This window comes from Lethenteron reissneri, chromosome 4, assembly GCF_015708825.2.
Source record: "Lethenteron reissneri isolate LAM-NWPU_2019-01 chromosome 4, ASM1570882v1, whole genome shotgun sequence".
Classification (NCBI taxonomy): domain Eukaryota; kingdom Metazoa; phylum Chordata; class Hyperoartia; order Petromyzontiformes; family Petromyzontidae; genus Lethenteron; species Lethenteron reissneri.
Genome location: NC_083782.1, coordinates 583,535 through 871,892, shown reverse-complemented (window position 1 = coordinate 871,892; position 288,358 = coordinate 583,535). Strand labels below are relative to the sequence as shown.

Below are 288,358 nucleotides of genomic sequence, written 5' to 3'. Positions count from 1 at the left end.
CTAGCAAGGCGATGTTGAAAAATCCTTGCAAGGACCTTTCCCAGCACACTGAGGAATGAGATGCCCCTGTAGTTGTTACAGTCTGTGCGGTCCGCCTTCTTAAAAAGGGGGACCACCAGGGCATCCTTCCAATCCGGCAGAACCCGGCCAGTGGTCCAGACGTTGTTATGATGTCATGTAGGGCAGTCTGTGCACAAACGCCACCCTCCCTCAGCATTTCGCTTGGGAGATCATCTCTGCCAGGTGCCTTTCCTGGTCTCAGACTCTGGATCGCCTTCAGTACTTCCTCAACAGATGGCACCTCAGCCAGCCACTCACAGGGGGTGACTTCTTCCAATATTTGAGGCACCACAGCCTCCGCAGTGTCATCCCCACTTTGTCCCATGTTGTTTTCCAGGCTGAGAGATTTCCCCTCCCCCAGGACCTCACAGAAATGCTCAGCAAATCTGCAAACCTATTCCTGGGGGTCGGAGATTGGATCACCGTTCTTTCCCCTGATGATGGTAATAGGTATGGTGCTGCAGGTTACTTTGATGGAATTAAAGAGCGATTTGTGATCGCGGGCCATTGAGGCAGACTCCATCTCCTCAGCAACTCGCGACCACCACCCATCCTTGCAGCGCCTCACGGCTTTCTGAACCTCCGAGAGAAGGCATCCTCATTCTCTGACGTGGGATGCTGTAGCCGATGAGAGTGGGCCTGTCACTTTTTCTCAGCCAGCCTGAACACCTCCTGTCAGCCAGGATATCTGGGGAGGTCTGGACCGTTTGCAGCTGCATGAGCCACAGTCCTAAATCTCGCTCATTTCCCCTTGACATCAGGAGGAGTGGGTGACGATGCCAACCCCAGCCGTAAGCGATGATGAAATTCTCACTTGCAACTTTCATCAGCTAGCTGAGACCATGCCACTATGGGTTTGAATGAGGTCCTGGGTGTACACCCATCACCGGAGTGGAAGAATGGCAGGCGCATCTTACAGATGACAAGTCGATGGTCAGTGGGCAGATCAGCTCCACGGGAGGTCCTGGTGGCCCATGCCTTCCAATCACTCCAGACCAGGTGCCAGCATCATGACCAACTCGGGCATTGAAGTCATCCAACAAAATGACTATCTCGAGGGGCCACTTTAGCTAGCACCTGTGACAGGAGGTCATAGAACACACACCACCACGCACCGCCAAGCACCACCATGCACCACCACGCACCGCCAAGCACCACCATGCACACCACGCACCACCACGCACCACCACGCACCGCCAAGGCTTACGAGTACAATCTGATATAACAATACTTATTTACAACGCACCATTATTAATCAATTGAAGTCAAGTTCCACATTGATTTTGTTTAACCAGCCTGTGAGATCTCAAGAGACTTGGATGAGTCGCACTTGAATGAGTGACCTGGGTCACGAAATGACAAAAGCAAAAACGTAAAGAAACAAAATACGTACTGTGTAGCAATGAGCAAATATAATTCAGAGCAGAAAGAACCAGTCGTCGGGGAAGTCATCAGTAATGCTATGGGGATACTCGCTCCTACCATATGAATGTGGAAATCCCACCACTGGCTCAGGGCTATGAACGGAAGCTGAGCACCAATGCCTCGATACTCATTTGAGCAGGGGAATCGCTTTCGGTTGTTTTGACTCTCCGAGGCAGGCCTGTCGCCTGCTCCCCTCGTGAGAGTGAGACGTCACTCAGGAGGAGAGGGAACCTGGGTGGTGCCAACGGGACATTCGCTGGTGCCGATGTGCAGGGCACACGCCAGCACCGGCCCTGATCCCAAGTCTCACCTTCTCTCCCAGCGTCTTGGAGCTCATGATGACAATGACCGTGATGGTGGCCATGACCTTCACCATCATCTTCGGAGTCAGTCCCGTGCTCGCGATGACGACGATGATGACCACCACCACCCCCGCCACCATCATCGTCATCATTATGACCACCACCACCACAATCATCCTCGTCGGAGACGTAATAGTAGCTGCTCCTGCGCGGCTGTCCCGCGTGGGCGGCGCGCACGGACTCGAGGGAATCGCGGGACTCGTCCGAGTCGCTGCTGTCGCACCACAAGTACGCAAGCTCCTGCGCCGAGCTCCAGTGGCGGATGGAACTCTCCCGGGCAGCCTGCAGGTCGGACTTGCCCGTGACGACTTCCTGGCGGCCCAAGACGAACTCGCTGAAGCGTCTCTTCAGCATCTCCCTCACTGACTGACGACGAACGAGGCAGCCGTGGAAGGCGCAGACGGACGCGGAGACGGAGGGGCTGGGAGACTGACAGAGAGATGGGACGAGGCGGGGAGCAGCCGGAGGCTCCGAGGGTTGAGAGAGGCGATTGGCAGACAGAGAGAGGCAGATGAGACGGGGAGTGCTTTGGGCAACGCGTGTGGCTGAAGAGAGATGGATGAAGGGGGTATACGCTGGTGCAGCAATAGTATTTAAGGAAGAGCGATGTTTCAGGAGATATCTGGGAGAAGGATATCTGTACAACGGTTAATTGTACTGGAGAGGTGTGCAGTGGCTGATAGTATAGGAGATACCGTTGCACTAGAGATTCATTGGGAGAGATATAGTACAGCCTTGTGATAGGAGAGAGAGAGAGAGAGCGTTATAGAATGCGAGAGATACTACAGTGGAAGTGAGGAAGAGTGTAATAGACGTTGCAAGAGGTTTGCCAGAGGGTGCCTGGTAATCGAGATATGTGCACTCGCACAGAGAAGGGAGAGAGATGTAAAAGACGTTTGTCGGATAACAACAGCAGAGGTAACAGAGACTTCGGGTGTGAGGGGGGAGAGATGATGGACACAGGTGCGCGCACGGGAGCACAGAGACACAGAAGTATTAGAGACTTAGAAAGAGGCGAGATAATGAGGGCGGCTGAGGTTGGTGGGATGAGCGCAGAGATTATTCACTCGCCCCTCTCAAGGATCCTCTCGTGAAGGTGGCGCAGTGTCCGTGGAGGAATGCGACATCAACATAACTCTTGATGAAAAATAAAATTGGTGTTAAGATGTTCAAACACGGAATCAAATCTGCATTAACCACACATACCTGTGGAAAAACATGCAAACCGACATGCTCTGATAATGCGTGCATTGTCTTTGACACTGATTGGTGTACACCAGAGACAGACTTCTGTATGGCATTGTCTCATCGGTGTTAGACCAGAGGACGCCAAAAAGCCAACAGTATAGTTTGAATACTGCCAAAAAGGTCCCCTGAATATAACTACCGTTTTCGCTATTTTTATTTTACGTCGAGACCACTGAGCAATATCGCTCTATTTTCAGAAGCGACCTGACCATAAATGATAGCCCAACGCAGTAGCTCATCGCGTGGAAATGTATTGCAGCCAAATACTCTAAAACGCATGTTTCAAAATGTGGAGGAAAAACCCCGAGGACCTGGAGAAAGTCCCACGCGACCACGGGCAAAGAGACATGCAAACTACAAATATATAGCAGGCGTCAGGGTCGGGGTCGAACTTACGAACTCCTGTATACCAGGCGAGGTAGTTAACATCTCCTAGCCACCGTTGCGCCCCCAAATCAGTGCAGCATCTGCCACAGAGAAGCATCCGTTTTCACCATTGGCTGTTGATCTGCATTGGAACTCAGTGGCAGCGGTGCTGGCTCACATCTCAGAGACGGCCATTGTAAAGCCTCCGGAAGAGCGACTCGAATGTCGTCTCTCGACTCGAGTGTTGTCCTGCTCGTCTATGTAGTAGCGTCACTCGGGTTGGTGTCACCCCCCATGGACCGCCTCCCGTACCAGACCATACAGAATCCTTAGTCATGTGTTTTGTACTAATGTTACTCGTAAATCGTAATTCCCGTATATCACTGAATGTAATGGCAATAGTAGTGACGTAAACAACTCGCAAAATTAAAATTACACCTTTAAATTACAATATCATACGTACAGCCTAAATGTACATTTGCATAGTTTCATGTGGTTAAAGTGAAAATTCGATAAGAAAACAATAGAATTCGAAGTAAAAAAAACGTCGAAACATTTAAGAACTACATTAAATCAGATATATATTTGCAAGACAGTGATATTTTTCAAGAAAATGAAAAAAAATGAATTTAAGATTTAAGTTCTATTTCTAAACACGTATCAAGAAACATAGGATTCCCCCCCACTTCACGTTGTAAATTGTCAATTTCTCTATTTAGTTATCAAAGAGTTATATAATTAATAATTGTTCTACATGTAAGTTTATTTTCAATTTTAATCATAGAATAATATGTGATATAGTTGTAAATTTCTTAAATGTAATATTTCTTAGATTATATGAATACTAACAACAACATTGTTTTGTAAAATCTTTCTACATTGAATTAGAACATTATTAGTTACAACATTATTAGTAACTGAGCGGAAGCCTTTTTTATTTTTCTCTTTTTCCTTTAATTACGACATCAATCTCAAAAACGTTATTTATATAGGTTCACAAATACTAATTACCACAATATTGTAGCTAAAACACCAGAAAATTTGACAAAATCAGCGACGATAAAAACATGAGCAGCGACGAAAACAACAGCGCGTGCTTTGTAGCGCGTGCAGACGAAACATCGTGATTCGAAGCGTCATTGTAGTTTTTTTGTTTTTATTAATTTTAATAAAAAATTTTACCTACGTGACTTTACCGAAAAAACTAAGAGTATAATAATGACAGCTCTGACCGGAGCGCATAATAAGGTTAAAAAAGTAAATTAGCATAACGTTTTAGCGTTGTAGGTATATTGATATAGTACATGTAAGCTGGGCTTACGAAAAAAAATTGTTATAACTAACTACAGGGATATTATATTCTTTGTTGCTTTCGGTAAAGCCACGTAGATAGAGCTGCTGAGGCAGGAAAAAAATATTTGTTTAATTTTTGTATTACTATTTTTTCCTGCTTCAGCAGCTCTCCCGCTATATTTTTTCACCTGATGACGATTGCTTGTGTTGCGATCGAAACGTCGTGATATTTTTATTTAGCATTATGATTTTTCTATCTATGTGGCTTTACCGAAAGACCCAAAGAATATGAATTTCTGCAGTCACGAAAGCTTTAAATACAGGGATTTTTTTTTATTAAAAAAGAATACATTTCTTTTGAAACACTGCGCAAAAATGTTATAAACAGTCATTTTGGTTTCACCCCCTCTGATGGTGTCACCCGGTGTGGTCCGCACCCCTCGAGTGACGCCACTGCGTCTATGCTTTTGTGTTCTTTGGCCACTCTCTGTCCATCACGCAAAACCCGCTTACTGAGCTCTGTGGTACAAGTGTTTGTTTTTGTACAGAAAACCATTGCCGTGCCAGACGCCAGTATTTTAATGTAGGGATCAAATTCAACGCCAGTGTACTCTATTTAGCCTTTTTCCCGGTTTAGCATTGTTCTCAGTTAACAAAACAAATCAACACGTTCGGCAATAGCGCTGTTGCTTTAAAATAAACAAAAAATACCAACTAGGCGACGTTTGGGCAATGACCATTTTTCAGAGCACATAAATCAGCACCGATATCAATTGACCTGCTATGAAGAAGGGCCATTGCCTGTTTTATGTTTTCATTTTAAGGCCGCAGTGTTATTAACAAATGTGTTGAGGTTTTTGTTAGTTGTCCTTGTGCACCACTGCCAACACAGCATAATCTCCGAATAAATGGTTCTCTGTTTTAGTTGTTCTATTATAATTATTGAACCCAAAAAACGGGTGTAACGGTGGCGATACATTTCGCCGTGTGCACAACATACTCGGTCCATCCGCAACCTCTTGAGTACATCTTCCCAAAGTGGGGGCCGGTAAAAGTTACCCGGCTTCACTACCTTGCAGCGGTAGGGTATAATGGTCGGCAGCAGTGGGCGAATCAGTGAAGGAGGAGAAAGAGGAAGAAGGGAAGGGAGGATAACCGAACGGAACCTAAAAAAAGTAACATAAACGAGATGTCCGTATCCGCCGTTTTTTTCCTTTCCTCTTCCCCCCATGGGAGCAACGACTATCGGATTGCTTTGCTACGGTGGTTCAATATATGAGGTCCAGTCGCACACCGCGGCCCCCATTCTCTGGCCATCCATTCTGGGTTCAGCAAAAAAACGTCCACTGAGGAACTCACCTCCGCGCCACAAATCCGATTGAAATAGTTTCCAATGTCTGGGCACATCCAGAAGGTGTGCAGGTATGCCGGTACAGTGCCTTGTGGCCACCTGGGGCAGTCTCGGGAAGAATTGGTGAATGTGGCTCTCCTGTCATTGGTCAGGTAGGTTCCGTGTAGATGTAGTGACATCGCTGGATGTCACCATGCTGTGGGTGCAGTACCGGCCCTAGAGGGGCACGGTGTGCGTTGAATAATAGTGTTGGATGGCACCACGCTGTAAGTGCAGTGCTGGCCCAACAGGACAGGGTGTGTGGGTGCCGGCCGAAGGATAAGGTTGTGTGAGGCCATGGCACTCTGGTTGACCCAGGAGGACACGTAACTGGTTAAGTTCACAGAGGGGCCCCAAGAGGGGGCTAGGGGGTCACGTGATTGGAACCCAGGTCCTTCCGGAGGATTCTGGAAGGTGGACGTGGCCAAGGGCGGAGCCGGCCACGCTACAAATAATATAAGCCGGGTCCCTAGAGGGACCAGGGTTGTTCATCCCAGGACGAAACCCTTCGTCTACGATCTCCGTTCAACGAGTCTCCAACACGTGGCCCAGGGCAGATGTTGTAGGCCCGGGTCCATAGTAACAGTTACGTGGTAACTATTGTAGTTCGCTGGGTGGTCACCACCTACGGTTGTTATTCTGTTAAGGGGAAGATACCCGTGTGTTAAAATTGAGTAAATGTGTTGCCTCCAAAGTCTACGTCTGCGACTCAGTTGAAACAATTTTAACTGACGGACGGACGCCATATCTGCTTCTATTTCTGATGAGGGATGTCCTGTCCCAGCTGCCTTTCTCATAAATTCTCAGTTTTGGATCTCACACGGTCTCCGCCACAGTCAATAAAGTGATATGCCTCCATAAAATAAATTGTTCTCTGTTAGTTCTTAAAGTTGCTTTTCACTCTACCTTGCGCTAGAAGAGGAAGTTAGCAGTGGACCACGTGGTGCTGCCACGGCTCATGTTGTGTGGATGATGCTCCTCGTGGAGGCTGCTGCTTAATCAGCATCGCACATTCGTAGATTTTAATTCTTAGAGCAGGACAATGTTCATCATCAGTCACGGTCAATCCACTGCTGGATGGATAAAGGCCTCTCCAAGTTGCTGCCACCTCTCAGGACACTGTCATGTAACAATTTACCCAGCACCTGCACACAATGATTTCAACGCTCCATCTCCTGGGCGATGGTCCTCTCAGACGCGTTCCATTCCTTGGCTGTCACGCCACTATTATTTTTGACCATGGTCCATCGCACCTTCTAGCGACGTGGCCCGCCCAAACGCACTTCTCCTAACAGTTTAAATTACGCCTTTAACCTGCCTACGTCCTCTAATCGGCGTATTCCTTTTCCTGCCGCTCAGTGAGATTTCAAGGACGGGTCTCTCGCCCATGCATCTCTCCCCATGCTTCCAACAACAGAAGAGTGCGCAAATGTTCTGATACATGCATTGCATTTGTGCTGTTCGTCTTTTGGCATTCTCTGGTCTACTAACACTGGTGAGACAAGGCCATAAAGAAGGCTGTCTCTGTTGTTGGCCAATACGTTTCAAAGACAAATCCTTTATCTATTTGGTGTTTCAACCATCTTAACATCTCATGTTTTCTTGCCAGAACGGGTCAAACCTATTTTTAAACAATTATAAAGTAATAATAATGTTGCAGTGTTCTCAAAACTCGCCACGGCTCCCTTCAGTTTCACTCAAAGTGACTTTTATCCACCCCCTATGCCACGGCAGGCTATTGTTAGCTGAGGTGTTCCTGATTGTGCTTACGGGAGAGAGCGCAGCCTTAAGAGATTGACCCAAATCCTGGTCTCAGGGCGCATTCAGTTGTGCCGCTCGCGTGGGTTGGGCGTGCGCACGAGCTGAGGGAAAGCTGGGGAAAGGCGTGACGCTCATCAAAATCCTCCTGATAAGTCCGGCTGGGGGTAAGGGAGGTGATTCTGACAGTCACCTTCGTAATGGGATTGTTGGACACACGTCCAGAGCATTGTTGATACGGACATTTGGGGTGGAGAAAAAGCCACTTGCACGTTTTGTTTGTTTAAAAACATCCGTAGCTATTTCAGTAATAGTGAGTCAGGAGAAAGGAGGTGGGCACATAGTAGGATCTTGCATAGCCCCCTGATTGAAATGGCTTGTCGGTGCGCCCCTAGGTTCCTGCTTGCGATGTTTGGGCACTTTGTGTTTGTGGTGGTGTGTGGGGGGCCATGGTGTTGTACAAAACAGCATCGTATACCTTCGTTGTATTTCAGTAAACGTCCCAAACGAAGCGTCCTCAGCAATCAGCACGACTGTCGGCAACAGATAACTCACGGGAGAGGTGCGGCCCTGCAATTGCTCACTCACGCAACTGCTGGTGGAAGGACCTCTGCTCGAATCAACTCTACAGGGTGCTTGGCCTACCCTTCCACGCTGACATGCTGAAAGAAATAGGCATTCCCACACTTTTCTCCCACCACACACGAGCTGCCGATCGACTGCGCTGTGCCCATTATACAGCTGCTGGGTGGACAGAGGCGGTGGTTGAGGCGGGGGGGGGATTTGAGAAACCCACACTGTTGCTTCCCTTGCCACCACTGGGAGATATCGAACCGGCAAGCCTCTGAATTGCACGTCCGGTATGCTTGCCATGGCACCACGGCAACTTTAACAGTAAATTACTATTGTAATGTGAGGTTATATCCGGGTCGTTGACGGATTACAACTCGTCACGACAATTGGCTCTGCCGGTCCTGGTTCATAGCCAATGGGGGGAAGCCTGGGGGCGTGGCCCTGACGTAATGGAAAGGTGACAGCTGGTTGTAGAGGATTGGTTCTGCTGGCTTTAGCCACAGCCAATGGGGAGACGAGTCAGGGGCGTGGTTCCGGGAGCCTCTGAAATATTCCATAGAGGCTATCCAGGATTGGTGGAAACGTACCACGTGACCCGGGTATTAAATAGGGGTGGAGACGGACGACACGTGGTCAGAACGGGAACGAACAGAGGAAGGGGGCCACGCGGGAGCGGGGCTCCGGGTTGCCACGTGGCAGTGTGTCTGTCTCTCTATCTGTCCCTCTCACGCTGCCTGTCAGCAGCGTGAAGGAAAGCTGTAATGCAAAGGTGAATAAAAGACTGGATTCCAGAAGTCGCCTCAACGACCTTTATTACACTATTGTACGAAATATATATACTGTATATCAATTAGTTGTTGGTCACCAGCAAATTAGTGGTGGTATGACTTCACAAAGCAAAACAGACCCCAGTTTTATTTGTCCCCCCCACATACAATCGAGTGAAGGACATGTGTAGCAGGCTCATATATACATGTACTTTGTGTGTGTATGTGTAATGCGAGCAAGGATTGAGGGGGGCGGAGTCTGGGTCACGTGAGGAGAGGGAGGAGTTAGGGTCACGTGGGGGAGAGGGTTTAGGGAGAGAACCGGAAGAAGATCGGGGAGTTGAGACGGAGTGAAACGGGAGGAGGCCACGCTGGGCAGTACGGGGAAAGTGGCGCGATCGCCACGCATCGGGAGACGTCGGCACCGTCAGCCATCGGTGTCAGGACGCAGAGGGCTAGCGGGCTGTGGAAGGCTAGCTGCAGAGCGGAGCAGCAGTGAGGCTACAGAGCGGAGCAGCAGTGTGGCTGCAGGGCGGAGCAGCAGTGAAGCTGCAGAACGGAGCAGCAAGGTGGCTGTGGAGTGATCGTCGGAGAAGACGCGGCCCTGAGCGAGGACGCCGTGTGAGCGAGATTTATACGAACCCAAATAAAGGACAACGGAGATCGACACTGAGAAAGAGTCCTTTATTACATATGTATATACCAAGGGATGCCACTGTGCACAAATAACCAGAGATAGCAGTCATTTATTTATCTGGGAAAGACTCTCACGGAATCTCGGGACCAGGGCCAGTGCTTTGGGGTGTCCTTAGGGTGGGCCCTGAACCACCGAAATGTCCATTTGGCACCACCCAGGTTCCCTCTCCTCCTGAGCGGTGTCTCGCTGTCATGGTGCCCCCCTCCCCGTCCCTCCCGCCCCCCACACATCTCAACTGCCCCCCGCCCATCCGAGAGAAGCTGGGCCTGATCACAACTCGGAACTCTTTGTTCTGGAGGGCCCGGTACTGGGGTGTTTGGCCAATTGTTTTAATTGTATTCGTGGTGGTTTTTTTTACACTAAGGTGGTTCCTTTAGGATTCTTAGGATTTAAAGTTAAAGTCAAGAGGCTCATAGAGCCATATGGAAGATACCTTTATGATTTGCAAGGTGCAGTGCTATTCCCTGAGACTCAGAGAGCCAGAATAAGGCCCATTTAGGATTGTTCCAGTATTGTAGGTTACACAGAACCTGTCGAGACACAATCACATTGCAAGGTAGTGGCAGGACACCCTATGCACCAAATGGAGACTGATAAGTCACGTGCCATTAGAGCAAACAGTGCAAACGCTGGGCCCATCTTCAGTGTGACGCTGATTCCATAAACGGGTGACAAGGCACCTAAAAACTGTCCAGGGAGAAGCTGCCACCTGCCCAAACGTTCGCCAAGGTTATGACCTCGTGATACAGTTCTTTAGCGATGCCGCCGTCCTTGCGACAGCACTTGCAGATGTCATGGGATCTACCCTTGTGTCCTTTACGACTTTTCAGAATCCTGTCAGGGCATCCAGCAGTTTAGGAGAGGAACACTCGGTCTTTGCTTGATGCTGCCGATTAGTGCTTTGATATGGAACTTGAGAGGTCATAATGTGGACGCCCTGACTGCCCAAATGGGGAACTTTCATTGCCTTTTTGGGAAAGTTGTTGAAAACCTTCATACTGCATTGCAGCCGCCAAGATCTGAGGGGCCATTTTTGTCCCCTTGATAGCCAGGTTCTCGGTGAACACTTGCAGTGACCAGGTCAGAGTCGCCGGATCTGTCATGGTGGCCTATTACTTTGTTCCATTTACATCTCCCCCAATCTATTGCCTTACAAGTCACGGCATTAACTATCACACATACGCCACCCACAGTCAATTATAAATCACATTAACCTCTGCCCATTGCCAATGGCACCTCAAACCTACAGCACCTGATTCTGGTCAAACCACCTATTATATGCTGAAACATCTATAGCACGAGGCACAGGGAGCGAATTTTGGCTAACCCTCAAACAAATACGGTTGCCACATCACACCCTTTCAGATGCGCTTCTGCGGCCATCTGGAACGCTCTTCCTTCCGATATTAGGAAGCCACTGGAGCTATGTGTCGCGGCCCTTGCGAGCTGATCCCCCCGTCCACTGCTCCCCCCCCCCCCCCCCCACCCTCGTTCCGCTCCTCCCTCAGTTCGGCGCTGTATATTGTGGATGGAGTGATGTCTCATGGGCAGGATGGGGAGACTGACAGGAGAGGGAGAATCCCTGAGGAGAGTGATAGGAGAGGGGGAGCCAAGGGAGAGAGACGGACGTGGAGCTAGATGGCACGGCTATGCGGTGCGGCCGCGTAGTGGTGTGGGGGCCAGCGTCCACCTCACCGCCCTCGCCGGGCAGGTGGGGTGCGACGTCCTTCCCTTCCCTTCCACTCCCTCCTCCACTCCCTCCTCCACCGCATCGATCGGCCCCCACCGGGCCTCCGCCGACCAAGTGATCGGCCCCCCCGCATTAGCGCTCCCTCTGAGGGACATAGCTAAATCGCTGGCTCACCGCCGCCACATGGGGTTATTCCACACGCACACGAAAGCTAATGCTACAGTGGCTGCGCGAGCATGCGCGCGGTTGTGGGCGGCTATATTCTAATATGCACATGCCCCACAGTTAACACTACAGCGGCAGCGCAAACACACGCGTGCTTGCGGGCGGTTATACGCTACCACGCACCCGCACTAAGACTCGCTCTAAGACGGCTGCGCGAACATGCGCGCGGCGGCGGGTGGTCGCTCCACGCACACTCGAATCACAACACTGCGCCGATGCTCTTATTCGCGGCGCAAAACTCTGCACTGCCCGGAGGGAATATTCTGCGAACAGAGCCTATCCTATTACTACCCAATTCTTCAGATAATCACATGCCCTATTACGTATGTCACGGCTGCACTCACGGCATCGCACGGACGCTGTGAGAGTCGGAGGGATGGAGATGAGAGGGGACTTTACCTATCGCTGTCTCGTAGCTGCAATCGCTGACGTTGCACGGATGCTGCGAGCGGCTCGAGGAGGCAGGACGGCAGGCAGTTGGTTGAGGCGGCCAAGCAGTCAGAGATGAGAGAACTGAACTGAACTGTTTTGGGCTCCCCTTTTTATGCCCCTTGATTTAATAAAAAAACATCCGGGGTTACATTATCCTGCGCAACCAATCGTGCGCCTACCTGTGATTTTCCAACATTTTTCTGCCCTTACATGGAGCGTTACGTTACGTTATTTTTTCGGCCCATTGTCTCTGCGCCTGTACTCATTAATCCCTAACTCAGCCGGTTTAATCTGGGAGGGCGTCCGACTGGCGAATACACACCCGGTTAGTGTGTACTTGGTAGGTGGCGCTAGTGTAATGCGAGCGTAAATGGGGTTGCTGCTGGGCTCTGGCCCAATGACACAGCCCGGGGTATTGGGGGGCGGAGCCCAGTATGGGGGGCGTGTGGGAGGGGCCGCCGTTCACCTCGGGTCCAATTGGAAGCGAGGTGAATGGAGGTGGAGCCAGCAGGGCAGTAAAGGAAGGCCGGATCTGACGATCCGGAAGGGGAGGAGTCAGGGTCACGTGGGAAAGAAGATATAGGTGGGAGCCCGGAAGGGATCGGGATCAGTTGTTGGAGTGAAGAAGCGGGACCACGTTGGGTGGCCGCCGCGCCATCAGCCACATGGCTGATGGGGCTTCGGCACACCATCGGCCAGCGGTGTGCGGAGCGGGGGAGCTGGAGAGACTGACGGAAGAGCGTGTGCGGGGCACGTCACGAGGAGAGCGGGTGTGGGGCATGTCGCGAGGAGGGAGAGACTGACGGAAGAGCGCGTGCAGGGCACGTCGCAAGGAGAGCGGGTGTGGGGCACGTCGCGAGGAGGGAGAGACTGACGGAAGAGCGCGTGTGGGGCACGTCGCGAGGAGAGCGCGTGCGTGGCACGCGCAAAGAGACGCTGATCCACTGTCAGGACAGCGGGGTGTGAAAAAGAGCGGAGGAGCTGATGAGGGAGCGCGTGCGGGGCGCGCGTGAGACGACGCTGGTCCGTGGACAGGACCCAGCGGGGTGCGGAGAAAGAAACTAAATAAAAGACCAACGGAGACAGCAGTGCCTGACGAAGTCTGTTATTACACTGGAGTCAGAAGTGGACTTTTTCAAGGCAAAATAACATCAAGGAAGATGGCCGAGCACTTGAAAAAGCATAACCCACTTGTTACGTCTTCCGACGAAGAGCCTGCAACCACGGCTGGTGTGTCTTCCGCACCAGTGGAGGACATCGGGCGTGCTGGGAAGACGGCCGCCAGCACACGTCCTCCAGCGACCACGTGGCAGGCCGCCGCCATCTTGAACATCGCGGCGGAGAGGCGGCCGGGCGCTGCCATCTTGGAGGCGCCGCGTCGTGTGCATCCTGCTGCTGATGCGGCTGTTTTGCGGGAAGGAGCCGCAAGGAGAGGACGCCGACGCTGCTTCACCACCTTCGACAAGAGAGTGCCGGAGCCACGGGGGAAGCCGCCATTGCTGTTGCTGCCTGGGCGGGAGCACCCCCACCCTGGCTCGTGTGCGAGACACCGGAGCAGTCGCAAGAGGACGCCGCGCTCACCGTCCGAGTTCTTCGAGGCGTCTCAAGTCACCACCCTGCCGTCCTCTGCTCGCCGCAGCCCCCAGGCGAGTCGTGACGATAAGCACCCGGCCCTAACACACACCTCACCCATCTTGTGTGTGCCGGGGTGCGATTGCATTGTTATGGCTCGAGATTGCGGAGTGCGGTTCGGGCTGTGTGTGTGTTGAGGATAGACGTGCTGTCAGCTTGTGTTTGCTCTGTGTCAAATAGTGTTTATGCGTTGCGGCATGGGGATGTTTTCCTGATGGTGAAGTTAATTATTAATTCGGTTGCGTCGAGTGTCCCGAGCCCGTTACCATCCCATTTTGATGATTTTTTGCTGCAAGGTACGACAGGGTTAACGGTGTGTTGTCTGCCTGCAGCTCTGCTCGCGATTGTGCATAATGTACGACCTGTATGGAACTTTGCTGCTTGTAATCGCGATATGCTGACTGCACGTACTGTATAGACTGTCTTTCTGTATGAATACGGAGTGCAGTGCATTGTTCTGACCATTGGGTTCAGGATTGTTATTAGTTGTGCATACCTGTTCGGAAATTGGTCAATTCGTTGGGGGACCCTAATTTTTGGTTGTATGGGTGTTTGTGCACACGAGATTGCATGTGTGTTCATAGGAAATTGCGAGTGTTGAGGGATGAGGGCGTTGTTGGTGGCTCTGCCATCAAGGGTGATGGGGCCGTAAATTGCCGCCATGTGGCGTCGCTCTTTCCATTGACTGCGTGCGGCCAGGGGTTGCAATGCGAGTTGGTGTGTATGAGCAATGTGTCTTGGTCAACTATGGGTTAAAAAATTCCCCTATATGACTGCTGTGCGCAGCGAGCTGCGGCGATGCGTCGTATCATTGGGGGTTGTTGAAACGTGACAGGGGATGTGTGTTGTGACCCCCAACAAGGGGCAGCTGGGATGCACACACAGGAAAAACTGCCGAATTGGTCGCACGTTGGGCTGCCATTTTGGCTAGCGCGGGAAATCGCGGGGATGCGCTCGGCGCATGGGGCCGCCATTTTGAGTGCGCGCGGGAACCCTCGGTGGGGCGCTTTGCGCGTGCCGCCGCCATTTTGAGCGCGGGAAACCTCGGCGGGGCGCTTCGCGTGTGCCGCCGCCATTTTGAGTATACACGTCGAGCCGCGGTGATGCGGTTATGGATCTCATCCCTTGACTCTCGTGTTGCGCTCTAACTTGTGTGCGTGCATTGCGTGTTGTGCGCAATGTTTGCATTTTGGCGCCCATCGGGGTAACAGGAGCATAGTGGCCCATGTCTGACTAAGGGGGGGCGTGTCATTGCACATGCATTTTGGAACAGAGATGCTGGATGGGTTTATTCTGGGGCAAATATTTCACCAGTATACGCCTGCCATTGTTGGGTGGGTGATGCACGAGTTGTGGTCACATCGGGCTATGGCCGATGGCTGACCTGACAGCCCGGAGGCGAGACACTCCGTGGTATGTCTCAAACTAATGGGCCATGTGCTCATATGGCTCGGGGAGTCGGGGTTCCGTCGTGCGGTGGCAGACTGTTTAACCGGGTGGGCCGGAGGCTCATGGAATTCAGGAGTAGGGGTTCCGTTACTTTTCAGCGAATGGTGAGACCTGGCTAGCATGGGGCAGGGATTCCCCTTGCGGGTCCTCCAGCGGGAAGAGCCACGGACTTGTTCCGCTCTGGGTTATAACGGTATTGAATGTATAGGGGGACTAGTCCTGCAGATCCTATTCGGGGATATGGATATTGTGGGGGTTCAAGTAAATGGAATATGGTCTAGGTTAGCGGAATGCGACGGGTCCGGGGTGATTGCTAGGATGGCAGTGAGGACACATGCTGGACAGCGGGTTCAGCCTATTGGTGATAGTAAGCCTAAGTTGTTCAGAATGCGTGTTGGGGAGTGTGTGACTCCATGTCGTGAAGATATTGGCTAGAAACATTGCCCCATGGGGGTTCGATGGGGTCTGACCTTGCCAAGGGATGAACCTTCCCTTGTCTGTAAAGCGGCAGACTATAAGATGCTGGGGTGTGTCCATTGGTGATGGGATAGTACGGGATGGAGCGTGGCTGAGTCGTTGCGATGTGCCATTGTCTCGTCCCCGAAATTTCACTGGCCGAGTGGATGGCCAGTGGATGTTGCTGTGGTTGGACGTCCACGGTGCGGGCGAAGGCAGGTTAAATGTTGCCGCTGGGGAGCGTTGATCTCTCCACGCGAGGGTGTGCGGCCGGGGGCTGTGTTGAGAGTGACAGTGGGTAGATGTTGTGTACGTCAGATGTCTGTGCTGGTCCTCAAGGGAGGACTGCTGATGGGCAAGAGCAGGAAACTTTTTGTTGTCACGTGTAAATAATATTTTTTTGTTCAAATGTAGATACTGGGGCATCCATCACGTCGATTTTGTGTATTTATTGGTTTTCTCCTTACGCCGGGCGGATTACGATCATCTCCACTACCCTGGGGCCGGGTGGCTGTCGTGTACGACATGCGGATGTGCGTTTCGTGGTGCTGTGCCTCAGAGGGTTGGGTTCTCCTTCTCGTCACAGATCTTCGGCGCCTGCCACACTGGATGTCACCGGTTGTGCTAACCGGATGTGGACTTGAAGGGGGAGTGGAACGCCTGTTCGTCACTCCTGCTCTACCAGTTGTTCTCTGAAGTTGGACTTGAGCCAGGCGGATGGACCAGCAACACGGACACGCTCTAAGACACCGCATTCCTGATTTATGCGCGTCTGCCGTTCTTGCGTGTCGGTTACCGTTGTTGTGCATTTCCTTCCATTCCTTAATTCTTCTTGCTTGTTGCACGGTTCCGTACCGGATCCTATTTCCTTCCCTTTCGTTGATTGTGTTCGTCGTTTTTGTGCTCTTTATTGTGTCGGTTGTGATTCCTGAGTGTTTTGCCTTCGCTCGCATTATTTTATCCTATTTCAGCCGGGACGGCTGGCTTTTTCATCAGGGGGGGGGGGGTCATGTAATGTGAGCGTAAATAGGGTTGCTGCTGGGCTCTGGCCCAATGACACGGCCCGGGGTATTGGGGGGCGGAGCCCAGTATGGGGGACGTGTGGGAGGGGCCGCCGTTCACCTCGGGTCCAATTGGAAGTGAGGTGAATGGAGGTGGAGCCAGCAGGGCAGTATGGGAAGGCCGGATCTGACGATCTGGAAGGGGAGGAGTCAGGGTCACGTGGAAAAGAAGATATAGGTGGGAGCCCGGAAGGGATCGGGGTCAGTTGTTGGAGTGAAGAAGCGGGACCACGTTGGGTGGCCGCCGCGCCATCAGCCACGTGGCTGATGGGGCTTCGGCACACCGTCGGCCAGCGGTGTGCGGAGCGGGGGAGCTAGAAAGACAGACGGAAAAGCGCGTGCAGGGCACGTCGCGAGGAGAGGGCGTGCGGGGCACGTTGCGAGTAGGGAGAGACTGACGGAAGAGCGCGTGCGGGGCACGTCGCGAGGAGAGCGTGTGTGGGGCACGCGCGAGGAGACGCTGGTCCGCGGACAGGACCCAGCGGGGTGCGGAGAAAGAAACTAAATAAAAGACCAACGGAGACAGCAGTGCCTGACGAAGTCTTTTATTACACTAGGATCCCCCCGCCCTCATTGTCTGCTCTGCTCGCTTAATATTTCACCCCAGCCCTCTCCCCGATGTCGTGCGTGATTCATACAATTTGAAGCCAATTTTAGGGGCGCCGCAATATTATTTGTCCTGGGATGGTCGGCCAATCTCCTTCCTAACTAGGGGCCCTTCGGATTAAAATCCGTGGTGTCAGGTGATCCCCTGCCGGGACACTACGTGTGTGAATGTTCTGCGTGGGTGCGTGTACTCAGGGGAGGGGGGAGGGTGGAATCGCGTCGCTTGCGGAGTTGCTCCGCGGTCGTGGCACCGCAGTCGCCTCAAATTGATCAGAATCGGAATCCAGGCAGTCATCGACTTCCGAATGCCCGACTTATGAACACCCGTATTTACGAACCAGCTTCCATGAAATATAAAAAAATAACATTGACTTAACACGTGAACTCGCAGTTACAAACTGAACCGTAGAACTATTTTATTCAGACAAGTGATACGATACGCGAGATGGAATGAGTCAGCCTCACGATGATACTGTCTCTGTGTGTGTGCACGGACATGTGTGTGTGTGTGGGGAGCAGTAGTGTATGGGTTAGTGTGCCGTGCTACGAACCTGGAGACCCGATTTTGATTCCCGCTCACGGCCAACACCAGTGACAATTATCTGAACAGTTCATGGGCCTCCTCTAGGTCCACTCAGCCTCAAATGAGTACCCGGTGCGGTGTGTAAACATCGCCACTGGAGAGATAAAGGCGGCCGAGCATGGTGTTGGCCACCCACCCCCTGTGTGCCATCCCGGCCTTCATAGGTGCTTGCTAACAGTACTTGCCCCAAGTATGTTACAGGCTATACGAGGAATCTTTGTCTTTGTTGGTGAGTGGTAGTGTAGCAGTTAGCACGCTGTGCTACAAAAGCAGTGACCGAAGTTTGATTCTTGCTCACGGCCAGCACTAGTACCTGGCGTGTAAACATCACCACGGCTGGGCGTGGTGTGAGACACCCACCCGCTCATGTTCTGTACCGGAATTCATATGTGATCGCTAACAGCACTTGCCCCAAAAGTCTGTTCAGGCTACGCGGAAGATGATTGGGGTGTTTTGGGCCCTATGTGGTTGTGCGTGCTCCCGTTGTGTGTCTGTATGCGCGTGTGCCCCTTGTGTGTATGTGCAATTGTAGTGACTCATTGCCCCCTTCAGACTACAAGCTGCATTCAGGACTCGAATAAAGTAAAAATAAAAGGTTTTTTCTATTTGTTACTTTATTTTGTTTAATTTTATTTACGACTAGCGGGAAGTACCTGGCGTTGTTGTCGTTACGGGTTCGTTGGTTTACACCCTTCTCCTTGTTGGTTTGTACATTTTTAGATAGTGTAAATTTTGTACAGGTGGGTTGGGGTATTTATTCTGTTCTATTATTGTTGAGGCACACGATGTTCTTGCATTTCTATAATTTGTTCGTTTAAAAAGGGGAGTTGACATCCGGGACGGCTGAATGCTACGAAGCTATTGTGAAGGTCCGGTGGGCCATTTGTCCATTTCTCCACAAACAAAATTATAAAAGGCTTGCAGAAGTCCAAAAAGTTATAGAAAGTGGGGGGTAAATAGTTGATATGAAAGGTTTCCGAAAATTGTCGGCCCCCCCCCAAATTTTTTTTTTTACCCCCGCATAGGTATCTATACCTACACACCCTACATACAACAGAGTAAGTAGTGTCTATTGACTCTGTAGTTGTGTAGTGGAATAACGCGTGCGGGGGTTTACAAGCTGTGTGCATGCATGTGCGAAGTTGCAGACAGAGAGGTCGCATCGGGACAGACAGGTGCGATGACATAGAGCAACGGAAGGGAAACGGCTAATTAAGGAGCATAGCTGTGATTGGCTGGTTGCAGATGCTGGCGCAGAAGAGGCGCCAGGCTGACGGGAGATTGGGGCGATAACGGCAGAAGCCACGGGCGCGAGGCGACGGGAGTCGTCAGCTTATTTATTGAGAAATTAATAAGGAGGAGGATATATACGGGGCGTGAGGGAGAGTTCGGCAGTTGCGGGAGGATGGGCCACATCACCAGGAACTGCCAGCTGTGTGTTGGCGGTCCGCCGGGAACTTCTGCGACCGACAGCGTCAACTTCTCCTCATCCCGAGGACCACAGGCAAGTCGTGACGCATCATGGACATAGCCATTTCATTCCCATCACTCATCTGCGCCATGTTGCCGTGTTAACCACTCGTCCCGACGGGTTCTATGATGATAGCAAGTGGTGTGCATTAGCGTATCAGACGTTCAGTGCCGCGCCGGGTTCGTCGGACATTCTGGCGTTTATTCAGGGTGTAGAGGTTCGTGTGGTGATCGACAGGGGTGCTTCGGCTACCCTCATTTCGTTGCCAACTTTTCGCTTGTTGCCGGCCTCACCCCGGCCGCTAGAGCAGGTGGACAGGCCATGTATTGCGGCAAATGGTGGTAGTCTTGGAATTGTGGGTCACATGATTGCTACGATACAAATAGGAGATGTATACATGGATGGCCCTGTATTGGTTTTCACGACTTTGGCCGTGCCGTGTTTATTGGGCGCGGATTTCTTGCGCAGGATGCCCCTTTACATTCGGCTGGATAAGGGCTGTATTGAGATGCCATCGGGGCAGTGTCTAAATTCTTGAAGACTTCTACGAAATATACCGCGATCAATGCTGTTGTGCAGTCTATGGTTAGCCGCATGGTACGCGTTCCGCCTGCCACGCAGATGCTTGTGCCATTGCGGCTGCGTAAACACTTGCCCTTGGTGAACCCAGTGGAGGGAGTCTTGTTGACCCCCTCGAATGCGGTGTTGCAGACACCCTCCCTGGTGGGGGCATTGACCGTGGTGTCAGCGAATAACGACCCCTTTTTTCAAGCTGTTAACGCATAGCGTGTAGTGCGGGCTCCCACAGGGGGGAGTAGGAGGGTGTCAACCCAGGGGCAGGGTTGCCCCGGGCCTTGGCACTCTGGTTGACCATGCAGACACGTGATCTGGAGCGTCCACAGAGAGGCCCCCAGGTGGGGGCCTAGGGGGTGATCACATGTCCGGGGAGAGCTCTCGAGAGGGAGCTATAAGGCTCCAGAAGGCGGGCGGGGCCGAGGGCAGAGCAGCCTCAACCCGTGGGGAATATAAGGCATGTCCCTGAGAGGGACCGGGGTCACTGACCCGAGTGAGAGGGCCCGACCCTTCGTAGCTGTAACTCCTCAGTATAGCGTAGTTAGCTGGGTGGTCACCACACTAGGCTGTATCTGGTGAAGGGGCAGTTACCCCTTTGTGTTAGGTGTTGATGTATGTTATAATAAAAGTGTTGCCTCCTAAGAACAACGTCTGCGATTCAGTTGGACTCACTATAAAAGCATTGTTAAACTCCTAACGAAGAAGAAATATTTTACATTTGCATGCAACACTGTAAACAACTGTATCTTACCTATAAACGTCATTTTTTCTGCCTGTCTGTCTCTCTGTCAGTGTGTCTGTGTGTATGTTTGTGTGTCTGTCTGTGTACGAAACTTGCGAAGGATTTGGCTCGCAAACCGTGGGGTTTACATTTAAAAAGAGTAGCCAAGTACCACGCCATACACCCCTTGGTGAGCTATTCTATTTTCCCATCCATCAACTTTAAAGTAGTTAAATAAACAATTTAGTGTTAGTATTTATTATTATTTTATTTTGCCCCTAGCAACGCAAACGGGAAATTCTCTTTCACGTAAAAAATGCAAAAACACAAAGCTGAGGTAAATTCTTCAAAGTGTTATGTCCTCTTCTCCCCCCCACCCCAATGTGTGCACTTACTACTCTAGGGTCAGTAGACACTAATATTATAGCGCTTAGATTCTATTATTGGAGAACGGGCGGGGGGATGGTGGTGGGGGGGGGTAGCCGCCCAGCCCCCAGCTTGTCAAGGTGCCACCTTAGCCGCCTGGGCAATCTAGGTGAGGCCGGGGCTCTGCATAGGACTAGGCCTCACGACAGCACTCTGTCAAACTTGATTTGGAGCTTTCATGACTACAGGAATTACTCTTTGGTTATTTTGGTAAAGTCACGTAGAAAGAAAAAATAATTTAAATAATAGCATATGACGTATGCTATTATTTAATGAGGAGAGTGGGGCTTGGTACCTCCCTTGTCTCCCTCACGCCCCCATATATATGCTCCTCTTCCTTATTAATTTCTCATTAAATAAGCTGGCAACCCCCGTCCCCTCGCGCCCGTGGCTTCCGCCGTTATCACCCCAATCTCCCGTCAGCCTGGTGCCTGTTCTGCGCCTGCATCTGCAACCAGCCAATCACAGCTATGCTCCTTAATTAGCCATGTCCCTTCCGTTGCTCTCTGTCGTCGCACCTGTCTGTCCCGATGCGACCTCACTGTCCGTAACTTCGCACATGCATGCAAACAGCTTGCAAACCCCAGCGCATGCCAAGCCCCGCTAGGGCTGGTATTACACCCGCCTACGGGGTGTATGCGATGACAGTGCATCGCGTGCCGTGGCCCTCACAGGCCGGCACCATACAGTGACATCCCTGATGTCACTACATCACCTCCCCCCCACCCTTCGTAGCATTCAGCCGTCCCGGCTGTCAATTTTAAACGTACAAATTATAGAAATGCAAGAACATCGTGTGCCTCAACAATAATAGAACAGAATAAATACCCCAACCCACCTGTACAAAAATTACGCTATCTACAAATGTACAAACCAACAGGGTGAAAACCAACGAAACCGTAACGACAACAACACCACATCATCAAGCAATATGAATAACCGCGTAAACCCTCGGGATCCCTCTTACCAACACACCTGCCACCTTTATCATGTAACGGTGCTCGTGAGCTCAATGGAAGCCAGGATCAGCCAATGACCGCCACGACACAGCAATCGCGACAAGCAACTGACAGCGTGGGAGCGTGTGTGCAAGGGAATCACGAAAAACGAGTCCTTGAGCAAGTGCGTGGTGCCGAGCCCCCAGGGGAGGTAGGCTCGCTCACCCTGGAGGTCCCGGGGGGAATGTGCAAATGTTCCACCGAACCCGGCTCGTCACAGAGAGCAGTAGGTCGGGTCGACCGCACTTGAAGCCCGCAAAGCCGGCATGTGCGGCTGCGCAAGGGACGTCAGTCGCGCAGCATCTGTGAGCGGAACAGAATCGCTTCGCCCGGGATCAAACGGCGTGGGCACACACCCCGGGTCGCCGGACACACTCGACACTTGGCCCCAGCGATGTGGAGATGAAACAAATTTGTGCGGCGCAATAACCGGGTCCAGGTGAAAGGGATGATCTATATCCCGGGATCTTCGCATGCAATGCTCAGCACCCGCATTCCCGACGACGGCCCCCTTCTGGACGTGCCAGTGATGCATGAGCCAACACCATACTCTCAGCATTAAGAACCTGACAAAAAGGTTCCTGGTCGTCGGACACCAACGTATGAGCTACAATAGCATACCTCGTAGCACCCAAATCGAGCAGCTTCCTCACGCAGAGGGGAACAAACATCTGCATCATAGCGTTGGCCGCACACAACTTGGTAGGGGAAGGCAAAAATGCCAGACAACATCCGGAGGGCAATTCCAAACAGCCGCGGTCAATGCAGATTTTCAATGGCATCCTACCAAGGAAATCGGTTCCAAATAAACAAGGAACAGTCAGTGACGTGGAGGCAAGAATGTGTCCCGGTAATTTAACATCAGCGATGCGCTCCTCGGCCGTTATCCGAACGATGATGCCCAATGAAACACGGCGCATAGACAGGGTCCAGAACCCCACACTTAGGGGGAAAAATAAAAAAAATTAGCTCCGAAATGATAGTTGCCGACGCACCCGTGTCGACTATCATCATCATTTCTACATCCTCAATGGACCCAAGCATGGTTAGGTGAAACCTCGAATGCAGTCACCACTCGATGGGCCAGCTCCGACCACTGATCCGGTCGGAGCTGACGAACCTCACGATTGCACGTAGGACTACCCCGTACCGACGTGCGATCGAGCTGCGAACCAAAATGTCTAGATGGGTGAGGTGAGGCCAGGGGTCGAGTGTGGGTTGCGACTCGCCTCAGGGTTAGGGAAGCGTAGGATGGCGGTGATGCTGGAAGGCGCCGTCGTGGTACCCGGCAGCCCAATGACACGTGCCCCGGCAGGCTGCAATTGTAGCAGACATCACGGCTGCGCGCCACCACCGCGCCGGTCATCTCCACCCCGAGTTGACGCACATGCCAAAAGGGGCTCCGTTCCATCAAGTGGCCATGGCCCCGTGCGAGACACGGCACACGTGACCTGCACCCTGTCCCGTTGTAGAAGTAGTTGGGCTCATTTGTACTTAGCGACCTGGAGAGACAAGATGTCATCATCTTCGGCTGGAAGAATGATATGGAAGGTTTCTGCCAAGGCCAGCAATCTCTTAAGGACCAACACGTCGATGCCATTGTGGTCCATCTCCTGGAAGGCGGCCTTCGCCAGCGTCAAAAGCGTGTAAGGTAAGGTAGGCTTGTAGATAGGTGTGAGGGTGGACCTCTCCGGCGGCGGAATGGCGATAAATGCCGCAAGGGCGTCATCATTGAGGGCGGCAAGTAGCGTCCGTAGCGCCTCCATCTCTGTTCACCCCGCCAAGCCGACGTTTGTGAGGAACCACCGCTTGAAGGCCACGCTGTCGTCACTGGTAGCCGCGAACTCTCCAACAAGGTAAGGTAGACGCTAGAGAGCTGGGATGTCCCTCGGCGCCGACGGCGCATCTTCAATTTTTGCGGGCTGCGCACTCTACGCCGGTGGCAAAATGGCGGCTGAATGCACGGCCTGTGCTGCCGAGTTTCCCGCCCGCTGCGAAATGGCAGCAGAGTCGTTGTCCCCGAGACACTGGGACAGAACTCCGCAAGGAGCGAAGTCGCAGCTTGGAGGAGCTCCGCCAGGCGATCATGCGCCTCCCGGAGGGTCGCCTCCGCCGACGGAGAAGCGTCGAGCGCTCGAAAGTCGCTCTGCTCTGCTGGCAGTGTCTCCCCCGCATCCTCCAAAGTTGCAGGTGGCACGAGGTCCTCGTCCTCCAACGTCCAGGTACGTGGTCTGCGACGTGTAGACATAGTCTACAGCTAGCTATATAAACTAGCGTATTGGCCACTTCTGACACCAGTTGTAAAGAGTCCAACTGGGTCGCAGATGTTGTTCTTTGGAGGCAACACTTTTATTATAACATCAACACCTAACACAAAAGGGTAATTGCCCCTTCACCAGATACAGCCTAGGGTGGTGACCACCCAGCTAACTACGCTATACTGAGGAATTACAGCTACGAAGGTCGGGCCCTCTCACTCGGGTCCTCGACCACGTGTTGATGTCTTGCAGGACGTAGAGCATCAGCTTGTGGACGTGGAGGTTCAGCTTGTAGACATGGAGCTTTAGTTTGTAGGATGCAGAAACCCCGGTTCCTCTCAGGGACATGCCTTATATCCTCCCACGGGTCAGGGCTGCTCCGCTCTTAGCCCCGCCCGCCTTCTGGAGTCTTCTAGCTCCCTCTCGATCCCTCTCGAGAGCTCTCCCTGAACACATGATCACGACCTAGTCCCCCCACCTGGGGCCTCTCTATGGACACTCCAGATCACGTGTCTGCAGGGTCAACCAGTGCCATGGCCTGGGGCAACCCTGCACCTGGGCTGACACTCTCCTAGTCCTCCTTGTGGGAGCCCGCACTACACGCTTTGCGTGATGCCCGTGCTATCCCAGCGCACGCCAAGCCCCGCTAGGGCTGGTATTACACCCGCTTATGGGGTGTACGCGATGACAGTGGATTGCGTGCCATGGCCCTCACAGGCCGGCACCATAGTGACATCCCCGATGTCACTCCATTTCCATTTTTGTTGAACCGTAACACATTTCATAACACTGACCGTATGGGCATTCAAATAGTGCATTGTGTTCAGACTTACGAACCGTTCTACTTAAGAACGGATCTCAGGAACAAAATATGTGCGTAACTCGAGGATTGCTCTTTATTTATACTGGAGGAATATGAGCTTCAAGCTCTCATGAGTGTGGAACGAGACAGGTGCCTCATCATCCATCCTCTTCGCATGCTGCCGGGCCTCGGGGTGACGCGGTGCGCTGAGTGCGAGGCTGGGCTGCGTGAGGGCAAGAGGCGCGCACAGGAGCTGCAGCACCACGATGCCACGTGAAAGCCCGACCTCGCCTGGAACAAAGAAGCGCGCGAGGCGCTCTCTTCTGCAGAGCTCGAAAGAAGTGGAGTCTGCCGAGCCAGGAGGACGGGAGTGTAGTGATGATAGTCTTACATAGGAGAAAATAACGTGATCAAATATTGCGGAGTCAGAGTGAGAAATATAGATGCAACAGCAGGTTTAAAGCATTTTTATTGCAAATGTTATCAGAGAGTTCAGGACAGAGAGTTATTTTACATTAGTTATATTTCAGGCTACAGCACCGCCGAGTATGGAGGCTGGGAGTGAGGCTGCTCGCTGCTCATGAGTCGAGCTCAGAAGTCCGAGGCTGCAAAGCTGCTCACTGCATCAGAACCCAGGAGTCTGAGGCTATAAGCTGCTCTGGCAAAAGGCTGGAAGAGTTACCACTCTCTTGCGCGGTTAGGTGACTTTTGGGGGGTGAGACGTGATTTGGTTGATTGGGATTGTTTGTGTTTTAATAAAGTTTTATTGGTAAAAGTCGCTAGTTCCTCGATTTTGGTTGACTGTGCTGAGTGACTGTGCTGGGAGCTTGGGTGGGCTGGATGGCTTTGAGTGGTTTGGGAGAGCTCCTGTCAGAACCTGACGGACCCAACCCAAACCTTACACTATGCACTTTAAAATCTAGATTGAAAACTCATTCCTTTAGAACAGTTTTTTGTGTTTATTTTGTCCTTCCCCGTACCTCTGATTATCACGGTTGGCTTTGTACGGTGCAAAAGAAGTTCAACATACATACATTGCGTGGCTCCATGAAAACCTACTCATTGCGAGCCACCATGAAGACAAAGGTCGCACGAAACAAGAGGTCCTTCACTTTAAAAAAATTAGCTGAAAAGCATGGCATGTCCTGAGGCTTCTGGGAGCAGCAGCGATACCGGCCTACAAACCTTCACAAGTCAGCCCTGACATTGCCAGCAAATCACGAGCCCCAATTGAAAAAAGCATAAGATGGTAAGTTTATAAAAATATCGAAAGCACTCTCGACTGCTGCCAACAAACCTCTGCATTCTCCGGTACTTTCTCAATGGGTATAGTAGCCGCTTGTATTGCCCAGATGAAAACTAGGAAAGCCGTAGGTCTCAATGGAATTTATCCAGAATTTATCAAGAACTTGGGACCATGAGCGACATTCACTCCTCAGGCGTTGGTACCACCTTGCCAAACATGATAAGAAGCTTGCTAAGCCCCAATGTGATTTCATACCGGGGGAAATCATTCATGGATTCCATTTTCTCCGTCAATATGCTACAGCAGAGGTGTAGAGGATTCCAACAAGACCTACATTTCTGCTTTATTCACCTGGTCAAAGCCTATGTTTCCATAAACAGGCCAGGGGTCTGAGCTGTTCTTTGTGCTTTTGGAGTGCCTGACTCTCTCCTCACATACATTAACGGCCTCCATGATGGTGGGCAGGCCCGGGTATAGCTTCATTGCCAGGAGTCGGAGCCATTCTCTGTTCACCTCGGGGTGTGACAGGGATCCATAATAGTTTTTTTGGGTTAGATCGTGTAAATAAATGTGTTGTTAAAACCTGCCACCACCCGACACAGCCAACTAGTAAGGGTTATCACGTAAACAGAACATGCCAAGTCATCACTAGTACAGCACACCGGTGTGTTGGAAAGCCAAGCTACAACATTTACATTCTGAGTACGACGTTTCACCAGTAATTACAACTAGCTTCATCAGGTGACAGCCAGATTTGTGGAGAAGTCTTATTGTTTCGTTCCTTATATAGAGGCGTAGATGTGGTGACCACGCTTCTGCACTCTTGCACAATGTGGGGGGGGGGGGGGGATTACTGAGGCAACGTACATTATGCATGTGCATTATGCGGGCCCTTTGAACTTGTCTTTCCTGCCTATTGTTTTATTAAAATAGCCCTACCAACGGTAATCCCTATTGGAGTAGGCTGCCCATTGTAAGCATGCATTTAAATAACACTGGTCAACAACAACAAAAATTCTGGCCTGGACTTTTGCAGCTGTTTTAGACTAATTTCAGGGTGCTGATTCCAAATCTGATCTCAGATTTGCTCTATCACATCTCATTTTTATGCTATCGGCATACCCCATTTTCATTGATTTTACCCGAAATTAACTCTGTCACTTATGATTGCAAGTTGTTGCGAGTCAGTGACTGCTTTAGTGTTAGAATATGGTGCTGTATTTTTAGGATAGTGTGTTTATAATATCATTTTATGTAGATATCCACATTTATTTAATATTTTTCTTCTGCAGGGCATGATCTAACAATGGCTACAACATCCGAAAGAAGGAAATGCAGTAATGACCCAGATATCTTCTGCTACATCTGTGGCAGCTTCACTTTGCAGGATCAAAGGCGCAACGTCAATAGCTTTGTCAAGGTTTATTTTGCCTACTTTAAAGTACGACTTGGATACCAAAACAAAAATTGGGCTCCTCACAAAGTGTGTAAAACCTGTGTTGAAACTTTACGATCATGGTCTAAAGGAAAGAATGCTAAGCTGAAGTTTGGTGTGCCAATGGTTTGGAGAGAACCTACAAACCATTTGGATAACTGCTACTTCTGCCTTGTCAATGTAAAAGGTTTCAATAAGAAAAACAAACAACACTTACAATACCCAGATATCCCATCTTCCAGACGACCAGTTGAGCACTGTGAGGAAATACCTGTGCCTGTATTTACTGAGCTACCAGAGATTGATGTTGAATCCTTCAGTTTATCTGCTTCTACAGATGATGATGCTCAGATCGAATATATGCCATCTGATGCAGATTGTGATAAAATGTCTCTGTTTAGTCAGCCTGAATTGAATGATCTTGTAAGAGATTTGTATTTGCCAAAGCAGTCTGCTGAATTGTTGGTTTCCAGGCTGCAAGATAAAGGACTACTCAGACCTGGCACTAGTGTCTCCTTTTATCGTAACAGAGAAGCAGCACTGCGAAAGTACTTCCATTCAGATGGTCAACTTGTTTATTGTAATGATATTGAAGGGCTTCTTCTCAATATGGGACTGCCCGCATATGATTCAAGTGAATGGAGACTTTTAATTGACAGTAGTAAAAGGAGTTTGAAATGTGTGTTACTTCACAACAGAAATATATATGGTTCAATCCCAATAGGACACTGTAAAAATGAATGAAGAGTATGCCAACATCAAGATTGTTCTGGATAGATTGGAATACCATGTTCATGGCTAATTTGTGTTGATTTGAAAATGGTTAATTTTCTGCTGGGTCAGCAAGGAGGTCACACCAAATAACCTTGTTTCCTGTGCTACTGGGACAGTAGGGCTACATTAAAACACTGGGTTAAAAAGAACTGGCCACTAAGAATCAGTTTGACGCCTGGTGACAAGAACATCAAGAATGAGCTTCTGGTTGATAGGAATAAAATTGTACTTCCCCCAATGCACATAATACTTGGGTTAATGAAGCAATTCGTCAAAGCTCTTGATCACGCTGGAGACTGCTTCAGCTATACAGTGAGGGAAACCGTATTTGATCCCCTGCTGATTTTGTACGTTTGCCCACTGACATGGAAATTATCAGTCTATAATTTAATGGTAGGTTTATTTGAACAGTGAGAAACAGAATAACAACAACAAAATCCAGAAAAACGCATGTCAAAAATGTTATAAATTGATTTGCATTTTAATGAGGGAAATAAGTATTTGACCCCTCTGCAAAACATGACTTAGTACTTGGTGGCAAAACCCTTGTTGGCAATCATCGAGGTCAGACGTTTCTTGTAGTTGGCCACCAGGATTGCACACATCTTAGGAGGGATTTTGTCCCACTCCTCTTTGCAGATCTTCTCCAAGTCATTAAGGTTTCGAGGCTGACGTTTGGCAACTCGAACCTTCAGCTCCCTCCACAGATTTTCTATGGGATTAAGGTCTGGAGACTGGCTACGCCACTCCAGCACCTTAATGTGCTTCTTCTTGAGCCACTCCTTCGTTGCCTTGGCCGTGTATTTTGGGTCATTGTCATGCTGGAATACCCATCCATGACCCATTTTCAATGCCCCGGCTGAGGGAAGGAGGTTCTCACCCAAGATTTGACGGTACATGGCCCCGTCCATCGTCCCTTTGATGCGGTGAAGTTGTCCTGTCCCCTTAGCAGAAAAACACCCCCAAAGCATAATGTTTCCACCTCCATGTTTGACGGTGGGGATGGTGTTCTTGGGGTCATAGGCAGCATTCCTCCTCCTCCAAACACGTCGAGTTGAGTTGATGCCAAAGAGCTCTATTATGGTCTCATCTGACTACAACACTTTCACCCAGTTGTCCTCTGTCCTCTGAATCATTCAGATGTTCATTGGCAAACTCAGACGGGTATGTATATGTGCATTCTTGAGCAGGGGGACCTTGCGGGCGCTGCAGGATTTCAGTCCTTCACGGCGTAGTGTGTTACCAACTGTTTTCTTGGTGACTATGGTTCCAGCTGCCTTTAGATCATTTAAAAAATCCTCCCGTGTAGTTCTGGGCTGATTCCTCACCGTTCTCATGATCATTGCAACTCCACGAGGTGAGATCTTGCATGGAGCCCCAGGCCAAGGGAGATTGACAGTTCTTTTGTGTTTCTTCCATTTGCGAATAATCACACCAACTGTTGTCACCTTCTCACCAAGCTGCTTGGCGATGTTCTTGTAGCCCATTCCAGCCTTGTGTAGGTCTACAATCTTGTCCCTCACATCCTTGGAGAGTTCTTTGGTCTTGGCCATGGTGGAGAGTTTGGAATCTGATTGATTGATTGCTTCTGTGAACTAGTGTCTTTTATACAGGTAACAAGCTCGTTACCTGTATAAAAGACACCTGGGAGCCAGAAATCTTTCTGATTGAGAGGGGGTCAAATACTTATTTCCCTCATTAAAATGCAAATCAATTTATAACATTTTTGACATGCGTTTTTCTGGATTTTTGTTGTTATTCTGTCTCTCACTGTTCAAATAAGCCTATCATTAAAATTATAGACTGATAATTTCTTTGTCAGTGGGCAAACGTACAAAATCAGCAGGGGATCAAATACTTTTTTCCCTCACTGTATATGTTCAACCTTTTCAAGTCTCAGTGCCGAGAAGAAAAAAGGCAGGAATATTTGATGGCCCTCAAATAAGAACACTCATCAGGGATCCACACTTTGTTACAACAATGACTGTGGCAGAGGCTAGAGCTTGGAATGCATTCTCTGATGTGGTGTGGAATTTCCTTGGGAACAGGAAAGCGGACAACTATCGAGAGATTGTGGAGGAGCTGCTCTTGAGTTTCCAAGCACTTGGATGTAGAATGAGCATCAAGATCCACTACTATCATAGTCACTTGGCCCAGTTTCCAGAGAACATGGGTCACGTGAGCGAAGAGCAAGGTGAACGCTTTCATCAAGACATTAAAGTTATGGAAGAACGTTACCAAGGCCGATGGGACTCAAACATGATGGCAGATTACTGCTGGTCCTTGATGAGACATTCCACAAGCTGTACATCGGAGATCGTCAAGAGGTCGTTTATGCAGATGTAATAAAGGACTCTTGCACTGGGTCTGTCTCCGTTGTCCTTTATTGGTTCGTACAACTTGCCCGCACGGCGTCTCGCTCAGTGTCTCCTCCGTCTCCCGCTCGGCAGCCCCACTGCTGCCGTCGCTCCTGCAGCCCCGTTGCTGCCTCACTATGCAGCCCCGCTGCTGGCTCGTTACGCAGCCTCTCTGCTTCCCGATCTGCAGCCCCACTGCTGCTCACTATGCAGCCCCGCTGCTGGCTCTCTGTCGCCTCTGTGCCCGGACACCGATGGCCGACGGTGTCGAGTCCCAACCCTGTGGCGATCACACCACTTTCCTTCTCCTGCCCCGCGTGGCCTCCTTCTCTCTCTACTCTCACACTCTCCCCTGAGCCCTTCCGGTTCCTGTCCTTAAAAGCTCTCTCTCTCCCCACGTGACCCTAACTCCTCCCACCTGTTACGTCACATCCAGCGAGCCCGTTTACGCTCGCATTACACCACCCTCCCCCGTAGAGAAAATTCCAGCCGTCCTCGGCTGAAACAGAACAAGTAATGCGAGCGACCTCCAACCCTCAATCGTGACCGGACAACGGAGAATATAACGATAATAACAATAACAACAACAAGAAGAACAACAACGAAAAGAAAGAGATTTAGAACGCGTGCGGGTCGCCGGTCCGTCCCAGACGAGCGGCGGCCCCCCTGCAGACCGAGAACACGACGGGGTTTTAGGGGCGACAAGATCAAAACCGCCTGTCGCTATTGGAGGCCCGCCAACGCCAAGGTCCCGTTCCCCCAAAGGACCAGAGTCCGGGGTGTCCTGTAACCGTGTCTGTGGTGGGTTTGGAGGGGTGGCGGGGTCAGGTGTCCCCGCAGCCGTGGTAGGCCCACCCAGAGCAGAGTCCGCTGCCTCCGTCAGTGTCACGGCCGGTTCGTCTGTAGAAGGCACGACAGGCGCTCTTGCAGGGTCAACAGGCATAGGCAAGGGTGCGTCGGCAGCAACAGACACCGGCAAGGCAACATCAGGAGATGACGCATCCGTCCGTGGGGCCACGTATGGTTTCAACCGAGACGTATGGATGTACCAGCGCCGAGATCCGAACCGAACGCGCGCGGACTGCGGGTTAGGAACCTCAATGAGCCTAACAGGTCCCTGCCATGGTTTATGCAATTTAGGAGAGGTTCCTGCTCGCACCTGCGGGCAATGCAGCCAAGCCATGTCCCCCACCTTCCAGGGGCACTTCCCCCTCGAGCGTCGAGCGCAACGTTCGTTTCGGGCCTGGGTCTTGGCAGTAGCCAATCGGGCCCCCTCCCGTGCCTCAACGACGCGGCGAACGGCGTCCTGAATGTAGTCGGGGAGAGGCTTAATAGGGCCTCTCGCTCCCGTTCCCAACTGCACGTCCATTGGCGGCACGTTTTCGCGACCGTACATGAGAAAAAATGTAGAATATCCTGTGGACGCGTGAGGCGTTATCCGGTATGCCGAGAGTACCCCAGGGATGTGCAAATCCCAATCAGCTTGCTTCTCATTAACCGTGTGGCATAGCATGGCTGACAGCGTCCGATTTAGTCGTTCCACCATGCCATCCGTCTGCGGGTGGTAGGGAGATGTCCGGATCTTTTTAGTCCCCAGAGCAGCGCATACCTCGCCCAACAATTTAGAAGAAAAAATCCGGCCCCTGATCCGTGAGCAGCCTCTCCGGCGCCCCTTTGTCCATGACATATCCAAATAGAAAGGCGTCCGTAATGGACGCCGCCGACTGGTCGGGCAGGGGCCAGGCCATCGGCCAGCGGGAGAGATACTCCACCCCAACTAGCAAGAATTTATTACCCCTAGCGGATGGCGGGAAGGGTCCCAGAATATGCAACGCCACCAACTCGTTAATTCGAGACACCTGTATAGACTGTACCGGCGGCACATATGGGTGTTTAGGCGGCTTCCGCCGGGCACACTCTGGACACGCGCAAATGGGCCCGACGACATCCGTCGTCATGCCATGCCAGAAGTAGTCTCGCTGCAACGTCAACAAGGTTTTCTGCACCCCCAGGTGTAATAGCGTGTCGCAATGCAGAGTCCTAATCAATTCGTACCGTAACGACGACGGTACAACCAGACGCCAGCGATCATGTAACCCCTCCCTCCACATCAGCAGTCCGTCGCGGAGAGCGGCCCCCGGCGTCCCTCCGGAAAGCAGTCCCCCCCCCTCCCTTTGCAGCCCGACTCCGCAGAGTCCCCAAAGAGTCGTCAAGCATTTGTTCACGAATCCACACTGATCGCGGCAGGTTCAGAACCCCATCGGCCGGTCCCGGGCACACTGGAGCCTCAGGCACCTCGACCGCTAACGCAATAGGCCGAGGGGGCTGCTGAGCCGGCGTACACCTATGCGTACCTGACGCGCAAGCGCAAGGGGATCCTTGCGGTAAACTGGAGAGCGCGTCTGCATTCGCGTGACGCGACCCCTTCCGATGCTGAATTTGGAAGGAAAACTCCTGCAGAGTGTCCAACCATCGTGCCAGTTGGCCAGATGGTTGGTCTACCCTCAGAGCATATTGTAAAGCCGCATGATCCGTGCGCACAATAAACGAACGGCCGTAGAGATACAGCCGAAATTGGCGGAGAAAATAGACGATGGCCAAAGTTCGCGGCGAGTAATGCAGTAGCGGGTTTCTGCGGGGGACAAGACGCGGCTACCGTACGCTACCACGCGTTCCACACCGCCTTTGGACTGCGACAGAACGGCCTTAATGCCAGTGTCACTCGCGTCCGTGTCCAGAATGAAAGGGTGATCGAAATCGGGATAGTCCAATGTTGGCGCCGTCGCCAAACGATCGCGTAGGCCCTTAAACGCCGCTTCCTCTGGCGGTCCCCAACTGAATTTCCGTCCTTTACCCGTAAGGAGGTGCAGAGGCCTAGCGATCGTTGCAAAGTTGGGAACGAACCTACGGTAATATGAGGCAAACCCCAAGAAGCGACGCACATCTCCCACCGTGGCCGGGGTTGGCCAGTTGCGGACGCATGCCGTCTTCTCCGGGTCCGTGGCAACCCCGTCGGCACTGACTATGTGTCCCAAATAGCGCACGGATCGTTGCAATAGGTGACATTTCTTAGGTTTAAATTTTAGATTGGCGGAGCGCATCCTGGCGAACACCGCCTCCAGTCTCTGTAGATGTTCGTCAAATGTGCGGCTAAAGACGATGATGTCGTCTAAATATATCAGACATGTCTCCCACTGCAACCCCGTTAATACCAGCTCCATCAACCTCTGAAATGTGGCGGGGGCAGCATTCAACCCCATCGGAAGACAATTAAATTGAAATAGGCCCTGTGGCGTACGGAAAGCAGTCTTTTCCCTCGAGGGCTCATCGAGGGGAAGGTGCCAGAATCCCGAAGAGAGATCCAGCGTTGAAAAGAACTTCGCCCCCGACAAGGCATCGAGGGAATCATCCATACGCGGCAGGGGATACGCATCCGCCACGGACACTTTGTTTAATTTGCGAAAATCGACGCAAAATCGCAATTTGCCGTCTTTCTTTTTGACCAAGACTACCGGCGCGCTCCATGGGCTGTTAGACGGAGATATTATGTCCGCAGCCAGCATGTCTTCCACCGCTCCACGAACATGGTCTCGCTCCGCCGGGCTCATCCGATGCGAATTCAACCGAATCGGAGCAGCGTCCCCAGTGTCAATGTGATGGGAAAGCAGGGAGGTGCGTCCCAAATCAAAATCATCCGAGCTAAACACATCGGAATAACTTAACAACAGCGCGTGAAGCGCGGATCGCTGTTCCCCGGTCAGGGATGAATTCTCCCCGCAGAATTTGGCAACCCAGCGATCATCTTGGCGCGTAGGGCCCGAAACTCCGCCTACCATCTCCCGGCGGCCCAGATCGTCATGGGCCGTGAACGCCGTCGTGGCATGGGCCACGACCGTTCCGGCCGGTACGCAAACATTCTCCGTACTCCCATTCAGCACCTGCAAAAACGGCGGCTTGTCCGGCCGGATAATAGTTTGCGCCCCGACCAGCGCCGACCCGCCCGTTATGGTTGCAGACAGTGATAACAAAATCCCAGGCGCTCCCTCCTGACCAGGCACCGGTTTCCGATATCGCAAAGGGATAAGCATCTGTGAACCAGGTGGAATGTCAACAGATACCTCGGACAGTGCCTGCACCTGGCAGACCGGAGCGGGTCGCCCCCAGGGCGACGGCAAAAATGAAATTTTTCGAGCCCCCGGTAGTTAAATGCCATTTTGATTAACCCTTATTAGAATGGGCATTTTAGCCAGAAAATCGGTCCCCAACAAACACGGAACCGCAAGGGACCTCAAAATCAACACAGTTCCTGAGGCCGACACCCCCCCGATGGATATATTGGCGTCCACCTGGCCCACAATGCCCATACTTCCCCCGTTCGCCGCTACACAGGAATCATAAACCGGCCACACTGCGTCCGGCGGGATGCCCAACAGATGGAAAATAACATCCGAGATAATCGTCGCGGACGCACCGGAGTCTAACAAAATGCGCAGGTCGACCCCTTGTATAGAACCCGGCACAGTGGATGAACCAGTAGCGGCCGCAACAACCCTCCGTGCCAATTTGCGCCACTGCGTTACCGAGCGACATAGGCCAGTCGGCGGCCTCCCGTTGTTAACGACACCGGGACCGCGCGGCGATGGTGATGAATGAGGTGCCAAGCCTTGCCGGGTGTCTGGTGCGCACCGACTTGCCTGTCCTGGAGGCTCCTTCCGCGGTACGTCCGTGGTCGAGGCCTCCTGCTGGGGCGGCCCCGGGATACGGGCCCAACAATCCCTGGCGAAGTGGCCTTTGCGACCGCAGCGAAAACACTCGACGTCGTTGCGACGCACAGCACTCCCTCCGTCCCGACGCTCCCGCGTCGGCGGTGCAGACCGCGGCCCCGGCCCTCCCCGGGCAGGCCACTGCGCAGAGGCGGCCGTCAATTCCTGCGGGCCCCCCCCGTCAGGAACGTAGACCGCCTTCTTGGGATCCCAAACCGCGGCACCCCCTTCAACGATGGGCCACCCCCGTCTACGCTGTCACCTGTTTCCAACGGCGCAGAATAAACTGGGCATCCAAACACTTCGCAGAAGCCCGTGACGTCAACTTCTCATGGCCGCACACCGGCATAGGGATCCCCAAGTCTCTCGACAGCTCAAGCATTTTGCCCAAAATAAGGGGTTCCAATAGGTCAGGCTCCGTCTCAGGGTATGCGGCCATGGCCAATTCCAGAACAGCACCCCTGTATGCCACCGGCGACTCTTCGGGTGCCCGCTGGCGCTGAACGAATCGTCGGTGAGCGTCATCCGGAGGCTCGTACGCATCCGCCATCTCATCAAAAACCCCTCTCAGTGTCTTCTTCTTTTCGGCCTTGATGGAACGGACAAAATCTGACCGACTCATCATCGAGAAGAGTTGGCAGGACTTCCAGGGCCTCCGCGTCAGTCCATCTGGCGGAGCGTACCGCCGATAAAAATCGGCAGGCGAATACACTCCAGTCCCCGCCAATTGAGAATTCCTTAACTGTCGTCAAGTGACGGCTGCGGATCCTCGCTCCGCTGTCCTCCGCAGACGGCGCGTCGCGTGGCATGTTCAAGATGGCGTCGCACCGCAACGTGTCAAAGATGGCGGCTTCCCGCCGCGGAGGGCGCAAGATGGCGGCTTCCCGCGGTTCTTCTCCCGCCACGCCCAAGATGGCGTCCTCGTGCCGCGTGGCGGAGGGCGCTGGCGGCGCAGGCAAGGCCCTGGTCTGTTGTTCACCCCCGGGCCTCCCCGAACCCGTCGCTGGCGTGACGAGGTCGCACAGTTGCGCCAAGACGGTCTTTAAAGTCTCCAGCTGGGCCGCCATCTGTCGCCATCTCTGGTCAGCGTCCCCCAGCGCGGGCGGATCCACCGAAGCGGCGACCTCTTGCACCCCCGGGCCGTCACTCGTACCCGCGTCGATTCCTCCCTCCATCATTGGCAGCGCCACTGCCTGAGGAAGGTCGTCGTCGTCGGTAGATGTAGCAGGTGCGGGGATATTCTTTCTTCTGAGCTGTTTTGACATGCCGTTTCACTTCTGACACCAGTGTAATAAAGGACTCTTGCACTGGGTCTGTCTCCGTTGTCCTTTATTGGTTCGTACAACTTGCCCGCACGGCGTCTCGCTCAGTGTCTCCTCCGTCTCTCACTCGGCAGCCCCAATGCTGCCGTCGCTCCTGCAGCCCCGTTGCTGCCCCACTATGCAGCCCCGCTGCTGGCTCGTTACGCAGCCTCTCTGCTTCCCGATCTGCAGCCCCACTGCTGCTCACTATGCAGCCCCGCTGCTGGCTCTCTGTCGCCTCTGTGCCCGGACACCGATGGCCGATGGTGTCGAGTCCCAACCCTGTGGCGATCACGCCACTTTCCTTCTCCTGCCCCGCGTGGCCTCCTTCTCTCTCTACTCTCACACTCTCCCCTGAGCCCTTCCGGTTCCTGTCCTTAAAAGCTCTCTCCCCCCACGTGACCCTAACTCCTCCCACCTGTTACGTCACATCCAGCGAGCCCGTTTACACTCGCATTACACAGATGTAACATCACTATTGTAAATGACCTTTTTGTAAATATTTTTCTTATCTTTACAATTCAATTCTTACATGGTAATATGCATTCACTCATATTGATATGCAGTCACTCTCACAACTTTGTGCTACGGCTCATTAAATGTTTGTTTCATTATTATTGTATATTGTATCTTATCTTATTCTTGTATGGATGTCTGTTTAGCTATTCGTATATGAGCATAAACTTGTTGTTTTTATTGAAAATGCAATATTTGATATCTCAAAAACCTGATGTGATAGACAAAAACTGATGCCAGATTTGGAATCAGCACCCCAAAATTACATTAAAACCGTTGGAATACATTGTGCCAGAAAAAGTGTGTTGACCAGTGTAATGTATTATTTGATGATTCGCTTCCAAGCAGCACTAAGGCGGTAGCTATCTGAACGTTTAAAGTTATTTGAATTTCTTTAAATTTCGATAGATTCTCTAATTTGTCTTGGCCAGTAGTAGCTAGTTTTGCACAAAACTTCAACATTATCAAAATCAATTTAGTGACCAGTTCCAATTATACAGAATAAACTGGGCATCCAAACACTTCGCAGAAGCCCGTGACGTCAACTTCTCATGGCCGCACACCGGCATAGGGATCCCCAAGTCTCTCGACAGCTCAAGCATTTTGCCCAAAATAAGGGGTTCCAATAGGTCAGGCTCCGTCTCAGGGTATGCGGCCATGGCCAATTCCAGAACAGCACCCCTGTATGCCACCGGCGACTCTTCGGGTGCCCGCTGGCGCTGAACGAATCGTCGGTGAGCGTCATCCGGAGGCTCGTACGCATCCGCCATCTCATCAAAAACCCCTCTCAGTGTCTTCTTCTTTTCGGCCTTGATGGAACGGACAAAATCTGACCGACTCATCATCGAGAAGAGTTGGCAGGACTTCCACGGCCTCCGCGTCAGTCCATCTGGCGGAGCGTACCGCCGATAAAAATCGGCAGGCGAACACACTCCAGTCCCCGCCAATTGAGAATTCCTTAACTGTCGTCAAGTGACGGCTGCGGATCCTCGCTCCGCTGTCCTCCGCAGACGGCGCGTCGCGTGGCATGTTCAAGATGGCGTCGCACCGCAACGTGTCAAAGATGGCGGCTTCCCGCCGCGGAGGGCGCAAGATGGCGGCTTCCCGCGGTTCTTCTCCCGCCACGCCCAAGATGGCGTCCTCGTGCCGCGTGGCGGAGGGCGCTGGCGGCGCAGGCAAGGCCCTGGTCTGTTGTTCACCCCCGGGCCTCCCCGAACCCGTCGCTGGCGTGACGAGGTCGCACAGTTGCGCCAAGACGGTCTTTAAAGTCTCCAGCTGGGCCGCCATCTGCCGCCATCTCTGGTCAGCGTCCCCCAGCGCGGGCGGATCCACCGAAGCGGCGACCTCTTGCACCCCCGGGCCGTCACTCGTACCCGCGTCGATTCCTCCCTCCATCATTGGCAGCGCCACTGCCTGAGGAAGGTCGTCGTCGTCGGTAGATGTAGCAGGTGCGGGGATATTCTTTCTTCTGAGCTGTTTTGACATGCCGTTTCACTTCTGACACCAGTGTAATAAAGGACTCTTGCACTGGGTCTGTCTCCGTTGTCCTTTATTGGTTCGTACAACTTGCCCGCACGGCGTCTCGCTCAGTGTCTCCTCCGTCTCTCACTCGGCAGCCCCAATGCTGCCGTCGCTCCTGCAGCCCCGTTGCTGCCCCACTATGCAGCCCCGCTGCTGGCTCGTTACGCAGCCTCTCTGCTTCCCGATCTGCAGCCCCACTGCTGCTCACTATGCAGCCCCGCTGCTGGCTCTCTGTCGCCTCTGTGCCCGGACACCGATGGCCGATGGTGTCGAGTCCCAACCCTGTGGCGATCACGCCACTTTCCTTCTCCTGCCCCGCGTGGCCTCCTTCTCTCTCTACTCTCACACTCTCCCCTGAGCCCTTCCGGTTCCTGTCCTTAAAAGCTCTCTCCCCCCACGTGACCCTAACTCCTCCCACCTGTTACGTCACATCCAGCGAGCCCGTTTACACTCGCATTACACAGATGTAACATCACTATTGTAAATGACCTTTTTGTAAATATTTTTCTTATCTTTACAATTCAATTCTTACATGGTAATATGCATTCACTCATATTGATATGCAGTCACTCTCACAACTTTGTGCTACGGCTCATTAAATGTTTGTTTCATTATTATTGTATATTGTATCTTATCTTATTCTTGTATGGATGTCTGTTTAGCTATTCGTATATGAGCATAAATTTGTTGTTTTTATTGAAAATGCAATATTTGATATCTCAAAAACCTGATGTGATAGACAAAAACTGATGCCAGATTTGGAATCAGCACCCCAAAATTACATTAAAACCGTTGGAATACATTGTGCCAGAAAAAGTGTGTTGACCAGTGTAATGTATTATTTGATGATTCGCTTCCAAGCAGCACTAAGGCGGTAGCTATCTGAACGTTTAAAGTTATTTGAATTTCTTTAAATTTCGATAGATTCTCTAATTTGTCTTGGCCAGTAGTAGCTAGTTTTGCACAAAACTTCAACATTATCAAAATCAATTTAGTGACCAGTTCCAATTATACAGCAGAGGTCTCACTGTGAATCAGTCGGGCGGCATTATCTTTTCATCGACTGTGCAATGCTGTGTGGAAGCTACCTTGGTCTGTCGCTCTACATGAAGCTTCAGGTCTTCTCAGCCACAGTTATGTCTTCCCTTCTTCTCTATGCTTGTGAAACATGGACCTCTTTTTATAGAACATCTGCACCGGTTAGAAACAGGCTGGCCTGCCTATGATCCATCCTGGGTTTGACCAGGCTGGATTGTGTGAGGAGTTCAAAAATCCTTGAAAGTTCGGGACACATTCCCTTCAGCAAGCTCCTCTGGGAGGCAAGGCTGTTTGGCTAGGTCATGTCGCCCGCATGCCAAGCCACCGCATGCCCAAGCAGCTTCTGTTTGGCCGTATCGGGGACGAAATGGGCACGACATGGCCTGGAAAAGAGATGGACTGAAGCGGTACTAGAGGATGTGGAGCTGAGTGGACTGTCCCAAGACTGGTACCAGCTGTGTCAAGATCGAGCTCTATGGAGGAGGCTCGTTATTGACGCTACTGGTCAGTTGGAGGCAGTCGTCCTCCAATAACAACGGAGGGCAGAGGAGTGATGCTCACAAAGAGCGGATCGCTGGACTGGCTAAAATGCAGCGAGTTGGCATAGTAGGGGCACATCTGATGTATCTGCCAGTCATCTCAGTCAAGCCATGGCACCTGGGTCTGTCCTATGACCTGTCAGCGAGCCTTCAACACTTCACGTGGCCTCAAAGTGCACCTGGCCTGGCACAGGCACTGTGATGACGTTACCGCCACTTAGTGGTGAATGGCGACTGTTGTACTACAATCTGTAGTGGAAGGAGACATTGGTGTGAGGCGGTTATTCTGAGAATACTTGCGTGAATTGTGATTTACTGGTTAGGTATTAAAATAGTTGTAGGTGAATTGCTCGTATTCATTTGTTTTTTTTAAAGTTGTGTGTGAATTGTGATAATTGTTTCTTTTCATGCTTTTGTTATTTTTTCAATGTTTAGACAGTATGTAGATATCCAAAAGCCTTTCACAATCAAGTACCACAAATTATTCTGAACCTACAGTAAGTTTATTCTGCCTCTGTATTGAGTTTGTTTTATTTTATCAGAATTCTTGAAGTGTTCACACTGCATTAATCCAGCAGTCATACAATCTGCAACTAAACGAAGGGTTTGTAAGAACTATTTGCTTTGGTTGGTTGGAATCAAAAGCATAATCTATTCAAGCAATCTGCAGATCAGGAATCAAATCTGGAATCGACTCTAAAAAAATGGAATCGGCTATCCCCAATGTGTAACGTGAGGGTTGGCGGATCACACACAAATGGGCTATCAAACTCCCTTCCTGTGGGCATCGCCGAGGAGCCCTCCCCAAGGCTCGCCAGGTAAAGGCAGCAGTACAGGAAACAGCAAGCGGGCTAACCCGCCACCTGTGTCCATCTGTACGGGAATAGAGTTGTGTCCCCTCACGCACGTGCTCCGGTTTCCTCCTGCTGGTATAAACAATCATTATTAATAGGCTGGAGACCTAAATAATTATTTTTATATTATATAAGTGTAGTGGATCCAACTGAGTCGCAGACGTTGTTCCTTTTAAAGGCAACACTTTTATTTGTAACACCGTAACACCGTAACACAAAAGGGGTAACTGCCCCTTTGCCAGACTACAGCGAGTTACTGCTACAAAGGGTTGATCCCTCACTCGGGTCTCCGACCACGTGGTTGCCTCGTAAGACGGAGAGCTTCAGCTTGAGACGTAGAACTTCCCGCTTGTAGATGTGGAGCTTCTAGCTTGTAGAATGCAGCGACCCTGGTCCCTCTCAGGGATCCGCCTTATATCCCTCTCCGGTTGGGGCCGCTCCACCCTTGGCCCCGCCCGCCTTCCCGAACATTCTCGTTCCCTGTCCATCCTTCTCAAGAGCTCTCTCCGGACACGTGATCACCCCCTAGTCCCCCCACCCGCAGCCCCCTGTATGGACATTCCGGATCACGTGTCTACGTGGTCAACCAGAGTGCCTTGGCCCGGGGCAACCCTGCCCCTGGGCTGACACTCACCCCCTCCCCCTCGGGGGAGCCCCCATCACACGCTGTGCGTGGTGCCCGCACTATCCCAGTGCTCGCCAAGCCCCGCTAGGGCTGGTATTACACACAGCCACCCACACGGTGCTGTCCATGATGTAGGAACATTAAACGGCATGACCCTTCTGGGCCGGCACCATTCACAAGTGTCTGGTTATGTTGCCTTAAACCAGTGGTTCTCAACCATGTTTAGCTACCGTACTCCCCCTTGTTGAATTTAGTTTCAACAGTCATACCCCCTTGCCTGACCCAACATGGTTATCTGAGAAATAAATGTATGAATAATGAACATAAATATTTTAACAAATTCTCAATTGGTATCCTAACTAGCTTAGAAACTGCAAGAGAATACAACAAAAATCAATAGACGCTCTGCGTGCGTGACATAATGTATGAAAAAATAATAGGTACCCTTTGGCAATAAAACAGGTGTTAAGATGTTCAAACACCAAATAGAAATATTTTCCAAGGAATCATGTCTGAACCAAACCACATTTACTTGTGGTGAACATACAAACAAAAACGTCTGATAATATAAGCATTGTCTTTAAAACTGATTGGTCTACACCAGAGACGGACCAATCTCACCAGTGTCAGACCAGAGAATGCCAAAAAGACAGAAAGGTAAAAACCTATTCTTATTTTATCATAATTTGATTCTGGCAAAAAGGCCCCATTTTGATATAATATGTTCACACTCGCCTGTTACTCTTGGAAACCCACATTGTTTACAATCAATGAGTTTTATAGCGTCCTAGGTTACCATATTGATTTAAATTGCACCCTACTTATTTTGTATTGGTAGATCCTTGCGCGCTTATTTACCAATGACTCTCACCGTCTTACCTATGTTATTGTGTCTGTGCGGACGAAACTTGCGAAGGATTTGACTCGCAAACCGTGGGGTTTACGTTTAAAAAAAAGTAGCCAGGTACCACGCCATAAGCCCCGTGGTGAGCCAGCGCTATTCCATTTTCTCATTCATCAACTTGAAAGTAGTTAAATGAACAATGAATAGCTATTTATTATTTATTTACTTACGCCGCCCTGCGAGCACCAAAGCACGCATTCGCACATGCGCGACAAAGCTGACCGGGGGTTGCCCCTAGCAACCCACACACACGATCCGTGGAGGGGGAATTCTCATTCACGTTAAAAATGCTATAAAATACACACAACGCTGAGGTTAATTCTTCACAGTGTGCTGTCCTGTTCTCCCCCCCGACCCAAAAGCTCAATGTGTGCAGTTACTACTATAGACTCGGTAGATGCTACTACTGTAGGCCGTAGATACTACTGCAGAGCGTGCGGGGGGATCGTGGGTGGGGGGGGGTTCGGGCTAGCAGTCCAACCCCAGCCTGCCAAGGTGTCACCTCGGCTGGCTGGGCAATCTAGATGAGGCCGGGGACTCTGCACGGGACTAGGCCTCACCACGGCACTGTTAAATAACTACTATTTTCTTGCTTCTTTCGCTAAACTCATGTAGATAGAAAACTTTTATTTAAAAAATTCAGTTAGGAAATATTAAAATAATGTGTGTGTGTAGACAACTAATATTTGAATATTTAGTTCGTAAATCTTATAATAAGTCCACGTGTGCATGTGAGCCGATGTGTGTGTCTGTATCGATGTGTGTGTGTACGTCCATGTGTGTGTATAAGTCGATGTGTGTATGCAAGTCGGTGTGCAAGTCGATATGTGTGTGTGCGTCGATGTGTGTGTGTATGTCCGTGTGTGTGTGTATAAGTCGATGTGTGTGTGTGTGCAAATCAATGTGTGTGTTAGTCAATGTGCGTGCGTGGTGTGTGTAGACAATTAATATTAAAAAATTAAGTTAGTATTATTTACAATAATGTGTGTCTAGGTCCATGTGTACACGTGAGTCGATGTGCGTGTCTGCGTCGATGTGTGTGTGTAGTCGATGTGTGTTGGTGTGTGAGTCGATGTGTGTGTGTGAGTTGATGTGTGTGTGAGAGTCGATGTGTGTGTACGGCCATGTGTGTGTGTATAAGTCGATGTGTGTGTGAAAGTCGATGTGTGTGTGAAAGTCGATGTGTGCGTGCGTTAGTCAATGTGTGTGAGTCGATGTGTGCACGTAAGTCCATATGTGTGTGTAAGTTGATGTGTGTGGAAGTCGATGTGTGTGTGAGTCGCTGTGTGTGAGTCCATGTGTGTGCAAGTCGATGTGTGTGTGCGAGTCCATTAGTGTGTGTGCATCGATGTGTGTAAGTGCATATGTGTAAGTCGATGTGTGTGGGAAGATGTATGTGTAAGTCCATGTGTGTGGATCCATGTGTGTAAGTCGATGTGTGTGTGTAGGTCGATGTGTGTGAAAGTCTATGTGTGTGTGTCAGTCCATGTGTGTGTCAGTGTATGTATGAGTCGCTGTGTGTAATTCGATATGTCTGCATGTAAGTCGATGTGTGTGTGAGTCTGTGTGTCGTCGATGTGTGCGTGTGTGGGTCCATGTGTGTGTGTGTCTATGTGTGGGGAGCGATAGTGTAGCGGTTAGCGCGCTGCGCTATGAACCCGGCAACACGGGTTCGATTTCCGCTCACGGCCAACACCAGTGACGATTATCTGAACCGGTCCTGGGCCTCCCCTAGGTCGACTCAGCCTCAAATGAGTACCTGGTGCAGTGTGTAAATATTGCCAGTAGGGAGATAAAGGCGGTCGGGCGTGGTGCTGGCCACCCACCCCCTCGTGTATCGTTCCGGCCTTCATAGGTGCTCGCTAACAGCACTTGCCCCTACAGTTAAGGCTATATGGGGGATATTTGTCTTATCTTTGTGTCTATGTGTGTGAGTCGATGTGTGAGTGTAACTCCATGTGTGCGTGTCTAAAGTCGATATATGTGAGTCCATATGTGTGTAAGTCGACGTGTTTGTATGTGTGTGGGTCGATGTCTGTGTGTGTGTGTAAGTCGATGTCTGTGTGTGTAAGTCGATGTGTGTCTTTTTTCGCCCGGGCAACGCCGGATACCTCCCGATAGTACGATATAATTTAACACATTTATAAATCACCTCACGTACCCCCTGAGGTCCGCGTACCCACGGTTGAGAACAACTTCTGTATTGCATTAAGGAAATTTGCAAAGTTCTGTAATAATGATGATGCAAATTTTTATATTAATTGCGCACAGCGCGTTGCTACTACGGTGGAAATAAACAAAAGCTCGTAAAGCTTTTGCCGCGCGAACCTGTCAACCGCACCAGATCCTTGCCCATCGCGGACTTGACCCCTCGCGGATTTGACCCCTCGCGCCAAATGCATTGAGGTTCCACGGAGCTCGCCGACGGCGCCCCGCCCCCCGTGGCTTCGACCCCTCGCGAGCCGCCGTTGCGCCATTGCTGCGACGGCGGCGGCGGCTTCTGAAAGTGACCGCCTCCCCGGGCAAGATGGCCGCCACGTGGCCACGGCCGCCGAGCGTCGCGTGAGGCGCGAACCCAGAGCCCCGGTCCTTACAACAACGCGAAAGGTGTCCAACTTACTGCGACGATTACATGCCTGATAAAAACAACAACAAGAGTGAGATTTAAAATCACACACGCGCGCAATACGTATTCAAGGAAACTACGGTACTGAATTTGATGTTTGACGGGGAAGGAGAATTTGTTACATGTCGGTTTTAAAGCCATATTTACAACAACACAAATGAACGTGTCAATGTTGACGTGGAGATTGCGTGGTGCGTGGAGGACCCTCCCGGTGCCCCGCGAGGTGCCTGCTAAGACTGCGCGCCACAGTCCACAGCCGCTCTGTTCACAACTATCGTACTCTTAACTATTGTACTCCCAGCTAGAGTGCTCTCTGCGGTAGCTCTTGTTGCTCTCTACTATACAGCGAGAGTGTTCGAGTTATCTTCACTGAAGCCATCGCCTCGACGGGAGCCTCTCCGACACCCGGGACGAGCCCCGCGCTCCGCGTGAAGGAGACGCCCGCCCGTCTCCCCGCTCCGTCTCCTCCGTCTCCGTCTCTCCGGGGGAGATGTCTCTGGACAAGGCGGAGCTGTGCGAAAGTCTCCTGAGCTGGGTGCGTGTTGCGAAACGACGGCCGGGAATTTACGCAGCTTCCACGTGCACTGTACGCGTCCTCTGGGGGGGGGGAGCGGTTTAGCGAACACCGGTGACGCGGATCTCAACCGGTCCTGGGCCTCTCCTAGGTCGACTCGGCCTCAAACGAGTACCTGGTGCGATACGTAAACATCGCCACTGGGGAGACAAAGGCAGCCGGGCGTGGTGCTCGCTAACAGCACTTTCCCCAACAGTCTGTTAAAGGCTCTCCGGGGGATCTTTGTCTCTGTGTGTGTAAACGTGTCCTCTGTGTGTGTGTGAGAATCTGCACTCTTGTGTGAGTATTGGTGAGCAGCGACCCGAGTTCAATTCCCGTCAACACCTCCCCTAGGTCGACTCAGCCTCAAATAAGCAGAGCACCTGGTGCAGTGTATAAACATGGCCACTAGGGAGACAAAGGCGTTCGGGTGGGAATGTACAGTTTTCTGTTCATGTGTATTTTGTGTGATTGTGCTCTCTGTGTGTGTCCTGTGAATTTACACTGAATGTGTATTATCTCTGTGAATGTGTACCAAATTCATGTGTACTTTCTGTGAATCTTTACTCTGTGTGTTGCTGTGTACACATTTCTGAAACTCCCTATCCCACGAGATGGCAGGACAGCAAGTGGACTTCATCCATCAGTGGGAATGTTATCCCTTCGTATGCCTGGGTTGTCTCCGGGTGCTCCAGTTTCCTCTTAACGTGCCAAACACTCTTTAGTGGAATTTGGCAAACGTCTGATCGCAGTCTGTGAAGTTTGGACTCGACGCGTGGGCAGAGGGTGGCAAAGTGTATCGAGTCAGCTGTGGAGGTACCAACTGTGTGACTCATGGGTCTTCATCTTACAACACAAGCCACACGTCTTGTATGTATGTATGTTGAACTTCTTTCGCAAAGCACGTAGCCAACTGTTCTAATCGGCGGTGCCTTATTTAAGCATCACATCAGTGCAGATTGCTTTTCGGATAACACTCTGAATGTAGTGTTAACTGTTGCTCTACGTCAACTGGCGAACATTAAACCAGGGGAGCCCTCTAAAAAAAATCTCACAACATTTCTGGTGGAAAATGCATGCAGTTGGTTGACCATTTGCCACTATTCTGGCAAATCGCCCGATGATGCTGGATGTAATTAGTGTACCAGCGAAACGTCGTGCTCAAATGGCGAATGTTGTGGATTTACTTTCCAACACACGGGTGGGCTGAAGTAGTAACTAATTAGCATTTTGTTTACGTGAAAAATACCTTACTAATTGGCTGTATCGGGTGGTGGAGGGTTACGACACATTTATATTTATGCGATCTAACCCAAGCCTACGTGTTAAACTGACAGATAAACCTTATGCTCAAGTGAACCAATCACATTCTGGGCAAGTCAAATTAATTTCAATTTCCATTATGCCTGGCTTTTGTAGACAATGAAAATCCATTTGACTCAGCAGAAGCTGATGCAGTCACCCATGCTCTCACAAATAAAGGTCTAAATGAAACATCTATTGAGACAACAAGGCCTATTTACAAAAATGGAAAATCTACACCGAGATTATATACATTTGGGCGGTGACATTTCCCAGTGGTTGCGTGTTCACCACTATCAGCAGAGGTTTGCGGTGTGAGTGTGCCAGGCCACCCTAGTTTTTTGTGCAAGTGTATTAATAGTTAAAATACACACCGTAGGCTTCACAGAGGACGTTAAAGATCCCGATGATGTCATTCAAAACGAGTAGGCCATTGTTTACTGGCATCACGGTCCAAATTTGAAAACTACCCTCAAATTACCAAATGGGAATTACACACAGCATCATCGCCTCCTACTGGCAGACTAATGCCTGATTGCAGGTCGGGTGCGGAGTCACCTTGTGCCGCACAGGGATGGCTACCACTTGGGGTGCCCTTTTAGATGTGTTGAGATGAGATGTAAGTTGCTTGTAAAGTACTCTGAGACACCATGGCGTAAAGGGTGCACTATCAAACACAAATGAGTATTATAAATGGACTCTCACCTGGTTCAAACTAAAGTGCATTGTTTGTGGACAGGAAGTGGGTTTTTAATCTATTCTCGTGTGTTTTTGCTCTCTTACACATGGGATTTATCTGTGCTCTGTGCTGCTTTTCCTTCCATGTGCAAAAACTGCTGAAGGAGTCCCCGAAATATTCCAAGCAGAACCTTGCAGAAAACGAATGTTGAAATTCACTGACGCATTCCTGGTTAAAATAAATAGTTTAAAGATTTGGGCGAATGGTTGTGCATGTGTGTGCAGGTACGGGCGTATGGATTCGAGGTTCCATGCGAGGATGTCTCGGACCTCACAGACGGCGTTCTCATGGCCCACGTGTTGCACCGCATGTGAGTCGCTGATGCGCGTTCGCGCAAACCCACATTAGCTCCTGCTGAGTGACAATGACTTCACCGTGATGCTTGTGCCAGGCTAGGTGCATTTTGAGGCTTTGTGAGGAGATGAAGTCTGTATGGTAGAAGATCATGGGACAGACCCAGGACTTATGGTTAAGAAATAACTGGCAGATGACCCACCTGCTCTTGCCAGGGTTGATTGAGAGTATTATTAAGTCATAAACTTTTTTTTTTATATGGGCCTGATCGATATAAAAATTTATATATATCGACCCCGTCAATATGAAAATTAAGAGTATTATTGAGTCAACGACTTATCATAAGTCTTGAAATGACATCTCATTCATTGAAACTGGTGGAGCAGTTAGGGAGCAGTTGTCTAGATATGTACAAGGATACGCACATGCAGATTAGCCACGTTTTACTTTGATGCTCCTACGAATCTCAAAGCTGATTGGTCTCCAGGTAAGATAGAAGTTATTATTGCAGATTTCAAACTAAACAAACATATAAAAAAATCGTATTATAATATTTGTGTAAGGGATCCACACAAGCAATTCTCCAGCCACTGCATTTTGAGAAAATGACAAATGTAGGACATGCCTCATTTGTGTTGCACTGGAGCTCCGAAGGTAATCTGTTTGATCAGTCACTCAATAAGTTAACCTGAGTGCAAAGTGTGCTGATATCTGGCTCTAACATCTCACTATGGTGGCGAGATGTTAATTGCCTCGCCTGATATACAGGACTTAAAGCTTTCGTCATTGCAAAAATTCATTTTCTTTGGGTCTTTCGGTAAAGCCACGTAGATAGAAGAAATAATAAAAATATGACGTTGCGATCGCAACACAAGCAATCGTCATCAGTTGAGGCAGGATCTTATCAGCTCTCCTGCTATTTTTTCACCTGATGACGTTTGCTTGTGTTGCGATCCAAACGTCGTGATATTTTTATTATTTCTTCTATCTACGTGGCTTTACAGAAAGACCCGAAGAATATGATATACAGGAGTTTTTTGGATTCGATCCTGACCCCGATACCTGTATATTTGGAGTTTTCATGTTCTTCCTATAGTCGCATGGATTTTTATTCGGGTCCTCCAATTTTTCCCTCCGTATTTAGAAACACGCGCGTAGAGTATTTAGCTGCTATACATTTACACATGATTAGCCACTTCGTTGAGCAATCATGTGGCCAGGTCGACTCTAAAAAAGAGCTTTCTATCTCAGTGGGCCTTACCTGGTAAAATAAAAAATTGTTTAGTTTGGTTTGCTCACAGAGGTGCATACACTACAAGCCAGCCTGTGACTCCATATGCAAAGGGCAGGCCTTCTATGTCTATGCTTGTAAAACGTGGATTCCTCTACAATCACAAAAGATGTGGACCTGACTGAACAGTGTGCTCATGGGGCGTTATGCAGTAGTGCAAAACTGCCACATAAGCAGATGGTGGTGCTTGGCCATGGCACTCGATACCATTAACAATGGGTGTCTAAATCTGGCCTGATCTCCTAGGCTGACTTAGTCAAAAATAACTGTTGTAGGAGTGCGGTGAGTCTTGGCGCTGGGAAGACCTCTTGCCGATTCTCCTTAGCATTGTCCGTCACAGATGTGCTAGACTACTCCTCACTGTACTTAGCCCCCTCGTCCGTATGGTTAAATGGAGTATTTATGCTTTTGTCGGACGTAAACACGTACACGATCCGTAGTGGTGCAGGATAACGCAGCGTGTGTGTGTGCGTGTACGTGTACAGCGATCCGGGTTGGTTTGATGTGGACTTTGTCGCCCGCATTAAGATCGATGCCAGGGACAACTGGAGACTGAAGGTGAACACTGACTTTGAGCACCATTTATTATTTTTATACTTGTGGAAACACGTTACTGCTTCTGTAGTTGTTTACATTGCACTGTACTTTCACACACACGTGTGTAACCTCTGGTTACAATGTAGGAACCGTGCAAATTCGACAACACTTCTGCAAGAGCTATAAAACTTCTTCAGAAAGCTCTAAAACTATACATGCTGGGGCACTGTCCCGCCCCTTTTGGAATTCCCTTCCCTTGGAGGTTAGAAACTCACAGGTGCTGGATAATTTTAAGTCCCAGCTGAAGACCCACCTCTCCTCTCTCCAGTTCTCTATCTTGTCTCACCTTCGTAGTTCTTTCACTGGTTACTTAATCACGTATTCTTTCTTTTTGTGCACGGTGCTCTGAGATCCACTGTAAAGGAGCGTCTTAACAGTGGATTTTTATCCAGGTTCTCTGGTTTTTCCCACCACATTTAGAAGCATAAATTTAGAGTATCCGGTTGCTATAAATTTCCATGTGATAAGCCACTTAGTTAGCTATCATTTGTGGCCAAGTCGCTTCTGATAAAGAGCTATATAGCTCAGTGGCTCTTACCTGGTAAAATAAAAATAGTTTAGTAACAGTTTTAAGAGTGCCTTATGATTATAACTCGTTATTATATCACACCCTGTATAATCAGTTGGGTTTTTAGATATCGTTCTTTGTGATTCATTGTCAATAATGACGATTATCGCATTCAGTTAACTAATCTTGGACAGTAATAATTAGCTCTGCATAACACTTCAACGTTATCAAAGTCAATTGAATGTTCTTGTTGGCAAGCATGCTCTGCCACTGCTGACAGTTGTGTTTGTGAGCATTTAATGTTCCTTTGGTGTTCTTTTAGTCTTAGAGAATCAATTGAAATTGAGAAGAATTCAAATAATTTTAATCGCTGTGATAGCTATAGACTCAGCGCAGCCTGGAAGTGTATTATTAAGTAATACACAACACATATTGCAATTCCTTACAGGTGAGTCACATGCTAAGTGGCTGATTACTGATCTATTACATAATTGCATACACCTCCGCCTCTGATCTCCAATCCTGATGGGGTTCAACAAGGATGACGTCATCCTGCACTATTTAAGACCGGAAGCAGATGGATGGCTTCACTATTCTGGCAAATCGGCCAAAGATGCTGGATGTAATTTTCAGCGAACCGTCGTACTCAAATTGTAACTGTTATGGATCCATTTTTCAACACACCGGTGGGCTAAAGTCGTGAAATATTTGTCTTTTGTCAACGTGACACATTGTTTGCTGATTGGCTGTGTCAGGTGGTGAAGGGTTGCGACACATTTATAAATAACGCGATCTAATCCAAAAACTTTTATTATGAGGAAAGTTTTAATGTAATGTATACGAGTGATTTATGTACAACTGTAATGATAGAGTTTGTAATTTAATACATTTTTCATGAGAAAATAAAAATTTAAGAAAAGTAGCCCTAATCACGATGTGATAATATTTTTTTAAACTAACTCTACGACGATTGTGGACGTTACATCGCGTGGTGGGTCATAGTATCATCCCGGTAACTCTGATATTTAGTCTCTATCAACATTATTCCTTCATAAATTTACTTATTTACAATTCTAAAGTGAATAACTTCATGATGAGGGAAACATTTATCTTTGCTCGTGCAAGAGTCTGGTGCGGCTTATCTGTATTGGTGGTACGGAGCAAGTGGTGGGAATGTTCTGGTACAGGAGAACTCCTCTTATATGTGACCCTATTATTCACAAATCCTGTTTTCCGTGGGAGTTGTAGAGTTCGTGAAAATGCATATTATCCGCAGCCCTATTCTTATTCATAATAAAAGTAATTTTGGGCTAGAGCGCGTAAATACAAATGTGTCCGTTAACCAACCATCCGACACAGCCAATCAGTAAGGTTTGACACAAAAGCAAAACGTGCCCATTGGTTACTACTTATTTGCCATCTTCCACGACTTTTCCCATGAATCAACGTGAGACGGCGTCTTATTATCCGCACTGCTTTTCCAGATAAGAGGAGATGCACGACAAATTAGTGTGCTGCCAAAGTAAGGCATTTGCATTGATCACATGGGGACACAAATAGACTTGCAAATACACAGGGACACATACAATGTGTGTTGTCAGCATTCCCATCCAGAATTTATCCCCCATCCTAGCATCTTGAGTCTGGGCTGAAGATGATTTACCGTTGCTACTACACCTGATCGTTTGAATTGTTTTGTTTTACAGTTGAGTAACCTCAAGAAGATTTTGAATGCCCTTCTCAGCTACTACAGCGAGGTCAGATCTGTCACCAAAAAACTCCCCTCTTCCCTCGCTCCACGCATCCCCTTGCTGAGTTCCCGCTTTGTACTCGGCACGCTCACTCACGATGCATCGCAAAGTGCCTTCAGTCCATTGGCCCAAATCTAAATTGAATATATTTAAAAAAATTATTCTTACACCTGAGATTTTGGGCATTTATCGTGAGTCTTAAGATGTGATGTTAATTGATGTCCCGTTACACTCCTGATAAGCAGCCCAGTGTACACCTGCTCAGTAACAGTACTTATAATCGGTGTGTGGGCCAGTATCGAGGGCCTATTATGTTTATTTGTACTAGTGACATAATGTGTGCTCACCGATGTTGATGTATTTGTGCGTGTGCTGCAGGCCGCTCACTGATATCCATGTACACGTTTGAGCATGTGCTGCCACTACACTCAATGTGTCCTTACAGTATACCGAGCCTGGCACAAGCACTGCCACTGAGTAGTGATTGGCGCCTGTTGTGTCCTGCTTGACTTAGGTCCGTGCATACGTGTGCATTGCAGGTCGTGGGCCAGCCAGTGGCACAAGATGCCGTGCCAGATGTGTGCCTGATGGCAGAGCATGGACACCGGGGAGAGACTGGCAAGGCCCTTCAGCTCATCCTTGGCTGTGCTGTTAACTGTGACAAGAAGGAGGGTGAGTCTGAATAGTCTTTCAATACGATAATCATTTGCTATCCTGGCAAGCTCTAGACTAGTTATTCTCGGTATTTTTTTAACTGCAGATTTGTGATGGACTGGACTTGTAAGAGTGTGGTGGTAACAGATGTTCTGGAGTTCTGTGGATCACTTTTAACCCTAAAATGTTTTTTGCGGACTACTGTCCAGTAAAATCTGGTCTTTTGTGAAACAAATTGTAATATTTTCAGCGGTTCTGTAGACCACTTCCCGAGGTTTTGTGGATCCACCAGGGAGTGGTCTGTGGACCACAGGTTGGGAACCACTGCTCTAAATAATAATAACAATAAAGGGTATGGAGCGGTGACGCGTGACAAGACGTCATAGGTGTCTGTGACGTCCCGAATCGACATGTGATGGCTTGGCTGATGAGGATTCCACGGTGGCATTGTCATCGTCAATTTTGAAGCTACTCACCCTGATCGCCATTGCATTGACTGCAGGACCATGTTGTGTGATGGTGGCGTACACATCTTAGCTCTCAGTAAAATAAATACTGCAACTTACAAATGTCAACATTAATTTTTATGCACATTATTATAAATTTTGTCTTGATTTGAGGCTTTCGTGACTGCAGGAATCCATACTCTTTGGTTCTTTCGGTAAAGTAACGTAGGTATAAAATAAAATAAATCACGACATTTCAATCGCAACACAAGCGGTCGTCCTCAGGCGGAAAAAATATAATCCAGCAGTGGAACTGTTGAACCAGCGAGAGAGCAGTTACAACAAGAGGTTATATATGTGGTAGCGAATGTTTTAATTGAGAAATTTGAGACCGATGCCATCCAGACATCCACCCTACGTCCTTCCTTGTGGAAGAGATACGTAGATGACACGTTCGTCATCTGCCCACATGGCCTGCCAGCACTAAACCAATTTCTCAACCACATCAATTTTATACACCCGTCTATCAAATTCACCATGGAAGTGGAAAAGGATGGCAAGCTTCCATTCCTGGATGTTTTGATCGAGAAGAGACCTGATGGCTCGCTGGGACATTCGGTCTACAGGAAAGCCACCCACACGGATGCCTATCTAAAGCCTGACTCCCACCACCATCCAGCCCAGAAGTATTCCCTTATCAAAACACTACACCATAGGGCCCGTTACATCTCCGACCAGCACCACCTAGCTAGTGAGTTGGAGCACGTACACCAAGCCCTCAGGATGAACGGAAACTCGGACCATACAATCCGCAAAGCTGCCTCCCCAGCCATGGGGAGACAACCTTCTGAGGATCCAACCAAAACCATCACTTTACCATACATAGCAGGGGTTACCAAAAAGATTTCCAAAATCTTAAACAAACACAAGATCCAGGTTTGTTTCAACACAGTACATAAAAAATAAACATAATAAAATAATTCTCACGACGTTTCGGCCACAACGCAAGTAGCCGTCCTCAGGTGGAGAACAGGTCTGTCGAGGAGTCTGAATGACAAGCCCCAGGCTTGGAGCGACTATTTAAGCTGGGATGGAGGGGCGAAGAGTGCCTTGACAAAATAATTTGCATATCAAGAGGAATTTAGCATATTTTTGGGAAATGCAGATAGTGTAAGACTAAAAGAACACCAGAGAAATATTAAACTATCACAAACACAACTGTCGGCAGTAGCAGAACATGCATGCCAACAGGGACACTCAATTGATTTTGACAACGTGGAAGTGTTGTGTAAAACTAGTTACTACTGGCAAAGACTAATTAGAGAATCGATTGAAATTGAGAGAAACAGAAATAACTTTAATCGCTCAGACAGCTACAGGCTTAGTGCGGCCTGGAAGCGTATTATTAAATAAGATACATTACAATTACTTATAAGGGAAACCACTAACTGATTACTAATGTAGCATAATCACAATAAAACACATTCCAAATGATTACTAATCTACAACTCGCATCGTAACAATAGCCTGATTACTAATCTAGTATATAATTACAATCACTCCCCCCTTGAATCTTTGCACCTGATGAGTTAATGAGTTAATGATGACGTCACCCTGCTGCTGCTCTATATAAGAACGGGAGACACAGGAGAGCCTCACCATTCTGGCGAATTGCCCGATGATGCTGGTTGCAATTACCAGCGAAACGTCGTACTCAAATTGTAAATGTTGTGGCTTCAACACACCGGTGGGCTAAAGCAGTGAACTATTTGTCTTTGTCAACGTGACACATTTTTACTGATTGGCCGTGTCGGGTGGTGGAGGGTTACGACACATTTATAAATAAACGCGATCTAAACCCAAAAACGTTGATTATGAAATGCAGATATGCGATTAGTACTACTTGTGAAATGCGTAGGAGGTTTGGCGAGGGGTTTAAAGTCATTATGCCCGTGCATTATGCAGGATTAGCAGCATTAAAGGGAGGGGATAGGGGTAGCATTAATAAAGGGAAGGTTCCAAGAACACAGGATGAGATGTTACTATCCTTTGTGCAAGCACTTCCAAGAGTTCATGAACAGCGAGCCTGGTGAAATTTGGGGAGCGCATCGTCAGTAGTGTACCTTTGGTTCCTAGGGTGTTTCGGCCTTTCATACTATACACCCTCCCCAAAGGTGGCCAGCGACAGGGTGATCAATCCTACGCTTGCGTCCCATTCCCAATTAGTCATAGGAGTTGCCTTGTTGTTGATAGCCAACATCCCATGGGACTATGCATGGCAGGGGCGTCCTCCTCCCTGAGTCAAGCATTGTTGACTGCATACCTCCTGGCCCTCTCACTTCGGGGCCCAGCTGGGGTCTTTCCTCTTCATCCAGAGCCACTGACTGCTGCCTTCTGCAGCCTCCGATACAGCTCTGATTGCCGAACGCTGGCTCTGTCCCTTAATTCCCAGGTCTCTAAGCAGTCTGGTTGTAGATGTTGCCACAAAACCTCTGCAGCCCACCTCCACTGGTCGGACTTCTGTGTTCCAGCCATGATGCCGTGCTTCGGCAGCTAGATCGGCATAGCGCAGATGTTTTCGCTCATAAGCCTCATCTACTGAGTCCTCCCAGGGTACTGTGAGCTCGATGATGAAGACCTTCTTGAGCGAATGGGACCAGAGCACCATGTCAGGTCTTAGGGTGGTGGTTGCGATCTCCGGAGGAAACACAAGTTGCCGGCCAATGTCAGCTAGCATTTTCCAGTCGCGGGCCAAGCGCAGCTGGTCTCGCTCTAATGGTGTAGAGCCGCTCTTCGGTGGTTTAGCCCCTTCGCGGACAAAGGTCGTCCGTAAGGGGTGTGATGCTGCTGGGGGTGGTAGGGAGTTGATGGCAGCTCGCTTGTCCTCCAGGGCGGACGCAAGGTTTTTTAATTACTTGGTTGTGACGCCAATTGTAGCGCCTTTGGGTGAGGATTGTTTTACACCCTGTGAGAATGTGCCTGAGGTTGGCTGGCATAGAACAGAGGGCACAGTCCGGATCTTCACCATACCATTGGTGAAGATTAACTGGTGTTGGAAGGACGTCATATGTTGCTCTGATGGAAAAGCTCAACCGCCTCGCTTCCATGGCCCACAGATCCTTCCAGCTGATCTTCCTCTTCTCCACACTGTCCCATCGAGTCCACTGTCCCTGTTTGGCAAGAGAGACTGCCTTGGCCCACCTTGCAGCCTCCTCCTGATGGCGTTCTTCCTGCACTACCATCTTCCGCCACTCTGGTGCTGTGGCCTTACTCCAAGCAGCACGGCTAGTTAGCCCAAGGCCTCCTCTCCCTTGCTGAACATGACCCACAATGTCAGCATGTCTGAGGGCTGCTGTTGCCTCCTGGACTGCTTTTCCTGGCCTCCATTTGCGCCCAGTTGCCAAGGTCGGCGCGTTGTTGCTCACCACTGGGTCTCGAGATTCATTCAGTGTCATCTGGAGCCTGGTTTTTGCACACTTGAATTCCTCTGTTAGACTGGTGAGGGGCAGCTTGAGGACACCATCTCCATAGAGGCCTATGGTGGTAAGGCATCGTGGAACTCCGAGCCACTTCTTTAAGTAGCTCGTGACTCCTCTTTCCATCTTCTCCACTGTTGAGATTGGAACCTCATACACTGCTAGGGGCCACAACACCCGTGGTAGGAGACCAAACTGCAGACACCAGGCCTTTAACTTTCCAGGTAGCTGGGTGTTGTCGATGGACTGTAGGCTACTACTGATGTCTTTGCGCAGCTGTTGCACCTGGTCTTTGTCCTTCAGGCTTGCATCATACCACCTTCCAAGGCTTTTTACCGGCTGCTCAGACACTGTTGGGATTTTGTCATCTCTGATGAAGAATTTGAGGTCAGAGAGTACTCCCTTCACAATCGAGATGCTGCGTGACTTGGATGGTTTATTCTTCATACGGGCCCAGCTGATGTTCTCCTCGAGTTTTCTGAGCAGTCTCCTGGTGCATGGGACAGTGGTGGTCAATGTTGTAATGTCGTCCATGTAGGCTCTGAGTGGAGGGAGGCGGAAACCAGAGTCGACTCGCTGTCCACCAGCAACCCATTTTGAGGATCTGATGATAACCTCCATTGCCATTATGAATGCCAACAGAGAAATGGTGCATCCCGCCATTATACCTACATTCAGGCACTGCCATGAGGTGGTGAACTCTGAGGTGGTGAAGCAGAACTGCAGATCCTGGAAGTACGACTTCACCAGGGTTGTGATGGTGTCCGGTATGTGGAAAAATCTGAAGGCAGACCACAGGAATTCATGGGGCACAGAGCCAAATGCATTGGCGAGGTCGAGGAAGACTACATGGAGGTCCCTTTTCTCCACCTTGGCCATTGGGATTTGGTGCCAGATCATGCTGGAATGTTCCAAGCAGCCAGAGAACCCTGATATCCCTGCCTTCTGTACAGATGTATCGACGTACGCATTCCTTTGCAGGTACTCGGCCATCCTCTGGGCAATGACCCTAAAGAAGATTTTACCCTCGACATTCAGTAAGGAGATTGGGCGGAATTGGCTGATGTTCACTGCATCCTTCTCCTTAGGGATCAGGACCCCGCCTGCCCTACGCCACACTTTGGGTATTATCTTCTTTTGCCAAGCTGTTCTCATAAGCCTCCAGAGGAACCTCAGGACGTCTGGTGCGTTCTTATACACTTTGTACGGGACTCCATTTGGCCCCGGGGCTGATGCTGTTCTTGCCCGTCGAACTGTGTTTTCCACCTCTTTCCATGTCGGAGGGCTGGTCTCAATATGATGTTCCGGGGGTTCAATGGGTGGGATATCTGATGGAATGGCCAAATGTTCATGTCGCTTTGAGTCAAAGTTTGTTGTTCATCAGGTGCTCCTCTAGGTCTTTCTTTGTTGTTTTTAGAGCTCCACTTTTTTCCTTCGTAAAGAGACTTTTAAGGAACTTGAAGGGATCTTTATAGAATCGAGTTCTAGTTTGTTCTTTCTTCCTTCTGCGTTTCCGTAGGTTCTCTGCTCTACGGAGGGATGCCAACCGGGTTTTGATGTCAGCCTGAAGTGCCTCTATGCCCTCCTTTTCCACTTCCGAGGCCTTCTTCCACTGTTTCTTAAGCTGTCTCCTTTCTTGAACGAGGCGCTTGATTTCTTGTTGCCTCCTGGAAACTGGTGGGGTTGGAACCTGTCTTCCGCCTTTTGCCTTTTGCACTCCAAAGCTTTCTGCCCCGTACTCATAAATGATGTCCCCCATCCTCTACAACTTCTTCTCCACTGTGCCTCGAAGTTTCTCGAGGGTCAAGGTAAGGTCAGTATTCACTGTTTCCCACAACTTCTTGTCACTGGCGCCAGGCCACTTCACATACGTTCTGTGCCCTGGTAGTCTCCTCTCGACTGCAGGTCTGGGAGGCTGGGTGAGTTCCACTTCTGTTGTTGGTTCCACCTCAGTTGTTACTTCGGTGCTTGAGTTTACGTCCTCCATGACAGTGGTACTGATGCACTGCAAACTATGGTTTGCGTCCAGTTGCTGTGCTTCATTCGACTGATTTGATCGCTTTCGCAGAAAGTAATCAATGCGAGGCCTCTGTCTCTCTTTACCCAAACACCCCTTCTTCCCCTGGTGGATCCTCAACCCATGGTGTGATGTAACTTTCCTCCAACCACAGACACATACCTGCATCTGTTTGTGGTCCGCTGTTGCAGTGGAACTTGTGACAGTTGCTGTGGTGTTCTCTTGTGCTGTGCTCTCATTACTCGTAGTCGTTTCCGGTCCAGTCGTTACCATGTTGTCAGCCGATGAATCATCTTCCGCCCAAAATCCATGATTTAATCCCATCTTTAAAGGATGTGATTCCTGACATGCAATACCCTGGTGTCTACAAACTGAGTTGTGGTTGTGGCAGCAGTTACATTGGGGAAATGAAACGACATGTCTTGGACCGCATTCGTGAACACAAGGCAGATCTGAAACACGGTAGGACCAATACCTCTGCCGTTGCCGATCATTGTTTTAACGCTGTGGGCTCACAGGAAATAGATTTTTCCAAGATGGAGGTACTCTACAAACCTACCGGCTACCTTCAGAGATTTGTTCATGAAGCCATCCAGATATATAAACACATACTCAACTTCAACCGAGAAGATAGGTACAAACTGAGCAATCATTGGAAGGACGTTATTAACCTGGTAAAGTCTTAACTGACTGTGATGTTTCCATCCTACCTGCCTATGTCAGCTGTTATTTCCGACGCTCTATGCCTTTGTCTTAGATCTCTCACATGTCCTTTGGATTGCACTCTCATGCTCGCATGTCCTTTGGATTGCACTCTCATGTTCACATGTCCTTTGGATTGCACTCTCATGCTCACATGTCCTTTGGATTGCACTCTCATGTTGACATCCTTTGGATTGCACTCTCATGGTGCTAATCTCTCATTAACACTGCTGTTAAATTTCGATTTAAAGCTTTCGTGACTGCAGGGATTCATCTTCTTGGTTCTTTCGGTAAAGTCACGTAGAATGGAAATAATAAAATAATAAAAATAAACATAATAAAATAATTCTCACGACGTTTCGGCCACAACGCAAGTAGCTGTCCTCAGGTGGAGAACAGGTCTGTCGAGGAGTCTGAATGACAAGCCCCAGGCTTGGAGCGACTATTTAAGCTGGGATGGAGGGGCGAAGAGCGCCTTGACAAAATAATTTGCATATCAAGAGGAATTTCGCATATTTTTGGGAAATGCAGATATGCGATTAGTACTACTTGTGAAATGCGTAGGAGGTTTGGCGAGGGGTTTAAAGTCATTATGCCCGTGCATTATGCAGGATTAGCAGCATCAAAGGGAGGGGATAGGGGTAGCATTAATAAAGGGAAGGAGTGTTAATAGTATGTAGCTGCAGTAACTAAACCACCACGTAAACAACTAAAGTATAAACTACATAGTATCATCAGTATACAAAATATACTCTACAATAAGCTGAGTTACTAACAGTAAGTAATACATTACAATTCTATGTCGCAAAATATATAATATGCTACCATCTAAACTTTATTCTCTTACCACACAAGTCTACACCATACTATATACTGCCATAGACAAACCCAACATTAAATTATATACTGTATTGCTATACACCACCTTATACTTTGTAATATTACACTATGTATTATTCTACCCACCCTAATGTATATCATACTGCTGTATATTCACTATACAATTACGATACTATATATTACTTTGTAGATAGTTTTAAGCATTACAATTTTATACTATTTATTATTATACAATCCGCTATACACTGTGTTGTATCTATGCCCTGTTTTTCAAAAATTTATATTAAGAATAATTTAAAAAAAATGTTTTTTTATCTATATATATATATTTTTGTAAAATTAAATAATGAAAACAGCCCCTACTCCTCACAAACACACGCGGAATCTGTGAAACGGGGAGGGCCATTAAACGACAAGACTTCAGAGCACAGAGAGGTCAGAGACATCCAGATGGACAAAAGGTCGATGGCCTAACCTTACCAAGACGTCTGGAGATGCACAGATAAGGTGCAGAGCAGAGAAACACAACTGTTGCAACTCGCGTTTTCTTTAACGTTTTCCTTAACGAAAAGTAGAAACTTAACAAAAAGAATTAACCAGCAAACAATAGGGGCTTGTTATTAGATATTCCCTTATATTACTCGTATTCACCGCATATATATATTATTTTGTATTGTATGTTTCTATCTACATGACCTTCCTAAAAACTAAAGAATACGAATTCCAGAAAGCCTAAGTGGAAACTTAGTTACACTTAACCTCAGGACATTAAAATATAACTCAGAATAAAACACCAATCCCTGGAAACAAACGCATAACCAAACTTGGCAAAGCCTCAAAATAATGATGTAACGAGGATCATTACAAATATTCATTAAACATAGACCGAATAATAACCACGATATACTAAGACCGAGGGAACTCATAAGAAATATCAAGAATAAATGTAACACACAGGACCACATAAATGTATTGCAAAAATCTCCTCAGCCACCTTTGTCTCCAACGGTCCGGCACAAACAGATGGCCCCATAAATACTTAGGGGGTTAGAAAGGGTCGCGAGGGGGGGGTCTGTGCTGACATTCCGAGGGCGCCTGTTTTCTTGTTTGTTTTCCTCTCGCAAGAGACGCGGAGAGAGGAGAGGGTGTTCACGTTTTGAGTTTTAAGCACAAGCGCACATCACGAATGAGCAGTCTGGTTCGAGTCGCGCTCAGTCTCGCAACTCGGCTTGCGACGCGGCGTTGTGACGGGGCTCGCAAGGGAGCTGGGGCAGATCGTGCCTCGAGGAGAGATAGGACGACGAGGGGTCGTTAGAGTGACAGTCTGAGAGCAGTCTGGTTCGAGTCGCGCTCAGTCTTGCAACTCGGCTTGCGACCCGGCGTTGCGACGGGGCTCGCAAGGGAGCTGGGGCGAGTCGTGCCTCGAGAAGAGATGGAACGAGGAGGGGTCGTTCGAGTCGCAGAAGTCTGAGTTCAGCCTAGGTCGAGGCTGGGTTTCAGCCATGCTCCGGCTGGCGGAGCATCGTGAGGGAGCAAACGCCGATACCGATGGCAGGTGTCGCTTCTCGCAGAACGAAGTGGCGAGGTGTGGTTAAGTGCGAGTGAAGCTGGCAGCTGCACGAACAAAGGAAAGCACGGAGAAGAGAGAGTGACGAGTGACAACAAGCGATCAACCTGTAGAAAGGGTGGAAATCGCCAAGCGTCGACCAAGCGAGCATCGAAAAGGACGAGCAGCAGCGGATGAGCAACAAGAGCCATCGTTCATCGCCAGAGCGCTCCAAGCCGGTGAGCGCGCACAGCCGCGTCGTCCAGAGCCTGAGCCAACACAGCCTGAAGTAAGGACGAGTGCCCGTGTTAAGTTGGCAGCGATCAAGGAGAGAGCGACAGCAGCAGCACGACCCGGGCGTCACCGAGCGTCGTGCCGACTCAACAATCATCCAGCAGTGGAGAAGCCTGGAGCTGCCACCAAGAGAGAGAGAGCACCATCGAATGCGCCGTGTGTTTGATACACACACACACCGACCAACACCCAGTGAGAACAGACAAGCCGTCCAGCAGCGACGACGATATCATCGCACACCGCCGAAGGCGAGCATCGTGCCGACTCAACAATCATCCAGCAGTGGAGAAGCCTGGAGCTGCCACCAAGAGAGAGAGAGAGAGAGCGCCATCGAATGCGCCGTGTGTTTGATACACACACACACCGACCAACACCAAGTGAGAACAGACAAGACGTCCAGCAGCGACGACGGAATCATCGCGCACCCTGTCGGCGAGGGTCGTGCCAACGCCGCTCAATCCAGCAGTGGAGAAAGGGAGAGAGCACGGGCTCGCTGCGGCCACGCCTAAGCGAGAGGAACTTCTCTGGCTACTGGTTGTATCCTCCCCCACCCCACAAGCTCCGACACAGCGCCCTGCCTCTGCTTAAAATATTAATTTTACAAGGGGACAACGCACACACAACACGCACACGAATAAGACTTTCAAAAAGTTATCTTTGTGTTTCAAAAAGGGTTGCCATTTCAAGGTGGTGCGTTCAATATCAACTGATCGTGCAAAGCAGTTGCTACCGTAGAGTTACATGAATAAGAAATGTTTGAGTCATTTGTTTTCGTTAATTGCATAATCTTGCCGATGAATCTATTGACGTATGCTTTTGCCTTTGCATATTAGAGTGTCATGTTTGTTTAGAATTAAAATTGCTTAACACCAAGTGTTCGAGTGCTTCTTTCCTAGTCCATGAAAAACTGTCTTATTCATAAGAACTGTTACCTGCGATGAGATATGAATTTGGAGACCTAACATAACTTTAACACACTAAGATAATCAGTAAATGTTTAATCATAGATAATCGTTTTATCCCGATTGATACAACTCTGGATAACGACGCTAAGCCTAATTATCATAACTGCACACATTAACATAATCACAAGCATTCGCATAAATTACTATGATTATCTCTGCGATTATCATAATTTATGCATATAACTACATAAATTACCATAATTTATGTGATGTACGCATTTTTTTTCATTTCATTAATTTTTATTATTTTCATCAAAATTTCATAATCCGACATATACAACATAATGGGGGCTTGTCCGGGATTTCTCGCAGACAGTGTTTTGCATGTGTAGGGGTGTTAGAGTGAGAGCCTGTTATGCATGGCAGCTTATGGCAAACAAACACATTAGGCGGGGCTACGTGAGTGCACGGGGAGGTGCTCTCTACGACGTCCGCACCAGGCACCCTGGGGGGGCTGATTCGGAGTTATGATCCCCCGGGGCCCCACCCCTCAGCGGGGGGGTTGGGTATAAAAGGGGATGTATCGGAGGGCTCGGGAGTTATGTTAAGCTAACCAGTGAAGACTGAAGACGTCTTAGCTAGAGCCCTGGACTCCCTTGGTTCGCCGTCCTTATCAGGGCCGAACAGGACCGAGCCAGCGGCGTGGTCCCGAGATCCAGAGCCGGTGCTCTTGTCAGAGCTGGTCTGGGACTCAGGGTACCGGGCCCGACTTACCAGTGTCGGGCCAGATAACCTCCCCTAGCCCGTTAGAGGAGGACTAGGAGGCAGGCTAGAAGTAGCTAGCGCGTGTATCCCCAGCTAGCCGGGTGAGGGGGCCGACACCCCCTCTAGTGTTGTATGCCACAACCGTGCTGTGTGAAATAAACCCGTGTGCCTCCAACTCCGGCGTCCAAGGATGAAGGAACGAATCACTACGTGTTAACCAGAGTATTGTGATCCAACATTGCCTTGTGATTGTGAACGGGCGTAAAACAAACAAAAAACGCCCTCTGAGGCGAAACTCCAGAATAGCAGGTTGGAACAAATACAGTGGGATTAAGATAATGTCATATCGAACCGATTGCATCCTGTGATAAATGGTGTTAGAGATACGCACTCTGAATCGGAACAGAATAGCTCGAGTCAAACTGACTACACTCTGTGAGATAATTGTTTTATATGCACTCTGAAAGGGAATGTCAAAGTAGCTCCTGCCACACTTGAGATGCTAGGATTAAGGATAATTTTTGAATGGATTGCGGAATACTGGGAACTCGTATTAAAACGTACCGACCGATCTGCTACAAAGCAGGACAGTCAGAGAGACATATGGGAAGGGAGCTGTATCGATAACACAAACACACCCCGAGGGAAACTAATTGACTCGATAAAATGTAACGAAGGCGAACACGATGCAAAAACTGCAGAGAAGGCAGGACGGGACTGATGCCTTCCCACACAGGCATACAGACAGGGATTGTGGAATGAGGAAAATTTCGGAAAGGAAACGGGAGAGAAATCGTCTCTAATAAACAAGGAAAAATGTCCTCACACCCTCGTGAGGGAGGAGAAATCAGTGCTCACGATACCAGCGAAACTCACAGACGTTGAGCCACAGAATAAATACGAAAGTAGCAGTACATCACACCCTTGGGTCCGTGGACATAGTCCAGGGACAGATCCCACAAAAATTATGGGTATCGAACAAAATATCCTTGACAAAGAAAATCACTCACAATTCGAGAGAAGGGATGGAGAGATACAGATGCAAATAAAAACATGTGGGACTGACAACTTCACAGCTATAGGGAGGCAAAATGTTAAAGTAAAGTCGCCAGGATATGCTTCACTAAGGGCAGAGGCAAAAACTGCAGGAAAATGGCAACACGCCCGACACAGCACAGATCAAAGTGACAGCTTGTCTGATGATAACTCGTCTGCCGATGACTCTGACGACGACCAACTTTATGAATACTCGTTCAACAGTAAAACCCTTAAATTGATGGACAAAGCTCTCGTCAGAATTCCCAATTTTGACCCACACAACAAGAACATGGATATACACACACACATCGCAACAGTAGAAGAGGAGGCAATGATTAGAGGTCTGAGGAGACGGGAAGAGAAAGCAAGTCTGTTGAAAAGGAGTTCACATGGAGAATCTATACCATGGGTAAAGTCGCTACCATACAAGGTTCGAAATGATTTCGAACAACTGACCCTGGCAGTGATTCGGAAGTCTGGAGAATATTCGACACTCACTGAGGGGTTTTATGCTGTAAAATCGATGACCCAGGGCATGGATCAGGATCCGCGAGATTACCTCCTCCGATTTAAAAGAGCGTATTACGCAGGCGATGTGAATCGGTACAACGAAGGGGACCATATGTTCAAAATTATGTTTTTTTAATCCTTGAGCCCAGAGATTACAGAAAGTGTGAGAATGGTTTTAAACCCAGAAACAGCCTCCTTACACCGCATAGAGAGCAAGGCGTACATGGCATGGTTATACAGAGCTAAGAATCATAATTCGGATCCAGAACACAGGGAGAGGGATAATGAACCCAGCCTCTCAGAGAGAAATAAAAATCACCGAGCAGTCCAACAATGCAGAGAGGAGCGAACACGCACGCACATATGGCAAAATAACCCAGAGAGAGGTTGGCACACGAATGAGAGCGGCACAAAGCCGAACATTCAGGAGAATCGCAGAATGTTGAGGCCAAGGGCAGAATCATATCAGCAACCCCATGCCCCGACATACGCAAGGTAAAAATTACACACACAGATGGCGAGATAACCATCTAGCGGGATGGTGGCACACAGACTGCGGAGGTACGGAGGCAAACATTCAGGAGGTTCGCAGGATGGGAGGTCAAACACAATCGGTCCAATTCCGACCGATTTCCCCACCGGCTATACCAGGGGGGAATAGAGAAACAAATAATAAGGAAAAACAACTTGGCTTGACGGAGACATGAAATGCGGCAGAAATACGTGATGAACCACCTACAGTAATTGAGAGCAAGCTGCCCATACGCGCCCCACCCGCTGAGTTGAAACTAAATCCGGGGCTCATTGGAAAATGCAAGCAGGCTGCAAGTGACAGGGCGGACAAATACCGCCACGATCGGGAAGCGTTAAATGCATACGATACGGTAGGAAACGCGAGCATTGCTCCCGTAAATGACGCGCAGATCGAATGCAAGGACAGGACTGCATTGAAGTGTGATCGGACGGTGGATAACAGACAGCAGAGACAAAGAGGACAACCAGAGCGCACAGGAAAAACAGTGCAGCACGTCGCAGGAGCGCGCGATGGTGGTGCAGGGAGATGGAACACAGAGACACGCCCTGAGGAATGTAGGCGTGAGCCTTTGAATGGAAAACATCCCAATGAAACCAAATATTACATGGATCGGAGTGCTAAAATGGAGACGAATGTTCATGACATATCGGGAATGGTGTTGGAATCTAGCACACTCGTAAAAACAAAGAGGGCAACATTATGAGGCACGGAATTGAATCGACACATTGACTCGGCAAATGTGCTTGTAATCGCAGAGAGTGCAAGTGCCACTGAAAACAAAGTGCCAAAGTTGGTTGTGTGCGCGAGTTCTGGTTATGTGCAACACAATTTCACACCACACACTCCCACGACGCGAGAGAGTGATAGAGGAAATTACAAAAACGAACCTGAAAACCGTGATCGAAAGATCAAAGCGATAAGCACTATGAACCAAGTTAATGATGTTGGGAGATTGCATGAAAAGTAAAGGATTACTCTAAAATATCTGGCCATGAGAATATTGTTAATGGACAGGAAAAAGCTATAGACGAACCAAGTCTGAAGGACAATGCATGGGAAGCAGCATGTCCACATAAAACCAGAAGTGGCAAACCAGATGATAATAACTTGGTAAATATATTGCAAGGAGGCAATAGGAGGAAAATAACGCATAAATGCGTTCGAAACCTCTACCTTGCGTTTCCCAGGAACTAAAAAATAATTTTAATAAAAAATGTAATCAAAATTTTTTTGCATAAAATTTTTTTTTTTTACAGTAGTTATGATGGATAAGAACCGATGTAACATGTGGTATCGATGTTTAACATTTTGTTTTCTTTTCTTTGCTTATTTCAAATGTAACCATGCTAAGATTGTGATACGACGCGCGCGTTGTAAGGAGTAACAGCCGAAACACGAGGGCGGCTGATGGGTTCATAACAAAAAAAAGGGCATTTACTTTGTTTGAAAATTCGCCAGTGGCCAAATCGACCCCTGATAATTTTCAAAAGGGCGGATTGTTGTATCTATGCCCTGTTTTTCAAAAATTAATATTAAGAATAATAAAAAAAAATGTTTTTTTATCTATATATTTTTTAAATTAAATAATGAAAACAGCCTCTACTCCTCACAAACACACGAGGAATCTGTGAAACGGGGAGGGCCATTAAACGACAAGACTTCAGAGCACAGAGAGGTCAGAGACATCCAGATGGACAAAAGGTCGATGGCCTAACCTTCCCAAGACATCTGGAGATGCACAGATAAGGTGCAGAGCAGAGAAACACAACTGTTGTAACTCGCGTTTTATTTAACGTTTTCCTTAACGAAAAGTAGAAACTCAACAAAAATAATTAACCAGCAAACAATAGGGGCTTGTTATTAGATATTCCCTTATATTACTCGTATTCTCTGCATATATATTATTTTGTATTGTATGTTTGTATCTACATGACCTTCCTAAAAACTAAAGAATACGAATTCCATAAAGCTTAAGTGGAAACTTAGTTACACTTAACCTCAGGACATTATAATATAACTCAGAATAAAACACCAATCCCTGGAAACAAACGCATAACCAAACTTGGCAAAGCCTCAAAATAATGATGTAACGAGGATCATTACGAATATTCATTAAACATAGACCGAATAATAACCACGATATACTAAGACCGAGGGAACTCATAAGAAATATCAAGAATAAATGTAACACACAGGACCACATAAATGTATTGCAAAAATCTCCTCAGCCACCTTTGTCTCCACCGGTCCGGCACAAACAGATGGCCCCATAAATACTTAGGGGGTTAGAAAGGGTCGCGAGGGGGGGGTCTGTGCTGACATTCCGAGGGCGCCTGTTTTTTTGTTTGTTTTCCTCTCGCAAGAGACGCGGAGAGAGGAGAGGGTGTTCACGTTTTGAGTTTTAAGCACAAGCGCACATCACGAATGAGCGGTCTGGTTCGAGTCGCGCTCAGTCTCGCAACTCGGCTTGCGACGCGGCGTTGCGATGGGGCTCGCAAGGGAGCTGGGGCAGATCGTGCCTCGAGGAGAGATGGGACGACGAGGGGTCGTTAGAGTGACAGTCTGAGAGCAGTCTGGTTCGAGTCGCGCTCAGTCTTGCAACTCGGCTTGCGACGCGGCGTTGCGACGGGGCTCGCAAGGGAGCTGGGGCGAGTCGTGCCTCGAGAAGAGATGGAACGAGGAGAGGTCGTTCGAGTCGCAGAAGTCTGAGTTCAGCCTAGGTCGAGGCTGGGTTTCAGCCGTGCTCCGGCTGGCGGAGCGTCGTGAGGGAGCAAACGCCGATACCGATGGCAGGTGTCGCTTCTCGCAGAACGAAGTGGCGAGGTGTGGTTAAGTGCGAGTGAAGCTGGCAGCTGCACGAACAAAGGAAAGCACGGAGAAGAGAGAGTGACGAGTGACAACAAGCGATCAACCTGTAGAAAGGGCGGAAATCGCCAAGTGTCGACCAAGCGAGCATCGAAAAGGACGAGCAGCAGCGGATGAGCAACAAGAGCCATCGTTCATCGCCAGAGCGCTCCAAGCCGGTGAGCGCGCACAGCTGCGTCGTCCAGAGCCTGAGCCAACACAGCCTGAAGTAAGGGCGAGTGTTTGTGTGAAGTTGGCAGCGATCAAGGAGAGAGCGACAGCAGCAGCACGACCCGGGCATCACCGAGCGTCGTGCCGACTCAACAATCATCCAGCAGTGGAGAAGCCTGGAGCTGCCACCAAGAGAGAGAGAGCGCCATCGAATGCGCCGTGTGTTTGATACACACACACACCGACCAACACCCAGTGAGAACAGACAAGACGTCCAGCAGCGACGACGATATCATCGCACACCGCCGAAGGCGAGCATCGTGCCGACTCAACAATCATCCAGCAGTGGAGAAGCCTGGAGCTGCCACCAAAAGAGAGAGAGCGCCATCGAATGCGCCGTGTGTTTGATACACGCACACACCGACCAACACGCAGTGAGAACAGACAAGACGTCCAGCAGCGACGACGGAATCATCGCGCACCACGTCGGCGAGCGTCGTGCCAACGCCGCTCAATCCAGCAGTGGAGAAAGGGAGAGAGCACGGGCTCGCTGCGGCCACGCCCAAGCGAGAGGAACTTCTCTGGCTACTGGTTGTATTCTCCCCCACCCCACAAGCTCCGACACAGCGCCCTGCCTCTGCTTAAAATATTAATTTTACAAGGGGACAACGCACACACAACACGCACATGAATAAGACTTTCAAAAAGTTATCTTTGTGTTTCAAAAAGGGTTGCCATTTCAAGGTGGTGCGTTCAATATCAACTGATCGTGCAAAGCATTTGCTGCCGTCGAGTTACATGAATAAGAAATGTTTGAGTCATTTATTTTCGTTAATTGTATGATCTTGCTGATGAATCTATTGACGTATGCTTTTTTTGCCTTTGCATATTAGAGTGTCATGTTTGTTTAGAATTAAAATTGCTTAACACCAAGTGTTCGAGTGCTTCTTTCCCAGTCCATGCAAAACTGTCTTATTCATAAGAACTGTTACCTGCGATGAGATATGAATTTGGAGACCTAACATAACATTAACACACTAAGATAATCAGTAAATGTTTAATCAAAGATAATCGTTTTATCCCGATTGATACAACTCTGGATAACGAAGCTAAGCCTAATTATCATAACTGCACACATTAACATAATCGCAAGCATTTGCACAAATTACTACGAGTATCTCCGCGATTATCATAATTTATGCATATAACTGCATAAATTAACATAATTTATGTGATTTACGCAATTTTTACATTTCATTAATTTTTATTATTTTTATCAAAATTTCATAATCCGACATATGCAACGAAATATGTAAATGGGAGAGTAGTGGGAGGAGACTTGCAGCGGAGCAAAGAATCCATTCCCTGCGGAGAATACAATGCCAGTGAGTGGAACGCGGTCTGAAAGTCACCGTAAACGTGAACACAATCAGTTAAGATCCGAAATGGTTTATTACGTCCTTCCAATGATTGCTGAGCCAGAATCCATCTTCTCGGTTGAAATTGTCTCTGTGTTTGTATATGTGGATCACCATAAGAACAAATCTCTCATGGTAGCCAGATGGCTTGCAGAGAACCTCTGTCTTGGAGAAGTCAATATCCTGTTAGCCCACTGAATTGTAACAGTGATCTGCCACGGCTGAGGTGTTTGTCCTACCATGTTTCAAGTCTGCTTTATGTTCACGGATGCGGTCCGAGACATGTCGTTTGGTTTCTCCAATGTAACTGCTACCACAGAGGAAACTTAGTTTGTAGACGCCAGGGTACTGTATGTCTGGAACCACATCTTTTACAGACGGGACCAGATCACGGATTTTATGTACTGTGTTGAATCGGACCTGGATCTTGTGTTTTATCAGGATTTTGGAGATCTTTTTTGTGACCCCAGCAATGTAGGGTAAGGTGATGGTCTTGAAAGGCTCCTCAACAGGATCCTTCTTGATGGTTGGAGTGATGGCTTTGCAGATTGTGTAGTCGGAGTAACCATTAGCCTTAAGAGCTTGGCGTACGTGTTTGAGTTCACTGGCAATGTGTTCCTGGTCGGAGATGCATTGGGCTCTATGGTATAGAGTCTTGATGAGGGAATTCTTCTGGGATGGATGGTGGTGGGAATCCGGTTTTAGGTAAGCATCCGTATGGGTGGCTTTCCTTTAGACAGAGTGGCTCATTGAACCATCAGGTCTCCTTTTAATTAGGACATCCAAAAAGGGTAGCTTGCCATCTTTTTCGACTTCCATGGTGAATCTGATGGCTGGGTGTATGGAATTGATGTGGTCGAGGAATTGGTCTAGAGCAGGCCGGCCATGTGGCCAGATGACAAAAGTGTCATCTACGTACGGGTGTAGAGTGGCAGTCTGGATGGCGTCAGTCTCAAATTTCTCCATGAAAACGTTGGCTACAACCGGAGATAGGGGGGAGCCCATTGGGGTGCCCTCAGTTTGTTTGTAGAAAGTTCCATTCCAGGTGAAGTATGTATTGGTTAAGCAGTGTCTCACCAGGGGGGTACCCCCGTATTCAGTCCTTGATGAACCAATTTTTCAATGATTGCGATGGTGTCAGGTACAGGTACTTTGGTGAATAAGGAAACCACATCAAAACTGACAAGCAGGTCGTCTGGGGACAGGGAAATCCCCTTGATTGTCGATACCAGGTTGATAGTAGAGACAATGGGACGAAGAGGTGTATCTTTTTTATGTATCTTTGGCAAGCCGTATAATTTTGGTGGCCTGGCTGCAGAAGGTTTCAACGAGAACTGTTTGGTTTGATCAATTAATGCGGTTGAATCAGAAATGATTTTGTTGGTTTTAAATGACGAGGCTGTTGGTGGGGTCTCTTTTTATTTTTGTATAGCTTCCATCGTTGAGTAGTTCTTGAATTGTATTGTTGTATTCTATTTTGTCCATGATGACAGTGGCATTGCCTTTGTTGGCTGAGAGGATGACAATGTCATCCCTCTTTTTTAATTGCTAATTCAAAACGCTCATCTTTGCTGATGTTCCTAGCTGGCATCTTAGCGGTTTTTAGGGTTGCAGAGATTTCAGATCTTGTTACGTCTGCAGCGATGTGACTCAGGCCCCTTGAGAGCCACATCTACTCGGGCAGTAGATGTGGCTCTCAAGGGCCTGAATCACATCGCTCCTCACACACACACACACGGGGGAATTTTTATTCATTCATGAATACATTTCTCACGCACACATTGAACTTTAAAAGGACTTTCACTGGTGTGGGAGAATAAATTTAAAAAAAGAGAGAAGTCTTGAGATTCAGACAGAATGACGGCCCCGATGCCGATTGATAAGCGACGAAGGGAGGGAGGTGGCAGTGAATTCCAGATGATGGGAGCTTCGAGAGAGAAGCGATGTTCATGTTTTTCAGAGTGGTTGTATACGATAAAATCAAACTGTCAATATAGATTTGTGTGTCCATATTGTCCCCAACCTCCCAATCCATGTGTCTTCTGCAGAGCACATTCAAACCATCATGACCCTGCAAGAGTCTGTTCAGCACGTGGTGATGGCTGCGATCCAGGAGGTACTGTGTGCATGTCGCGTCCCAATGGTCAGTTGCCTAAAAGGCTGAGACATGATGGCAAATGTGGTGGCAATTTTACAAATCAATTATATTTTCTCGATTGCGTTGAACTCTGTTATTGAATTGAGAAGGTGAGTAGCCACGTGGTGTAGTGGTTATCAAGTGTAGTGAGTCCAACTGAGTCACAGACGTTGTTCCTTTTAGAGGCAACACATTTATTTGTAACACGTAACAAGGGGTAACTGGCCCTTCACCAGATACAGTCTAGGGTGGTGACCACTCAGCTAACCACTCTATACAGAGGAGTTACTGCTACGAAGAGTCGGGTCCCTACTCGGTTCCGCGACCATGTGTTTGCCTTGTAGACGTAGAGCTTCCAGCTTGAGATGTAGGGCTTCAGCTGGTGGACGTGGAGCTTCAGCTTGTAGAATGCAGCGAGCCTGGTCTCTCTCAGGGACCCGCCTTATATCTCCCTACAGTCGGGGCTGCTCCGCCCTTGGCCCCGCCTGCCTTCTGGAGCCTTCTAGCTCCCTCTCGAGAGCTCTCCCTGGATACGTGATCACCCCCTAGTCCCCCCACCTGGGGGCCTCTCTATAGACACTCTAGATCACGTGTCTGCAGGGTCAACCAGAGTGCCATGGCCTGAGGCAACCCTGCCCTTGGGCTGACACTCCCGCTCCCCCTCGTGGGAGCCCCCACTACACGCTATGCGTGGTGCCCGCACTATCCAGTGCTCACCAAGCCCCGTTAGGGCTGGTACTACACCCGCCCACAGGGTGTATGCCCACTCAGGCCGGCACCATACAGTGACATCCCTGATGTCATTACACAAGTATGGGCATACCTCGATATACGTTTTGAGTTACGTTTTTGAAAACCTGAACGTTAAGTGAAAAATCCTACCGTGTAGCAAACGTATTCTCCCATATGGTTCCATTATATAACCTAAGATGCACTCCTAATAACACATTTTCTTACCCAGAACCTACTAAAGTCACACTTTTAAACATAACTTAGATATTTTAATGAATAAATATGGAGAATAATAACTAGGCAGGTGATAAAAAACAAATACTGTACATTGTAATTTACTCACCAGTAACTGTGGTGAATGTCGTGTGAGGTGGAGAGGGCTGGAGGGTTGACTGGGAGGGTGAGGGAGGGCCAGGAGGAGCAGACGAACCGTGGTGGAACGTACAGCAACAGTAGTGTGAACGACGACACCGCCTATAAACAAAGAGTGGGCGATGTTACAAAATGTGGCGGCCAGCCAAACGGCCTGGAACCATTTAAAGTTCACGCACAGACAAGGGACATGGCGTGCATTTACTATCGGTATTTTTATTGTTTACACCAAAAAATATATAATTTAGAAAATGTGTTTTTTATGACTAATGTAATAACGAATCATAAATCGAATTAACGTATATTGGGGTTCTACCTGAATGTCTGGCTTCACCACTAAAGTCTACCGCTTGCTACAGGAACATTATATGATGTAATTGACACTCAACACAGTGGTCACAGTCCCTATTAACTCCAGGTGGATGGGACTTGCAGCGACGTTTGGGCGGCCCAGAGGTGCTTGGATGTCCACCTCTAATCCCCCTCCCATCTGAGTGTTCCCTGTCCATGCTCGGACGTTCTGGCAACGCAAAACCGAAATGTCTGGACACTGGGGCTTTAGAGCCAGAGGTGAGCTGTTGGATCACATTGTGAAATTGTTGCTGTTTTTGTCATTCACAGCTGATGAATAAAGAGACGCAGGACTCCGCCGCAGGGCACGGATTGCCAGATATGGAGCGGCAGGTGAGTTCCTTGTAATAATTCCAAGCCCAGTTTAGTGAGCGAAAACCAGGCTGGAATCTGATCCAAGCTGGAACTTTGTTAATAATTGCATATAACTTGAGCAATTTGCCTGAGCCTTACTTTCTTCCCATATCCCTGCAATCCTTTTTTTTTACTTCCTGTAGCCTAGTTACTGGCACACGCCATACCCTGTGCAGGAATCTATGCAAAGTGGGAAAAAAGTTTGTGCTGATTTGAAGCTTTCGTGACTGCAGGAATCCATACTCTTTGGTTTAGGTAAAGTCACGTAGTTAGAAATAAACATAAAATAAACCAAAAGATTACTTCTAACTACGTGACTTTACCGAAAGAACCAAAGAGTATGTAAAGTTTGTGTTGCTTGACAATAGCCAGGCTGCTCAGAGGTCAGAGTGCTGAGCCAGAACCACTGAGTTCCAGAGTTTGAATTTGGCTTTCAGTTGCTCATAATTTAACCGGGTTCTCAAGTGGAGTGAGTTGATGGTCTCGGTCTGGTCACCAATGACTCGACAAAAAAACCCCATCACATTTAAATTGGCTACCTCCAGCTCTGAGAATTAAATAAATATTTTTTTGACTGCCATGCAATGAACATTCCTCAATCGGAGAATGTGTGGGATAGTGGGCGTCCTCGTGGGTGGATCGGATTAATGTTTGAACAATGATGGTTGCTTTTATTTATCTTCCCAGCTGCGCCGAGCAACTGAGGATCTATCTGAGGTGGAGAAGATGAAAGAACAACTTGAAAATCGATGTCACGCGCTCACGCTGCAGGTGGGAAGTGGCAAGGGGAAAGAGCGAGACGGTGCCGTCTGTGTGCTTCAGGGCGGGTCGCTGTTGTGAGTTTTTATGGGGCGGTCGTAGATCTTAGCTTTTTAAGTTCGATCTCGTCGTTCACCTCAACCTCCACGGGGCGGCGACCCAGGGCCCGGTGGTGGCGCGTTCGCTGCTTGATGCAGACGGCTCCCTCTTCGAATCCGGCTGGCCAACTTGGGTGATAGTGTGGGCCCATCAACCATAATATACGTGCCGTCTCCTCAAAGTTAACTTTTACCAGGCTATTCAAAAAAATAATAAAACAATAAAGATCCCGTGGCATCATTCAAAGAAGAGTAGGTCGTTGTGTGCCGGTACCATGCTCAACGGGAAAATGACTGGCAATTTACTGTACAGTAAGTCCTCATTTACCATTGTTGATGCATTCCTGAAAAGTGCCACATTAAGTGACAAACACGTTAAGCGAAAACAATTTTCCCATACATAATGTATAAAGTTTGGCGAGATACGATGTACGTAGATGCTGTGAGATGGGGATACAAACAACTGAAGGCACGCTGCCGTGTTACTGTATTATTCCGTGCACTGTATCACTTCTCAGCCGCGCAGCTCAAGTGCGTTCCACATTATAGTGGTGCGCAATCCTCTTTATAGCGGTGAGCGTTTCACGTGATAACGGTGCATGTTCCACCTTATAACGGTGCGCGTTTAGCGTTACAACACTGCCCGTTTCGCGTTACAACACTGCCAGTTTCGCGTGACAACACTGCGTGTTCCGTATTATGCGAAAAACATTCCCTAAAGGAAGTACGTTACAGCGAAAACGTGTTATTTGTGTGAACACTGCATGCGCAGTGAGGTTTCAGCGTGATGGGAAACGCAGCATTCGTCACCACTTTTAGCAAATATTGAGATGCATTTAGGCTTTCTTGCGTGAAGTTTAACAATAATAAAATATTACTGACAGCAAGGTGAGAAATACATTCTAGATTTGAAGTTTTCGTGACTGCAAGGATTCATACTCTTTGGTTTTTTCGGTAAAGTCACATAGGTAAAAAAAAAATCACGATGTGTCCACACACTTAAGCGGTGCTTTCGTTAAGTTGTCCCCACCCGAAGGACGCTGGTGTTGCGCCCGAAATTTATTTCAATTTTTTACCTACGTGACTTTCCCCAAACAAAAACAAAGAGTGAGAAATAAATTATCTGTTTTGTAAGCAAAACTGTAGATAATACGGACGCAGAGATAAAGGCTCAAGAGTGAGTACAATACTCATTAAGGTGCAATTGTACAAAAATGTAGAAAATATTGAATACTCAGAATATAAGCAACCAAAGTCTATCCACTGCTGGATGAAGGCCTCCCCACACCACCGCCAACTCTCACGATCCTGCGATGTAACAATTCACATAGCATCCGTCCATAAACTGATTTCATCGCTTCCATCTCCTGGTCGATGCCCTCTTGTTCCATGCCTTGGCTGCTGCTCCACTATTACTCTTGGCCATCGTCCCATCATCCCCACTCGCGACGTGTCCTGGCCAAGCCCACTTAACAGGTTGAATGATGTCATGAAGAATTACATCGCATTAGATATCAAAGTTACATTGGCTTTCACGACCAATATGATTGGTAATTGATTTTTGGGTTAGATCATGTAAGTAATATTTACTCTATCATGCACCCCTCCTCCACTTAACACAGCCAATTCATAAAGACACGAGAACAAACGTGGTAGTGTATTAGTGCTACAGCACATTGGTGTATTGGAGAGCAATCCACAACATTTAACAATTCACGATTGTGAAATGTTGTCGATTGGCTGTGTTGGGTGGAGGAGGATGTATGACATGTATTTTACTCATGGGATATGACTAAAAAATATATTAATTATTATCTTTGGTACTCTCGATGCTGCCACACTCGGACGTCGCTTCCTTCTGCGAGAACCCTTAGCTTTAGCACAGTCTGCATCCAATCCCTGCCCTTGTAGTCTCCTCCCAGCTCATGTCGGCTCTTAAGCTCCCACACAGACTGCAGAGTGTCACTGCAATATTTGTCTCGATGGCCCGACCTCAGTCCTGCGTACGAGCAGCACCATCTTATCTGCCTCATCATGAATCCTTCTGCAGTGCTTTCTTGCAACATTTAAATTCCAGAAATGTTCACTTTCCTATAACTTGTACCTCTCAGTTACTAGTCCATAGCTTCTGGTAATGTGGCCTGCTCATACCCACTTCACCTAACGGTGAAGGAAATGGTCATTGTAAGATGTCGGATTTGCATTTGTTCCTCGATCTGTCACTTCGTGTCATTCCCAGCTTGCATCTAGCCACGCTTTGTGCACTTTTCAGATTTTGTTCCATTTTCTTTGGCAGTGTTTCTGATTCATGTCAGAGCTGGCAAGATCCAGTGAGTGATACCTCTCTCTGTGAGACACATTTGCATGCTTCTTGTTCTTACATTTGTAATTGAAGTTTGATATCCAAGTCACTCAACTACTTGATCTTCACTACGTCACTCAGATCAGTCGGCCTTCTTACCCCACCGTCTGTCCGCCATAAGGGACAGTCCTCAACGGTATGGCGGCATGGCTGTCTGCTGCGCAGCCACATGTAGCCACAGTGCCACTTCTTTAGAACTGTGTTTTCTGTTTAGTTTGGTCTTCCCTCACACCTCCGATTAGCATGGTTGGCTACATATGGTGCGAAAGAAGGGCAACATACACACATACAGTGTACCAAGATGCCCATAGCCACACACCGGTCTGTGTAGCCTGGTCCCAGACAGTCTGCATAGTTAGTGGCCATGTGCACATACCTATTACCAAAGGGTCATGCAGCTGTGTCGCCAATTGTATAAGAACTTCAGCTCTTCTAACGGTGTTATATTCAGATTGTTTACCGCCTCATTGTTTTGATTCCAATCCTCCTTTAATAATTGCCCTAGGTATAAAAAGTGGACCAATCACTTTCAAGGAAAATGCATATATTATCAGAGTATGTTTTTTGTTTGTGGTTAATGCAGACATGATTTCTAGTAAAAAGGTTTCAGTTTTGTTGCCAGAAAAAAGGGGGAAAACCTATTCTTATATTTTGGTACTGGCAAAGGAAGTACTATGATGTATTGGGCCCATGTTTGTCATTCTGCTCCGCTTTCGAGCTTTTACCACTGCCACCCCCCCCCCCCCCCCTGCGTTTTAGCTGGAGAGCCTTCAGGACGACCGGGGGAAGGTCCTGGCTGAGAACAAGCTGCTCCGCGAGCAGAGCGGCCAATGGGGAGCCCTGGAAGAGGAGGCTGTGCGGCCTCCCGTGGTGCGGAGCCAGCAGCTGGAGGCCTTCCACGAAGAGCTGTTCCGGTGAGACTTAGTTGTGCCGAACACAAACCTGATCGAAGTCTGCACCTTAACATGACTCGCGAGATGTATGCTATTTACAGTCAGTCATCTCCTGCTCAAATAAGCATTGAGCTGCTTCTCATCTCTCGTTTTTTCAGCCCTGAGCCGGTAGTAGAATTTCTGCATTGCCATGATGGGGGCGAGTCTCCATAGGATGACCGCTGTTGACTTCCCCGCAAAATGGTGCACATTTTTGTTAACCTCCAGAGGGACGACGGGCTGAGTTAACTCCCAACCAGGATTTGAACTCTTTCTCACACTGAGCCACCTGGCCTCGTGCGCTGTCGCAGCCTCGGTCAGATTTCGCTGGCCATGTCCGTTGCTTCCACCGTCCCGAACGCTGCCTGGGAGATGGTGGGCCACACTTTGCCCGCCCGCCTGCAGAGCGTGACCCCTGCTGCGTGCCGGGCCTCTCGTTGGTCTAGGCTGGAGGGCAGCCGAGACGAGTTCCGCCTGCGCTGCGAGGAGCTGGAGCGCCATGTTTCGGTGCTGGAGCAGAAGAACCAGCAGCTGACGAGCCTGGCTGAGGAGGCGCAGGCGCTCAAGGATGAGATGGATGTGCTCAGGTCTTACACCGTCGTATTATTTAAAACAAGTTTGAAAACTCTGCAGCGTTCACAATGCACTGATCATAGAATGTGGAGAGCACCTGTCTGCCTGAGTGTCCCACTGTGTGTGTATATTTGTCCACCTATCAGTGTACCCACTTGCATGCATTTCTCCCTGGCAACATTACCTATCTGCCTCTGCTTACTCACATACTCACCCACCCATCAGTGAATCCCACCTGTTACTGGATGCATCTCCTCCATCGTCCAGATTATCTGTTCTGGCCCCCGATTGGTTTTACTGAAAACACAGTCAAAAGTTATTTGCTGCTCAATTGGACAACGAGGCAGTGCTCATCTCCTGTATACATCCCTGAGCCAGTGGTGGAAATTCCACACTCCTATGGCAGGGGCAAGTGTTGACTTTCCTAAAATTCATAATAGAGGTTTTTTTGGGTTAGATCCCATAAATATATAAATGTGTCGTTAAAACCCGCCACCACCCGATACAGCCAACCGGTGTGTTGGCTCTCCAACACACCGGCGTGCTGTACTAGTGACGAATTGGCACGTTCTGTTTACGTGACAACCCTTACTAGTGGTGGCGGGTTTTAACGACACATATTTACGCGATTTAACCCAAAAAACCTCTAATATGGTTGATATTGGTCGCGAAAGCCTACGTGTTTCCCGACAATTACTGTATTTTCTCATCATCTCACCCACCAACCTCAAAAGTGCACTTAAATCTTAAAAACCTGCCACGTTAACATGACCATAATGTTGCGCACGTGACGGCTGTGTGGCGGGTGTGCTTGTGCGTGAGCGCATGTTTGTGCGTGAGCGCATGTTTGTGCGCACGTGTGTGTAGTGGGCAAAAACAACCCCCTACCTCCTTGTGGTGCCGGACGGCAAAGCTATGGTGGGCAGTGCCGTGGGGTGGAGGGTTCAATTTAGATTGGCTTTCCCCTCATGACGTTTGTAACCACTACAGCGGCCAAATGGGGGCTCTGGATGGGTGCGAGGGGCTGGTAATCCCTCCACCTTCAATTAATTACAACTAAAACACGACTGAAAATTTTAATTAATAAGCTTGTGCCGGAGGACCCGGGGGGACAGGCGTCTATGACGTCTCCTGGCCAAACCACATTTGGCGGAGCCAGCAGACTGAATCTTTACCCTCGGGGCTCATCCAGAAACAACAAAAAACCACTACGTGTGGCCACGTGGAATGTTCGAACGCTCACTGCGGAGGCTGCCACTCCTCTGTCGGGAGCTGGACCGGTACCGCCTGGATCTCTGTGTTATTCAGGAGGTCCGGTGGACTGGCTCTGGCTCCTGCCACCATGAGGGGTGGACAGTCCTCTTCTCAGGGCAGGAGACTGCCAAACAACAGGGAGTGGCTCTTCTTCTGAACAAAAGAATGAAGGGGGCATGGGAGCGTGGTGGTGAGGTGTGGGAAGCTGTAAGCCCCAGGCAACTTTGGGCTCGTCTTCCCATCAACCAGAGGTGAGGAGTGGTGGTCGTGGTTACTTATGCCCCCACCGAAGAAGAACATCCGTGGAGGGATGCAGGCAAGGCCGATGAGTCGGATGCTTTCTATGACCTCCTGTCACAGGTGCTAGCTAAAGTGGCCCCTCGGGATAGAGTCCTCTTGTTGGGTGACTTCAATGCCCGAGTTGGTCATGATGCTGGTGAAGTACTCTTGAAGACGCGTGGACACCGTAGTAAGGCACACGTATTTATTTACACAATGTCTTACAGCGCTGAGGGATGTATCGGCCCCCTCACCCGTATAACTGGGAATTCACCTCTAACTAGCCTTCCTAGCCGAGTCCTCCACTAACGGGCTAGGGGAGGCTGTCTGGCCCGACACTGGTCAGTCGGGCTACGGTACCCGGAATCCCAGAGGACTAACTCTGGTTCCGGGACCACGCCACTGGCTCCAGCCTGCGCTGCCCTTACAAGGGCGGCGTCCCAGGGGGAGTCCAGGGCCTATCTGGCCGGTCTTCCTTCTTCCCTTAACTACTCTAAGACTCAACCCCGAGCTCTCTGGCTCATCCCTTTTTATACCCCCCTAGAGGATCGAAACCCCCCTCACGCCGTCCAGTGCGGACGTCGTTGCGGGCACCACCCCGTGTGCTCACGGAGTCCCCGCCCACTGTGTTTGTTATCCGTTAGCTCCCATGCAAACAGCCCTACACAAACAGCCCCTCTGTAACAGCCCTACATCACCCCCCCCTGTACAGCTCGCAGCCGTCCCGGCTGCAACAACTTCAATAAAAGTTATTTAACCCCTGGATCCCCGCGTGTGCCTTAAAAAAAAACGTTTTTAACGATAACATGAAGGGAACAACAGCAACAACAACAACAACAACGACAACAACAACAAAACCCACAACCCCGAAGGGAACAATCCGACGCACTCCCCCTGAATAAATACGAATACCGTAAGAGCGACGTATATACAGGTTTAGCAGGGAACTCCTAGCACGCATGCAACACAACAAAAAAATGTGGTAGGAGCTCCCCACCGACGCAGCACCACGCAACCGTACGTAAGAGAATAAAGTGTTCGTCCAATGCATTATAAGAGTCTGCGCATTTTTGCGCGTGTCCTTGCTGCAGGCCCGTCACACGGGGCAATCCCGGGTGGCGAACCCGCCGGTGGCGGTTGTTCATTTTGTATAGAGTCCGCGTCTGACGTCGCGAGACCCTCGGCATCCCTCGCAGCAGTAGGTGGGTGCGAGCTCGTCAGTCCCGGTGCACCTGTGGGTGGGACAGCCGGCGACACGTCAGGCGAGGGCAGTGAGGACGGACCCTTTGAGTCGGCCGACCCCCCACATGTTTGGCCACGCGTGTGTGGAGTGGGGCCTCGCACCGCAACGAATGGTTTTAGCCTCGAGGGGTGCACAAACCACCGGCGCTTCCCCCATTTGATGCGAACACACTGAGGCCGCAGAACCTCGACCACCTCTACAGGCCCCCTCCACGGCCGCGCCAGTTTAGGGGATGTTGCGAGCGGTACCTGGGGGCAGTGCAGCCATGCTCTGTCCCCCGGCTTCCACTGCAGCACGTGCGCGCGACCCAGTCTGAGGCGCTCGTTTGCTTTTTGACGCTGTTCCGAATTTAACATGGCAGCATCCCGTGCCTCAGTCAATTTTTCAAGGTTGAATTTGACATGGTCAATTAATGTAGTTTTACCCAGTGGTGTGGGGATCTGCAGCTGCGCCCGAATGGGTGGGTCAGGGTCGCGCCCATACATGAGGAAGAATGGCGAAAATCCCGTTGCAGCATGGGGGGCCAATCTGTATGCTGCCAAGACCCCTTGGATTTTCAAGTCCCAATCAGTCTGTGAGTCCGAAACCTGCTGTGATAACATAGACGAGATGGTACGATACAGACGCTCGACCATCCCGTCAGTTTGCGGGTGATAGGGGGAAGTACGAATCTTTTTCGTTCCTAGGAGCTCACAAACCTGTTGGAGGAGTTTTCCGGAAAAATTTCTACCCTGGTCGGTCAGCAGCCGCTCCGGGGCACCTTTGTCCATGACATAGCCTTGGACAAAGGCGTCGACGATGGCTGCTGCCGACTGATTGGCCAGGGGCCAGGCCATAGGCCAGCGCGTAAAATACTCGACCCCGGTTAACAAGTATCTGTTTCCCCTAGGGGTGGCGGGGAATGGGCCCAGAATATCCAGCGCGACAAGTTCGTTTACTCTGGAGACCCTGATAGACTGCAAGGGCGGGTTAGATTCTCGCGCTGGTGGTTTTCGCTGTGCACACCGCGGGCATGAAGCCAACAGATCAGAGACATCCCTTGTCATGCCTTGCCAAAAGAAATCACGCTGGAGCAAGGCGAGGGTCTTTTGGGTACCCAGGTGGAGGAGGCGCTCATGAGCAGCCCACACCACCCTACCCCGTAAGCCCGAAGGGACTACCAGCCGGTGTCGGTGGGATTTTCCGTCCCAGTGCAACAGCAACCCCCCGTGCATTTCCCATGCGTCGGCATCACCCGATCCCCGCCCTGCCTCCCCGGCGCGACGACGCAACGCGAGGAGGGAGGTATCCTCCATCTGGAGGCGCCCCCATTCCTGAATGTGCAAACCCAGCAGGGAATCTTTCCCTTGTTGTTCAATGGAATTCAGAACAACTGTCCCGCTGTCGGCGGCGGCCGCAAGGCCCGGAACCGACCCGTCCCCTGCTGGTTTGCAACGTCCCGACCCCAGGAGGCACGCGCATTCCGAGGTGGTTGGCATGCGCGACAGAGCGTCCGCGTTGGTGTGGCGGACGCCCTTACGGTATGTGGTGTCAAAATCAAAATCCTGGAGGATCTCCAACCATCGGGACAATTGTCCCGATGGCTGTTGAACTCGCAGGGCGTACTGCAGTGCCGCATGATCTGTGCGGACGGTGAAACGCCGACCGTACAGATATGGGCGATACTGTTGGATGAAATAGACAATTGCCAACAGTTCTCTGCGGGTAACACAATATCTTTGCTCTGCTTGAGACAACACCCGACTGCCGTACGCAACCACCCGTTCGACGCCGTCAACCACCTGGGAAAGCACGCCCCCAATACCCGTGTTGCTCGCATCGGTGTCGAGCAGGAACGGCTTTGAAAAATCGGGGTAGATCAAGGGAGGAGCTTTTACCAAGGCGTCCCGAAGGGAGCAAAAAGCAGCCTCCTCCTCTTGACCCCAGTGGAACCGAACCCCCTTTGATGTTAATGCGTGTAGGGGTTTGGCAATTGTTGCAAAGTCGGCGACGAACCGTCTGTAATATGACGCGAAGCCGACGAAACTCCTGACCTCTCCCACCGTGGTGGGAGTTGGCCAGGAGCTGACACACTGCGTTTTGGCGGGATCGGTAGCAATACCCGAGCGCCCTACGATGTGCCCCAAATAACGCACGGAATCGCGTAACAAATGACACTTTTGGGGCTTGAACTTCAAATTAGCAGCCCGCATCTTTAGGAAAACCGCCCGCAACCTCTGGAGATGTTCGTCAAAAGTTTTAGCGAAGACAATAACATCATCCAAATAAATCAGGCACGACTCCCATTGCAATCCAGCCAAAACCAATTCCATCAAACGTTGGAAGGTTGCCGGCGCTGAGTGTAAGCCCATCGGCAACCGGTTGAATTGGAACAGGCCGTGCGGTGTACGGAAAGCAGTTTTAGGTTTCGATTCATCATCCAGAGGAAGCTGCCAGAATCCCGAAAGTAAATCCAGCGTGGAGAAAAATCGCGCTCCCGCCAAGGCGTCCAGCGATTCGTCCATCCGTGGGAGCGGGTATGCGTCGGCAACCGAGATTTTGTTAAGGCGCCGAAAATCAACGCAAAACCGCAACGAGCCGTCCTGCTTTTTAACCAGGACGATCGGCGCTCCCCAAGGGCTGGTAGAGGGAGAAATGATGTCGGCGGCTAACATGTCATCCACAGCCAATTTGACATGGTCCTTTTCGGCGGGACTCAACCGAAACGGATTTTGGCGAATTGGCGCGCTGTCACCCGTGTCAATATGGTGACGCAGCAGATGAGTGCAACCCAAATCATATTTATTTCGACTAAAAACGTCGGAAAATTCCTGCAGTAGTGATCTAAGCTGTTGGCGCTCTGAATTTGACAGGTCCGTCGATCCCGCACAAAGCGCGTCGAGCCACCCGTCATCGTTGTCCGAATGTGGGTGCAGTCGGGTGGTGGTGCCGACATGATTCGCAACTGGTTCCTCGCAGGGCATCGGCGTCGCGTGCGCAAGCACCGTCCCTCGAGGAACCACAACAGGTTGCGATCCCACATTGAGGACCGCGATGAAAGGGTCCCCATCTCCCCTCACAACGGTCAGGGCCGGAATCAAATGCGGTCCACTAACCCCGGCCCTAGACGGTCCCAACAGGATCCCCTGGGCCCCGATACCCTCTGCGAAGGGCCGACGAAGTTTTAGAGGTACTAACATCTGAGCCCCCGGCGGCACACGAACGGTTTCGACGACGGACGCTGGTATAGTTACGAACGCCATCCGAATCACCGAAGGGGAGGGTAAAAACGCCATGCGCCGTCCCGACGGGAGCTCAATACATCCCTGGTCTATTAAAATACGGATCGGCATTTTACCCAAGAAGTCCGTCCCCAGCAGGCACGGAACCGCCAGTGAGGAGGAAACAAAAATCGGGCCTGATAATTTGATATCCCCGATACAAATTTGCGCTCGAATTTGTCCAATAATACCCAGGGAGCCCCCATTCGCCGCATAGAATGGGACATTAACTGGTAGTAAGGGACGGCTTTGGACAGGCAAAATGTTGTAAATCAATTCGGAAATAATGGTCGCCGATGCCCCCGTGTCAACCAGGATGCGTACCTCAACCCCGTCAATAAGTCCCACGACGGCCGACGACCCTGACGATGCGGCCACAACGCGATGGGCCAACGCGGACCACTGCCCGGGCTCAATTCGAGTCCCCACAGTGGTACGCGCCGGCCCGTCGCGATGCGACGTCGTCCCCCCATTCGTTGCGATGCGAGAGTGTGCGACAGGTGTGTGTGTTGGCCAAACATGTGTGGTGTCGCGACTCGCCGGATCATGCTGATGAAGCTTGGGAGGAGGAGGAGGCCCGGCGTCCTGGCGAGGCGTCGTCCCACGCTGTCGGGGAGAGCGGCATCCCGAGGCGACATGGCCCCGGACGCCGCAGTTGAAGCAGCGCGGAAGCGGCGGCGGCGATGACGGACGGTCGAAGCGGCTCGACCCATCCCGGCCCGGCCGTGCTCCCGTCCCCTGCTGCCGACGGTGGTTGACGGCGAAGACCTCCTCCGCCGGGAGGGTGGCTGCCGCCACCGCACGCCCAGCCGCTGCCCTGCTGGCCTTCCGCCGCTGCGACAGCAAGTTGGCGTGGAGGAGTCGCGCCGCTTGTAGAGAAGTCATCTCTGTATCCTCCTGTGCCACGACGGCGATGTCCAGGTCGTCTGCTAGCAGGAGGATTTTCTCAGTTACCATGGCGTCGACCCCGTCCTCGTCCATGCGAGGAAAGGCTGTCTTGGCCAACGCCAGGAGGCTTGTTCTGTAAGCCAGCGGCGACTCCTTCGCGCCCCGCTGGCGGTCGTAGAACTGCTGCCTACACTCCGCGGAAGGCCCGTAGACTCCGGCCAGCAGCTGCAGCGCCATCGGCAGCGTAGAGCGCTTCTCCTTCGGCGCCGATGTGAGGGCGGCGAGCGCGTCGCCGTCGAGGAGCGCCGGCAGCGCGCTGAGAGCTTCAGCGTCTGTCCATTTGGCCATTTCTTGGTGGGCGAGGAAGCGTCTTTGGAAGCCGCCCCAGTCGCCCTCTGCGCCCACGAATTCTTTAAGCGGAGGCAGCCTTTGGTGCAGCGCAGCGGCTGCCGTGGAGTCCCGTGGGCTGCTGTCTCCCCGACTCGGCTGTGTCTCGGCGCGAACGGCAGATGGTATCGCCTGTCGCAGCCTTGATGACGCGCCCTCCTCCGTCGTTGACGCGGCAGCCCCAGCGCGGCCGATGTCGGACCCCAGGTTGAGGTTGGCCACGCCCCTAGCGGTCGCCGCGTCGATGGCGGGAAATTCGAAGTTTGAATCTTCGGAAATGGCGGGAAGGCGCTCCGGACGCCGGCTCCCCTCGCCCCGCGGTGGACCACCAGCCCCCAGCCGTGTGATGTTTTCTAGCGTGGCGGCAGCGGCGTAGAGCAGTTCAGCCAGCCTCTCGTGAGCCAGCCTCAGGTCGTCTGTCCGCGGCTCCTCTTCATGCCGACGCTCCGGTAAGAACGCGTCCGGCCCCGGCTGCACGTTGTCTTGTTGAGCCATCTCGGGCTCGACAATTTCGGCGGCGTCTTCCATTTGCTGTACTTTGGCTCGAGCTGATTGGCGCGTGTCCATGTTCTTAGTTCTTCTGACGCCAGATGAAGTACTCTTGAAGACGCGTGGACACCGTAGTAAGGCACACGTATTTATTTACACAATGTCTTACAGCGCTGAGGGATGTATCGGCCCCCTCACCCGTATAACTGGGAATTCACCTCTAACTAGCCTTCCTAGCCGAGTCCTCCACTAACGGGCTAGGGGAGGCTGTCTGGCCCGACACTGGTCAGTCGGGCTACGGTACCCGGAATCCCAGAGGACTAACTCTGGTTCCGGGACCACGCCACTGGCTCCAGCCTGCGCTGCCCTTACAAGGGCGGCGTCCCAGGGGGAGTCCAGGGCCTATCTGGCCGGTCTTCCTTCTTCCCTTAACTACTCTAAGACTCAACCCCGAGCTCTCTGGCTCATCCCTTTTTATACCCCCCTAGAGGATCGAAACCCCCCTCACGCCGTCCAGTGCGGACGTCGTTGCGGGCACCACCCCGTGTGCTCACGGAGTCCCCGCCCACTGTGTTTGTTATCCGTTAGCTCCCATGCAAACAGCCCTACACAAACAGCCCCTCTGTAACAGCCCTACACTGGTACCTGGTCTGGAGTGTACTCTCAGGACCCCATTGAAACCCTTCGTGGCATGGTCTCAGCTAGTGAGGCGCTGCAAGGATGGGTGGTGGTCGCGAGTTGCTGAGGAGAGGGAGTCTACCTCAATGACCAGTGATCACAAATCGCTCTTTAATTCCATCAAAGTAACCTGCAGCGACACACCTATTACCATCATTAGGGGAAAGAACGGTGATCCAATCTCTGACCCCCAGGAACAGGTTTGCAGATTTGCTGAGCATTTCTGCGAGGTCCTGGGGGAAGGGAAATCCTTCAGTCTGGAAAATAACGTGGGACAAAGTGAGGATGACACTGCCGAGGCTGCGGTGCCTCAAATATTGGAAGAAGAAGTCACTCCCTGTGAGTGGCTGGCTGAGGCGCCATCTGTTGAGGAAGTACTGAAGGCAATCCAGTGTATGAGACCAGGAAAGGCACCAGGCAGAGATGAAATGCTGTGGGAGGGTGGCGTTTCTGCACAGACTGCCCTAAATGACATCATAACAACAGTCTGGACCACTGGACAGGTTCAGCAGGATTGGAAGGATGCCCTGGTGGTCCCCCTCTTTAAGAAGGGGGACCGCACAGACTTTAACAACTACAGGGGCATCTCATTCCTCAGTATGCCGGAAAAGATCCTGGCAAGGATTATTCAACATCGCCTTGCTAGGCATGCTCGAGAGGCTTGCGGAGCTCCAATGCGGTTTCAGGAAAGGGCTTTCCTGCACAGATGCCATATTTTCTGTCCGTCTGCTACAGCAGAGGTGTAGGAAATTCCAACAAGACCTACAGCTCTGCTTTATTGACCTGGTCAAGGCCTATGATACCATCAGTAGGCCTGGGCTCTGGGTTGTTCTTTGTGCTTTTGGAGTCCCTGACCCTCTGCTCACGATCATTAAGGACCTTCATGATGGTGAGTGTGCCCAGGTAAAACTACGTGGCTGGGAGTCGGAGCCATTCTTTGTACACCTTGGGGTGCGACAGAGATGTCCTCTGGCTCCCACATTCACATCTATTTCGACCACGTAGTTCGTGAAGCCTTCAATAGCTGTACCGGAGGAATTTCTATCAGGTACAGATACAATGGGAGGCTGATCGATGCCTGGGTGCGGTCAAGGGATGGCTCCCTATTGCTCAACCATGTTATGTATGCCGATGATCTGGTAATTGCTGCTCTCTCAGAGGAGTGGAGGCACTGCTGATGAACTTGGAGCTTTCCACTATCATCCCCACCAAAACTAAGCATCTGGCTGGGTATTTTGTACCATCAGACACTCCACCCCCACAACTCTCCCAATTGGTGATAGGGCAGTTGTGGAAAGTTTCCCATACCTGGGCAGTGTGCTCATGACCGGCTCCGGTTTAACAGCAGAGGTCTCACTCAAAATCAATCGAGCAGCATTATCTTTTCATCGGTTGCATAACGCTGTGTGGAAGCTACCTGGTCTGTCGCTCCGCACGAAGCTTCAGGTCTTCTCGGCCACAGTCATTCCCTCCCTTCTCTACGCTTGCAAAACGTGGACCCCCCCTCATGAAACATCTTCGCCAGGTTAGAAACATTTAGGCTGGCCTGCCTACGATCCATCCTGGGTTTAACCAGGCTGGATTGTGTGAGGAGCTCACAAATCCTTGAAAGATCTGGACAACATCCCATCGGTGAGTTCCTCCGGCAGGCAAGGTTGCATTGGCTTGGTCATGTAGCCCGCATTCCCAGCCACCGCATGCTTAAACAGTTTTTGTTCGGCCAAATCGAGGGGGCTAAACCGGCGTGGCACAGGCTAGAGAAGAGATGGAGTGATGTATGTGAGGATGTGGAGCTCGGTGGACTTGCCGATGACTGGTACCAGCAGTATCAAGATCGGCCTCTGTGGAGGAGGCTCATGAAGGACGCTACTGGGCAGTTGGAGGCGTCGCCCTCCAACAACAACGGAGGGCGGAGGAGCGACGCTCAACAATGAGCGGAGTGCTGGATGGCTAGAGCACAGCAAGTTGGCACAGTAGGGGGCACAGGTGGTGCATCAGCCAGTCGTTTCAGTTAGTCGACCTGTGGCATCTGGGTCTGCCCGGTGACCTCCTGCCAGTGGGCGTTCGACACTTCACGTGGCCTCAAAGTGCACATAGCCTGGCACAAGCATCGTGGTGACGTCACCACCACTTAGTGGCGAATGACGGTTGTTGTTTGTGTTGTAGTGGGCAGCGGTGGTATAGCGGTTAGCGTGCTGCACTACGAACCTGGCGAACTGGGTTCGATTTCTGCTCACGGCCAACACCAATGACGATTATCTGAACCGGTCCTGGGCAACCCCTAGGTCGACTCAGACTCAACTGAGTATCTGGTGCAGTGTGTAAACATCAGCACTAGGGAAACAGAGGTGGCCGGGCTTGGTGCTGGCTACCCAATCCATTCTGTGTCGTTTCAGCTTTCATAGGTGCTTGCTAACAGCACTTGCCCTAACAGTCTGTTAAGGCTATACGGGGGATCTTTGTTTTTGTTTGCACGTGTGTGCGTGGGCGCATATGTGTGTGTGTGCATATTCATGTACGTGTGTGTGTGTGTGTGTGCAGGCACTCTTCGGACCGCGCGGCGAGGCTCGAGGCGGCTGTTGAGTCGTACCGGCGCAAGCTTGACGACCTGGGCGATGTGCGGCGCCAGGTGCGACTGCTGGAGGAGCGCAGCTCGCAGCAGCTGCACAACACGCTGGCGCTCGAGGAGGAGCTGCGCAGGGCCAACGCGGCGCGTGCGCAGCTGCACGCCTACAAGCAGCAGGTGCCCGCAACGTCGTCTCGGACCACGGTGCCTGCACGCAGTCGTTTCCTCTTCTACAAATGTCGTCATGACATTGTTATTGTCCACTGTGAAGTGGACGGCACAAGATCATCAGCGGTATTAATCGGGGGGGGTGGGGGGGGGAGACCGCTGAATTCTCCAACAAGAGGTGAACGCGCCACCGCTGGGCTGCGTCACTGCACCAGTCGTGACAGTCATAACTGTGAGGTTGAATCAGTGTTGATAATATGATGGTCGTGGTGATATCGATAATGGTGGTGATGTTGATGGTTTGGGAGAGCACTGTGCTACGAAGCCAGTTATCCTAGTAATTTCCCACTTAAATGTCTGAGCACCTTCGGAGCTCAAAGTTGCTTCATTTGTGCGATCAGACGAGATCGGTGGCAGTGCGGTAGGTAAGTCGGTCATGGGGGGGATCGGCAGTAATTGCGTGAGGTGTTATAAATTTATTGGCCAGGCGAGAGCCCACGGAGACGATGCTAACACCAGCTGCACGGCTGCTCCGCTGTGGGTTTTGGTGAGGGCAGTGAAAGCGAGGGAATCGGTGTAGGAATATCTGCAGCCTGGCGTTTGTAATTGAGGTGTATCGGATTCCAAAAAACACAGGATGAGATGGTACTATCCTTTGTGCAAGCACTTCCAAGAGTTCATGAACAGTGAGCCTGGTGAAATTTGGGGAGCGCATCGTCAGTAGTGAACCTTTGGTTCCTAGGGTGTTTCGGCCTTTCATACTATACACCCTCCCCAAAGGCGGCCAGCGACAGGGTGATCAATCCTACGCTTGCGTCCCATTCCCAATTAGTCATAGGAGTTGCCTTGTTGGGACTATGCATGGCAGGGGCGTCCTCCTCCCTGAGTCAAGCATTGTTGACTGCATACCTCCTGGCCCTCTCACTTTGGGGCCCAGCTGGGGTCTTTCCTCTTCATCCAGAGCCACTGACTGCTGCCTTCTGCCGCCTCCGATACAGCTCTGATTGCCGAACGCTGGCTCTGGCCCATAATTCCCAGGTCTCTAAGCAGTCTGGCAGCCCACCTCCACTGGTCGGACTTCTGTGTTCCAGCCATGATGCCGTGCTTCGGCAGCTAGATCGGCATAGCGCAGATGTTTTCGCTCATAAGCCTCATCTACTGAGTCCTCCCAGGGTACTGTGAGCTCAATGATGAAGACCTTCTTGAGCGAACTGGACCAGAGCACCATGTCAGATCTTAGGGTGGTGGTTGCGATCTCCGGAGGAAACACAAGTTGCCGGCCAATGTCAGCTAGCATTTTCCAGTCGCGGGCCAAGCGCAGCTGGTCTCGCTCTAATGGTGTAGAGCCGCTCTTCGGTGGTTTAGCCCCTTCGCGGACAAAGGTCGTCCGTAAGGGGTGTGATGCTGCTGGGGGTGGTAGGGAGTTGGTGGCAGCTCGCTTGTCCTCCAGGGCGGACGCAAGGTTTTTAAGGACTTGGTTGTGACGCCAAGTGTAGCGTCCTTGGGTGAGGCTTGTTTTACACCCTGTGAGAATGTGCCTGAGGTTGGCTGGCATGGAACAGAGGGCACAGTCCGGATCTTCACCATACCATTGGTGAAGATTAACTGGTGTTGGAAGGACGTCATATGTTGCTCTGATGGAAAAGCTCAACCGCCTCGCTTCCATGGCCCACAGATCCTTCCAGCTGATCTTCCTCTTCTCCACACTGTCCCATCGAGTCCACTGTCCCTGTTTGGCAAGAGAGACTGCCTTGGCCCACCTTGCAGCCTCCTTCTGATGGCGTACTTCCTGCACTACCATCTTCCGCCGCTCTGGTGCAGTGGCCTTACTCCAAGCAGCACGGCTAGTTAGCCCAAGGCCTCCTCTCCCTTGCTGAACATGACCCACAATGTCAGCATGTCTGAGGGCTGCTGTTGCCTCCTGGACTGCTTTTCCTGGCCTCCATTTGCGCCCAGTTGCCAAGGTCGGCGCGTTGTTGCTCACCACTGGGTCTCGAGATTCATTCAGTGTCATCTGGAGCCTGGTTTTTGCACACTTGAATTCCTCTGTTAGACTGGTGAGGGGCAGCTTGAGGACACCATCTCCATAGAGGCCTATGGTGGTAAGGCATCGTGGAACTCCGAGCCACTTCTTTAAGTAGCTCGTGACTCCTCTTTCCATCTTCTCCACTGTTGAGATTGGAACCTCATACACTGCTAGGGGCCACAACACCCGGGGTAGGAGACCAAACTGCAGACACCAGGCCTTTAACTTTCCAGGTAGCTGGGTGTTGTCGATGGACTGTAGGCTACTACTGATGTCTTTGCGCAGCTGTTGCACCTGGTCTTTGTCCTTCAGGCTTGCATCATACCACCTTCCAAGGCTTTTTACCGGCTGCTCAGACACTGTTGGGATTTGGTCATCTCCGATGAAGAATTTCAGGTCACAGAGTACTCCCTTCACAATCGAGATGCTGCATGACTTGGATGGTTTAATCTTCATATGGGCCCAGCTGATGTTCTCCTCGAGTTTTCTGAGCAGTCTCCTGGTGCATGGGACAGTGGTGGTCAATGTTGTAATGTCGTCCATGTAGTGGAGGGAGGCGAAAACCAGAGTCGACTCGCTGTCCACCAGCAACCCATTTTGAGGATCTGATGATAACCTCCATTGCCATTATGAATGCCAATAGAGAAATGGTACATCCCGCCATTATACCTACATTTAGGCATTGCCATGAGGTGGTGAACTCTGAGGTGGTGAAGCAGAACTGCAGATCCTGAAAGTACGACTTCACCAGGGTTGTGATGGTGTCCGGTATGTGGAAAAATCTGAAGGCAGACCACAGGAGTTCATGGGGCACAGAGCCAAATGCATTGGCGAGGTCGAGGAAGACTACATGGAGGTCCCTTTTCTCCACCTTGGCCATTTGGATCTGGTGCCAGATCATGCTGGAATGTTCCAAGCAGCCAGAGAACCCTGATATTCCTGCCTTCTGTACAGATGTATCGACGTACGCATTCCTTTGCAGGTACTCGGCCATCCTCTGGGCAATGACCCTAAAGAAGATTTTACCCTCGACATTCAGTAAGGAGATTGGGCGGAATTGGCTGATGTTCACTGCATCCTTCTCCTTAGGGATCAGGACCCCGCCTGCCCTACGCCACACTTTGGGTATTATCTTCTTTTGCCAAGCTGTTCTCATAAGCCTCCAGAGGAACCTCAGGACGTCTGGTGCGTTCTTATACACTTTGTACGGGACTCCATTTGGCCCCGGGGCTGATGCTGTTCTTGCCCTTCGAACTGTGTTTTCCACCTCTTTCCATGTCGGAGGGCTGGTCTCAATATGATGTTTCGGGGGTTCAATGGGTGGGATATCTGATGGGATGGCCAGATGTTCATGTCGCTTTGAGTCAAAGTTTGTTGTTCTCAGGTGCTCTTCTAGGTCTTTCTTTGTTGTTTTTAGAACTCCACTTTTTTCCTTCGTGAAGAGACTTTAAAGGAACTTGAAGGGATCTTTATGGCTATTACTACACTTGTTTACGCAGGGAAGCCTCACTGAGTGAAGACTTTGTCAGGAGGGTCCAGCCAGGTTTTCGCAAAAGGGGGCGATGTTGCTGCTTTGCATAATCTCAATTGAGTAATTTGCTGGTAATTCTTCACCATTGATTGACCAATACCAGTTATATTGTGTGTGAGCTTAGCAATGATAAAAAATGGAAATCTCAAAGAATATCCATGAACAACAAGGAGGAGAACATACATACTGCATGCAAAAAGGCACCCGAGTCGGGAATTGAGCCCAGGCTCATATTGCTGTGAGGGGCGAGTGTTACCGCTACGCTGCCACCCTTGTTACCGCACTCTGTGATATATGTGCCTCTGTAAGGTGGTAACAGAAGGCCGAAGCTTTGTTTCGAAGCCAGTGATCCTAGTCATTTTCCACTTACAGCCCCCACTAGTGACGATTATCTGAATTGGTCCTGGGCCTCCCCTAGGCTGCGGTGTGTAAACATCACCAGTGGAGACGCCAAGGCAGTCGGGCGTGGTGCTGGCCACCCACCCCACTGTGTTCCGTGCCGCCCTTCATAGGTGCTCACTAACAGCACTTGTCCCAAAAGCCTGTCAAGGCTACATGTGAGATATTTGTATTTAATGATGTCCGTGGTGGTGGTGGTGGTGATGATGGTAATGTTGTTGCCGGGTGCAGGTGCAGGAGCTGCATGCGCGGCTTTCCGAGGAGAGCCGCCGCGCCGATCGACTCGAGTTTGAGCACAAGCGGCTGCAGGAGCGAAGCGACGCGCTCACCAAGGAGAAAGAGGTGACACCATCGCACCACCCACCACCACTGCCTCCCATCAACACCGTCACCGTCACTTACGAGATAGTCTAGATGTCATTGGGTGCCAGACATTTAAGGGCAAGCCTTGCGGGAGCTCGCCAAGGTACAAGCCATCTGTCTGTGTGGGCTCTGAGGGATTTAAACGGCAGATTTTGCAAAGGTGGCGGTTGTTTGGTCTGCGAGTAAAGTACAAACAACTGGAGGCCCCTCCTCCTTCCATGCCTTCACGGTGTTTGAGCATACTTCCCCAAGCTGTCCAGCAGTGGATTCACAAACAGCAGCTAATCATTTTGTTTTATTAACTTGCACAACTGGGTTGTATTGACACTGCACACTTCAAGGTGGATGTTTTTTAATCTACTCTGCCTAAATTATTTTCCACCACACACACTGTGTGCCCTTTTGGAGGAATCAGACATTCCAGCCTTTCAATGCAGTTACCTGGAGTAGACCTCGATAGAGTTTGACATAATCTGCTCTAGCCTTCTTCCAATACGAGCGCTGACAATCTATTGGATAACGTTTTTCTCTCCATCGACTCTTAAGCATCTCACCCTTCCCACGTGCTTGCACGAGGTGAGTGACATTCACATTCAGCAGGGTCTCGTGGTGCTAGCAGGCACTTGCCACTGCTGGGAATGCTGTCTGCTGTAATGGTTAGAACACTTGGCCTGCATCCCGGATTTAAAAGAGGGGTAGGGAGTCCACTTGGTGAATCACCCTGGGGATGGGGCGGGGAGTTCCATCGGTGCGGGCAGCAGAGAAGAGTACCACTGACTGAACCGGTTTTACTGAGGCCTTAACTCGGGGTCCTTGGTTGGTGTAGTAGCAATGGGTAGGAGTACGAGAGCATGGCAATAGAGAGAGAGAGGAAAGAAAGCAAGCTGTGTTAAAAAGGAATGATGGAGGTAAAACTGAATAGAATCTTAGAATCACAGAGCAGTGGTGGCGAGATGTTAACGACCTCGTCTGGTATACAAGAGGTCATAGGTCCCATTCCGACCCTGACTCCTATATAATTGGAGTTTGCGTGTTCTTCCCTTGGTCGTGTGGATTTTTCTCTGAATCCTCCTGATTTTACACACTATTTATTTAACTTACTCTGTGTGTTGTCGTATCCTAAAATCTTGTAACTCAATTTCAACCGTATTCCCAATGTCGTATCGACTGCAAACTTGGTATAGGTATGTCATACTGATGACAATATTAAATTCTATCATTGAAAATTTAAAATATAATTGTCCACGCTCAACTCACGTTGGCTGTAAATCACCACGGTCCCTTACGTTACAGCAAGCCTCGGGGAGCCACGCCGAGGGATGGGGGATGTGGAAGTAGGGGAGGGGCGATGGGGGAAGGGGGCAGGGGGAGGGGCAGCTCGGACAGTACATTTCATTAAAGCGTGTTTAAAAAAAAAGTATTTTTAAATAGTTTATTTACCTACAAATTTAGAGACATGCATTTAGAGTATTTGGCTGCTATAAATTTCCACTTCATTGGGCTATCATTTGTGATAGTTAGGTCGCTTCTAAAAAAGAGCTATATAATTCAGTGCGCCTTACCTGCTGAAATAAAACTAGTTTTGGTTTAGTTTAGCTTCATTATATTCAGAGACAGTGGAGGTATTGTGGTGATTGGGGTGACACAAACTCAATTGCGGGTACAATTTAAGAGCTAGGTGACATTCTAATTACTTGGGAATTTTCTGGAGAGGGATTCTGGGAGGTCACAGAGGAGCTTGCGTAATCGAGGTGAGTTGCGATGAAGTTGTAGAGCAGCAGTGTAGCGCCAGCGGAGGCGGATGTGGGAGATGTTGCTGCGCAGAGTTTGGAGGCCCTGCAAAGTTGGGAGTTGGGAGGAGAGATGGAAGTTGTCTGGATAAACAATGGCACAAAGGTGGCAGATGCTGCCTTATGAAGGGCACCGTCAAAGATTGAACAATGGACAATTTAGAGGTCAACTGACCTCGTGGGCAACACCCTGGCTTTAGAAGCAGTTTTATGTCCAGTGATCACTCACATTAGACTCCCTATTAGACTCCAGACCAGACACATCAACACCAAATGCTGTCACGATGGGCCGTTGCAGACGTGAGAGCGTATAAGTTCAGTACGGCAATGGATTTTGCTGCACTGCCCTCTGCTGACGCAGTGCAGCCCCGCTGACATCTGTGACAACGTAGCACGCACGGCGTTGGCGGTCATCCGTCTGAGCACCTTCGGAGCTCAAAGTTGCTTAATTTGTGCGATCAGACGAGATCGGTGGCAGTGCGGTAGGTAAGTCGGTCATGGGGGGGATCGGCAGTAATTGCGTGAGGTGTTATAAATCTATTGGCCAGGCGAGAGCCCACGGAGACGATGCTAACACCAGCTGCACGGCTGCTCCGCTGTGGGTTTTGGTGAGGGCAGTGAAAGCGAGGGAATCGGTGTAGGAATATCTGCAGCCTGGCGTTTGTAATTGAGGTGTATCGGGTGTTTATTATGGCTATTGCTACACTTGTTTACCCAGGGAAGCCTCACTGAGTGAAGACTTTGTCAGGAGGGTCCAGCCAGGTTTTCGCAAAAGGGGGCGATGTTGCTGCTTTGCATAATCTCAATTGAGTAATTTGCTGGTAATTCTTCACCATTGATTGACCAATACCAGTTATATTGTGTGTGAGCTTAGCAATGATAAAAAATGGAAATCTCAAAGAATATCCATGAACAACAAGGAGGAGAACATACATACTGCATGCAAAAAGGCACCCGAGTCGGGAATTGAGCCCAGGCTCATATTGCTGTGAGGGGCGAGTGTTACCGCTACGCTGCCACCCTTGTTACCGCACTCTGTGATATATGTGCCTCTGTAAGGTGGTAACAGAAGGCCGGAGCTTTGTTTCTGTGATGTTCTCCCTTCGGTGTGGTTGTGTTACTCCCCCCCCATCATAGAGAGCGGTGGCTGAAAGAGATGCACTGAGGGAGACCAACGAGGAGCTATGCTGCACGCAGATCCAGCAGAGTCAGCTGGGTGAGGTCACAGTGCACAACACGGTACCATGTACAGGCAAATCTAGCCCCCCACTCGTTCTCCGAGCAGGACTCCTGTGTGAACACTACATCATCACGATCCATGGGCAAATAGCCTGTAGGTGTCTACTGCATATTTCGTCTTTTGTTTCCACTTTCCTCTGTCTCGTGTCAATATTCTCAAGTAGTGCCACATCTTTCTAGCATCAATCTCTGATGTTCTCATCAAGCCGTTCTCTGTTAGATCGTCCTTTCTTTCCGGTTCCTGCCATTTTTCTGAACAACACAAAATGTTCCTGTTGTTGCCCATCCTACGTGTGTGTCCAAATAGTGCCGCCAGTTTCCTTCTCATCACTGCCTGCATTATCAGGTCTTCTTCTGTGTGCAACCTTTTTCTTATGTATACACTGGTCACTCTTTGGGTCCAGTTTAGATGCCGTATCCTCCTTAGAGCCAATATGTTATCTCTGTCAGTCTTTTTCAATGTCCAAGTCTTGCAGGCATACAAAGCTGTATTGAACACGCATGTTCTCAAGATGTTCAGTTTGGTCTTGTAGCTGATTTTCTTGCTTCTCCACATGTTATTGAATCCTGTCATTACTCATTTTGCTTTTGCGATCCTTGGTCTTATGTCTTTCGTGCAGTAGTTATCCCATGTCATTCGACTTCCCAAGTATACAAATTCTTTTACATTCACAATCTTTCAACTTAATTTTTCGCTGTAAAGTTTTCTTCACTGCAGGGATTCATATTCTTGGTTCTTTCGGTAAAGTCACGTAGAAGGAAAATAATAAAAATATAAAATAAAACATAATAAAATTCTCACGACGTTTCGGCCACAACACAAGCAGCCATCCTCAGGTCGGAAAGACAGCGTCCTAATGAAAACTGCTAAGCTAATATCCTACTACCATGCAATAAACCGATGTGAAATACTACATTTAAGTTACATCAATATAATCAATGTACTCAATATATTCTCCAATAAGCTGAGCTATTAACATTAAGTAACTGGGTATACATTACACTATATAATGACTTATTATGTCTTCCAATCTGAACTACACTGTATAATATCGTATACACAGCACCAATATAAGCTCTAACATTATGCATTATATTCATATGCCTCCAACTAAACTCTTTTCTACATCACGCGACTATACACCGTACTATACACTGCCATAGACAAACCCCAACATTGAATTATACACTGCGTTACTATACACTACCCTATACCTTAGACTATACATTGTAATATTACACTATGTATTATTCTACAAACCCTACTGTATACCACACTGCTGTATATTCACTAACCAATTACGATACTATATATTACCTTATACATTATATTAAACATTACACTACTATACTATTTATTATTATACAATCTGCCTAATGAACACTGCTAAGCTTGGCAGCGCATTTTACGCTGGGTGGGAGGAGCAGAGCGCCTTGACAAAGGAGTTTACATATCAACATAGGAATTTAGCATGTTGATGACAAATGCAGATATGGGGTTAGTCACTCCTTGTGGAATGTGTAGGCGGTGGGGGGGTCTCAAAGTCATATTATGCTAGTGTACTATGTAGGATTAGCAGTAATAAAGGAAGGGGAATTTTTTATATTTGCAGTTCTTTAGAATTATAAAAAAAAAATTATTCCCTTTTATTACTTCACCTGAGGATGGCTGCTTGCGTTGTGGCCGAAACGTTGTGAGAATTGAATGTTTTATTTGTATTATTTTATTATTTCCCTTCTACGTGACTTCACCAAAAGAACCAAGAATATTTCAACTTTATATTATTACTTCTTTCTCAATGTCCTCCCTTCCGAACACCATAGTTTTTGTCTTTTCCACATTAATCCTCAGTCCTGCATCCTTTTCTGCTTTATTCAGCGCATGAACACTTTCCTGCAGTACTACGCAGCTATCTTCCATCAGATCTATATCGTACGCGAATCTCGACTTTTTTATTCTTTCTCCTTGCACAGATATTACTGTGCCATTGTCCTGAATGGCATCCATCACTCTTTCCAAGTATGTGACGATGTTGTTTGGTGATAGTGGATTTCCCTGTCCAAACTTTTCTGCTGAATTTGACCTTTTACCTAAACCCTGCAGAATCTGTGTCAGTATTGGTGAACACTTACCCACTCTTTACTAAGATCTGAATGTTTGCTCGGGGGGATGTGAGCTGACACGTAGCATGGGGGACAGCAGTTAACAGGAAGGGAGGAGCGTGGTGCAACACTGGGGGGGGGGAGGTGGTGGAGTCAGACAGTCGGCGAGAGGTGAGACAAATATATGCCCCCTTCACCTACCCCCACTGACAATCTTGGTGAAGTATGGTCAAACAACAGCTGCCCCCCCCCCCCGGCATGACTGATGCACCCATACCATGGCCCCCCGTTCTCCATTAGCTCTGGAAACTGAGTAGGAAAAGGAATCGCTGGGTGCAAACAGGGATCACTGAATGCAAACAATAATCACTTAGTAGGGACAGGAATCAATGGCCAGGAACAGGAATCACTGGGTGGTAATGGGGATCACTGGGTGGTAATGGGGATCACTGGGTGGTAATGGGGATCACTGGGTGGTAATGGGTATCACTGGGTGGTAATGGGGATCACTGGGTGTATAAACAGGTATCACAGGGATCACTGGGCAGGAACTGGACACCTTCTGGATTGACCCTTGCTAGGTGCAACACACGAACTCTGGCGAATCAATCCTTGCTCAACTGGAGACAATACTGGGAGGAGTAAATTAGGACAGAGTTGGACTCAGGTGATCAGAACAAGAGATAACTTGATGCAATTACCTCATAGCAATATGTTATATCACGGAGACAATGATGATGGAAGTGACAGAGCAGTGGGATTCGTAATGTGTGCAGGAATCAGGAGGTCACGAAGTAAACGTAGCTTAGGGGGGCGGAGAGGGTTGGGTGTGGGGGGATGGGGTAGAAAGGTAGAGAGAATGGAGGTAGTGGCTGCCCGCAGCATCGTGGGCTTCCTGCTACCGTGTTTTAACAGAACTCCGTTGCAGTCGACTGATTTGCATTTCCTCTGCTCTTTTGACAGAGGGCAGTGGAATTCTCCATGGGAGCCAAGTCTCACTGGAGGCTCTAGAGGCAGAGATGGTCCCTGCAGAGTTCAGGTTTGTGTGTGTGTCTGCGGTTGTGCAAACAATATGGTCGTCTCCTTCCGCCAGCCCAATCAACAACACACAGGAATTAAACAACGTTGCTATCGCCCCCCAACGTTGTCACGCCTTACGCCACGAACTGCAACCACTAGCTTGGCAGGGACAGAGCGAGCGGCTCGCAATCCAAATGGTGCGAGTTTAAATCCTGGTTTGGGGGTTGACTCAACCGATCCTCACTTCGGGGGGGGGGGGGGGGGGGAGGTAAAACGATGACCATTTGGTGGGGTAGTCAATGGCGGTTGTTCACAGAAGAGATCCCTACCATAGGATTATGTAATTTTTCCCAGTGGCTCAGGGCTGTAAATAGAAGATGATCCCTGCTTCAATGCTCATTTGAGCAGGAAATCGCTTTGACTTTGACGAGTGTGGAGGTGTCAAGAACATGTTGACAGCCCTTGACAGTTTTGCTTTCACTACCTTTGCCAAAGCTTGCAGCTGTTGCACAGTTCCAACCTGACTCCCAAGGCCTGCTCTTACAGTCTTATCATGTGTGTGCGCGGTGTGTCTGTTTTGTAGTGTGATGCATGATGTGCGGTGTGTCGTGTGAGGCATGGTGTCTGGTCTGATGCTTGTGATGTGATACTTGTCGTGTGATATGCCTGGTTTAAATCGTGTGGTGTGATGCACCTGATATGATGCGCGTAGTGTTGAATTGTGTGATGCGCGTGGGGTGATTTGTGGTGTGATTCGCTTGGTGTGTGGCGTGGGATGTGATTCGTGGGGTGTGTGATACATGTGATGCTCGCAGCGTGATGTACGGTGTGATGCGTGAGGTGTGATTCATGTGTTGTGATAATTGTCTAGTTATTCACGTTTGTTCGGCCGGATAGAGGGGGCTAAATAGGCACGGCACTGATAGGGAAGAGATGGAGTTATGTGGCACAAGAGGATGTGGAGCTAAGTGGACTTGCCGATGACTGGTACCAGCGGTGTCAAGATCGGCCTCTGTGGAGGAGGCTCGTGAAGGATGCTACTGGACAATTGGAGGCAGTCGCCCTCCAGCAACAATGGAGGGTAGAGAAACTACACTCACAACAACGAGTGAAACGCCGGGCAGCTAAAATACAGCAAGTTGACACAGTAGGGAGCACCTGGGTCTCAAGGTGCACCTAGCCTGGCACAAGCGTCGTGGCGATGTCACCACTACTTAGTGGCGTATGGCGGTTGTTGTGATTCTCGTGGCGTGATGCGTGCGGTGTGATGCTCGTGGTGTATGGTGTGCGTGATGCATGGTGTGTGTGTGGGATGCGTGGTTTGTTTGCGTGTGTGATTCGTGCGGTGCAGGGAGCGCTTGATCCGGCTGAGCCACGAGAACCGCGTGCTGCGCTTGCAGAGCGAAGGTGCGGACAGCGAGCGTGTGCTCACGCTGCGCGTCGAGCTGGACGAGAGCTCGCGCACTCAGAGCGTGCTGCAGACCGACAACCGGTGAGCCGCAGCAGCTACAACAAACAACAACGGGATCGACAACAACTTCGCAAACAACATCAAAACAACAATTCTTACATTACAAACTTCGAAGATACCAACATTGACAACATCACCAACATCATTAACAACATCAATAACATCAAAATCAACATCAACAAAATCAATGGCATCAACATAAAAACAACATCAATATCACGAACAACGACGTGGACACCAACATCTATAACATCAATAAAAACATAAACAAAACCAAACACGACATCAACAGCATGAATAACATCAATAACAACATCAACGTCATTAAAAACATCAACAATAATCACTATTGATGTCAATCACATCAATAGCATCGTGCTTGGAAGGATACAATCTGATGTTTAGAGAAAAGAACGGTGTTATCTGCAACAGTTGGACGGCCCACTTCCCACAGAAGATCTGCCTGACGGGCTCTCTTGTAAACCTGGAGATGTTAAGCCGCTTGGGAGCCCGTTTTCCCTGAGAGCGTCTCTTGGGCTAAATGTGGAAGTTGAGCATGGAGACAATCAGTCTGTGGGCGATCTAGCAGTCTGCATCACACATGGCCTTAGTAACTCGAACATCCTGCCTGTCCTTTCTCCTTGTAATCACGTAGGCAATTAGGCACCACTGCTAGGAGCAGGGGTGCATCCAGGATTTATTATAGCAATTTGGCAGGTGGAAGACAGTGTTGGTGATGAGAAGGTCAGGCTCAGCAGTTTTCATTCCATCAGTCAATCTTTATTTAATGTGCCAATATCGCCCTCAATAAAGTAGGCATCAGTGCACATTACAACAGAACGGGAACTGTTGTCTTTCATAGAGATGGCCGTTACTATGCATTTGCCAATTCCGTTTATTCCGATGACTCCCAACCATGTCTGATGATCAAGCATTAATGTCACCAAGCATGATCCGTTTGTCTGTCTTTGACACAGCAGTAATCGCTAATTCCAGCTCTTCATAAAATATGTCATTGAACTCTAAATGTGCATAAGCACTGACAATGGTGGTTTTCTGATTTTCCTAAAACGGGAGTTTCACGGTCAAGAGGTGATCATTGGCAGACTCACAAGTTTGTTGATGAGATCGGACTTGATTGCAAACCAAACTCCTGAGTCTCGCTGCCACGACCACTGCAATAAAAGTTGCTGCTGGCTCCAAGCTCAGAAAGCTGCCCCTCCCCTGCTGATTAAGTCTAACATAGAGCTGCCATGTGGATGTTGTACCTGACAAGCTGTCGACCAAGGCTGTTCTTCTCTCTGGTCTGTCTGACCTGGTGTTGTCCAAGAGTATTCGCACATTCCATGTACCAATGGTGAGCGGTGTCACCTTTATTTCTTTGAGGGGTCGACCGCAGAAGTGAAGTGGGATCCCCTCCAGCCACATAGTATTCTGGCCAGGGTGGATGAAGCAGACAATGTTTAGCGCACCTTTTCCAGCCCCTTCGTCATACTCGGGAGGTGATCAGCGTGATCCTGAACAGGGCTGCTCAATCTCTCGGGGGTTGCCTAGTCCCATTGCTGCTTCTGTCCAGTGATAGATGACCCTGTGGCCTGAGCCGCATGTGCGCAGGTCTTTGGCCACAGCTCCCAGTGTATCCACACCTGCTTCGTCACTATCCCATCGCCAGAGCATGTGAAGAATGATTTGTATAGTTGGTGGGTGATGTTATGAATTGCTCGTGACTTGGATTAGAGTGAGGGAGAGTTGCCCAACGTCAGCCTCACTCTCTCGTCTTGGCCCATCAAAGTCCATTGGCAAGACGAAGTCAAGATGACTGGAGACGAGGCCGGTTGCAGTGGATGACTAGAGGGTTCTTCAGTGCCTTGCCATCGCTCTGAGGGCCCCATAACACTCTGCTCTAGCTGCCTCCATGGCCATTGAAACAGTATGGTGATCTCTTCCACCCACTCCACTGGGAAAAGTCTTCGCATTTCCTCTTCTCAAATCTTGACTTCAAGCTTTCGTGACTGCAGGAATTCATATTCTTTGGGTCTTTAGGTAAAGCCACGTAGATAGAAAAAATAATAAAAATATCACGACGTTTCAATCACAACACAAGCAATCATCACCTGATGACGTTTGCTACGTGGCTTTCCCGAAAGACCCAAATAATGTTTCCTTGTCTCACCAAGGGTTCCACACCCGTTGGCTACCCTCACCTGGTATTGCCACTGCCGCGTGCGGGCAACTCCTGGGAGCCAGAGCTGAGAGCTGGGTACCAGTAGGCACTAGAGATGGCGAACCACTCGGAGTGTGACTATTCCCGCTTAAGAGGTGCTACCCCTACCGGACACACCCCATATACCCCAGGATATAAATAGTTTAGTTATGAAGATGACATCCATTATATATGCATGTTACTGTTTCCTGCATCAAAATTTACATGGATATCAATAAAACCAGCATCACCATTTTACTAACACCAGCATCATCAGTCGTTTTCAGCACCAGAATCAGTGCCACCACCGTAAATACAAACATCAAAAACACCATCAAAATTATCACAGAGCAGCGTACATGGAGACAAACACCATCAACACCATCATCAGCACTAACACTGCTACCATCAGCACCAATGTCAACACTGCTAACGTGGACACCATTATGAACGAGCCATCAATAGTAACATCGCCACCAACCCCATCATCCCAATCATCATCACCATTGTACCATTGACGCCGTCATGGTGGTGGTGCGTGTGCCGGTGCAGGCTGCTGAACCAGCGCGTCCTGGAGCTCCAGGCTCAGCTGGAAGAGCTGCAGAAGACTCTGCAGGAGCAGGGAGCACGCGCCACAGACGTACGCACACCGGCTCGCTCGCTTTCGCACACACGCACACATGCATGCCTACACACGGTGCGTGCACCGTGTACAGGCATAATGTGAGCAAGCCAGCTCAGCTCAAAGGCCGCATTTGAACCCCTTTCATCGACACCGGTGTTATTTAGGTTTACATTTATTTACCCTTTATTTATAATTTCTCTTTTACGTTGCCAATTTAATTGTGTATTATTTGTTTAAGTTTTCTCAGTTCCAATTGTGTGGGATTACTTTTCTGGTTTTAATCTGTCAAGGTAGCGTTAGGTCAGTCACGGGTAACACGGTCGAAGGCGTTGGCTCTGTCACCACTTAAAGAGGGCCGAGTTAAGGCCTCCTCCTCCCCTTCGTGAATGTGTCCTGAAATGAGTGCCTGTCGCCTACCAATGCTGCCAAACATTTAACAACGTCTATCATTGGCTTGCCTCGTCAAAACCTCGTTCGTTAGTGACATGGCTTTGGCAAAAAATGAATATATACCTTCTAATGCTTAGTGCCATGCCTAACAGCTCAGTTTTAATTGCCTCCCCACGACTTTGTAAATAGAACTAATGATCGCATATTAAGTCTCTTGAGCTTTATTTACTCTTCTGTCACGTGTAGCATGTTGCCACCTGTTTTATTTTAAGCCCGTAACAAGCACAGGATGAATGTTTGCCAAATCTTTCTATTAACAATGCTTTTTGTTTTTATTTTTTTTATATTTTGTCTCTGTTTTTCTCTGCTTATGTCTCTCTGCCTCTTTCTTGTGCATGGACCGGCAGCCTATTGTGAGTATGAACGGACGCGTGTCCTATTCCCAGAGCCACCGTCACCCACTCGGGACACAGCAGCTGCAACAACAGCAACCACCACAACAGTGTTATTTAAGTTTCAGTCAGGGTCCAGTTTCTTACTATAATTTTCCTTTCCACGTTCACAGTGATTTTCTTTTTCAATTTTTAAGTATTTTTGGATCAAAATGTTTTGGTTTATTAATATTCCAGTTGTTTTTATTTATTAATTTCAAGTTAGTTAAAATTATTTATTCATAACTTAAATAACACTGCTTCATATACCTTGGCCTTAACACATCATTTATGAAAGAGCTTTAAAACGAATGGTTTGTTGCAGTAACAACTCCTTGGCTCTAGTCTATTGCCCTTGCTGGAGATGGTGCTGGTGGATCATGCAGAGATGAGAGCCCCGCGTGTCCCAGACACACGGCCTCACACGCCCCCCACTCCCCCAGCCCCCTCTCTCTCCTAGCACCCCATCCCCTCTTTCTCTCCTAGCCCCCCCTCTCCCACCCCCTCCCTCTCTCTCATAGCCCCCCACTCCCCCAGCCCCTCCCTCTCTCTCCTAGTCCCCCACTCCCCCAGCCCCTCCCTCTCTCTCATAGCCCCCACTCCCCCAGCCCCTCCCTCTCTCCTAGCCCCCCACTCCCCCAGCCCCTCCCTCTCTCTCCTAGCCCCCCACTCCCCCAGCCCCTCCCTCTCTCTCCTAGCACCCCATCCCCTCTCTCTCTCCTAGCCCCCCCTCTTCCCCAGCCCCTCCCTCTCTCTCATAGCCCCCCACTCCCCCAGCCCCTCCCTTCTCTCCTAGCCCCCCACTCCCCCACCCCCTCCCTCTCTCTCCTAGCCCCCAACTCCCCCAGCCCCTCCCTCTCTCTCCTAGCACCCCATCCCCCTCTCTCTCTCCTAGCCCCCCCTCTTCCCCAGCCCCTCCCTCTCTCTCATAGCCCCCCACTCCCCCAGCCCCTCCCTCTCTCTCCTAGCCCCCCACTCCCCCAGCCCCTCCCTCTCTCTCCTAGCCCCCCACTCCCCCACCCCCTCCCTCTCTCTCATAGCCCCCCACTCCCCCAGCCCCCCTCTCTCTTCTAGCACCCCATCCCCTCTTTCTCTCCTAGCCCCCCTCTCCCACCCCCTCCCTCTCTCTCATAGCCCCCCACTCCCCCAGCCCCTCCCTCTCTCTCCTAGCCCCCCACTCCCCCAGCCCCTCCCTCTCTCTCATAGCCCCCCACTCCCCCCGCCCCTCCCTCTCTCCTAGCCCCCCACTCCCCCAGCCCCTCCCTCTCTCTCCTAGCCCCTCACTCCCCCAGCCCCTCCCTCTCTCTCCTAGCACCCCATCCCCTCTCTCTCTCCTAGCCCCCCCTCTTCCCCAGCCCCTCCCTCTCTCTCATAGCCCCCCACTCCCCCAGCCCCTCCCTCTCTCTCCTAGCCCCCCACTCCCCCACCCCCTCCCTCTCTCTCCTAGCCCCCAACTCCCCCAGCCCCTCCCTCTCTCTCCTAGCACGCCATCCCCTCTCTCTCTCCTAGCCCCCCCTCTTCCCCAGCCCCTCCCTCTCTCTCATAGCCCCCCACTCCCCCAGCCCCTCCCTCTCTCTCCTAGCCCCCCACTCCCCCAGCCCCTCCCTCTCTCTCCTAGCCCCCCACTCCCCCACCCCCTCCCCCTCTCTCATAGCCCCCCACTCCCCCAGCCCCTCCCTCTCTCTCCTAGCCCCCCACTCCCCCAGCCCCTCCCTCTCTCCTAGCCCCCCACTCCCCCAGCCCCTCCCTCTCTCTCCTAGCCCCCCACTCCCCCAGCCCCTCCCTCTCTCTCCTAGCACCCCATCCCCTCTCTCTCTCCTAGCCCCCCCTCTTCCCCAGCCCCTCCCTCTCTCTCATAGCCCCCCACTCCCCCAGCCCCTCCCTCTCTCTCCTAGCCCCCCACTCCCCCACCCCTCCCTCTCTCTCCTAGCCCCCAACTCCCCCAGCCCCTCCCTCTCTCTCCTAGCACCCCATCCCCTCTCTCTCTCCTAGCCCCCCCTCTTCCCCAGCCCCTCCCTCTCTCTCATAGCCCCCCACTCCCCCAGCCCCTCCCTCTCTCTCCTAGCCCCCCACTCCCCCAGCCCCTCCCTCTCTCTCCTAGCCCCCCACTCCCCCACCCCCTCCCTCTCTCTCATAGCCCCCCACTCCCCCAGCCCCCTCCCTCTCTCATAGCCCCCCACTCCCCCAGCCCCTCCCTCTCTCTCCTAGCCCCCCACTCCCCCACCCCCTCCCTCACTCTCATAGGCTCCCACTCTCCCAGCCCCTCCCTCTCTCTCCTAGCCCCCCACTCCCCCAGCCCCTCCCTCTCTCTTCTAGCCCCCCACTCCCCCAGCCCCTCCCTCTCTCTCTCCTAGCCCCCCCTCTCCCACCCCCTCCCTCTCTCTCATAGCCACCCACTCCCCCAGCTCCTCCCTCTCTTTCCTAGCCCCCTACTCCCCCAGCCCCTCCCTTTCTCTCATAGCCCCCCACTCCCCCAGCCCCTCCCTCTCCTAGCCCCCCACTTCCCCCACCCCCTCCCTCTCTCTCATAGCCCCCCACTCCTCCAGCCCCTCCCTCTCTCTCCTAGCCCCCACTTCCCCCAGCCCCTCCCCCTCTCTCCTAGTCTCCCATTCCCCCATCCCCTCCCTCTCTCTCCTAGTCCCCTACTCCCCCATCCCCTCTCTCTCCTAGTCCCCCATTCCACATCCCCTCCCTAGCTAGGAGAGGGGGATCTGGGTGAGCGAGGGGCTCACCCAGACCCTCCTCTCCGAGCCCCCCCCCCCCCAATCCCCCAGCCCCCCTCTCTCTCCTAGCCACCCCCCACTCCCCCATCCTCCCCCTCTCTCTCCTTGTCCCCCACCAACTCCTCCAGCTTCTCATTCTATCCCCCCCACTCCCCCAACCCCTCCCTCTCCTAGCCCCCCCTTCACCCCATCTCTCTTAGCCCCCCCCCCCACCTTCTCCAGCCCCTCTTCCTTGCCCCCCAATTCCTCCACCCCCTCTCGTAGATGCCCCCCACTCCTCCAGCTCCTCCTCCTCTCCCCTAAGCCCCCCAATCCTCCAGTGCTTCCCAGCCATTTTTTATTGAAACTCTTTTTGGAGAATGATCACTTTTGTAGCCACGGTGAGGAGGCTGCATTTGGGAATAAGGTTTCTGCAGTGATTGCTCATGATGTCACATTTTGTGGCCTGCTTGCTGCTTAGATTTTCCTTTGACAAAATAACATTTGATTTGTTCGGCTTATTTAACTCTCTCTTTGCTTCTCACCACAGTCTATCGTCCTGACCAAGAAAGTTGAAGAACACTTGTGAGTCCTCAAATTTTTATCTCACCACTGTCACTGTTGTGATCCCTGTTTTTTTTTTTATTAAATTCAAATTAACGAGAGCCCCCCACATTAGCTTATGAAATTAAAGGGCATGACTTTGCCAAATTCCATGTGACAGATAATTATTCATCTTTAAAGTTTCTATTGCCTATATGCACTTCATCTCCTACCACCAGAATAGTGTCTCATAGGAGGTTGTATTTTATTTTATTTGTTTCCAGTAGCCTTCCTTCTGGCTTACTCTGAATTCCAGTTACTTGAGTCCGGGTTTGAGAGATGTTACTTGAATTGAATTGCTCTTAATATTTAGTGATAGGCCTAACAGTTACAGAATAACATTCTCACTGTTATATTTGGCCTTTTTTTATATGTATTCCCCCTGCGCTGTCGGTGTCATGCTCCGAGACAAATAATGCGTTGGGAAATCTCACCAAGCAGTGCAGCCCAGTGTGTCAGAGAAAAGCTGCATTTTTTATACGACAGGGGACGCACTCTCCTCTACACACGCTGCCCATGTGAGTTCAGTGTTCCAAGTTTGTACGATGGATATTTTAATTACACTGTGTAACACAATTTTTGTTCCTGGGTAGGAAGTGTTTTTTCGTAATTGATTATGCCTAAAAAGTATGGAAAATGGGTATTATTACCCACAAACTTTGCTTTTGTGACCAGGACAGTGATATATTTTAATTTACCTATTTTCAATGAGAAAACGGGCGAATTTGTGTCTTTTCGTTCACATAAGTCAGAAAAAAGCAATTTATGAATCAAAATTAACTTGTATTTATACTAAAATAATACAAAAATTACTACAAAAGATTTAGAAGTGAGTAGTTTTTCGAGATTTACGATTATACTGTAAGTCACTTTCACGAATCAGCCCCCAAATGTAGTCTCCCATCATGTTCTCATTATACTGTCCTTGGTAGCGGCGTTCAAAGTCCAGTATATCCTGGTGGAACGCTCGTCTTGCTCCTCCAAGTACGCTCCCACGTTCTCCTTGAATTTATCAAGATGAGCATCAAGGATATGGATTTTGAGGGACATCCTGCAGCCCGTTGTGCCATAGTTCTTCACCAGAGTCTCAACCAGCTCCACATAGTTTTCGACCTTGTGATTGCCCAGGAAGCCACGAACCACTGCGACAAAGCTGTTCCAAGCCGCTTTCTCTGGACTAGTGAGCTTCTTTGGGAATTCATTGCACTCCAGGATCTTCTTTATCTGTGGTCCGACGAAGACACCGGCTTTGACCTTTGCCTCAGACAGCTTAGGGAAGAAGTATTGAAGGTACTTGAAGGCTGCCGACTCCTTATCTACAGCTCTGACAAATTGTTTCATAAGGCCCAATTTGATGTGCAGTGGTGGCATCAGCACCTTCCGGGAGTCTACCAGTGGCTCCCACTTGACGTTGTTCCTCCCCACAGAGAACTCGGTCCGCTGTGGCCAGTCCCGCCTGTGGTAGTGCGCCTTGGTGTCCCTGCTGTCCCAAAGGCAAAGATAGCAGGGAAACTTGGTAAAACCGCCTTGGAGACCCATCAGGAATGCCACCATTTTGAAGTCTCCGATGACCTCCCAGCCATACTTATCATACTTCAAGGCATCCAGCAAGGTCTTGATGCTGTTTTAATCCTCTTTAAAGTGCACCGAGTGAGCCAGGGGAAGAGACGGGTACTTGTTACCATTATGGAGCAGCATGGCGTTGAGCCTCCTGGATGAGCTGTCAATGAAGAGGCGCATGGTAGTGTAGCACCAGGGCGATGGATGAAGGAAGGTCTGGATATGTAATGGCAGGTGCATTCTTGCCAGTCCGACATTTGGAAGGGTCCACCATGCAGAAGTAGCAGTTGCTTGAGTGGTCAGTGGGTTCCCGCCAAATTATTGAGATAGCGAACTTCATGGCTCTCTTTTCCCCTCTGTACCATCCTACAAAAATACATTTATTTCACCTATGACTAAATGTGTAAGAGATTATCGCAAAAATTGTCATATATTCATTCATATATTTATATAAATGTATATATTTACTTTTTTTTACTTTTATAATTTAAATGTTTTTAACATTTTATAACATAAAATTCCGAGCATCAATTGTCCATCTTACCTTCCAGAGTTTTTTTGCATTGCTCGCCGGTGAAATGAGGTGCCCAGGGTTTGTCTTAATCTCCGATAAACCCTGGGCACTTTTTGTCTTGATAAATTGGCCGCAGACATAGCAAAATGCGTCTGCTGGATGCTTGCAGCCTCTTGATGCCATCTCAGAAAAATGCAGATATGTATCCACTTAGGCAGTTGGAACTAAACTGAACTGGTGGGCTTAAGGCCCCTGTATATATACTACTATTTATATTACTGGAAAGTTCTAGAATGTTCTAGAAGTTACTCCAAGTTTACTCAGCACTGCATCTATCTGGAATGTTCTGGAAAATAGGTACATTTCAAAATATCACTCTCCTGGTCACAAAAGCAAAGTTTGTGGGGAATAATAGCCGTTTTATGTATTTTTGAGGCATAACCCAGGCATGTCCAAAGTCCGGCCCGCGGGCAGATTTCATACGGCCCGCAGCTTCGGTCTTATAATGTGTTATTTATGGCTCGCTAGCTCTGTCAGAATAAATAAATTCCTCTTTCCGCCACACGGTGGCAGCACCATTCTAATGCTCTCTAATTTTGCATCCGTGCCGCGAACCCTTCTCGAATCATTTCTGCCATGGCTACTGCAAAAAAAAGAGAGAAAAGTTGACAGTGAGGGCTGCCGCTTTCAGGAGCGGTGGGAATTACAATACTTCTTCACTGGAAATCGAGGAAATTGTGTTTGTCTAATTTGTAAAGAGACGGATACCTTGTTTCAGGATTTCAACGTAAAGAGACACTACGAGACTAAACATGCTACAACATACGACAAGCTAACAGGGAGTGACCGCGCTGAAAAAGTAAAGCAACTTCAAGCTGCTCTGGCATCGCAACAGCGATTCTTCACGCCGGCCTGTAAGTCAAAGGAAAACATCACCAAAGCCAGCTACGAAGTGACCATATTAATAGCTAAACATGGCTAACCTTTTACTGAAGGTGCGTTTATCAAAAACTGTGTCATTAAAATGGTGGAGAACATTTGCCCTGAGAAGAAGCAAGAATTTATGAATGTTTGCCTAGCACGCAACACTGTGGCACGGAGAGTTGAGGACATATCGTCAGATATTCCGAGACAACTGGGGGACAGGGGAGTGGCTTTTGACTATTTCTCATTAGCCTGCGATGAAAGCACTGATGCATCTGACACTGCACAACTACTTATTTTTTTAAGAGGAGTTGATGACAACATGAACGTGACAGAAGAGCTGCTTGACCTCAAAAGCCTTAAAGGGCAAACCAGAGGAACAGATGTATTCGTTTCTGTTTGTGAAGCTGTTGATGATATGAAACTACCATGGAGTAAAGTTTCTGGGATCATTACCGATGGTGCACCTGCCATGGCTGGTGAGCGAAGTGGATTGTCCACATTGATCTGCAATAAAGTCAGCGAAGAAGCAGGTAACGATATTAAACTTCACTGTATCATTCACCAGCAGGCTCTCTTGTGCCAAACATCTCAAATTTGACGATGTTATGAAACCAGTGGCAAAGGCAATCAATTATATTCGCTCTAAAGCTCTATACCACCGACAGTTTCAGCAGTTCTTGCGTGACATCCAGGCTGAATACGGTGACGTAATATATCAACGATGTGAGGTCGCTAAGTCAGGGGTCCGCACTGCAGCGATTTTTTCTCTCTCAAAGAGGAAATTGGACATTTTTTGGGTGAGAAGGGACAACCAATGGAAGAACTGTCCGATCCTGTATGGCTGGTAAATCTGGCTTTTTTGGTTGCCATAACGAAGCATCTGAATGCGCTGAATGTTAATCTTCAAGGGAAAGATGCAGTGGTGAGCCAGCTATATGCTCACACCAAGGCCTTTGGAACCAAACTGCAACTTTTCCAAAGACACTTGTCCCAAACAGAGCCCTGCACCGCGCACTTCCCAGCTTTGAAAGAGGTAATTGACAGTTTCTCACAGGACAACATCGGAGCGCAAATGAAGAGTTATGCAACAGCTATCGCATCTCTTTCTGTGGAATTTAACAAACGCTTTCGGGACTTTGCAGTTATTGAAAAGGACATGTTGCTTTTCTCTTCTCCCTTCTCCGTGGACCCTGATGATGCTCCTCCACAGCTGCATCTGGAGCTCATTGAGCTGCAGTTTGACGATGAGTGCCGCGGGAAACACCAGCAGTGTTCTCTTGTTGACTTTTACCGGCAGCTGGACAAAAGCAGGTTTCCAGAAATGCGGTCATTCGCTAAGAAAATTATGTGGTTATTCGGCTCTACATATTTGTGTGAGCAAACATTCTCAGTCATGAACTTAAATAAGAACCGATTTAGGTCAAGGATGAGTGACTCCCAATTGCGTGGCATTTTACGCATCTCAACCACTGCCCTCAAGCCTGACCTGGTCTCTTTACTGAAATCTAGATCTCAGTATCACCCTTCTCATTAGTGTCAGCAAGTTACCTGTTCCTTGATCAATCTGAAATTGAGTGTTTTGAACGGTAACATCTGTCACTATTAACAGTGAAAAGCCTAAAGCACACTAATGCACTTGGACTTATGGCACTTGTTTTTATTAAACTCTTGAATAAGATTTGGTTATAACTGTTGATGTTATGTACCTGTAGATGTGACACAAGCTCCTGCTTTCTGAAAGATCTTGTAAAAGACAAAATTCACTTGTTTTAAAGTTTAATGATAACAGACCACTTTGCATTACTTATAACTCCTGTTTGAAATGTTCATGAGGCAAATATATTTAACTCATGGAAATTTAAAGTATTCTATACAGTTTGTTCAATGTTATCTGACTGAATGAAAGGCAGAATTGTGTATTTAGAGTTGTTCACGTCTGCCTGAGCGGTTTATATTTGGTTACATTGTCATTTGAAAAATAAAGGTAATTGTGACAATGATAATTGTTTTATAACAGTGTGTTTTCACGTAACTTTTGTGGTAAAAATGTCGGAAGGGACTATTGGCCCCTGGGCATCTTCACTTTATCAAATTTGGCCCTCTTTGCAAAAGTTTGGACACCCCTGGCATAACCAATTAGGAAATAACACTTACTACCCAGGAACAAAAAAAAATTGTTACACAGTGTTATCAGAGCTGGAATTTTGCATTTGTTGGTGCCACCAGGCTGAGACCACAAGTGGTTGGACCGGAGGACCCGGCCTGACCGGGGCTAGTTCAATCCCACTGTTACAGCTCGGATCCTGGTGGAATACGCTCTGATCTCTGAGGCACCCAGCCACCTCAGAAATTGGTTTAAATTTATACATTCCATGCAATCGCTATAAAGCTTACCAAGATACTGATAATAAATAATTTGGCATGCATCGTGAACATGATCATCTATTTTAATTGATGAATCGGAGAATCGTTGCAAGCCTATGGTACATCGCAATGAATTGTTGCAAGCCTATGGAATGCTATCGCCAATAAACCGCAACTTGGATCACTACCTGTGAGATCTTCACTCAAAACTGCTCTAGAGGAGTTGTACACCCGTAGCTGCCACTGCTATTCAGATGGCCAGAAATCAAATGTATCATTCCGGATGACCGCTGCAAAGTATGATCTTGAGTTTTGATTATAGTGTGCTGATCTTTAAAGGTGTATTGAAAATTTTTGATACTGATACTCCTGCTGTTATGGAGTGACTCATGCAGCCAGCTATGGCTGCAAAGTTTGGTCGTACATGTCATGTATATCGTTTATTGTTAAATTTGAATCACAGTTTCTATGATCACTGTTACATTGTTTTTATATCTTTATTTGGTGATTTTGAAAACGTTTTGGTTTAGCCATGTTTGTTTGTTTTAGTACAGAGTTAGCCTGATAACTTTAATCTAAATTGTCTTATGGTTGTTATTGTTTGACTTGCATCCCACTGGGATTTTTGCACACAGCGTTGAAATACGGTGTTTTTTGTGGAAGACTTTTGCTGTTTCTTCCTGGATTTTTCTGTTGCGTCTAGTCACTTTAAGATGTTTCTTGTTCATGTTTTTGTTTGTTGCGGTTGCACCCGAGTCAAGAGCCGCATGGCTCACAGGGATAGACCTAATAAATGAAACTAAAAAACATGCACTGCAAGGGCAAGATGGCATGAATTTACGAAGCAAGGTTTGACCGCGAGTCATGACGATTGAATGCGGAGGTTGAGAATCGATACCTTGCGACAAAGGATGGCCCGATGTGTGGACATGTTGTCTGTCATCTCCTCTCGAGTTGGTGTCATGTCTGGTCTTGCTTGTCCCAGGGAGAAACTGGCAGAGGAGAGTTCGGAGCTCAAGATGCAGCGAGCGCTCATTGAGGGACTGCAGCCACAGGCGAACCCTGCGTGTAGGAGTCTCTCCTCGCACGCCACACAGCGGAGTCTTGCACTCACAGTGGTAACACAGGCCGGTGTGCCAGCCCTTTGAAGGGGTGTGCCCGTTGCACGCACAACATCATCGTGCTTGAGACACCCATCCGCAGGGGTCAAAGAATTCGGCCTCTGTTTTTGTAATTTAGAGTTCTTGATGTGAACCTACTTCTCAGGAATGCAGATCCGAGAGTGGTAAGTGGTTGACATTAAACCGATATATTGCAATGAGGTGGGTAGAGGTGGGTCATGAGTTGTCGACTTTAGCAGTGTAGGGTATAAAAGGCAATGCTTGTGTGACCAGTCGGGAAGGAACTTGATTGTCATAGCGGGAATGGTGAGAGGTGTGTGATGAGAGGTCATTAATTACATGGCCAAACCCAAACGTCGATTATAAATTAGGTTTTGATTGCATTCGGAACCACTCCCGATGTGAAAACATTACTCAATATTATATGGCCCCTTGCTCTTTTTTGTCATGGGGGTTGTTTGTCCATACTTTATTGACATGATCTTTGCGGGATTACGAAAGTGGGGCCCCAGAACTGGTTCAGATATCCTTTGCCACTGATGTCAGCTGTGGCCAGTAATCAAACCTGGGTTGGCAGGACAGTGCCACCATTCCCCACTGCTGCATACATAAGTGACGTGGGCCGAGTAGCCTGGCGGTCAGTTGTATGGGTCTCTCCCCATCGTCGTTTCTCCCATCCTCAGTGTGCCCCTCGTCGTCTGCTGCCGTCCATTGCCCCCTGTAGCCCCGAGCGTGGAGGAGCTGCAGGCCGCACTGGAGCAGAAGGAAAGGGACATGCGTGCAATGGAGGAGCGCTACAAGCGATACCTGGACAAGGCCAAGAGTGTGAGCCTCGTCCTGGCACCGTCTCGCATCACAACTCAACCCTGGACACTTTGTGACTCCTTCCACCGTCTGACAGTGAACCACAAAGCCTTTTTTCGTCCGTTGGCCTGTACTGTACGTCACAGTTGCAGGGAAATCATCTTATACTTTTATGAAATATCCATTTTAGCTGAGAAGAGATGATTATTTGCCTTGATAAAATAATAATTAGAAAAGTTTTGGACAATTTTTTTTATTTTCAATAGTTTTTACCCAGTTTCAAATCCAAATTTAAAGGTTTTACATGGGATTTCCCCCACTTTTTTGTATCACTATGAGACTCGCTTTTTTCTTGTGTTGCGTTAACTTTTCACGTGGTTTTCAATGACATTTTAAAATATCACTCCACACATTCAACGCATATATCCTATACATCTGCACACGTGTTATGAATCAGACATTGCAGATGAAGCAGTGACCGTGTGATGTGCATGAGTGGTGGTCGGCTGCATTGGCTTGCTTATTTGTGTCCTTGGTAAATGCCTGTGACTGACCTCTTGACCCCTGGCCTTCAGGTCATCAAGACCCTTGACCCTAAGCAGAGCCCGATGACAACTACTGAATTACAAGCCCTTCGCAGCCAACTCCGCCAGAAGGACAACCTGGTTCACTCCCTGGAGGTACGACCGCCGCGAGCTAGGACAAGGTTATTCACCCTTGCGTCTATCAAGCAAATTCCAGCCCAATCTGCGAACGAGATTATTATTTCGCAGTTAAACTTACACTCCTTGGTAAAACTGCACTTGCACGAGCAACTTGAAGCCTCTGTCACCTGGTGACATTTGACCTCATCGACTGTATCCAATGAATTGAAAGCTGCATTGGCATTGCATCCGAGTCACCATTGGCCTTCTAAGCCTTTGTACCCCACCTCCGCCATCTGATCACTTGCGACAAATTTCCTAAATCCTTGCTGTGGTTGACCCACCGACAAGCAAATTAGATTTCTTGTATTGCAGAGTTGTCAATAAAAAGCTTGCTTCGTCCACAGGATGTGTTGCCACTGGTTTGTATTAGAACTAATGATGCCCTCTAGTGCTGGTTTCATAGCAGTCAGTTTTTTGTATTCATTGTTTAATCTTTGTTAAAAGTCAGGTCTTACATGGGTCATCATTAGTAGGGCTATCTTGAGGGGGTAGGTGGAAGGATATGGGCCAATTTTCCTGGGGCCTCAACAGGAGGCACCAAAACAGGCCTGTTTTTTATCGTCGCTGATCAATTAGGAGTTACCAAAAGAACTAAGGAGATGAATCCCTGCAGTGACGAAAGCTTTAAATCGAAATTCAATTAGGAGTCCCCATGTGGCGGTCTGCCTGAGGCTTCCAGAAACATCTGGGCAGCCTTGATCATCAGCACCATAGGTGTCTGGTTTAATCCGGGCCGAATGAGGCCCGTCTCCCCTAAGTGCGATGAATATTGTGTCAGTGCTGTGACTGACTGACAAACAAGGTGGCTTCTCTGGGCAGCCTTGATCATCAGCTCTCGCACCATTAGTGGGTAGGTTCTGCGATCACATGTTAATTATCAAAGCCTCGTTTTCATGGCTGACTGTACGTGCTGTGATAAATGCCTTAAAGAGGGTGACATCTGTAGTACATCAGGTAGATTTCTGACGAGATATCTGTAAAGAAAAGTGGGCATTTCCTCCCTGTGTATGCCATGAGCCTTCTCAGGGGGTCTGGATGTTTCCCACAGGAGAAAGTTCTTCACAATGGATGTTCCAATCAGGACTCCCCTAGAGGAGAGTCTGGAGATTTGGCAAGGCTTTCCTGCATAGACATTATAAATACACCTCAATGGGTTTTTCACACCTTTTGTCATTTTTAAATTGTAATTGGTCATGACAAATGTACTCAATAAACTTGAAAATAAAACATGAAAATACGAACATGATGGACGTGAAAAGCCGCGATTCCGACTCGACTGAATAAATATCCTATCTGAAATTTTCCCACTGTCGTGTTGTTACAATGTTTTCACATCTTCAGGACTCTAAACAAGACAGAGACAAATTACTTCTGGTTGTTACGTACCATCCAAAGAGTAAGGGGACGGTAGGTTGATAAGAATGCCAGAGTCCGCCAAGTACCTGCTTGGATGAACGTCTTGCTTCGCAATGAGGGGTGTGACTGCCTCTTGATTGGGTGGCGTGGAGCTTAAGGGGGGTCCCCTACACAGCCCCATGCACAGATGATTTGATCAACTGGGAATAATTGTGATTTCTCAATCGCTTTGTGTGCTGATCAGACGTTAATTTTGAAATGAATGCATTTGATTGGAATACATCTATTAATCTGGACGGCACAATTGTATAACAGGAATCAATAATGGCTAATGCAATTTAGGATTGTTTTGGCTTTGATTTTTCAAAGCCAAAACAAGTCAAGTCCATTAAGGTCAACACGTTTTTTTTTTTGTGACATAACATCCATAAGCCTCACGTGTTTTGCTTGTAGCGTGAATAAATTTATACTTTTGCTCAAATGAACATAAGCTTTTCCTAAGAGGTTAAAATCCCCACTAGGTGGTGCTTGTTTGCTGTCCTGGAGGGATGGTGGTGATGTGGGTCATGATGAGGCAGAGCCAACGTTGACCAGGATTTGAATTCACAACCTCACGACTGAGCCTTGCCACTCTACCTTGGCTGGCTATGAACCATGGGGGCAATGGAACAAAACGTTCAAATTGTTGCGTGGCATACGAGTCTGCACAAATACGTTGAATCAAAAGCGGAAGAATAACAAGGGGTGGATGAGGACCAATGTGGAATTGTTGTTTCGAGGAGTGCGGTAGTCTAAAGGCAAACAAATGCTTGAGAAGGGCGGAGGACAGGAAGGATGGGGAACTGTAGCTGCCAATCTCCTACTAAGAGTTGGTGTCATTGATTAAAGGACTTTAATCAATGACAACGAGGAGGGAATTCGGCAGTAGGGACAGCAGAGGAGGAGTGGCAACCAACTGAGTCTGAGTGGGGAGTAACTGGGATGGCTTCACCGGCCGCGGCCTCTGGAGTTGAGGGGATGGCGAGAAGACTAGACCAAAATGAGGGTAGAGGCAGGCGATGGCGTGTCCATGATGCAGTCTCGTGATGAATGCGTTCTTGTAATTAATCTACAATTGGAAAGAGGGTCAGTGAAGGAAATCTAGGATTGGAGTGATGTGGTCACATTTGTGGGTACAGGTGAAACCTTTGGTGGCAGGAGTTTTGATAATCTGCCGTTTTGTGATGAGGAATTTAATTAGGATGTAGAAGTAAGAGTTGAGTAGTATATTGTCAAAAGCAAATGCATTGAGGTCTTTGCAGTAGGACTCGCACAGTTCAGGAGATGTGGTGTCACAGGTGGTAGGACAGTGGCATTTCATGAGGGCGCACCGGCTGTGGCATGGATATCTTGCAGAATAAAATAATACAGCACTCCGATGCCTTCTGTAGGCCAATGATGTGTTACTACATCCTCCACTCAATCAAGATTGAGCCAAAAATGGAGTGTATCATAGGGATATCCCAACATATGTAGTTCTGTGTACCGCTAGTGTCGCTATTGAGTGTGATATTGTTTTCGACGCGTGAATAATTCCGCAGCAGCTGCCACCACATTAAGATTTAAGCTAAAATAGGTTTTGGCTCTTAGCCAAAACTGCCACCAGGCAATGATCAGCACAGAGAGAGGTGCCTCTTTCCAAGAGTTAACAACTTCTTTGCAAATTTGTTTTGATATTTTATTTTAAGATTGGAAAAGGGGCATTCAGGGATGTTTAACATTGCACGATAATTAAAGTAATAAATGGTCTTGGGAAGAACACGTCGAGAAAAGGGATGGTGGCTCGTGGTCGAGACGGAGTGGCAGCCAAAAGAGGGAACTCACCAGAGGGGACGTCCACAGACGTTGATCGATGTGTTTGAGCAACTTGTGCAACATAGTAGAGATGTGCGAGTGCCATGGATGGATTAGAGAGGGAGGGGCGTGGAGACCAGTGGCCTTGATTGGGGGACTGCCAATTAAAATGCCTGAGAAGCACTGGTTGGAGATCCTGCAGAGTTGAGAGGTACAAGAGAGGTCAGAATCAATGATAGCACCAACGTTAAACACTTTGTTGATTTTAAATACATTTTTGCTGAGGTTGGAGGTTCGAATCTGGCAGGCCATACAAGTAAAAACTGCGGATGTATTAACCCTAAAATAGTGGACGTTAAAGATCCTTTGAGGTTTATTCTTCTCTTTGTGTCAGTCCCCTAAAGTCGAATGTCCTGCGTGACTAGGACATTTCGGCACTCGCAGATCGCCTGCTGCGAGACCTTGCACACTGCAGGGGCCTTCCTTGAGCAGTGGGCAGTGCAGGAGGCGTCGCGCAGGCTGCCTCTCGCCACCATAGTCGCAGCAGCAGCTGGCAGCGCTGGTTATGTGGAGCACCGCCACGTGGCCAGGGTTGGGCCTTGAGCTGTCGACTTGGGTGCCAAGTCGGTTCAGAGCTCTCTATATGGTCCACCCCGCGATTGTTCCTGTGGGGAGTTGTTCACTCACCTTGATGCCTCATGCTGATCTCAGCACCAAGGCATTCAAGTCGTTACCGCCACAACTCCTCGTGTGTGGTCACGGGTGTGTAAACTGAACTGGTCTTAGGCCTCCCTTGGCCTCAAATGAGTACCTGTTGCGGTGTGTAAACATCGCCACTGGGGAGACGAAAGCGGTCGGGCGTGGTACTGGCCACCCACCCCTTTGTGTACTGTGATGGCCTTCATTGGTGTTCCCTAACAGCACTTGCCCCAAAAGTCTGTTAAGGCTATTGGGGGGACATTTGTCTTTGTTGTTCAGTGCCTGTGCTGTTCTAAGACGGTGTCTGATGTATTAGCTGTTGAAGTTTGTGGGTTTGAGGCAGCTTGTGATGAGCGCAGGGTATCAGAATGGGAATATTTATTTATACTGGAGAAATCCGAAGCGCTATAAAGCTCTTTTTCATAGGTGTCCGGTAGGGGCAGGTCAGAATGTATATTTTCCTTGCGTGGGCTGATAGTTCCCAGACGCGGCAGGCGCACGCTACGTTGGAGCAGCTTAGGGTGAATGCTGAGGTCTTGGTTGTGGCTGTGCGCAGTCCACATGTTGAGTTTACAAACTTGCGGATTATGTTGTTTCGGGAAGCTGACTTTTCCTTTAGTCTTCTCGATGAGGCTCTTGAAGGAGAGCGTGCGGTCTAAGGGTCACTCCAAGGTAGACTGTGCTGGTGAAGTGAGTGATGGGAACGCCAGTCCAGGTGATCTTGAGTATTTTGTTGGCATCACGGTTGCGTAGATGAAAGAGACCGACCTGTGTCCTGCTTGGGTTTGGGCCGAGCTGGTTGGATGTTTAGTTTCCAGTGAGTGGCAAGTGCATCTGTGCTCAATTTAGGTGAAGTCTGAAGTTGAGCACAACCTGACAGCTGCATTTGTGAGGATGACTGGATACTAAGATGTTAATGGCAGAAGAGTATGCCATTGTGTGCCGGTGTCACAGTTCAAATTTGAAAAACTTCTTGCAAATTAATCAAGAAATATGTTAAAACCATCGGCCCCCGACTACAAAAATTTAACAGTACCCTTCTGAGAGGGTTTAGACTTGGTGAGGCTTTCCTGGGTAAACTAGTGTACTAATCAGAGTGTACTAATGTCAGACTAGAGCGCAGGGGTCAGCAACCAAAACAACAAGAAGAGCCATTTCTTTCTAATTTGGTAATAAAACCTCAATCTTTCAGGAGCCGCAATGCGTGTGAATACAAGACGGTGGTCCTTAATCAATAATGTCACGAAACAAACCTTAATGAGCCGCATGCAGCTCCGGAGCCGCAGGTTGCCAACCCGTGCCCATAGTGAACTGGACTCCCATGGTGAACTGGACTCCCATGGTGAACTGGACTCCCATGGTGAACTGGACTTCCATTGTAAACTGGACTCCCATGGTAAACTGGACTCCCATGATGAACTGGACGTCCATGGTAAACTGGACTTCCATGGTAAACTGGACTTTCATGGTAAACTGGACTCCCATGATGAACTGGATTTCTATGGTCAGGGATCGGCAACCAAAATAGCGAGAAGAGACATTTTTTGCGAATTTCAAGAGCCACACTGCTGTCCTGAAAGAGCCGCATGCGGCTCCGGAGCTGCAGGTTACTGACCCTTGGACTAGAGCGTGTTAGTGCTGGAATGTGGATTATCATCGTTAAGTGTCTGTGTGTGATTGGACGTTCTTGCAGCGCGAGTGCGAAAAGACACGGCAGCTGCGAGAGCAGGAGGAGAAGCTCATTGTCAGCGCTTGGTACAATATGGTGAGTGATGATTACTCCCCCACTCACTCGCAGCACACATAACGTTCTTTTGCCTGTGATCCGTGTTGTGTGAAATCGGTTCATGTAAACCCTGTAGCCACTAGAGAGCCACATTTTCCACTTTGTAAAATAAGTAATTACCGGGTTTTTCAGATTACGCGAGGGCAAACCCCAAAATACAGATAAAGGTACATGCCGCATGCGTGCGGCGTCGGTGGCATATGGTGTCTAAACCTGTTCTTGGCCTGTTTTAGGCCACTTTGGCTTGAGATCAGTAGCTGTGCTCCCTGCCATAGCAGTGGTCCATAGTAGTGGTCTTGGCCTGTGCTGCGTGCACACGGGTGTCTGGTCTTGGCCTGTGCTGCGTGCACACGGGTGTCTGGTCTTGGCCTGTGCTACCGTTGATATTTATTGTGAGCCAGTAAAAAGCAAGATAAACTTTTTATGGATTTTTTGTTAATATTTTACATCCCTATTAGGGTAGTTTAAATGTTGACAAATGCATCTGTGTGCTGTGGCAATCTGTGGGTCCAGCAAGGTTGGGAGCCACAGAGTAGAGCATTGCCTGACCCTGCAATGGGGACCTTTTTGTGTGTGCGTGTAGGGGATCGGTCTGCCAAAGGGGAGTCGGGCTGGGGGTGCGAGCGGTGGTGCTGGCCCCACGCAGTCGTTCCTCGCATGCCAGCGTCAGAGCACGAGCGCGCGCCGAGCCAAACAGTCGCATGCGCAGGCGGGGCCGAGCGCAGCACGGCACTCGCACGCTTGAGGGCACGTGCTCGCTTGCACACACACGCACGCACTCTCACGCGCACTCACACACGTGCACTCACTAGACAGAGATCTTCCATATAGCCTTAACAGACTGTAGGAGCGAGTGCTATTAGCGGGCACCTATGGAGGCCGGCACGGCACACGAGGGGGAGGGTGACCAACATCTCGCCCGGCGGCCTCTGTCTCCCCAGTGGCGATGTTTACACACCACACCAGATACTCATTTGACGGTGAGTCGACCTAGGGGAGGCCCAGGACCGGTTCGAATAATCGTCACTGTTGTTTGCCATTAGCGGGAATCAAACTCGGGTGGCCAGGTTCGTCGCGCAGCGCGCTAACTGCTACACTGTCACACACATTCTCACACACAAAATACACTCACGAACACATACTCATGCATTTCACGCTCACACATACACTCAAACGCACTCACATATTAGTCACATGTACCCACACATTACACACACAAAGACAAATATCCCACACATTGCTTACATAGGCTGTTGAGATAACTACTATTAGCAAGCACCTATTGAGGAGTGATAGTATATTGGTTATCAACGAGCACTACTTACCTGGTGACCCAAATTGGATTCCGACTGACAGGTAAAATCGGTGACAGCGAATATCTGAACCGGTCCTGGGCCTCGCCTCGGTCAACTCAGTTTTACATGAGTATCTAGTGTGGGTATGTAAACATCAGAGCTTGGGAAGCGAAGGTGGTCAGGTGTAGTGCTGGCCATTGCACCCCTTTGTGCGTCGTGCCTGCGTTAATAGGTGCTCACACACACATACCCACTCATTAAACGTTTGCACACACAAGCACACCCACCTGCTCACACACGTCCCCATGCATTATATTCTCATACACACATCAACAGCTACCTTTTTCCACTAGTGACAGTAACACCACTACAGAGCTTGTACTAGGTTAGGTGACTTAGATGAGCTTTGAGGCAATGTGAGAGTCAAATAGGTTCTTTGGCACACCACAGAACAGACACAGGTTTATTTAGCAAACTGGGTGACTGGCAGAAGCATTACCTGTTCCCCCTACTTTTACAGTCTGCTGTCTTGAGGCCACCTGATGATGCTTTGTGAATAATTGTCATGGGTGTTTTCCTGCCTCGATGCCGCATTGCTGCTAGAGGGTGGCATTGGCATCATTAAAGAGCCTCCAACACAGCTCCGCGTGGCTCGGCGGAGCTCGTTTCCGGTTCGTTGTAACACTCATAGCACATACACACACACGTAAAACTGCAAATCATTGCCAGGGGGTGGCTGGATCGCTCAATAAGCTCGTGAGCCCATTTGAGAATGTGAGGCCATAAGCGCTGAGATCCTCGATTCAAATCCCCAGCAAGGAGTTAACCACACTGCCCAGTATTGTGAGGTTCATAGTCAACCTGGCCCATTCACCAGTAACTGCACGAAATTATTTTATTGCATTTGGTGTTGGACTAAATTGAGTATAAACTCAACTGCGGGCTGATTTTCCACTTAAGACGCGTAACAAACAACTTAGCAATCTTCACAACTAGTAAGCTGTGTACATCTTGTGGTAAGATAGAACCTTCAGGGGTGTTGAGTGAATGAGATTTCACTTCCAGGGTTGTCTTTTCTGTAGGAAGATCCCAAAACTACTCTCAATGGCAATAGTACAAATAAACACACAGTTGTGTATGATCACAGCAGCATAATGTACTCCTGGCAGTAGCAAATTATATCTGTTGAGTTCGTACGTAACATTGTTGAACAAATGCATGGAACGGTGGGGGGGGGGGGGGTATCTTCACTATATTTGCCTATTTTAGTGAACCAGGCTCATAATGTCACGTGCTCAGCGAGTGAGTAGTGTTGTACCAACAAGACTCGCCAATCACAAATGCACAAGTTGCTCATATTGTCACTGTGTATGGCCAGGTGTGGGTGGGGATGCGCACCTGTCAGGTGATTTAGAGGTCAGATTCAGTGCATCGTTCTGAGGTGGTAGTGCACGGTACCCACGCCCGTGGGAAGCATGGTGGTGCAGTAAAGAAATTCGAGGTCGCTGATCGTGCACAGATTGACTGGGTTTTTTTCCCTCGACATTGAGGATTACTCTTACAAGAGGTGGCTAGGGGGGGGGGGGTAGCTTAGGATCAGCGCACTAAGCTGGCACTCCTAAGATCTGGCTCTGAATGCGTTTTTTTCAGCTGCCTGTGTTTAAACCGGATTTTAAAGTGTTGTAATAAGTTCATGGTATCACCACGGAGACCAATTTGTGTTTTCTTGGAATTTGGCTACAATCCAGTGATAAGGATTCAAAATATATATTTTTCTGCCTGCCATGCAACAAACATCTCGAAAGCAGGGAGTTGCAGGGAAGTGCAGCGAGGATAGGTCATAAAGGCATCTCAGACGTAGTTCTGTGATATCACCTTCCTCGGGCCCATTCCTAAAATACTGTGCTCCACGGGAGTTGCAAATGGAAGCTTTGTCTCATGATATTGATATCAATTGGATAAAAATAATAGAGGAATTTATTATAAATGAAGAAATACTCATGCGCAAACCATTTCTGAACGTGTCTTGAGCCCAAGGCTCTCTTGGCTACACACATCATGCTTTTGCTCAGTGCGTAAAACATAAACAATATTTTATTATAATATTTTATTACAGTCAATTGACGAAAAAGTAAGCTAATTGATGCCAATATTTGACCACTACATTCTTGAGTTTAAATAATGAAGTGAGTTTTATGGCCTATATTTGTTTTAGCATTGTATTGTATGCCGCTGTCGTTGGCATTGTTGGGATTGGTGTGTGACGCACGAGATGCGAAACGTGGCGATGCGTGCCACTACGTGAACGCGTAAACACCACCGCCAATACTTGTAGCACAAATCAAAGCTCTCGGTTGAATTCCTAACTTAAGCATTTTGAATAAGCAGATATTTTTTTGATATTTTAGATTTTTTTTTTACAAACAGATATATTGACCTGTGTAAGACCCCCACCCACAGAACAATGATGTTGGTACCTTATTAAGCAAGACCACAAGTAGGTTTCAGCCTGCCTCAGTGTGATGGAGCTTCAGTGTTATTCATTGAAATGCCTGGGATTTCTCCTTGAGAGCTCGGGTTTCCCCCCATGTACTAAAATAATCGTCACGGAAAGAATTGGCTAAACATCCCCAAGGATGACACTTGAAACTGAGTCTTTGGGCTGAGGCCTTCATGACAAAAGTACTACTCTCATAATAGTGAGCATAGGAGTCTGATGCCCATGTTGGACTATTGGCAATGCTGTGGTTTCTGGATTTAAATCCTGTGTCACAGCACTCCATTAATGTTCCTAAGTACGGGGAGTTTTATAGTTTCAGCCCAGTCATTGACGTTTACATAGTTCAACCATACTGGCTACAATTTTAAAAGGGTGTTTGCAACAGAACAATGCAATGTGTTAGACATGCATATTAAGCTTATTAGGAAATTGGAATAATTATCGAGGGTTAAATTGTGTCTTGCAAGGTGCAGGCAGCTCTTTGTGGGAAGATTAAAATGAAGGGTTGGTTATGCGTTGTCTGTGATTATCGAATTGCAATCCGTATGTGATAAGGATGCTGGAATGTCGAGTATATGAGACCGGCTGCGTGCACGCAGGGTAATGTGGTGGGGCCTTGAAAGGACGCCCGCTGTATGCAGTGGGATTTTCATCCGAATCTTCACCTCCCCTATCTTGTTTCCCACATAGACTTTGCCAATCATGCCATTCATAACCCTCGAAAATTATTTGAATTTCGTTTTTTAGGTAAATATAAATAGTTAAAATTATGTTATTAGTGGCGGTTAAATGTTTGATTATATTGGAGCACTATAGCGCCCTCATATGATTTGACTTTCCTGCAATACCACGAGTTCAAATCATGCCATATAGTTGGTATTTGTCCATTAAACATGGACTGCAATACTGGAGAAATAGCATTGTATGGATTTCTGCAATTAACCACTTTGTCGAAATTCATGTTGAGACCTCTCGCGGCCGTGCGGATGAGGTCACACGTCGTTGACCAGGCTCGTGGTGAAATGTCAACATGGGTTTGTGCAGAGATGTCAATCAAACTGGGTAAGTTAATCTTCATGATGTAAATAATATACACCCCTTAGTTTACATGCATACTTGTTTTTATCTTATTTTTTTGACATAGGCTGAGCAGGAAACGTGTCGTGCCTGGTTCAATTGAGCTCTTTGGCTAGGCCAGGGGTCGGCAACCAAAATAACAAGAAGAGTACATTTTTCGAATTCGGTAAAAAAAAACCCTCAATATTTCAAGAGCCGCAAAGTGTTGTGGTACTTAATAAATAACGTCATGAAGCAGTCCTTGAAGGGCCGCGTGTGGCTCCAGAGCCGCAGGTTGCCGAAACCTGGGCCAGGCCGTCCAAGAAAGAGGGGAGAGCAGGGATCAGGTTTGAGGCATTTCTTCCCTGCTGTGTGAATTGGCCATAATGGCTCGGAAATGTACAGCTTTGTTGAAAATCGTTAACAACGTTGCAGTGTTTGAACATAAGATGGTTTATGCGATGTGAACATTTAAAGTCCAGAAAGGTTTTGCCGTGTAACTTTACCATCCACTGAGCAGGGCTGCTTAGGGGTCACACAAAAATGAGAAGTCATTTAAAGGCACTTCAGCTCTTAATTAGCGCAGTGCACTATTACGGCGATGTTAACATTTACCATCAGATTCGAAGCTACATGTAAATTTGAGTTACTTGTTATTCCTACATTTTCCTGTTAACTTATTTCCGATGTCTTAATGAGAGGCCATAAGATTGTCGTGAAGAGAAGCCGAGGCCGAGGTGAATGTTTCACCTCGAATTGAGCGACAACAGGAGGCTGCAGTAGTTTCAGCTCATCCCATCGGAGGCTCGCAGTGTGAGCCGACTCGGCGCACTGCGATATTCACACCCGGCCAGCTTCAGCCAACTTGGTCCCATTGCAAACACACCCCGAATTCTGCCGTCACATGGTCGATAAACTCCGGGAATTGTCCAAATTCCTGAAGTACAAGTGTTTCCTGTGTCGTGTCCATGCATACTTCTACAATGTGCAACATAGCTTTACCTAATAAGTCTTATGACATTTTAAGACTATACATTAGTTTAAGGGCTGCCTGTTTTTTTGTGCTAAGGAATGACAGACATAGTTGAATAAAATTGGTTTCTAAACATAACTCTTGATGTGACAATTCTCTGCATAGAGTATATGTAAACTGTATAGGAGGAAATGATTAAAGGTGTCTCTTGGCCTTGTGTTGGCACGAAAATCCAAGCTGGGCTGGGTTAAATTCAAATTGATGCTCCTAGAGATGCCCGCTCTGAATTTGTTCAAGATATTAGCGGCCCGAGGCCATTTTACTATTGAAATGCTCAGATGAATATTCATTTTGCAGCTGCGAATAAGAATATGTGAAGAAGTCAACTTCACCGTCGGTTGATCTCCAAGTCACGTGGTCCCTAAACACGCTGTCATTTCCAGGACTTTCTCGTCAAATTGCACTCCATTGGTGTCTTTGTTCAATGCCTATTCTCAGAAAGAATTATATCAGTACATCTGCAAACTCTAGAGAGCAATGTGTTGCTGATCTTTAACAAATTCCTGATGCTCGGCGTTGTCCCCCATCGGGGCCCTGCTCGCTCACCAGCCGGGGCCAATGCAGGGACAGCTTTGCTTCTCTGCACTTCCGTCACACCTCGCCCACCTATAAAATACGAATCACATTCCTACACCAACCAAAACATTTACACTCCTACATGTATTATAAGTCCTCATTGCATAAGGCACTTTGGGAGTAAATTATACGTTGCATAGCTGGTACAACCGTGTCACAATGCACTGCTCCACGTGTTTGTGAATAAGATGAGTGTCGCTGCAGAGAGAGATATGTCACAAACCGTCAAGTCCAGTAGACATTTTAAAGTTGTCTTTTTATTGAGTGCTTGCATGTGCTTGGGTGGGAGTGGCGTTACACAGAAAGACAGTTACCATCCATTGTGTTATGACAATTGGCGTACAAGAGGAGGGAAGCATGAGACTGCATTTGTTTGCATTCTCACCACGGTAACCGACACTTTAAACACGCAATGCATCAATGCTGTCTCAGAGCCGCAACGGAAATAGGCACGGACTCTCATTGAGCGAAGACACTAATCAATCACGACACTTACAACTCATTTCCCGATTCACGTGTTTTCTCTCACTTCAGTAGTTTACACAGTGGCATGTTGCTACAGAAAAAGCGGGGAGCGCGACACAGCGTGGCTCTCCGGGTACCGCCTAAGCGCCAGCCGCTGACAGCTGACACCCCCCCCCCGTCACTCGAGCCAACCACCCTCTCATCCCCTCGTCCCACAAGATAGAACCCTGCCTCTAATCACAGGACGTAACCCTTAAGAGACAGGGAACGGGGCGCTTGGTAACCACGTCAGCTCTCAACATAAGGTGCTGATGTCCGACTTGGAACAGCCCCAGTGGCAGCAGACAGACGCGAGGCCTGCTTTGGTGGCCCTGTCTCCGCGCTGCAGGCCCCGGGGCCCAGGAAGGTGACGCCAGGGAGCCCCAGGCTCGGGGTCCCCGGAGGGAGAGGCGGCCGCCTCGAGGCCCTCCGCTTGCAGGGAGCTGGACTCGCCCCACAGGGACCGGGGATCAAACTCGTCCGAGGTGTCGCCCCGAGTGGAGGTGTCTGCAAAAAAACAATGACATACCCCCCGTGTTGTCTCAGCAGACTGTTGGGGCAAGTGTTGTTTAGCAAGCGCATATTCAGGCCTGAACGGCACATGGGAGGTGGGTCACCAGCACCACACCTGGCCACCTTTGTCTCCCCAGTGCTGATGTGATGCATCACCCTGGATACTTATAGGAGGCCGAGTCAACCTAGGGGCAGGCTCAGGACCGGTTCAGATAGTTGCCACTGGTGTTGGCCGTGAGCGGGAATCAAACTGGGATCATCGGGTTCGTAGCGCAGTGCGCTAACCACTTCACTACCACGACACTTGTGCGCACACACATACGTACAGTGTACAAGTCCAAATGTCTCAGAATAACTACACAGCCTTTTATGCATCTACTGCTGGATGAAAGCCTCCCCATGCTGTGTCGATCGTGTATATTTTTGGCCATACTTCATCACACGAGTCAGTGTGGGATGTCACACGAGCTGGGTTCCAAGGGATAGAACCCAGCTCGCCAGCCCCATGGCGCAGTGTGCTAACCACTATGTCATAGGAATGTGTCATGTGTTGCTATGCTGTGTTGTCAGCACCCTCGCAGAGATTAGGAGCAGCCCTGCTCACACAGGAGCAGTGGACACGTGGTCTCTGGTATGCGGCCTCTGAGAGCCCCTTGAACATGCCGTGGAGAAGACTCACCTTGGTGTGCTGTGTGCAGACCACCACTTCCGACTGAAATCACAGGGAATAAGTCTTGGCTTAAGGAAAACATTGATCTCGGCATTTTTGTAAAAAAATAAAATGTTGTAATAACAAGAATCACAGAATGAATTAATCTCGTTTACATTCAGAGAAGCGTCGTTTATCTTCGGGTTTTTTTGTCAGAATGCTTCAGGGAATTTTTATTGTGCTGTGCTTTCTTGAAATGCCGCACATTGCATTAAAAATATATATTAATTGGTTTTAGATTTGAAGCTTTCGTGACTGCAAGGATTCATATTCTTAGGTTTTTTCGGTAAAGTCACGTAGGTAAAAAATTAAAATTAAAATTAATAAAAGTAAAATAAAATGAAAATAAAAAATCACGACGTTTCGGAGGCAACACAAGCTTCCGTCTTCAGGTGGAACCGTCACAGCCACGACAGCTGTATCAAGTAAATGAGAGATTACAAGAGCTACCACTCCGTATATATAATGGTTGAGGGGGGAAGGGCCCGGAAAGGCACACTTTTTATTAATATGGTAAGGCTACGAACCCGGCGGCCCGAGTTTGATTCCCGCTCACGGCCGGTGACGATTATTTGAACCGGTCCTGGGCCTCCCCTAGGTCGATTCAGCCTCAAACGAGTAAGTGGTGTGGTATGTCAACATCGCCACTGGGGAGACCGTGGTGAATCCAAGTCCCGGGCGAAGCCGGGTAGTAAAGCTAGTATTTCATAAATCTTGTGTTCGGTAACTTCGGTTATATGCCTTTCTGTTTCAGTATTGGTCGAAAGTGTAGTTAAACTTTCGGTTTCGGCTGAAAGTGAAGTTAAACTTTCGGTTTTGGCTGAAAGTCTAATTTTATCTTTCGGTCTGGTTTCGGTTTTGGCCGGTTTTGGCCGGTTTTGGCCGAAACCAGAAATTCCGTTTCGGTCGGCCTCTAGTCCACACCAGAGACAGTTTTTTTTTGAGCCTCGTCTCAAACGGTGTTAGACCAGAGGACGCCAAAAGGCGTACAGCCCAAAGACAATGCACTATCAGAGTAATGAGAGCTCTGGGTGAACATTTACATCATGGGACTCCTTTCCCAGAACCATCATATGATAATAGGTTTTTCCCCTTTTTTCTGGCAACAAAACATGTCCAGAAAAAAGGGGAAAATCCTATTATCATATTTTGGTACTGGCAAAGGAGGTCCCATGATATAAAAATATATCGTTTTATATATATGTTTTACCTTCAATTTATTTCATTAAGCTACCGGCAACATCCGCTGAACATCTCACAACAACATGCAGAGATGTACGCACACGCAAGGGATATTTTCTATTGCACCCTGTGTTGCCTTCACATAGGAGGGAGTGCATTATCCCACCCCATCTCCTATGAGATTGTTGCGTGCCAATGAAATCGATATTTTCATTTATTATAACTGGTATTCATGCAAATCAAGTGGAAAACTAATATATTGTGATTGTTTTTTTAAGTAATTGATAGCTAAGTTCAGACCATCAAGTCACTATGCCAGAGAACCCGGGTTTACTCACTGCTGGCTGAAGCCCAGGTTATGAATCACGTCATCGCAGTGCAGTGCGCACCGATCGGGAACGTTCCTCTCTTTGCACTTTACCGATAGAACCAAAGAGTATGGATCCTTGCAGTCACGAAAACTTCAAATCCTGAAGATGATAGGTTTAGTAATATATGTTATGCATGTCGCTATTGTAAACTTTCAATCACATTTCTTATGATCACTGTTACATTGTTTTTATAGCATTATTTTAGTAATTTCTAGAAAGGGTTAGTTTAGCCGATTTTTTTAATGTAGTATAGAGTTTCGATTTAAAGCTTTCGTGACTGCAGGGATTCATCTTCTTGGTTCTTTCGGTAAAGTCACGTAGAAGGGAAGTAATAAAATAATAAAAATAAAACATAATAAAACAATTCTCACGACGTTTCGGCCACAACGCAAGCAGCCGTCCTCAGGTGAAAACCAGGTCCGTCGAGGCGACAGAGTCTGAATGAAACAGCACACGAGCTTGGAGCATATATATAAGCTGGGCGCATTGACAAAGGAATTTGCATATCAAAAGGAATTTAGCATATTTATGGGAAATGCAGGAATGTGATTAGTACTGCATATGCATGTGCATTATGCAGGATTAACAGCATCAAAGGGAGCTGCAGTTACTGCTGCTGCAGCAGTTGCTGCTGCTGCAGTTTCTGCTGCTGCTGCTGCAGTTGCTGCTGCTGCTGCACTTGCTGCTGCTGCTGCACTTGCTGCTGCTGCTGCACTTGCTGCCTTATCCATTTTAATATAACACTATGTATTATTCTACCCACCCTAATGTGTATCATACTGCTATATGTTTACTGTATAATTACGACACCATACATTACTCTGCACACTGCACCATGCCAGTGAGTGGAACACGGTCTGAAAGGCAGCAACTGCAGCAGCAGCAGCAAGTGCAGCAGCAGCAGCAAGTGCAGCAGCAGCAGCAACTGCAGCAGCAGCAGCAGAAACTGCAGCAGCAGCAACTGCTGCAGCAGCAGTAACTGCAGCTCCCTTTGATGCCTCGACGGACCTGGTTTTCACCTGAGGACGGCTGCTTGCGTTGTGGCCGAAACGTCGTGAGAATTGTTTTATTATGTTTTATTTTTATTATTTTATTACTTCCCTTCTACGTGACTTTACCGAAAGAACCAAGAAGATAGTATAGAGTTATACTTAAAATTGTAATCTATATTGTATTATGATTGTTATTATCTAACATCAAAATGGGATTTTTTTTGCACATTTTTGTACGCAGCATAAACAAATGGTGCTTTTTCTGGAAGATTTTATTGTTTTTGTAGGGGATGTTTCAATTTGCGTACAGAAAATTTTAAATGTATCGTGTAATCTTCTTGGTTCTTTCGGTAAAGTCACGTAGAAGGGAAATAATAAAATAATAAATATATATTTTATTATTTCCCTTCTACGTGACGGGAAATAATAAAATAAAATAAATATATTTTATTATTTCCCTTCTACGTGACGGGAAATAATAAAATAAAATAAATATATTTTATTATTTCCCTTCTACGTGACTTTACCGAAAGAACCAAGAAGATGAATCCCTGCAGTCACGAAAGCTTTAAATCGAAAAGTATCGTGTGATTTTATTGTTTGTTGCGGTTGCACCCGAATCAAGAGCCGAATGGCGTACAGGATTATTCCAAATAAATGAAACTGAAAACTGAAAAACTGCTATGTTGCTTGTCATTATAAAATTAAGCTTTTCCAACCTGCTCCTTGTCCGCCTTTTTATTGTATCTTTAAAATGTTGGTCTGCCTTCAATCGCTGTCCTTGGTGCACGTAATATTTTTGTATTTTCCAATTTTGTCCATCATAGATTGTACATGACCTTTGTTTTGCTCAATCTGTATTTATCCTGCACCCTACTTTAACCGTTGTTTATTTGATTATTTAAGGATCTCCTGCGGTTAATTTCCATTGGACATAATAACGACCATTTCGTCAGAAAATCGGAAACGGTCAGTGTTATTTTTCATTCCCATGAAAAGCTTCTGTCACTGGGAATACATTTGGTGAAAGCGTATCATTGCTTGTGCGTCTTTTGGTACTTTTTCCATGTAATCTTCGTGCTGCTCTTCTGGTTTTGTAAATTGTTTATATTACTTAAAAACTTTTTATAGACCTGGGTTTGTGACTGCGTTGAAGACTGCACTGGCACATAGGGAGCTACGGATGATATCCGCCTTACAAATATAAATTATTATTGCATCAAAGTAGAATGCTTTTTCATAGTCTACAAGGCCAGGCAGGCACAATGGTAATTCAAACTTTACCATAATGTGATTTGTAGAATGTAGCCGAAAGCTTAGAAACCTTACCTTATCCATGACTGCAATTGGGGATGAATGGCCTCGAATTTTATTGTTATTCTGTTCCAGATGACCTTCATGAGCAATTTACTGTATATATATACACAATAATAGGCCAATAGGTATGTAGTTCTTGAAGTAAGTTTTTACCTCCTATTATGATAAAATAATGAATTGGGTATATCAAACATGACATCTTGTGTCATGTTTGTGTTGTGTTCTCTGATTTGTTTTATCAATTTCCTAATTACCCTGCAGAGTTCTAGGCTATTCAATCTCAGTTTCACATCTACGTCTCTTCTCACATTGCGCCTCAACCTCAGCATGCGTTTTATGGTCATCTCCCAATTAACTATGAATGCCCTCATACTGTACATTGTTTCCGATGTATGTGTGTTGAACTTCTTTCGCACCGTACGTAGCCAACCGCGTTAATCAGAGGTGCAGGGAAGGACAACAAACTAAACACATGAAGCAGTTCTAAAGAAATTCGTTTTCAATCTACATTTAAAAGTGCATATAGCTCCAGTGGCTTCCTCTGCCCTCTGTAGTCCTCACCTGTGTTTCACACCCTCCACTACTCCTTCCCAACCCAAACCCATTAAATCACCATAACCAGATGTCGGCAACCAAAATAACAATCGGTAAAAAAACCCTCAATATTTCAAGAGCCACAATGCACGTGATTATGAGATGGTGGTCCTATATAAATAACGGTCACGAAGGGGTCCTTAAAAAGCCGCATGCAGCTCTGGAGTCAGAGGTTGCCGACCTCTGGCCATTACCGACCACTTGTGCCCCCACCCCCGCTACCAGCCACCCCTGTAGAGCATCTCCAGATGTGATCGGATTTAGTCGTTATATAATTTCTGTTATTTCACAGCCCTTTGTCATTAAACTGCTGGAAGGCATCCCCATGCTTAGTGGGTCTTGGGAGATTTGACTATACTTCACGCTGGTCAGTGCAGGTTGAAAGAAAGGACCCAAGACTGGTTCAGCTGTCACTTGCCACTGATATTAGCAATGGCTGGGAATCAAGCTCAGGTCGCTGGGAATGTATTGCAGTTCACTAACCACACGTGCCACTGCTCTGTCCATTTGTATGCTCTATGAATTAATGACAGTAACCACTGCAATGAATACAAACAACACCAAGGGGCCACTAGTTGATTTTACCGCATAGACATTGTCTTTTACCCCTTTGAATTGAATTAATGGAGATTTTGCTGCTGATGATGTTAGCATTTTGTCGGTGTAGCTGTATGGCAATGTTAATGGCATTGCTGACGATTTTGAACGTATTCATAAGTGCTGCAGATGTTGATGGTAATAGTGTAATTGGTGATGGTATCAATGTTACAGTAAATAATATAATATATAATAATATTTTCAATATTATAATAATATTTTCAATATTATTATGCTTGTTTACCCAGCTAAGTCTCAATGAGTCTCACGATTTTTCAAGAAATTCTTGCCAACATTGACCCCGCTATTATGGGTGTAACAACACGTATAGTCAACTTCACAATGGACGTATTTAATTGCGTTTGCAGCAACACGTTTCGATTGTACAATGTGTTTTACTTGCGTCACATGACGCAGCCACTACTTGCACCACAATGCAAAAACAATAGATTCGCCAATCAAAACGCAACTGAGAATTGTGACGATTGGTGAATTGCGAGGGTGGCGAATCATCACTCGCACTCTACTCATGGAGTTGTCGATGATGACAAAAAAATGAGCAAAAAGAGAGAACAATTAGAGGGGCAAAAGGTAGCGACACTGTTGGAGAAGGCCCAAGAGATGGCTCCGGTGGTTTGGACGTGTGTCTAGATTGGATCCAGAGAGAATACCAGACATGGCATTGCAACAGAAGCACACAGAACAAGATCGAGAGGAAGAGCTACAGATGCACTAGATCGACAAAGTGAAAAATGATCTCAAACAAAAACGGGAACAAGAAAGCCGTGAAACTGGTGCATGCAAAAGAGGTGGAAATATCTCAATCGGCCCCGTCGTCTCTGACAGAAGCCAACTAATGAAGAAGATGATGACAATACGAATGACATTGCGGTGCTATTGCCGATGAGGTTGTGCATGGACCAAACCTCTCCTCCATCTGGAGCCCCCGCAGGTGAAGATCACGGCGCGGATGAACTCGCGCCCGCACAGCTTCACCCCAAGGCGACCGCCCTCGGCGCCACCGTCCAGTCCAGCCAACACCACAATGCACGCCGCAGCCAGGATGGCAAGTAGCTTCATGTTTGTGTCTCAACAGTTTTAACCTAATAATAACAACCACCTAATCTCTTATTCTCAAATTCTTACAATTGTTAAATGCTAGATATTTGAGGCTGACCCAAAAAAACCGATATTTAATTTCAGGGGTTTTATTTCAAAAATAAAAACTAATAATGTAAGAGTACAACTGGGGTGGCCGGAGTGTGGAGTCTCTTTCAAGCTACCTATGGCTGTGATCTCTGAGTACCTGTATTTATACACCTAACTCGCCCGACCAACACTATCAAACGTAAAGGCTTTATTTTTTAGTGACATTTTGCAAATAATTAAATAATGCAAGTTGACAACCGCTCTGCAAGGCGCTTTACTTGAAACGCCCATACGGTTCTTCACTTGACATGGCCGTGCTTGTATCAGGAAAGCTATGGGCTTCACAACCATGACCTTTATGCCTTGGTGATAGACGCAATCCCTTTGTGTTGTATGCAAGGATTTTTCTCATCAACTCTTTGGGGGATGGAAGGAATTAAAATATAAAATAAATTTACTAACGATTGCAGTTAAGTTCGCATTGTTCAGCCTGATTGATGCATTTATTTGCATAGATAAGTGTGGCCTTCATTAACGCTGCACCATTTAACCTTTCTGCCAGCCACCCAGCTAGAGGTCACTGTGATTGTCGATTATGTCACGTCAATGAGTCTTTGTTCCACATCTGCGCTAAAATTGTGAATTACGTTTTCAAATTAAACACTGATTTGATTGTCTCTTTAATTAATATATTGCCTTAATTTATTTTGCTTTACTTTTGTATAAGACATTCAGACTTAAAGTTCAGATTGACCTGCGACTACATGAGTCACACACGTAGATGTGCGTCATGCAAGTAAAAACTGTTGGGGCAAATTTTGATAGCAACCACTTGTTAAGGTTGGCATGGGTGGCAATGCAGCCAGCACCACATTATAGGAAATATTGAAGATAATAAAATGTATAAAGCATCTAAATACTACAAACATCTCTAAGACACTTTGTCATGTAAAAATATGAATATAAACAGTGCAATAAGACAAAATCTAGCCACGGCTCACGACAGTGTCGCTCCCTCAAATTCAACTCATCAATGGCCCCACCATCAGTCTCTCAAATCTCTTGAAAATCCTCATTATCACCTCGGACTCCACTCACTCGACAACCACGTCAACGCAATAAAGACACCCTATGTTTACTACAGCCACCACAAACACTCGAGCCTTCCACGTGGTCAGCACTCGCGTTGATTGTTGCAGCATCATCCTTACTTGGACATCAGTGGCTTCAAAACCAATCTGTCACGTGCTGCCCTGGGCATTCGGTGCAGCCATATGGCTCCATGGCTTCGCTCGGAACCTTGAACTGGCTCCCCATCAAATCAAACAGTACAATATCGCTATCTTGTGCCACCAATCTCTCTCTCAACGTTTCCCCCTAATATCTCTCCACCTTTTTTCACTCTTACTCAAATGAGCATTGAAAGGAGGTGCTCCTCTGTTTACAGCCCGAAGCTGATGGTTGAACTTCACATTCATATGGTGGGTGTGAGTCTATCCATAGGTGACCATTGTTGACTCCAGATTACAGCTCGAATTTAGAGTCAGAGAAATTTGGTGCAATGACATCAACTCTTATGTGGATGCAAAATAAAATTTTCCCTCACAAATCCATGAGATTGCATAGAAAGGCCGTCATGTCACATGGATCATGGCGGATTCTGATTTTGACAGACATTGATGTTCATGCTTATCAGTGGAATCAGGCTTAATTTCTTAAAATTGGATGATACCGGTCATAACTGAGCACAAGAGCCAACTCATAAATCAGCCTAGAGACCCCCCTCAAATGATGTGCCCCCGTTAGCTTAAAATATTTGTACAGTACTGTATACTGTACCATGAATTAGAAGACTGCCAATACATGCACATTTCAACAATGGGACTGAATATTTAATTTTAGAGGCAACTTTCTCTATATATGCTCCGTTAAGAATGAATTCCAACATTTCTTCTCTGATACTGACATACTTGGAAGAAATAAAGATAATTTTAAGGAACTAGCTGATTACTAAAGCATTTAAGGCATGACATCTAATTGCTTCAGGGATAAAATAAACAAAGCTATTCATGAACATTAGGGCTGCTGCCAAACCTGGAGGCTACCAAAATGTATGAACACAAACTACTCCCGGTCCTATTTATGATCATGTCTCCCTCTCTTATCTGTCCCTACGTATACAATGTTTTTTTCACATCTGATTTATGTTGTTACATAAATTCTCCACGACACACATCATTGCATTTAAAGAAATGCATGGCGACAACGCTACAATTAATGTTGAGTTACATTTGGACAGCATTAATTCTGCCAGTAACACATTCCTGCGGAGGGAGCTGGTAGGAACGTTGGGTTGCTCGGTCAATGGCCAGGGTCAACGACGGCGTGGTGTATTCCGCAAATATGCCCGACTGTGAGGGCGGGCACAAGCCGGCGTGAGTAGGTTAAACGTTGAGTTTTATAAGGGCACCACGGGGTGACCAGCCCCTCCCCACCCAGCCCCACCCCTCCCACCCCCCACCCAGCCCCACCCAGCCCCTCCCCACCCTCCCCATCCAGCCCCTCCCCACCTTCCCCTCCCCACCCTCCCCTCCCCACCCAGCCCCTCCCCACTCAGCCCCTCCCTGCACGACGGACGGACACAATAATCCCCTATGGGCTGGTGTAACCAGGAGGTTCCTACCAGTAAAATTGTATGTGTACCCTGCCAGTTCCAAGAGGATCAAGCACGGGGCTTGGGCCCTGGGCCACAGCAAAAGTTTGTGAACTGAACCCACTGACAGAGCAGGAGATAAAAGCTGGGGTATTTGTGTGGACCAGTCATTGATGTTATCTGTGTACACAAATCGATGGGACTTCATGGCAGGCAAATCATTAATGTGTGGAAAATAGTTTTGGGTGAGCACTGAGTCCTGTAGCAAAACATGTTTTTCCATTCACAATGAACTGATCTTGTTGTTCATGCATGCAGAGACACGGCAACCGTCGAGAAGAAGCGCATTGATGCCCACTTGTGAACTGTGTTAGAATCTTAGCAGTAGGCCAGTGTACCAGGTCACGTCACCTGCAGTTATGACAGATATATACAGACGATAACCTCTTCATCCCAAACAATCTGATTTTAGATAACAATACAGCACAGCCTCTGCAGTAGCTGATACCTTTGACTTGATCTTCACCAGTCTTGTATCTCGTCGCCATTGTGATATCTTGTTCCTCGACTTGTTCAAACTACTTGCTACTGTGGACGATGTTATGTTACAAAGACTAAAATGCCTAAACATTTCAAAGTGTACAATCAACTGGGTTCACAGCTACTTGTTTAACCGGTTCCAACTGGGCTTCATGATGTTTTCTGAAAAGACCCCCATTACTAAGGGTGTTCCGCAAGCCTCCATACTGTTCTCCCTGTACGTGAATAATCATCGTATCTCCAAGGTGCACTCTGGCATTCATCTCACTGCTAATGACACAGCTCTGATTATCTCTGGAAAGTGAATGAATTAATGATTTACAACTACAGCTACAACAGGCCTGTGATGATCTGCAACACCAGCTAAATGCATTCAATTTAGTCCTCACTGTTAAAAAGACCAAAGTCATGTTGTTCTCCTGCTTGTTCCCTGTCATCTTGTTCTCTGGCTAACTCACTTGCCTGGTGGGTAGGAGGTCGTGCGTTCAATCCCGACTCTTGACGCCTGTATATGTTGAGTTTGCATGTCTATCCCGTGGTCGTGTGGATTTTTCTCCGGGTCCTCCGGTTTTTCCCTTCACATTTAGAAACATGCGTTTAGAGTATTTGGCTGCTAGACATTTGCACGTGATAAGCCACTTCGTTGAGCTTTTATTTGTGGCCAAGTTGCTTCTGACAAAGAGCCATATAGCTCAGTGAGCCTTACCTGGTAAAATAAAAAGAATTGTTTAGTTTTTAGTAGTTTCTGCCAAATCTAGTTTGCCCTCACTACGCATTGTGTCCCTAGACTCACATCTCATTTAACAGGTCGTTAACTTGAAGCATATACTCTTTGGTTCTTTCAGTAAAGTCATGTAGAAAGAAAATAAATTAAATAATAGAATACGATCTTTCGATTGCAACACAAGCAATCGTCATCAGGTAGAACTAATATTGAGAGAGAGACAAAACACAGACACGGAGACACAGACAGACACACAAGCAGAGAGAGACAACACATAGACACAGAAAGAGACACACGTAGTCCCAATGCCTCTGTGTCGTGGCCTTAAATAGAGAGGGGGGGAGGCAGAGAGAGAGGTGGGTCTGCTGGAGCAGATAAATTAGCATGTCAATGAGAGAGCTGTGTGGAAATCCACTCCGCGGCGGCAGCGGGAGAGAAAGACCCAGCAAGTCTGGTAACATTTAGAGAGAGTTGTGTGGAAAATATACCAGTCTTGCTGGGTCTTTTTCTCCCCCTGCCACCGCGGGGTGGATTTCCACACAGATCTCTCATTGACATGCTGTCTCTGCTCCTGCAGACCCACCTCTCTCTCTGCCCCCCCCCCTCTCTCTCTATTAAAGGCCACGACACAGAGGCATTGGGTCTCTGTGTCTATGTTGTGTGTCTCTCTCTGCTTGCGTGTCTGTCTGTGTGTCTGTGTTTTGTCTCTCTCTCAAATGTAGTTCTACCTGATGATTGCTTGTGTTGCAATCGAAACGTCGTATTCTATTATTTAATTTATTTTCTTTCTACGTGACTTTACCGAAATAACCAAAGAGTAATTACTGCAGTCACGAAAGCTTCCAATCAAGTTTGAAGCATATAGGCGTTTTCTCGGATTAAAACTGTCCTTCAAGGCCGACATCAATCATATGGCCACAAGAAAACAACTAATTGGATTACTCTACAGAAAGACACAGCATCTCACCTCAGTTCCGTCTTGAAATAGTCAAAGCCGCCATCTATGACTATTGCGACATCATCTACCGCCTAGCCTCTGAAACCACTCTGAATGTCTCGTTCTCTTGCACCACGGCGCTCCGCTTTGGCATCGACACCCCCTATAGAATGCACCATTGCAACCTCGGAATCACCCCCAAATTGTCCCCCCTAGAGATGTGAAGAGACCACCACTGGGCTGTCTTCAGTCGAAATTTATTTTTAACAAATTGTCCAAAGAGCTAAGTGCCACAACCTCAGCAGTGCCTCCTCCCTGCTGCTGTTCTTACTAAGAATAGCGGCTGATAAAAGGAGGTTTGGCGACGCGTCACGTGGGGCTGCTGCTGCTGCCCTATGTTACTGGAAGCCTTCGCCTCTCAGCTCAGGCTCGGCTCCCTCCCCCGTTCCCAATCGCTCCTCGCTCAGAACGCGGAGCGCGGCTGCTTCTGCACCCAACCCATTTGCCGCCGTTGCTCTGCGCGTCCTCGCCGTGGTTGTTTTCATCACTCGAGCGCGCTCCCTTCACCTCGCGCGATCTCCCTCCTCTCAAACCGCACTCCTCCTCCTCGTTGTTGATGCAATGTGCGTGCTTACAGTATTTCGTCAATATTGTTTTTGTTATTTACACAACGTTTGCCTGTTCCTCTGTACGAATCACTTGGATGTTGTTTTGTGTGCTGGCGAATCAAAGTTCTCGTGATTCCTTGCAAACTAGCTGGTTGACTGGATGAATTGGACTTTTACTGCAACAAATAACCATTGCTTTAATGATGACAGTGCAGGATAGTGGCTTTCATGCCACGCCAGTCTCGCATGCCCTCCCCTGGGCTAACGTGGGTGCATCGATGAGTTCCTGCTCATCCTCTCTGCACTGTCTTATCTTGGGATGAGGTTTCTCGTCATTTCGAGGTTTGAATAATCCTTTCCGCCTGCCGGCCACATTGATGTTTGTTTATTTTTTCTGAGATCTCATTTGTTTCCCCCCCCCCCCCTCTATCCCTTGGCCTGACCCTTCTGAACATTGCGCGACCTCTCCTACTGCGTCCAGGAACCTTCAACGCTGCCACCTCCTGGCGCTGTCCTTGGGCCTCATCTGCAGCTTGCTCTGCCCAGGAGCTCGTTGTTGGATGGGCGTGGGGCCCCTGCCACCCCTGAGATTCAACTGATTGATAGTAGTCATGGAATTACGTCTCATTCTCCTCTTCCAAAAGGGAGAAAAAACTCTCCTATCACATGTGCATAGAGTACATTGCTCACGAAGACCACTGGGAACAGTAATGAACGACTGCACGAGCAAGTGCGATTTAGGAGAGGCGTTTCTACCATCGATTGCATAATTTGAACACGATTCCGTAAAAAAGTCCAATGAAGATCAATTACCATTATGACTACCCTGTGTAGACGACAGAGGCATTTGAAATCGATGCAGTCATCCGAGCAGCTATCATCATCATTAGCCATGATCAGTCCACAGCTGGATGAACGCCTTCCAACTGTAGCGGGGCGGTGACGTTGGTCTCGCGGTAGCGTTGCAGAGGTTTGTGGGTCTGCTCCGGCGGCTGTACTGATTAATACTGCGAGAGAGGTGGGGGGGGGCATCAATCTGACTGATGCTACTCGCCGCCTGCTTCACGGCGGACGTTAAATATCCCGTGACGTCTTTCTTTCTAAACGAGCAGGCCACTGTGTGTCGGGCGTAACGGGCCAGATTTTTTATTTTAAAAAACGTACATACAGATAAATTATCGCCTCCTACTGCGACAAATTGGTAGGACCCACGTGAAAAAGCCCTCCTGGGTAAACGAGCGTAGTGATCACGGAGTGTTTTCTTAATGCAAATTTGTTGCAATTGGTTTGTGGAAAAAAGAACGTGTTACGTGACGTCCCCCGCGTGTCCGCAAAATTGACGTAACCGCGGGCGTGCCGTAGAATGACGTCACTCGCCAACCGACGACGACAAGGTCGCAGGTAAACACTGGCGTGACCTCACCGGCCCCCGCCACCGCGTGGCTCGTGACGTCACCACGGGTGGGCGCGCATCACGTGGCCGGCGCGGGGGCGCGCGCGCGGGAGACGCAGAAGACGCAGAGAGAGGAAGCAGCGGTGAAGTCGCCAGCAGCAGTAGGACAGCGAGAGTACTACAGCAAGCAGCACTATATCAAGCAGTACTACAGCAGCAGTACTACAGCAAGCAGTAGGACAGCGAGAGTACTACAGCAAGCAGTACTACAGCAAGCAGTACTATAGCAGGCAGTACTACAGCGGGAGTACACAGCAAGCAGCACTATAGCAAGCAGTACTACAGCAAGCAGTATTACAGCAAGCAGTACTACAGCAGGCAGTACTACAGCGGCAGTACTACAGCGGGAGTACACAGCAAGCAGTACTATAGCAAGCAGTACTATAGCGAGAGCACACAGCAGCAGTACTACAGCAAGCAGTACTATATCAAGCAGTACTACAGCAGCAGTACTACAGCAAGCAGTAGGACAGCGAGAGTACTACAGCAAGCAGTACTACAGCAAGCAGTACTGTAGCAAGCAGTAGGACAGCGGGAGTACACAGCAGTGCGGTACAATAGCGGCAGTCCACAGGAGTGCAACAGTGGGTGTCGTACAGCAGCATAGACGTAGACGACTACGGCCGTGTACAGCAGCGCTGCTGCGGGCGAAGCAGACGCGGCAGCAGGAAGCGGGCGCGGGGAGATGGCCGAGCCGCCGCCGCCGCCCACGCGCGGAGTCCACGACAGCGGCCTGCCCGAGGTGACTGCCGCTGCTGCCGCTGCTCGTGCGGTGCTCGTGGCGCACTCTGCGACATTCTCCACGAGCGGCGTGTTTGCTTCACCTGGACACGAGCGGCGCTTGCCGCCTGCGTGGTTGCGGCTCGGCGCTCACCCCGCCACTGCTTCGCGTGGACGCGTTCATGCACAGTTCATATACAATGTACACCGGAGGGGTTTCTCGGCCCATCACAGCCTCCCCGGGTCGATAGAATTAGTACCACTCTGTATGGAACTCAATAGTGGATGTCCGATATGGACTCGTCTCCGCCACAGGAATGTGGAATTTCCACATACACGTCACGCACTGACATACGCGCGACCATTGACCAGAACTTAACGCGTGAGTGGTGTTACAGGTGAATTGTGGAGTGCCACAGGTGAGTGATGAGTTTATACACAAGTCGGGATTGCTGCATGCGAGTGGGGAGTATTACAGGTGACAGGGAGTACACACGAATCCTGGAAAGGCAACTTGTTTGTTCCGGCAACAACCCCCAGTTTAATAGGAGGCTTTCGCGACCAATATTATCCGTAATAGAGGGTTTTTTTGGGTTAGTGAAAATAGAAATGCGTTGTTAAACCCGCCACCATCCGACACAGTCGGTTAGTGAAGTTTGTCACGTTAACAAAACGTGCCAATGAGTCACTACATTGGCACAGCCGCTATCGCCTGCTGAGGCTCCTAATTACCGTCGAAACGTCCTTCTAGAATTGTAAACGTTGTGGGGTTACTCTCCCAACATTGTAACAATAAATACATTCAAGTGTCGTTATTGTAGAACAACAAATATGAAAATACGTTTTGATTTAGAAACAATGACTTTACCGAAAACCCCAAGAGAATGAAGCCATGATTTGATGTGTCAGGCAGACCTCGCTTAGCGCTCAAGATGCGTTCCTGGAGAACTGAGGGCGAATCAAATTGGCGTTAAAAGGGGTCATTCTTTAATATATAAAAATCCAGAGCCTTGATGTCACGCTCACTCCGTAACGCTGTCATTAATAATCATGAGCGGTTGACGTCACCCCATATGGGGGGGGGGGGGGGGGCGCCACCTCACCGATAACTTAACCCTCATTAAAAAGCCAGAACCCTCATGCCACGCGAACTCTGTAACCCTATTGGGACGTAGAAGGAAAAAGGGCGTCATGATGAACATGGGATATAACCTTACAAATGGCACACCAATGGATGCACAGAATATGATTTTACTGTCTGCTTTTCGCTTGAATGTCAGATTTACTGCAATACACCCGTCCTTGGACGGGCTATAGGCTAGTTGTATATATGGGGATGCGTTCTTAACAGCATGATTTCTTTTGTATGGGCAATATAAGAATACATTAAAATAACAGTGTTATCAACTGTAGTCACGAGTACATTCTACTGTGGTCCTACATGGCAGCGGTGGGAGACGAGGTTGGAGGGAGCACCCAATTGGGGTCACTCACAGAAGGGCTCCAGGACCTCCGTGTTCTTAGTGATGTACGCAGTATAAAGTTTTTTTTGTGACGTTTCTTTTAGCTGGAGCATGGTACGCAATCCTGGTATCTCGTGAGTTCTCACCTGGCTCAACAAATCGATTTTTTTAATCAAATCGTGACCACAAAACATAATAATTGAATTGTGGTCGGTGGGGTTCTGACTGACTCAAGAGCGTACGTCGCTTTTTGGCTGTGTGGGTACGTTTCCTTGGCTAACACTGCGACATGTTGTCACTCGTAAGCACTTTGTAGATTCCTTTTGAATTACATTTTTTTGAAACATTTTCTCCAGCATAAAGAGCGCAATAACGAATCGGCATTCTATGGGGTCGCGCTAAGCGAGGTCTGCCTATACTCACCAGGCCTAGTGAGACACATGGCCTTGTGACAGACAGCTCAAAATTTGGCCATGTTGATATTGCACATTTGATCTCAGTTGTGATATCCAGTGAGACTTAATACAAACAAGTGTACTGAATCCGCCTTTACATATGTACGTGCTTGTGAAGGGTACCATTAGTTTCAAGGCATGTTAAGATTCCGGGGTAATCTTTATTCACAGAAGCCAACCATGTGATCCCAAATAATATTTTGCCCTCTATGTGGCCATGGGAAGTGGCAGACAAAACAGAATGCCCTAAAGTATAGCATCCTTCGAAATGTATCGCACAAAAGCCAATGAGTGTGCATCACTGCCCTCGGTGTTCACATTAATTTCAAAAGTTGAAGCAGAGGTGCATTTCAGGCATTCAACTCATGTTTGTTCCTGATCGTCTGCTATTGCCTCAATTCTTTGTTTCACAGTGTTATTGAACAGTGGTATAGATTTCAGTTGATTTGCCTATGCCTCCCCACACATTTTTACCATGTCAGTTGCAGCAATTAAAACAACTTTTCACAATTTGATGTGGCGTCTTAGCCTAAGCAATCCTGTAGCTCACCTCGAATGATACTTTTTGACCTTTGTCAGAAACAGTCCCATGTTAAAACGCACCTGCTAACACGACAGCTCTTTTCTGTTGAACAAGCAACTTTGGCTCTCCTGCATATGCTCTGTGAACAGTGTCCAAGTGCTGTTTCCGTTTATTTGGTTTTCTGCTCTTGCTCAACACCACAGTGAGACATAGGCATTTTGTCTCTTCTTCCTTCTAAAAAACGCTTATGAAGCCATACTCAAGAAATAAATCATCGTAATTGCAAACGCGTTTTTGTGAGTTACTTTTCACGTTCACTGAGTTAGTGGACTCAGAATTAGAGTGGACAGTTTCAAATATTCCATTGTGGAAGAATGAACACTCGTGAAGACTTTTCTCATTCAGATGGAGCAAACTGCAATTCCCACAATGCTAAAATATCTCCACCAATCAGAAAACTTTACGAGCTGACTCAAATCAATATGCAGCTTTATGATTGGTGGAGATGTGTTGGGCTTACTCCCAACCGAAAACACAGTTTGAATGTTAGAAATGTCTGAGACGTCTCTCTATGCCTTCGTTTTGCTCTATATGACCAAAACATAGTCATTTTTCGATATACGAAGTAGATATACGTTCCTGGAGCTTTGTATGTTTTGAAACTTCGTACATTGAATTACATGACAGTACGATGAGGATACGTTCCCAGCCCTCATAACTTACTATTCATATTGTAAACAAACGCAATTTATAGTGGAAATAATGTTTTATACTGTAGAGTATTAAAATGAAAAACTTACAAATTAAATAAACTGCAGAATCAATATTTTATTTAGTACTCTAGATCGATAAATGTATTATTTATACATTTCCATGTATTATCTTTATTTTTAGCTTCCTGTTTAAAATAATGGTAATAAATCCAAAGTTCATTATACTGAAACTGAATTTATCGAATATATGCATATTGAGGAATTACTGCATTTGTGGCCATGATATTCGTGGGATTTAACTGTTTCTCACAACCACATACTCTGGTGAAATTATCTTATTGGGGATCGCGATCCAAAGTTTTGTAACCGCTGCTTCAAGGCGTTCGAACATGACCCTTACACAGGTGAGTAGGAAGTGCTACAGGCGAGTGGGGAGTGTTACTGTGAAGGGGTAACTTTTAGGTGAGTGGTGAGTGCTTCACTTAAGTGGGGAGTATTACAAGTGAGTGGGGAGTGTTGTAGATGAGGGGTGAGTGTTAAACATGAATGTGTGGTGTTATAGGCCCAAGAAGTTTGAACTTTGAAATATTTCCAAACATTTTTAAAGATGATTATTGAAAGCGTTATGCAGCAAATACATTATGCATGGTGGAAACTGCTGGAATTATTTAACATAGAGCCCAGCTTTCTTGCCTGCCGAGTGTATTTTATACACCAAAATTTTCCTCATTGCTCATGAAAACAGATAATGTGCAATAAACAGCCCTTTAACTATATTGTGGTCACATTGGTAAAGCAGAACATGACACAACCCCCATAATCCTTCTGTCACTGTTCATTCGAGTTATAGATACGTTCCATTTTCACTCCATGCAAATAATTTGTAAAACTATATCTTGGCTGCCTTTCTCAGGACATGCTGTGGCCTCTGGTTGTCCCCACCTGCCTGTGTTGGTGCGGCACTGCCTCCGGCCTCATCTGCCCTCGCAGAAAGCCACGGGGCAGATGCGGCGGTGTTCCGTGGTGCCAGGCCGCCTACTCCGGCCTCGCTTAGATCCTCCACAGCCGCTGTCGGCTTGCGCGTACATCTAGTGGTGCTTTGCGGCCTGGGGCTAGTGACCTCTTCCCCTCTGCCTGGCCTTCATGGCCTCAGGTTGCCTGTGCCTACCTGCCCCAGGGGGTATTTTGCTTTTTTAGTCCGCCTGCATTAGCCTCGTCTGGGCTCTGGGTTATTCTGTGCTCTACCCTGTGGATTTTTGTCGCACCTGTTGGCCTGCAACCACCACCGTTAGATAGCTTCTGTAGGTGGACTGCTGCTACCCCTGGCAGCATGCCACAATCTCCAGTTGCTAGGGCTCATCAACCATGCCCATTCATAATACAGATTTTTTTGGGTTAGATCGCTTAAATATATAAATGTGTCGTTAAACCCACCACCACCCGACACAGCCAATTAGTAAGGGTTGTCACGTAAACAGAACGTGCCAATTCGTTACTAGTACAGCACACCGGTGTGTTCGAGAGCAAAGCCACAACGTTTAATATCTGAGTACAATGTTTTGCCAGTAATTACAACTAGCTTCATCGGGCGACAACCAGATTTGTGGATAAATTATCCTGTTTCGTTCCTTAAATAGAGGGGTAGATGTGATGACACCACTTGTGAGCTCTTCTTGAGTGAAGTGGAGGTGCGAGTTGGTGTTTTGTGGCCTCAGGCTGCTGGTGCCGCCTCTGCTTGGGCTCCCATCGCTTTAGCTTGTTCATAATCAACGTTTTTGGGTTTAGATCGCGTTATTTATAAATGTGTCGTAACCCTCCACCACCCGACACGGCCAATCAGTTAAAAAGTGTCACATTGACAAAAGACAAATAGTTCACTGCTTTAGCCCACCGGTGTGTTGAAGCGTGAAACCACAACATTTACAATTTGAGTACGACGTTTCGCTGGTAATTGCATCCAGCATCATCAGACAGTGCCTTCAAGCACTGCACAGATGAATTGGCAATAATGGTTAAGCATGTTGCTAATGCCTATTTTCTGTCCGGTCTTTTCCCAGTGTATGTATTTTGAACTTCTTTCGCACTGTATGTAGCCAACCGTGGTAATCGGAGGTGTGGGGGAAGGACAACAAACTAAACACAAAAAAATATTCTAAAGAAATTAGTTTTAATCTCGATTTAAAAGTGCATAGCTCCAGTAGCTTCCTAACACATTCCTGTGGAGGGAGCTGGTTGAAACGTTGGGTTGCTCGGTCAATGGCTAGGGTCAACAGCGGCGTGGTGTATTCCGCAAATATGCCCGACTGTGAGGGCGGGCACAAGCCGGCGTGAAGGGTGGGGACCGAGTGGGGACCTAGGATGGTGGAGAGAAAAAAACAGCTGTTCCTCAAAAAAAAATACTACAATACCCATCGGGGGGTTGTTGAACAAGTTATCATACAATACTTACTCTACCTGGATGTGCATGTACCACCTAAAGCAGCCTCTCCCCTGCCTGAATAGAGTGCAATTCCGCCAGCAGGCGGTGGCGGAAGACGGGTATCGCGCGGAGGTTTTTTTGGATGCACGACGGACAGACACAATAATCCCCTGTGGGCTGGTGGAACCAGGGTGTTCCTACCAGTATCAGAAGCAAGAGCATTCCAGATAGCTGCAGAAGCGCACTGGAAAGCACGCAATGCAGTGACAGTCTTCGTTTGATGGTTAGCTAAAAGCCGCTGCGAGGATGATTGGCGTTTGCGTGATGATTTCCGCTTGGTGATATCAGCAAAGTATTGTGGTTAATTTCTGACAAGCACTTCGTGTATAAATGTCACTTAAATCATGGCAAGTGACACCTCTGAGAGAAACCTACAAACTACTGTCTAATCACTAACATATCAACCATCTCCCAACGCCTGGAGAACCTTGCCCTTGCCAGAATCAATAATCACTTCACATCATCTGCCTACCACCCATCCTACTCGACCGAGACTTCATATGTAAAGATTATTGACGATATCCTAGTCTCTATTGACTCCGGTTCTATTGTTGCTCTAGTTGGCCTCAACATGTCTGTCACCTTTGACACTTTAAACCACAATAATTTGATTGAGTTTTATATTAGTGATATAGCTCTACTCTGGCTCACATCATACCTCTCTGACAGAAGGTCCTCCATTGTACGCCCCGCCTGCGTGGTTCTGTACGCCCGTGTACGCGCTCAACGAGTGTTTACACGGGCGTGTTTGCATCCGCTACGTACGGGGAAGTGCTTGCTGACAGCATGGAGCTTGGACAACGACACCTCGACTTGCTGCTCAGGGCAGCAGAGCCGCTGATTGGAGTCCACCCGAATCCGGGTCCCTTCATCAGCACCATCGGTGCAGCACGGGCTGATATAATAGGGCTACGACATGCACCATCTCTTCATCATCTGCACCTGGAACCCGCGCTTCTCTGAGGTCAACGTCGGAGACTGCATCGGCACCGTGGTTGCAGAGGTGGTAGGGGCCGCCGTTCACAGGTCGACCTCGAACCAGCCATCTCCTCTATTCCCTCGACGCCTCACCTGCATGGATCTTCACATCTACCTTCACACATCCGCCTTGGTCTACTCAACGCACGCTCCATCACCAATAAATCAGCCCTGATTCACGACACCATCTCGGACCACCACATCGACCTTTTGCTCATCACTGAGACCTGGTGCAGGCAAGACTCCCCGCCAGCCATCTCTCTGGAAGTTGCGCCCCCAGGATACAAGGTTTTTCATAAACCTCGCGCAACTAACCAGCGGGGTGGTGGCTTAGCAGTCGTTTACAATGCTCACTTGAAAATTAAAGAGCTCTATCTACCAATGGCTCCCGCCACCTTCGAGGTCCAGTCCGTATCCCTTACTACTAACGAGTGCTTTTCAATCATTTCCATCTATCGCCCTCCAGATGGCAGCATCAACACCTTCTTAAATGAGTTTTCGGAATTCCTATATCTGATTCCTAACCCATCTCACAGGCTCGTGCTTACAGGTGACTTTAATTGCCCCGGCAATACCCCAGCCTCCATCGATAGTCACCATGAGTCAACTTTGGCCTGCCATAACCTAGTCATCACAAACTCAGGCCCCACCAGAGCTTCGTCAACAAACGTTGAGAGCATGCTCGACCTGGTTCTGGAACCTGACCAGTACCGACGCATCACTGCACTGGGAGTTTTCCAAACTGGTTACTCCGACCACCGCCTCATACTTTCTTCCCTCCAATTTCCCAAGCCAATCACCATCAAATTCACCCGCAACTTACGTAATTTTAAGGGTATCGAATTTTCTGCTTTTCGTCACCTTCTTGCAAATTTGCTTTCAATGTTATCCCCGTCATTGGATCCAACCGTCTGCGCTCTCCAACTAGAAGCTGACATGAGGGCGGCGCTGGACAAACTAGCTCCATTAAAATCACGAACCGCTAGGCAGTCTTCCCACGACTCTCACTGGTTCTCAAGAGATGCCATCATTGCTAAGCGAACCAGGAGGCACCTTAAAGTATCGCATCCCGCAGTGGTCTACCTCCTGATTGACTTGCTTACAGAGTCGCCTGCAGGAAAACTAACAAACTGATCCTAGTCTCACGTTCCTCCTACATTGAGGAACGCATCAAAAAAGCAACCGGAAATCCGTGCATTCTATGGAAAACCCTCAAAGATCTTCTACATCCTGGTAGCACCATGGTCCTTCACCTTAGCGATCCCCTTGCCTCACTGAAACTTGCCACCTCTTTTAATACTTACTTCACCAACAAGCTAATCACCGTCGCAAAATCGTGCACATCTACCGACACATCGCACCATTGTACCCCGCTCATGGTACCTAAAATTGTAAGCACTAACCCAGACACTCTTCTAATTACGCTAAAGCCGGTGTCTACAAAAGACGTTTTCTCTTTAATTGAATCACTTCATTTGAAGTCATCTCCACTCGACGTGCTCCCAGGTTCCTTGTTCAAGCAATGTGCTCCGGAACTCGCCATCATGATCAGGAACATCGCAAATGCCTCCTTCTCTTCGGGGTGTTTTTCTTCCAACCTCAAACCTGGCCTGGTTTCTCCCTTGTTAAAGAAACCAAGTCTAGATCCGGATGACCCATCTAGTTATCGTCCCATCACTAACCTCTCGAACCTCTCTAAACTCCTTGAACGACTAGCCCTCGCCTAGCTAAAACCACACATCACCTCCTCCGCAAACTACTGCTGCTTCCAGTCAGCTTACCGTCAAAACTATTCCACAGAAACAGCACTCGCTAGACTGCTCGATGACATTTTAACGATCATTGATTCCGGCTCAACTGTCGCACTTGTAAGTCTGGACATTTCGTCAGCCTTCGACACCATCAACCATTCGCTCCTTACTTCCCTCCTGAAATCTGACTTCGGTATATGCGGCTCAGCACTCAAGTGGATAGTTTCGTACCTTTCTGACCGGCAATCTTCAGTCAGGGTGGGCATGTCCACATCGCCTGAAACAACAGCATTATGCGGGGTTCCCCAGGGATCTGTTCTAGGTCCCCTGCTCTTCACAGCCTACACTTCCCCGATCGGCCGGCTCATTGCAAGCTTCGGTGTTAAGCATCACTCATACGCGGATGACACGATTCTATTCACCGCCATCGATTCTAGGAATGCATCTGGATTCGTGAGGCTCTCGGAATGTACCACCGTCGTGCAACAATGGTTTACTGCACACAACCTAGCCCTTAATCCGAAAAAGTCAGTGGCCATCATGTTAGGTACCAAGCAACGTCTCAATTCAGCAGCACTCCCCACACACATACACATTTCGGTCACAGCATCAAGTTCACCGACCACTTCAGCTACCTCGGTGTCATCCTAGATTCAACTTTATCCTTCGACCGTCAAACCAACCATATTATCAGCTCATATAACTTTCACCTGAAGGCTCTTAGACACATACGTCCTCTCATCTCTACTGAAATTCCAACACATTGGCATGTTGCATAGTTGGGTCTCGCCTTGACTATTGCAACTCCGTCCTAGTCTGGGCCTCTGCTGGCAACCTTAAGAAACTTCAAAGACTACAAAATAACCTAGCACACGTCGTCATTGCCCACACTCATCCCCGTCTCGACTCACTAGCTTGTCTCCGTGCTCTCAACTGGCTACCCATCGCCAGTAGGGTCACATACAAGACCGCCTGCCTCTGCCACAATGTCTTCATATCCGCCTGCCCGCCGTACCTTTCTTCATTATTGACAACTTGCAGCTCAGCACATGGCAGATGCCTGCGCAGCGCGACTCACGATCTCCTCTTGATACCAAGATCCAGGATGGTCATGCCTATGCACCGCTTTTCGGTGGCAGCCCCAACAGTCTGGAACGATATCCCTCTGCACATTCGCAGCATCACCTCAATCGCTTCCTTCAAGAGAGACTTAAAAACTCACCTATACAATCATGCTTTTGAGCGACTCTTAGCTTGGCTCCGCGCCTCTGAGTTGCGGCCACTACGTCTGCAAATTTGCGCGCGTTACAAATTTAACTATTATTATTATTAAACCTGGAAAGTCTTTAACCCCAATCAACATATGCACTGCAGGTGTCCCTCAGGGATCCGTACTGAGTCCTGTACGTTTTTCAATCTACATCTCCCCAATTGGTCACCTCATTGATAACACTATGTAACACAATTTTTGTTCCTGGGTAGTAAGTGTTATTTCGTAATTTCTTATGCCTAAAAAGTAGAGAAAATGACTTATTCCCCACAAGCTTCGCTTTTGTGACCAGGACAGTGATATTTTGAAATGTACCTATTTTCAATGAGAAAACGGGCAAAAGTCAGAAAACAACAACATATGAATCAAAATTGACATGTATTTATACTAAAGTAATAAAAAAAATTACTACAAAAGATTTAGAAGTGAGTCGTTTTTCCAGATTTTTACAATGATACTGTAAATCACCTTCACGAATCAGCCCCCAAATGTAGTCTCCCATCGTGTTCTCGTTATACTGTCCTTGGTAGCGGCGTTCAAAGTCCAGTATATGCTGGTGGAAGCGCTCGCCTTGCTCCTCCGAGTACGCTCCCATGTTCTTCTTGAATTTATCAAAATGAGCATCAAGCATATGGACTTTGAGGGACATCCTACAGCCCATTGTGCCGTAGTTCTTCACCAGAGTCTTAACCAGCTCCACATAGTTTTCGACCTTGTGAATTGCCCAGGAAGCCACGAACCACAGTCATAAAGCTGTTCCATGCCACTTTCTCCTTACCGGTGAGCTTCTTGGAATTCATTGCACTCCAGGATCTTCTTTATCTGTGGTCAGACGAAGACACCAGCTTTGACCTTTGCCTCAGCTTAGGGAAGCAGTCTTGAAGGTACTTGAAGGCTGCTGACTCCTTATCTACAGCTCTGACAAATTGTCTTGATGCCGTTGTAATCCTCTTTGAGGTGCACTGAGTGAGCTAGGGGAAGAGACGGGTACTTGTTACCATTATAGAGCAGCACGGCTTTGAGCCTCCAGGATGAGCTGTCAATGAAGAGGCGCCACTCATTCTGGTTACGATGTGACTGGTCACATTTTGGCAGAAGCAGAGCCCATCTTGATGGGTGAAGAAGCTGCAAAAAGGTTGGTGATGCTTGTTCTGATCTGCGACTTGCACACTTTCATCTAACAAATTCCACTGCTTGAGCCTAGACGTCAAAAGCTTGAGGTCTTTTTGGTTGGGGTAGTATGGGTTTCTCTCCTCAGCTCCACCTCTGAAATTGTCATCTGGATCTACAACGTCTGCCTCGCTCTCTGACTTACTGATCTCTTCTAAAGACGGCTGCTCTCTCTCCGGAGGAGTGGGTACGGGGAGCTCATGGCAGTGTGGCACCGGGGGCGATGGATGAAGGAAGGTCCGGATACGTGATAGCAGGTGCATTCTTGCCGGTCCGACGTTTGGAAGGGTCCACCATGCAGAAGTAGCAGTTGCTTGAGTGGTCAATGGGTTCCCGCCAAATTCTTGGAATAGCGAACTTCATGGCTCTCTTTTCCCCTCTGTACCATCCTACAAAATATATTTATTTCACCCATGACTAATGTGTAAGAGATTTTCGCAACATTTTTCATATGATATATTTTTTTCAATAACATTGAAAATTGTAAAACATTTAAAAATGTAAAACTTTTACAATTTTAAAAATGTTAACAAATTTTATAACATAAAATTCCGAGCAACAATTGTACATCTTACCTTCCAGAGTTTTTTCACATTGCTCGCAGGTGAAATCAGGTGGCCAGGGTTTGTCTTGATCCCCGACAGGCAGGCAGGACGAAATGTGCCTTGTAGGCCTCACACATCTTAGCAGATGCTTCCTTAGAGTACTTTTTCTCTCTTGTCTTGATAAATTGACTGCAGAAATATCAAAATGCATCTGCCGGATGCTTTACAGCCTCTTGATGCCATCTCAGAAAAATGCAGATATGTATCCACTTAGGCAGTTTGAATGAAACTGAACTGGTGGGCTTAAGGCCCCTGTATTTATACTACTATTTATATTACTGGAAAGTTCTAGAATGTTATAGAAGTTACTCCAAGTGTACTCAGCACTAAATCTATCTGGAATGTTCTTGAAAATAGGTAAATTTCTAAATATTAATGTTCTGGTCATAAAAGCAAAGTTTGTGGGGAATAATAGGCATTTTCTGTACTTTCGAGGCATAAGCAATTAGGAAATAACACTTACTACCCAGGAACAAAACAATGTTTTGCTACACAGTGTAATCACAGTATTAACTATCACACCTATGCTGATAACACTCAATTATACTCCGCTCTAACCTGCGATGAACAATCTCGCAAATTGTAACTCAGCGTTATAAGCACTGGTTTTAGTCAAATCACATATTAAACCCCGAAAAATCCATAGCCCTTAGGAATTATCTTATCTTTCCCACACATCCGATTAGCACTTTTGGCTATGAATGGTGGCGAAGAAGTTCAACAGACCATACATAGGCACGAGGCAATGGCTCACTACAGTGTTGCTTCAAAATGTAATCGATGGGTCCACCATGAGCCTCTCAAATAATTTTTAAACCATCGGTATTAATTTGGACACTACAATATTTATTTCTCGTCAGCCATGTCCTCAATGTAATAAACACAATCACTATCTCAGAGTCTTGTGGCACATCCGCCCAATGTCGAATGTAGCCACAGTAAACAGTCTGGCTTGTAGGAGTGTCAGCATTCACCTTGATTGTTGCAACGGCATCCTTACTAGGACATAAAAATACCTCAGTAAACTGCAGTGTCATTTAAAAATCTATCATTAGGCATGTCCATATTAGGCACATCCATATAATATTCATGGATTCGCTAACAACTTTACACGGGCTCCCTATCAAATAAAGAATATGGTACACAACCGGTGTTCTGTGCCACCATGCTCTCTTTCAACGTCCCCTGCCATACCTCTCCCCCCTTCTCACTTCACTGACCACAGCAAACCTCCACGTCCTATGTCTAACAATTTGCTCATTGTACCCAGAACAAAGACTGTCTTGCCTGTGCAGCATTTCTCCATGGCTACACCAGCCATCTAGAACTCTACCACTGCACATTCGCAGCATACACCATCCACCTTCAAGCGACAGCTCAAGGCTCACCTATTAGGGCTCTCACCTGTGCAAGCTGGCTTACAGGAGACTTTGAGTTTTGCTTTGCCTCTCAGGTTCTTGATCTAACATTGTGGCCTTTTTGTGAAAAATGCCCGCTATAAAATTGTGTTCATTATTTTTTACTAGCAGGAAGTACCCGGCTTTAACTGGGGGGAAATATATGTTTAAAAACTTGTCTTTAAAAAAACATAACATATAAATACACAAATACTTAGCTATTATGAAAGCCCGGCGTTCCGTTTGTCTGTCCAATTTTCTGTCAACAAAATTATAAGCACCTTTCAGAAGTCCTTAATCAAAAAGTCCCAGAAAGTTGGGGGAAAAAGTTAATCTAAAATTTTCCAAATCTTGTCGACACCCCCCAATTTTCTTTTTACTCTCCCCACACCACCCATTTTTCTTTTATTTTGTAGGCATATATACCTACACACCCTACATACAATAGAATAAGTAGTATCCAGTGACTCTACACTGGTATCTAGTGGCTCTACAGTAGTATCTAATGACTCTACAGTTGTATCTACTGACTCTATAGTGGTATCTACTGACTATAGTAGTAACTACTGACTCTTAGTTGTATCTACTAACTATAGTAGCATCTACTGACTATAGTAGTGTAGTGTGGGCTTTACGAGAGTGGAGACGGACGGTTAGAGGCAACACGTTTATTAACAACTAGGTTGTTGGGGGGCGCCTATGGCGCTCCCTAACAACCACAGCCTGCAGCATCCCCGAACAACCACAGCCTGCGGCACCCCCCAACAACCACAGCGTGCGGCGGCCCCCAACAGACTGGTCAAGTAAATACTCTTAGTTTTTTCGGTAAAGTCACGTAGGTAAAAAAATGAAATTCAAATTAATAAAAATAAAATAATAAAAATCACGACGTTTCGGAGGCAACACAAGTCTCCGTCACCAGGTGGGACCGTCACAGCCAGATTTGCTGTATCAAGTGAGGCAGGGATTCCAAGATGCAAGTTCCTAAATACAAGTTAAGGGGGAGGAGAGGGGGGGAGCTTATCAGAATGTGGTAGCCAATGAATGGAACGTATTGGGAGGGGGGGGGGGGGCTAAAAGAGAGCACGAGGTGTAAGTAGACGTAGACGTGGACGTGTTTGTGCGCAAGCCCCTGTTGGTGCACATGATAACGTATTGGAAGGGGGGGGGGGGGTGCTAAAAGAGAGGATGAGGTGTACGTGGACCTGTTTGTGCACAAGCACCTGTTGGTGCACATGATAGAAGAGAACGGAAATGCCCATGTTGTTTTTACCAGTGTTGGCTGACAATCAAATACGAAAAAGGAGAGTACTGTTAAACGATGGGGATGTTAACACTAGGTAAAGTAAAATAGTGCCTGTCAGATAAGATGGTCCAAAAATGTGTAGTTAAATCTTTTTTGCATGGTTAATAAAATCTTTCCAATGATTACTAAGTTTGTACCCATCATCACGGTTGAAATTATGTCTGTGTTTGTATATCTGAATGGCTTCGTGTACAAACCTTTGATGGTAGCCAGATGGTTTGCAGAGCACCTTGGTCTCGGAAAAAACAATATCATGAGAGCCCACCGCGTTGTAGCAATGATCGGCAACGGCGGAAGACTCATTTTGCCGTGTTTCAAATCTGACTTGTGCTCGCGGACACGATCAGAGACATGACGTTTCGTTTCCTCAATGTAACAATCACCACAGCTGCAACTCAGTTTATAGACTCCAGGGTATTGCAAGTCAGGGATGACGTCCTTCACAGATGGAATTAGATCACGGATTTTATGTACTGTACTGAATCGGACTTGGATCTTATGTTTGTTTAGAATTTTGGAGATCTTTTTGGTCACGCCAGCTATGTATGGCAACGTGATAGTTTTGATCGGAGTTTCAAGTGGCTGTTTCTGTATGGTGGGAGAAACAGCTTGGCGGATGGTGCGGTCAGAGTATCTGTTCATCCTGAGGGCCTAGATACACTACTCTGGCTACGCTCTGGAACTTGCCTCACAAGGACATAGAGCCGGGAGTTCCAGAGTCCCACCACTGGCCCTCACATCGTCCCAGGGTCCTGAGATGGCTGGTCTTGGGTCTTGGGTCTTGAGCTACAACTGGCCCCGATCGTCCAGGGAGCTGCCCTTTTATGCCTCGTCCCCAACGAGGGGTGGGGTTGTGTGCGCCCCCAGATATCCCACAGAGCACACACAGCCCCCCCCCCCCCGTTGGTGGCGCCAAGGGGCTTAAGCGCCTGGGTTGCCTGGGAACCTAGCGCCTGGCGCCAAGGGGCTTAAGCGTCTGGCCTAGGGTCCCAGAGCCCCCAGCAGCCCCTCCCCTCTTATGTCACTACATTACCCCCCTCTATGTAGCCTCCAGCCGTCCCGGCTGTCAATAATTAGAAAGTTTAAATTAACGAAAGGGAGAGAAGAAAAAAACCCTACGCGAGCCTCAACAGGAAAAGAAAAGAGAACAAGAAAGCAACCATAAATACCCTAACCAACCTGTACAACTTTACACTATATACAAGCGTCAATCAACAAAAAGGTGAAGCAATGACACGTGAACAAACGACCCGCGGCACACCTAGCCCTCCTCGGGATCCACATAGAAAACGGGGAATTAACAACAACAAATATACAGATTCCGACGCGTTGGATGCACAACCAACACCGGTAATCGAACCGAAATCACACAACCACCGCATGGATGGCAGGGTTCCACACCACTCTGCCACCCTCCCATCCGTCAGGTGGTGAGAAGGCGAAGACCAACATGTCTAGCACCCCTCTACACACACTTATCCGGACGTCTGTCTACGTCCCGGGTCGAGAAGTTGTACTTCAGGGCCGACCCATGTACTGGGCAAAGAAGTCGCACTTTAGGGCTGCTCCAGTATCTACATTTAAAAATATATATATAAAATTGACATGACACAAACAAAATAAATTGCCCGCTCCTGCCCAGAAATGGCGGACGCACGCGCGAACCGCATCTCCAAGGCATCCCATGCTTGCGTCCCAGCAGCCCTCACTGAGGACCACCACTGACATTACATGTCACCCCCTAGCACCCTCCGCCTTTCCGACGTGGCGTCTCCATCCTAAAACCGCGCACGTCGGCCATATCGGGGGGACTTCAACCCAGTCTCTCTCCAAGACTCGCGTCGCAGCATATAGCTGTACCGACCGAGCTGAGACGACCCATCGTTCACTCACTGCACAACATGCACCCTAACAACTGAGGGATACAGTCCCAACATAACGGGACAACTACACCTGAACACTACGAATCTCCAGCCCACTGTTTCAACGCGCCTCGGAGTGTTTCAATCTCCGGGCCATCAGGGCGAGCCTACAGCTTCAGACGCACCACGGAGGGTCTCAACCTCCGGGCCGTCAGGTCAAGCCGTCAGCCATTTCATGACGTGACCACACTCTCCGAGCCATGTGAGCACACAGCCCACTAGGCTAGACATGCCACGGAGTGTCTCTATCTCCGGGCTGTCAGGTCAAGCCGTCAGCCCTAGCATGACGGGACCACACTCTCCGAGCCATGTGAGCGCACAGCCCACTAGGCTAGACATGCCACGGAGTGTCTCTATCTCCGGGCTGTCAGGTCAAGCCATCAGCCATAGCATGACGGGGCCACACTCTCCGAGCCATGTGAGCGCACAGCCCACTAGACTAGACATGCCACGGAGTGTCTATCTCCGGGCTGTCAGGTCAAGCCATCAGCCATAGCATGACGGGACCACACTCTCCAAGCCATGTGAGCGCACAGCCCACTAGACTAGACATGCCACGGAGTGTCTCTATCTCCGGGCTGTCAGGTCAAGCCGTCAGCCATAGCATGACGGGACCACAACTCTCGTGTTAGACACGCAACACCCACTGGGCCATCCTGGTCAGGATCTGCACCCCAAGATATTTGAGAGCCAGCACGACAATTCCAAATCCTTGGCAGCATGTCACCATCTCAAGATAAATGCCCCATACAGTCGTTACCAATGACAGCACAAGCTATACATTAACAATCACGAACAAAGCTCCATACAAACCATACATTGTTAACAATCACAAGCAAGGTTTCGCACACACATTGACAACACTCACGAGCGAAGCTCCAAACAGTTTACCCAACAACAATCACGACTCCCCGACGACAACGAAGGAAATGTCAACAAAAATCATTAACCCGGAGCACGTAAATGGACGAAGTGTCAGGGGCCTGGTCTCCCGACCTCCAACCTTTGGCCAGAGCAAAGGCGACGACCAGCGTGTCGATCGATGTGCCGGCCCCGGCGCCGGTTACAGTAAGAATGGCGCCCTCACTGTCCGGTCGCAGCGCTAATGACGCGGTATGCTAGGTTGAAGCCAGCTGTCGTCCGGCGGTGAAGGTCGCAGCGCTGATGATGCGGCGTTGCTTGGTTGGACCACGCTGGGCCCGGAAGTGACGTTGCTCCCAGCGGTCATTGCTCCCCCGGCGGAAGTGACGACACACCCGGAAGTATTCCCCACATTTGTGGCGGGAATGCCGGTGGCGGGAACGAGCCATGTGAGCGCACAGCCCACTAGACTAGACATGCCACGGAGTGTCTATCTCCGGGCTGTCAGGTCAAGCCATCAGCCATAGCCTCTTCTCTCCCTCCCGCCATCGCATGTGAGCGCCGCATCTCGCCCAGGAGGGAGGCGGTGGCGCCGAGCAGCTCTGCGAGGCGAAGCAGCGCCTCCTCCATCCCTGCTCCCGACGCTGGAGAGGGGACGGTCGGCGGAGCAGACAGCTGCTCAGCCGGCGGTGCGGCGTCGCCGTCGGCCGGCGGTGCGGCTTCGCCGTCGGCCGGCGGTGCGGCGTCGCCGTCGGCCGGCGGTGCGGCGTCGCTGTCGGCCGGCGGTGCGGCGTCGTTGTCGGCCGGCGGTGCGGCGTCGCTGTCGGCCGGCGGTGCGGCTCCCATCGCTGCTTGCTCCTCGACATCGCCGTCAGGACTGAAGGTACGTGGCTTACTTCTTGTCTCCATGGCCACTTCTGACTCCAAATGTAATGGGTTCCGGAGACACTTGTAGAGGTAACTTCTTTATTACAATCCAACACTCCAACACTCCAACAGTCCTGATACTCTGTTACAGCCTAGGTACACAGCCTAGGTACACAGCCTAGATACACTACTCTGGCTACGCTCTGGAACTCGCCTCACAAGGACATAGAGCCGGGAGTTCCAGAGTCCCACCACTGGCCCTCACATCGTCTCAGGGTCCTGACATGGCTGGTCTTGGGTCTTGGGTCTTGAGCTACAACTGGCCCCGATTGTCCAGGGAGCTGCCCTTTTATGCCTCGTCCCCAACGAGGGGTGGGGTTGTGTGCGCCCCCAGATATCCCACAGAGCACACACAGCCCCCCCCGTTGGTGGCGCCAAGGGGCTTAAACGTCTGGGTTGCCTGGGAACCTAGCGCCTGGCGCCAAGGGGCTTAAGTGTCTGGCCTAGGGTCCCAGAGCCCCCAGCAGCCCCTCCCCTCTTATGTCACTACAAAGGGAAGCAGAGTATCTGATAGAAAACGGGCTAGTTTGTAGGTAGGGGAGTTGATCGTCGACACGATGGGTCGTAGCGGGGTGCCTTCTTTATGGATCTTGGGAAGACCATAGAATCTGGGAGGTCTAGCCGCCGAGGGTTTTAGAGAGGGACGTTTGGTTGGTTCGATTAGGGAAGTCGAACTTGTGATGATCTTGTTGGTTTTTGTCGTTAGGCTGTTAGTAGGATCGCTTTTAATTTTGGAGTAACTCCCATCATTAAGTAGGTCCAGGATTTTGTTATTGTATGATTATTTATCCATGATGACCGTGGCATTGCCCTTGTCTGCCGAGAGGATGACTATATAATCTCTCTTTTTTAGGTTCGCGAGTTCAGGGCGTTCGTTTTTTGCTAATGTTACTAGTGGGTTTCTTAGCATTCTTAAGAATAGTGGCTATTTCAGCTCTTGCTACATCCGCATGGATGTGTCCTATGCCTCTGAGGGCAACATCAACCTGAGAAATGACATCCTCTACTGGTATATATTTAGGGGTGACAGCGAAATTTAGTCCTTTGGCCAGTACCGTTTTCAGATTGTCAGAAATTGGGATGTTACTCTGATTAATAACGGTTTTGTTGACATCCAGCTTTGTGATTTGTGGCTCTGATTTCTTCTGAGATAGGAGGTTGAATTTAGAAATCAGGTTGGCTTTGCATTTGGCTGGCAGTGAGTCAGCAGAGGCAGAAGTCATGTTGTCAACGTGGTTCCAATCAGAAGGGGACATTTTTTTGTGTTAACATTAAATGTGTTTGTAAGAGAGTCTTGTCTAAATTATCGAGTTCAACTCGGAGTAACCTTATTCTCTCCGAGATTAGTGATAGGCTAGCTTTAAATAAAATCTGTTTAGAGTTCGGTGAGGACACAGCAGCAGATGTGAGTGTGAAAGTGATGGGTATTACCTTTGTTATCGCGGCATCTCTTGAGGAAGGCCAGCGTCTCGAGAAGCTGAAGTATGGTCAAGTAAATCCTTACAATCCACTCGCACAGCGTGCGGTGGGCCTTCATCCAGCAGTGGATTTAAGCACCAAAAAACCTCCAGTACGAATGTAATGGACAGAGCACGGATCTCCCTCAGGGCAGCAGTGGACAGAGCACGGCTCTCCCTCAGGGCAGCAGTGGAGAGAGCACGGCTCTCCCTCAGGGCAGCAGTGGAAAGAGCACGGCTCTCCCTCAGCAGTAGTGGACGGAGCACGGCTCTGCTTCAGGGCAGCAGTGGAGAGAGCGCGGCTCTCCCTCAGGGCAGTACTGGAGAGAACGCGGCTCTCCCACAGGGCAGCAGTGAACGGAGCACGGCTCTGCCTCAGGGCAGCAGTGGAGAGGGCGCAGCTCTCCCTCAAGCCAGCAGTGGAGAGCACGGGGGTCCCTCAGGGCAGCCGTGGACAGAGCACGGCTCTCCCTCAGGGCAGCAGTGGAGAGAGCACGGCTCTCCCTCAGGGCAGCAGCGGAAAGAGCGCGGCTCTCCCTCAGCAGCAGTGGACGGAGCACGGCTCTGCTTCAGGGCAGCAGTGGAGAGAGCGCGGCTCTCCCTCAGCCAGCAGTGGAGAGCACGGGGGTCCCTCAGGGCAGCAGTGGACGGAGCACGGCTCTCCCTCAGGGCAGCAGTGGAGAGAGCACGGCTCTCCCTCAGGGCAGTACTGGAGAGAGCGCGGCTCTCCCACAGGGCAGCAGTGAACGGAGCACGGCTCTGCCTCAGGGCAGCAGTGGAGAGTTCAAAGTTCATTTATTAGGTATAGCCCTGTGAGCCATTCGGCTCTTGAAACGGGTGCAACCGCAACAAACAAAAAAACATGAACAAGAAAACATCTTAAAGTGACTATGTGCAAACAGAAAATCCAAGAAAAGACAGCAAAATATTGCAGAAAAATTACCGTACACCCACCCTGTGCAAATATCCCAGTGGGATGCAAGTCAAACAACAACAACCACAAGACAACTTAGATTAAGGCCATCAGTCTAACTCTGTACTACAACAAACAAACATGGCCAAACCAAAAAACTTTTCGAAAATCACCAAAATAAAGCCATAAAAGCAATGAAACAGTGGTCATAGGAACTGTGACCGAATTTTCACAATAAACGACATAAACAACATGTACTACCAAACTCTGCAGCCATAGCTGGCTGCATGAGTCACTCCACAACAGTAGGAGCATCAGTCGGAGTATCAACATTTTTCAATGCACCTTTAAGATCAGCACACTAAATCAAAACACAGATCATACTTTGCATACTTTGCATACTTTGCAGCGATCATCCGGAGCGAAACATTGTATTTTAGGCCAATAAATTGCAGTGGCAGCTAGGGGTGTACAACTCCTCTAGAGCAGTTTTGAGTGAAGATTTCATAGGTAGTGATTCAAGTTGCAGTTTATTGGCAATAGCATTCTAGACCCTGGGGGCATCAATAGCAAAGTCCCTTCCTCCAGTATTTGTACGGCAATAGGGAATGTGAAGCTGGTAAATGAGCGAAGACCTTAGGTCAAATTTGTTCTTTGAAACAGAGAGGAGATCCAGCAGGTAATCTGCGGATTTTTTTGTAAGTACATCATGAATAAATAAGATCTGATGCACAAGCCGTCGAACATTGAGAGATGTTAAGTTTGACCCAATGTAGAGATCACAGTGGTGAGTCCTATATGGGCAGTTCAATGCAAATCTTAAGGCTGAGTGATACATTGAGTCAAGCTTCTTCAGCACAGTACTTGGGGCTGATTTATACATGATGTCACAGTAATCAAATAGAGGCATTATGGTAGCTTTTATCAATTCCAAACGGAACAACTCTAAGGATTTCTGGTGCTACTCTTGCAGTGGTTTTGCTATTATTTAGAGAAACGCATGCACTACAGCACACTGGATACCTTTAAATATCCAATCAGACCAGTTCAATTCGGTGTTCCACAGGGATCTGTACTTGGTCCCTCAATGATCAATGCCTACATGGCACCTTTGTGTACTTTGATACTCAATTTGGGCTTCTCTTATCACTGTTATGCAGATAACACCCAAATGTATGTCTGGTTAGGCTCTGGCTCTGATGACAGTTTCTGCACAGTTTTGAGTCATTAAAATTAGTCTTGGTTGCAGCAAAATCATTCCGACTAGCACACAGTTAACGCATAGCCTGGTTGATTACGTTCTTCCAAAGATTGCTAAATTAGAAGTTAAGTCTAGATTTGAAGCTTTCGTGACTGCAAGGATTCATACTCTTTGGTTTTTTCGGTAAAGTCACGTAGGTAAAAAATAAAATAAATGAAAACAACTAAATTAAATCACGACGTTTTGGGCGCAACACAAGCGTCTGCATCAGCAGTAGGCCATGCTTTCCCACCTGATGACGGACGCTTGTGTTGCGCCCGAAACGTCGTGATTTAATTTAGTTGTTTTCATTTATTTTATTTTTTACCTACGTGACTTTACCGAAAAATCCAAAAAGTATAGAAGTTAAGTGTGAAACAAACTTTACCGAAAGAAACAAAGAGTAATTCCTGCAGTCATGAAAGTTTCGAATCTAGTTTGAGACCTTTATTATTGTGTTATTTATATTATTCACAACTATGCTCATTGTTATTTAGAGTTATTGCTTTCTGATTGGTATGTTGTGACTTTATTCAGTCTCACTGAAGCTGGTTCATCAGTCTACATAGGAACACAGTATGAGGTGGCTTATGCCAGTTTGGACGACTGCTTCTGTTTAAAATAGAACCACATGCATTTTCATAGTCGACAAAAGCTATGTGTAATGGTCGAAAAATAATAACTTTTATTTCGTATAATCTGGTCGTATATATGTGGTCAATGGTATAGAAGCCTTTTTTTCCAAAAAACAGCTTGCCGTCATGCTTGATTTGCCTCTAAATGTATCTCTATGCGATTCTTGCATTTTTTGAGCTCCTCACACATTGCCATGAGCTCCGAGTAAGTTTGTGTCGCACGTGAGGGCATGCGTGTAAATGTAGGGTAGTAAAGTGCGCCTTAACGAATGCATTCTAAACTCTTGCAGTACTTTGTGTTGGCAGCTTTGCCACACTGTGCCATTGCCTTGAAGAAAGAATGTAGTAGCGCTATGATATTCCCTTTCACTGTCTCTTGTTATTGAGTCCTGGTCGTGTAATACGGCTGTCTTTGTTTTCTGAAAGCACAGTCCTTGACCAAATGACCAGAGTTTATTTTTAGACCAGTTTTGGGAAGGGTTAATGTTTAAAATATATCCTTCTGGTTACAGATTTGCTCAATTTTTCAGAGATAATGCAACATATTTGTATTTGTTTAATGTGTGTGATTTGTATCAATTATCTTAAGTTTCTGAATTAGCATGTAGTTTTGAGGCTTTATATTCAGTTTGTTGCACTTCACTTTGTTGTTGTGCTGCTGCTACATTTCATTCTTGCATTCATCTCTGCAACCCCAGGATGCTGAGGTGAGATCCTTTTAGCACTTATTTTTTATCACCATATTTTTGACATCCCTTTGATACATTTGGGCATTCTTCAGAGGATATGACCCTAATGACAATACGACATCAATCTAAACTCGGGCTCATATTGAATTATTTTTGGAGAGTTATCGCCTGTAGGCTGCGATGCGACAATGGGGCACGGATCGCGGCTCTGCCCGAGAGGGAGTGCTTCATTTGGTCAGGGTCAGGATGCCGTGGGGGGGGGGGGCACTCTTTTCGTGTTGATTTTTTTGTCCCTCAAGTTTTTGGCAAACTTTTTTTTATCAATTAGGCCAGTTTTCTTAAGGGTGGGTCTCGAATAGTAACAACTTTACACAAAAGTTGAGTTCATATTGGATCATCTTCACAAGGGTTATTGTACCCGCCTGTTACAGATTCCCGGACGAACAGACCTAACACATCACATAATTGAATTCTAAATTAAACCATAACATTAAATATGGAATAAACTAATAAATACTCAACTTTTTTATGTTATCAAGTAAGGCCCACTTAGCTATGTAGCTCTTTTTTCAGAAGTGACCTGGCTATCACAAATGATAGCACAACAGAGTGGCTTATCACGTGGAAATGTTTATAGCAACCAAATACTCTAAAGGTGCATTTCTAAATGTGGAGGGAAAAACCGGAGGATCCGGAGAAAATTCCACGCAACCACGGGGAGAACATGCAAACTCAACATATACAGGCGTCAGGGTCCGGATCGAACCCATGACCTGTATACCAAGCGATGTAGTTAACATCTCGCCCCCATTGCAAATCATGCAGCCACATTAGAACTGCGTGAGCTGCTTCTTGTTTTACAATTGTAGGACTCGTACTGATGCGATAGCTTCTTGTCTTTCTCGTCTCTTTTATTCACACATATAGTTCACACCTCCTCCTCGTCATCACTCCATTTCTCTCCGTTCGCTCCAATGCACAACCCGCCATCATCATCACTCCATGTCTCTCCGTTCGCTCGCTCCCTCTCTCTCTCCCCCAAGGTCCGTTACTCCGCTGCTACCCTACTCAGTACTCGCTCCGTCCACTGCTACCCTATCTGTATTCTCTCTATCCACTGCTACCGTACACTGTATTCTCTCTATCCACTGCTACCCTATCTGTATTCTCTCTATCCACCCTTATTGTATCTATTCCTGCTCCCTGCTGCTCTGTCTCTGTCCCGGGCACCAACCACTCCAACTCCGACTCCAACACCAACCAAGACTCCCTGTCTCTCCGTTACGCTGTGCCTTTATACCCGAACCAATCAGCCCCAATTATTTTTCTCATCCCCCGCTTCGTTACTCGCCCCCAGGCCCCCAGCCTCACGTGACCATGTTATCGTCGTCATCCCGGCGCCAGCCATCAGCCACTCACCCTCCCGACCAATCACCGGCCTGCGTCCTCAGTTACCCTTAACACCTGTGGTGTCTCTTAATGACCTCTCCCTCAAATGGCACACAACAACAACCGTATCCTCAGTTGCCCCCACTGTACGCTGCTCGCTCCCCTAGCAACAGAACGCGTGGCGCGTGACATTTCAAGTCCTACATCACCCCCCCCCCCCCCCCCCCCCCGTTGAAAAAGTTAGCCGTCCCGGCTAAGCACAACGCATCACGCGGAAAACACAACATACAACAAAATGTACACGATCCCCAACTCCCAAAGTCTTAAGAAAAAGTCAATCTTCTTGAGTGGGATCCTGCGGCCGGTCCATCGCCCCGGCTCGACTGAACAGGGGGCAGGGTATCTCTGTCCGTGGGCACGGGGCAGCGTCCTGCCCGAAACGTGCGCCCATCTTCGTTACACCGGCCATTCCTCGATGAGACCCCAACGTGGTGTCTCCTGACTCAAAAATGGCGATCCTGCAGACACACGGGGAGTAGACTGCTGAGGTGCGTTCTCCCATCGCCGCACAGTACGCTCGTCGGACACATCCAATACAGGCCGTTCCGGGATGGGAGATGACGCATCATAAGGCACGACATATTTCTTTAATCGCGACGGGTGAACATGCCACCATCGGCGACCCCACCGAATCCTCATACTCTGGTCCATACAAATTTCCACAACTCGACGGGACCCTGCCAGGGCCAATAAAATTTCAGTGACGTGCCTACTGGCACCATCAGACAATGTAACCCGGCCCTGTCTCCCACTTGCCATGGTTCCTGCGGAGGCTATATACCGTACAGGCGCCCGTTAACCGCCTGCCTCCGCGTCGTGTTACCCAGTTAACCCACCGGTGCTTGCAACGGCACCCGATATGGTCGCGCCGGCGCCTCTCGCCGCGCGCACCCGTTACATGCTTTGCGTACAATGAATATCGTTATGCAATCCCGGCCAGTAAAATCGTTACCCAAGTCAATGCGGTTATCTTTACCCCCAAGTGCATCAACACTCGCGCGCATCGCGAAAAAATTTAACCCTCAAGAACAATGGTACCATAATACAAAATTTCAGCAACATGATATCCCAAACAAATATGGTCGAAACAACTGCGTGAAGCATATAATCGCCAACAATTCTCTGCGCGTTACACAACATTCTTGCTCTGCCGGCAGACAGCACACGGCTGACGTATGCAATGACATTTTCCCCTCCATTGATTATCTCCACAATAACAATCATCTCTTCAAAATTTAGATATCCGAGCGGCGGTGCGTCTGCTAACGCGTCCCGAAGCGTTTCAACGAACGCTGTTCCATATCATCCCATAGGAAGTTTTCACCCTTAGCGGCAGCGTATGCAGTGGCCTCACAGTCGAAATAAAAATTTTACCAAATCGACGGTAGTATGCCGCAATTTCCATGAAGCTACGCCCTTCTGATACTGTTTTCGGCATTGGCCACGTGCGCACCTAACTCGTTTTTCACCTGGTCAGTGGCACTCCCGCCGCGCTGACACCATGACCCAATACTTGACAGGCGTTCTCAACAAAATGGCATATTTGGGTTTAAAATTTCAAATTAGCGTCCCGTATCCAGCCAACATAGTTCACAACCGTTGGAATTTTTCGTCAAAATTCTTACAAACACAATGATGTCGTCAGGTAAATCAACATGACTCCCACTGCAATGCGGTGATGTTTCAACAGGGACGCACGACCGACACCATATTTCCCTGAGCTAAGGACGTTATGAAAATTTCAAAAGCAGCTTACGGAGACGCATCCCATGCTCGGATGTCAAATCATCAATACATTACAAATCCCAGAACCACTCCGGTTCCTCGTAACACTGCGGTAGCGTATTTCCTACGTCCGCTGCTAAGCACGCATACATCACATGCCAGAACCATTCTGGTTCCTCGTCACACTGCAGCAGCGCATTTCCTTCGCTCGCTGCCAAGCACGCAACCCAATCTGAATTCTGCGCAGCCAATGTATGATCTAACGTATCCCCTTTTTAAATAACAACCGACTCGTGACCCTTTTATTCGTATGCCTTTTAACTTTAATTCGTTTAACTTTTATTCATTTAACTGTTATTCCTTCTTATTCGTATTCCTTTTTCCTTTCCTTCGATTCGTATTCCTTTTTATTGACAATTTATATAAATAGCTCGCAATTTTCCCGCACCATCGTAAAAGCTCCGGCCAAGGAGGGCGTCCGTGCCACAGCGTTTAATGGTGTCAACAATTTAGTCTCTTCTCCCAGTTATCCGAAAACAGGCACTTTCAAGCGTAAAGGCACGAGCTTCAGCGTCGCAGGCGGAACACGCACTGTTCAACTAACCACACTTAAATGAATTAATAACCACACCCGTTGCTCACTCAAGATCGTCGTCATCATCATTAACATCATCGTCCTTATCGGCACAATCATCATCACCATCGTTAACATCATCGTCCTCATCGGCACAATTATCGTCATCGTCGTCATCGTCGGCACAATCATCGTCATAATTGTTAACAACATCGTCATCATCGGCACAATCATCGCAATCGTCGTCATCGTCGGCACAATCATTGTAGCACATTTAAATGGAGTTTCCAAAAATTTAAGGCATTTTCTCGATGGCAATTCCAACCATTCCGTTTCACTCGAAATATTAATTGGCATCTTTTGCAAAAGTCTGTGCCCAACAACATGGCACGGCCAGAACAGATGAAAAAAATGTATCCTGTTACACACACCATCCCAACTTTAACTGTTGCAAGCACGCAAGCCAATTTTCCCAACTGCCCCCATTTGTCACAATACACGTAGCATCCACTGGTTCAAAATTTTTGGGCGAGGTTGGCAACTAACAAAAATTTCCAAGAAAAGAGGGTCGCTGAAGCCCCCGTAATGACAATTACTCCAATCTGTACCCTTTGAACAACGCCACCACATCCGACGAACTCGGCGCGGTACAAAACTCGATGAACTAATGTTCCCCATACAGCATTACTGTGCGAAATTTACAGTGTGTGGTGTCGTGGATGGGTGATGTGAAGGATACGGCTGTATTTTAAATGTGTCACGACTCGCCTGATAGTCCTGGGATGGGAAGAATCCGTGGTTGTAGTCTCCTGATGACCGCGGGAAGACGCCTCTTCATCTCCAGCAGTCCCGTGCGAAGCGTCCTCGACGCCCGTACTCGTAGCTCGTCCGCGGGGCGGCGAGGCAGGCTCGCGAGCGGCCACTGCTGCCAGCGATCCCGGTCCCTCCGACTCCGACGTACTCCGGCCACGCCGGCGCACACCACCAGAGGCTGTGCCGTCACCACCGCTGGTTCGTCACGAAGCCTCAACCGTTCCACGTGCAGCCGGCGCCGTGAGCTCGGAGTCGGCAACCCCGGCGCCTCATTGGTGTCTGGCTCCGCTCCTGGCGTAGCGGGAGACATAGCTGCGCCGCCGGCCACCGCTGGTGTCGTAGGCTCGTGCGGCGGCTGGTCCGATCCCGTCGGCGCCTCTCGTATCGTTTTCGAACTTCTTCGCGAGCGCCATCATGTTGGCCTCCCATTCAGCCATCGCAGTCCTCCATACGTGAGGCGGGCTTGGTTCGTCATCGTCGTACGGGTCGCCCTTGTCACGCGGTGGCACCCCATCAGTCGCGTCCTCCGGGGGAGCGGGAGCCTCCAATCCCGATGGAGGTATCACGTCCGCGTCGCTACTGTCGGCCAACGAGGCCGCCGGCAAGTTCTTCTTCTTCATAACTTTTTTTGACATATCGGCGTAGTTCTTTTAATCACTTCTGACACCAGTTGTAGGACTCGTACTGATGCGACAGCTTCTTGTCTTTCTCGTCTCTTTTATTCACACATATAGTTCACACCTTCTCCTCGTCATCACTCCATGTCTCTCCGTTCGCTCCAATGCACAACCCGCCATCATCATCACTCCATGCCTTTCCGTTCGCTCGCTTCCTCTCTCTCTCCCCCAAGGTCCGTTACTCCGCTGCTACCCTACTCAGTACTCGCTCCGTCCACTGCTACCCTATCTGTATTCTCTCTATCCACCGCTACCGTACGCTGTATTCTCTCTATGCACTGCTACCCTATCTGTATTCTCTCTATCCACCGCTACCGTACGCTGTATTCTCTCTATGCACTGCTACCCTATCTGTATTCTCTCTATCCACCCTTATCGTATCTATTCCTGCTCCCTACTGCTCCGTCTCTGTCCCGGGCACCAACCACTCCAACTCCGACTCCAACACCAACCAAGACTCCCCGTCTCTCCGTTACGCTGTGCCTTTATACCCGAACCAATCAGCCCCAATTAATTATCTCATCCCCCGCTTCGTTACCCGCCCCCAGCCTCACGTGACCATGTTATCGCCGTCAGCCCGGCACCAGCCATCAGCCACTCACCCTCCCGACCAATCACCGGCCTGCGTCCTCAGTTACCCTTAACACCTGTGGTGTCTCTTAATGACCTCTCCCTCAAATGGCACACAGCAACAACTGTATCCTCAGTTGCCCCCACTGTACGCTGCTCGCTCCCCGAGCAACAGAACGCGTGGCGCGTGACATTTCAAGTCCTACACAATTATTACAATAGTGATCAAGACCAGAGTCCGTGAAATGGTGCATTTTACCATGGACCAAAGCATAAAATAATCTTTGGTTTAAGAAGGGATTTCAGTCAAAAACAGGTGACATCACCATTAAAATATTAATTGTTTCAGGGTGTGCTCCACTCTCCACACCTCAAGTAGTAAGAAGAGGTACAGCATCACGAAGCCTTAGGTGTAGCCTTTGACGTGCTTGTGGTTTGCTAAACGTCGCTAACTATAGGGAGAAGTTGGTCGTGCCGTGTTGATCTTTTGTGACCAGTGGGTTTTCAGGAGTAAAGGATGTTTTGTGAAGACTAGCTCTGTTAGTCTGCAGAATGTCCATTTCAATTGGTTTTCGGAAAAGAGTTGTGATTAAGGGTAACTTATGACTGTCAAATTTCGATTTAAAGCTTTCGTGACTGCAGGGATTCATCTTCTTGGTTCTTTCGGTAAAGTCACGTAGAAGGGAAATAATAAAATAATAAAAATAAACCAATAAAATTATTCTCACGACGTTTCGGCCACAATGCAAGCAGCCATCCTCAGGTGAAGAACAGGTCTGTCGGAAAGACAGCGTCTGAATGAAACACCACCAGGCTTGGAGCGTATATTTAAGCTGGTTTGGAGGGGGAAGAGCGCCTTGACAAAATAATTTGCATATCAAGAGGAATTTCGCATATTTATGGGAAATGCAGATATGGGATTAGTCATTACTTGTGGAATGCGTAGGAGATGGGCGGGGGGTTTCAAAGTCATAATTTGCCCGTGCATTATGCAGGATTAGCAGCATCAAAGGGAGGGATTAGGGTTAGCATTAATAAAGGGAAGGAATGTTAATAGTATGGAGCTGCAGCAACTAAATCACCACGTAAAAAAACTAAAGTATAAACTACATCAGTATCATCAATATACTAAATATACTCTCCAATAAGCTGAGTTACTAACAGTAAGTAATACATTACAATTCTACGTCGCAAAAATATATAATGCTTCCAGCTAAACTTTTTTTTTCCTCTTACATCACACGGGTCTACCCCGTACTATATACTGCCATAGACAAACCCAACATTAAATTATATACTGTATTACTATACACCATCCTATACCTTAGACAATACATTGTAATATTACACTATGTATTATTCTACCCACCCTACTGTATACCACTTTGCTGTATATTCATTATACAATTATGATACTATATATTACCTTATACATTCTATTAAACATTACACTTTTATACTATTTATTTTTATACAATCTGCTATACACTATACCATTGACCGTCGCGTGAAAGGTACTAAGAGGAAGCAACGAAATATGTCAATGGGAGAGTGGTGTGAGGAGACTTGGAGCGGAGCAAAGAATCCATTCCCAGCGGAGAATAAAAGATATATAGTCAATGCCAGTGAGTGGACTGCGGTCTGAAAGTCACCATAAACGTGAACACAATCAGTTAAGATCCGAAATGGTTTATTACGTCCTTCCAATGATTGCTGAGCCAGAATCCATCTTCTCGGTTGAAATTGTCTCTGTGTTTGTATATGTGGATCGCCTCATGAACGAATCTCTCATGGTATCCAGATGGCTTGCAGAGAACCTCGGTCAATGGTATAGTGTATAGCAGATTGTATAATAATAAATAGTATAAAAGTGTAATGTTTAATACATTGTATAAGGTAATATATAGTATCGTAATTGTATAGTGAATATACAGCAGTGTGGTATACAGTAGGGTGGGTAGAATAATACATAGTGTAATATTACAATGTATAGTCTAAGGCAGACATGGGCAAAGTACGGCCCGTGGGCCGTATACGGCCCGTTGGGCTTTTTAATCCGGCCTGCCGAACTTGTCCACATATTATTATTAAATAAAATGTTACCTTCCTCCTGTAATGCCCCCATTTCCCAAATAGATGGCGCACCTCGAACAACAGAGAAAACTAACGTTGCCGCATCAAGGTTGAGAACCGTTCAACAAGATGATTGTTTCGTCTGCTACATCGGTCGATTCTGAGAGAGAGAGAATATTCGTATGAGCAATTCACGTTTCTATTGAAAGTAAGTTAACAGTAATATTTGGGTACAGTATTGTTTTTGGAATCATTCACCGTAATATCGTATGAACTTTTACTTCACCGCATCATCGTATGAATGATGCGAGAAGAGATTAACGGGTTCTTATGTTACCGATTTACGTACTCGGCGCTTTCGCTCTCTGAATTACGGCTTGAATGAGGGGGAGGGGTATGACTACACTCACAAAATGAATATCTTACTAGGAATTTTATATAACAAAAGTTATGTACATAACTGTTACGCTTTGTGTAATTCAACAAAACAAACAAAACTTAACTCCGAATTCTCTCCGAATTTCACGAGTCCGTTCTAGACCCCATAGTTTTTTAAAGAGTTTTAAGCACAGAAAACATAATTAAAGTTTGAAAAATCATTAATTATACTAAATTTTCAATAATTTCCTTCTTCACTTCGATTTAAATTTTCTTTATAACCTTCTTCTCACCAAGATTACCACTCATTACCAATTTCTCCGAAGGCAAGTTTGCAAAAGAATGCATGGTACAGACAGCAGACATCTTGTGTCCGGAGATCAAAAGCAAATTTGAAAAAGTCAGTTATCATGCAGGACTGTGACTCGCCGTGTGGAAGGGATTGATAAAAATATAGCCAGTCAATTAAACAAAAAGTCTGATTTCTTTGAATTATATTCACTAGCACTAGATGAAAGTACGGACGTAAAAGACACTGCTCAGCTCCTCATTTTTATCCGAGGCATTGACGACAGTTTTGCGATAACAGAGGAGTTTTTGACCATGGAGTCCCTGAAAGGAACAACGCGGGGAGAGGACTTGTATAACCAGGTATCTGCTGTCATCGAAAGAATGACGCTACCTTGGAGTAAACTTGTCAATGTCACAGCGGATGGATCGCCAAATTTAACTGGAAAAAATGTGGGGCTGCTGAAAAGAATCCAGGATAAAGTGAAAGAGGAAAACCCTGTCCAGGATCTTATTTTCCTTCACTGCATCATCTATCAGGAATCCCTGTGTAAGTCTGTATTGCAGCTTAATCATGTCGTGAGTCCAGTCGTAACACTTGTGAACTTTATACGAGCAAGGGGACTTCAGCACCGTCAGTTTATTACGTTCCTGGAGGAAACTGATGCAGATCATCAGGACTTGCTGTACCACTCTCGTGTCCGCTGGTTAAGTTTGGGGAAAGAGTTACAACGAGTGTGGGAGCTGAAAGAGGACATCATCGCATTTTTGGAGTTGATGGGGAAATCTGACGAATTCCCTGAGCTAAGCGACAAGAACTGGCTTAGTGACTTTGCGCTTGCTGTGGACATATTTTCACACATGAATGAGCTGAATGTGAAACTGCAGGGGAAATATCAGTTTGTTCACGACATGTACAAACATGTGAAAGCCTTCAAATTCAAGCTCACTTTGTTCTCCGGACAAATTGCGAACAAATCTTTTGCTCATTTTCCCACACTTGCCATGCAGGAAGAGTCACCGCGAAACGGAAAAAAATACAGCAAATCGCTTGAGGACCTGCGCGGAGAATTCTGCCGTAGGTTCTCTGATTTCGAAAACATTGAACAATCACTTCAGCTGGTGTCCTGTCCCCTGTCACAAGACCCTGAAACAGCACCACAGGAGCTGCAGTTGGAACTGATAGATCTTCAGTCTGACTCCGTCCTAAAGGAGAAGTTAAACTGAATGACTTTTATGCTTCACTTAACAGAGCCACGTTTCCAAACCTCCGGAGGACTGCACAGAAGATACTTTGTTTGGCTCGACTTATGTGTGTGAGCAGACATTCAGCGTCATGAATGCCAACAAAGCCGTCACAGATCAAAGTTAGTGGATCAGCACCTCAGATCTATCCTGAGAATTTCCACAACCAAAATAACTCCAGACTTGGATGCACTGGCAAAAATGGGAGATCAACAACACTGTTCCCACTGAAACTGAAAGTGATGATGTGTTGCTGCAGCGAGGTTGGAGCCAAATCTCCGACACACATCCTGCGTGGCTGCTCTAACCTGTTAATGTAGATAATAAAGAAGTTCAAGTGAGGTAATTGGTTTGGCGCAGGCCTTAGATGTTTTCATGATGTTTGATCAGTCACATTACGACATGTTTTTGTATTGTTCATGTTCGTGCAATTTGTTAAATTGCTTTGCAAATAAATGCTTTGCTACCTGTTAAAGGCCAAATCCTTTCATGTAATGATTTTTACATGTCATTTATATTAGTTCACACAAACACTCCATCCATCTGTTCCTGGCCCGGCCCCTCTGTCAAATTTTAGAACCCATTGTGGCCCGCGAGTCAAAAAGTTTGCCCACCCCTGGTCTAAGGTATAGGGTGGTGTATAGTAATACAGTATATAATTTAATGTTGGGTTTGTCTATGGCAGTATATAGTACAGGGTAGACCCGTGTGATGTAAGAGAAAAAAAAGTTTAGCTGGAAGCATATTATATTTTTGCGATATATAATTGTAATGTTCATATTCTTAGGTTTCTTCGGTAAAGTCACGTAGGTAAAACATCAAAATTAATGAAAATAAAATAAATAAAAAATCATGACGTTTCGGAGGCAACACAAGTCTCCGTCATCAGGTGGGACCGTCACAGCCGAATTAGCTGCATCAAGTGAGGCAATGATTCAAGATGTAATCCCTTATAAGCAAGTTGAAGGGGGGGAGGAGAGGGGGGGGGGGAGCTCATCAGAATGTGGTAGCCAATGAATGGAAACGTATCGGGAGGGAGGGGGGCGGGGTTCAAAGACAGCACGGAGTGCTCAACACATGGGGCAGAGAGGGGGAGGGGAGGCCTGATACACATGATAGACAAAAGAACGAAAATGTCCCTGTTTATACCAATGCTGGCTGAACAATGAAGAGAGTACTGTTAAAAAATAACTGGGGATGTTAACACTCGGTAAAGTAAAGTAAAATAGTGCCTGTCAGATAAGATGGTCCAAAAAAGTGTAATTAAGTCTTTTTTGCGTGGTTGATAACATCTTTCCAATGATTACTAAGTTTGTACCCATCATCACGGTTGAAATTATGTCTGTGTTTGTATATTTGTATGGCTTCGTGTACAAACCTTTGATGGTAGCCAGGAGGTTTGCAGAGAACCTTGGTCTCGGAAAAGACAATTTCATGAGAGCCCACAGAGTTGTAGCAATGATCGGCAACGGCAGAAGAATCAGTTCTGCCGTGTTTCAGATCTGACTTGTGCTCGCGGACACGATCAGAAACATGACGTTTCGTTTCTCCAATGTAGCAATCACCACAAATGCAACTCAATTTGTAGACTCCAGGATACTGTAAGTCAGGAACGACATCCTTCACAGATGGAATCAGATCACGGATTTTATGCACTGTACTGAATCGGACTTGGATCTTATGTTTGTTTAGAATTTTGGAGATCTTTTTGGTCACGCCTGCTATGTATGGTAACGTGATGGTTTTGGTCGGAGTTTCATGTGGCTGTTTCTGTGTGGTGGGAGAGACAGCTTGGCGGATAGTACGGTCAGAGTACCCGTTCATCCTGAGGGCCCGATGTACATGTCTAAATTCACCGGTCAGGTGGTGTTTGTCAGAAATGCCATGGGCTCTGTGGTATAGCGTTTTGATGAGAGAATTCTTTTGAGATGGGTGGTGGTGGGAATCCGGTTTCAAGTAGGAATCTGTGTGGGTGGCTTTCCTGTAGACAGAATGTCCCAAGGAATCCTTCAGGCCTCCTCTGACAGGCACTATTTTACTTTACTTTACCGAGTGTTAACATCCCCAGTTATTTTTTAACAGTACTCTCTTCATTGTTCAGCCAGCATTGGTATAAACAGGGGCATTTTCGTTCTTTTGTCTATCATGTGTATCAGGCCTCCCCTCCCCCTCTCTGCCCCATGTGTTGAGCACTCCGTGCTGTCTTTGAGCCCCGCCCCCATTCATTGGCTCCCACATTCTGATGAGCTCCCCCCCCTCTCCTCCCCCCCTTCAACTTGCAAATAAGGGATTACATCTTGAATCATTGCCTCACTTGATGCAGCTAATTCGGCTGTGACGGTCCCACCTGATGACGGAGACTTGTGTTGCCTCCGAAACGTCGTGATTTTTTGTTTTATTTTATTTTATTTTCATTAATTTTGATGTTTTACCTACGTGACTTTACCGAAGAAACCTACGAATATGAATCCTTGCAGTCACGAAAGCTTCAAATCTAGAATTAATTGTAATGTATTACTAACTGTTAGTCGCTCAGCTTATTGGAGAGTATATTTAGTATATTGATGATACTGATGTAGTTTATACTTTTGTTTTTTTACGTGGTGGTTTAGTTGCTGCAGCTCCATACTATTAACATTCCTTCCCTTTATTAATGCTAACCCTAATCCCTCCCTTTGATGCTGCTAATCCTCCATAATGCATGTGCATATTATGACTTTGAAACCCCCCGCCCACCTCCTACGCATTCCACAAGTAATGACTAATCCCATATCTGCATTTCCCATAAATATGCTAAATTCCTCTCGATATGCAAATTATTTTGTCAAGGCGCTCTTCCCCCTCCAACCCAGCTTAAATATACGCTCCAAGCCTGGTGGTGTTTCATTCAGACGCTATCTTTCCGACAGACCTGTTCTTCACCTGAGGACGGCTGCTTGCGTTGTGGCCGAAACGTCGTGAGAATTATTTTATTATGTTTTATTTTTATTATTTTATTATTTCCCTTCTACGTGACTTTATGACTGTCAGTCAACCATATATTCCTGACCAGAAGTACTGTACATTTGCTTTTTTTTTTCAATGGGCTTTAACAGATGACTAATCTGAAAATTAGTGAAACATGTCAAGTTTATTTGGCAATGTCCATTTTAGTATAATATATACAATAATGTTTTTGAGCAGTTGGATAGTGATTAAGTTAACTTTTCAATGAACCACGGCCCTCCTTTCACGAACCCACACTGGCCAACGTGGGGAAGTACGGTCAAACCTCATTGGTCATAGTTTGGAGAAGTATGGTCATATTTAACTATACCAGCATGGGGAGACCTTCATCCAGCAATGGATTAACAAATGGCTGCAAATTATTATTGTGTTTTCCTGGATACTGTGCTGTGCATACAAAATATTGTTGTTTGTGCTTTGCGCTTTACAGTTGTGGTAGTTAGTTTTTGCTCGACTAACGATAGCTGTGTGTCTGTGTGTTCCCAGCACGACGAATTTGAAGATGCCTTTGAGCACGTGCCTGTGTAAGTATCCCATTGTGAATTACAAAGAGAAGGTGTGAAAGTTCATAGTGTCACCTTCATAACTGAAAGAACTGAACATCACAGGGGAGTGGCTCTAGTTTGGCCAAGAGGCCATCGCGGCCAATGCAATTGGTGCCAGCGCAGCTCCTCCTGTCTGCTAGATACTGGAATCATAGCAGTGTTGACGCCCGACTTTCGCGGGTTGCTCGTGCAGTCGGCCACCATGCGGCCATAGGCGATAATCTAATGCCTGTCTCTGTACTGCACATGCGCCTGCCCCTTGTCTGTACGTTGCTTACGCTATCTACTTCTGTCACAGAGGTTGTGTCATGTTACACACAGTAAATCATCTCGTTACGGGGGATGTCTGGCATACTGTTTCTAACTAATATTTACCACATATTTTTTTGTTACATCTTATTACAACCTAAGACATTTAAGCAACACTCAATAACTGAATATTGACAACTTAATGTAATCTAAGTCACTAACATTTATCTTGAAACTCACATGGAAAGCTGAGGTTTGCTGATTGTGGCAGGTAGCAGAGATTTTATAACGTGGGTGAAGCAGTTATTTTTTTATTTGTAAGGTAAACGTAAAATAGATGTGAAGAGAGTGAACTAACAGAGCATGAGGATGGGTATAACATTCACAAGCAATTCTGCACGCAGTTCAATGCGCACGCAGTGTTCAACTCAGTTGTTTGGTTTTTATGTTCTATCTGTCCATTACAGCCTGAAGCACTGGCCCTTGCATTTTTTGTTGAAGCTAGTTGTGCCCGATATGAAGACTCGTTCTTAGAAGCGGTTTTGAACCAAACATCCTAAATTTGGCTGAAGCGTGATGCACAAAATACAATATATTGTAATAATTATAGTCTTAAGTTATAAGGAGTAAGTAACAATTATGGCAGCGAAAAAACTAATGTTTAAAATGTATGGCATGTTGTTCATTTAGCAGACACAGCACGCGCCGCAGAGGGTGGGGGATTGAAAGTGAGGGATTGTGAATGCTGTTGTTTTTACTTTAATAGAAAATAACCTGAGCCCGCTGAAACTCGCTTGTTTTTATGAGAGTGTCTAACAGCTAAAGGCTGTGACCGGTCACCACGTGGATGAGATGTTCTGCCGTAGCAGATTGCTCGGAGCTATATTTCCGTGGGATTAATTATTCTGAGAACCAGTCGTATAATGGGGGTTTATTTCTTGACTTTGCTGCCTAAGATAATTTGTTTTCAAGAAAATTTATATGTACTGGTATCTCTGTGGCTGCATCTGTGGCAATACACTTTTGCCACCTGCTGCACTTATTTGATCAACAGGAAAGTTCATAGTTGAAACACTTAGATATGCAGACTCGTCTTTTTTTGTTAAGTCTCTGTAATTTTTTGAGATTTTTAGGTTTGTATTTTTTTTGGGGCCTGGTTTAATTGAAGGTCACTTAGTTGGGTTTCTTCAGGCTTTGCCCCTTCTCTCTTTTTAGGCTCCCACCTCTTCCTGATCAGGCCCCACCCTTCCTCTGGACACAGTGTTGGGCTGGTTGAGGTGGTGGTGAGGGTTGTGGAAGAGGTGGGAGTGTATCTCCAACAGTGGGTGGTGGTGGTGGGTGAGTACAGTCGGTAGGGGTGGTTTCATGACGACCAAAATTCCTATTAGAGCAGCAATAAAAAACATATAGAAAAGAATTGGACGACACCATGACCAACCCACCCATAGAATGCTTTTGATTGGCATGACCATAATGCAGTTCATATTTATCATCAGCTATAAAACTTGCCGCTGTAAATGTGGCTTCTAATGACATCTCTGTGCGCACTATTCAGGAGGCATACCATGGTTCATCACCTCTGAAAATGGAATTAATTACTTCTTGTTTAATTTCATAGGTTCATTATTCCCACCATTTGCCATTTCCCTTCTCTGCTTATTTTGCACAAGCTATTCTAGGATTTTCGATAACTCTCCAACATTTTCTCCATGTTTATTAAAGTTTGACCATAAGTCACAATTCAAGGCGTATAAAGTTGCATTTATTTAATTCAGTTCAGAAGCTTGTGCATGATACGTGCGTCAGAATCAATTATGTTTGCTTCATGTGTGGCATTCACGTGAGCTCTGCAGTCACTGGAGGTGCTGCCCCTATCACAAAGTAGAATAATTAATTTATTAGGAGTCTCATTGTAATGGTGCATTAAATTTATAATTTGCGCTTAATCTCACACTGCATTTTAAATGCAATGAAGTGATTTATTTTAATGCTCTCGCAGTAAATTCATGTGACGGCTACTTACGCTTCTCTCTGGTCTAGGGAGTGTTAGCATAGCACTGCCACCCTACTTGTATAAGCTGGGCCTGGGGCTGTTAAAAGGAGCATCGGAATCTGTTATTGTATTATTTTTGCATTCATGAACGATGGCATTGAGAACTTAAAAGGAAAGCTTAACACTAAGCAACTGTGTTATATGGTGTGGGTATAGACAGCGGTGTTGTAGTCGCCAGTGCATTGTATTTGGAGGCACAGAGGCTCACTGCTCGCAATTGCTGCGTTCAAACCTTCATCCAGCATTGCTGAGCTCCTGGGTTAAAATTCGATTGCATCATATTTTCTTCTGGGAGGAATGTACATAATGTCAGGCTAACCACCGACATCACAAGAGAGCACCATTTTTTTTACATAACTGAGCCTAGTACTGTATTCATTTTGAAACACGTTTACCCAGTAAAGTTTCACCGAGTCAAGACCTTTTCAGGAGGGTCCTGCCAAGTTTTCCACAGGAGGGTGCGATGTTGCTGTGTGTAATCCCAATTGAGTAAGTTGCAGATAGTGTTTCAGCATTGGAATATTCTGCCAATACCAAGTAATATTTAATCTTGTTTTTAGTTACAGAAGGAAACGAGAGAACTCGGACAAAACCCTATGCGCATTATGGGGATAAAATACAAATTCCACAGAAAAGGATCTGGGTTGGGAATCCACCCATGTGGTTCTTGTTGTGCCGCACCCTGCCGCCCATGCGGTGTGTATTCATGCCTGTCAGTAAAAAGAAGCAGACATGACTCAACATTCAATTTGGTGGTTTTTTGTAATAAAAAAAGGCATTGATTCTTGTTTTGAATCACAAGACTAAGGACCGCAAGAATCCTATATCACAGAGCAGAGAGACACAGTTTGACTCATTCTGAATCTGACTTTTTGCACAGGAGTCATTCACCACCGTTGATCAGCACGAACCACACGCAGCTGCTTTCTTGTATCAAATGCAAGCATTGTCTTGTTCCCATTGCACACGGCTCCTTTGTGTGGTTGGCTCTCGAGCTTCTCGGTCATCTCTGTTGGATTCATCATCCTCAGCTCACCAACCAGTTGACACTACCGTGGTTCGTGTTCCCCTGAGCTTCATATTGAGGACTTGGTTCATTAAGATGCTGACTGTTTCGTCTCATCCACGTTGTGTTCAACCACCAACACTGCAGGTTACAAAAACACACTCGCTGATGCATCCACTCACCTGTTCACCCATTCACTCGGACCATATTGAAGTTTAAAACCCTTCTCTTTCTGCTTCTTCCTTCGCATTGCTTCACTTTGAAATTCCTTCCCATCGTCTCTTTTCCCCAAGCTCTTACAATAATAACCTTGCTCAATTCAAGAAACACGTTATATATTCTATCTTTAATAGTGCTCTTTGTTATTGACAGCTTGACATTTTGAACCTTTGGGCCTGTGATCTTAGATACCAGAGGTCCTTTCCTGTAACTGCCTTGTGTTCAAGCCAGGTATTAGTGCCTGCCACTAGTGCCTGCCACTCATTAAATGTGTCGGTGTGTTGTCGATTTAACTCTATAAGCCTAAAAAGCACTTGGTGTATGCACTGTTGTCAGTCACTTTACAATGTAGATACTCCTATGCCTCAGGCATTGACAGCTGCCATACGTAGAAGACATGCAGGGGCCAATGCAAGTGTGAAGTGTGTGGTCTGGCCAGGCATGTGTCTCTACACCACGTGGCACTATTTTGGTTAATTGTTGCCTTCAGGTGCAATGGCTCTGACTTCTTGTGCAGAGAGCCAACAAACTGTGACAAAAGGAAGAACCATCATAATTGCAGAATAACGACAATGACTTGTTAAAATTGAGTTTTGCATCTAGTCATACACTAATGGTGAGACATACATTCAAAGGGAATAATTAAATCTAGGCTTGGTGAATATAATGCCATAACCGGGCGGTGGTCGTTATGCATGTGACCTGTAATCCAGCACTGTGGAGGCAGCGAGACTTGGAAGATCGCACAAACGTAAATATCTCTTCCCGTGGGCATTGAGGAGCCATACCCTTGGCTTGCCAGGAGAAGGCAGTACAGCAACGTGTGGACTAATATATGGGCAGTCCTCGACTTACAAACGAGTTTAGTTTCTGAGACCCGTTCGTAAGTCAAACGGTTCGTAAGTCAGAACACAATACAGGCAGTCCCCGGGTTACAGAAGACCCCACTTGCGGAAATCAGATTTTACGAAAATGCTCTCATAAATCACGTAAAAAAAAATCAATATGCGGAAATGTTTGCGTGAGTTACATAAGCACAAATAGTTCAGTGTGGTGAGGTTGCGGATGTATACCGTGGAGCGAGCGCTAAGCCCCACCTTATGCCTTGCTCCACCAAAACACTGCCTTCACCGAGCCTAAGCTTCACTAGGATTAAGGTAAATGGAATTTTTTGTAGGGTTACGTAATTGTTTGTTTTCTATGCTTAGAACTAGCTTTTATTCCCATGTTTATATTGCTAGTTTTCTTCATTTTAAGTGTATTTCATAAGTTATTTACTCTATGTACTATGTGTGTATCTGTGTGTGTATGTGTGCTAGTGTGTGCGAGTGTGTTTTTGTCTTGACTTAAAGCTTTCGTTACTGCAGGAATTCATATTCTTGGGTCTTTCCGTAAAGTCACGTAGATAGGTTCAAAGAAAATAACAAAAAACTACGATGTTTTGATCGCAACACAAGCAATCGTCATCAGGATACGATTGCTTATGACCAGCTCGGGGGCTGCATTATCTTTTCATCGGCTGCCTAATGCTGTGTGGAAGCTACCTGGTCTGTTGCTCCGCACGAAGCTTTGGGTCTTCTCGGCCACAGTCATCTGCTTCCTTCTCTATGCTTGTGAAACGTGGACCCCTCTAATGGAACATCTGCACCGGTTAGAAACATTCAGGCTGGCCTGCTTACAATCCATTGAACTCGAGCGGGAATTGAACTCGGGAGGCCGGGTTCATAGCGCAGCATGCTAACTGCTACACTAATGCTCCCCACCCACACACTCACTTTCACACGCAAACTTTCACACACAAACTTTCAAACACACACGTGCCGTGCACACACACCCAACACTTACTGCTAATGCGAGGCTGACTCATTACATCTCACGGAGGATCGCTTCACTGAACAAAATAGTTCTGTGGTTCAGTTTGCGAGTGCGAGTTTGCGTTTGAAGTCGATGTTAAATATAAATATATTTCATGGATGTGGGTGTTCGTAAGTCGGGTATGCATAAGTCGAGGACAGCCTGTAATTTATTCCATCCGTATGGGATTGAGTGTTGCACCTTGCATGTATGGATTTTCTCCGAGTGCTCCGATTTTCTCTCAAATCTAAACACTTATTGATTGGCTGAAAACATCTTCATATATAAAAGACTGAATAGTTTTGATAATTGTTGGAAGTGCCAGCTCACCACCTGGCTGACATTCAGCTTGTCTCTGGTTCCTCAATGATTGTGAGATGTAATTTGTCTGAATTACCCGGTATACAGATTTGGTTGGGCCAGCGCAAAAATTGAACAATGTAATGAAGTCACCTGCCCCAGATTTATTTAGCCTCAGGCCCAACTGGCCTATCACCCACAAAGCAAGGATGCAGTTTGCAGCAATTGCTCAGTAGTAAGACACATTTTTTTATTGTATGTTGAACTTCTTTTGCACCGTATGTAGCCCACCCTGCTAATCGAGGGTGCGGTGGAAGGACAGCAAACTAAACACAAAAAGCACTTCAAAAGAAGTTATTTTTTTATCTAGATTTGAAAGGGCATAGCTCCAGTGGCTTCCTCATATTGGAAGGGAGAGCAATCAAGGCAGTTGCAGAAGCGCATCTGAAAGCGCACGATGTAGTGATCGTCTCTGTTCGATGGTTAGCCAAAAGCCGCTGAGAGGATGATCGGAGTGTGCGTGATAGTTTATGCTCCTTGACAAGATCAGCAAGGCATTGTGGTTCATTTGTGGAAAGGACTTTGTATATAATGACTGCGGCCTTATAATGGATTTGTTCAGCGAACGGAAGCCAATACAGCTCAGTGAGCACCGGACATGTGTTGTGTTTAGCACGAGTTATAATATTGGTGAGCGTTTGAGTAACATTAATGGCGAGTGGTGGCGTGGTGGTTCACACATTGCACTATGAACCCAGTGATTTGATGTTCGATTCTTGGCCGCAACTAAAATCAGTGGTGAATGGTATCAGTCCTGGGCCTTCCCTAGGTTGAGCAAACCTTAAGATAATGAAGTTTACTTGTTTTAACTGGGTGAGAACTCAAGAGAGCCAGGCAGTCTCATTTGCAAGAATGACTTTAAACTAGGACAGTAAAGCCTCCGCTTGCCGAACGAATATGGGAGAGCCCTTGATCCAGCTGGCTGAAGAGCCCTGCAAGCTGCTCATTGGTGAAAACCCATGAAGCAAAGTCAAGTGCTAGTGTTTATGTAGTAAATGTGTCGGTGTGGGCAGTGCTTTTCGATTTTACTCGATAAACCAAAAAATAATTGGTGTGTGCACTATTGTCAGTCTCTTTACGATGTAGGTCCTCCCATGCCCCAGGTAGTGTTGCACTTGCCATATATATGATTATACATGCAGGGGCCAAAGCAAGTGTGAAGTGTGCGGTTTGGTCAGGCATGTGTGGCACTGTCTCTGGTTTGTTGTTGCCTTCAGGTGCAAATTGTGTTTTGTACATACTCATACGCTAATATTGAGACATTTGAAGGGAATAACCTTTAATGGGTGAAAATAATGCCTTCGCCGGGCAGAGTTGGCGATGCAAGTGACCTGTAATCCAGCACTGGAGGCAGCGGGGGTTGGTGGATCACTGAAACGTAAAACTCTCTTCCCGGCGGTGTCGAAGAGGAGCCGCCATACCTTGGCTTGCCAGAAGAAAGAAGTATAGCAAAGTGTGGACGAATATAGTGTGTTCTATCTGTATGGGATAAAGTTATTGCCCCATCGCACACGTGGGTTTTCACCGAGTGCTCTAATATTCTACCAAATTTAAACTCTCATTAATCGTCTGAAAACATCTTAATACATGAAGGACTATAGAGCATGGGTAATTGTTAGTAGTTCCAGCTCACCACCTGGCTAATATTCAGCTCGCCTTTGGCTCCCCGGTGACACGACATCCTCCGGTAATGGCTACAATGCATTCCCACCCAACACACCTGAACCCACAGTTACAATTTTGGTTTGGTGTATTGCGAATGTTGAGAGCCCAAATTCGAGTATAGTGCCGTGGAGTGAGAAAGTTTGAGAAGCACTGCTGCAGGGCGACGGCTAAATGCGAAATCTAGCTCGTCAGCGTTTTTTTTACTGTACCTGGTGTGGTGTGTGATCACCAGCATTGGAGAAAACAAAGTAAGTTGACCATGGTTCTGGCCACACCACCCCTGCGTCCACTGTGTATTGGCCTTAATAGGTGCTCGCTTAACAGCACTTGCTCCAACAGTCTTCATGGCTCTGCAGGATCTTTGTAGTGGTAGTGTGTGCACTGTGATCATAGCATTTGGGTGCAGTGTCAATGAATACAAGTGTGAGTGTTAATTTTGATCCTCCACGAAGCTCATTGTCCACCCTAGACCGCATCCACACAAAGCATGGCAGATGCGGATAACTGATGCACAAATAGAACATTAAAAACTCACCAGTGTGTGACTGTGGTCATCCAGAACAGAACGTATAACGCAATGCCTCCATCCACAAATACGAAGGAGACATCACACGAAACACTCCGCTGCTCCTGACACGGTTGTCTGGCTTGACCACCTGAATGTGAAATTGTCGTTGTTGCTCTGCATCTGCATCAGCCATATGGAAGAAGTGTTAATTGTAGTGGTGAATGCAAGTGTTAATTTGAGTTGAGAGTTAGTGTGATTTGTCACGTATTAAGATGGCCCGGAGTCATATTGGTGAGAGTGATGGTGTTAGCGTGTCTGATGCCAATCAGCCCCAGATCAATTTCAATGTCGCCCTCATCATCTTCAAGATCTTCCGCGGACCGACGCCTGCCTCTACCCCTCTCCCCTCTCATCTCAACTTCCTCTGTGCACTTGCTGTTGATCCCTCCAGTCAACCTCCACTCAGTGGGACACCGCTCATTCTCCTTTGCTTCTCCCCAAAGTTTGGAACTTGCTTCCCCCAGACAACCATGCTGTCACCTCCCTGCCAGTTATCTAGTCTAGGCTCAATGTTTTTAATGTATTGCCTCTTGAAAATAAATATGCCCACTGTTATTGTACAAAGTCTAAGATGCGGTCACAGTATAATACCCATGTAAATCCCAATTGGTATATTTGATGTAATATATTAGTGATAAGTGTTTGTGTACTTGATGAGTGAGTGTTATTGTGAATTTTTGTATGGTAAGTGGTGAGTTAATATGATTGTGTAGTGAGTCCAACTGAGTCGCAGATGCTATCTTGGGAGCAACACTATTTATTCACATAACAGTACGTAACATAACACAACCTATGTTCGGGTCTCAAATTCTCATCTAGCCACGCTATGGCAGAACTAGACACGGTTCGCTATCCTGGTCCGGACTACAAGCGGGGTCCTGGACTGCGTGGTTAGAGGCTTCTTCTCCCCGACTTGGATCTTCGAACACCAACACTTGAAGAACCCTGAGCTCCTCACAGAGCTCTCATTATGTGCTCCTGGGCTGGGGCTGGCTCCGCCCTCAGCCCCGCTCACCTTCCAGGATTCTGGAGCTCCTTCTCGAATGTTCCCGAGAGCTCCTTATAACCACGTGACCGCCCCTCGGCCCCCGTCCACCAGTTGCCCCTTCCAGTATCGTCCGGTCACGTGACAACAGGTCAGCCAGAGTGTCATGCCCCAGAGTAACCCTGGCTGGCTGACACTCCCCTCTCACTCTCTCACTGGCAGCCGGCACCGCACACTGCTCGCGGTGCCTCCGTGCTAACCAGCGCTCACCCAACCACCGCTAGAGTTGGTACTGCAGCCCATAACCTGGGCTGCTTGTAATCACAATGTTACCGGCCGTGACTTCGCAAGCCCAGCACCATACAGTGACAAGTACAGTCACTACAATTGTATAAGTGGGAATGGTGATTATTGAGTGAGTGAGGAGGTGTATATATGAGCGAGATGAGTATAAGTGAGTGGTGAGTGTTAATTTTGTTTTCTCTGTGTAAGGGCAGCCTTCAAGCGGCGTAGGCCTCTTAGGGGTTAAGAATACGTGCAAGTCCACATGTGACAAAGCAGCAACTCTTGACCAATGGGGTAGCCTGACTCATTTCCGTAGTGGCATCACTTATCCTTTTTTTTATTTTTCAAATTTATTCTGTGACAGAGAAGAGACTCTTCCTCTTCAACAGTGTGGAGTATTTCTGAATTTTGGTTTAACACCTCATGTTATTTTGCGTGTGCATTTGTATATTACAATATCAGCACATTTTCATGGACAATATTCAAAGGTTTGTGTTAACATAGATATTAAAGGGGCCTCTGGAGATGTGTAGAGAGAGGTGAATGGTGAACATGAGACAAAGGGAAAGAGTAACGATGTCAAAGAGTGGCAGGAGGGAGAGCTTATTGCAAGGACAGGACAAAAGACATGGTGAGAGACGAGAGGATGTGTCGGTTGAAGGCGAGAGGGGGATGCGCAAACCTTGCTGAGTGAGTGCTGCCTAGCCGTGGCGTCAGCGCAATTTTTGTTATTTGACTCATCGGAGTAATGTCTGGGGCATTATTTTTTAGCCTTGTGTAACGACAATCGATTCAATAACAATTTTATGCTCATTTTCTGCGGTGAATTATGTGTTGTAATAATATAACGCTGACAATTTTTGCAAATCATAAACAGACTTTACTAATGGGACGATGTTTATGGCATGGAGAGAACATATGGGACAGTAAATGCAAGTTATATTTATATTCTCTAAATGACGTTTGCTGAGCACACCTACAGTGACCCAAAATGCCAAGTGGCTAGCAGTAAACAACACTGTTAAAGTCGTAATTGATACGAACTAATATGATTAATTGTTCGTGTCGTTTAGGTTAGCTCATGTAGGTATAATGCCAGTTTTTGTACTTAACCCTTCAGCACCCGACAGACAATCAACTTAAATTGTCACGTGTACCAGTCAATTAGTTTTTTTACCAAAACCAAAATATTTTAACCGCGAGCAGATTTTTTAAATTAATTTTTGCTGGAAATTACATCCAGCATTGCCAAGTGCTAACAAGAGCTTGTCGGGGTCGCTGGCCCCCGAGATCCCTCCCTCTGTACCGCTAACGGTCGGGTTAACCTCATTATTAACCTCATTACTCGCCCCCTCGCTACTAGGCGAACCGCTGTTGGGTTCTTCACCCATGGGGTGAGAGCCGTCGCTCGAGGATTCCCCTCCCCCGCGGGTCCGCGTAATAGGCATGGTTAATTACGTACGCGCACACCCACACACAGCTCTGCGCGGCACTCACTCAATACTGACCACTCACGTTAGGATCGCGCACCTGTATTATACACGTAGTGAACCTGCGCGCGCACACGCATACAGCTCCACACGCGATACCCACTCTTGCGCCGCTCTGCGCAGCGCTCGCCGCCTGCTGGCCGCTTACGTTATGATCGCGCACCTGGGGTACGCCGATTACGCACGCCGCGAGCTTACGCACACACAGTACCACACGCGTTCCCACACGCTCACACTGCACGACAAGATCACGCGAGACCACGCTCCGCTATTAATGATTTATTACCTGGTACTAATGTTGAATCAGTGAGTCGACGAGGCTGGCCTATTCCCCTAAACCGGCACCTATTCCCTATTTATCGGCTATTATCTTACTTCACCTCCCCACTCCCTGTTTGGCGCCCGCGGAGGTTCGCTGCTCCCTGCGCTAACAACGTACCTCGATGCGTCTCACAGACGTCCGGGTCGCTGGCTGGAGCTGCTGCTGGTCCGCTGGCCTGGAGAGAAGAGAGCGATTTCCCCTCTGCGCCCCTCTATTTATCCTCCCTACCTCAAAGGGGATGCTGCGCTGAACAATGGGCTCGTGCACCTCGAGCCCGCGCACGGCGGTTCCGGGCGCTGTTATGCTAATCAGTGTGCGGCGTGCAAGGCGTAAACCCTAGTTAATCCCTTACCCTTCCTAACAATGGGGCCTGCGCGCTCAAGCGTAATTATCCCAACCCTCCATGACTATGCGCAACAGCTCCTGCGGTCCCGCTATTCATGCTGTCCCGTCCCTCCTCTGCTTGCCCCGTCGACCCGTGGGGGTGTGTGTGGGGGGAAATGCGCCTCAACCGCGGTGGCCGAATACCCCATGCCGCGACCACACCATATTAAGGCTGGTCGCAGCGCCGCGGTGCCACGTAGCACGGGGGAGGTCATCCAATTCCCTGATCGCCGGAAACCGTGAGAGTTAACCCCGATAAGGGTTTCTCGGATAAAAACCGGTCGGCCAGGTGACCTCCCCTCGGAGCTCTATGGGGGGGGGGGGGGAAATGCGTGCGGGTGTGTTCGTGTGAGGTGAGGTGAGGGGGACGCGGGGTTGGCTCCGTTGCTTGGTGGTGGCGAGGTCGGGGATTTGGGCGCCTGCCGAACGGCTTCGTGGCGGCGGCATCACATAGCCCCCCGAGGTGCCAGTCCCCGTCCCGGGTTGACTGGAGCACCTCGCTTGGGCTGCACCCACGAGGAAACGTTGCGGGGTCCGGGGGATCCGTCCGGACCTGGTGGCTGGCCTCGGGGCGGGTGGTTCCGTCCTCTGTAGCTCCTGCGGCGGTCTCCTCCTCCACTCCAGCGGCTCTCCCCGTCCTCCGGCACCTGTGGGCTGGGGCACAAACTCAGCAGCGGAAGGGTTTAGTGGCCGTCGTCCGCGCCGTCTCCAGACTGGATCGGGGCGTCTCGGGGGTCCGGCGGGGCCCATGTAGTGTGCGAGGCCCCCCAACACGAGGGGTGCGGGTACTCCGGGATTTCGGGGCCTTCGGGTGACGGGGTTCTCTCTCGCCGGGGCCGCTTTCCACGGTTTTAAGCGGCGGACATTGACCACCGTCTCTCGACCCCTCTCCCCGCCATCAATTAGTACCGTCCAGGGGGATATCTGCCGCACCACGGTCCAGGGTCCCCGTCAGTAGGTCGTCAGTTTCCCCACCTGCCCGGCCCCGACGCGAGGAGTGTGTAGCCACACCTTAGCGCCTGTCAGGAATAAGGGGGGTTCCATGCGGGGTCGGGTGCCCTGTTCCTGCCGCCGATGCGCGGCTTCCCCTTGCGGGTATGCTCGGCCTCGGGCTTCTCGCAGGGTCTCCAACAGGTGTTCCACGGGGCGGCTTCCCTCCTCCAGCTGGGGGGAAGGGACGCCGAATAGCAGATTTGCGGGTAAACGAGACTCACGGCCGAACATCATTAAAAACGGGGTTTGTCCCGTCGACGTGTGTACGGTGGTGGCGTAGGCGAAAAGGGCGTAGGGGAGGTGTTCGTCCCAATCCCGTTGATTTGCGGCCGCCATACGTTTGAGTTTCCCCGCTAGGGTCTGATTCATGCGTTCTACCATACCATTCGCCTGGGGGTGGTACGCTGTGGTTCGGTCCTTCTGGATTCCGAATTCTCGGCACAGTGCCTGGAACAGCTCGGCCTCGAACTCGCTACCCTGGTCGGTGAGGACTCGTTCTGGGATCCCGTGCTTCAGTACGTAATGTTCCACAAATGCCCGGGCCACCACCAAGGCCGTTTTATCAGGGATGGCCATTGCCACGGGGTAGCGGGTGAAATACTCTACTGCGACCAGGATATACCGGTTGCCTCGATGGGATCGCGGGAATGGCCCCTGTAGGTCGATCCCGACCAGCTGATTCGTGCGGCTGACGCGGAACGGCCTTAGGGGTACCTGGTATCGTGCCGGTTTCGGCCCGCACTGCTGACAGGCGCGGCAGCCCTGTACCCAGGCCGCCACGTCTTGTGCCAATTTGGGCCAGAGATACTGGCGACGCAGGGTCTCTCGCGTGCGTCGTTCCCCATCGTGGCCCCCGAGTGGGTGGTCATGCACCAGCCGTAGCAGCTGGGGTCGCACCTGGGCAGGAACACAGATGCACCCCGGCTGGCCGGCCTCGGTTAACTCCCGTACTACTCCGTTCTGCACACACAACCGGGCATACAAACCGCTCCAGGGTCCTGGTAGGGCGCTCTTTTCCTCCCGCAGTGCCGCCTCCACGGCCGCAAGATCCGGATCTCGCTGCTGGGTCTGTCTCAGCTGCTCGTCGTTCAGGCCCGGGAAGGCGCAGCCGACGTCCTCCTGGATCCGTCCAATCGGGTCCCGAGCCGCGGGTCCCGCGCTTGCCGGGCGGTCGACGGGATCCTCGGTGCCACCTGTGAGGGTCTCTGTGGCGCACACTGCACTCTCTCTCGCTGGGGGGGGGTCAGTGGCCGCGGCCTCTCGGGGGTCTGTTGCCTGCCGGCAGCGTCCCCCCGTGAAACAGGGGCAGGCCTCCTCCGCCCTTGTCTCGGCGTACACCGTGGGCCGCCTCGACAAGGCGTCCGCGTTTGCATGCGTCCGGCCAGCCCGATACTCGATTTGCAGGTTGTACTCCTGCAACTGCGCCAACCAACGGGCCATCTGCCCCCGCGGCTCCTTGAATGTAAGAAGGAACTGAAGAGCATAATGGTCAGTGCGTACGCGACATCTCCTGCCGTACAAATACGGGCGGAACTGCTTACATGCGAAAATCACGGCGTACAACTCTTGGCGGGTCACGCAATAGTTCAGCTCGGCCCCACTCAGGGTCCGGCTGGCGTACGCGATGACTCGTTCCGTCCCATCCTGTACCTGTGACAACACCGCACCCAGCCCGCTGCTGCAGGCATCGGTGTCCAAAATAAAATCGGTGGTAAAATCGGGGAAAGCGAGGGTGGGGGCGTGGGTGAGGTGGTCTTTGAGAGTGGTGAAGGCCGTCTGGCAGGCCCCCGTCCACTGATAGGGGTGCTTAGGGGAGGTGAGTTGGGTGAGGGGGCGTGCAATCTCGCTGAATCCCTTTACAAATCGACGATAATAGGTGGCGAGCCCCAAAAATGATCTGATCTCCGTCAGATTCCTTGGCCGTGGCCACTCCACTACGGCGCGTACCTTCTCCGGATCGGTGCGCACGCCTGCCTCGCTGACGCGATGCCCGAGGTACCCCACCTCGCGTTGTGCGATGTAACACTTACGTGGCTTGAGCTTGAGATGAGCCGCTCGCAGTCGCTGGAACACCTCTCGTAGCCTGGACCAATGCTCAGACAAAGATCTACTGAACACGATCACATCGTCCAAGTAAATCAGGCACTGTTCCCATTGCAAACCCCGCATCACCAACTCCATCAGCTGCTGGAACGTCGCGGGTGCATTGGTGAGTCCGAACGGGAGTACTCGAAACTCGAATAGTCCCATCGGGGTGGTGAATGCGGTTTTCGGCCGATCCTCCTCCGCCATCTCCACCTGCCAGTACCCGGACGCGAGATCGAAGGTGGAAAAATATCGCGCTCCGGCGAGGCTGTCAAAAGTGTCGTCGATGCGGGGTATGGGGAAGGCGTCGCCGAGCGTGACTGCGTTCAGTTTACGATAATCGACGCAAAACCGGGTTGACCCATCCTTTTTCGTTACTAGTACCACCGGGGCTGACCAGGGGCTCGCCGAGGGCTGAATTATGTTATCGCGAAGCATGTCCCCAACCGCCTCTTTGATCTGGGTGCGTTCGGGTGCGCCCACTCGGTATGCAGGGAGTTTGATGGGTCGGGCTGCACCGGTGTCAATTTGGTGCTTAACAAGGTCGGTCCGACCAACGTCCGAGTCGTGTTCGCTGAACACGTCGGCATACTCCCGCAGTAACTCGCGCAGCCGATCGGCCTCTCCCTTAGGTAAGTCCGCCCATGGTACATGTAACGCGTCGAGCAGGGGAACGACCTCGGCTTGGGGAGTCGGGCCGACTCGCCAGGCCAGGTCCTGCTCACCCTCAGGACGACCGGGGTCCTCAGCCCAGAGTGCGAACACCGAGCCGTTAGAGTGGCGTGCGTGCAGGGGGTGTACTGTGGCTATCGGGGTGCGCCGTCGCAGTATCGCTGGGGTATTGTGGGGGTTAAACATCCGCATAAACAATCGGTCCCCATCTGCGTTTACCAACGTGGCGGATCCCACAACCCCATACCGTTTTGCCAACTCCGGGTGAGGAGTTAGCATTACCTCCCCTGATGGTCGGAGCGCGGGGTCGGTGGGGGATCTTGCCACCAGCACCAGCATCTCGGTGAGCGGCCCGATGGTGACTGCCGTCGCCAGGATAGCGGCCACAGGTGCAAAGCGGAGGCGCGTTGGTTCTCGTCCCAGGAACGGTATCCGCTCGCCGTTGCTCTCCATGGTGGCGCATCGCTGGTGGAGTTGCACGTTGAGTCCCAACCGTTCTAGGAGGTCGGTGCCTGCGATACACTCGTGACACAACGCACTCGACACGTAGAACTCCTGCGTGCACACCTGGCTGCCTATGCGGACCTCTAGGGTGGCTCTCCCCAGCAGCCCCATTCCGGCTCCGCTCGCAGTGTGCAGCGCGCGGTCCGGGGCCTGCAGGTGACGCACGTCGACCCCGATCGCGCTGCAGTGCGCTGCGCTCACGAGCGAGGCCACCGCCCCCGTGTCCAGCAGGATTCGGGTACGCACTCCGTTAACCTCCTCTTCCACCAGCGACGTGGCCCCCGTGATCCCCGCCACCAGCTCCCGTAGCCAGTCGCCGGGAGTCACCGTTTCCGTGGGCGTTGTTGCTGGAACCTGTGTGGAGATCACTCGCTCGCCATTATTCTCATTATCGTCTATTTGTATCGGGACCGTGTCGATTGCACCCCTAGTTGGTCCGCTTTCTAGGGGGCGTTGGAGTTTAACCCCCGCATCTGCCTAGCTCGGGTGATTTCAGGACAGTCTCTCACTAAATGCCCTCGGCGATCGCACATATAACATGCCCGAGGAGGGGGGGCGGCTCCGTAGTGGGCCCCCTGCCCACTCCCTCTCCCTCCCCCAGTACGCAGTTGTCCCAAATCGGACTCTAATTGGGACACCCTCCCGGCTAGCCCCCCTACCGTGGAACGTAGTTCACCCATCTCAGACTGGAGGGTCTTCATATTTTTATTTGCTTCCTCGCGTACCTGGGTTACCCTCTCACCTACGTGGGTTACCCTCTCACCTACTTGGTTTATCATATCTCCCATACCGGCCTGTAACCCAGCTACCCACCCCGGGGTTTTCTCGCTGGGTCTCTGGGGCTCCCTTGCCCGTCCCCTTCCTGCGATGGCGAGCTCCTCCTCCTCGTCCAAGAGTAGGCTCGCTACGGCGCACTCTCGTCCCCTCCCTCGAGGCTGCGCGCGCTCACCCGAGAGCTTCTCGCATTTACGCGCGCGCTCGACAAGTGTGTTAAAGGAGAGGCGTGCACCGTCTATATTTGGCTGCCACCACGGGGTGCGTGCCAAATATCGCTGGACCTTCCCGGCGGCGAGGCTCTCAATTACTTTCGCCTCGTGCTCCGGGTACGCGAGCTGGGTCAACATGCGTACGTCCTCGGCGTAATCTCGCAGATCCTCGCCGGGCTGACGGCGGCGTGCCTCTAAGGCCGCCTGCGCCTCCTCCTCGTCATAGGCGCCGAAGCGCCGTTCGAGTTCGCACATTAATTTTTCCCACTGAGTTTGTGCGCTTGCGGGCAAAGCTTCCACAAAGTCAGCTGCTCGCCCATCTAAATGTATCTCTAACTGCTGCAACGCCTCCTCATCCGACCACCCATTAACCTTTTTAGCCCCCCTGATGCTGCGGGCAAACGATTTCCATGATGGAATTCCTTTGCCCGTAAATGTGCATTTGATTTTAACCTGGGTTGGGGGGCCTCTTTCCCTTGGGGGCGCCGGGGATCGTCCCGTTTCTGACACCAATATGTCGGGGTCGCTGGCCCCCGAGATCCCTCCCTCTGTACCGCTAACGGTCGGGTTAACCTCATTATTAACCTCATTACTTGCCCCCTCGCTACTAGGCGAACCGCTGTTGGGTTCTTCACCCATGGGGTGAGAGCCGTCGCTCGAGGATTCCCCTCCCCCGCGGGTCCGCGTAATAGGCATGGTTAATTACGTACGCGCACACCCACACACAGCTCTGCGCGGCACTCACTCAATACCGACCACTCACGTTAGGATCGCGCACCTGTATTATACACGTAGTGAACGTGCGCGCGCACACGCATACAGCTCCACACGCGATACCCACTCTTGCGCCGCTCTGCGCAGCGCTCGCCGCCTGCTGGCCGCTTACGTTATGATCGCGCACCTGGGGTACGCCGATTACGCACGCCGCGAGCTTACGCACACACAGTACCACACGCGTTCCCACACGCTCACACTGCACGACAAGATCACGCGAGACCACGCTCCGCTATTAATGATTTATCACCTGGTACTAATGTTGAATCAGTGAGTCGACGAGGCTGGCCTATTCCCCTAAACCGGCACCTATTCCCTATTTATCGGCTATTATCTTACTTCACCTCCCCACTCCCTGTTTGGCGCCCGCGGAGGTTCGCTGCTCCCTGCGCTAACAACGTACCTCGATGCGTCTCACGGACGTCCGGGTCGCTGGCTGGAGCTGCTGCTGGTCCGCTGGCCTGGAGAGAAGAGAGCGATTTCCCCTCTGCGCCCCTCTATTTATCCTCCCTACCTCAAAGGGGATGCTGCGCTGAACAATGGGCTCGTGCACCTCGAGCCCGCGCACGGCGGTTCCGGGCGCTGTTGATATGCTAATCAGTGTGCGGCGTGCAAGGCGTAAATCCTAGTTAATCCCTTACCCTTCCTAACAATGGGGCCTGCGCGCTCAAGCGTAATTATCCCAACCCTCCATGACTATGCGCAACAGCTCCTGCGGTCCCGCTATTCATGCTGTCCCGTCCCTCCTCTGCTTGCCCCGTCGACCCGTGGGGGTGTGTGTGGGGGGAAATGCGCCTCAACCGCGGTGGCCGAATGCCCCATGCCGCGACCACACCATATTAAGGCTGGTCGCAGCGCCGCGGTGCCACGTAGCACGGGGGAGGTCATCCAATTCCCTGATCGCCGGAAACCGTGAGAGTTAACCCCGATAAGGGTTTCTCGGATAAAAACCGGTCGGCCAGGTGACCTCCCCTCGGAGCTCTATGGGGGGGGGGGGGGGGGGGAATGCGTGCGGGTGTGTTCGTGTGAGGTGAGGTGAGGGGGACGCGGGGTTGGCTCCGTTGCTTGGTGGTGGCGAGGTCGGGGATTTGGGCGCCTGCCGAACGGCTTCGTGGCGGCGGCATCACAAGCTCTGCTCTTGTGGGTACTTAAGTAGGTGCCATGACGTCATCAGCACAGTCACGCACTGATCCAGTTTAATAGCGGATAATAGGAGTCGTGGGTAATAGGGCCATGGATAAGAAGAGTTCTCCTTGGTTATCCATTCCTGATTCCTCCAGTCCAAATAAATGATTCTGATTCATGACATGTCAGGTCAGATTATTGTGCCAAGCATATTAATACTTTTACCTTAGATAAGAAGATCATTGTTCATATGATGGGTAGAACTGGAATTGCTAGCCTTTTACATAATATTACCAGCGAATGGGTTTGTCCAGTTGAACGGGACCAGGTTTTGATGGTTAAAGCTATTGCACGTTGGGCAGCTAAATGTCTATAACACTCATCTTGTAATGTTAATGAGTATGATGCGTGATATGTACTGTCATCTGCAAAGGAGGGGACCGTATTGTCAAGATAATAAGACGGTGCCGATGAGATGGTCAAGACATCATGAGATGGGCAATATAACCAAGGCACAGAAGAAACGCACGTTATGATAGAGTAGATCATACATATGAGACGGTACAGAACGAGATTATCTACAAGACATACAAAAACATTGTTTATAAAAATTTAATAGCAATCACCCATTACTTATGTCCATCATCAGAGAACATAGCTGGGACACCTATAATTCCTCATGCCACCAAAGAGAAAAGCAAAAAAGCCTTGTGCTGTGCGCCAGAAAGTGGGATACTGGATCAGATTGCTTTGGGCTAGGTGAGTCGTTACATATGTAATATGAGGATATATCCGGCTCACTGACGTATCACAACTCGTCATGGTGATTGGCTCTGTCGGTCCTGGTTTACAGCCAATGGGGGGAAGCCTGGGGGCATGGCCCTGATGTGATGGAAAGGTGACAGCTATAAGGATTGGTTCTGCTGGCTTTGGCCTCAGCCAATGGGGAGATGAGTCAGGGGCGTTGTCCCGGGAGCTGACAAGGGAGCCTGGAAGATTCGATGCAGGCTAACGAGGATTGGCGGAAACGTACCACGTGACCTGGGTATTAAATTGGGGTGGAGACGAACGACACGTGGTCAGAACGTGAACGAAGAGAGGAAGGGGGCCACGCGGGAGCGGGGCTCCGAGTTGCCACGTGTCAGTGCGTCTCTCTCTGTCTATCTGTCCCTCTCACACTGCCTATCAGCAGCGTGAAGTAACTGTAACATAAGTTGAACAAAAGACGGATTCCAGAAGTCGTCTCAACGAGATTTATTACATTGGTGTCAGAAGTATCTTCTGAGACCGTTTGGACGATCCTTCAAGATGTCCAAGCACCTCAGGAAGAAGAACCCACCGGACCCTCCGTCGGAGGAAGAAGTTGAGGCGGACGAGGACGAACTGCTGGGAGCTGCGGGTCCTCTGCCTCCGGCTGCTGCTCTCCTTTGCGCCGCTCATCGCTGACAGGCTGGAGAAGCGACGGCTTCGACTGCGGACGAGGGATGGCAGCTACTGGTGGAGCAGATCAAGTCGCTCCACGCGATTTTGCTGAATCTGGTGACGGCGGTCGCATCCTCAGCGGCCCTTGGTCGGCCGCGTGGGTTTCAGCCGAGTGCCGATGACCAGGATTTTCAGCAGAAATCGACGTCCGCCATTGCTCCTGCCGCGCGGGGAGAGGCCTCCATCTTGGGCGGGGCGGCTGCGATGGAGCCGCCGGACGCCATCTTGGGAGGGGCTGCTGCAAGGCGGCCGCCGGACGCCATCTTGGGCGGGGCTGTCGCCACGCGGCCGCCAGACGCCATTTTGACGGAGCCGCGAAGAACGCGGGAAGCGGGAATGGAGACGCTCGAGGCGTCGGACATTCACCGCGGACATCGCCTTCCTCAAATCAAGGAATTTATCGCTGGGGGCGATTGGAGTGCCTTCACGTGGCGCTTCGAGTCGGCCTTTAGATCCGTTTGATGGACGGAGGCGGAGGCACTGGAGGCGTTGCCCACGCTGCTAGATGATGTCTCCCTGGCGGTTTTCCGATCCATCCCGGCGACCAAGAAGAAGATGCTTCGTGATGCTTTCACAGAAATGGCGGAGTTTTACGACCCGCCGACGGCGGCTACCAGAAAATTTGTCACGTCGTCGAGGATCAGAGGAATCGCCCTTGGCCTACCGGGGGGCGCTGTTAGCTTTGGCCATGGCCGCCTACCCCGACTCGTCGGCTGATCTCCTGGATCTTCTCATCCTTTCCCGAATGCTTGAGCTATCCCAGGAACTGAACATCTCGTTGCCGGTATGCGGCCACGAACCACTCACGTCGCGATGGGCGGCGCGCTGCTTGGACGCTAAGTTCAATCTGAAGCGCTGGGATCAGATGGCGGCATGGACGGGGAATCCCCAAATAGACGGTCCACCGTTGGGGTGGTCTCCACGGCGGGTCATCCACTGTTCCAATGACTCCGGCGATGACGAGGTGATGGCTGCTGTTCCTCGCTGGGTCCCGAGACGCCGGCTGCGTGACCAGCGTGATGATACGGGTCGACCACGTGCAGGGCCCGGGACGAGCGACCGCCGGGCGACGACGGCCACGTGCTTCAAGTGTGGCCGACGGGGCCATTTCGCCCGGGATTGCCGCTGCCGACCTCTGCCTTCTCAGCTCCCGTCGGGTCGGCTTCCATCTCCTCCACCGGACGCGGATCCACGACACCCTCGGGCGAGTCGGCACAAATCAGACACCCGGCAGGTCTTGTCACATCACCCATCCACTCGCACACATGTTTGCGCTCCGGACAGAAATTGTTGTACACCTGTGTCGATGCCACACTCTACGACACAATGGAAAAAATTGGCCCGTAGGCTGGTAGCTGCCGCGTCGGGTTCATCGACGGTACGAGGTACCATCGATGGGATCGATGTCCGTATTTTGGTGGACACAGGCGCGTCTGCCACCATCATTTCCGATGTCATTTTTCATCTCCTGTCTATTCCCACGTCATGGATCCGTCCGGTTAATGACGCGTGTGTTGCTGCTAATGGGGGTAGCATGGGTATTTTCGGGCAAGTTGATGTGCGCATCGCTATCGGGAATATTACCGCGGAGGGACCAGTGTTGATTTCTCGCTCACTGGCCGTCCCATGCCTATTAGGCACCGATTTCTTGCGCCGCATGCCAGTTAAGATACTTGTCGACCAAGGTTGCTTAGAAATGCCAGGGGGCCGTAAGATGTCGTTCCTGCCTTCCCTGCTGGGCCGTTCGCCCCCGGGTAACGCAGTTAATGCGATTGTTGCTGCCACGGTAGAGGTGCCGTCGGGCTTGCAAATGCTTATTCCGCTGCGTTACCGGAAGCCTTTGGATGCTGCGGACGCTGCGACGGGTGTGCTGTTATCCCCGTCGAATTCGGTGGCTAAATCTTTTTCCTGGTAGCGGCTCAAACTATCGTTCGGCCGGGTCAGGCCCCGTTCATACAAGTGTTGAATGGGGGCCCGAACCGGGTCGTCGTTCCGGCTGGATCGGTATTGGCTCACGCCACTACCGATTTCACCAGCTTTGAGGGTAAACCACCCACTAAAATAGCCGCTGATGGACCTCGATACGATCGTTCACAGGATCGATGGATCGCGGATTTGTGCGGGGAAAATACGTCTTTGTCGACCACGCAAAGGAGCGCTTTGCATTCATTGTTTTTAGAGTACGCTGACGTTTTCAGTAAAAAAATTTGGATCTCGGCCATACCTCGCTCTTGTCGCACCATATTGACACCGGTGCGGCGGGACTGATTTGTATGCACCCGCATCGCATGAGCCCTGCTGAAAGGGAACACGTGCGCGGCGCGGTGGACGATATGTTGGCGGCTGATATTATTTCGCCATCCAACAGTCCTTGGGGCACGCCGGTGGTGCTGGTTAAGAAAAAAGATGGTGGGACGAGGTTTTGTGTAGATTTCCGCCGATTGAATAAGATATCCGTGGCAGACGCATACCCCTTGCCACGGATGGACGACTCATTGGACGCTTTGCGGGGGCAAATTTTTTCTCCACCCTCGACCTGTCGTCTGGGTTTTGGCAGCTTCCCCTCGATGACGCGTCAAAACCAAAAACGGCGTTCCGCATGCCACAAGGCCTCTTTGAGTTTAACCGTTTACCTATGGGCTTGAATGCGGCACCGGCGACGTTCCAACGCCTGATGGAACTGGTGCTGGCGGGGCTGCAGTGGGAAACATGCCTCATATATTTGGACGATATCATCGTATTCAGCCGCACGTTCGAGGAACACCTCCAACGCCTGGAGACTGTCTTTCAGAGGATGCGCTCGGCTGACCTAAAATTTAAACCAAAGAAATGCCACCTTTTGCAACGGTCCGTCCGATACTTGGGTCACATCGTCAGTTCGGACGGTGTGTCCACGGACCCTCAGAAAACGAAGTGTGTCCCGAGAGTGGCCCACGCCCACTTCAGTGGGCGACGTACGGCAGTTTATTGGGTTTGCATCCTACTATCGCCGTTTTGTTAAGAACTTCGCGACACTGGCTAAGCCACTGCATGTTTTGACGGGGAAAAATCAGCGATTTAAATGGGGCCCGGAAGAGGAACGCTCTTTTCAATCTCTTCGCGATCACCTCGCCACGGCGCCTACGCTCGACTACCCAGACTTTTCCGAGCCGTTCATCCTTGACACGGATGCTAGCGATATCGGCATAGGAGCCGTTTTGTCGCAACGGAAAGACGGAGTCGAGCGAGTAAGTGGCATACGGCAGCAGGGTTCTGTCCCCTGCCGAAACGCGATATTGCGTGACGCGACGGGAACTGTTAGCAATCATATATTGTGTTCGCCAGTACCGGCCGTACCTGTATGGAAGGAAATTCCTCGTGCGCACTGACCAAGCGGCCTTGCAATATTTGTTGAAATTGGACCAACCATCGGGGCAATTGGCTGGGTGGTTGGAATCGTTACAGGAATTTTCCTTCGATATCACGTACCGCAAGGATACTCGCCATGCCAACGCGGACTCTCTCTCCAGGTTGCCACCCACTCCTCCCTGCGCCTGTTTGACGGGTACGCACCGCTGTGCAGCGCTGCCTACCTCGCCCTGTCCGGTTATGGGGGCAATGTCGAACGATGAAGGCCAGGATGTACCCGTTGGCGCCGACGATACACTGCGGTTGCCGCACTCGGTGTGGCTACGCGAGCAGGAGGCCGATGCCTCTCTGGCTCCGCTGCGGAAACTAATCGGGAAACCGAGAGCTCATTTGGCGGGATGGAAATGGCAGATGTTCCGGGGCCAGGCAGGACTATTGATGTGTACTGATGCATTGTCTGACCGTTCACGCCTGGTCGTGCCGACATCCCTTCGCCACGACCTGCTCCGCGCTCTGCACGCTGACAAATTGATGCACCTCGGCGTGCAGAAAACGTTGGCCGCGATGCAGCAGGATTTCTTTTGGCCCGGCATGACGGCAGATGTCACTGACTTTGTCCGGTCATGCCATGATTGTGCGAAGAGGAAACCGCCTCGGCAACATTATGTTCCGCCACTACGATCGATTGAGGTATCCCATATCAATGAACTAGTTGTTCTGGACATCCTGGGCCCGTTCCCTCCATCAGCTAGGGGAAACAAATACCTTTTGTTACTAATAGGGTTTTTACCCTTTTTTCTGGCAACAAAATTGACACCTTTTGCAAGGAATCATGCATTTGACTGCAAGTATTGTGGTTAATGTAAGCATGATTCCTTGCAAAAGGTGTCAGTTTTGTTGCCATAAAAAAAGGGGAAAAACCCTATTAATATATTTTGGTACTGGCAAAGGAGGTCCCATGATTGTAGCTGCTCACCCCGAGCTCTCATTACTCTGGTAATGCGTTGTCCTTGAACTGTGCGCCTTTTGGCGTCATCTGGTCGAACACCATATGAGACTAGGCTCCAAAGAAAGCTGTCTCTGGTGTGGACCAATCAGTTTCAAAAACAATGCATAAATTATCAGAGTATTGTTTTTTGTTTGCATTTGACTGCAAGTATTGTGGTAAATGTAAGCATGATTCCTTGCAAAAGGTGTCAGTTGTGTTGCCAGAAAAAAGGGGAAAACCCCTATTAGTATATTTTGGTACTGGCAAAGGAGGTCCCATGATTGTAGCTGCTCACCCCGAGCTCTCATTACTCTGGTAATGCGTTGTCCTTGAACTGTGCGCCTTTTGGCGTCATCTGGTCGAACACCATATGAGACTAGGCTCCAAAGAAAGCTGTCTCTGGTGTGGACCAATCAGTTTCAAAGACAATGCATAAATTATCAGAGTATTGTTTTTTGTTTGCATTTGACTGCAAGTATTGTGGTTAATGTAAGCATGATTCCTTGCAAAAGGTGTCAGTTTTGTTGCCAGAAAAAAGGGGAAAACCCCTATTAGTATATTTTGGTACTGGCAAAGGAGGTCCCATGATGTAGCTGCTCACCCCGAGCTCTCATTACTCTGGTAATGCGTTGTCCTTGAACTGTGCGCCTTTTGGCGTCATCTGGTCGAACACCATATGAGACTCGGCTCCAAAGAAAGCTGTCTCTGGTGTGGACCAATCAGTTTCAAAGACAATGCATAAATTATCAGAGTATTGTTTTTTGTTTGCATTTGACTGCAAGTATTGTGGTTAATGTAAGCATGATTCCTTGCAAAAGGTGTCAGTTTTGTTGCCATAAAAAAAGGGGAAAAACCCTATTAATATATTTTGGTACTGGCAAAGGAGGTCCCATGATTGTAGCTGCTCACCCCGAGCTCTCATTACTCTGTAATGCGTTGTCCTTGAACTGTGCGCCTTTTGGCGTCATCTGGTCGAACACCATATGAGACTAGGCTTCAAAGAAAGCTGTCTCTGGTGTGGACCAATCAGTTTCAAAAACAATGCATAAATTATCAGAGTATTGTTTTTTGTTTGCATTTGACTGCAAGTATTGTGGTAAATGTAAGCATGATTCCTTGCAAAAGGTGTCAGTTTTGTTGCCAGAAAAAAGGGGAAAACCCCTATTAGTATATTTTGGTACTGGCAAAGGAGGTCCCATGATTGTAGCTGCTCACCCCGAGCTCTCATTACTCTGGTAATGCGTTGTCCTTGAACTGTGCGCCTTTTGGCGTCATCTGGTCGAACACCATATGAGACTAGGCTCCAAAGAAAGCTGTCTCTGGTGTGGACCAATCAGTTTCAAAGACAATGCATAAATTATCAGAGTATTGCTTTTTGTTTGCATTTGACTGCAAGTATTGTGGTTAATGTAAGCATGATTCCTTGCAAAAGGTGTCAGTTTTGTTGCCAGAAAAAAGGGGAAAACCCCTATTAGTATATTTTGGTACTGGCAAAGGAGGTCCCATGATGTAGCTGCTCACCCCGAGCTCTCATTACTCTGGTAATGCGTTGTCCTTGAACTGTGCGCCTTTTGGCGTCATCTGGTCGAACACCATATGAGACTAGGCTCCAAAGAAAGCTGTCTCTGGTGTGGACCAATCAGTTTCAAAGACAATGCATAAATTATCAGAGTATTGTTTTTTGTTTGCATTTGACTGCAAGTATTGTGGTTAATGTAAGCATGATTCCTTGCAAAAGGTATCAGTTTTGTTGCCAGAAAAAAGGGGAAAAACCCGACTAGTATATTTTGGTACTGGCAAAGGAGGTCCCATGATGTAGCTGCTCACCCCGAGCTCTCATTACTCTGGTAATGCGTTGTCCTTGAACTGTGCGCCTTTTGGCGTCATCTGGTCGAACACCATATGAGACTAGGCTCCAAAGAAAGCTGTCTCTGGTGTGGACCAATCAGTTTCAAAGACAATGCATAAATTATCAGAGTATTGTTTTTTGTTTGCATTTGACTGCAAGTATTGTGGTTAATGTAAGCATGATTCCTTGCAAAAGGTGTCAGTTTTGTTGCCAGAAAAAAGGGGAAAACCCCTATTAGTATATTTTGGTACTGGCAAAGGAGGTCCCATGATGTAGCTGCTCACCCCGAGCTCTCATTACTCTGGTAATGCGTTGTCCTTGAACTGTGCGCCTTTTGGCGTCATCTGGTCGAACACCATATGAGACTAGGCTCCAAAGAAAGCTGTCTTTGGTGTGGACCAATCAGTTTCATAGACAATGCATAAATTATCAGAGTATTGTTTTTTGTTTGCATTTGACTGCAAGTATTGTGGTTAAGATTAAGCATGATTCCTTGCAAAAGGTGTCAGTTTTGTTGCCAGAAAAAGGGGGAAAACCCTATTAGTATATTTTGGTACTGGCAAAGGAGGTCCCATGATGTAGCTGCTCACCCCGAGCTCTCATTACTCTGGTAATGCGTTGTCCTTGAACTGTGCGCCTTTTGGCGTCATCTGGTCGAACACCATATGAGACTAGGCTCCAAAGAAAGCTGTCTCTGGTGTGGACCAATCAGTTTCAAAGACAATGCATAAATTATCAGAGTATTGTTTTTTGTTTGCATTTGACTGCAAGTATTGTGGTTAATGTAAGCATGATTCCTTGCAAAAGGTGTCAGTTTTGTTGCCAGAAAAAAGGGGAAAAACCCTATTAGTATATTTTGGTACTGGCAAAGGAGGTCCCATGATGTAGCTGCTCACCCCGAGCTCTCATTACTCTGGTAATGCGTTGTCCTTGAACTGTGCGCCTTTTGGCGTCATCTGGTCGAACACCATATGAGACTAGGCTCCAAAGAAAGCTGTCTCTGGTGTGGACCAATCAGTTTCAAAGACAATGCATACATTATCAGAGTATTGTTTTTTGTTTGCATTTGACTGCAAGTATTGTGGTTAATGTAAGCATGATTCCTTGCAAAAGGTGTCAGTTTTGTTGCCAGAAAAAAGGGGAAAACCCCTATTAGTATATTTTGGTACTGGCAAAGGAGGTCCCATGATGTAGCTGCTCACCCCGAGCTCTCATTACTCTGGTAATGCGTTGTCCTTGAACTGTGCGCCTTTTGGCGTCATCTGGTCGAACACCATATGAGACTCAGCTCCAAAGAAAGCTGTCTCTGGTGTGGACCAATCAGTTTCAAAGACAATGCATAAATTATCAGAGTATTGTTTTTTGTTTGCATTTGACTGCAAGTATTGTGGTTAATGTAAGCATGATTCCTTGCAAAAGGTGTCAGTTTTGTTGCCAGAAAAAAGGGGAAAAACCCTATTAGTATATTTTGGTACTGGCAAAGGAGGTCCCATGATGTAGCTGCTCACCCCGAGCTCTCATTACTCTGGTAATGCGTTGTCCTTGAACTGTGCGCCTTTTGGCGTCATCTGGTCGAACACCATATGAGACTAGGCTCCAAAGAAAGCTGTCTCTGGTGTGGACCAATCAGTTTCAAAGACAATGCATAAATTATCAGAGTATTGTTTTTTGTTTGCATTTGACTGCAAGTATTGTGGTTAATGTAAGCATGATTCCTTGCAAAAGGTGTCAGTTTTGTTGCCAGAAAAAAGGGGAAAACCCCTATTAGTATATTTTGGTACTGGCAAAGGAGGTCCCATGATGTAGCTGCTCACCCCGAGCTCTCATTACTCTGGTAATGCGTTGTCCTTGAACTGTGCGCCTTTTGGCGTCATCTGGTCGAACACCATATGAGACTAGGCTCCAAAGAAAGCTGTCTTTGGTGTGGACCAATCAGTTTCAAAGACAATGCATAAATTATCAGAGTATTGTTTTTTGTTTGCATTTGACTGCAAGTATTGTGGTTAATATTAAGCATGATTCCTTGCAAAAGGTGTCAGTTTTGTTGCCAGAAAAAAGGGGGAAAACCCTATTAGTATATTTTGGTACTGGCAAAGGAGGTCCCATGATGTAGCTGCTCACCCCGAGCTCTCATTACTCTGGTAATGCGTTGTCCTTGAACTGTGCGCCTTTTGGCGTCATCTGGTCGAACACCATATGAGACTAGGCTCCAAAGAAAGCTGTCTCTGGTGTGGACCAATCAGTTTCAAAGACAATGCATAAATTATCAGAGTATTGTTTTTTGTTTGCATTTGACTGCAAGTATTGTGGTTAATGTAAGCATGATTCCTTGCAAAAGGTGTCAGTTTTGTTGCCAGAAAAAAGGGGAAAACCCTATTAGTATATTTTGGTACTGGCAAAGGAGGTCCCATGATGTAGCTGCTCACCCCGAGCTCTCATTACTCTGGTAATGCGTTGTCCTTGAACTGTGCGCCTTTTGGCGTCATCTGGTCGAACACCATATGAGACTAGGCTCCAAAGAAAGCTGTCTCTGGTGTGGACCAATCAGTTTCAAAGACAATGCATACATTATCAGAGTATTGTTTTTTGTTTGCATTTGACTGCAAGTATTGTGGTTAATGTAAGCATGATTCCTTGCAAAAGGTGTCAGTTTTGTTGCCAGAAAAAAGGGGAAAACCCCTATTAGTATATTTTGGTACTGGCAAAGGAGGTCCCATGATGTAGCTGCTCACCCCGAGCTCTCATTACTCTGGTAATGCGTTGTCCTTGAACTGTGCGCCTTTTGGCGTCATCTGGTCGAACACCATATGAGACTAGGCTCCAAAGAAAGCTGTCTTTGGTGTGGACCAATCAGTTTCAAAGACAATGCATAAATTATCAGAGTATTGTTTTTTGTTTGCATTTGACTGCAAGTATTGTGGTTAATGTAAGCATGATTCCTTGCAAAAGGTGTCAGTTTTGTTGCCAGAAAAAAGGGGAAAAACCCTATTAGTATATTTTGGTACTGGCAAAGGAGGTCCCATGATGTAGCTGCTCACCCCGAGCTCTCATTACTCTGGTAATGCGTTGTCCTTGAACTGTGCGCCTTTTGGCGTCATCTGGTCGAACACCATATGAGACTAGGCTCCAAAGAAAGCTGTCTCTGGTGTGGACCAATCAGTTTCAAAGACAATGCATAAATTATCAGAGTATTGTTTTTTGTTTGCATTTGACTGCAAGTATTGTGGTTAATGTAAGCATGATTCCTTGCAAAAGGTGTCAGTTTTGTTGCCAGAAAAAAGGGGAAAACCCCTATTAGTATATTTTGGTACTGGCAAAGGAGGTCCCATGATGTAGCTGCTCACCCCGAGCTCTCATTACTCTGGTAATGCGTTGTCCTTGAACTGTGCGCCTTTTGGCGTCATCTGGTCGAACACCATATGAGACTAGGCTCCAAAGAAAGCTGTCTCTGGTGTGGACCAATCAGTTTCAAAGACAATGCATACATTATCAGAGTATTGTTTTTTGTTTGCATTTGACTGCAAGTATTGTGGTTAATGTAAGCATGATTCCTTGCAAAAGGTGTCAGTTTTGTTGCCAGAAAAAAGGGGAAAACCCCTATTAGTATATTTTGGTACTGGCAAAGGAGGTCCCATGATGTAGCTGCTCACCCCGAGCTCTCATTACTCTGGTAATGCGTTGTCCTTGAACTGTGCGCCTTTTGGCGTCATCTGGTCGAACACCATATGAGACTAGGCTCCAAAGAAAGCTGTCTCTGGTGTGGACCAATCAGTTTCAAAGACAATGCATAAATTATCAGAGTATTGTTTTTTGTTTGCATTTGACTGCAAGTATTGTGGTTAATGTAAGCATGATTCCTTGCAAAAGGTGTCAGTTTTGTTGCCAGAAAAAAGGGGAAAACCCTATTAGTATATTTTGGTACTGGCAAAGGAGGTCCCATGATGTAGCTGCTCACCCCGAGCTCTCATTACTCTGGTAATGCGTTGTCCTTGAACTGTGCGCCTTTTGGCGTCATCTGGTCGAACACCATATGAGACTAGGCTCCAAAGAAAGCTGTCTCTGGTGTGGACCAATCAGTTTCAAAGACAATGCATAAATTATCAGAGTATTGTTTTTTGTTTGCATTTGACTGCAAGTATTGTGGTTAATGTAAGCATGATTCCTTGCAAAAGGTGTCAGTTTTGTTGCCAGAAAAAAGGGGAAAACCCCTATTAGTATATTTTGGTACTGGCAAAGGAGGTCCCATGATGTAGCTGCTCACCCCGAGCTCTCATTACTCTGGTAATGCGTTGTCCTTGAACTGTGCGCCTTTTGGCGTCATCTGGTCGAACACCATATGAGACTAGGCTCCAAAGAAAGCTGTCTTTGGTGTGGACCAATCAGTTTCAAAGACAATGCATAAATTATCAGAGTATTGTTTTTTGTTTGCATTTGACTGCAAGTATTGTGGTTAATAGTAAGCATGATTCCTTGCAAAAGGTGTCAGTTTTGTTGCCAGAAAAAAGGGGAAAACCCTATTAGTATATTTTGGTACTGGCAAAGGAGGTCCCATGATGTAGCTGCTCACCCCGAGCTCTCATTACTCTGGTAATGCGTTGTCCTTGAACTGTGCGCCTTTTGGCGTCATCTGGTCGAACACCATATGAGACTAGGCTCCAAAGAAAGCTGTCTCTGGTGTGGACCAATCAGTTTCAAAGACAATGCATAAATTATCAGAGTATTGTTTTTTGTTTGCATTTGACTGCAAGTATTGTGGTTAATGTAAGCATGATTCCTTGCAAAAGGTGTCAGTTTTGTTGCCAGAAAAAAGGGGAAAAACCCTATTAGTATATTTTGGTACTGGCAAAGGAGGTCCCATGATGTAGCTGCTCACCCCGAGCTCTCATTACTCTGGTAATGCGTTGTCCTTGAACTGTGCGCCTTTTGGCGTCATCTGGTCGAACACCATATGAGACTAGGCTCCAAAGAAAGCTGTCTCTGGTGTGGACCAATCAGTTTCAAAGACAATGCATAAATTATCAGAGTATTGTTTTTTGTTTGCATTTGACTGCAAGTATTGTGGTTAATGTAAGCATGATTCCTTGCAAAAGGTGTCAGTTTTGTTGCCAGAAAAAAGGGGAAAAACCCTATTAGTATATTTTGGTACTGGCAAAGGAGGTCCCATGATGTAGCTGCTCACCCCGAGCTCTCATTACTCTGGTAATGCGTTGTCCTTGAACTGTGCGCCTTTTGGCGTCATCTGGTCGAACACCATATGAGACTAGGCTCCAAAGAAAGCTGTCTCTGGTGTGGACCAATCAGTTTCAAAGACAATGCATAAATTATCAGAGTATTGTTTTTTGTTTGCATTTGACTGCAAGTATTGTGGTTAATGTAAGCATGATTCCTTGCAAAAGGTGTCAGTTTTGTTGCCAGAAAAAAGGGGAAAAACCCTATTAGTATATTTTGGTACTGGCAAAGGAGGTCCCATGATGTAGCTGCTCACCCCGAGCTCTCATTACTCTGGTAATGCGTTGTCCTTGAACTGTGCGCCTTTTGGCGTCATCTGGTCGAACACCATATGAGACTAGGCTCCAAAGAAAGCTGTCTCTGGTGTGGACCAATCAGTTTCAAAGACAATGCATAAATTATCAGAGTATTGTTTTTTGTTTGCATTTGACTGCAAGTATTGTGGTTAATGTAAGCATGATTCCTTGCAAAAGGTGTCAGTTTTGTTGCCAGAAAAAAAGGGGGAAAACCCCTATTAGTATATTTTGGTACTGGCAAAGGAGGTCCCATGATGTAGCTGCTCACCCCGAGCTCTCATTACTCTGGTAATGCGTTGTCCTTGAACTGTGCGCCTTTTGGCGTCATCTGGTCGAACACCATATGAGACTAGGCTCCAAAGAAAGCTGTCTCTGGTGTGGACCAATCAGTTTCAAAGACAATGCATAAATTATCAGAGTATTGTTTTTTGTTTGCATTTGACTGCAAGTATTGTGGTTAATGTAAGCATGATTCCTTGCAAAAGGTGTCAGTTTTGTTGCCAGAAAAAAGGGGAAAAACCCTATTAGTATATTTTGGTACTGGCAAAGGAGGTCCCATGATGTAGCTGCTCACCCCGAGCTCTCATTACTCTGGTAATGCGTTGTCCTTGAACTGTGCGCCTTTTGGCGTCATCTGGTCGAACACCATATGAGACTAGGCTCCAAAGAAAGCTGTCTCTGGTGTGGACCAATCAGTTTCAAAGACAATGCATAAATTATCAGAGTATTGTTTTTTGTTTGCATTTGACTGCAAGTATTGTGGTTAATGTAAGCATGATTCCTTGCAAAAGGTGTCAGTTTTGTTGCCAGAAAAAAGGGGAAAAACCCTATTAGTATATTTTGGTACTGGCAAAGGAGGTCCCATGATGTAGCTGCTCACCCCGAGCTCTCATTACTCTGGTAATGCGTTGTCCTTGAACTGTGCGCCTTTTGGCGTCATCTGGTCGAACACCATATGAGACTAGGCTCCAAAGAAAGCTGTCTCTGGTGTGGACCAATCAGTTTCAAAGACAATGCATAAATTATCAGAGTATTGTTTTTTGTTTGCATTTGACTGCAAGTATTGTGGTTAATGTAAGCATGATTCCTTGCAAAAGGTGTCAGTTTTGTTGCCAGAAAAAAGGGGAAAACCCCTATTAGTATATTTTGGTACTGGCAAAGGAGGTCCCATGATGTAGCTGCTCACCCCGAGCTCTCATTACTCTGGTAATGCGTTGTCCTTGAACTGTGCGCCTTTTGGCGTCATCTGGTCGAACACCATATGAGACTAGGCTCCAAAGAAAGCTGTCTTTGGTGTGGACCAATCAGTTTCAAAGACAATGCATAAATTATCAGAGTATTGTTTTTTGTTTGCATTTGACTGCAAGTATTGTGGTTAATGTAAGCATGATTCCTTGCAAAAGGTGTCAGTTTTGTTGCCAGAAAAAAGGGGAAAAACTCTATTAGTATATTTTGGTACTGGCAAAGGAGGTCCCATGATGTAGCTGCTCACCCCGAGCTCTCATTACTCTGGTAATGCGTTGTCCTTGAACTGTGCGCCTTTTGGCGTCATCTGGTCTAACACCATATGAGACTAGGCTCCAAAGAAAGCTGTCTCTGGTGTGGACCAATCAGGTTCAAAGACAATGCATAAATTATCAGAGTTGTTTGTTGTTTGCATTTGACTGCAAGTATTGTGGTTAATGTAAGCATGATTCCTTGCAAAAGGTGTCAGTTTTGTTGCCAGAAAAAAGGGGGAAAACCCTATTAGTATATTTTGGTACTGGCAAAGGAGGTCCCATGATGTAGCTGATCACCCCGAGCTCTCATTACTCTGGTAATGCGTTGTCCTTGAACTGTGCGCCTTTTGGCGTCATCTGGTCGAACACCATATGAGACTAGGCTCCAAAGAAAGCTGTCTCTGGTGTGGACCAATCAGTTTCAAAGACAATGCATAAATTATCAGAGTATTGTTTTTTGTTTGCATTTGACTGCAAGTATTGTGGTTAATGTAAGCATGATTCCTTGCAAAAGGTGTCAGTTTTGTTGCCAGAAAAAGGGGAAAAACCCTATTAGTATATTTTGGTACTGGCAAAGGAGGTTCCATGATGTAGCTGCTCACCCCGAGCTCTCATTATTCTGGTAATGCGTTGTCCTTGAACTGTGCGCCTTTTGGCGTCATCTGGTCGAACACCATATGAGACTAGGCTCCAAAGAAAGCTGTCTCTGGTGTGGACCAATCAGTTTCAAAGACAATGCATAAATTATCAGAGTATTGTTTTTTGTTTGCATTTGACTGCAAGTATTGTGGTTAATGTAAGCATGATTCCTTGCAAAAGGTGTCAGTTTTGTTGCCAGAAAAAAGGGGGAAAACCCAATTAGTATATTTTGGTACTGGCAAAGGAGGTCCCATGATGTAGCTGCTCACCCCGAGCTCTCATTACTCTGGTAATGCGTTGTCCTTGAACTGTGCGCCTTTTGGCGTCATCTGGTCGAACACCATATGAGACTCAGCTCCAAAGAAAGCTGTCTCTGGTGTGGACCAATCAGTTTCAAAGACAATGCATGAATTATCAGAGTATTGTTTTTTGTTTGCATTTGACTGCAAGTATTGTGGTTAATGTAAGCATGATTCCTTGCAAAAGGTGTCAGTTTTGTTGCCAGAAAAAAGGGGAAAACCCCTATTAGTATATTTTGGTACTGGCAAAGGAGGTCCCATGATGTAGCTGCTCACCCCGAGCTCTCATTACTCTGGTAATGCGTTGTCCTTGAACTGTGCGCCTTTTGGCGTCATCTGGTCGAACACCATATGAGACTAGGCTCCAAAGAAAGCTGTCTTTGGTGTGGACCAATCAGTTTCAAAGACAATGCATAAATTATCGGAGTATTGTTTTTTGTTTGCATTTGACTGCAAGTATTGTGGTTAATGTAAGCATGATTCCTTGCAAAAGGTGTCAGTTTTGTTGCCAGAAAAAAGGGGAAAAACTCTATTAGTATATTTTGGTATTGGCAAAGGAGGTCCCATGATGTAGCTGCTCACCCCGAGCTCTCATTACTCTGGTAATGCGTTGTCCTTGAACTGTGCGCCTTTTGGCGTCATCTGGTCGAACACCATATGAGACTAGGCTCCAAAGAAAGCTGTCTCTGGTGTGGACCAATCAGTTTCAAAGACAATGCATAAATTATCAGAGTATTGTTTGTTGTTTGCATTTGACTGCAAGTATTGTGGTTAATGTAAGCATGATTCCTTGCAAAGGTGTCAGTTTTGTTGCCAGAAAAAAGGGGAAAAACCCTATTAGTATATGTTGGTACTGGCAAAGGAGGTTCCATGATGTAGCTGCTCACCCCGAGCTCTCATTATTCTGGTAATGCGTTGTCCTTGAACTGTGCGCCTTTTGGCATCATCTGGTCGAACACCATATGAGACTAGGCTCCAAAGAAAGCTGTCTCTGGTGTGGACCAATCAGTTTCAAAGACAATGCATAAATTATCAGAGTATTGTTTTTTGTTTGCATTTGACTGCAAGTATTGTGGTTAATGTAAGCATGATTCCTTGCAAAAGGTGTCAGTTTTGTTGCCAGAAAAAAGGGGAAAACCCCTATTAGTATATTTTGGTACTGGCAAAGGAGGTCCCATGATGTAGCTGCTCACCCCGAGCTCTCATTACTCTGGTAATGCGTTGTCCTTGAACTGTGCGCCTTTTGGCGTCATCTGGTCGAACACCATATGAGACTAGGCTCCAAAGAAAGCTGTCTTTGGTGTGGACCAATCAGTTTCAAAGACAATGCATAAATTATCGGAGTATTGTTTTTTGTTTGCATTTGACTGCAAGTATTGTGGTTAATGTAAGCATGATTCCTTGCAAAAGGTGTCAGTTTTGTTGCCAGAAAAAAGGGGAAAAACTCTATTAGTATATTTTGGTATTGGCAAAGGAGGTCCCATGATGTAGCTGCTCACCCCGAGCTCTCATTACTCTGGTAATGCGTTGTCCTTGAACTGTGCGCCTTTTGGCGTCATCTGGTCGAACACCATATGAGACTAGGCTCCAAAGAAAGCTGTCTCTGGTGTGGACCAATCAGTTTCAAAGACAATGCATAAATTATCAGAGTATTGTTTGTTGTTTGCATTTGACTGCAAGTATTGTGGTTAATGTAAGCATGATTCCTTGCAAAGGTGTCAGTTTTGTTGCCAGAAAAAAGGGGAAAAACCCTATTAGTATATGTTGGTACTGGCAAAGGAGGTTCCATGATGTAGCTGCTCACCCCGAGCTCTCATTATTCTGGTAATGCGTTGTCCTTGAACTGTGCGCCTTTTGGCATCATCTGGTCGAACACCATATGAGACTAGGCTCCAAAGAAAGCTGTCTCTGGTGTGGACCAATCAGTTTCAAAGACAATGCATAAATTATCAGAGTATTGTTTTTTGTTTGCATTTGACTGCAAGTATTGTGGTTAATGTAAGCATGATTCCTTGCAAAAGGTGTCAGTTTTGTTGCCAGAAAAAAGGGGAAAACCCCTATTAGTCTATTTTGGTACTGGCAAAGGAGGTCCCATGATGTAGCTGCTCACCCCGAGCTCTCATTACTCTGGTATTGCGTTGTCCTTGAACTGTGCGCCTTTTGGCGTCATCTGGTCGAACACCATATGAGACTAGGCTCCAAATAAAGCTGTCTCTGGTGTGGACCAATCAGTTTCAAAGACAATGCATAAATTATCAGAGTATTGTTTTTTGTTTGCATTTGACTGCAAGTATTGTGGTTAATGTAAGCATGATTCCTTGCAAAAGGTGTCAGTTTTGTTGCCAGAAAAAATGGGAAAACCCCTATTAGTATATTTTGGTACTGGCAAAGGAGGTCCCATGATGTAGCTGCTCACCCCGAGCTCTCATTACTCTGGTAATGCCTTGTCCTTGAACTGTGCGCCTTTTGGCGTCATCTGGTCGAACACCATATGAGACTAGGCTCCAAAGAAAGCTGTCTTTGGTGTGGACCAATCAGTTTCAAAGACAATGCATAAATTATCGGAGTATTGTTTGTTGTTTGCATTTGACTGCAAGTATTGTGGTTAATGTAAGCATGATTCCTTGCAAAAGGTGTCAGTTTTGTTGCCAGAAAAAAGGGGAAAAACTCTATTAGTATATTTTGGTATTGGCAAAGGAGGTCCCATGATGTAGCTGCTCACCCCGAGCTCTCATTACTCTGGTAATGCGTTGTCCTTGAACTGTGCGCCTTTTGGCGTCATCTGGTCGAACACCATATGAGACTAGGCTCCAAAGAAAGCTGTCTCTGGTGTGGACCAATCAGTTTCAAAGACAATGCATAAATTATCAGAGTATTGTTTGTTGTTTGCATTTGACTGCAAGTATTGTGGTTAATGTAAGCATGATTCCTTGCAAAGGTGTCAGTTTTGTTGCCAGAAAAAAGGGGAAAAACCCTATTAGTATATGTTGGTACTGGCAAAGGAGGTTCCATGATGTAGCTGCTCACCCCGAGCTCTCATTATTCTGGTAATGCGTTGTCCTTGAACTGTGCGCCTTTTGGCATCATCTGGTCGAACACCATATGAGACTAGGCTCCAAAGAAAGCTGTCTCTGGTGTGGACCAATCAGTTTCAAAGACAATGCATAAATTATCAGAGTATTGTTTTTTGTTTGCATTTGACTGCAAGTATTGTGGTTAATGTAAGCATGATTCCTTGCAAAAGGTGTCAGTTTTGTTGCCAGAAAAAAGGGGAAAAACCCTATTAGTCTATTTTGGTACTGGCAAAGGAGGTCCCATGATGTAGCTGCTCACCCCGAGCTCTCATTACTCTGGTATTGCGTTGTCCTTGAACTGTGCGCCTTTTGGCGTCATCTGGTCGAACACCATATGAGACTAGGCTCCAAATAAAGCTGTCTCTGGTGTGGACCAATCAGTTTCAAAGACAATGCATAAATTATCAGAGTATTGTTTTTTGTTTGCATTTGACTGCAAGTATTGTGGTTAATGTAAGCATGATTCCTTGCAAAAGGTGTCAGTTTTGTTGCCAGAAAAAAGGGGAAAAACCCTATTAGTATATTTTGGTACTGGCAAATACCTTTTGGTCGGGGTCGAATATTTTTCTCTGGCCTATGGCCTGGCCTTCTGCCTGACCAAACGGCCGCGTCCATCACCGAGGCTTTCTTGAATGGTTATGTCATGGATAAAGGAGCACCTGAAGGGCTGCTCACGGATCAGGGACGTAACTTCTCCTCCAAATTGCTCAAGGATGTATGCACTGCGCTGGACACAAAGAAAATACGCACTTCCCCTTACCATCCGCAAACGGATGGCATGGTGGAACGGTTTAACCGCACCCTTTCGGCCATACTTTGTCACACGGTAAGTGAAAAACAAACCGATTGGGACTTGCACATACCGGGCGTCCTGGCTGCATACCGCATGGTTCCGCACGCGTCCACAGGATATTCGCCATTTTTCCTGATGTATGGCCGTGACAATGTACCCCCGATTGATGTGCAACTGGGTACGGCGGGTAAACAACCGTCCCCTTCCTTGCCTGATCACGTACGGGACTCGCTTTAACAGGTTACAGAGGCGCGAGTGGCCGCCAGATGTGCGACGGCCCGTACGCAGGCAAGGAACGAGAGGTATGCGCGTCGATCGCGAACTGACATGCCCTGGTCGGTGGGCGATCTGGCATGGCTCCATTGCCCTTAGGTGCCAGTGGGCACGTCCCCTAAACTACACAGGCCTTGGCGGGGGCCTGTGAGGCTGGTGGACATTCGGAACCCCCAGAGTGTTCGCATCCAGTACGGCCAACGTCGTTGGTATGTCCATTCGTCGCGACTCAAACCCTACGTTGACCCGCGTGCTGGCCCCTCATCTCCACTTGTTGACCTGCCGGGGTCTGGCGTGCCGAATGTGCCACTTGCCTCGCCCGTTGATCCCCAGCGGGGCTGTGTTGTACCCCCCGCAGATGAACAGGTTTTGAGGGACAACGAGACCCCGGACGTCCCTCCTCCAACGGGACCTATCCCAGATACGACCGAAACCGAACATTCTTCTTCTCCACGGCAACCACCTCCTGCAGATCGGGCGGCGAGGCGACCATGCGCGAAAAACGAAGAGGGTCCTGCGTCGCGTACGCGGTCGAAATCTCTTCCGTTTCGTTAGTAATGATTGCCTTGCGGTCTGTTACCCTGTTGTTACTGCGCTACAGGGGCGCCCTAATGTATGTCTGTTGTTTAATGTTTTGAATTCCTCGACGCGTAGACGCCTACTCCCCCCCTTACCTTGTTAATGCGTCTCAGACGCCCTAATAATTATCTAAATTGGATCCGGCTTGTCACCCTTTTCCAGCCGAGACGGCTGACTTTTTACATCGGGGGGGGGGGGGGGGTGATGTAATATGAGGATATATCCGGCTCACTGACGTATCACAACTCGTCATGGTGATTGGCTCTGCCGGTCCTGGTTTACAGCCAATGGGGGGAAGCCTGGGGGCATGGCCCTCACGTGATGGAAAGGTGACAGCTATAAGGATTGGTTCTGCTGGCTTTGGCCTCAGCCAATGGGGAGATGAGTCAGGGGCGTGGTCCCGGGAGCTGACGAGGGAGCCTGGAAGATTCGATGCAGGCTAACGAGGATTGGCGGAAACGTACCACGTGACCCGGGTATTAAATAGGGGTGGAGACGAACGACACGTGGTCAGAACGGGAACGAAGAGAGGAAGGGGGCCACGCGGGAGCGGGGCTCCGAGTTGCCACGTGGCAGTGTGTCTCTCTCTGTCTATCTGTCCCTCTCACGCTGCCTATCAGCAGCGTGAAGTAACTGTAACATAAGTTGAATAAAAGACCGATTCCAGAAGTCGTCTCAACGAGATTTATTACACATAGTTATTCCTGTATCCAGCTGTCAACCTCTGATGTTGTTCTCTCTTTGCTTTGCAAAATGCCAGCCTGTTATTGGAAGTCACTGCTAGTAAGTAAAACTCTGTATTATATAGTGCCATTCAAACAAGTCTCACAGCGATTTTCAACACAATCCCAGTAAAAAGCCTTAACATTAAAATAAGAGTATAACAACCCTACACAAACAGATATGCAAGAGAAAATAAATGTGTTTTCAGACGAGTCTTAAAAACCTCGACCGATGGAGCATCCCTAACGAACTGAGGTATAACATTCCACAAACGAGGCGCCTGATTACTGAAAGCTCACCCATTGCTGTTGATGAATGTGGTGAGTTTGTCTATGTTTGTGCCTCCAGCCCATCCCACATGGATCTGGAGACCGGGATTGCAGAGTGCACACTCGTCCTCAACCTCTTTCTCAACAACAAGTTCTCTGAGGCCCTGGAGAAGCTGCAGCCTTGGTATCTGCTCTCACGCACGCTTGACCACGGGGGGAACCCTTGCGTACCCGAGTCGTGCTCACCAATGCACGAAACACCTACCGCCATTGGTTGATAAATTTTCCGCATACTCGCTCACCCACGAATTGCGCTCTCTCACCGATGATTCACTCCGTCACTCTCCTATAAGATCGTGCTCACTCGTGCACAAGTCTCCCATATACGCTCACTCTCCTGTGAATTATGCTTACTCAGCTGGTGTACACACTCATCCACGTATATCCCTTTATCTCGGATTTGAAAAGAGCAGGCTATTTTGTGCCTGCTTCATGATCCAAATTTGCCAAATTAGAAAATAACATTGTAAATTACTCAATTGCGATTGCACATAATGGTCATCACCACCTACTGACAGACTATTGCCGACTTGCAGGGAAATTTTGAGTCGCCTCGTGCCACACCAGAACAGCTGTCATGGGAGGTCCCCTTCGAATGTGTGAGATGTGATGTAAGGCGCTTTTGATTTGCTGATGGTTTAAGCCATGCCATACAAATGCAAGGGTGATTACCGTTATTACCGTAGTCTTCCAGCAGTCACACACACACTGCCTATCTTGAGTGCATAATATGCATTCATAGAATTGGTCTTTTTTATAAATGCATTGTTTTTAATTTGGAGCTGCATTTGTATATTGATATTTTGCACACATATACATTGTATTGTGTTGGTTGTGTTGAAGATGGTTTGAACAGGAATGATGATGATGGTGATGAATGGTGGTAGGAGTGGTGGTGATGTGTACACGATAGGGGAGGGCTGGTTGCCGAAACAGACAGAGTGGTCTAAGTGATTCCAGCGACCGAGGGGAAGAGAAGACCGAAGGCTAAGTACGTGGATACTGTCAGGGCGGATGTTGGAAGTCACGTGTCGGCTGCGGGATCTGGCAAAGGGTAGAAAGCGTTGGTGAGGTGCAGTCGTGGCATCATCAACTTGAGCCAAGAGTGACATCTCGATCTTGAACGGGGGGAGGGTGATGGGAGTGGTGGTGTTGAAGGCTTTCCTTGTAATCGTGCGCGTAGGTCCCAGGACAGCATATACCATGCCCTGGGATACTGCACCATTCTTGGCCTACAGGCAAACATGACCTTCGACCCTCAGGACATCGCGAATGCCATCGGCTCCACCAAGGCATCTCTGGACGCTTGTCACAAGTAGGTCGGGCTGGTCACAAAGTTACTCGATGATGAAGGTTTATGCGCTCATCCTCTTTACATTGGCCCGTGCTTTTAAGGACAGAGTACCAATATGTAGAAGAAGTTTGTGTTAATGAGCCATTTGGTTGAAAGGCATTGGAAATGTTATTTTGTGATTTTATTGTTTAAAATAAAAGGCTTATTTGTGTTGAGTGAAGTAGTTGATTAAATCATAACTCCCACGTATGGCACGTTATCATCTCGGGGAATACTCCTTGAATACACACCAGGTTATCGTTGGAAACTGCTGAATTTCAATTGCCATGATGTGCCTGGCTTTGTAGACCATAATATATTATTTTTAATTTTATTTTTCTACCTACGTGACTTTACCGAAAGAACCAAAGAGTATGAAAAAGCATTTGACTTGATAAAAATTGAAGCTCTCACAAACATGGCACAAAATAAAACATATTTAGAAATAATACTGTCTTTATAAAATGCAAGTCGCACTAAGGTTACATTTAGATAGTACCAACATGCATTTTTGTGTACTAGGTTTCGGAGAAAAGTGAGCATTGCGGAGTCTCTAAGCAGCTTTCTGAATCGACCAACGACAGACCGCTGTACAGAGGGTGAGCATTACACGTGCGAACACGTATGGGTTTACTCTCTCACCACTTGCATCTCCTCAGTTGCGCTTAACTCTCCTGCCTGAGTCCATGTCACGTGGATGCCTGCTCTGTTTGTCCCTTGGTAACATCTCGCCACGGTGGCCATGGTGGCGAGATGTTATCTCCCTCGCTTGGTATGCAACAGATTGTGGTTTCGGTTCCGACCATCACGCCTATGTATTTGGAGTTTGCACATTCTTTCCATGGTCACGTGGATTTTTCTATAGTTCCTACGGTTTTTCACTTCACATTTCGAAATATGCGTTTAGATTATCTGGCTGTAACTATAAAATTCCACACGATAAGCGACTTGATTGGCTTATGTGGAAAAGAGACATGATTAGTGGGCTTTGCCTGGTAAAAAAATTGTTTTAAGTTTAGATTAAAAAAGAATATATCTTTCAGTACCGACAAATAACAGCATCTGTTGAGGCCGCTGGCCCCCGAGGCCTCTCCCTGCTGGGCGCCGGCCGCAGGGGGTCCGCCAGTCTCCCGATCCCTCGCTCGTGTGTGAACAGCTGCTGCTGTGCTCATCGCTCGCGGGAGAAGGGCTGCCGCTCGCCGGCTCTCTTGCGGTTCGACGCTCCGGTGCGCCTGTCCTCGCAGCACTTTGACTCGTCACACGGACGTTCGATTAGCTGAACTGAAGAGACGACCGCCCCGGTGGCTGACTCGAGAAGCAAGAGACCTTCTCCCCTTTCTGCGGCCCCTTTTTATTGTTACCCACATCAAGATTATCCCTATGAGAGGGCTTCTGGGTGAAAACCTGTCGGCCAGGTGCTCTATGGGGGGGAAATGTGTGAGGGTGTGTTTATGTGGAGGGTGGTGAGGGGGAAGCAGTGCCGGCCCCGTCGCTTGGTGGTGGCGAGGTCGTAGATGGGGCGCCCGCAGAGTGGCTTCGCGGCGGTGGCATCACACATCCTTAGTTCTCTCCATTGCTGTGAGGCACTTCCAGTTGTGTTTAACTATGATGTGTCTGTAGAATAATAGTATTACTACTATGAGCCAAGAATGTCTGTGTGTAACACACGTGACGTCACTCCACATGCCGCACCCCCCCCTCATCATTAATATTCATGAGCGCGTGGATTTTTACACTCATGCAGAAGAAGGTCGAGCGGAAAGATTTTTTTCGCAAATTCACTTTAAGTTTCACGTTTCTTTATTGAAAGTGAATCTAATAAATAATTATATGCAGAAACAAAGTGGATTTGGAAAAGGATGCAAACTACCATTTTTAGATGTTTTAATCGAAAAGAGAGCAGATGGCTCAATGGCCCACTTTCTACAGGAAAGCAACCCGACTCCCACCACCATCCATCCCAGAAGAATTCCCTCATCAAAACTCTACACCATAGAGCTCGATGTATTTCCGATGATCATCACCTAGCCAGTGAACTGGAACATATACACCAAGCTCTCAAGACAAATGTTTATTCAGACTACACAATCCATAAAGCTATCACCCCAACCGTTGGGAAAGAACCATCTGAGGACCCAATCAAAACCATCACCTTGCCATACATAGCAGGGGTCACCAAAAATATTTCGAAAATCATGAGCAAACACAAGATCCAGGTTCGATTTAACACAGTACGTAAATTCGTGATCTGATCCCATCTGTGAAGGATGTGATCCCTGACATGCAATATCCCAGCGTCTACAAACTAAGCTGTGTTTGCGGCAGTAGTTACATTGGGGAAACTAAGCGACATGTCTCGGACCGTGTTCGTGAGCATAAGGCAGATCTAAAACCCGGTAGGACCAATACTTTGGCCGTGGCTGATCATTGTTTTAATGTGGTTGGCGCACAAAATTGATTTCTCTAAGACAAAGGTACTTTGCAACCCACTGGCTATCAACAAAGATTCGTTCATTAAGCCATCCATCAATACAGACATATACACAAATTTTAACCGATAAGATGGGTACAAACTCCGCAATCACTGGAAGGATGTTGTCAACCAGTTTAAGTCATAACTGGCTGTAATTTTTCCATTTTAGCACTGCCGTTGCTCACCAGTTTTTTAACCCCTCACATTAACATAACCTCCGCTCTACATGCGGTGTCCTACCGTTTTTTTCATCCCTCAGATTAACATAAGCTCCTCCTCCAATGCTGCTGACACTTGGGCTACGCCAATTTTAAACCTTTATAAACAGTTTGCCTTTAGAGGCTAACCCCTCTTTTTTTCTCCATCTGATGACGACCGCTCGTGTTGCGATCGAAACATCGTAGTTTTTTGTAAAAAAAATTTTACCTATCTACGGGAGTTTACCAAAAGACCCAAAGAATAATTACAACTAGCATCATCAGGCGGACAGCCAGAGTTGTGGAGAAATCCTCCTGTCTTAAATAGAGGGATAAATCGGATGTCGTCACATGTGAGCCAATCAGGTGTGAAGGCCAGAGGGTGGGGGGGGGGGGTGTTTAAAGTATCTTTACCTATAAATCTCATTTTTTGTCTGTCTCTCTGTGTGTGTGTGCGCACGTTTGTGAGGTATTTAACTCTCAAACGTTGAGGTTTACATAAAAAAAAGTATGGCTAGGTACCACGCCGTAAGCCCCGCGGTGAGCAAGCGCTATTCCTTTTTCACATCCGTCAACTTTTAAGTACTTTATTTGGCGATTTTGTGCAGTTTCCGTTTATTTATTTAAAACGCCACTCGGCTGACCAAGGGTTGCCCTTGGCAACGCACACGCGTCATCGGTGGAGGGGGAATTCTCTTTCACCTTCAAAATGCAAATCAACGCTGAGGTAAATTCTTCAAAGTTTAATGTCCTCCCCCCCCACCCCGATGCGTGCAGTTACTACTATACAGTCGGTTGATATTAATATTATCGCGCTTACATAGTATTATTGTAGCGAGGGCAGGGGGATGGTGGGGGCAGGGGTAGCGGCCCAGCCCCCACCAATCTAGGCGAGGCCCGGGGGCTCTGCACGTACATAGAAAACTATTATTTAACTATTATTAAAAAAATATGTTTGGAAATATTCAACTATTAATGTTTGTGTGTAGACTAATATTTCAAATTAAATTAAATGCAAAATATTACCATATGATTGTGTGTTTTTATGAAGCTGCGCCAGTCTACTGGCAGTCTGTCATGTGGCCTTTTGCCTGCTTATTAATTCAAGTCAGTGCACTGGCAGTCTATTATCTACACTATATGCATTGCTACTGGCCAGGGTGAGTGTATGCCAGTCTATAATCTGTTGCCTGCTTTTTTACCTTGCTCAGTGTACTGCCAGTCTTTCATGTAGACTGTATCTTGCTTTTTAAGCTGCTGACCGTATTGCCAGCTTATTATGTCGACTGTAGCAATGCTTAGGTCACTGAGTCAGTGTACTGCCAGTCTATAATTTAGACTGTAGCCCGCTTATTAACTTAAGTGTGCGTACTGCTGCTCTATAATGTAGACTTATTCTAGCTTCAATGCATTTCTATTGTTTGGTTTGCTCACGTCACACTATTTACTGATATGTAGTACTGCGATGCTGATTTTTATGTTATACTGTTAAATACGTTGTACTTAGCTACAGCCGATTTTTTTTCATCTATCATTTTGTTACATTTGTGGGAAAATCAACCATTGGCGTACTGCACCTTTTCTTTCGACCCAAGCAGGGAGCACGCAGGGAGGTTCAATGCCCCAACTTTTGTTGAGCTTGCTGTTCTTTTGGTGGGTGAGGAACATGGTAAGAGAGACATTGTGCTTCGATACCAAGACAACACCATCAAACTTCCCTGACACAACCAGAGCATATGATGCCCTACAATACCCAATTTTACTGTGGCAAGCCCAAGATGGCTACCATGTCCAGATTCCTAAAATGATAATTATCAAAGCTACAGGACAAAGACATCCTCACATAACTGTCTCCTCTAAAGACTTCCATTCCTTCATGATCATGGACAGAGGAGGAAACCACATATTACGATGCGCAAACCTCTTTCACCAGTATGTTGTTGATGAGTATGCCAAAATTGAGAGTGAGCGTCTTCTTTACGTGTTGAACAGTACGCTCATCTCTGGGATGCAATCAATGCTGACGGAGATGCAAACGCTCAGAATGTGGGCAGATTCCTTTTGTTTGCCTTCATCCTTCACAGCTGGACCAAGATACATGCATGATAAGACTCAGGATGCCATGACATACAACAGCCAATATGGCAGGCCCGATCTCTTATCACCTTCACTTGCAATCCGAAATGGAAAGAGATCCAGGTTTAGCTTTATCCAAACCAAAAGCCAACAGACACACATGACATCTTAGCAAGGGTCTTTAAACTCAAAGTTGATGACCTCATGATGCTTATTACGACTAACGAAGGCGGCGTCTTTGGAAAGACAAGCAGTAACTTGCATACCATTGAGTGCCAAAAATGTCGTCTTCCTCATGCTCACATTTTGCTATGGATGAGGGAAAAAATTCACGCAAGTGACATTGACACATTTATCAGTGCTGAGTTACCTGACCCCCATCAAGACCCTGCCCTTTTTATGTGGTCTGCAAGCAAATGGTCTATGGCCCATGTGGGCAGTTCAATCCAAATTCGCCATGTATGTGTAATAACGTTCCAGGAGACTTGGACGCCGGGGTTGGAGGCACACGTATTTATTCCGTGTCGGGTACAGCACAACACTGGACATACAACACTGGAGGGGGTATCGGCCCCCTCACCCGTCTAACTGGGAATACACCCTCTAGCTACGCCTAGCCTACCTCTTGGTCCTCCACTAACGGGCTAGGGGAGGCTAGCTAGCCGACACTGGTAAGTCGGGCTCACGGTACCCGGAGTTCCAGACCAGCTCTTATAAGAGCACCGGCTCTGGCTCTCGGGACCACGCCGCTGGCTCGATCCTGTTCGGCCCTGATAAGGGCGGCGATCCAGGGGAGTCCAGGACTCTATCTAGACGACCTTCTGTCTTCACTGGTTAGCTTCAACATCTCTCCCCGAGCCCTCCGGCTCATCCCCTTTTATACCAAAACCCCCGCTGAGGGGTGGGGCCCCGGGGGATCCCAGCTCCGAGTCAGCCCCCCAGGCTGCCCGATGCGGACGTCGCTGAGAGCACCTTCCCGTGCACCGACATAGCCACGCCCACTGTGTTTCTTTCCCGTGTGATCCCATTGTATAACAGCCCCTCCGTAACACCCCTACATCACCCCCCCCTGTACAGCTCGCAGCCGTCCCGGCTGCAACAAAACGACAATAAAAGTGTATTTACCCCTTGAACCCGTGTGTGCCTCACAAATTTTTTCAACAATAACGACAACAAGAACAACAACAAGAACAACAACAAGAACAACAACAGCAAGAAGAGAAAATAACCCGACTCACCCCCCCCGAATAAATACGAATTCCGTAAGAGCACCATATATACAATTAGCAGGAAACCACACCACACACACAACACACAGTGAACACAACATATATACAATCCTCCGGGCATCACAAAAGTCTGCGCATTTTCGCGCGCGTTCTTGCAGCAGGCCCGTCACACGGGGCAACCCCAGATGGCGGACTGTTGGGTGGCAACCGTCCGTGTCCGAGTGAGTCACTTTCTGTTGCCGCGTGACCCTCGGCATCCCCAGGAGGGGTTGGCGGGCAGTGAGCCCGTCACTCCCGGTGCACCTGGGGGCGGGACAGCCGGCAGCACGTTAGGTGAGAGCAGCGGAGGCGGACCCTGGGAGTCGGCGGACCCCCCACATGTTTGGCCATGCGTGTGTGAAGTGGGAACTCGGACCGCAACGAACGGTTTCAATCTGGAGGGGTGCACAAACCACCGCCGCTTCCCCCATTTGATACGTACACACTGAGGCCGCAAAACCTGAACCACCTCCACAGGACCCCGCCACGGCCGCACCAGTTTAGAGGAGGTTGCAAGTGGTACTTGGGGACAGTGTAACCATGCCCTGTCACCTGGTTTCCACTGCAGCACGTGCGCCCGACCCAGCCTGAGCCTCTCGTTAGCCTTCTGGCGGAGGTCGGAATTTTGCATAGCAGCCTCCCGTGCCTCTGTTAATTTAGCAATATTGAATTTCACATGGTCGGCCAATTTAGATTTACCCCGCGGCGTGGAGATCTGCAGCTGGGTCTGAACAGGTGGGTCAGGTTCGCGGCCGTACATCAGGAAGAAGGGGGAAAATCCCGTCGCCGCATGGGGAGCCATTCTATATGCTGCCAACACCCCTTGAATTTGAAGGTCCCAATCGGTCTGTGAGTCCGAGACCTGTTGGGACAGCATTGACGTGATGGTTCGATGCAGACGTTCCACCATCCCGTCAGTTTGCGGATGATATGGGGAGGTACGAATTTTTTTCGTGCCCAGGAGCTCACAGACCTCTTGGAGAAGTTTACCAGAAAATTTTTTGCCCTGGTCGGTCAGCAGCCGCTCCGGAGCACCTTTGTCCAGGACGTATCCCTGGACAAAGGCCTCCGCGATGGCTGCTGCCGACTGGTTGGCAAGGGGCCAGGCCATAGGCCAGCGCGTAAAATATTCCACCCCGGTCAACAGGTATCTGTTGCCCCTGGGGGTAGCGGGGAATGGGCCCAGAATATCAAGCGCGACAAGCTTGTGGACCCTGGAAACTCTGATGGATTGCAAAGGCGGGTTAGACTCCCGTGCTGGTGGTTTACGTTGCGCACACCGAGGACATGACCCCAACAGATCCCCGACATCCCTTGTCATGCCCGGCCAAAAAAAATCCAGCTGGAGCATGGCGAGGGTCTTTTGAGTCCCCAGGTGGAGGAGACGCTCATGCGCGGCCCACACCACCTTACCCCGCAAACCAGAAGGGACCACCAGCCGGTGTCGATGGGATCTCCCGTCCCAATGCATTAACAGACCCTGGACCATCTCCCATGAGTCGACATCACCCCTCTCCCGCCCAGCACTTCCGACGCGACGACGCAACGCGAGGAGGGAGGTGTCCTCCATCTGGAGGCGCCCCCATTCAGCAACAGGCAACCCCAGCAAGGAATCTTTTCCCTGTTGTGCAATCGAACCCGTCATCGACGTTGCGTCAGCGGCGGCCGCCAGGACCGGAACGGACATGTCACTCGGAGGCCTGCAACGCCCCGACCCCAGGAGGCATGCGCATTCGGAGGTGGTTGGCAGCCGTGACAGAGCGTCCGCATTGGTGTGGCGAACGCCCTTACGGTACGTAGTTTCGAAATCGAAGTCCTGGAGAATCTCCAACCATCGAGACAATTGTCCCGATGGTTGTTGAACTCGCAGGGCGTACTGTAGTGCCGCATGATCTGTGCGGACGGTGAAATGCCGACCGTACAGATATGGGCGATACTGTTGGATAAAGTTAACAATTGCCAACAGTTCCCGACGGGTGACACAATATCTTTGCTCCGCTGGAGACAACACCCGACTACCGTACGCTACTACCCGTTCCCCGCCGTCAACCACCTGCGAAAGCACGCCCCCAATTCTCGTGTTGCTCGCGTCCGTGTCGAGCAAAAAGGGTTTGGAAAAATCAGGGTAAACCAAAGGAGGAGCCTTTACCAGAGCGTCCCGGAGGGATCGGAAAGCAGCCTCCTCCTCCTGTCCCCAGTGAAACCGGACCCCCTTAGATGTCAAAGCATGTAAGGGCTTTGCAATCGTTGCAAAATCCGCGACAAACCGTCGGTAATACGACGCAAATCCAACGAAACTCCTGACCTCTCCCACAGAGGTGGGAGTCGGCCAGGAGCTGACACACTGCGTTTTGGCGGGATCGGTAGCAATACCTGAGCGTCCGACAATATGTCCCAAATAACGCACAGATTCGCGTAACAAATGACACTTCTGGGGTTTAAATTTCAAATTAGCAGCCCGCATTTTGAGGAAAACCGCCCGCAACCTCTGGAGATGTTCGTTGAATGTTTTGCTAAAGACGATAACGTCATCCAAATAAATCAAGCACGAGTCCCATTGTAACCCAGCCAAGACCAATTCCATCAATCGCTGGAAAGTTGCCGGCGCTGAGTGGAGTCCCATCGGCAACCGGTTGAATTGGAACAGGCCACGCGGTGTACGGAATGCAGTTTTGGGTTTCGAATCATCGTCCAGAGGAAGCTGCCAGAATCCCGAAAGCAAATCCAATGTGGAGAAGAATCGCGCCCCCGCCAAGGCGTCAAGCGATTCGTCCATCCGTGGGAGCGGGTATGCGTCGGCAACAGAAATTTTGTTGAGGCGACGAAAATCGACGCAAAACCGCAACGAGCCGTCATGTTTTTTAACTAAGACAATCGGCGCTCCCCAAGGGCTGGTAGAAGGAGAAATGATGTCGGCGGCTAACATGTCATCAACGGCCGATTTGACATGGTCCTTTTCGGCAGGACTTAACCGAAAAGGATTCTGGCGTATTGGCGCGCTGTCACCCGTATCAATATGGTGACGCAGCAGATGAGTACAGCCCAGATCGTATTTGTTCCGACTGAAAACGTCGGAAAATTCACGCAGCAGTGTTTTAAGCTTTTGACGCTGTAAGTCTGACAGGTCCGTCGATCCCGCACAAAGCGCCTCGAGCCACCCCTCATCACTGTCCGTATGTGGTCGCGGCAGAGGGGCAGCGCTTACGTGATTTACGACGGGCTTCTCACAGGGCACCGGCGTTGCATGCGCAAGCACGGTCCCCTGTGGAACCACCACCGTCCGCGACCCCACATTGAGGACCGCGATGAAAGGGTCCCCGTCCCCTTTAACGATGGTCTGGGCCGGAATTAAGTGAGGTCCGCTAACCCCGACCCTAGATGGTCCCAGCAGAACCCCCTGGTCCCCAATCCCCTTAGCGAAAGGCCGACGTAGTTTAAGAGGCACCAGCATCTGGGCCCCCGGCGGTACGCGTACCGTTCTATCGACGAGCGCCGGTACCGTCGCGAACGCCGTCCGACCCGCAGAGGGAGACGGCAGAAATGACATACGTCGGCCCGACGGGAGCTCAATGCAGCCCTGGTCGACTAAGATACGGATCAGCATTTTGGCCAGGAAGTCCGTCCCCAGCAGGCACGGAACCGCCAGCGAGGAGGAGACAAAAATTGGGCCAGAAAATTTGATATCCCCGATACAAATTTGCGCTCGAATTTGTCCAATGATGCCAAGTGAGCCCCCGTTAGCAGCATAGAACGGAACATCAACGGGCAGCAAAGGACGGCTCTGAACAGGAAGAATGTTGTAAATTAATTCCGAAATAATGGTCGCCGATGCTCCCGTATCGACCAGGATGCGCACCTCAACCCCATCAATGTGCCCCACAACGACTGACGACCCCGACGACGCGGCCACAACGCGATGGGCCAACACGGACCACTGGCTGGGTTGGATATTAGTCCCCACAGTGGTACGTGTTGGCGCGACGGTGTGCAATTTCAGACCCCCGTTCGTTGCGGTGCGTGAGTGTGTGATGAGTGTGTGTGTAGGCCAACCATGTGGGGTGTCGCGACTCGCCGGGTTATGTTGTTGGAGCTTGGGAAGAGGCGCGGCGTCCTGTCGAGGCGTCGCCCCGCGCTGCCGAGGAGACCGGCATCCCGAGGCCAAATGACCCCGGAGGCCGCAATTGTAGCAGCGCGGGAGCACTCCCGATGACTTTGGCTGGTCGAGGCGGCTCGGTCCGTCCCGAGCCGGCCGTACTCCCGCTCTCCACTCCAGCTGATGGTCGACGGCGCAAATTTCTTCCGCCGGGAGGGTGGCTGCAGCCACGGCACGGCCGGTCGCCGCCTTGCTGGCCTTTCGTCGCTGCGAGAGTAAGTTGGCGTGGAGGTGTCGTGCGGCCCGGAGGGAAGACATCTCAGCGTCGTCCTGCGCCACGACGACAATATCCAATTCGTCAGCCAGCAAGAGGATCTTCTCCGTCACCATGGCATCCACTCCTTCGTCATCCATTCGCGGGAAAGCCGTTCTTGCCAGTGCCAGGAGAGCTGTGCGATACGCCAGGGGCGACTCCTTGGCACCCCGCTGACGATCGTAGAATAGCTGTCTGCAGTCAGAAGGTGGTCCGTAGACTGCAGCCAGCAGCTGAAGCGCCATCTGCAGCGTGACGCGCTTGGCTTTCGGCGCCGAGGTGAGAGTGGCGAGGGCATCGCTGTCGAGCATCGCCGGCAGCGCGCGGAGAGCCTCGGCATCTGTCCACTGCGCCATCTCCTGGTGTGCGAGGAAGCGCCGCTGAAAGCCGCCCCAGTCACCATCCTCGCCCACAAACTCCTTGAGGGGAGGTAAACGTTGGTGCAACGCAGCGGCCGCAGTCGAAGTTCGCCCCCCGTTGCTCCCGTCACTCGGCTCGGCTTCGGCGTGAACGACGAGTGGCATCGCCGGTCGCACCCCGAGTGACGCGCTGGCCGCTCCTGATGACGTAGCAGCCACTGTACGCCCGACGTCGGACGCGAGGCTCAGCCCGGCCACACCCTCAGCAGTCGCTGCGGCGATGGCGGGAAATTCAGAATCCGGCTCCGTGAAAGTGGCGGGAACCCGTGCTGCCCGTCGGCTGTCGTCGCTCCGTGGCGGTCCACCAGCCCCCAGCCGCGTAATTTGGTCAAGCGTGGCGGCAGCAGCGTAAAGTAGCTCCGCCAGTCTCGCGTGAGCCTGCCGCAGTCCATCTGCTGACGGCTCCCCTCCATCCAGACGCTGCGGTGTGGATGGACCCGGCCCCGGCTGCTCGGCGTCGCCTTCAGCCATCTCGGGCTCAACTTCGGCAGCGGTGTCCTCCGCCCCCGGTTCCCTGGCACGAGCCGTCCGTCGCGTGTCCATGTTCGTAGCAGATCACTTCTAACACCAGATGTAATAACGTTCCAGGAGACTTGGACGCCGGGGTTGGAGGCACACGTATTTATTCCGTGTCGGGTACAGCACAACACTGGACATACAACACTGGAGGGGGTATCGGCCCCCTCACCCGTCTAACTGGGAATACACCCTCTAGCTACGCCTAGCCTACCTCTTGGTCCTCCACTAACGGGCTAGGGGAGGCTAGCTAGCCGACACTGGTAAGTCGGGCTCACGGTACCCGGAGTCCCAGACCAGCTCTTACAAGAGCACCGGCTCTGGCTCTCGGGACCACGCCGCTGGCTCGATCCTGTTCGGCCCTGATAAGGGCGGCGATCCAGGGGAGTCCAGGGCTCTATCTAGACGACCTTCTGTCTTCACTGGTTAGCTTCAACATCTCTCCCCGAGCCCTCCGGCTCATCCCCTTTTATACCAAAACCCCTGCTGAGGGGTGGGGCCCCCGGAGGATCCCAGCTCCGAGTCAGCCCCCCAGGCTGCCCGATGCGGACGTCGCTGGGAGCACCTTCCCGTGCACCGACATAGCCACGCCCACTGTGTTTCTTTCCCGTGTGATCCCATTGTATAACAGCCCCTCCGTAACACCCCTACATATGCAAGACCGCAGGTGTACCAATAAGTATCCATGAAACTTCTTGAAAGACACTCAGTCGGGCCATGATGGCTATCCTCTATATCGTTGCAAAAATCCTGAGCATGGTGGATTTGAAACAATGCTCAGACCTGCCACTAACTCTCAAATGAAGGTTGACAACCGGTGGATCATTCCCTACTGCCCTCTTCTGTGCAAGATCTTCGAGGCACACTTTAATGTGCAATTCTGTGAAAGCCATAAAATATGTTTGCCAATACATCAACAAAGGCTCTGACATGGCTGTCTTTGCCTTACAAAACAGAGCGGCAAAGTGTAGATAATAATAATAGTTCAATTTGTAACGCGCGCAAATTTGCAGACGTAGTGGCCGCAACTCAGAGGCGCGGAGTCAAGCTCAGAGTCGCTCAAAAGCATAATTGTAGAGGTGAGTTTTTAAGTGTCTCTTAAAGGAGGCGATTGAGGTGATGCTGCGAATGTGCAGAGGGATATCGTTCCAGACTGTTGGGGCTGCCACCGAGAAACGGCGCATAGACATGACCATCCTGGATCTTGGTATCAAGAGGAGGTCGTGAGTCGCGCTGCGCAGGCATCTGCCGTGTGCTGAGCTGCAAGTTGTCAATAATGAAGAAAGGTACAGCGGGCAGGCGGATATAAAGGCATTGTGGCAGAGGCAGGCGGTCTTGTATGTGACCCTACTGGCGATGGGTAGCCAGTTGAGAGCATGGAGACAAGCTAGTGAGTCGAGACGGGGATGAGTGTGGGCAATGACGACGCGTGCTAGGTTGTTTTGTAGTCTTTGAAGTTTCAAATGAGGTTAAACATGTTGTCTAAGGAAGATACATCAGCAGCAATGAGGCCATTTGGTGAATTCTTGGCTTCCCCATCCATGAGCGTTCCCCCACAGTCATCCATTTGGCAGTTCACCTCAAAAATGGTCAACGCATCTACTTCACCGAAGGATATGCCCAACAACAGGCCTTGGCTCCACAAGATACCACCCTGATGGCGTTCTTTGTTTTGTGCCAAAGGGATCCATTTGCTGCCAACCTGCTCTACCATTAAGTTCCTCCTACTATACATGAAGTGCTAAAAAAATGGAAGCGACGTGCTGCTCACGGTGATTCTGATGCCTTATGAAGAGTATACACAGTTCATCCCAACAATCAGGAGAGTGCTACTTTCTCCGAATGCTTCTCCATGTTGTCAAAGGGCCCAAATATTTCTAACACCTCAAAACGGATGATATTGGAGGGGGGCCACCGGTGGACGGGGGCCGCTGGGTGGTCACGTGGTATAGAGGAGCTCTCGGGAGCCTTCGAGAAAGGGCCAAAGAGATCGAGAAGGTTCGGCGGGGAGAGAGGCGGAGCCAGCCCCAGCCCGGGCCGATATAACGGGGGCCCGTGTGGGGCACGGGGTTCTTGACTGTTGGTGAGTGAAGATCCATGTCGGGTTGAAGAAGCCTCTAGCCACGTGGTCCGGGTCCCAGCTCTTGGTCCGGACCGGGATAGCGGGACCGTGTCTAGTTCTGCCATAGCATGGTTATATGGGCGTTCAACACCCAAGTGTAGGTTACGTGATGTGTTGAGTTGATGTAATAAATAGTGTTGTTCCCAAGACAACGTTTGTGACTCAGTTGGACTCACTACAGTAGTACAAGTACAAAGAAGGTAAACAAATCACCCAAACATCTATATACAGTGAGGGAAAAAAGTATTTGATCCCCTGCTGAGTTTGTATGTTTGCCCACTGACAAAGAAATGATCAGTCTATAATTTTAATGGTAGGTTTATTTGAAAAGTGAGAGACAGAATAACAACAACAAAATCCAGAAAAACGCATGTCCAAAATGTTATAAATTGATTTGCATTTTAATGAGGGAAATAAGTATTTGACCCATCTGCAAAGCATGACTTAGTACTTGGTGGCAAAACTCTTGTTAGCAATCACAGAAGTTTCTTGTAGTTGGCCACCAGGTTTCCACACATCTCAGGAGGGATTTTGTCCCACTCCTCTTTGCAGTTCTACTCCAAGTCATTAAGGTTTCGAGGCTGACGTTTGGCAATTCGAACTTTCAGCTCCCTCCACAGATTTTCTATGGGATTAAGGTCTGGAGACTGGCTAGGCCACTCCAGGACCTTAATGTGCTTCTTCTTGAGCCACTCCTTTGTTGCCTTGGCCGTGTGTTTTGGGTCATTGTCATGCTGGAATACCCATCCGCGACCCATTTTCAATGCCCTGGCTGAGGGAAGGAGGTTCTCACCCAAGATTTGACGGTACATGGCCCCGTCCATCGTCCCTTAGATGCGGTGAAGTTGTCCTGTCCCCTTAGCAGAAAAACACTCCCAAAGCATAATGTTTCCACCTCCATGTTTGACGGTGGGGATGGTGTTCTTGGGGTCATAGGCAGCATTCCTCCTCCTCCAAACATGGCGAGTTGAGTTGATGCCAAAGAGCTCCATTTTGGTCTCATCTAACTACAACACTGTCACCCAGTTGTCCTCTAAATCATTCAGATGTTCATTGGCAAACTTCATACGGGCATGTATATGTGCTTTCTCGAGCAGGGGGACCTTGCGGGCGCTGCAGGATTTCAGTCCTTCACGGCGTAGTGTGTTACCAACTGTTTTCTTGGTGACTATGGTCCCAGCTGCATTGAGATCATTGACAAGATCCTCCTGTGTAGTTCTGGGCTGATTCCTCACCGTTCTCATGATCATTGCAACTCCACGAGGTGAGATCTTGCATGGAGCCCCAGGCCGAGGGAGATTGACAGTTCTTTTGTGTTTCTTCAATTTGCAAATAATCGCACCAACTGTTGTCACCTCACCAAGCTGCTTGGTGAGGGTCTTGTAGCCCATTCCAGCCTTGTTTAGGTCTACAATCTTGTCCCTGACATCCTTGGGGAGTTCTTTGGTCTTGGCTATGGTGGAGAGTTTTGAATCTGATTGATTGATTGCTTCTGTGAACAGGTGTCTTTTATACAGGTGTAGGGGTGTTACGGGAGGGCGAACAAACACACAAGGGGTGGTTATGCCCACACGCGGAAGGATGCTTACATCCACGTCCGCATCGGTTAGCCCTGGGGGGCTGTAACGGCACTGTGATCCCCCACGGCCCCACCCCTCGTGGGGGAGTTGCTATATAAGGCAGTGAGCTGGTGGGCTTGGGGTTCAGTATTCAGGTTAACCAGCGAAGAGTGAAGACCGGCTAGATAGGCCCTGGGACTCCCCTGGATCGCTGTCCTTCTAAGGACCGACCAGGGCAAGCCAGTGGCGTGGCCCCGAGAGCCCAGAGCTGATGCTCTTGTAAGAGCCGGTCTGGTGGCTAAGGCTGCCGTGATCCTAGCTTGGCCAGAGCTGGATCAGCTAGCATCCCCTAGCTCTCGAGTGGAGGACCTGGGAGTAGGCTAGCCGGGCTAGAGTTAGTGGGGTCTCCCTGTTAGACGGGTGAAGGGGCCGTTACCCCTTCAAGTGTTGTATACATTGGCCTATGCTGAGTGTAACGTTATAATAAATAAGTGTGCCTCCGACTACGTCGTCTATGTCTCATTGAACCTACTACACAGGTAACAAGCTAAGATTAGGAGCACTCCCTGTAAGAGTGTGCTCCTAATCTCAGCTCGTTACCTGTATAAAAGACACCTGGGAGCCAGAAATCGTTCTGATTGAGAGGGGGTCAAATACTTATTTCCCTCATTAAAATGCAAATAAATTTATAACATTTTTGACATGCGTTTTTTTTTATTTTTATGTTGTTATTCTGTCTCTCACTGTTCAAATAAACCTACCATTAAAATTATAGACTGATCATTTCTTTGTCAGTGGGCAAACGTACAAAATCATCAGGGGATCAAATACTTTTTTCCCTCACTGTATATAAAGTTAATAGTTTCGTGTGTGTGTGCGTGTTTTTGCCAGCAAGTGCCTGTTGTATGTACCGTTTTTTTTGGAGTCCAGCGATTCCAGCGATTGATTTGATATGTCTCCATTTTATCATGTACTGCATCTGTATCATGTGAGAAAGGGCGTATGAGTATGCGCAACGTTGGTGCTTTTGTTGCACAACATTAATGGTTGACACCTCATCAATGTGGCTTTTATTTCACTATATACGATTTATCACCTATGTGACTTTTCTTTGATGACATACACTTTTAATTATTTTCTCAAAATACCATCACCATTTACTGTATACAGCTCAGCTATAGTACATGGTGAGGGTATGTAACAACATCACACACTCGTGTACTATATCTGAGCTGTATACAGTAGATAGTATGATGTGTAATGTTTGGAACAACCTCATCCCTTGGGTCCGAATTACGGCCCCCCCAGTTAGTGCATAAAAATTACAATGGATATCCATTACAAGTTGGTCGCGAAAGCCAACGTGTTAAAAAGACATTCTATTGATTTTGATAATGTTTAAATGTTATGTAAAACGAATTATTACTGGCCAAGACTAATTCGTGAATCTATTGAAATTAGAAAAATAAATAACTTTGAACATGCTGACAGCTGCAGGCTTTTAGCATATCGTAATATAATTACAAAAAAACCCCCTCTGCTCTCTGCACATCTTTGGTTCACAGTGATGACGTCCTCTGACTATATTTGAGACCGAAATCAGGTAGATCTCTTCACAATTCTGGCAAAATCGCCCGATGATGCTGGATGTAATTAGCAGCGAAACATCATACTCAAATTGTAAATGTTGTGGATTTACCCTCCAACACACCAGTGGGCTGAAGTAGTAACTAATTGGCATGTTTTGTTTACGTGACAAACCTTACTGGTTGGCAGTGTCGGGTGGTGGCGTGTTAACACCCCTAACCTACAAAAAACCTATAGTAAGTATACTGATGGTGCGATGCAGTTTATACTTTAGTTTTTTATGTAGTTTATACTTTAGTTTTCTACGTGGTTGTTGAGTAACTGCAGCTACATATCATTAACATTCCTTTCCTTTGTTACTGCTAATCCCTGCACCCCCCTTGGTTGCTGCTGATCCTGCATAATGCATGGGCATAATATGACTTTGACACCCCCCCGCCCAACGCCTACGCATTTTCCATGAATATGCTAAATCCCTCTTCACATGCACATTCTTTTTGTTAAGGCGCTCTTCAACCCCCAATGCAGCTTATATATAAGCTCCTAGTTTGGTAGTGTCTCATTCTTCACCTGAAGACGGCTGCTTGCGTTGTAGCCGAAACGTCGTGAGAATTGTTTTATTATGTTTTATTTTTATTATTTTATTACTTCCCTTCTACGTGACTTTACCGAAAGAAACAAGAAGATGAATCCCTGCAGTCACGAAAGCTTTAAATCGAAATTTAACCGCCTCTACGGGGAGGGTTTCCACATAACTTTGAGATCCTTCAACAAGCTCCGGGATAAGAAGGCTCAGCTAATCGAGTCTCTCACCTTTCTGAAGAGATGCCGCGACTCTAAGGTAATACCAAACGCATTTACACTAACATCTGCTGCTGTAACTTCTTCTAATGCGAAACGAATTCTGTCTAGAACTAGCTTAGCTCTTATCTCAGAGAAAATCAGACTTACGCGCACCGAACTAGATCAGTTAGACAAGACACTCTACAAATCACACTTATCTTTGAGTGTAACAATGTCCACATCGGATTGGGAACATGTGGAAAAAATGACTGCCTCTTCAGCTGCCGCTATGTCGACTAAATGTAAGGACAACTTGATTTCCAAATTCAATCGCCTCTCAAACAAGAAACCGGACCCACACATTGAAAAGCTAGATATTAACAAAGTCGTAATTAATCGCAGTAACAGTCCTATTTCTGAAGGTTTGAAATCCGTTTTAGCTAAAGGACTAAACTTTGCAGTCACACCTAGACACATACCAGTTAATGATATAATTGCTCGAGTAGATGTAGCTCTCAAGGGCTTGAGTCACATCGCTGCAGACGTAGCAAGATCCGAAATCTCTGTAACCCTCAAAAACGCTAAGATGCCAGCTAGCAACATCAGCAAAGAGGAGCGTTTTGAATTAGCTCAATTAAAAAAGAGGGATGACATTGTCATCCTCTCAGCCGACAAAGGCAATGCCACTGTCATCATGGACAAAATAGAATACAACAACAAAATTCAAGAACTACTAAACGATGGCAGCTATACAAAAATAAAAAGAGACCCCACCAACAGCCTCGTCTCCAAAACCAACAACATCATTTCTGCTTCAACCGCATTAATTGATCAGACCAAACAGTTCTCGTTGAAACCTTCTGCAGCCAGACCACCAAGATTGTACGGCTTGCCAAAGATACATAAAGAAGATACACCTCTTCGTCCCATTGTCTCTACTATCAACTCCCCCACTTACAAACTGGCTCGTTTTTTGTCCGAAATCCTACGGCCTTTCACTGGAAAAACCACCTCTGCAGTACTAAACTCTACTGACCTGGTATCGACAATCAAGGGGATTGCCCTGTCCCCAGACGACCTGCTTGTCAGTTTTGATGTGGTTTCCTTGTTCACCAAGGTACCTGTGCCTGACACCATCGCAATCATTGAAGACTTGGTTCATCAAGGACTGAATGCTGGGGTACCCCCCCTGGTGAGACACTGCTTAACCAATACATACTTTACCTGGAATGGAACCTTCTACAAGCAAATTGAGGGCACCCCAATGGGCTCCCCCCTATCTCCGGTTGTAGCCAACATCTTCATGGAGAAATTTGAGACGGACGCCATCCAGACTGCCACTCTACGCCCGACCTTATGGAAGAGGTACGTAGACGACACTTTTGTCATCTGGCCACATGGCCGGCCTGCTCTAGACCAATTTCTCGACCACATCAATTCCATACACCCAGCCATCAGATTCACCATGGAAGTCGAAAATGATGGCAAGCTACCCTTTTTGGATGTCCTAATCAAAAGGAGACCTGATGGTTCAATGAGCCACTCTGTCTACAGGAAAGCCACCCACACGGATGCTTATCTAAAACCGGATTCCCACCACCATCCATCTCAGAAGAATTCCCTCATCAAGACTCTATATCATAGAGCCCAATGCATCTCCGACCATGAACACATTTCCAGTGAACTCAAACACGTACGCCAAGCTCTTAAGGCAAATGGTTACTCCGACTATACAATCCGCAAAGCCATCACTCCAACCATCAAGAAGGATCCTGTTGAGGAGCCTTTCAAGACCATCACCTTACCCTACATTGCTGGGGTCACAAAAAAGATCTCCAAAATCCTGATTAAACACAAGATCCAGGTCCGATTCAACACAGTACATAAAATCCGTGATCTGGTACCGTCTGTAAAAGATGTGGTTCCAGACATACAGTACCCTGGCGTCTACAAACTAAGTTGCCTCTGTGGTAGCAGTTACATTGGGGAAACCAAACGACATGTCTCGGACCGCATCCGTGAACATAAAGCTGACCTGAAACACGGTAGGACTAACACCTCAGCCGTGGCAGATCACTGTTACAACTCAGTGGGCTCACATGATATTGACTTCTCCAAGACAGAGGTTCTCTGCAAGCCATCTGGCTATCATGAGAGATTCGTTCATGAGGCGATCCACATATACAAACACAGAGACAACTTTAACCGAGAAGATGGATTCTGGCTCAGCAATCATTGGAAGGACGTAATAAACCATTTCGATACACATTAGGGTGTGTAGAATAATACATAGTGTGATATTAAATGTATAAGATATAGGTTGGTTTACAGCAATACAGTATATAATTTAATGTTGGGTTTATCTATGGCAGTATATAGTACGGTATATGCTCGTGCGATGTAAGAGAATAAGGTTTAGATGGAAGCATATTATAGAATTTTTACGAGGTAAAATTGTAATGTATTACTTGCTGTTAGTAACTCAGCTTATTATAGAGTATAGTAAGTATACTGATGGTGCGATGCAGTTTATACTTTAGTTTTTTATGTAGTTTATACTTTAGTTTTCTACGTGGTTGTTGAGTAACTGCAGCTACATATCATTAACATTCCTTTCCTTTGTTACTGCTAATCCCTGCACCCCCCTTGGTTGCTGCTGATCCTGCATAATGCATGGGCATAATATGACTTTGACACCCCCCCGCCCAACGCCTACGCATTTTCCATGAATATGCTAAATCCCTCTTCACATGCACATTCTTTTTGTTAAGGCGCTCTTCAACCCCCAATGCAGCTTATATATAAGCTCCTAGTTTGGTAGTGTCTCATTCTTCACCTGAAGACGGCTGCTTGCGTTGTAGCCGAAACGTCGTGAGAATTGTTTTATTATGTTTTATTTTTATTATTTTATTACTTCCCTTCTACGTGACTTTACCGAAAGAAACAAGAAGATGAAACTGTAAGTGATGAATAATCCATGTCTTTGCATCTTTGTCTCTCAACCTTCAGAGGAGATGCATGCGGAGTTGTGTTATGCTGAGTGTTTACTCCAGAGAGCCGCACTCACGTTCATACAGGTAATGCACACACGCTTGCACGCACATACACAATTACTCAGGCACAGGTGAGCATTGGTACAAGTGCACATTTGCGTTTGTGCATTTCAGGATGAAAATCTCATTAGCTTCATACGTGGAGGTATGAAAATTCGGAACAGCTATCAGATCTACAGGTATGTGCAGCTACACATGTGTAATGCATTGGCCTATTTACTATATTGTCATCTTACACACCGCTTTAAATGATATACTGTTCAGTTCATAAATGTTGGACTTTTTTCATAACGAAGTTAATGTCTGTTGCAATAAAACATTTAATCTGCACATTCCTAGCCCTTCCATAGATTAGCCACTCCCCCTTCCCCCTCCTCTTGAACCCCCCGCCCCCCCTCACGTGTTCATTTTGAAAAAAAAGTTCAGTGAACCTTTTAAAATCCCAATGAAAAGCTATATAAATAAGGACGTGGACCACCTGTAACACTGGACCACATGTTTATTGTTGGAATGTACACAAGTAAATGCTGATGGAATACCCATAGTGAGCCAGTGACTGCATGCTCCCACTGCCCGCAGTGTAGCTGCATGTCCACGCGTTTTCATCACCATGCGAGGGCAGGCATGTGCATCTATACCGTGAGCAAATGCGAGAAAACACTTTTAAGACACAGCTTCTGATGAAGGAGAGATTGATCCTGTCCGAAAAGGGGAAGAGTAATTTTACTTTCTTTTCTCACCTCCGGCCAGAGTTTCCCACTGCAAAGGCATTTTTCAGTGCTACCGTCTTCATGTATAAATGCACCAGTTTGTGGACTCGAATCGGTTGGGGGGAAAGTTCAAGGTTTCAAGTTTATTGTGTTTAACCATCATGAGGCCTCCTTTGCCAGTAGCAAAATATAATAATAGGTTTTTTACCCTGTTTTCTGGCAACAAAACTGACACCTTTTTACAAGGAATCATGTTTGCATTAACCACAATACCTGCGGTGTTGGACCAGATGACGCCAAAAGGCGCCTTTTGGTGTCATCTGGTCCAACACCATGTGAGACTGGGCTCTAAGAAAAGCTGTCTCTGGTGTGGACAAATCAATTTCAAGGACAATGCATATATTATCAGAGTTGTTTTTTGTTTCCATTCTGACCGCAGGTATTGTGGTTAATGCAAACATGATTCCTTGTAAAAAGGTGTCAGTTTTGTTGCCAGAAAAAATGGTAAAAAACCTATTATTGTGTTTAATCAGGTGAGAACTCAAGAGACCAGTATAATCTAATTTACAAGAATTAACTGGGTCTCTATAATGACAAAGCTAAATAATAAAAATTAAGGACAGCGGCTTCACGTTTTACGCGCGTTTACGTAACGCTATTTTGAACTAGCTTGTTAAATGTACAGGTCACAGTGTACGTAATGCACTGCGAGCTAATTGTTAGTCAGGCAGCAAAGTTCAGTAGCGATGCCTCAGGTGCAATACAACAACCACAAGCGTGGGCAGCATCAGCTTCTCCTTCTCGAGCGCCAATTTGAAGGTCTTGTCCACGTGAGCCACCGCTCCCTACACCTAAAATCCACTAAAGCGCTTGCTGTTACATTTAGGCCAATGGACAGACCAAAACTCTGCGAAGGGGGACAGAAATAACGCTAAACAACACAAAGAAGATTGTAACAGCTATGCAATGTATTTATCGAATCGTGACCCCGAATTGTGACAGTCCTCGCATAATCTCTAAGGAGGGGTTGTGAATCATGAACACGTCTATCATTTTGAATGCACTACTTTACCTGACCGAGCGTCACGGAGTGCCGTACGACTGGAAAGGACCGTAAACTGGGCGCCGAGCGGGGAAAAGGAACAGTTCTTCCCAAATCATCTTTATCATCACCATTGATATCATCATCATTGCAGGGAGCAGCATCAGCGTTTAATGCACTCTTCTGTAATTCCAGTGCTTGAGTTTGTTTCCTGAAAACCATGATGCACAACGCCAGTTGTGTGAATATGGCCTTCGCCTCATATCAGCTTGGCTTAACTCTGTGTGCTATCTTGACATCAGCATGGGAGATGAGGTGGCAGCTGCCATTTGTGATGCTGGCAAAACCATCTTTTCATTTGTCACATACCGGCTTGAACAGATGCTCGCTAACATCTCTTGCACCCACAGTCTGTATGGCCAATTGCGTGTTTTCTGTTAAGGTTGCGTACTCATGTGTTTCTTTGGATACGTGTGCAGGGCTTGCCAGCAGATACTGGATCAGAACAACAGAGCTCATCACAGTGTTAACTTTCCACACTTCCAAGGAGGAGTCAAACTGGGCATCGGGGCATTTAACCTGGTGATATTCCTTGGCACATCCCTTGTTTATGGTTCACCCTTTTTCTAGCAATCTCTTGGAGACGAACAGCAGCCTGCATTCACTACTCAATGTCAGTATTAGTACTGCAGTGCCGGGGCCAGGCAAGGTGCACTTTAAGGTAAAAGGTTTGCTGGTAGGTCACAATATAGACACAGGTGTTAAAGGTTAACATCATGAATGACAGATAACCTGCAATTCCTACTGAGTCAGCTCACTGTTTTAGCCATAAGATGTTCTGCACATTGAGTGCTCCTGTTTTGAACCTCCACTGCTAGTGTTTGCCAGCAGCATGTCCTCTTAGCTGCAGAGGCCCCCTTATAAAATATAATCAGCCGTATATTCCACCATGCGCTGTGCACCTTTAGCTGTGCCTCGTTGGTCAAGCAATGTCACGCATGCTGGCAGAGAGCACGTGGACTGCACCTCATCATGGGTGTTTCGCATAGGCTGCATCTTTGCATCATCTATCAACTGAGCCTTTAATTCGCCAAAGTACATAACACAAGCCCAATTCTTGTCAAGAGCTATAAAATCTCTTCATTAGGATATTGTGGAATTAATTTCCCTAATCTTTAATCCCTGCAGATATGCAGGACATTTATGAATATACGCTTGTAGAGCACATTCTTGGAAATGAAGAAAATATTTTATTTTATTTCTAACTACGTGATTTTACCTAAAGTCACGAAAGCTTCAAATCAAGAATGAAGAAAATGTTATTTAATTATCATATCCTCTGTTGAACTAGAGGAAAGCCCAATGAGGTTATTCCTTTTAACAGTTGGTGTGGTTATGTAGCAATAGTACACACACACTCTTTTTCACGAGTAATTTTCATACTGCAACTCTGAGTCATGGCACCCACTGTAGTTCATATCTACAAATACATCCTACAGCAACACACTTGCAATCAATGTGGTGTGCAACCCATTTAAAATCCTGCATACAGCCATTAAAACTAAGCATTGACACTGCAAGCCCCAATAACAGCAACAGTCCTCTATTAAGTGACAGAGTGACGTCATCATAACACCTTTGCCAGGCAGGTACAATTTGCCGTCACCTGGAGTGGCATTATACACGGATGAGACAGACCCACGTGTTACGAGCTATCAGATATACTTGCTTTGTTTTCTAACTTTTATGCGTATATTTTTGTATGTTTAAGAGTAAATGGGAGTGCTTAGAAAATCCAAGTGTGTACTGACGCTCTACCTGTGCGTCTCGGGTGACAACTTGTGTTCCTGCAAAAGCGGAGCTGGAGCTCAAAGTGCTCATGCACTTTTATTCACGGTCATTCCACGCACACATACAGCTGATGCACGGTATATTTTGCTTGTGTGTGACTCATTTGGCCAATGTATCTGTCCAGATGCTGTCCATGCTACCAAGTCGTGTATTGCGTCTCCTTGAGTTCATCGGATTCTCTGCCAACAAGGTGCAGTCTTCATCTTGTTATCCGTCTATTATCTGGCACAGCTGCTGTGTGCTTGTAGTTATGCAATTGTGTGTTAATGTATGGTTATATACAGTCTGCAGACCAAGGGGAAGACAGGACCCAAGGCCAGGGTGGAGGGATACTGTCAGGGCACTGTCTCGGCCTCGCTGTGCGCTGCGTTGCACCGCTAGCTGAGTAGTTAACCTCGCGTCCAATAAACCCTCGGAGCCAGGATGAACGTCCGACTCCAAACGTCATTTATTGAATTTAACGAGGTAAAACTGGTGAGAAAACAGCACAGATACAGCATCTGTTAATACCCGGAAACACCAACACAATGAATGAACACCACAGCATCATAACATTGTCTTAGATAACATGTTTCTCAACAATAGATCCTGGATGGACCAGGCACCTATATTACCATTGAATAGCTATACAAGCGCATAAGCTACTGTGTTACATAAAGGCACACTGTGTTATCATCACACTGCACCCCAGATGTACAGTACTACACATAACACTGCACTATGAATGAGACATTTTGTCATCCTTGCTCTCCAGATCGCAATATAGTTTACTTGGGTACAAGTTTGACTCGACTTATTAAATTACAAGTAACATTCACAATAAGGAAAGTTGCAGGCTTCGTTGTTAACTAGGCCTCGTATTTATCATAACAATTTAACAGCATTATAAAGGCATTTACATCATTATAACGGTCATTCTAACATTATAGCAGCATTGCCAATATAAGAACATAAACGAACTTACAGACAATGCTTCTTAAGGTCCCACAATGGACAATTGCGGCTGGCTTCACTGGGACGCGATGTGTGCCGCCATCTTGAATTATGTGTGTAATGGCCGACGCCCGCGTGGTTGAGCGCAAATCTTAAATCGCAACTTCCTGGTCACGTGACCAAAATTAGCATCAAAAACAGGAAATCCCTGTGTACATACGCCCCCCCCCATCTGCTGTGAGGCAAAACTCCTGCCGTGAGGCAGAACAGGCACATTTCGTTGGTCATGTGTTTTACTGTGCAGCAGCTGCGGAATCTGTCAGAGGCCAGAAAGCATTGTTAAGGTGTCATGGCATCAACGGCTTTGCCTGTGGTGACATCTTCATATGATAGGGGTAGGACCTGTCATCCTCATTGTTGCATTCAGGGTCAGGTTTGACTCCGTACTTTTATTTTACATTGCAGTGAATGGTAGCTCATTTAGTAGCCGCAGGGATGATCTGAAAAAATTGCATTGCCTGCAATATGAAAAACATTCTTGCACATATGCAAGTTTCATGAGTTTAAGGGTGGATACGAATTGTTGAACTGGTGAGTCGTTTCACGCCAAGCCCCTGTGTGTGTGCGTGGGGTGTAATGGGGGCCCGAGTACCACAACCAGGAAAACGGCAATAACATGGACGCGCTTAACGTAATTTCAGACCACCTCAATCACATTACATAAACTAATCCAAAATATTTATTTTTGCGTTGGATTGCGTACATATAAATGTGTCGTTAAAGCCGCCACCACCCGACAGCCAATTAGTAAGGTTTTTCACGTAAACAAAACATGCCAATTTGTTTAATTCAGTGCATCGGTGTGTTGGAGAGTAAACCCACAACATTTACAATTAATGTACGATGTTTCACCGGTATTTATAACCAGCCTCATCAGGTGACAGCCAGAGTTGTGGAGAACTTCTCCTGTTTCATTGGCGTCATTGTGGAGCATATACATACTAAAACAAATAAGAAGCAAATATGACTACTTGGTTAAATATCTGTGAGGCGGCCCAGCCACAGGAGGATCCCCGCCACCTCTGGTGGCTGGGACCATCTCACATTGACATGCTAATTTCTCACATTTACATTTACGTACAAATTCCTTCTCTAGATCCGCCCACTTACCCTTGGGTTGAGCCCACCAAAATCCTATATAAACTCTTGTTGCAGCAGCTCTTTCTCCTATGTCAGCAGTTCTCCTGCTGTATCTGTTCCACCTGATGACGGTCGCTTGTGTTGCGATCGAAACGTCGTGATTTATTTTATTTTATACCTATGTGAATTCACCGAAAGAACCAAAGAGTATAAAAATAATAGTTTGTTTTAAACATCCCATCAGCGACACGGCTGTTATTCAGCGTGTTACAGGAGAACCGTTATTCTGCATATTCGCTTAAGAATGGGGTCAGGGGTCACAGCACAGGCTTGAGCTCTGCCCACCCAGGAGCAGCGGCCATAAAGAGCTGCCTGTGCCACATTTGATTGACACTTGATTAAAACTTCGATTTAACCCAACTACATACAGTGTACAAATCTCAAAATGCAAATGTGTACGTTTAAAATGTGCGCATACGTGTCACTACCAGTTTGCGATGCATATGTCATTCGACATACTGGTGGACACCGTTCAAAATGACATTTTCCATCTCCGAATCATAAGTGTATTTCCCGTGTAAAGCCTATTGAGCAAAGAAGTTATTTTTCAAGCGGGGCGACTTGTCTGGCAGACAACATGACAGCATTCCACAATCACAGATTTGAAAAACAAAACATACTTAACAATAACGTTGTAAAATTACATTAGCACTTAAAGGGATTTTAATAGTCAGTTTAAATGAGGACAGGGATGCCAGAATAGAGATGCCAAGAGACAAAACTAGGTGCTTTCGAACACTTTGGGACAGCTACATTAAATGCTTTTAATCCAAATTGTGTGCAAAATCTGGGTATTAATAGACAATCAGACGTGCGTCACAGAATTAGAATTGTCCAATGGTAATAACAGGTCAAACAAATAAAGGTCAGATCTACTGACAATAGCCGTGTAAATGAAAGTAGCCCTGCACTGAAAAAGTCTTCTCACGTCCATGATCATTTGCCAAGCAATGGCATAGTGACCACAGTGATGCGTCCTATATGGAGCATTCCCTGCGAACCATAATGCAGCACTGTAAATTGAGTTAAGTTGGTTTGCGTGTACCGAAAAAGCAACCCAATATGCTACATCATAGTAGTCAAATAACGGAATTGCTGTAGCTTCAATAACCTGTTCTACGAAATGGAATTCGAAGACCTGGCATGTTTCTGTACAAAAAGCCAACCTTACATTTAACTTGTTTGATTACCTGATCAATATGCATATTGAAGGATTATGCAGCATCAATAATGATTAGTCTGTTCAGTAATTAGACCATTTAATTCCACAATCGAGAGTGCAAAGGAAGTGTCACAAATATTTATAGTTTTACTAACAACAATGTCGTTTTGTAAATAAGTTTTCATATCATTAGGTGAGCAACCCTTAGATCAGCGGTCCCCAACCTTCTTGGCACCAGGGACCGGTTTCATGGAAGACAATTTTTTCACAGACCGTGGGGGGGGGGGGGGGTTCATCATTGGGTCTTTCCCCCTTTTCAAAGAAGCTCTCCAGAAACGTTTGTTTTTTACTCATTTTGGCTAGAGTTAGCTTGTGGGCTTACCAAAACTGTGACTGAGACAAGTGCGCAGTGCGGGAAAGAGACACGGACGGAAGTGGTAAATAAAATAATGGGCGGGCCACGAGCGGACTAAAATAAGTGTCGGATTATGACTTCTCATAAGGAGCGCGCAACCTAGATCCCTCGCATGCGCAGTTTACAGTAGGGTTCGCGCTCCTATGGTAATCTAATGCCGCTGCTGATCTGACAGGAGGCGGAGCTCAGACGGTAATGCGAGCGATGCGAAGCGGCTGTCAAAACAGATGATGAAGCTTCGCTCGCTCGCCCACCGCTCACCTCCTGCTGTGCGGCCCGGTTCCTAACAGGCCACGGACCGGTATCGGTCCGCGGCCCGGGGGTTGGGGACCCCTGCGTTAGATAACAAAACGATATCATGTACAAAAACATTTCTTGCAAAACAATTTAAACCACTACCTAAATGAGTGAAATAATAATAGAAAATAAATGCTCTGGAAAAACAAGCCATCGTAACGTCCACATTTGACACTTGGGATCATGCCTGCCTTGGCTCCGAGCAAAAGTGTTAAGCTCGCACTGTAAAGACCATCACCAAACAGAATAAGTCAGCTGTAGGCAGACAGAAATTAAATCCAAGAATACAAAAATATAGCACAGGCACGTCTCGGCTTAACGAGTGTTCTTTCTACGATAATTTTCTATAATGAGCAATTTTTTTTGGACCCATTTGTCCGCATAACAAGCAAAATGTTTGCTTATCGAGCAGAGACTGATCGATAGATATGCATCGTTGGCGGCAGGAGGCGCACTGTGGTCCGCAGCTGTTTGTTTACCAGATGTGCTGAGTGCACGTGTTTGGTCATGTCGGAGAAGGGTGCCTCGTGGGTGGCGGAAGCGGTGGTGTAACTATTGGCGCACGGCGCTACGAACCCGGCGACCTGAGTTCGATTCCCGCGCATGGCCAACACCAGAGACAATTATCTGAACCAGTCCTGGGCCTCCCATAAGTCGCCTCAAATGAGTTCCTGGTGTGGTGTATAAACATCACCAACTGGGGGGAAACAAAGGCGGCCAGGCGTCGTGCTGGCCACCCACCTCTCGTGTGCCGTAACGCCCTTCATAAATGTTCGCCCCAATAGTCTGTTAAGGCTATACGGGGAATCTTGCACTGTGGTTCTTCGGGTGTTACATTTTATGTTTTATTTAAAAATTATCATTTGTATTTCCCACATGAAAAAAGTTGTTCAAGAGTGGAACATTTTGGGGCTGAAAAACATATCTGAGCTTTTAACATGGGAGTCAGTGTTAACACGATGATCATTTAACGAGTTTTTCCTTAACGAGCAATTTCTGCGGAACATACCTCTCTCATTAAGCGAGACACACCTGTAAGCCTGAAAGTTACATAGATCCGAGTGTCTCACTCGTGTGTCTAATATGTCTTATGTGTCCCCAGGAATTGGTGTTTCTCTGTCTATCACCATTCATTGTCTGATCCTCTCTGTGCATCCTCATCTATAACTGTCTCCACACGATGGTCTATCCCTGGTATATCTTTTTAAATTCCTGTACGTCCTCTGTGCGTCCCCATGCGTGCAGGAGTTTGGGCTGACCCAACTGCGGGAGGGCGCCGCTCTGCCCGGGATCCGCGCTGTGCTCTGTGTATTCGTCCTTCTCTTCTACCAGACATTCATCTGCATCATCCTTGGTAAGAGACGACTCGTACACACCAATGACTTTACGTCTTGTGTTACCTTTCATAGGCAATTTCAATGCTATCCTGTTTTACAATTTGTTGTATATGCCGGGTCTTGAAAAATTAATAAAAATAATAAGCATTTCATGAAAATGGAAAATGACATAATTATCTGAAATTATGCTAAATTATGTAATTATGCACACAAATTATGATAATTAGGGAGGTGGTCATATTAAGTTGTGCAAATGTATGCAATTATGCGAATATGCGCAGTTATGATAATTAAGCTTCGCTTCGTTGTCTAGGGTCGTATTATCATTCGGGATAATACAATTATTCTCGCTTTAACATTTACTGATTATGTCTTAGTGTTTTATGTCAGGTCTCCAAATTCAAATCTCACCGCAGGATACAGTTCTTATAATTAAGATTATTATGCATGAACTTAGGAAGGCACCACTCAGACAATTCTGTGTTACGCAACTTTAATTTTTAAACAAAAACATAACACTCTAAAATGCGAACTCTTATGCTTGGAATTGTTAACACAGTACTCTTGGAGATGTTCTCCTCATTGATCCGTACATTTAACCCTCAATGATTACTTTGTCAACTGGGTAATCAGAACAATCGATTATTTTCTCGGAGTAGCGCGAGCATATACGGCGATAGGAAAAAGTCCTTAAACATGCATGCGACGATATTCATACGAACGGCAATAAAGAAACATATCCCGAAGGCAAAGTATGCGTCAATGAATTCATCGGTAAGAAAATGCATTTAACGAATTGTCTTGGAATGATGGTGTGCGGCAGTGTGCCTGCTTCAGCAGGTGCTTATCAATTGGCTAAGGCTTCAATAGTTCGCGGGCAAGATTCTGATCAAAAGAAAGATTTCAACACAATATTCTCCCTGTGAGCGTGTAGATTCGTACCGTAGGTTTCTAAACGTTTAGTTTCATCGATTAATTCATTAGTAATATTTATGCAATTAAAAAGAAAAACAACGAATAAAATACTTCTAAACGACCGTATCCACGTAACTCAATGGGCAGCAGTGTTCTTCGTTATCACTAATAGTTGACGCACCCTTATCATTAGTCTTATTTTTTATCACTCCGGGTATGTGTTTCATGTGTGTGTGGGGATTTGTCTCCTTGATCCGTATTATTAGTCCGGGTATGTTTATGTGTGTGTGTGGTTTGGTTTCCTTGATCAATTCTTTGCGTCAGGCATACGCCAGACGATGCGTGGTAGCGTGTGCGTGTGGGCGTGTCATACAAACGGCTTCGTTGCTCTCTGATGCTCGGGGCGTCACATGGAGCTGCTGCTGCTGTAGCTGCAGGCTCCTTCCACTGCTGGATAAGCTGAGTCGGCACAACGCTTGTTACTTGTCCGCTGGCAGCTGACACCCTTGCTCGGTGGCGCTGGTGGCGCTGCTGCGCGCTCTCTCCGGCTCCGTGCTTTCTGGCGATGCTCGGTTGCGCGTGCAGCTGGTTCTCTGCGATGCTGGCTTGGTCGATGCTTGGCGCTTTCCGCCCTTTCTCGAAGTTGATTGCTTGACGTTGCTCGTCAGTTCAACTCGAGCTGCCGCTGCCCGTGGGAGCTGTCACTCAGTGTAGAATGACTTTCGAGCAATACTTCTGTCAGCGCTGAGCTTGTACTGGGTGACACATCGCTACTCAGCAAGCCTCGCCATCCTTGGTTGATTGCAGAGCCCTTTTGTGTTGTGTAGTCTTCTGTAGCTGGTGGTGATCTTCTCTCGCTGGCTGGAGTGTCGATGTATGGCCGTGTCTCTATTTATATCTGAAATTCTCTCCTCTCCGCGCGTCTCTTGCGAGGAAAAACAGGACCCTGCGGGGTGGGCTGGTAGGAATGAACAATTGAATGGCTATAATAAAATGAAATGGCAAAAAATGGCCGCCAATAAGTGGATGCCCCGTGGCCCCGCCCTCCACCCGCGTAACCCCGCCCCGGCCACCCGTGGCCCCGCCCCATCTCGGTGTCCCCGGCCCCAGCTCGTTGCCCCGCCCCTTACCGCCGTAACCCCGCCCCAACCCCGCGTAGCCCCGACCTCCACCTCGTGCCCACGCCCCCTGCCGCCGTTGCCCCGCCCAGCCCCGCGTAGCCCCGCCCCCTGCCGCTGTAGCCTTGCCCAATACACCCCGAGCGGGGGAGAGACTCCCAGGCCTGGCTCTAGGCTGGAGAGCCGCCGACGAGGAGGGGGTAGGGAGTTGTTTTTAATGTAAAAGCTTTAAATGTAAATGTTTCTATTAAAAAACATCAGGGAATGTAACATTGTTAAACATTAACTCCCTTGCACACACGCGGGGGTACGATACGAAGGGAGACTTTGAGGCCTAGTTCTAGGCTTTAGGCCTAGCTGTAGGCTTTAGGGCGCTGTGAGTTTTTTATTTAATTTCAAAGTTTTAATTAAAAGCTATCTCAGGGAATTATAAGGGAATGTTACACGTGTTTAGCCAGGAAAGCCTCATTAGTTAAAATGTTTTAATTAAAAGCTATCTGAGGGAATTATAAGGGAATGTTACACTTGTTTAGCCAGGAAAGCCTCACTGAGTCTAAAGGTTTTTGTAGGGTCATGCCAAGTGTTTGCAGTAGGGGGCGATGTTGCTACACGGACGGACGATATAATCTATTGTAGGCTGGTCCACTTCGTTCCTACCAGTAAAAAAAGATGCTTACTCTGTCATGCTCTCCCCCCGCGGCCGTGCCTGATTTCCCCCCCCCCCTCTTCCCTTGATGACCCCGGACGGGCTGTTTTCTGTCAAGTTTATGCTTGTTTGCATTCCCCCCCCCCCTCTTCATAGTGTTTGTTATCTCGAGGCCAGACACCCTTCATACGTATTTATGGCTACCATGTGTTTGTGTCATATTGTTTGAAGACAAAGGTGGCCGGGGAGGCTGTGATTCCATGGAATACATATTATCTAGTCTTGTGTGTGTTGGACCTATTTCTTGTATCTCTTATGAGTTACCCCCGGTTTAATATCTCGTGGTTATTATTTGGTTTATGTTTAACCAAGATTCATAATGCCCCTCGTTGTTACCATCATTATTCCGAGGGTTTTGCCAAGCTTTGTTATAAGTCTGTGTCGCCAGGGATCGGTGCTTTATTCTAGAGTTATATTTTGATATCCCGAGGCTGGAGATATAACCAAGCCCTCACTTTCTTGACTGCCAGAATTCACTTTCCTTGGTTCTCTTGTTGAAGTTACAGAGATAGAAAGATACAATACAAAATAATATGAGTTGAATAAGGGTGAAATAAAATAAGTAATAATAAAACCACTAATATAGACTACAGTCTATAACGTCCATTTGTTCTTTTTGCTGAGTTTCAAACTTTTACCGTTAAAGAAAACGCGAGTTGTAATGTCCGTTTGTCTCTTCTATGTGCTCTGGAGATTTGTTTGTGAACTGTCCAAAACCTCCGGGGAGGTCCTTTGGTAATCTGGAGATTTCCCATATTGTCGTTAACCCCTCTTTGCCCCGAAGTTTGTTGCTAAAAATTTAGTTATGACCTCCAGATGCTTGGTGTGGCTTGTGAGGGGTAGCGGAGTTGAGAGTGTTGGTGTCATTTATTTATTATTTAAGAAAAAAATAATGTTGGCCAAATTATTCTTAATATAATTTTTTGGAAAAAGGCCTATATATACAACAAATTACAGCTTTGTGGTATTGCTAGACGTAAATTAGACTGCAGGGCACTCTGAGAGGTCACATGCAGCACAGGCTGTGTTGTGCATGGTCTACATGCTGTTACTCGTGTTGCACTGGCAGGCAATGGCGACTGTAACCTGGAAGAGGCAGAGTCTCTGCTCCAGCCCTATCTCAAGAAGTATCCCAATGTGAGTACTTCGCTGTAACATCACATCACGTAATAATGCATATATTGCAACATAGGTTTGAAACAAAGCATTCATTAATTTAGCGATGGTGATTATCTAGACTCTCGATATGCTTAATTGAGTGTGGAAGACATTTTGTCGGACAATAATACTCAGGTTTACGTCGGGGATCCTGAAAGTCGTGACGAAGATCAAAACGACGTAAATTGAACCAAACGTAGTTTGCACGCCACGAGAGCGAAACCAAAACAACGGTGGGTACGGTGAAGCTGTGTCTTAATGTGCGTCTTCATCGTAGACGTACCCACGTTACATTAAATGACTGAAAATACTGTACTCAACACGAGTGTAGAGAGTAAACTTTAACACAAATTAAATAGAATATCCAATAAGGTACAGTACACTATAATAACATCACCAAAATACTGTACATGTATAATATATTGTATTCTGCAGTACATTTATTTATGCGCGATGCAAAGTAGTCAGTGTACAGGGTAGGGGAGGTGAAGGCTGAGGCGACGGATACGATAAAGGATGGATGATGCTGTCAGCAACGTACAGTGAGGGAAAAAAGTATTTGATCCACTGCTGATTTTGTATGTTTGCCCACTGACAAAGAAATGATCAGTCTATAATTTAAATGGTAGGTTTATTTGAACAGTGAGAGAGAATAACAACAAAAAAATCCAGAAAAACGCATGTCAAAAATGTTATAAATTGATTTGCATTTTAATGAGGGAAATAAGTATTTGACCCCCTCTCAATCAGAAAGATTTCTGGCTCCCAGGTGTCTTTTATACAGGTAACAAGCTGAGATTAGGAGCACTCTCTTTAAGAGGGTGCTCCTAATCTCAGCTCATTACCTGTATAAAAGACACCTGTTCACAGAAGCAATCAATCAATCAGATTCCAAACTCTCCACCATGGCCAAGACCAAAGAGCTCTCCAAGGATGTCAGGGACAAGATTGTAGACCTAGACAAGGCTGGAATGGGCTACAAGACCATCGCCAAGCAGCTTGGTGAGAAGGTGACAACAGTTGGTGCGATTATTCGCCAATGGAAGAAACACAAAAGAACTGTCAATCTCCCTCGGCCTGGGGCTCCATGCAAGATCTCGCCTCGTGGAGTTGCAATGATCATGAGAACGGTGAGGAATCAGCCCAGAACTGCACGGGAGGATCTTGTCAATTATCTCAAGGCAGCTGGGACCACAGTCACCAAGAAAACAGTTGGTAACACACTATGCCATGAAGGACTGAAATCCTGCAGCGCCCGCAAGGTCCCCCTGCTCAAGAAAGCACATATACATGCCCGTATGAAGTTTGCCAATGGACATCTGAATGATTCAGAGGACAACTGGGTGAAAGTGTTGTGGTCAGATGAGACCAAAATGGAGCTCTTTGGCATCAACTCAACTCGCCGTGTTTGGAGGAAGAGGAATGCTGCCTATGACCCCAAGAACACCATCCCCACTGTCAAACATGGAGGTGAAAACATTATGCTTTGGGGGTGTTTTTCTGCTAAGGGGACAGGACAACTTCACCGCATCAAAGGGACGATGGACGGGGCCATGTACCGTCAAATCTTGGGTGAGAACCTCCTTCCCTCAGCCAGGGCATTGAAAATCAGAATCCGAAAGGGTTTTATTCGCCACGAAAGTTTGCACAAACAAGGAATTTACTATGGCAGGAAGGTGCATACATTCAACATGTAGGAATCTTAAAACTTAAATAAGTGGTATACAGTCTAATAAAATTACAAAGTCTAACTAATACTCAGGGGCTAAAGTATGTAAAATTTTGAATAGGTATACAATATAAAATGTAAACTCGCCGTAATATACAATCCTAAAATACAAAAATACAAATAGGGTAACATGTTGTAAATATGGCAAGGTGTAATTTTGTAGATAAAATGTTAAAGTAAGTGTAAAAATTATTTTAAGCCCTTGGCCTTGCTGAAGAGGCCCACAGCGGATGGGAAGAAACTGTTTTTATGATGTGAGGTTTTGGTCCATCAGGACCGCAGCCTTCTGCCGGAGGGGAGTAGCTGGAACAGAGAGTGTCCGGGGTGAGAGGAATCGGCCACAATCTTCCTCGCTCGCCTCAGTGTCCTCGAGGTGTGCAGGTCTTCAAGGGTTAGTAGATTGCAGCCAATCACCTTCTCAGCAGTGCGGATGATACGCTGCAGTCTGCTCTTGTCCTTGGCAGTGGCAGCAGCGTACCAGATGGTGATGGAGGAGGTGAGGATGGACTCAATGATGGCTGTATAGAAGCGCACCATCATTGTCTTTGTCAGGTTAAATTTCTTCAGCTGCCGTAGGAAGTACATCCTCTGTTGAGCTCTCTTGGTAAGGGAGCTGATGTTCAGTTCCCACTTGAGGTCCTTGGAAAGAATAGTGCCCAAGAAGCGGAAGGACTCCACATTGTTGACTGGGGAGTCGCACAGGGTGATGGGGGTGAGTGGGGCTGTATTCTTCCTAAAGTCCACAACCATCTCCACGGTCTTAAGAGCATTAAGCTCCAGGTTGTTCTGGCTACACCAGGTCACCAGGTTGTCAGCTTCCCACCTATAGTAAGACTCATCCCCATCAGAGATGAGCCCAATGAGGGTGGTGTCGTCCGCAAACTTCAAGAGTTTGACGGACGGGTGAGTGGAGGTGCAGCTGTTGGTGTACAGGGAGAAGAGCACAGGGGAAAGGACGCAGCCCTGAGGAGATCCGGTGCAGATGGACCTGGAGGCAGAAACTTGTGTTCCCAGCTTAATGCACTGCTTCCTGTCAGACAGGAAGTCTGTGATCCACCTGCAGGTGGAGTCTGGCACGTTCAGTAGGGATAGCTTGTCCTGAAGCAGGGCAGGGATGATGGTGTTAAAAGCCGAGCTGAAGTCCACAAACAGGATCCTGGCGTAGGATGCTGTGGAGTCCAGATGCTGTAGGGTGAAGTGGAGGGCCATGTTAACTGCGTCATCCACAGACCTGTTGGCTCTGTAGGCAAACTGAAGGGGGTCCAGGAGAGGGTCTGTGATGGCTTTGAGGTGTGCCAGGACCAAGCGCTCAAAAGACTTCATTACCACAGAGGTAAGGGCGATGGGTCTGTAATCATTTAGACCCGTTGGCCTTGGCTTTTTGGGCACAGGGATGATGATGGAGGACTTGAGACAGGCTGGTACATGGCATGTCTCCATGGAGGTGTTAAAGATGTTGGTGAACACCGGAGACAGCTGGTCCGTGCAGTGCCTGAGGGTGGCTGGAGAGACAGTCTGGCCCAGCTGCTTTGCGTGGGTTCTGCCTCTTGAAAAGTCTGTTAACCTCTTCCTCCTGAATGGAGAGAGTCGTCTCTGTAGTGGGGGGGCGGTATGGGGGCCTCTTGGGTGGGAAGGGGTCGTTCAGGACAGTCCAATTGTCTTTCAAATCTGCAGTAGAACTCGTTCAGGTCGTTGTCCAGGCGGGAGTCGTTAGTGGTGTGGGGGGCTCTGGGCTTGTAGTTGGTGATCTGCCTGAGCCCTCTCCAGACAGAAGCAGAGTCGTTAGCAGAGAACTGGATTAGTCTCTCTGAGTACAGTCGTTTAGCCTCTCTCACCACTTTGCTAAACCTGTTCTTCGACTCCTTGAATCTGTCTTTATCCTCACTCCTAAACGCTTCCTCCTCCAACCTCAACCTTCTGAGCTTTGCTGAGAGCCAGGGCTTGTTGTTGTTGAAGTTCACCCTGGTGCGTGTTGGAATACAGCAGTCCTCACAGAAGCTGATGTACGACGTCACAGCCAGACTATTGGTAGCAGTCGTGAACATATCCCAGTCAGTACAGTCCAAGCACGCCCGCAAATCCTCTATAGCCTCACTGGTCCACTGTTTAGATGTCCTCACAGCAGGTTTACAGAGCTTTAGTTTCTGCCTGTATGCAGGAATTAGGTGGACCATGGCATGGTCAGAGTGTCCCAGTGCTGCTCTGGGGACGGCGTGGTAGGCTCTACTGACTGTAGTGTAACAGTGATCCAGAGTGTTCCCTTCTCTGGTAGGGCATTTAATGAATTGTCTGTATTTGGGGAGTTCGTGGCTGAGATTACCTTTGTTAAAGTCGCCAAGTACGATAACCAGCGAATCTGGATTTGCTCGCTTCACACTCAGAATCTGGTCGGCAAGCATGCGTTGGGCCTCTTTATCCTGAGGACCCGGCGGCAAGTAATATCCGACCATAATGAGCGACGCGAACTCGCGAGGCGAGTAGAAAGGTTTACAGTTTATAAAAACTGATTCAAGAAGCGGAGAACAATGTTGCAGAATCACTGTGACATCTACACACCAGCCACTATTAATGTAAAAACAAATACCACCGCCTTTCGTCTTGCCGGAGAGTGCTATGTCCCGATCCGATCTTACGAGTTGGAAGCCTGCCAGTTGTAATGCAGTGTCCGGGATCAAATCACACAGCCATGTCTCCGTGAAGCACAAAATAGAAGATGAAATAAAAATAAAATGGGTCGTGGATGGGCATTCCAGCATGACATTGACCCAAAACACACGGCCAAGGCAACAAAGGAGTGGCTCAAGAAGAAGCACATTAAGGTCCTGGAGTGGCCTAGCCAGTCTCCAGACCTTAATCCCATAGAAAATCTGTGGAGAGAGCTGAAGGTTCGAGTTGCCAAACGTCAGCCTCGAAACTTTATGACTTGGAGAAGAACTACAAAGAGGAGTGGGACAAAATCCCTCCTGAGATGTGTGGAAACCTGGTGGCCAACTACAAGAAACGTCTGACCTCTGTGATTGCCAACAAGGGTTTTGCCACCAAGTACTAAGTCATGTTTTGCAGAGGGGTCAAATACTTATTTCCCTCATTAAAATTCAAATCAATTTATAAAAATTTTGACATGCGTTTTTCTGAATTTTGTTGTTGTTATTCTGTCTCTCACTGTTCAAATAAACCTACCATTAAAATTATAGACTGATAATTTCTTTGTCAGTGGGCAAACGTACAAAATCAGCAGGGGATCATACTTTTTTCCCTCACTGTAAGTGTGGGTTGAGGCGACGCAAATCAGATTGCGGCATTATTCAAGTGTCGACGTATTTGTGAAATTAAGTCAAAGGAGGACACGTAAATCGGGGTATGACTGTACAAGTGATGCCTCCATTAATTACAAGCTATGACATTCACCACGGTGTTCTGGTGTGCAGGGTGCACTCTTCCTCATGTATGCTGGGCGAATTGAGGAAGTGAAGGGAAACGTTGAGGAGGTATAATTCACCCCTGCAAGCTCATACACAGAAGGCTCACACAGACACTGAAGTCCGGAAATTTAAGAGATCCCAATACTGAATTGGCATGATCTAGCATCTACCCATTTCTGTCCACTCTCCACCTGGCCTCTATCAGTCTCCCTGCATCTCTTAGAGTCTCTGATTTGCTTTTGTCCCGCTATATTAGCCTGTTGCTAACCTGTTGGTGTTGTGATTCATCAAGTAATTTTTTTTAACTCTTTGGTTCTTTCGGTAAAGTCACGTAGATAGAAAATGAATAGATCACGACATTTCGATCGCAACACAATCAACCGTCATCAGGTGAAACAAACACAGTAGGAGAACTATAAATTTTCTATCTCTGTGACTTTACCAAAAGAACCAAAGGGTATGGATTTCTGCAGTCACGAAAGCTTAAAATCAAGATAAAAAATGTAACTAGGTTCTGACATGCATTGTATATACATTCAATCAAGTATGTAAGAATTGTATTTCATTCATTTGTGTTGTATACAATTGGATGCACTATATTCACCAGTGTTAAGTATATATTATAAAATTTAATCGTGACAATTTTATAAAATCGCAATGGGAGAGCAGTCTCTAAAGGATTACTACTATCTATCAGAGGATGTTTGCATGTTTTTCCACAAGTACGTGTGCTTAATGCACACTTGATGCTTTGAAATAGGTATATTTAATGTTTGAACATCTTAACACCTGTTTCATTGCTAGAAAAGGGTAAAGCCTATTCTTCTTTTATCATCATTTTGATACTTGCCAAAAGGGCGCATAGGTAGTATCTATGACGGAGTCTGCCTCACTCTGTCTTGTGTATTCTGGGTCTTGTGTATGCACGTCTCTCTAACCCTGTTTGTGGCCTGTGTGTCATAGGCAATCTCAGTGTTCGAGACCTGCATTGGCTGTCAGCAGGAGCTTAAGCAGCTCCACCACATCTGCTACTGGGAGATGATGTGGTGCCATGCCTTCCAGCAGAACTGGTTGGCAGCTAGCGCACTCGCCAACAAGCTTAGCCAGGAGAGCCGCTGGTCTAAGGCACGCACGCGCACACAATCACCATTGCAGAATGGGCTATTAGTATGCAGGGTTGAGCCTAGCTACTATTAGGATGGGTCACTACTGGCACTTTTCAGGTGTTAGAGACACGGAGCTGCAGGATGGCCTTAAGAAAGCAGTGCCGAGCATTGCACCATCGTACGTGTGGGTTGTCTGCTATGCTCTGTTATCCTCTGGTGTCAAAACACTCATGAATGCAATTAACCAAACATCTAGATTAAGTACGAACTTCCTGAAATGGTCTTAAGACTCGTGAGGGTTTTGAGGCGAACTAATTGTGATAATTCTATTATTACTGACAGGATGGGTGCACAGCAGGGTTATGTATTCAACTGTACATTTGTCGAGCTGAATTGAAGTAGAATTGTATCTTATTACACCGACCACAACATCACTGCTAGGCACACACACATATTCCTATGCCTAGATATACAGAGCAAGTACTGATTTTTTTGGATGATGGTTCCTTATCCAGAGTTACCCTAAGCAATGATTGTGGGCTTATGGAAATTCAGTTTTTTAGCGCAGACATTTTCAGCCTGAGGAAGCTTTGAGTTAGGCATACAGTGTTGTTTTATGTCACTCTCGCATAAACGGCACAATTCTGCTCATACCGACTGATACTCGAAGCACTCAAAGAGTAATTGTTCAGATTTAAGTTCCAACAGTAACACGCATGGCCAGGGATGAGTCTTTGGCCGCTGCTGAGGGAGCGATGTGTGTGGCGGTGCAGGCGATTTATATCTACCAGAAGGCGGCGTTCCTCTCCATGCTTGGGGATGAAGAGCTCCGAGCTACAGGAGAGGATCCACAACAGCTATTTCAGTACAGACACCACAAACTCCACAGATATCACGAAACTACTCGCATATATCACGAGACTACTGACAGCCTGCATAACACCTGATTGTATTAGCACATTCATAATAACCAAAGGGTCCTTTATGACCATATAAACTGTGCTAATACATCTATATATCTTACTATGTATAAAGACAACTATATATTCATGTAATTTCCCAAATATTTTAAATGTTTTCATAAACATTGCATTCTTCTCTAGGTTTTTATTCTGTCTTTATCTATGAAGAGGAATTATATCTTGAATAACATGTATATATAACAGTATTTTAACGAAGAGAAATACATTTACTGTACAATTTTACAGAACAAACTAAAGGTCATCGCAGCACAATTACTGTGACCTTCCAACAACGAATTCGATGAAAATCGACCACACAAATTTACCAGTGACCCACCCCTCCAGAAATAATGACAACAGATTGTAGGTTGTAAGCTTGTTAAAAACACCGTGTCATGCCATCATTTGCAGGATGTGACTATTTGCTGGCATTCCAGCTCATATCCAGGATGTGTAATATTTCCACAATTAAACTGTTAGCTTCTAATAACGTTATTGATATACCTGGATCTCACTTGTAAACTTGTACATTTGTAATAACAGTCTTGGAGACGACTTCTGGAATCGGTCCTTTTATTGACTTAGGGTTACAACTACTCCCCGCTGCTGATAGGCAACGTGAAGTGGACAGATGGACCGAGAGAGACGCACGGCCACGTGGCAACTCGGAGCCCCGCTCGCGCGTGGCCCCTTCCTTCCTCCGTTCCTCGTCTGACCACGTGTCGCTCATCTCTACCCCTATTTAATGCCTGGGTCACGTGCTACGCTTCAGCCAATCCTTGGTAGCCTGCGTCGAATCTTCTAGACTCCCTCGTCAACTCCCGGGACCACGCCCCTGACTCATCTCCCCATTGGCTGAGGCCAAAGCCAGCAGAACCAATCTCCCTAGCTGTCACCTCTCCATCACGTCAGGGCCATGCCCCCAGGCTTCCCCCCATTGGCTGTAGACCAGGACCGGCAGAGCCAATCACCATGACGAGTTGTAACACGTCAGTGAGCCGGATATAGGCTCAAATTACACTTTAATATACTTCACAAATGGCATTGACTTTGGTTGCAATACTGCTGTTCCCTTTGTGTTCAATGCAGGCAGGTGCCAAAGCTGATGCAAAAGATCGCTGGGAAATCGATCGCCATTGAGAAGTTTGCCGTGCGCAAGTCTCGGCGCTATCTGAGCTCCAAGCCGATAAAGTTGGTCCTACCGGCGTTTGTGAGTGCCTGGCGCATGAACGACGTCGCTCATTATTAATTAACTCCTCCGAGCAGGCATTTTTATGCCAAGCTACATTTGACCAATTCTATCCCTGTCATCTTAACGTTGCATTCTGATTTACTCGTAAGTATAAGAATTTACATTTTATTGTGAGGCCAATATTGAAACCCAAACCGTAAACATATTTCAATCTTCAGGTATAACCTTGCAACTACATTTATTTTGCAATTTGTGAAATTAAATCAGAAATTTCATCCAACATCCTAATTTGTATCAAGAGATTTAAATTGTGTTCCACTTATATGATAGTTTAGAGGTTGGAAACATGTGGCTGTTCAATCGCATGCAGCTCTTTGGCTGCCCCCTTGTGGGCAGCCGTATTTTTTACTTACATATTAAACATAATTGAACGTGAAGATAATTGATTAATTATTGTTGGGAATGGATCACTATGGAATGTCTTGGCGACGACAAAATGTGCAACAGTCAACTGCATTGTTAAAGAGTAATTAAAGGGGGAAAAAACTAAATAGATGCAGTTTATTCCATCAACTGTTTTGTTCAAGTCATAATTTGTTTGCAATTTGCTGGATACCTGCCACTGTGTTTGTGTATGTGTACAAGTAGCTCTGTGTGTCATGCGGCTTGTAAACTATTTTAGTGAAAGACAAAAACAAAAACATAAATTTTCTTTCAAAGGTTTGCGACCCCTGGTTTCCAATCACTGTGATCGTTGTTTTTTTATTTACATGCAGATCGGTATGGGACATTTAATCTCTTCAAATAATTCTCAGTAGTAGAATTGTTAAAATTCTCTAATTTCCTCAATTTGGCTATGGCAGATTGTGGTGATACATGTTTATGGACTGTTTTGATGACGAAGAACCTTTGTTAATCATCTGTGCTCTAATGCTGTCGCTATGACTAGGAGATGATGTACATTTGGAATGGGTTCAGCATCGTCGGCAAGCGCAAGGATCTCACAGACAAGATCCTCGTTACCATTGAGGCAGCTGAAGCAGCGCTGAAAGTTGCAAGTATGAGAGCTTCACAAGGCACACCCTGTCATTCCATTCATGAGCATTTACCTTCCACCAATAACACTTGGATCCATCCACTCTTTTTTTCCTCCATGTAAGTCGTCCGAAGCACTCTTAAAAGCGTGTGTCAGCATTTCAAATAACCAATGATTAACAGTCCGTGGTTAATAATACACAATTGCTTGTTTGCCTGCAGAAGACAACGAGTTTTTGGCAGATGACCAATCACTGGTGCAACTGCTCAAGGGAGCCTGCCTCGCGCAACTGGGCCGATATCTGCAGGCAGAGTTGTGCTTCAACGAAGTGTGGCAGAGGTGCAGACACACAAACACCTTCGTCCCAAAACCTAGCATTAAAGCTATCATTTTATTCGAGTAGAAATGTGTGTTAGTTACAATAAGTGGTTTACAAACTCTTTGAGTAAAAATGAAAGGTAACATTTACTTGAATTGTAGTTGTTAAATTAAAATTAAAATAATTTAATCATGTCCACTGAATTCAAAACTTAAAAAATGTTGATGCTACATTATCACATCTTCCCTTCATCATTATCTTAATTTTACATTTTCACGCAACTTAATTGCCTTCTCATATGCGGATATCTCTAGTTGTAGAGGCGTCCACGCATTATTAGCGACTCGGTTGCAAGCAACAGGTGTGGAAGTGCCTTCACGAATGACGCAACACTGTTACGTCACTTTTGAGTGTTGACACATAGTCTTTGTCTTGGTCCTCGACAGTGAGAAGCGAATCAAGTATGATCACTTCTTGGTGCCGAACGCCCTGTATGAGCTGGGACAGCTACATCTAAAGCAGGGTCACCCGGAGGATGCGCTCCACTACCTACAACTCGCCAGGTAAGGAACCCCTGACCCCACACGCCACCCAATACCACCCAGATATTTACGTTTAAAGAGGTACGAACACGCATCTATTCATGCATTACACATATATTTAATAATTGTTTACGTGAGATTTGATTAGTTTAGAATTATCTGTTGTATGTGATGCGTTCAAATGAGTCCAGTTGTCAACTTTTATTAAACCAAATTTGATCTTTGTTAATTATCCCTAGCCCTCACCCTTTCGCAGAAAAGGATTAGAGTTTCAGCATAACTGTCGTAGTTCATAATCAGAATCAAAATATTTATTTATACTGGAGGAATACGATGAGCTATAAAGCTCTTTTTCACAGATGCCCAGTCGGGGCGGCTCATTGGGATCAAGTTATAACTTGCATGCCTCTGAGGTCTATAAAATATTCTTCTGGCATTGATGAGGTAGCACACCTACAGCCATCAGGTTGTCTAATGTGGGTGCTAAAATATGGATGAAGGTGGCAGTGTTGGGCTCGGTTGAATTCTTGTGCTGGGCTCGGTTGAATTCTTGTGCTGGGCTCGGCATGTTGCCGAGAGGGGAACGTACAGTGAGGGAAAAAAGTATTTGATCCCCTGATGATTTTGTACGTTTGCCCACTGACGAAGAAATGATCAGTCTATAATTTTAATGGTAGGTTTATTTGAACAGTGAGAGACAGAATAACAACAACAAAATTCAGAAAGACGCATGTCAAAATTTTATAAATTGATTTGAATATTAATGAGGGAAATAAGTATTTGACCCCTCTGAAAAACATGACTTAGTACTTGGTGGCAAAACCCTTGTTGGCAATCACAGAGGTCAGACGTTTCTTGTAGTTGGCCACCAGGTTTCCACACAGCTCAGGAGGGATTTTGTCCCACTCCTCTTTGTAGTTCTTCTCCAAGTCATTAAGGTTTCGAGGCTGACGTTTGGCAACTCGAACCTTCAGCTCCCTCCACAGATTTTCTATGGGATTAAGGTCTGGAGACTGGCTAGGCCACTCCAGGACCTTAATGTGCTTCTTCTTGAGCCACTCTTTTGTTGCCTTGGCCGTGTGTTTTGGGTCATTGTCATGCTGGAATACCCATCCACGACCCATTTCCAATGCCCTGGCTGAGGGAAGGAGGTTCTCACCCAAGATTTGACGGTACATGGCCCCGTCCATCGTCCCTTTGATGCGGTGCTGTGTTGTCTCTCTCTCTGTATATGTGTCTCTCTCCGAGCTTGCATTCATTCACACCTGATGACTGTTGCTTGTGTTGCAATCGAAACTTCGTATTCTATTATTTATTTTATTTTATTTCTATGTGACTTTACCGACAAAACCAAAGAGTTAAGTATTATTGTTAAATTATTTGTATTATGAAGTGTCCACTTAATCCAAGTAAATGCACATAAACTTAAAATTTCGTGTCTATGAACATATATTTCTTACATTTGTATTACCTCATGTTTAAGATGATGACAAATTATGATAAATGTTAATACTGCTTAATAGAGGGTTAAATCCACATGTTACATTCGAATATACTTGAAAAAGGCGTGGAGTATGCTACAGCATAGAAGCAGTACACAGCTGTAGATGACCATAGCCACCTTTGGACTACCATTAAAACATCAGTGAAATGTGGGGCAAGGAGACCTTATTCAGACTTGAGGCCATGGTGGTCTCCTTCACAATTTAGCACTGAGGTTGTATAAAGGCTAAACACACCCATGTCTTGTATGCTATGGATGTATGTATGTTGAACTTATTCAGCACTGTCTGTAGCAAACCATCCTAATTGTAGGTGCGGGGAGAAGGACACCAAACGAAACACAAAAATCAGTTCTAATGAATGAGTTTTCAATCTAGATTTAAAAGTGCATAGCTCTATTGGCTTCCTAATATCGGAAGGAAGAGCATTCCAGACGACTACAAAAGCGCATCTGAAAGTGGCCATTATAAGGATAACTGGAGTTTGCGTGATGATTTATGCTCCTTAACAAGATAAATAATGGTGAATTTTTGCAAGCACTTTGTGTGTAGTGAATGCGACCTTATGTATTAGTGAGCCAATGTAGCTCAGCGAGAATGGGACGGACATGGTCGGATGTTGTAGTACCCATCACGACAAGTGCGAAAAAAATGTTTACATGCTGCAGCTTGGTAATATTTTTGCCAGACGTCCCGTAGCGTAGTGAGTTGCAATAATCTAGCCTTATTGAACACGATGCTACTACATGCCACCATATTGGCTACGTCCCAACTCAATAGTGGTTGAATGTGTCGTAGAGCCCTGATATGAAACTTTACTATATATTACACGTGGTGATCAAAAGATAATATTCTGGTCAAGTATGATGCTGAGGTTCTTTAGACATCTGTTGAAAATAGGAAGGGCCAAGGATGATGGGTCCCTATGGTACGCCAACTAGGTATGGCATAGGTGATGACTGTTCGGTCACCCAGCATGACGAACTGTAAATGACCATCTTCTTGGTTCTTTCGGTAAAGTCACGTAGATGGGAAATAATAAAATAATAAAAATAAAACATAATAAAATAAAATTCTCACGACGTTTCGGCCACAACACAAGCAGCCGTCCTCAGGTGAAGACAGAGCTGTCTGAAAGACAGCACTTCAATGAACACTGCTAAGCTTGGCAGCGTATTTTAAGCTGGGTGGGAGGAGAAGAGCGCCTTGACAAAGGAGTTTACATATCAACAGAAGAATTTAGCATTGAATAAGCTGTGTTAATGTGAGAGAAAGCTTTACATTGAAATGTAATTGACCATATAGGTATGACTCAATCCACCCCAGTGCCATACCTGATACACCATGTCTTGACCTTAGCCGCCCAATGAGTATCTCGTGGTTGATGGTGTCGAAGGCGGCTGAGAGATCGAGGCCAACCAACACTGCTGCGCGCCTGTCATCCATGATCTTGCAGAGGTCATCAGTGATCTTTAGTAGAGCCGTCTCAGTGCTGTGGAACTTCCAGTATTCCGACTGCAACGGGTTGAATCTGCCCGTCACAGCGACGTGGGGAAATAATCACTTCAGACAAAATCGATAGTTTTGAAATCTTTTCAGATTTGAGATCAGGTGATAATTTGCGGGGTCACTGGCTCAGGCCAACTTTTTTTTAAGAGTGGTTTTACCTGCGCCATTTTTAACCAGTCTGGAAAGAGCCCACACTGAACGAAACAGCGTGGGCTCTTTCAAGCATGATTTGGACCGTATCATGGTTGTAAAGTGCATACAAATGAGGTCTCGTACATGTTGCTGAGGTGGTTGTAAGCTGAGTAATGGCACACTACTCCGTGTGTGTGGCGCGTGTAAGCCATGTGTGCGTGTGCATTTTTCCGTAGAAACAACTACAAGAACTACTCGATGGAATCACGCCTGCACTTCCGCCTGCACGCGGTGCTCTGTAACCTCCAGGGCAGCTCCCAGGCCGACCTGAGAGGGGCGGCTGGGGCAGCGAGGCCCTCCCTGTGAACCTCGGCCTCTTCCTCTTCACCCTCCTCTGTCCTATGATTGTATATGTTTAGTTTTTTTCCAAAAAAGCCCAACATTCTATAGCAGGAGGGGCAAGAGGGTCCTGCTGTATACGAATTTTGGCCAATTGCTATTCACAATATTTTATCAGAGGAAAATACACACTATGGATAAGACAACACACAAACTTTGTCCACATACAATTTTCCAGCGGTATTTGTTGCGCTGCTCCTTACAGGTCAGAAGATGGCGGTCCTGAGCGCACCATTTTGCTTTCACCACCGCTTGACCATTTATGTCCCGGTGTGGCTGAGTGATGGGCAACCTAGACTAGTTAGTGAGCCACATGAGCGGCCCCTCCTTCAGCTCAGTTGGCCGCAAGCTTTACATCTTGCTCGTGTATTAATCATGACCCCACCCATTACCCTAGACACACTTAGACCAGGCCACCACAAGGGGCTTCACAGGCCGCATATGGCTTACGGGCCACAGGTTGACCACCACGAGTACTGTAGCTGGATCGCGCGCGGACAGGCATTGTCACGTTATCTGGCGAAACAAAGACCGTCGTCTCCCATTTCGCCCATGTCTCTACGTTGCTATGGTATCTTCACACAAGGTAATAACTGTAAACCAAGTAAACCTTCAGTGGGTCCAGGCTTCTGCCAAATTATTGCAATTACATGCATGGGTTACTGGGATAGTGTGCAGTGTGATAACTGCTGTGCTAACATCGTATAGTGTCCATTTTAACTTAAATCTTGTGTAACCAGGTTGATGTATCATCCACTTGTTTGTGACTATCATGTGTTTTATAGAAAAAAGCAATACCTGTGCCATTTTAGGGTGAATAGGAGTTGAGGCTATCTAATTTCATTCTCATCTCTGCTTGGCTCTTAAATGGGACCAAATATTTAAATGTGGTTTCGTCTTTAAATGAGCACTTGCGTTAAAAAAGTGTTTATTATTTTGCATATCTTTAAACTACGGTTGTGGTGTTGTGTGTGCATGCTTTGGGGTTTATGTACGTCCAGTTCAGTAAAGATTCTGAATCATTTAAACGGTTGAGCTCAATTATCTTAATATTGGGTATGTAGTGCTTACCATGCTGTGGTTAACCAGCCATGAGGCAACAGATTATCGCTTTTGGAATGGAGACCTGTTATTCGGACAGTTATTCATATTTATGAACATAGTTGCAATTTGTGCAAAGTGAATGCATTGTGGACATCTGAAGAATAGTGATGTTACAGGGTATTTAACATCTGCTTTCCAACTGCTTGGGTATATCCCTGGAAGCAAAATTATACCGTGTATGTTGCAGTGCAATCATATTCTCTTATTTGCACATTAAGGCTATGAGTGAGAACTCATTGACTTAGACATCAGAAGAAGCCGTCAGTCGCTTCAGAGCTCTTTCCTTTGTATGTGAAGTACCGGTGAGGACGCTTGACACCGAGGTTGAGGCACACGTGTATTTATTTTACAGGTCGTCACGACAGGACAGCACCGGAGGGGGTATCGGCCCCCTCACCCGTATAACTGGGGATACACCGCTAGCTATCCCTGACCTACCCCCGAGTCCTCCACTAACGGGCTAGGGGAGGCTGTCTGGCCCGACACTGGTGAGTCGGGCTACGGTACCCGGAGTCCCAGAGTGCTGACTCTGGTTCACGGGACCACGCCGCTGGCTCGGTCCTGCGCGGCCCTGACAAGGGCGGCGTCTCAGGGGAGTCCAGGGCTCTAGCTACCCGGGTCTTCAATCTTCCCTCCTTCGTTCTAATACTGAGCCCCGAGCTCTCTCTGTCATCCCCTTTTATACCCCCTCCAGGATCACAACCCCGGGCAGCCCCTAGGCTGCCCGATGCGGACGTCGTTGCGGGCACCCCCCCCCCCCCCCCCGTTTACTCCCGGAGCTCCGCCCACTGTGTTTGTTCGCCGTTTGATCCTATGTACAAACAGCCCCTCCATAACAGCCCTACATCACCCCCCCCTGCACAGCTCGCAGCCGTCCCGGCTGCAACAATTTCAATAAAGGTACCTTTACCCCTTGACCCTCGTGTGTGCCTCATTTTTTTTTTTCAACAGAACGCGAATTGAACAACAACAATAACCATACCCCTGAAGGGAGTATAAATCGACGCGCCCCCCCCCCCCCGAATAAATACGAAATCCGTAAAAGCAAGTTATATACATTCGCTAGGAACCCCCAGTGCACACACAACACACACACAAGACGCACACAACACAAACACAACACACACACAACACACACACACAACAACGTGCCAGGAGCACCCCACCAACGCAGCGCACAGTAACCATAACACGTGAAAATTTACAAAAAAACCTAAAAAAATTTTTTTTCTTCTTTCTGTGCATTACAAGAGTCTGCGCATTCTTGCGCGCGTCCTTGCCGCAGGCCCGTCACATGGGCCAACCCCAGATGGCGGACCATCCGGTGGCAGCTGTCCCTTTCGAGGTGAGTCCGCTATTGAAGTGGCGAGACCCTCGGCATCCCCCGTGTGGGTTGATGGGCGCGAGCCCGTCATTCCTGATGTACCTGGGGGCGGAACAGCCGGCAAGACGTCAGGCGAGAGCAACAGAGACGGACCCCCCGAGTCGATCGACCCCCCACATGTTTGGCCCTGCGTGTGTGGAGTGGGGCCCCGCACCGCAATGAAGGGTTTCAGCCTAGAGGGGTGAACGAACCACCGGCGCTTCCCCCACTTGATACGAACGCACTGAGGTCGCAAAACCTCGACCACCTCGACGGGGCCCCGCCACGGCCGCACCAGCTTCGAGGAGGTCGCGAGTGGTACCTGGGGACAGTGCAGCCATGCCCTGTCCCCTGGCTTCCACTGCAGCACGTGCGCGCGTGCCAGTCTGAGGCGCTCATTCGCCTTTTGACGCCTGTCGGAATTTAGCATGGCAGCATCCCGTGCTTCCGTCAGTTTTTCAAGGTTAAATTTAACGTGTTCGTCCAATTTTGTCTTACCCAGCGGCGCAGGGATCTGCAGCTGTGCCCGAACAGGTGGGTCATGTTCGCGGCCATACATGAGAAAGAAGGGTGAAAATCCCGTCGCAGCATGGGGGGCCAATCTATATGCTGCCAGGACCCCTTGAATTTGCAAGTCCCAATTGGTCTGTGACTCCGAAACCTGGTGTGACAACATAGACGTGATGGTGCGATGCAGACGCTCGACCATCCCGTCAGTTTGCGGGTGATAGGGAGAGGTACGAATTTTCTTTGTTCCCAGGAGATCACAGACCTGTTTGAGGAGTTTCCCGGAAAAATTTTTACCCTGGTCGGTCAGCAGCCGCTCCGGAGCACCTTTGTCCATGACGTAGCCTTGGACAAAGGCGTCCACGATGGCTGCTGCCGACTGATTGGCCAGGGGCCAGGCCATAGGCCAGCGCGTAAAGTACTCAACCCCTGTTAACAAATATCTATTGCCTCTAGGGGTGGCGGGAAATGGGCCCAGGATATCCAGCGCTACAAGTTCGTTCACCCTGGAGACTGTGATGGACTGCAACGGCGGGTTCGACTCCCGTGCTGGTGGTTTGCGCTGCGCACACCGGGGGCATGCTGCCAACAGATCCGTGACATCCCGTGTCATGCCCGGCCAAAAAAAATTAAGCTGGAGCAAGGCGAGGGTCTTTTGGGTACCCAGGTGGAGGAGGCGCTCATGAGCAGCCCACACCACCTTACCCCGTAACCCAGAAGGGACCACCAGCCGGTGACGGTGGGATTTCTCGTCCCAGTGCATAAGCAACCCCGCGTGCATTTCCCATGCGTCGGCATCACCTGTCCCACGCCCCCTCTCCCCGGCGCGACGACGCAACGCGAGGAGGGAGGTATCCTCCATCTGGAGGCGCCCCCATTCATCAACGGGCAACCCAAGCAAGGAATCTTTTCCCTGTTCCGTGATATCATCGGGGAGCAATGTTTCATCATTGGCGGCGGCCGCCAGGACTGGAACCGGCACGTCCCCTGCTGGCCTGCAACGCCCCGACCCCAGGAGGCATGCGCATTCGGAGGCGGTTGGCATGCGCGACAGAGCGTCCGCGTTGGTGTGGCGAACGCCCTTACGGTAGGTGGTTTCGAAATCGAAATCCTGGAGGACCTCCAACCATCGGGACAATTGTCCCGATGGCTGTTGAACCTTCAGGGCGTACTGCAGTGCCGCATGGTCTGTACGGACGGTGAAATGCTGACCGTATAGATATGGGCGATACTGTTGGATGAAATAGACAATTGCCAACAGTTCCCTACGGGTGACACAATATCTTTGCTCCGCTGGAGACAACACCCGACTGCCGTACGCAACCACCCGTTCCACGCCGTCAACCACCTGGGAAAGCACGCCTCCAATACCCGTGTTGCTCGCGTCGGTGTCGAGCAAAAACGGCCTCGAAAAATCTGGGTAAATCAAGGGAGGAGCTTTCACCAGGGTGTCCCGAAGCGAGCAGAAAGCAGCTTCCTCATCCCGACCCCAGTGGAACCGAACCCCTTTAGATGTTAAAGCGTGTAGGGGTTTGGCAATCGTCGCAAAATTAGCGACGAAGCGTCGGTAATACGACGCGAAGCCAATAAAACTCCTCACCTCTCCCACCAAGGTGGGAGTCGGCCAGGAGCTGACACACTGCGTTTTGGCGGGATCGGTAGCAATACCTGAGCGCCCCACGATGTGCCCCAAATAACGCACCGACTCGCGTAACAAATGGCATTTTTGGGGCTTAAATTTCAAATTAGCAGCCCGCATCTTTTGGAAAACCGCCCGCAACCTCTGGAGATGTTCGTCAAAAGTTTTTCCAAAGACAATAACGTCATCCAAATAAATCAGGCACGACTCCCATTGTAATCCAGCCAAAACCAATTCCATCAACCGCTGGAAAGTTGCCGGCGCTGAGTGTAAGCCCATCGGCAACCGGTTGAATTGGAACAGGCCGTGCGGTGTACGGAAAGCAGTTTTAGGCTTTGAATCATCGTCCAGAGGAAGCTGCCAGAATCCCGAAAGTAAATCTAGTGTGGAGAAGAATTGCGCTCCCGCCAAGGCGTCCAGCGATTCGTCCATCCGTGGGAGCGGGTATGCGTCGGCAACCGAAATTTTATTAAGGCGCCGAAAATCCACGCAAAACCGCAACGAACCGTCCTGCTTTTTAACCAGGACAATCGGCGCTCCCCAAGGGCTGGTGGAGGGAGAAATTATGTCGGCGGCTAACATGTCATCGACAGCCGATTTGACATGGTCCTTTTCGGCGGGACTCAACCGAAACGGATTTTGGCGAATTGGCGCGCTGTCACCCGTGTCAATATGGTGACGCAGCAGGTGAGTACAACCCAAATCGTATTTATTCCGACTGAAAACGTCGGAAAATTCCTTCAGTAGCGATCTAAGCTGTTGGCGCTCTGAATTTGACAGGTCCGTCGATCCCGCACAAAGCGCGTCGAGCCACCCTTCATCGCCGTCCGAATGCGGGTGCGTCCGGGAAGCAGTGCCAACGTGGTTCGCGACAGGTTCCTCGCAGGGCACCGGCGTCGCGTGAGCGAACACCGTCCCCTGAGGAACCACTACTGTCTGCGACCCCACATTGAGGACCGTGATGAAAGGGTCCCCGTCCCCTCTTACGACGGTCTGGGCCGGAATTAAATGAGGTCCATTAACCCCGGCCCTAGACGGTCCCAGCATAACACCCTGATCCCCAACGCCCTTAGCGAAAGGCCTACGAAGTTTCAGAGGCACTAACATTTGAGCTCCCGGCGGCACACGAACTGTTTTAACGACGAACGCCGGTACTGTTGCGAACGCCGTCCGAGCCGCAGCAGGGGAAGGCAGGAACGCCATGCGTCGCCCCGACGGAAGCTCAATGCATCCTTGGTCGATCAAAATACGAATCGGCATTTTGCCTAAGAAGTCCGTCCCCAGCAGGCACGGAACCGCCAGCGAGGAGGAAACAAAAATCGGCCCCGACAATTTGATGTCCCTGATAGAAATTTGCGCTCGAATCTGTCCCATGATGCCGAGAGAGCCCCCGTTAGCGGCATAGAATGGGACGTCAACCGGCAGTAAAGGACGGCTCTGTACAGGTAGAATATTGTAAATTAGCTCCGAAATGATTGTCGCCGATGCCCCTGTATCGACTAGGATGCGTACCTCTACCCCGTCAATGTGTCCGACCACGGCCGACGACCCCGACGACGCGGCCACCACGCGATGGGCCAACACGGACCACTGCTTGGGCTCGATTTGAGTCCCCGCAGTGATCCGTGCCGGCCCGTCGCAGCGCAACATCGGCCCCCCGTTCGTTGTGGTGCGAGGGTGTGCGACAGGTGGGTGCTTTGGCCAAACATGTGTGGTGCCGCGACTCGCCGGATCATGTTGCTGGAGCTTGGGAGGAGGAGGGCCGGCGTCCCGTCGGGGCGTCGTCCCGCGCTGTCGAGAAGAGCGGCACCCCGAGGCGACGTGGCCCCGGACGTCGCAGTTGAAACAACGCGGGAGCGCCGGCGGAGATGATGGACGGTCGAAGCGGCTCGACCCGTCCCGGCCCGACCGTGCTCCTGTCGCCTGTTGCCGTCGATGGTCGACGGCGTAGAGCTCTTCCGTCGGAAGGGTGGCTGCAGCCACCGCACGCCCGGCCGATGCCCTGCTGGCTTTCCGCCGCAGTGACAGAAGGTTGGCGTGGAGGAGCCGCGCAGCCTGGAGAGAAGTCATCTCCGCGTCCTCCTGTGCGACGACAGCGATGTCGAGGTCGTCTGCCAGGAGGAGGATTTTTTCCGTGACCATCGCGTCCACGCCGTCGTCGTCCATACGAGGAAAGGCTGTCTTCGCCATCGCCAGGAGACCTGTCCGGTATGCCAGGGGCGACACCTTTTCACCCCGCTTGCGATCGTAAAACTGCTGTCGGCATTCAGCTGAAGGTCCATAGACCCCGGCCAGCAGCTGTAGCGCCATCGGGAGCGTAGAACGCTTCTCCCTCGGCGCCGATGTGAGGGCGGCGAGCGCGTCGCCGTCGAGGAGCGCCGGCAGTGCGCAGAGAGCCTCAGCATCCGACCAGTTAGCCATCTCCTGGTGGGCGAGGAAGCGTCGCCGAAAGCCGCCCCAGTCTCCCTCCGCGCCGACAAACTCCTTCAGCGGAGGCAGTCTCTGGTGTAGCGCAGCAGTTGTTGTAGAACCCCGCAGGTTGTTGTCACCACGACTCGGCTGTGCTTCGGCGCGAACGGCCGATGGCATCGCCTGTCGCAGCCGCGATGACGCACCCTCCGCCGGTGATGACGCGGCAGCCCCAGCGAGGCCGATGTCGGAGCCGATGTTCAAGCTGGCCACGCCCTGAGCAGCCGCGGCGTCGATGGCGGGAAATTCAAAGTTAGAATTTTCTGAAATGGCGGGAAGGCGCTCCGGTCGTCGGCTCCCCTCGCCCCGTGGTGGACCACCAGCCCCCAATCGCGTGATGTTCTCCAGCGTGGCGGCAGCGGCATACAGCAGCTCCGCCAGCCTTTCGTGAGCCAGCCGTAACGCGTCTGGCTGCGGCCCCTCTTCATGCCGATGCCCCGGTAAGAAGGCGTCAGGCCCCGGCTGCACCACGTCTTGTTGATCCGTCTCGGGCTCGACGATCTCAGCAGTGTCCTCCTCCTGCGGTACTCTGGCCCGAGCTGTATGGCGCGTTTCCATGTTCGTAGTACTTCTGACACCAGATGAAGTACCGGTGAGGACGCTTGACACCGAGGTTGAGGCACACGTGTATTTATTTTACAAGTCGTCACGACAGGACAGCACCGGAGGGGGTATTGGCCCCCTCACCCGTATAACTGGGGATACACCGCTAGCTATCCCTGACCTTGTTGTGTATGTACCCCCTTTTTATTTTTATTTTTATATTATTTTTTTAAAGAATTATTCTGCCATCATATATAATATTGTTTTTTTAATAGACACGGGGCAACGTGGAACGAACACGCCCCCACACTTCCACAGATGCGCGCATACCTCAATTCAAAGGAAAGACGGCATGAAAGAGGGTAATCAAGGTCATAAACTCCCCGAATTTCACACAAGAGGAACAAGGGAGGGGGGAATGGCAGGCGGGGGGGGTCAGCAGGACATCCTTTTGTTAAAAAAAACCTCAAACCAGGCACCACGGAGGAAGAGATAATTATATTCTGAACAAAGATAAGCCGGGATATCAGATTAAATAATCACAAGAAGTCAAATAATAAGTACGGAATTAAAGTAGAAGAGGAATCAAGGGCGGAGAAGGCTCTCAAAATTAACCAAACACAACAACCCATGGGAAGTGAGCAACACGGCCGTCTTTGTCTTTCCGAGAGGATCTCCACACGCAGGCACAAAGCTAGGAAATGACACCCATAAAGGGGGCAATGGCTCAAAGGAAATTAACACGTCTTCGAAGAAAAACAAATAAAAGCATGCGCCGGGTGCTTCCACCGTGGAAACAACCGTCTTTGTCTTCCCACAACACGGACAGCAAAAATTGCACACGCAAGGAAATAACATTTCCATGAGAGATCGGGTCACGATGAAACATCGTGAACACGGTTTCAGCATAACTTGGGCATAATGGAAATAAATCGCATTTCAACTTCCAAACCAAAACAACTTAAGCTGTGTGAGACAAAAGATATGATCCCCGAGCGAGGGAGGGAATAATTAAGCTCACTTAACGCGAAAGGTTTTCGCGACAAATATTATTCAGTAACAAAAACATGGATTCGAATATTTTTTTTTATATATAACTCGACGCGAACCATCGGTCTGGCTAATGAATAACTTAGGTGGCGCCGTCACGAGGCACCCCCCCCCTTCCAGAACGACACACAGATGTGTCTTCAAAGCTAATAAACACACGGACAAACACGCACGCGAAACACACGGACGGACACGCACACACACACACGAACGCAGATGGTTCACACCCACAGGAATGTTTTATGACAGACTTTGAACAACTCGGGAAACTGAGTGGAATTTCCAGATATAAACCGAAGGAAAATCCATACAAAGCAGATCATCCGGGCCACGAGCCCCATCTCGTCGCCAGGGCTTCGGCTCCACCACAGATCGCCAGGGCTCTGAGCCCCATCTCGTCTCCAGGCTAAGGCCCACCAGAGATCTCCAGGGCGACAGCCATCTCTCCTCGTCGCCGACAACGAAGAAGTTTTCGTCATCCAGAATGACGAGGTTCGCGGAGTAGCGACGCGTAGCTACAAGCCGAGGTCTGCACCACCTGAGAAGAATCGCTACCCTGAGTCGTAGAGCTGCGAGTGAAGCCAACAAAGACGCCAACGTCCACCCTGCCACGAACGAAGCATCGCTCCTCGTCAGAGTGACGACCAGCGAACAACCCGCAGGAAAGGCGGAGATCGCTGAACGAGCGCCAACGTGCGCCACCGTGCGCCACCTTGCGCCACCGTGCGCCACCGTGCGCCACCTTGCGCCACCGTGCGCCACCGAGCGACAACGAGCGACACCCGGATCGACCAGCATCAACCAAAACCGACTCGTCATCCCGCCGTGGAGAAAAAGAGTCAAAGTCTTCTGAACGAGCGCCGCCGCTCACCTCACAGCGGAGAAAGTCTCAGCTGCCGCTCGCACAGACAGCAGAGAGGTCGTATCGCTCCCCACATACAGACTCAAGGAAACAGAGAAAATCTTGTCAAACCAGTTCCTTTGTCAAAGAGTCTCGAAGAAGAATTAATTAAAACAGAGCCAGATTAGCTCTCCCGCAACACGCCCTCACCCACCAGTATATACATACACTTTCGCCTTTGGGATACAATAAGTGCTTTTTATTACCGCAAAATGAAGTGTGTCATGCTTGTTTCAAACTCGGCCAGTCGCCGATTGTGATCAATAAAAAAAAACGAACTAATGAGATGCCTGGTTGTTAGGAAGGTTTTTAGTCATTCAGTTCGTTAAATGCATAAGAGTTTTGAGTCATTCATTTTAGTCAAATGCATAGTCTCGTAATTGCATAAGAATTTTAGTTATTCATATTAATCGAATGCATGATATCGCAAATGCATAAGTGTTTGGTTATTCATGAATTATTGACGCATGTTTGACCTGCATGATAGAATGTCACATGCTTGTTAGAATAAAATTGCTTCACACCAACTGTTCGAGTGCTTCTTTCCAAGTCCATGCAAAACTGTCTTATTCATAAGAGCTGTTACCTGCGATGAGATATGAAAATGGAGACCTAAAATATTATAACACACACTAGGATAATCGGTAAATGAATCTATGATAATCGTGTTATCCTGATTGATAACTCTGGATAAACGAAACTAAGCAAATTATCATAACTGAACACATTAACATAATCGCAAGCCTCCACATAAACTACTACGATTATCTCCGTGATTATCATAATTTATGCATATAATTACATGCATTATCATAATTTATGCATGTTAATACAACCATTAACATAATTAATGCGATTTGCGCATTTTTCGGAAAATTATTAATTTTTATTATTTTTATCAAAATTTCATAATCCAACACATACAACAAAATGGGTGGCTCGTCCGGGATCTCTCGCAGACAGTGTTTTGCATGGATGATGGAATGAACCACTACGTGTTAACCAGAATATCGGGATCGAACATTGCATGGTGATTGCAAACGGGCGTAAAACTAAAAAACGCCCTCTAAGGTTAAAACCCAGAATAGCAGGTTAAAACAGAGACAGTGGAATTAAGATAATACCGTATCAAACCAATTGCATCCTGTGATAAATGGTGTTAGAGGTACGCACTCTGAATCGGAAAATAACAGATAGCTCGAGTCAAATTGACTACACTCTGTGAGATAATTGTTTTATATGCACTCTGAAAGGGAATGTCAAAGTAACTCCCGCCACACCTTGAGATGCTGGGATTAAGAATAATTTTTGAATGGGTTACAGGATACTGGGAACTCGTATTAAAACGTACCGACCAATCTGTTACAAAGCAGTACAGTCAGAGAGACATATGGGAAGGGAGCTGTATCGATAACACGAACACACCTCGAGGGAAACTAAGTGACTGGATAAAATGTAACAAAGGCGAACACGATGCAAAAACTGCAGAGAAGGCAGGACAGGACTCATGCCTTCCCACACAGGCATACAGACAGGGATTGTGGAATGAGGAAAATTTTGGAAAGGAAACGGGAGAGAAATCGTCTCTAATAAACGAGGAGAAATGTCCTCACACCCTCGAGAGGGAGGAGAAATCAAAGCTCGCGACACCAGCGAAACTCACAGACGTTGATCCACAGAATAAATATGGAAGTAACATTAAATCACACTCTTGGGTACGTGGACAGAGTCCAGGGATTGATCGCACAAAAATTATGGATATCGAACAAAAAATCCTTGACAAAGGGAAACCCTCACAATTCGAGAGAAGGGATGGAGAGATACACATGCAAACAAAAACATGTGAGGCTGACAACTTCACAGATAGAGGGAGGAAAAATGTTAAAGTAAAGTCGACAGGACATGCTCCACTAAGGGCAAAGGCAAAAACTGAAGGGAAATGGCAACATGCCCGACACAGCACAGACTAAAGTGACAGATTGCCTGATGATAACTTGTTTGATGATGACGCTGTCGGCGATCAACTTTCGGAATACTTATTCAAGAGTAAAACCCTTAAATTGATGGACAAGGCTCTTGTCAGAATTCCCGATTTTGACCCCCACAATAAGACTATGGATATCCACACACATATCGCAACAGTAGAAGAGGAGGCAATGATTAGAGGGCTGAGGAGACGGGATGAAAAAGCGAGTTTGTTGAAACGGACCTTACATAAAGAATCTATCCCATGGGTAAATTCACTACCACACAAGGTTAGAAATGATTTTAAACAACTGAGCCTGGCAGTGATTCGGAAGTTTGGAGAATATTCGACGCTCACTGAGGGGTTTTATGCTGTAAAATCGATGACCCAGGGCATGGACCAAGATCCACGTGACTACCTCGTCCAATTTAAAAGAGCGTATTACGCAGGCGATGTGAATCAATACCACGAAGGAGATAAAATGTTCAAAATTATGTTTTTTTGAATCCTTGAGCCCAGAGATTACAGAAAGGGTGAGAATGGTTTTGAATCCAGAAACTGCATCCTTACGCCGCATAGAGAGCAAGGCGTACATGGCATGGTTGTACAGAGCTAAGAATCATAATTCGGATCCAGAACACAGGGAGAGGGATAAGGAACCCAGCCTCTCAGAGAGGAATAAAAATCACCGAGCAGTCCCACCATGCAGGGAGGAGCAAAAACGCACGCACACATGGCAAAATAACCCAGAGAAAGGTTGGCACGAGAATGAGAGCGGCACAAAGCCGAATATTCAGGAGAATCGCAGAATGTGGATGCCAAGGGCAGAATCACATCAACACCCCATGCCCCGACATACGCAAGGTCAAAATTACCCACAAAGATGGCGAAGTAACGATCCAGGAAAAATTTGGCACCCAAGTGGGAGAAACACTGGGCCAAAAATGTACGAGAATCGTAGGAGGGAAAGGTTCAAAACAGAACCATATCAACACCCCATGCCACGACACACGCAAGGTCAAAATTACCCACAGAAATGGCAAAGTAACAATCCAGGAAAAATTTGGCACCCAAATGGGAGTAACACTGGGCCAAAAATGTACGAGAATCGCAGGATGGGAGGTCAAAAACAATCAGTCCAATTACGACCAATTCCTCCACCGGCTATACCAGGAGGGAATAGAGGAATAACACAGAATGCGGTCCAAATACGTGATGAATCACCTACAGTGATTGAGAGCAGGCAGCCCATACGCGCCACGCACGCTGAAGTTTTGTTAAACCCTGAGCTCATTGGGAAATACAAGCAGGCTGCAAGTGACAGGGCTGAATTGAAGTGTGATCGGACAATGGATAACAGACAGCAGAGACAAAGAGAGAACACAGAGACACGCCCTGAGGAGCGCAGGCGTGAGCCTTTGAATGAAAAATATCCAAGGGAAACCAAAATTTATGCGGATCGGAGTGCTAAAATGGAGACGAATGTTCATGACATATCAGGAATGGTGTTGGAATCTAACACACTCGTAAAAACAAAGAGGGCAACATTACGAGGCACAGAATTAAGTCGACACACCGACTCGGCAAATGTGCATGTGTAGTGACAGAACGGTCACTACTGTGTTGGCCCGTACGAGGGCTGGGGGCCCCAAGGGGGTGCCTGGGGGGTCACGTGCTGGAGGGATCCGGACCTTCCCAGAGGTGGGGGAAGTGAGGCGTGGCCTGGGAAGTGAGGCGTGGCCTGGGAAGGGAGGCGTGGCCTGGGCGGAGCCGGCCACGCCAGAGAGACGAGATATAAGCGTGGTGTGAAGGCAGAGCAGGGCTGTTCCTGAGAAGAATGAAGACACCTCGTGAAGATGCCAGAAGAGAAGACCTACAGTGAGCGGACTGCCAGCAGCCACCTGGCTGGGTCACGCTGGAGCGGCTAAAATACAATTGTGTGTTAGCTAGTGTAGGTCGGTGGTCACCACCCTATGTGTAGAGTAAGAGTAACTGTTGAGTAAACGTTGTGTTAATTAATAAATGAGTGTTGCCTCCCAAGAAGTGTGTGCGCCTAAATTGAACCCATTACATTTGGTGTCAGAAGTTGTGGAAAAATAAATATTGCTAGGTGTTATCCTAGGGAAGTAAAATGGGCACACGAAAAACAAATACAAAACTCATCTGGACGTCTTCGTACGACGGGGATGGTGTGACGACCGTCCTTCGGACAGCCCCGGGGATGGCAGCCCCGGTGACAGAGAGAGAGAGATGGCGCTGCACGCGGAGCGGCGGGACTTGCATCGCACTGCTGCTTCGCCGCCATCGGGAACGGAGCGACGGAGCCGCGGCGAGAGGACACCATCGTCGCTGCGGGGGGGCTGGCGGGGGAGGCCCGGGCATGCGGGCCACGCGGTGGGCCCGCCATTTCGGCGGCTGGTCGGGGCGCTGTTCCCGCCAAAACGCCGTTCCCGCCATTTCGGCGGCTGGTCGGTGCGCTGTTCCCGCCAAAACGCCGTTCCCGCCATTTCGGTGGCGGGTCGGTGCGCTGTTCCCGCCAAAACGCCGCTCCTGCTGCCGAAATGTCGCTCCCGCCGACATCAACGCCTGCAGAGGGGGAGTTCGTTCGCAAGAGCAGGCCGTGTTCACCATGGAAGATTCTTCGGGCCGTCCCAGTGCTCCACCTTGCCGCCCTCCGCTATGCACAGTTTTCAAGGCGAGTCATGACATGACAAGCACCCGGCCCCAAGAAAAATAATAATAATCTTCACCCATCTTGCGTGTGCCGGGTTGCGATCGTGTGTTTTTTTTACTCGCTGGGTTGCGGAGCGTGTTCGTCCGGTTGTGTGCGTGAGAAATTGACGCGGCGACCAGTGTTTGTTGTTAATTACGGCGTCGAGATCGGTATCTTCTGGGTGTAGTTAATGATTAATTCGTTGTTGGTGTCCCGAGCTCCGTTGATATCCTGTATGTTGCCGTGTTAATGACTCGTGTTGTTACATTGTTGTGTTGCGAAATCGCCATTGTTATTGTGTATACTGTATGGAGTTTCGCTCGTGATTGTCACTTGTAACTGTCAGAAACTTTGATCGTCATTGTTGCCAATGTACAGACCGTATGGAGCTTTGCTTGAAATTGTTAACAGTGTATGGACTGTTGGGTACTTGCTGGTGATTATTTACTATGTACGGATTGTCTGGAGTATTGATTGTGTGTGTTGCCATGTGGGGACTGGATGGAGCATTGTGCCAAATGATTGACTGTACGAACTTCGTATACTGCATATACTGTATTAATCAATTCGGCGATTCTTGGGGTTTGTGTATAGTTTTTTTTTGCTCTCAAAATTCGAATGCCCTGAGTCCCATGGTTAATGTTGAAGGGGATTTTGAAATGACAGGTTCGGTTTGTTTCAAACTCACTGGGTGGTTCCTGTCCGTTGTTGCACAGATGATATATTTTGTGCGGGAATGCTCCTTGTGTTCTACATAGATCGGGGGTGCGTTTCCGTTAATTGCCGTCAAATTGTGTTGCTCTCTCCACTCGGTTGGTACAGCTGCATTGCTGCAATGCGAGTCTCGGAGATGATGTGTACGGATACGGGATGTGAGGTGTATTGTTGTGACCATTGAATATTCGGGATCGTCACAAATTGTGCGTACCTGTTCGGCATTGGATCAGTTCTGTGGGGGATCATAATTCAAATTGTATGTGTTTGATGGTGTTAAATTGCGATGGTGACATGCTGCCAGGGATTTGGAATTGTGGTGCTGGCTGTCACTTATCTTGGGGCGCAGATCCTGACCAGGATGGCCCAGTGAGTGTTGCGTGTCTAACATGAACGTTGTGGTCCCGTCATGCAATGGCTGACGGCTTGACCTGACAGCCCGGAGATTGAAACACTCCGTGGTATGTCTAGCCTAGTGGGCTGTGTGCTCACATGGCTCGGAGAGTGTGGTCCCGTCATGCAATGGCTGACGGCTTGACCTGACAGCCCGGAGATTGAAACACTCCGTGGTATGTCTAGCCTAGTGGGCTGTGTGCTCACATGGCTCGGAGAGTGTGGTCCCGTCATGCAATGGCTGACGGCTTGACCTGACAGCCCGGAGATTGAAACACTCCGTGGCATGTCTAGCCTAGTGGGCTGTGTGCTCACATGGCTCAGGGAGTGTGGTCCCGTCATGCAATGGCTGACGGCTTGACCTGACAGCCCGGAGATTGAAACACTCCGTGGTATGTCTAGCCTAGTGGGCTGTGTGCTCACATGGCTCGGAGTGTGTGGTCCCGTCATGCAATGGCTGACTGCTTGACCTGACAGCCCGGAGAGCGAGACACTCTGTGGCTTGTCTAGCCTTGTGGGCTGTGCGCTCACATGGCTCAGGGAGGGTGGTCCCGTCATGCAATGGCTGACGGCTTGACCTGACAGCCCAGAGATCGAGACACTCTGTGGCTTGTCTAGCCTTGTGGGCTGTGCGCTCACATGGCTCAGGGAGGGTGGTCCCGTCATGCTATGGCTGACAGCTTGACCTGACGGCTCGGAGGTTGAGACCCTCTGAGGCGCGTTGAAACAGTGGGCTGGAGATTCGTAAGGTTCGGGTGGAGTTGGCCTGTTACGTTGAGACTGTTTCCCTCAGTTGTTAGGGTGCATGTTGTGCAGTGAGTGAACGATGGGTCGTCTCAGCTCGGTCGGTACAGCTATATGCTGCGATGCGAGTCTGGGAGAGAGACTGGGTCGTCTCAGCTCGGTCGGTACAGCTATATGCTGCGATGCGAGTCTTGGAGAGAGACTGGGTTAAAATCCCACCGATATGGCCGACGTGTGCTACTGGTTGTGACGCCGCGTCGGAAAGGCGGTGGGGTGGTAACATGGAAATTCCCCCCCCGATATGGCCGACGCGTGCTACTGGTTGTGACGCCACGTCGGAAAGGCGGTGGGGTGGTAACATGGAAATTCCCCCCCCGATATGGCCGACGCGTGCTACTGGTTGTGACGCCACGTCGGAAAGGCGGGGGGGTGCTAACGGGTGACTGTCATTGCATGCGTGATTCTAACGGTGGGGGGGCTGTGATGGAGCGTAAGTGGGTTAGCCGGTTTTCATGTATATTTGTTGTTAATTCCCCGTTTTCTATGCGGTTCCCTTTTACCCTCGTCGATTCTGTATATATTACGTGATTGTATTTCTTATCGGTCGCCGGTCATTTATTGATGTTGCTGGTTCGGAGGCACACCTTTTCGATGTTCACAGTTGTGTTACAGCCGGGGACGGCTGTGTGTTTATACAGGGGGGGGTGATGTAGTGACAGAACGGTCACTACTGTGTTGGCCCGTACGAGGGCTGGGGGCCCCAAGGGGGTGCCTGGGGGGTCACGTGCTGGAGGGATCCGGACCTTCCCAGAGGTGGGGGAAGTGAGGCGTGGCCTGGGAAGTGAGGCGTGGCCTGGGAAGGGAGGCGTGGCCTGGGCGGAGCCGGCCACGCCAGAGAGACGAGATATAAGCGTGGTGTGAAGGCAGAGCAGGGTTGTTCCTGAGAAGAATGAAGACACCTCGTGAAGATGCCAGAAGAGAAGACCTACAGTGAGCGGACTGCCAGCAGCCACCTGGCTGGGTCACGCTGGAGCGGCTAAAATACAATTGTGTGTTAGCTAGTGTAGGTCGGTGGTCACCACCCTATGTGTAGAGTAAGAGTAACTGTTGAGTAAACGTTGTGTTAATTAATAAATGAGTGTTGCCTCCCAAGAAGTGTGTGCGCCTAAATTGAACCCATTACACATGTAATCGCAGAGAGAGCGAATGCCACGAACCAAGTGTCAAAGTGGGTCGTGTGCGCGAATTCTGGTTACGTGCAGCACAATTTTTCACCACACACTCCCACGACGCGAGAGAGTGAGAGAGGAAACTACAAAAACGAACCCGAAAACCGTGATCAAATTATCAAAGTGATAAGTGGTAAACCAGGCAACATGAGGAAGGTAACGCATAAATGCGTTCGAAACCGCTACCTAGCGTTTCCCAGGATTTAACAAAAACAAAAATGAATATTCGTCAGAGTTATGATGTATGAGAACCGATGTAACGCAATATCGATGTTAACGTGTTGTTATTTTCTTTGCTTAATTCAAATGTAACCAGGATTTAACAAAAACAAAAATGAATATTCGCCGTAGTTATGATGGATGAGAACCGATGTAACGCAATATCGATGTTTTAACGTGTTGTTATTTTCTTTGCTTAATTCAAATGTAACCATGTTAAGCAAAAACAAAAATGAATATTCGTCGGAGTTATGATGTATGAGAACCGATGTAACGCAATATCGATGTTTAACGTGTTGTTTATTTTCTTTGCTTATTTCAGATGTAACCAGGTTAAGATTGTAATACGTGCATGCGCGTCGTAAGAAATAACCGCCGAGAGTAAGGGCGGCTGATGAGATTCATGACATAAAAAGGGGGCATTACTTTGTTTGAAAATTCGCCAGTGGCCAAATCGACCCCTGATAATTTTCAAAAGGGCGGATTGTTGTGTATGTACCCCCTTTTTATTTTTTTTTTAATATTATTTTTTTTAAGAATTATTCTGCCATCATATATAATATTGTTTTTTTAATAGACACGGGGCAACGTGGAACGAACACGCCCCCACATCATGCAATGGCTGACGGCTTGACCTGACAGCCCAGAGATCGAGACACTCTGTGGCTTGTCTAGCCTTGTGGGCTGTGCGCTCACATGGCTCAGGGAGGGTGGTCCCGTCATGCTATGGCTGACAGCTTGACCTGACGGCTC

General features: G+C 48.2%; 4 protein-coding genes across 5 annotated transcripts in view; 2 read left to right on the top strand and 2 right to left on the bottom strand.

Annotated features, from left to right (window-relative positions):
- The window catches only part of LOC133350675 (potassium voltage-gated channel subfamily V member 2-like), a 10,818-nt gene extending 8,524 nt beyond the window's left edge, over positions 1 to 2,294 (bottom strand). Inside the window, exon 1 of the mRNA XM_061565297.1 lies at positions 1,796 to 2,294. Within this exon, the coding sequence (XP_061421281.1) occupies positions 1,796 to 2,201 (406 nt within the window). The 5' untranslated portion in view covers positions 2,202 to 2,294. The remainder of the gene's footprint in view (positions 1 to 1,795) is intronic.
- Positions 2,295 to 45,779: 43,485 nt separating this feature from the next.
- LOC133348798 (protein Hook homolog 3-like) lies at positions 45,780 to 130,641 on the top strand. The gene is made up of 22 exons (XM_061561810.1): positions 45,780 to 46,356; positions 48,640 to 48,725; positions 50,486 to 50,558; positions 52,812 to 52,862; positions 53,396 to 53,528; positions 73,066 to 73,133; positions 74,880 to 74,942; positions 75,651 to 75,734; positions 78,942 to 79,096; positions 79,561 to 79,701; positions 90,707 to 90,908; positions 95,087 to 95,197; positions 98,146 to 98,224; positions 101,314 to 101,389; positions 102,722 to 102,862; positions 105,597 to 105,684; positions 109,743 to 109,777; positions 116,146 to 116,228; positions 117,006 to 117,106; positions 117,661 to 117,765; positions 123,374 to 123,445; positions 124,050 to 130,641. The coding sequence occupies exons 1-22, from the start codon at positions 46,312 to 46,314 to the stop codon at positions 124,209 to 124,211; spliced, it is 2,154 nt and encodes a 717-aa protein (XP_061417794.1). The 5' UTR covers positions 45,780 to 46,311; the 3' UTR covers positions 124,212 to 130,641.
- A 45-nt stretch (positions 130,642 to 130,686) lies between these two features.
- On the bottom strand, positions 130,687 to 155,892 carry LOC133348813 (relaxin-3-like). Of its 2 annotated transcripts, none has more exons than XM_061561831.1 (2): positions 155,590 to 155,892; positions 130,687 to 130,937 (listed from the first exon to the last, which is right to left on the bottom strand). In XM_061561831.1, the coding sequence occupies exons 1-2, from the start codon at positions 155,780 to 155,782 to the stop codon at positions 130,687 to 130,689; spliced, it is 444 nt and encodes a 147-aa protein (XP_061417815.1). In that variant the 5' UTR covers positions 155,783 to 155,892. The 2 variants fall into 2 exon arrangements, with proteins under 2 accessions (XP_061417815.1, XP_061417825.1); XM_061561841.1 differs by lacking the exon at positions 155,590 to 155,892 and adding an exon at positions 137,632 to 138,031.
- LOC133348804 (tetratricopeptide repeat protein 39B-like) lies at positions 144,799 to 272,050 on the top strand. The gene is made up of 19 exons (XM_061561821.1): positions 144,799 to 145,511; positions 181,528 to 181,565; positions 221,585 to 221,689; positions 222,749 to 222,880; positions 223,421 to 223,497; positions 243,314 to 243,381; positions 243,472 to 243,536; positions 245,589 to 245,691; positions 247,085 to 247,150; positions 252,213 to 252,321; positions 256,113 to 256,180; positions 261,359 to 261,418; positions 262,316 to 262,477; positions 263,232 to 263,323; positions 264,510 to 264,630; positions 265,562 to 265,670; positions 265,870 to 265,987; positions 266,414 to 266,530; positions 269,889 to 272,050. Exons 1-19 carry the CDS (start codon positions 145,455 to 145,457, stop codon positions 270,016 to 270,018), a joined length of 1,797 nt encoding a protein of 598 aa, XP_061417805.1. The 5' UTR covers positions 144,799 to 145,454; the 3' UTR covers positions 270,019 to 272,050.
- The last annotated feature ends 16,308 nt before the right edge of the window (positions 272,051 to 288,358 follow it).

Bases quoted from the DNA above. Each gene is read 5' to 3' on its own strand.
- LOC133348798 (XM_061561810.1), top strand. From the start codon at position 46,312: ATGTCTCTGGACAAGGCGGAGCTGTGCGAAAGTCTCCTGAGCTGG. The intron at 50,559-52,811 runs GTGAACACTGAC...TTTGTTTTACAG, and splicing joins GGGACAACTGGAGACTGAAG to TTGAGTAACCTCAAGAAGAT. The intron at 105,685-109,742 runs GTACGCACACCG...TTCTCACCACAG, and splicing joins AGGGAGCACGCGCCACAGAC to TCTATCGTCCTGACCAAGAA.
- LOC133348804 (XM_061561821.1), top strand. From the start codon at position 145,455: ATGGCCGAGCCGCCGCCGCCGCCCACGCGCGGAGTCCACGACAGCGGC. The intron at 256,181-261,358 runs GTGAGTACTTCG...TCTGGTGTGCAG, and splicing joins ATCTCAAGAAGTATCCCAAT to GGTGCACTCTTCCTCATGTA. The intron at 261,419-262,315 runs GTATAATTCACC...TGTGTGTCATAG, and splicing joins TGAAGGGAAACGTTGAGGAG to GCAATCTCAGTGTTCGAGAC.
- LOC133348813 (XM_061561831.1), bottom strand. From the start codon at position 155,782: ATGGGCTGTAGGATGTCCCTCAAAGTCCATATGCTTGATGCTCATTTT. The intron at 130,938-155,589 runs GTGATTTACAGT...GTTTTTTTGCAG, and splicing joins TTGGGGGCTGATTCGTGAAG to ACACCTCCACTCGGGGCGAC.